Source organism: Pteronotus mesoamericanus, unplaced genomic scaffold (genome assembly GCF_021234165.1).
Source record: "Pteronotus mesoamericanus isolate MK-2021 breed Mesoamerican mustached bat unplaced genomic scaffold, CSHL_Meso_final scaffold_174, whole genome shotgun sequence".
NCBI lineage: Eukaryota > Metazoa > Chordata > Mammalia > Chiroptera > Mormoopidae > Pteronotus > Pteronotus mesoamericanus.
The window spans coordinates 3,056,496-3,344,853 of NW_026555309.1; the positions used below are offsets into that span (position 1 = coordinate 3,056,496).

The 288,358-nt window shown below is 38.7% G+C and overlaps 1 protein-coding gene and 4 pseudogenes across 3 annotated transcripts; 3 read left to right on the forward strand and 2 right to left on the reverse strand.

Moving 5' to 3' along the window:
* The first annotated feature begins 2,433 nt into the window (after nt 1-2,433).
* LOC129084008 (abl interactor 2-like) lies at nt 2,434-4,265 on the forward strand (annotated as a pseudogene).
* A 13,518-nt stretch (nt 4,266-17,783) lies between these two features.
* On the reverse strand, nt 17,784-180,565 carry CA8 (carbonic anhydrase 8). Of its 3 annotated transcripts, none has more exons than XM_054590162.1 (9): nt 180,154-180,565; nt 178,776-178,967; nt 165,412-165,536; nt 127,190-127,285; nt 115,885-115,947; nt 113,605-113,653; nt 112,163-112,275; nt 105,261-105,429; nt 17,784-17,866 (listed from the first exon to the last, which is right to left on the reverse strand). In XM_054590162.1, the coding sequence occupies exons 1-8, from the start codon at nt 180,251-180,253 to the stop codon at nt 105,295-105,297; spliced, it is 873 nt and encodes a 290-aa protein (XP_054446137.1). In that variant the 5' UTR covers nt 180,254-180,565; the 3' UTR covers nt 17,784-17,866; nt 105,261-105,294. The 3 variants fall into 3 exon arrangements, with proteins under 3 accessions (XP_054446137.1, XP_054446135.1, XP_054446136.1); XM_054590160.1 differs by lacking the exon at nt 17,784-17,866 and adding an exon at nt 84,761-86,409; XM_054590161.1 differs by lacking the exon at nt 17,784-17,866 and adding an exon at nt 91,230-91,468.
* On the reverse strand, nt 101,942-102,825 carry LOC129084117 (TIP41-like protein; annotated as a pseudogene).
* A 94,181-nt stretch (nt 180,566-274,746) lies between the features above and the next one.
* On the forward strand, nt 274,747-286,352 carry LOC129084118 (nucleolar protein 10-like; annotated as a pseudogene).
* Nucleotides 286,353-286,443: 91 nt separating this feature from the next.
* LOC129084120 (ADP-ribosylation factor-like protein 6-interacting protein 1) lies at nt 286,444-287,046 on the forward strand (annotated as a pseudogene).
* Nucleotides 287,047-288,358: the final 1,312 nt, after the last annotated feature.

Here is a 288,358-nt window from a genome sequence, read left to right on the forward strand (position 1 = left end):
CAAAATAAATTGACATGGAAGCAGAGTCATGGACACATGGAACAGGCTAACAGCTGTGAGAGGGGAGGGAGGAGAGAGGACTGTATGAAAGAAGGTGAAGAGATTAGCCTTCATTTATTAACATTTATGCATTACCCAGAAATACAGACAATAGTGTGGTGATGGCCAGAGGAAAGGGAGAGCTGGGTTTGGCTGGAGGTGGGCAAACGGGGGAGTGAGTAGGGGGTAGAAATGAGGACATCTGTAATAGTGTCAACAATAAAAATAAACAAAAAAAATAAAGTATATGGAAAAAAACTTCAAATGCTATACCCCTAAAAATATCAACCAACTTGAAGATAAGGCAAATAAAGGTGATCGTTTACTAGTATGGTAGACCACTGCCTTGCCAAAGTTTTAATAGGGGACGGGCAAAGTCAGAATATTTATGAGGTTTGGGAATCTAGTTTAAGACAGATCTTTCAGTGTGGGAGCATGATGGGGATTATGTTAGGATCATGATATAATAGTTTAGGATGTGTGGACCAAGCAAGGAGAGGAGGTTGATGCACAAGTAAAGGAGTCTCGGGGAGTAAGCAGTCGTTTGAGGCTATCTATTCAATAGTGGAACAATGTGATTTTCATTTAAATGGAGTTTGCCACAAAGTTCCAGGTGTGAACAATAAAGTTACTTTTATCTTCCTGGGCAAGAGTTTCCTAGGATATAAAGTCATATTGATGAAAACAGTAGAATAATAAAGTTCCATTGGTAAAGAAAGCCCAATCGTAGCATTATGTCAATATTGATTGCAAGCTTTAAGAGTATAGATGGCTTTGGTTCTCACTGCCAAAGCTGTATTGCATAATGCCAAGACAATTTCTTTGGAGTGATGTAGGCTTAGGTCTGGAAAAACACTCGACACATATTAGCTCTGTGGGCTCAGCCAAGTTACTTAATCTCTTTGAATATCACCACCATACAATCAAATCTTTTTTAAGATGGTATTTTTTTTTAATGCAATCCATCAGAGCTCAAGAAATGAAGAAAATAACAAAAACTAGGAGTATTTAGAGGCAAAGGTAAAATACTGAAGTAGATCAATTGTACACTTTGATGAAGAAACCATGATAAAGGAAAGTATCTTTACTGATATGCTACAAACCTCCTGGATATCCATGCTTTAATTTTTGTTCCATTTGAGTACCATTTTTGATAGAACTGGATGAGAAATAATCCTTTAACTCTCACCAAGAGAAAGGAGGGAAGGGATGAAGGAATCCATCACAATTTATGGATAGACAATTTTTACTCCTCATATTAAGAATAATATTTCTTAATAAAATATTGGAGTAAATCATACTCATAATAAGTACCATTTCAGTTTCTGTTAGTGTACTGACCCTCTAAACTCTTAAAATGTCAGCTAGCCCCAGGCATTCAAGAATATGTACTAACTCCATCTCCTTTAATATGTTAATTAAGGAAAACCAAAATTTCCTTATTCATAAGTACAGATTTTCTTATTACTTTAACTGTGGAAAATACACAGCAGATCAAATATAAATCCATGGTCATCAGCTGAAGCGTGAGACACTTAGAAATATAAAATGACCAACTTAATTAAAAGTGTGCAAGAAGATAAATGAGAAGACATTTCCTTTTTAAGTGACAAATGGCATAAAGAAAAATATAAGGAAGTTAGTTCTTTGATCATTGAAAAGATATAATTTGACACACATACAAAAAAAAATGAACCAAAACATTCTGTCATTTTTTTTGGAGAGGAAAGAAAAAACAATAAATAAAGCAGTTTTGCACTGGGTGGTAGCCTATCACCAGATCTGAATCAGAAAGCAATTGGGAAATAGAAAATAAAGCTCTAGAACCATTGAGAAAACTAAAAGATCAGACACAGAGAATCACTGGGTTGACCTGGGCAAAGGTCACATACTTTTCCATAAAAATAAAGTTCCTAAAGTGGGAGCAAATTTTAATTGAAACAGTGCACGAAGAACCAGATAAACATTACAGAACTCAGGAGCCAAACATTTCCCTAAAGGAAATGGAGTTGAAAATCACTGCTTTAATGAAACATGAAGAGCTGATGTTTGGAAAATATGTCTAAGAAGCTTTGTTATTTAAAAAAAATTAAGACTGTTTAGTAAAATAAAAATATCAGTCTACCAGAAAGAAATATTCCCTGAATAACTAAGATATGTTTTTTATGGCAATCAAGTGTAGATTAAGCTTAAAGAGGAAGAACTGAACATGTGAAATACCAATATGAATAAAGTGTTTTAAAAATTAAGTTTCAAGGGACCTAAGAGTGTTATCTCACTTTACACACTGGGCTGTTTAAAAGGAAATACAAGCAGTTTCTACCAGTCTCCCTGGCACTGGGGCACCACTACCTCTGTGGTCTGAATGAGGAAGACAAGAATGTGAAGGTGGAAGAGCTGCAGGTGTTGCTGGAGGAGGAAATCCAGAGCAGGGGAGGGCACTGGGCCCTCTTCGACAGTTACACGAGTCTGGAATAGGTGGCCAATTACTGTATAAACAACTAGAACCAGTCAGCAGATAAGCAGTGGGCCCTGGAAGGAACCAAAGCCTACACGACCCAATCCTTTGCAAGTGTTGCCTATCTGATAAATACCTTGGCCAACAATGTACTACAGATGCTGGGTATCCAGACACCCCAGCTACAAAGATTAGAATCATCAATCAATCGTATTTCACAAATTGTTGATATTCATAAAAAGAAAGTTGCAAGAAGAGAAATTGGTATGTTGACAACTGATAAAAACACTTCAAGGACAGATAAGATTATTGCTCCCACCGACCTTGAACGATGGGCTCATTATATCAGAAAACCTATTGACTGTACAATTCTAGATAATATTGGACATGGAGTAAATGTGAGTACCCAGGATATGAAGATTGGTGGGCTGCTGCATATAACGCCTCCAACTCAGAACACCTCCCATTCCCCTTATGTCAGGAAAAAGGACATTTGGGTGGCACACTCCCTATCATGCCCAGAAGCCAGTGCATCCTCCAGGGCTACCAAATATTAGTACCTAGACCAACCAGTGATATGGCTCCCTCATAGAAGAGCCCTGTGAGGGCAGCTTCTGTGAATCAAATATATCTAACTTATGTTACCGTTGACAGTCGGAGCACTGGGAAGTCTTCCTCATTGGCTAAATGATAGCAGGGGTAGGTTCTTACCCTGAGCACTGCCAAAAGTTAGAAATAAAAATGGATAGGGGCCAAGTGGGTGTGAAAGCTAGAAAGATGAATGGTTAGGGTTTGGCAAAATCTAGAAAAATAGTTGAGTTAGGAAAAAAGCCCTCCCCTTCTTAACGGTGTAAGAACTGAGGCTTGAGCAGAAAGATGAGATGGTCTCTCAGACAGGAGTCCACCATTCTCCCAGGTTGTATGGCATCTGAATAAACCTCTTTCCTTCTGCATCAGCACCTGCCTGATTTTTGGTTTGGTCTTTGAGTTTGGAGTTTGGTTTTGGTTTAGTTTTTGAGGCGGCAAGCAGCCAAACAAAAAAAAGACCTCTGGTTTTTTTGTTTGGTGTAGTGGAAGAACCCACCCACATAGTCAGAGCAGTAGTCAGAGAACAGTGAAGTAGGAGTGTAGGAGTTCCTATGCTGTTCCTACTCTCTCTTCTCCCAGTATCTTTCCAGGTCACACTGTTCAGGTTGACAGCATGAATAGATCTACCTCTCATCATACTCCCCGAACAGTAGCGGGCATGTTGCCCTATAGATGCCCTCCTTCTATAACTTTGCAAACAAGCCTTCAGAATCAGATGAATGGAGAACCTTTTTACAGCCAGAATCCAATACCTCTTGCTCTTCTTCCCCTCTCCATCCTACAGGTAACTCTCAGTTATCTTTAATAGGATTTGTGGCCAGAGTCCAAGAAAATATTTCAGATACACCACTACCACCACTACCTGTGGAAGAACCAGTCTTTGATGAATTCCCTCCTCCACTTTCTTTCCCAGATTACAAGGAGGAGGAGGCAGCCATGGTTGAGTATAGTGATCCTAATGCTGAGAGGATCTGCAATCGGCTCCAAGGTCTTATTTGGAAATGTTATGGCAATTTACAATTAAACAAAAGATGACAAAGATGAGCTGTCTTTTCAGGAGAGAGCCATTATTTATGTCATCAAGAAGAACAGTGATGGTGGGTACGTGGGAGTTATGAATGGAGTAACTGGGCTCTTGCCTGGACATTATGTTCAGTCTATCAGACATTATTCTGAGTAAAGCTCAGCAGGGCTGTTTTCCTCACAGGAAGAGTCAGGACTTCCCAGATTATCACAAGGCCCTGGGATCCCCCTCCAGCAAAGTGAATGAAGTACACAAGTGATAAAAACTGCTTATGGTTTTTTTTTCAGTTTATCCCCCAGTATTACAATAAAAAAGGAAGCTGAATGTGAACAAATGGATCTTTCTGTCATTATTTGTACTATGCTGAGCTGTCTGGGTTGAAATAAAGTGACTACTTCTGAAAAGAGAGTAGCATAGAATAACATAAAATAAAATACAATCATTTTTCCCTACAAAATTATCCTCATCTAGGTCCAGCCCTATATTAGCAGAATTGCTGTCTATCCATGTGATCTGGTCCAAAGAAATATCAAAATCCACCTGGCAAAATGCAGCCTTATTCACCTCTCATCACCTCACTGCCCTATTGTTTCTGGTCAACAACTATTTCCCTGAGGTTCAATGCATAAATTCATTGACTTTATGGCTTTAGGGGGATATCTAAGATCATCTTATGCATATAATTCTAGCAAAATGGCTGAATAAAGAAACAGAGGAATGTTGAAAGTAAGACCAATTACCTCATTATGTAGTAGCTCCCAATAACAGTGGTTAAAGATTTGAGAATTTTATAACTTGGGATAAAATATTCCATCCTTTTCTGTCCTTGCCATGCTGCTAGTCACTCACACGCTAGCAATCTCTTCTCTGCTAGGTAACCATGTCACATTCTCTCCTCTTCCTCAAATCTCCAATACAGAACATGTTTCAGAGAATTTCTAGGTTTGTTAAATGGTTGTGGTCAGATGCTAATGTGATGAAAAATATCTTTCCAGGCAAATTTACACAAATCTATTTGACTACCACCATTATGTCATCAGAGAATGGTAATGTTTTACAGTCCCCTGGAGAGAGTGATTTTCAAGAACTCGATGGCTGTTATTGAGGAGGTACAGTCTTCACAGTGGTTTTTACAAATGTACCACTTCACGTGGCCTACCTAGAAATGGTCTGAAGGTCCAGCTCATCACAGGCTGACAGCAGGGAACATGGGGGTAGACAGACAGCGATCTCAGACATCTCTGTAAACACACTTGAAAGCTCGGGTCACCTCTTAGGATATCATTATAGTACATTTACTTCAACATAAGAATCATCTGAGAATCAGTTGTAGTAAATCAAATAGGTACTATCAAATTTGTAGGGACTCCTAATATTAGATAAATCTCCAAATCTTTAATTAGAGCAAAGTAAGGATTATTTAAAATTGCCATTTCTTTGGCAAATTTTTTAAATTAAAGGCAAATGCAAGAATATAACATATACATACATACAACAAAGAATTCATTCTGAAAATTATGTGCATAGAAAGTGAAACTGTGTCTGATGTACACAGCAAAAGTGAAATCTTATAAATTAATTTCTAAATTATAACGTGGAAAAATGAATGGGACAGGCAGAGGATTATTTCCTAGCAAGTTAAATGTACAAATATCAGGAATAAATGAAGATAGGAATGGAAATATTGTACATAAGTACATGCAATAAAGCCATACCAAAAAAAATAGCTTTAGGAAAATCAAGTCGCATGGTTATAAAATAGAATTCTACTGTTAAGGAAAAAGTTCTGCCCTAAGTTGTCAGCAATAAATTCAAAGAGAAGCAGAAGAAATCCAACTGGAAGTATCTAAAGCCAGATCTCTGAGAAAGGTAGATGATTTTGTTTTCAATTAAAATATTTAATATTAAAAAATATTTAATATTTCTTGACTAGTCCCAATTTTAGGCACTCTGAAAGAAATAAAGGGGGTGCCATTTTAATGTGCAGGCTCCCAACCGTCAAGGGCTTTATCCACATGGAAATACTTAAAATCTCTGCAACAGGAGATGGAATTGGCTTTGCTTCTTTTCACCTTTATTTCTAATTTATTCTCAAGCTGCTCTTTTCTCCCATACTGAGAAATTTTTAGGGGGGAAAATGACAATGTTAGCAGGTCAATATTCCAAATATCTCATCTTTTATACTTTTTATAACACAATCAGTATGTACTGGCCAACAATACACAAACCTTTTTTTTTTTATAAGAACCTGTACTGTAAGCCTCCAGGAACTGCCTTGGTATTGCAGTCAGCACCATGTGCATGTTATGACAACAGAGACAGAGTCAAAGTTAGACAGTGTGTGTACCTCACATTCCACACAGCCTACCATGTACCTTTTCTGGGGGAATGTCAGCAACTAATACACACTAAGTGGCTTATGTATCCTGAAATTAAGGTAAATAATTACAAGTTTTGTGCTTTTACTTTTTCTTTGGTATTGTCTTCGTTAGGTTGGAAGTCAGAGAAAAATATAAAACTTAAAGGCAAGAATAGCAAAGTTGACACTGAGAAACCACGGGCCAATTGAATACTTGATGGAATCAGGATATTAACATAGAGCCCCCTGTATGGTTGCTGTGAAAGCAAGAAATTAGAGTGAAAAACAAATAGAGAAAACTTTCAATTGCTGTTCTTATTCACCTCCACTAGGGTGAATCAGGTGAATTAGGTAAATGGAACATTGCTTCCCTCTGCCTCTGGAAAGAGCCTTCTGGGACCCAAAAAAGAAAGAGAGACCCTTGGAGAAGCTGATGATTTGTATAACTTATAGCAAGTGCCAGCATCTCAGCCCAGACAGTAACTTCCTAGACTTTTTTGGATGAATTTCACTGAGCAGGAAACCAATAACAAGAAATGAGGGCAACTTTAGTCAATGAGAGGGACCTAGAGGCTGAAGCCTTAGCCTTTCACTGAAGGGATGCTGGAGCAACGGCCAATTCAGATGGGAAGCAATTCACCCAACCAAGATGAAAACAAGTGAGTAAACAACACACATTAAGATCATTTTTGTAATAGACTGATAAGCACCCATGAGAGAATTTATACCATTGTGAGAAGCAACAAAGAAATTCTTTCCATAAGTAAATAAGGAATAGTACGAGATACTACCCACAACATTAGCAAGAGAAAAATAACATGTGACCAGATAAGAGGCAATAATATTAATATCATCTGAGACTTAGGAGATAATTAGCCTATCTTGTTAACTCTCTCCACACCAAGACAAAAGATAAATAGCAGTTCTCGCCAGTCCTTACCCATGGAAGATGCTCTCCAAGACCATCCAAGTGGATGCCTGAAACCGCCGATAGTACCAAACCTGATACATACTGTTTCTTTCTATATTTATATACCTATGATTATGTTTAACATATAAATTAGACACAGTAAGAGATTAAGAGCAACTAATAAGATAGAAAAATTATAACAATATACTACAATAAAAGTTATGAGAATGTACTCTCTCTTTCCCTTCCCCTCCTTCCCTCCCCCCTCCTCAGTGATTTTCATATTTTTCAGCCCGAACCTATTCCTAAATCTGTGTAATCATTTCTTTCTTGCAGTGAGTACCTTGGTGTCTCTCATTCAGGAGGTCCCTTGCTGAACTCTTCTGCAGGCTCAATGTTTTCTGGTGAACACATGCCATGAATTGAAACATGTCTTCTGTTCATGTCTTCCACCCACAGATTTAATGTCTTCTCCACCTAAACTGAGCCCTTACACCTTATACTACACTATGACTCTAACTTCGGTAGTTTGATGTGCAACCGTAAAACGAGCGTGGATTTCCTCTTCCTTCTTCACAATTTCATGAATACATTGTTACCGTAGATCTTAGCAACTTCAGCACATAATTTTTTTCCTTCCTTATTGAGAACTTTCACATTTTCACTTAAAGGAAGCAATTTACAGCTTCTTTTGGGCATATCTGAGTTGCCAGCATCACTGCTCTTGACCTTCGGGGTCATAATTATGTAAAATAAGGGTGACTTGAGCACAAGCACTGTGGCATCACCACGTCCATCTGTCAGCTGAGAGGGCTCCTGGGTGACTGGCTTGAGGGAGCTTCTACAGGGTGGAGAGGCTGGGCAAAGGGATGATTCACACCCAGGGCAGCAGGGAGCAAGATACCGGGAGATTTCACCAGGCTGCTCATAAGGATGCACAACTTAAAATTTATAAATTGTTTATTTCTGAAATTGTCTGTGTATTATTTTGGATGATGACTGAACCCAGGTAACTGAAAATGAGATAAGTAAAACCACAAATAAAGCAAGACTGCTGCAATTAAAAGTTGGCATGAGCTGAAGGATAGTTTTTCAAACTTCACTCATTTGTTATTACTGTTCATCCCTCTCAACCTTGCTCTTTAAACTAAATCCTGGAAGAAATATATTATTCCCTCTTAATTCTTTCAAATTTTAACTTGCATCAGATTAAAAAAATCTATTGTCAAATGTGATGACGTTCTAGAAAATCAGCCAGTCTTAGACAGATACTTCTGAAGATGACATAAGCCAACTGAGTCTCTGGATTATCGTGGATGTAACATGATGATGATCTTTCATTTGCTCACTCATTCATTTACTCAACAGCATACATTTATTGCATACTCATGGCTGGCTAGCAGAAACTGAAAAGTAGGAATATGAAGATAATATATGTAAAATCCTTTGAAAAGTATAAAATGCCATAGAAATAACAAAGATGATGATGATGATGATGATGATGATGCAGCAATCATAACCTATTGGGGAAAAGGCAGCATAGTCTCTTTAAATAGAGGAAAATCATATCTGTCTATTAAGTACAGAACAAGGATCATTTATTCTCATTACTTATTTAGATTTTCAAATAGCTAATGAAAAGCTTCTGTAAAAAGTCATTTTTTTCCTGGTTCAAATCAGTGAACATAAGGTTATGGGGAATGCTTTGTTTGAGTGAGAAGCAGGTAAAAAAATTAAAAAGACATTTCCTGGTACAGAAAAGCATTAATTAAAATCATCATATGGAAGAGTTTTATAGATCACCCAGAATATTTCAGAGTGAACTTCTGTTTGCAGACAACTCTCAACTCCCGGCAGCTAAATAAGAACCTAGTTGGTGTCAGTTGGATCTGTGAGGCTGTGGCATGAAAATTAACCAATCAGTCTAATTATCAGGAATGAAAGGGAATGTGCAAGGTGAAAATCGTGAACAATAGTTTGGGGAGGATGGGTTCCAGTGGAAAAAAGACAGAAAAAACCTGTTGTGACATTATTGTCGTTGCCCATTTGTACATGAACTTGGTCAGGGCTGGTCAGACTGTCCTTTCTTCAACTGGGTTATGCACATTGTTGTTTTGACAGATGTTGTCAACATGCTTTAAAATGTTTTTGGTTTGCCATCAAAGGAAAGGTTATTGTGACTCGGAAAGATAAGGAAACAAAAGAGGGGTGTTGGGTATGATATTAGTGGAAGAAAGATATCTTGTTGGAGGAATGACTACAATGTTTTCTTTGAAAAATAACCACTAAATGCATTTTGCAACATAAGATGCTCACAAGTGGTGAAAGCTGGGATATGTTTTGTTATTGAGGGACATGCAAAAAGCTGGCTTATCACACACCATAGAATGCTAGTGAGGGCAGCAAATATTACACAATTCCTTCAAACACAAGGAACAAATTTGAATGCAAAAATAGGCTAAGGAGGCCTAATTTTGCATTCTCCAGATTTATTAATAAGACATTGACTCATTTTTTTTAATTGCCAGCTCTTTTGCTCTCTTGGGAAAATAATGGTGTGTCTTATAATCACAGTGTATTAGATCTAATAAATACAGCTGGTGGATATTTGTGGAGACAGCATGTGAAAAATGCTGCAAATGTGCCGAGAAAAGGTCAAAGCAGGTGGCCGGAGGTTGCAGAGGATGAACAAGTAAAGGTGGGGATGTGTATCTAGCCATGCAGGGCCACATGGGAAGTTTGTTCCAAGAGCAAACAATGGGATGTTTTTGGGGGGCTGGGGGGGATCTTTACTAGGGTAAAAATAGAGGGGATAGACTGATATTTTTGAAGCTCACTCTGGCTGCAGTGTGGAGAAATGATGCTAAGTGGACCCACAGAGAATGCCTCACATGCTAGACAGAGTCAGTTATGGAGTCCCAAGCCAAAGACAGGAGAGCTACAACACAGGAGGGGACAGTGAGAAGAGAAATAGATACTGTCAGGAGATATTTAAAAGTATTTTAAGAGTATAATCCTATTAAAGTCTAGAGATAAATTCAAATTTAGGCAAGTCTCAATCAATCAGCAAATTATATAGGAGGGGAAGGATAGTAGAAATCTACACATTGCTCAACCATTTAGTAACTCAGAGACCAAAATTACTAAAAATTAATTAAGGGGAAAATCCCCTTCTCTCAAAAAAAAAAAGAAAAAGAAGCAATGTCCTTTCCTACCAAATTTTCATATAAGCAGAAGCATTACTTGATCTGATTTTTATTTTATTTTTATTTCACCTATTCATTATCTGACAGAGATGATAAACAACAATGAATAATTACATGTTCAAAAGGCAAGCCGAGAAAGGAGGATGAGGAATAAAAAGTCTGTGTAATCTCAAAAGTAGATAATATTTAAATAATTGTGTTTCACTAGAATAATAGCTTAATTCCTGTCCATAACAGAACACTGATAAATGTTTGCTTGAAAAGAGCTGAGGATATTATTGAGTTGCATGGTTATTAAGTTAATATTAATAATAGAATAGAAAGTTCATATGAAATATATAACTCAAAAATATATTACATTGAAGAAAGTAAGACCTGTTACTTTGACATGTGCTCCTTTGTTAAGAATCCTAGAGTTGTGTTCACAGTTTAGTCCAACTACAAATATACATATTTATACATATGCATAATATTATATAGATTCAGTTTGGGTTGTATTTATTCAGCCTGATCATGATGCAAAGTCTGAGTTATTTGATGAGTATAAACCAAACAAAAACATGTGAAGGATAAAGTCTATATTTCTAAATCTGTTTGTAATTCCAAGAAATTCTGGTTAGTTTAAGAGAGTTACTCCTGTTGACAGGTTTCCAACTGGGGATTCAGATATTATGACATATACACTCTTAACAGATAAAAGCAGGAAGAAAGACACCAGAGCTAAATAAGAACTTCAGGATGAATCGCACACTATTCTTTAGGATAGAATTTGGTCTTGCCTGTGGGGAATCATCTGTAATGTACAAGGCAAGAGAAAGATAATTTAAGATTTTAAAGTTTTTGTACATAGAGAAAATAAAGTTAAACATAAAGTTTCACCTACTTTAAAAGGAACTCAAAAATGGCACAATTAGCCAAATTTCGTTTTATAAATTTTGGTATCAACTGGTGCCTAGAGGGACTGTGCAGGAGTCCACATCTAGCCTTAGCTAGATGTGGGAAAGGAATAAAATTAGAAGGTCAAGATGGCCCCTTCCTTTTGATTAACAAGATTAACCCTTTGAAACAGCCTTTTCAAAGCTTAGCACTTTTCACTTATAAAAGTTAAGATTATGCACATCCGTTGGCTGGTATTTGAGGTGTCCATGTCTGGTTAGCTCAGTTGAATAGAACATGTATACTGTTAATAACAGCCGCATGGCAAGGTCTATTCTTCCAAAGCCACTAGCTTTGCCTTGTCCTTGCCTCAGACTACAGCCATCCCATAAAGCCATGTCTTTGGTCACAGGCTAAACTGGCTAAAGAATTTGGGTAAAACTCTACCAACCAACTATGAAAACAGCTCAGAGTTTATCCCTACTGATAACAACAGCATCATCTAACATGGAAGCTCAACCTCAGCATGCACCCCTGCCCTCTATCCCCTCACCCCCAAGAAACTACCCCAAAGGTAAATCTGATTGACCTCTGCATGAACCTACTGAGAGATTTCCCTCTGCCCTTCAGAGGAGGAGCATGAGAAGAAGCACAGTCTCTCTCCCCAAACATAGATCCTTGCATTGTTCCCCTCATTTTCTGCCATTTCTTCCTGATTCCATTTGACCCCACTCTCCTCCTCCCTTCCTGCTCCTGTTAGCCCCATCTCAGTCATACTGGTCTCCCTGTGCCCCTTAAACACCTGAAGCCACACTCTTTGTCTTCAATGCCCCTTCTCTTTCACCCAATTACAAGTTAAAGCTCTATGATTTGGGGTTTAATATTAGTTTCCCAGAGTAGCCTGTAACTCCATGAGAGTAGGGACAATGTCAATATCTGTCTCTGCTAATATAATACTATAATAATACTCAAAAGAATTATAAATAAAGATAGAATTATAGTTATCTTGGAAGACATTGAGGAAAACTTTCATCTTGAGGGTCTACTGCATTATTTAGGTTAAAATCTTAATTACAAGAGGATTCAACATTGACAAGAAAAGGAAGTATGTTATAAGGAATGCAAATGACAGCTTAGGCCCCAGTAATGGGAAAATCAGCCTACTTCCCTTGCTTAAAATTGTTCCTATCTTAGATGTTCCTGTTATTTTTGTCCTCCCTGCCATTTACTAAACTGGAAAGTAGAAACTTCATAACAAGTCAAGAAAAATCATAAGCAATAATAATGTCTAAATAAATCACTAAAATTTTTGTGATGATCATTTTATAAGACAAGCAAATGTTCTACAATCAAATCTATATTGTAGAACTTAAACATATGTTATATGTCAATTATATCTTAATAAAACTGTAGAAAAAAATAAAGCACTGCTAACAAAAAATGATTGAAATAGTAAAAGTAGATTACAATAAAAATAGTTCTTAAGATAATAAAATATTGAATAGCAAAACAAAATTTAAAGTGCTTATAAGTTTAAAATAAAGATTAATTTAAAAATAAATGGCATAAAATAAGTGGAAGATCATGATAGCTGACTAGGCCAGCATCTTACTCCCTTTTCTACTTAGTCCCAGAGCCCTGACTTTCACTGGGCCCCCTTTCCCCCTCGAATATAGACTATACCTACCAGCCAACGTTGCAACCAGATGCAACCGAGTAACTGTGTTCTGACCAATGAGGGCAAGTGCAAGAGCTCTGTGGGACTTCCTAAAGGCTGTTTCAAAGGGTTAATCTTGTTAATCAAAAGGAAGGGGCCATCTTGACCTTCTAATTTTATTCCTTTCCCAGGCTGGAGCTGCAGCAGCCAGCTTGGACTAGTTGACCAGGAGCTTGGGAAGCATGTGCGTCAGGAATACTGGACTCTCCGGTCCTCAATGACAGTGGTTTCCCTTGCCAGCCCTCAAATGCTTCCTGTGCACATCTTTTATGCGAGGGAGTAGTCTTCTTTCTGTCACTGTCACTAGAGATTTCCTGTTTTGTGTCCTTGAACATAATCCTAATCCATAAATAGATAAAAAGTTCACAGAAACTGTATGTAATCAGTAAATTAAAGCTGAAAATGAGCAAGCGTCTAGGCTATTAAACAAATACATGTGTTAATATGATAAAGATTAAGAGCCATTAATTTGAAAAAAATAATACAAAGACAAAACAAATTATAGTGTATGAATAATGTTGAATGTAAAATAAAATGTTGAGATAAGAGAAGACAAAATTTAACAAAGGCAGTAGTTGAAGACAAATGGGCTGAGTAAACAGGATTGAAATCAACCCAGTTATCCAACAGGTATTACATTTATAACTTCAAGTCTCTTTTTTGTTACTGAAGTATAGTCAACATACAATATTAAGATGTATTAGTTTCAGTTGTACCACATAGTGATTCCATACTTATATATCTTACAAAATGATCACCACAATATGTATGGTGACCATGTGTCACCATACAAAGTTATTAAAAATTATTGACTATTCTCCCTGTGCTGTACCTCACATTCCCATGACTTATTTTATAATTAAAAGTCTGTACTCTTACTCCACTTCACCTTTTTCACCCAAGATTCTTTTAAAAGGATCTCTGTTTGTCAAGATTCCCACATATAAGTTCAAAGCAAAAGTTTGTTATATAACTTCATGCAACTTCATGAGTAAGCATATTTTCATTCCCCCTTTGGAACAAAGTCATCATAGTCTATGAAGTAAAGGAATGTGATCTTAAATACAATAGCTCCAACCAATAATATGTGAATATAAGAAACTCACATTTCTTTTTCTTTATATACATACATATACTTTTGATTAAATGGAAAATAAAATTTTAATTGGGAAATAAAAGAAACTCACTTCTCTAACAAACAGCCATGGGGCAAGGATAAGGGAAGGCTTTCAAGCACATATTGAAAATTATTCTCACATTTTTTACACTGAGGTTAATGTTAAAAAACTGTAATATTTTAATATAAGAAATGATGCCTGTTAGCCTAAGAAACTCAGAATTCAATCTGTTCTTTATTTGGAAACAAAAAAATATATTTGTTAAGGGTCCCAGATAGCAAAGTTTTTTGCTAGCCTTTGTTTTAAAACTTGGGATTTAAGAAAGTGTTTAAGTAAGACATAGACTTTCTTATCATGCCTTTTTTTTTTAAATTTTGAAGTCAACAGATTCTAAGATTTTAGACAAAATTGGATTTTCATGGAATAAAGAAATGGGTGGATTCTAAACTGAGCTTGAGCTGGAAGTGCTCAGAGGACTGATGACTATCCTATCTCTGGAGGTATAGGGCTCACAGGCCAGCAGGTCCAGCCCACCCCCCAGCCCCCAGGGCATATGAGGGGCAACACTTCCAAAAGACTTCAGCCTTTATAAAACTAAGTGATTTTTCTTCTCTAAGTGCCTCAGAGATAAAATACAAAGAGCAAATATATCACTAAATTTGGCAGATTTGCTTACTTCAAATCAAGATGATCATCTGTAGAAAAATACACAATAATGTGTGTATAATGAGTCTCTTATTTAATATTATCATAGCAATTTTCTCAACAGTTTATTATTAAATATGCTTATCCATACCAGTGGTTGAAAAGATTTCTTACCTATCCTCCATCCTCTCAATTTGAACTTTAAGTTATGTAATATTAACAATGCTGAAGACATTATTTCTGAAGAGGGAAAATAAAGCATAAAATAAAAATAACAATGTTTGTTTCAGATATTCAGAGACTTAACCCCGTGTCTTAGTTCTGGCTCTCACTGGCTTTCTCCACGGCACCTTCCTCCGGGCTGGTCCCTCCCATTTTTATCTCACCTGGGTCAGCCATCCAGCAACTAGCAGGTAATAGCACACATCTCATCTCATTGAATCAAGCCATTGTGACACAGTGTAATGGCTCCTTCCACTAACACATCTGGGAAGACAGCAGCAGAGGAGCCAGCCAATTGTCCTAAATATGAGGCTAGGATAGGATGGGCAAGGTAAAGGGAATCCCATAGCACAAACAGGTGACAGCAAGAGGTACAGAAAATCATTAGGAACTTTGTGACTTGAAAGTCAAAATAAGATAATCCCCAAGATACATGGAATGATAAATGGAGCTGATCCTAATGGAATGCTCAAGATCCAGCGACTGTATTTCTTTGTCTGAATAGAGATTGATGTGTGTATGTTGTGTATGTGCAGGTGCACGCGCAGGTCCTTTAGAGAGCAATCTCCCCTAAGTAACTTTTCAAATAACTTGAGTTCCACCTTTTTTAGCAGCAAATATTTTTAACTGTTAGCCACTTATGATTAAACATTTTTATCAATGTATTTTGTTTTGTTACCTTTTTAAACAAAGCACACTGAAATACAACCCATCTCTTTGGAGGATGTGGATCAATTATTATTAAGAAAACTATCATATAATATAAACTCTCTCTACGATACTAATAGAACTCTGTAGCCATTGAAGTCTGTAAGCTAACGTGCCGCACAGCAACGTGCCCAGCCTGCCGTGCCTCCTCCCTCTACCTGGTCTCCTATCCTGTTAGCTCTGCTCTTATTTTAGATGCCTCTCAACTCTCTAATTGCATACATGTATCTCATCACTGGTTCTGAAGGTGATTCCTCACCTAATACAGAAGGAAAAAACAAGGTGATTCTGACAGATTTTTCTCACTGTTTCTCACCTTTCTCTCTTGCCTCTGGGATCACTTTTGTGCCCAAGAGACTTAGGGCTAATGAAATTCCCAGTGCTCCAGATAAGTCCGTCTGTAAACTGTGGTAGTTCTACTTTACAAAACCGCTAATAAATTGGTTTTAATTTAAATTAATAAAAGTAGTTTTTTTGTCTAAAAATATTTTTCTGGTAGCCTAAAAATCCCATCCTTAGGGACACTCATTTGGGTTAACACATCACCTCATTCCAGGTTAGTTCAGAGGACTTACCAACACCAGGGAACAGAGTTCGGAAGGAAAGAAAAAAAGGACCGCCGAATTGGGGGGCGGGGGCCAACAATACCATGGAATAAAGAGAACAGACTGAGAAGGAGAATCTGAATTAGAGTTTTTAGGGGGTCCGAGGTGAAGGGGACAAGCGCTGAAAATCATGGAGAAAGCTCAATCAGGTGACAGGGAAGAGTCACCGGGGTCACCACTGCTGGGCCCCATGCCTCCACGTAGGGTTAGTCCTAGTTAAGGGCAGGCGCAGGGAGGGAGGGTCAAAGACGAAGCCAGACAATATCCCACACAGAGGCTCCAACCTATGCACAGAGATATTCTGTTGTGAAAAAAGGTAAAGTATCAAAACTGGGTTAAAAATGATCAAGCTGCTTGAGCCTATGCCTGTGTTACCCATGATAGGCCAGCGGCAGGTGCAATAGGAACTTAATAGCTGAAAACAGCACTATCTAACCGTTTTTTTTAGATGGAATTATTGTTTAATTTCAACCACAGTTTATTACAAAAAAAATCCAATTTACTCACAATATATAAAGTCATATTTTTGGCCTTGTAAACAGCTAGACTGGTAAATGTTGGGGGAGTGCTGGCAGCAAGAACCTACCTTCAGTATTTTGATTAGTTCCACTTGGCTTGTGCAAAATTGCCCACATTAAATAGAGCAATGCCTTCACAGTGACATAGTAATTATTCTGCCATTATATTGGGCCCCCAAACCTGTAGATTTTACCAAATAAATGGTTTAAAGAAGTTATCATTAGATCTTAACAATTTTATTTCCAATAAAGGTTGTGAATGCACTGCTGTGAATATACCCCTAAAAAGATCACATGGCTGGAATCCATAAGCAATATAATAGATCTAGGGCTCTCTGAGTAGAAATTTTCCCCTTAAGATCACACAGGGGAATTCAAGCAAGCGTGAAACAAAATCATTCTAGACTGAAAATTGGGGATTTTTACATTGAAAATAGGCACAGACATGAGAATAAGCCAGTTAGAAGCAGAAGAAAATTAAGATCTGATAGATAAACAAGTAGAATAAAGACAATATTAGGGAATGTGAAAGAAAGCCTGTCCTCATAAAATTCTATACATAGATTCTTATCTTTTCATAGTTTCTCAATGAAGAATGCACAACCTAACCGAGTTATCAGTTATCAACTGCTATGTAAAAACCACACCAAAATGTAGCAACTTAAAACCATGAATGATGATTGAACTTGATTCTTTGCGTAGCCCAGGTTTCTTCTGCTCCATGTTATACAGGCCGGCACCAATCTTGGGCTAGAAGGTCCAAGAGGACGGGGATTGCCTCCACATGGTGTCTCTCCCTTTATAGTCTCTTCAAGTGGCCTCTCCCTCCAGCAGAATAGTCTGAGCTTCCTTTACAGTATGGTGTCTGGGTTCCTGAATAATAGAAGCAGAAGATTTTAGACCTTTAAAGGGCTAGGTCTGGACCTGCACAGCATTATTTCCGCCACAACATGGAACTTCCAGATTAAAATGCAGACCGATGGAGAAATTTTTTTTAATGCCTTATTTAAAAAAACAAAACAAAACAAAAACCTTCCTTTTAGTATCTTAGAAAGCATACAATAGAAAGTAAGAATCAACAATAACACTACAACCAAGGGCAAACAATGCTCTTCCTCAGAATAAAAAGAATGATTACAGAATGTCAATGACAAAGAAAGAAAAAATACCACTAATGGCTGATGAACATTCTACTTCTGAGTCAAAAGAATAATGAAAGGAAATGAGAGATACCAAGTTTTAATGCCAACCCCTAAAACTGGGACAAGAAAGCTTCACTAACCTAGAAACTGTAATTACAACAACAAAAGAGTGACTGAAAGAGAGAAAAAGAGGGAGGTCTAGTAAAGTGGTACATTTTTTAAAAATTAAATACTACATTTTTGTTTTCTATTGTCTTTCTCTGTGCCAAATTTTTATGATTCACTGCTTCTTGAAAAGATGGTATTTTCAAACTCTCTAATAACAACTCCCATTAAAATATAAACCGTTCTTTAAAAAATATTGGGGCAGATATCTTATTTAAAGAAATAATGGCTGAAAGTTTTCCTAACTGGGGAAAGGAAACAGACACCCATATCCAGGAAGTCCATAAATTTTCAAATAACATGAACCCAAAGAGACCCATACCAAGACACATTATAATTAAAATATCAAAAGTTAAAAATAAGGAGAGAATATTAAAAGCTTCAAAAGAAAAACAGCTTATTATTTACAAGTACCCCTATACGGCTATCAGCAGATTTTTCAGCACAAACTTTATAGGTCTCCAGAAGAGAATGGAATCATATATTCAAAATAATTTTTTAAGACTTCCAACCAAGGATACTCTACCCAGCAAAGATATAACTCAGAATTGAAAGAAATAGTCTTCCAGACAAGCAAAAATTAAAGGAGTTCACCCCTTACAAGAAATGTTAAAGGGACTCAGCCAGCTGAAAAGAAAGGGTGAAAAGAGAGGGTCCTGTTGGAACACATGAAAGAATAAATCTCACTGAAAAAAGAAATATATAATAAAGGTAGCGGATTAATTATAAAGCTAATATAAAGAATAAAAAGCAAAAGTATTAAAAAATATGATTACAGTAACTAAAGTATACACATGATAAAAAGATGTAAAATGTGACATCAAAAATATAAAACATTGTAGGGGACAGTAAAAATCTTGACCTTTAGAATGGGACCAAACTAAGGTTGTCATCAACTTAAAATAAACTATTATAAATAGCTATATGTAAACTAATTACAAGCACAAAGCAAAACCTATAGTAAATACACAGAAGATAAAAAAAAGGAATATAAACATACCACTAAAGAACGTTTAAACCACGAGAAAGAGAAAAAGAAAGGAACAGAGAGAAACCACAAAAACATCCAGCAAAGAATGTGTCAATAAGCACTTACCCATCAATAATTACTTTAAATGTAAATGGACTAAATTTTGTAATCAAAAGATATAGAATGGTTGAATGGATTGAATAAACAGGGCCCATTTATATGCTGCTTATAAGAGATGCACTTTAGATGTAATGACACACAGACTGAGAGTGAAAAGATGGAAAAAGATATTGCATACAAATAGAAACCAAAAAAGAGGCTGAAGTAGCTATACTTATACAAAATAAAATTTAAAACAAAAGCTGTGATAAGAGACAAAAAAGGGCATTACATTATGATAAAGGGGTCAATCTAAGAAGAGGATTTAATATTTGTAAAGATTTGTTTACCTCAACATAGGAGCACCTACATATATAAAGCAAATATTTTTTAAAAATCTAAAGTGAGAAGTAGACAGCTATACAATAATAGCAGGGGACTTAAACCACTTACATCAATGGATAGATCATCCAGACAGAAAACCAGTGCAGGAACATCACCTTTAAATGCATGTTAGGAACACTTTCCAAGATAGATTTTGTATTAGGCCACAAAACAAGTCAATACATTTAAGAGGACTGAAATCATATCAAGCATTTTCTCCAGCCTCAATGGTATGAAACTAAAAATTAATTACACAAAGAAAACTGGAAAATTCACAAATATCTGCAGACTGAACAATATGCTACTAATCAACTGGTCAAAGAAGAAATAAAGAAAAATTTTAAAACACCTTGAGACAAACAAATATGGAAATATGATATACCAAAATTTATGGGATACAGCAAAAGCAGTTATAAGAAGGAAGTTCACATTAATAAATCCCCACCTCCAGGAACAAGGCAAGTTTCAAATAAACAATCTAAATATATACCTCAAAGACCTAGAAAAAGGGAGAATAATCCCGTGCATGAGGGCTCCACCTTCATTACGCAAGCACCATCCAAAAACCCCAATTCTTATTAGCATCACATTGGGCTTCTAACAGATGAATTGGGGGGTGGACACAAACAGTCATACCATAGCACCCACTTAATGTCAATTTTAAAATATAAAAATTAATGAACCATATCTCTTAGAAGTTAGATTGCAATATGCCTAAATTTAAGTGATGTTTAAAAGGAGGAAACCTTAGGAGTTCTTATTATTGAAGTTCTGTTAAGACAAATTGATGGGATTTATATTTTTGATCAGTTAAATAGAGACCAGTGTCAATGCATGGGAAATATTTGTATTATTTTTATCCATGTCTTTATAGCATTTGTTGCAATTAGCCTTTTAAGTTTATCCTGAATATTTTAGAAAAGCAGAAAGTAATGTTTTTGGCATTTCAAAATATAGTTAAAAATAAGAAGGGCAAAAAGTTATTTAAGCAAAATATTTTCAGAAAATATCCCAGACTCAGAAAAAATATATACATTATATAAAGAATTCATACAAAGGCCTGAAGTCTTAGTATGCTAGAATAGAATAAATAAATACTTATGCCTAACAATCACACCAAGGAAACAATATCAAATGTAAGGGAAAATTGGATATAAAAATTAATAAAAATGTTATTTATAACACCAAAAGATTTTTAAAGACTGATAGTTAAGGAAACAGTTATGCCCATTTAATGGACTACTATGCTCATATAACAAAGGATAATTTTTTAAAAAATGAGCATTGGAAATTTCCTATTGAGTCAAAAAAGAGTAGCCTAAAAATTCAAAGAATGTTTATAATCTGTAACATAATGTAGGTGTGGAAAAATACTGATATTCCCAAGTAGCAATAATAGTTTTAAAGTTTACTAAAAAGAATATGAATGATATTTTGTACTACATTTCCCTATTCTTCAAAGTCATTAAATGAAATATCCACTTTTTAAAGAGTATTTTATAAATATACATTTAGATTCATATACTTAATAGCTTGTTTTCAATGGCCTCAATTTCTGTCAAGTTTAAGATGGGTCCCAATATGTCAGAAGCCTCCTTTCTAACTTTAGTATCAATGATTTACCAACAAGAATTTCCTACTACAGAGACTCAAGTCTTCCTGATTTTTCCTAAATCCAGCCCTGGTTTTTCCTCTTTCCCATTGCTCACAATGTTTTCCACCAAAGAATCTCACTTGGCCTCAGGTTACATTTGCTCATAAAAGCCTGCCTGTTGTTGACGTTTAACTTAAAAGTCCCCTTCATTATAAAGCTTTTCTTCATTCCTTCTCAAGGTTGTAATCACCTTAGCTTTACTTACTTTTACCTTAGCAGAATTATTTGTGCTGTAGAGGTGGTGAATCCTTAGATAAAGCTGGTCTTGAAGCAAATGGTATTCTGCAATGTCACCAGGTTTTTTGTTTGGTTTACTAAAGTTTTATTTTGCAACCTCAATACAAGTTTCTGCCTCAGTCTTAATCTTTCCCAGCTAACAATTTGTTTGTATTAGGATAAATGTTTTACATAATTGTCATCACTTTTTTCACAATTTATTTTTTTAATTGATCTCCTTTGCTTATAGATGGACATACACACTATTACTGCATTCCATTTCAGAGGTCATCAGATGTCTGCACCTGCAGTTCCCCATATCTGTGCCGGCTGTCCCTCCTCAACTGTCCCTGAAATGCATTCATGATAGAGCAATGACCATAGTATCCTGTAAGGGTCAGTCACTTGTCTGCATAAACTTGGGTTACAGAATTTTCTCATTCACTAAAGTATCCCCAGCATGTACACACAAGATAAATATTTGTTAATTGGAAAAGCAAGTGTATGACCACAGTGAAAGCAAAGCTGAGTTCAGATTATTTGAAGCAATTGGTCCTCTACTTGGCCTCACTCCCAATAACCCAGCTTTGCAAAACCTGTGGGTTGCAGGAGCTGCTCTTGCCATGAAATGATGCTCTGGGCATTTCTTACTTCAGAATTATTTTTAATTTTTAAAAATCACAATGTCCATTTGAATATATTATTTCAACAAAATATCCCCCAAATATATTTTCTGACACTAAAATTCATGTTTACATATGCTGTGTGGTTGTTATAAACTATACCTGTTTGAATTAAACACAAAACAAGAACATATTCACGTAGAAAAACTAAGTTCCCTGCATTCTCCAGTTACTCTGGAAGGGCATTGGTTCAAATTAGGGGCCAATGGCCTTTTACAGCACTCAGCATGCAAGGAGAGCCCTGAGGCATGGTAAAGCTACCTGAATGGTGGGCAAAGCTGCCACTCTGCCTTGTCTAACTTAACTCCTTCACTTTCTGCCTCCCCAACACACCCTTTTTATTTCTTTCTCATCTCTTATTACTCAGTGCAGGGCTGTGTATGAGCGTCTAGCATATGGTGCATACACATAAGAGGCACTCAATATGTGTCAAATTGATGTTTAATAAACTAAACAGGGTAAAAGTCACCAGCAAATCCCAACTCTAAGCAAAGCAGAGCTCTTAAAATTAGGGATCTACTAAGGCAGTGACTAAAATGCCTACGCTGAAATCTTTAGAAAATTAATTTAAAATATGTTATTATGTATTTGAGACATCACACAGATCTTTTTGAAGGTGCACAATTCTAAAACAATGTTTTAGTCAAAGATCTTTGCTCAACTTACTTTTTTTGGCATATTCAGTGAAGTGAAAAGAATTCTACAAATAATCAAGAGACTCAGGAAAACTGCCCTCTACAAGTTGATCAGAGTAAAAGGCCCCATTTCTCTAACAGATCCACAGTTCGTGGTGATAAATGCTGTGATGAAATGTCACCTTGAATCCAACTCTCCCAACACAATCAGTCCATCAGCCTAATCCACGTTTGGGATTTTTAAAAATGGCAGTTTTCAGTTTCTCAGGAATCTAAGTGTCTGTCATGCACTTTGGGTAATGAAATAAAACATGCTTTTAATATTTGGCTGAGACCTAAATCCTCAAGAGCCAAGATTCAAAGCAAATATTTCCACATTAATTGAAAAATTTATTGTCAAATATATTTCATGGTTTATTCATGCAGAGTAGTGCTTCTTGTCTTCTACCATTCATTCCAATGATTTCACGGAGAAGCCAAAGGCTATTTTCAAAATTGGGTGACATTTAAAATCAGGGTGACATTGTTTTTCTCACATGCAAAAACAGTGATTTCTTCCTTTATGCTAAATATCTTCTCCTCTGGGGGATTTTGCTGATAATAATCTTTCCTCCCTAATTCACAGGTTAGTTATGAGAATCCAAAAAGAGATAAAACATTTGAATAATGTTTTATAAACTGTAAAGGATTTTAAATATTGTAGATTACTATTATTATTTATCCAAAGTAAGACTCAGGCACTGAGGACTCAAGAGGATATGGAACTCCATTGAGGGAATTAACTTTGAAATGTACACAGAAAGGAGAAAGAGAGAGACAGCCTTCTGATTAGAGGGTAGTTCTGAACTAAGGTTGCCTGTGTTCAGTTCTGCCTCTGACCATTACTAACTATGTGAGTTACTTAACTGATCTTAATCTGGGCAAGTTAGTTCACTGGTCAAAGACACAACATTTTTAATTTGTAAAATTAGGATAAATAAGAGTATTTTTACCAGATTTCTATATTAGTAATTTGATTTATGTGAAGTACCTACTATATATTAAATTCTCATTTGCTAACTACTATTATTTCCCTAGAATACAGGCACCATTAAAGCAGGACTACTATATCTGTTTCATGTATTCATTCTTTAAACAAATGTTTGTTACCAGGTTCTGTTCTAGGCACTGAGTATACAGCAGTAAAGACAGACAAGGTCCTCGCTTTCAGAAGTAAACAAATAGTTAAAATCATTGTAGGGAGTGATAAATACTGTAAAGAGGCAAATACAGATTAATCATATAGAGCTACAACAGCATGGAGCTGGAAGCAGTTGCTTTAGATGGATGTCAAGAAAGTCATCCAATGGGATCACTTTTGACCTCACCTCTTCTCATCATTCGGCATGTGCCAGCTGTGCAAAGATCTAAGGGAAGAGAACTTGAGCCTGAGGAAATAACATTTGCAACAAACATATCTGGGATAAAAAGCTAGCTTGTTTATTCAGAAGTCATAAGGGCCCTAAGTCCGTTGAGCTGACATGAATGAAAGGAGTTGATGAAGAGAAGATGGAGAGACAGAGTGACCACATCACGTGGGACACGGGAGGCGATATTTAAAAGCTGAATTGTGTTTCACTGGGAATCCCATAGTCCTTGCATGTATTTTTTTATAATGTAACTAATATGTATCCAAGTTATTTTTAAATAATGATAGTAAGAAAGCATTCAGTATACTTAGAGATCTTGACACTCTCAAGATATGCCTTTTCTCAAGGAAAAATCAGAAATTAGCCATTCTTTCCATATTTAAAACAGTGGTATTTATGCAATTTGGCAGTGACTCTTAATGCAACATCTCTCCTTTGTTTATCACATTCAATAAAAAAGTATGGTTATTTTGACCGTACTTGATTAGGCAAGGGTAAGACTTTGCTTTTAACCTGGAGCAAAGATCATCATATTTGACATAATTCAGATGGTTTATATCTGTGATGACATAAATGCTCTATGTTTGCACTGTCCAAAATGTGACTGTTGAACCCTTACTATGTGGCTACTGTGACTGAGGAACTAAATCTTCAATTTTAACTAATTTTAATTAATTCTAATATAAAGAGCCCCATGTGGCTTGTGGATACTGTATTGAATAGCGCAGATTGTATTTTTTCTCTTCCTCTGCCATTTACCTTCTTGAACGAGCTCATCAGCCTCTGTGCCCCATCTTTCCTCTCACTCCCCATATGTGCTGTAGGCCATTGGCTGAGCTGTTTCAAACCCTAGTCATAGATAAGGTTCCTGTGTGAGCCAGTTACACTCATTCTAATCCTTGGACTTGACCCCACCCCAACCCACAGCCATCTCTTGCACCTTTGGTGACATTATGAGAAGAAGCTCATGCAAACACATAGAGGCAGAAAGCATGTCCATCTCTACTATTCGGTGAGTAACCCTAAGCTAGTGCATACGAGACATTCTCCTTGTTTGCCAAGGGTGGCTTCATACATCTTAAGTGAATTGCCCATGAAACAGTTTTTCCAGGCATAAAAAGGCATATCCATTTCAGGTCAAAACAAGATGAGAGATGTTCCAGAATTAGTCTAGACTTAGTTACTCCAAAATTTAAGAAATCCTTTTATTCTTTCCAATTTTTTAAACCTTCCAAATCCATTATATTTTCAGTATCCATACTAGTGAAATTATTGGATAATTATTTTTTAAAGAAATAAAACAGTGGTTTGAATTTAACTGCAAATAAAACATTTCATTTTTAACGACAGCACTCCACTGTATCTGCAGTGAGGCGGCAAGAAGAGAATGAAGGTCTTTCATTTCTGCTGGAGCTCGCCCCTGCCCACGGAGTGAGCCAGTCACAGCGGCGATTCCAGGGACCCTCACAGCGGATGATCAGAGCAACAGTTACGGCGATTCAGACTGGCTCATCCATGTTTTCTTTTGTGTTGAAAACACGGTTTCCAGACTTAAACATTTTTACAGATGTTATTTAGGTTCCTTAGACATCAAAGAACCCTTTAAAAACATATTTTGATGAGTCAGGTGTAGGTAAATCAGAAGCATGCAGATTGTAGTTCTATGAGGGAAAACCCTGGGAGAAATGTGCTTGAGGAAGAAATGAGTTGAGATCATTTTGAAACCGGAACTTTTTTTTTTTTTTTGCTTATTTTTCAAATTTCATCTAATATAGAATCTAAAACTGAAAGGTTCTTTATGTACTCATATAACAGATTCTGTTGTTTTCCTGAGTCATACCTAGTAATCCCAAGGTGCTTCCTTTGTAGCAAAGTTCTTTTTGATATGTGGAAACGCCCTAGTGACTGAGGCAACACAAAGTCTTCCAGGATTTCTACGGCCGATATGATTACTTCATTCAGTAAACACCAACACCATTCTCATCCAGCTAGTATAAGTCACAGCATCTCACAGCATCTATGGCATTAACAGTTTAAGTTTCTTTGTACCAATTCTTTCCATAACAGGATAATTCATGGATTAGTGGTTCTCTGACCTAAAAGGATTATGCAGTTCTTTACAAGTGTTCTAGAGTGATATTTCTAAATTCAGATATCTACGATCCAGGAATGTATGCCTTTGGATCCCAAAAAAGGGCAGGGATATCAGTAATAAAAATTTTGTTGTTGTCTCAAAAGTCAAGATAATCACAGACTCTGAAACCACATGACAATGCTCAATTATAACATGATTATCTAAAAGAGCCAATGTCTCTTTACATTTTTTCTTATATTACATTTTAAGTATCTCCATAATACAAACAGAAATTAAGAAATGTTTTTAGAGGAATGTCGGACCATAGAAAAGAGAATAAAAACTCTAGTTTAAGAAGCACTACTCCAGAAACTACACATTAGTCAGTTACAATATAGTGGAACTCTGCTTACTCTAGGTGTACCTCTAGAATATAAATTCATCACTGTTGTATTCTCTTTGGTTATCATAAAGACTCTAAATAAATAGCAATTTTTATCTACATAAAATAATAAATTAAGGAGGTAATCAATTCCCAGCTACAATTAGAAATAAATCCATTGAAGTTCTGTACATCATTCACCACCTTACAATGCTACAATAATCTAATCATCACTTAGTTCTTAGCACTGACCGTGATGCGGTCACTGAGTTCTCTAACTTGTGAATGTATCCATGGTGTTCTTCTGTTAGCTGCTAAACAGATGACAATGTTCACATATTAGAAGATGTTTTGACCGAGAGTGGATCTTGTCAGAAATTCCAGGTCTCTGTGCTCCAATCTAATTCTCCACAATTTTCATCACTGAGATTATTAATACATTGACCCTGAGATCAACTAGAAAGCTGTTGACAGAATGAGTAGGCTCAGATATTTGTGGAAATTTGTTTTTCAGCCAATGTTTTAAGGTAGGACAATGAATGCATTCATTAAATATTTGTTGAGTATCTGTTATGTGCCAGAAGATATAAATAGATACTTGAGGGCCGTGAATATGTATGCCAAAGCACATATCCACAAGCAACTTACAAAGTAATCATGGGTGGATACACTTTTAGGCTTAGAGATGTACAAAATATCTTTAGAACACCTTCCAGATGTCTCTTGGTATATTTGTGACCTTTGGAATTGGTAATTATATAATTTTAAAGTTAACACTTGATGAGAAGATCTTTCCAGAGAAAAAATAAATGGTATCAAACGCCATCTCCAGAAAGCTCTCTTTCAACAGCATAATTTTCTTTTTTGTTCAGTCCTGCAGTATAAACCCCACATTAAGACAGTTGAAAGCAACTAGCACTGCACTTCATTTTGGATGTCAGTTTTATCCTATAAAATAATGCCGATCCATAACTACACACATACTGTAGAACTATTAATATGCTATAGTCTTGTAGAAGCTACTTTATCCAGAAATAACTACTAACCAATACTTGTGTACATGTACAATAAAAATTTTTGTTTATAATCATGTTCTGAAGGACCTGGTGATCTCAAAATTTTTTTTTTAAATGTTATCTAAAGTACAAAGCAATTAATGCCAATCAATCATAGAACATGTATTAGTCTCTATTATTATAAGTATAAATAATACAAAATGTGTTAAGATGGGATTTCTGTCCTCAAGAAGCTTACAACTAAGGAGAGGCTTAAAACGCACCAACAAATCTTTAATAAAGACCATGTGAAATGGTAAAAAAGGAACTTTCGCCTCCATCTCAATATCCTTTCCTAACCCTCCTGCCTTCAAATGAAGAGATGTTACTATGGGCCAAAACACAGGGCTGTTACGGGGCTTCGTTTTCCCGGTGGGAGGAGCCAGCATCCCCACTCCCAGCCCGTCCTTCCCTTCCAGCCTCTGCGTAGTAAGCCGGTTTCTCAGATCCAGCCATCCTGGATTCAGAAGAGAGGTTTCAAGCCTGAGCCATGTTTCCTGTGCCGGTCTTACCAAAGAGGGCTGAGCTGAAAAATACGGGATGACTGTTGGCTATTAACATGTTGCTATTTTGTTAAGAATTGCCATAGCCAAATCTCTTTGCATGAAGCCAGGAAGGAAAGAAAAGTTAAGTAGTAAGTTCACCAAAATCCCGTTTTGAACTGTGGCATGGTATTTGACCAGACAGTAAAAATAAGTTTATACTTACTTGTGTTATCACAGAGTTACTGTTAAAACATAAACTGAAGCTGAAACATAAAACATAAACTGAAAACATATTAAAATTTAAGAGTTTATCTGAACAAAAATTGATTAGAATTAGTCAGCGACAAACTGGAAATGGTTAAAAGCACTCCACCAATAAGAGCTGGGGAAAGACTTTTATAGAAAAGGCAGAAGCAAAGAAATTATTGATTGCCTACAGCTTAAAGCCTAGTTGGTTGGGAGTGTCTGTCCTTAGGTTTGGATTTTGTAACTCTGAGGCACTTACATGCTTAGATTTTGATTTGCTCACATAGGCCGCCACAGCCTTAGAGCCACCTCAGTCTAATGGCTTCCTTGTTTAATTAATTTATCATTACCATATGCACTAAATTTTCTTCCAGCTTTACTAAAATGTAACTGACCTATATAACCTTGCTGAAGTTTAAGATGTACAACATGTTGCTTTGATATACCTATATATTGCGATATGATTAGAACCATAGCCTTGGTTAACACCTCTATCACGTCACATTAATTACCATTTTATTGTGGTGAAAATATTTAAGATTTACTCTCTTAGCAACTTTTAAATATATAACAGTATTGTCTACTACTCTTAAAATGCTGCGTATTAGATACCCAAAATTAATTTATCTTGTAAATAGATGTTTGTACCCTTTGACCAGCATCTCCCCTATATGCATTTAACTTTAGTTGGAAAATGTATATGATTTCCATAAGTTCATTTTATAAACAATATTTATATTTACCTTTATACATGCCTTTCCTTAACTTATCTCTCTTAAGGTTCTCAACTAACCTTGTCTCCCTCATTCAACCTTTTGACTATAGGCACTTGGAGGGCAAACTGTGACACTTCAGAACTTACTGGTAACTCAGTAATGACATTTAGTAAGATTTAAAAATGCTTACTGAATTAATCAATTAACTTATAACCACCCTTTGAAGAAAATGAATGTGCTACCTACCCAATATCCATTGTCTAAGTAATCTATCTTTCAGGACTTATTGATGAACTAAGAAGTAATCACTGAGGTGCCTGGTATATAAATGCATCTGTTGTCTCTTTTCATCAATAAGTGGAAGATGATCTTACTGGAGTGCAACATATTTCTGAATTAAAGCAGCCCTTCTGGTATAAAGATCATGTAATGCATATCTCCTAGTTCCATCTCTCTCTCTCTCCCTCTCCCTCCCTCCCTTCTCTGTGTGTGTATCACAGTTATCACAATCAAGAAATTTATTGTTAATATTATCTCATTGTCAGCCCATGTTCAAATTTTACCAGTGGTTGTAATGGTATGCCTTCAAAGCTCTTTCTTCTTGTTGTTAATAACAAATTGCATTTAGTTGTCATGTTTCTTTTTTCTCCTTTAATCTGATTTAGTTCTTCAGTCTTGCTTTGTGTTTCCTGTATTTGATATTTTTGAGGTGGAAGTGTACAGGCAGTTATTTTGTAGAACATCCCTAAATTTGGTATTTTTACATATCACCACAATCACACTAATTGAATTTGTAGTTCATGCTCAAAAATTGGCCTTTAATCCTACTTGAAATGTATATCCAAAGTCCATGTCTGTTCTTAGATGAAAGATGGGCAGTGGTTCTGTTTTGCCAGCTTCTGAAATGTGTTTATTTCATAACTATTGTGACAAATTTGCTTCAGGGAAAATTTGGAGCATTGGAAATAGGCCCAAAATGAAGGGTCACCTACAAGCATATCCAGGCAAATGTGTTGCCAATAGCAATGATTTAATTGACAAGTCATATTCAAATACAAGTATATGGCTATTGATATTTCTAATAACTGATGAAGTGAAGATTATTCTTTTTCTTTTATTTTGACATAATTTTAAGCTTACAGAAGATTTGTTAGTATATATACTACTCTTACCACCTACTCACCTATTGTTTACATTTCACTTCACTTGTTTTATTATTCTATTTCTCTCTCTGTGTATAGTATATGTGTGTGTGCCTATTTTTGTATTTTTTCAGAACCATTTTAGAGTAAGTTACAGACAACATGAAGCTTTAAACTTGAATCCTTTAGTGTGTATTTTCTAAGAACAAGGATTTTGTCTCTATGACACAGTTAACAAAGATTTTTAGAATTGATATAACAAATGGACAGTTCATGTTTAAATTTATCACTTTTTCCAATATTGTCAATTACAACTCTTTTTCCTTGTCTATAGTCACACATTGAATTTAGTTGCCATGTTTCTTTAGTCTCCTTTAATCTGAAATAGTTCCTCAGCTTTGCTTTGTAGTTCTTGCCCTTGATATTTTTAAAGTACACAGGCAGTTATTCTGTAAGACGCCCCTCAAATTGGGCTCGCCATTTTTGAGATGTAATTTGGAAAGTACAGGGCACCAGTTGCTTCAGTGGATCTGTTCTGTCAATATATTCATGTACCTGGATGCCCAATATTGGGATAATTGTTGTAAATCGAGACACTCTTTGCTGTATATTCCTGTTAAGTCATTTATTGTCTTGATTCAGTGCTTTAAAACCCATTATGCCACTCTGTAATTATATTAGTTACAGAACAGACTACCCAGGTACATCAGAGACTCAAACGTGGCTTAAACTGAGCCTCATTTCTCTTTCATTTAACTGGCCAAGGAAAGGTGTTCAAGTGCTGGTTGGGTGCCTCTGTTATGTTCAGGTTTCTGTCTCTGGTTCCAGGTCTTGCTGTCACCCAGCCAGTAGGAAGAGCCAGACATGTGCACACACATCCCTTTCTAGAGACATGAACTGAAGATATGGCAACATCACTTCTACTTATACCCTACTGCACAGAACTTAGTCATACAGAACACACCAACCGGTAAGAGAGGCTGGAAAATGGGGTCTCTCACAGGGTGGTTATGCACCTTGCAGTACCTTCACTGGAGACAGCAAGAATAATGCTGGTGGCCATCTGACAGTCTCTGAACCAGAAACTATCTACACATTAACACCTCCTGGTTAGCAAGCAGAGTGTTGCATAAAGAGTACAGTATTCAAAGCACAACATATTGGGAAAGGTAGATTTAGTGAAAAGCCCAATTTATAGAAAGCCTGCCTAAGCAATACATCCCCAAATGGAAAAAGGCAAAGGGGATTGCTGAGATGGGAGACCTCTTAAAGATCCATTAGATGCCTGGAAAAAAAGAGCTCATTAGGTCATGCCTCTCAACTTTATTTCTTACCGATCACTGTCCCTTGTACAGAACACTCCAGTGATTTCCAGTGACACAGAATCACTTGTGGTTTTCCTACATATCTTTTGCTTCATGTTCTTTCCAACTTAGGCCTTACTTGTTCCTCTGTATGAAATGCCCTTCTTGCTGTTACTTCTACCCAAGTAGAAACACCAACTCACCCTTTAGCAGGCATTCAAATCTCAACCCTTTGGAGGAAACTATCTCAACTCCTGGGATAATATAGTGAGTACTCCCAGACAGCTTAAATTTACAGCTCTGAATGTTCCACTACTGGACTCTAATAAGCTTCTTGGGGCACAGACTGTCATCCTAGTTTCAGTCCTGTGGTTCTAAAATGTAGACCTATGTTGCATACTTTTCCAGTATGTTAGAGGGTGATCACATGGAGAAAACTAGAAGATCATGAGATCAATGGAAGGCATCCTGGGACATTAAAATGGCAAACTTGAAAATAATTGACAACTAAGGGAAAGAAGCCAATGAAGACAGAGAGACCATAGGTGTAAAAGTGAGAGAAGAGGCAATAGAAGGAAGAATATGGGACTTGTCAAAGCAGAAAATCTAGACTTGGAAGTGAGAATGAAGGAAATTACAGTAAAGGAAGTTACAGAGAAATGCTGAAGTAGAGACAAGGCAAATGAAGTTAATATATACACACATAAGTCAAGAAGTCCTGTACCAAATTCCTTTCAAATTTATGTTTATGTTAAAAATTAGGTTTTAAGTTTGACTCCCTATGGAAATGCACTAAAACAAAGTAATGTCTGTCCTTAATTTTAGAACCAAATTCTTTTTACTGTAGCATTTTTATTGGAAACTTGACCTTCATGTAGAATTCCGGTAAAATCTTTAGTTGCAGTCACTTTTAAGTAACTAACATAATTTTAGGCAATAAATTGAAAAGGGATGTGAAGTTAAAGACTTGATAAATACATTTATTTCTAAGTAGTAACATGATCATGTATTTTCTTCAGAAGTCTTTAAAAAAAATTTTTAAGAAACCTGAGCTGGTCAGTAATAGTCTAATTTCAATACCAGACTCTGGACAGTAGGGAAGTGGTTTTCTCTTCTCTCTCCCTTCCATTTGACCCTCCCATCACTCCATTAAGGGCTCTGTAATTTAGCACATGTTTTCCTGACACCCTTGCTGCTTGAAACCAGCATTTCCCCCAGCGCAGGCCTATTTTGTCTTGGGCTGCACTCACTCATCCTAATTATCCAAGATTTACCACTGGCAATGGTACCACTGATAAAAGGATAAAGGGATGAAAAGATCCCTTTGATAAAAATCAGCCTAACTGGAATTATCAGAGTGGGAAAAATTAAATGACACAGCCTGTGATTCTGGTGAGGTGTGCTCCAGGATGGAGACCAGAAGGCATCTTGTGGAACTTTCCAAATAATTCAGATGATTCTTCAAACTTTCTGAAGGTGAAAATTCCTACTTTCCTTCCAAAGCCAATGGAGTTTGGCTCTAACTGTGGTCTCTTTAGGGTACAATTATGGCTGACAAGAAATAAAAACATTGAAATAATAATAGCTGATATTTATTCAGCTGATATGCCTACTATGGACCAGCCACTGTAAATATAAACATTATATTTGTTATTCCCTTCATTCTTATAATCATCCTATGAACTATTATAGTCCCCTGTTGTCTATATGGCTCATGTTCACATAATAAACAGAATGGACAGGAGGTAACTAGTGTGCAAGTGGATCTCTAGAGACTAGGCTGTTACATTGCCACTCAATATTTCTAGAAAAAAGGTATTTGTAATTCCCTTCAAGTACTATAAAACTGCAACTATGATCTTGACTTGTACATGAAGTCCACCTGCCTACTGCTGTCCATGCCTTTAGGGGTCCAGTTCCTAATTCTTTTTGTTATAAGAACTGTAGCTGTCATTAAGATGTATGCAAATTATTTCCCTATAAAAACAGTATAAAATATAAATCAGAACCTTATAGTAAAAATATATTGCAGTTCTATTCACAATAGCTAAGATGCAGAAGTAACCTTCACTGATGGATGATAAAGAAAATGTGATATGTGCGTGTGTGTATATATGTACACACACACATATACACATATACACATACATACACAAATAAAATGAAATACTCTCTCACCTTAAAAATGGAAGAAATAGATGACAGATCCAAGATGGCAGGCAGAATAGGTGGAAGCTACTCTCTCCTCCTCCCAGAATCAAACAGGAATTACAACTGAATTACAGAGAAATCAACCAGAATAATCAACTGAGGCTGAAAATAAGTCTTATAACCAAGGGTTTACAGAAGTAGTTACATTGAGACTGGTAGGCAGGGCAGAGACACAGGAAAGGCTGGTCCTGTTCCCAGGAGCAGTAGCTAAGATTCCAGAGGGATATCTCAGATGCAAAGGTTCCCCCTGACAAGTGTGGGGCCTCAATCCCAAACCATGTTCCCAAGCCCAGATCAGCAGACCTGAAAAGAGGCACCCACATAACATCTGAGGGAAATCAGCTGGGATTATATACACCTGGATGAGACGGATGTCTGCCAGAGACCCAAGTGCACACTTAAGGACCAATGCACAAAATCTCATTTGCAGCCACTCATCCAGGGCTTCAGTGGAGGGAGAGCAGAGCAGCTAGAGTCCTGTGAGGATAGACTGGGGTTTGTGGCTCTGGAGAGAGAGCTAAAGTGACAGCCACCAGGATACCTGAACTGATATCCTTTCACACTGCAGATGCCATCTTTCTTGAGTGGAGCATGCCCCTCCTCCATATGGCATCAGCCTGGGTGAAAGCAATAGCCCCACACTCTGAATTCCCTGTTGCCTTACCCTGTGGAACTTGTGCCCTGCTGAAGTATCAGCTGCCTGGGCTGGGATGTAGTGGTCTGGGCAGACTCAGAGAGTGTCAATGACTAAGTTTTCTCACTTTGGAATGGGGGCTATTTCCCCCACTTTCTTATGAATCTGACACCTGTCTCCATCTCACAAGAGATCTGCTAGCCCCATCCTCCAGTCAGCCAGGGACCCCACCTCCAGACTCCTGGTGGCTTTTCCCTGGCAAGGGCTGGGCAGAATCTGGGACAGCTGAGTTGTATAGCTCCAGAAGGGATGACTTCTTTCCTCATGTGCCAACTAGTGCAGAGCCCCTCCCCACTTCACATGGGAAAATCAGTGATTTGGAAGGCAAGTTAGAGTAAAACACCCAATCATGGGAGAATAAAAAGAATCTAAAAAATGAGGACAGTGTAAAGGACCTTTGGGACAACGTAAAGTATAACAACATCTGCATCATATGGGTACCAGAAGGAGAAAAGAGGAAGCAAGGGATTGAGAGCCTATCTGAAAAAATAATGACCGAAAACCTCCCTAACTTGGTGAAGAAAAAATACACAAGTCCAGGAAGCACAGAAAGTCCCAAAGAAGATGAACCCAAAGAGACCCACACTAAAAGATGTTATATCTAAAATGGCAAAGATTAAATACAAAGAGAGAATCTTAAAAGTCACAAGAGAAAGGCAGTTAGTTACCTACAAGGGATCTCCCACAAAAATGTCAGCTGATTTCTCAACAAAACATTTCAGGCCAGAAGTGATTGGCATGAAATATTCAACATGAAGAAAAGTAAGGAACCACAGGAGAATCAAGATGGCAGAGGAGTGAGTAGAAGTCACATTGACCTCCTCCCAGGACCAACCTGGAATTACAACTAAATTGTGGAGAAATCATCTGGAACAAACAACTGAACACTAGCAAGAGAGGAGCCTTGTAAGCTCAGAGACAGAAGAATCGGCTTTAGCACAATCTAACTGATAAGGAGTGTGGTACAGACTGGAGAAGGCGGGCAGGGCACCCACAGGTGGCAACACCAGGATATTGAAATGGCCAGTTGGATCCCCCCTGAGAAGAGCGAGGTCTAAACCAAAAGGAGGAATCTCTAGTCTACAGCACCAGAGCCCAAAAAGTACACAGAAAACAGCCAGCTGAGAAAAGTGGCAGGGTTGCTCTCTGCCAGAGACAGGCAGCTGGAGATGCAAAGAACTGTTTAAAGGACCAACACATAAATTTTTATTTGCAGCCACTTACCCTGGTCTCCAGCAAAGGTGGGAGCAGAGTGGCCTAGAGACACTGGGGGAGAGACTGGGGAAGGAGGCTTTGGGGAGAGAGGTGAGGGAGTAGCTGGCGGGATCTTGGTTCTGACTCATCCCCCATGCGGCAGCAGCCATCTTGCTCACGCAGAAACCACTCCCTCTGAGCAGCATCAGCATCAGGGGATCCAATAGCCCCACCCCCAGGTGGGATTCTACCCCACCCTGTGCTATCTAAGCTGCCTGCTGAGTACAGAGTGGCAGCCACAGACAATACATCCCTGACTAAAGGGGGCGCAGAGAGGTCTGGAGACACTTTAGTCTGGCGTTGAAGGCTTTGGGGAGAGAATGGAGAGAGTAGCCAGAGAGATCCCAGTGCGGACTCCTCCCCCATATGGCATCAGCGTGAGAGGACCAAATAATCCCATCCCCAGGAGGGACTCTGCCCCATCCTGAGCTGTCTAAGTGGCCTGCTGGGTGCAGAGTGACTAGATTAATAGCTGAAGGAGACAGCCACAAACAGTAGATTAACAGAAGTCTCAAACAGACTGCCTAAGATCAGACAGGGAAGACATGTGACATCATCAGAGGCAGATCTAGAAAGTAAAAAAAGCGGTCTCCTACCATAGAAGTCCACACCACAAAGTCAAGAAATCAAGACAGATCAACTTAAGAAGCAGAAGCAAAAAAGAAGAATCTCACAAATAATGGGGAGATACCCCACTCAAAGGGAAAGGAAGAATCCCCAGAAAGAGAACAAAATGAAATAGAAGCAAGTAAACTATCAGATATTGAGTTCAAAACAGTGGTTCTGTGGAAGCTCAACAAGCTCAGTGAGCTCAGAGAGAATTACCAAAAACTACAGGGAAACTATGAGGAACTTACTGCAAACTATATCAGCATGAAAAAGGATATAGAAACTATCAACAAAACACAAGAGGAAATGAAGAATACAATTTCTGAATTGAAGAACACAGTAGAAGGAATCCAAAGCAGGCTAGATGAAGCAGAGGATTGATTTGCAGCTGGAGGACAAGGTAGAAAAAAAGCTCCCAGAAAGAGCAAGAAAATGAAAAAACACAAAAAGAATAAGAGGCATTGAGGAAAATGCAGGACAACATGAAACAAAAATATCTTTATAATAGGGATACCAGAAAGAGAAGAGGAGGAGGAAGGGATAGAGAACCTGTTTGAAAAAAGTAAAGATGGAAAACTTCCCTGATTGGAGGAGAAAGAAAGTCACACAACTCCAGGAAGCACAGAGGAGCCCATTCAAGAGGAACCCAATGAGGCCCACTCCAAGACACATCATCATTAAAATGGCAAATATCAAAGACAGAGAATCCTAAAGGCAGCAAGGGAGAAACAGGTAGTAACATATAAGAGAGCCCCAATACAGCTATCAGCTGACTTCTCAGCAGAAACACTGAATGCCAGAAGGGAATGGCAAGAAATATTCCAAGTCATGAAAAGCAAAGGCCTGCAACCAAGACTGCTCTACCCAGCAAGGCTCTCAATTAAAATAGAAGGCGAAATAAGGAGTTTCCCAGACAAAAGAAGGCTAAAAGAATACACCTCCACCAAACCAGCACTGCAAAATATGCTAAAGAGACTGCTTTAAGATGAAGAAAAAGTTTCTATGAATACCCAGTTCCTTTCAGAGTAGTCAATACTTGATATTACCAATATTTTTAATACTCATTAATCTGATTGTGACAATGATGTCATTTTAACTGTTCCTTTACTATTTGTTGACACTAAACCTGTTTTTGTATATTTCTTGCCTATTTATATTATTTTTAAAAAGTTTTAAATGAATTTTTGGTATTTTTTTAGCCATTTATTGATTAAAGGTTTGTAGAATGTTTTTCCCTAAAAAAAAAAAAAAAAAAAAAACCTATTAACCATGTTTTAGATGTGTTGCAAATACTTTCCTCTTCTACTCTTTTTCCTTTAACTTTTTTATATCTATATTACCATATACTCTTAAATGCTTAATATAGTCATATTGTCAATATTTACTTTATAGTTCTGGGTCTGAATATTTTACTTCATGTTATGAAAAATATTAGTTCTATTTTCTTCTAAAACTCCTTAGATTCTACATATTGATTTTTAATTCACCTGAATATTTCTTGTATAATGTGTGAAATAGGGCTCTATATTTGTTTTATTTCAAGTAATACTGATCCATGCACCTTATTTGTTGAATAAGCCTTATTTTACCCATTGATTTGTTGGTATGAATATCAACTTAATCATATATTACATTGTTAGACAGATATATACGTTTGTCTCTAGAATGCTCATTATATTTCATTGATCTACTTGATTATTTCTGTGCTGGTGTCATGTTGGTTTAATTGCTGAGACTTTATAATGGTTTTAAATTTTTTAATATTTTATAATTAACTTTGACATTTAAAATAATAAATCAATCTGCATTTAAGAAAAAAGAAAGAAAGAAAAAGAAAAAAGAAAGAGAGACAGATGGAACTCCTACCTTTTGCAACAACATCGATGGAACTGGAAAATATTATGCTAAGTCATAATACTAAGCCAGTTAGTGAAAGACAAATACCATATGATCTCACCTGTAAGTAGACTCTATACAACAAAATAAACTAACAAACAAAATAAACCACAGGCACGGAAACATGAAGCAGACTGAAAGTGACCAGAGGGGATGGGGAAAGATGACAATGGTGGAGAGAAGGGGAAGGGACTAGACAGAGAACATGTATGAATGACCCATGGACATGGACAACAGTGTGGGAATTGACTGTGGGAGTGGGAGGTGGGGGTGGGATGTGTGGAGGGGGATAAAGGGATAAAAATTGAGACAATTGTAATAGAATAAACATTTATAAATTTAAAAAAATTTAAAAAGTAAATATAAATAAAATATATTTTTTTAAAAAAAGTAAAGACCTACAACTAAGGCTACTTTTCCCAGCAAGGCTACTATTTAAAATTGAAAGAAAAATAAAGAGCTTCCCAGACAAAAAAAAAAAACCTACAGAAGTTTGTTATGACCAAACCAGTATTATAAAATATGTTAAAGGGCCTATAAGAAGAAGAAGAATGAGAAGGAGAAGGTGAAGGAGATGAAGAAGAAAATTAAAAGAATAAAATATCAATAAATATATGCCTATCAATAATCACTTTAAATATAAAATGCTTAAATGCACCAATCAAAAGACATAAGGCAGCTGAATGGATACAAAAAAATACGACTCACCTCAGCACAAAAGCTAGACAGAGACTAAAAGTAAAGAGATAGAAAGAGATATTTCGTGCAAATGGAAATAAAAGAAACTAAGGTAGCAATACTTACATTTGACAAAATAGACTTTTAGCCAAAGGCTATCATAAGAGACAAAGTAGAACATTATACAATGATAAAAGGAGCAGTAAACAAAAGAATATAACCCTTGTAAACATTTATACACCCAACATAGGAGCACCTAAATATGTAAAATAAGTCTTGATGGACATAAAGGTAGAGATTGACAACATACAGTCATAATAAGGGATTTTAACACCCAATTGACATCACTGGTTACAGTTTCCAGATAAAATATTGACAAGGAAAGAACAGCTTTAATGACAATCTAGACTAGATGGGTTTAATTGATAGCTTCAAATCATTTCACCTCAAAGCAGCAGAATATACATTCAAGTGTACATAGGACATTTTCTAAGATAGATGCATGTTAGGACACAAAACAGCTTTAAATAAATTTAAGATTGAAATCATATCAAGAGTCTTCTCTGACCATATGCTATGAAACTAGAAATCAATCAGAAGGAAAAAATTGAAAAACACACAAAGACATAGAAGCTAAAGAACATTACTAAACAAGAAATGGATTTACAAAGACATGGATGAAGAAATCAATAATATCTTGAAACAAGTGAAAATGAGAACACAAAAAACCAAAATCTATGGGACACAGTAAAAGCAGTCCTAAGAAGGAAATTCATAGCATACAGGCCTATCTCAAGAAACAAGAAAAATCTCAACTAAATAATCTAACTTTATATTAAAGGAACTTGCAAAAAACAGCAAACAAAACCCAAAGTAAGTAGAAAGGAAATAGTAAAGATCAGAGCAGAAATAAACAAAACAGAGGCCAAAAAACATAATACAAAGAAATTGATGAAACCAGGAACTTATTCTTTGAAGAACAAGATTGAAAAACCTTTAAATAAACTCGTCAATAAAAAAGGAGGACCCCCCCAAAAAAATTTAGAAATGAAAGAGAAGTGACAATCGACAGCAAAGAAATACAAAGCACTGTAAGAAAATATTATAAACAACTATATGCCAACAAATTGGACAATCTGGATGAAATAGGTAAATTCCAAGAAACATACAATCTTCCAAAAATGAATCTGGAAGAATCAGAGAATCTGAAATGACAAATTACAACTAGCGAAACATAAGCAGTAATCCAAAAATTTCAACAAACGAAAGTGTAGGACCGGATGACTTCACAGGTGACTTTCACCAGACATTCAAGGAGTAACCAGCACTTCTCCTTCTTAAACTACCCCAGAAAATTCAAGAGGAGGAAAGACTCACGAGCTCACAAGACCAGCATTATCCTAATTTGAAAACCAGATAAAGACACTAAAAAGAAAGAAAATTATAGGTCAATATTCCTGATGAATATAGATGCTAAAATCCCCCAACAAACTAGGAGCAAACCTGATCCAGCACTACATTAAAAAGACCATACACCATGAACAAGTGGGATTTATCCAGGGATTCAAGGTTGGTATAATATCCACCAGCCAATAAATATAGTATACCACATATTCAAAATGAAGGATGAAAATCACATGATCATATCAATAGGTGCAGGAAAACCATTTGATAAAATCCAGCACCCATTTACAATAAAAACTCTCAGCAAAGTGGTAATTGAGGGAACATACCTCAACCTAATAAAAACCATATTTGACAAACCCGCAGCCAACATCATATTCAATGGGCTAAAACTAAAAAGCATTTCCCTTAAGATCAGGAACAAGATAGGAGTGTCTTTTTTTCCCACTTTTACTCAATATTATACTGGAAGTCCTAGCAAGAGCAATCAAACAACAAGAAGAAGAAAATAGGCATCCAAACTGGAAAAGAAGAACTAAAACTGCCATTATTTGCAGCTGGCATTATACTGTATGTGGAGAACCCTAAAGATTACACCAAAAAACTAGAACTGATAAATGAGTAAAGTTGTAGGATACAAAATAAATTACCAAGAATAAGTTGTATTATCATACACCAATAAGGAACTATCAAGAAAGGGAAACTAAGAAAGCAACCCCATTTAAAATAGCATAAAAAATAAAATAAAATACCTAGAATAAATTTAACCAAGGAATTAAAAGATCTGTACTCAGAAAATTGTAAGATGCTAAAAAAAGAAATTGAAGAAGATACAAATAAGTGGAAACATTCACAGCATTCATGGATTAGAAGAATTAACATCATTAAAATGTCCATACTACCGAAAGCAATCTATAAACTGAATGCAATTCCTACACAGGTACCAATGGCATATTTCACAGAACTAGACCAAATATTCCAAAAATTTACATGGAACCCCAAAAGACTCTGAACAGCATGCACAATCTTGAGAAGGAACAAAGTTGGAGGAATCATGCTACCTGATATCAAACTATACTAGAAGGCCATAGTAATCAAAACAACATGGTTCTGGCATAAAAACAGACATACAGTTCAATAGAACAGAATATAGAGTCCAGAAATAAACCCATGTTTTCATGGTCAACTAATACTTAACAAAGGAGGCAAGAACATACTATGGAGTAAAGATAGTCTATTCAATAAGTGGTATTGGGAAAATTGGACAGATATGTGCTGAAATATGAAACCAGACCACTTTCTTATACCATGCATAAGAATAAACTCAAAATGGATTAAAAACTTAAATGTTAGACTCAAAACCATAAAAACCTAGAAGAAAACATAGGCATTAAAATTCAGACATTTCTTACGGCAATATTTTTTCTTATGTTATCTCCTTGGGCAAGGGAAACAAAAGAAAAAAATAAACAAATGGGACTACAACAAATTAAACAAGTTTTGCACAGCAAAGGAAACCATCAACCACATGAAAAGACAGCCCACTGAATGGGCGTATATATTTGCCAATGACACATCTGATAAGGGGTTAATATCCAAAATTTAAAAAGAACTTATATAACTCTGATTGTTTGCCAAAGAAACAAACAATCCAATTTAAAAAATGGTCAAAGAATCAAAATAGATACTTCTCCAAGGAGGACACACAGATGGCCAATAGACATATGAAAAGATGGTCAATGTCACTTTTCATCAGAGAAATGCAAACTAAAACCACAATGAGAAATCACTTCACACCTGTCAGAATAGCTGTCATCAATAAATCCACAAACAACATATGCTGGCAAGGATGCGCAGAAAGGGGAATGCATGTGCATTGTTGGTGGGAAGGCAGATGGTTCAGGCACTGTGGAAAGCAGTATGGAGTTACCTCAAAAACCAAAAATGTAACTGCTTTTTAACCCAGTGATTCCACTTTTGGAAATATATCTGAAAGAACTCAAACCACTGATTTGAAAGAATATATGCACCCCTATGTTCATTGCAGCATTATTTACAATAACCAAGATTTGGACGCAGCCCAAGTGCCTATCAATAGATGAGTAGATAAAATAGCTGTGGTACATTTACACAACAGACTACTACTCAGCTGTAAAAAAGGTAGGAAATCTTACTCTTTGTGACAGCATGGATGAACCTGGGGAATATTATGCTAAGTGAAATAAGCCAGTCAGAGAAAGACAGATACCATATGATTTCACTTATATGTGGAATCTAAACAAAATAAACTAACAAATCAAGTAGAAACAGACTCATAGAGACACAGAACATACTGATAGCTATAAGAGGGGGAGAGGAGTTGTTGGGCTGAATGAAAAAGACAAGGGAATTAAACAAAAAAAATAAATAAAACTCATGGACACAGAAAACAAAACAATATGTTGATTGCCAGAGGGAAAGGGAGGTTGGGGGACATAGAAGAAAGTAAAGGGGAAATAAATGATGATAGGAGACAAAAACATTGTTTATAAGCTATTTAAAAAAGTGCCATAAAATACTGCCATATATGAGACAGATGAACTTTGAGGACATGATATTAAGTGAATACAGAACAAATACTACATGACTCCACTTACATGAGATACATAAAGCAGTTAAATTCACAGAAACAGAGACTAGAATGGTGAGTGCCAGGGTGTGAGGAGAGGAGGATATGGAGCTCCTAATCAATGGGCATAAATTTTAGTTATGTAAATTTTAAAGGTCAGATGTACAGTATTGGACCTATAGATAACAATCCTGCATTGCGCACTTAAAAATCTGTTAAAGGGGCAGATCTCCTCTTAACTATTCTTATCACAATAAATAAATAAATAAATAAATAAATAAATAAATGTGAAAATTACATTTTTATGAAAATCAGAGAATATCCTTTAAAATACATATTTTAAAAAGATATCTAACATGTGAATAAAAGATCCCACTTGAAACTCTAAAAAAAAAATTGTATTATATTGAAGCACATGCCCTTATGTATAAACAAAGAAAATGAGAACAGGATATCAAAGAGATACATGCACTCCCATGTGTATTGCAGCATTATTCACAATAGCCAAGGTATGGGAATGACCTAAGTGTCATTAACAGATGACTGGACAAAGAAGATGAGGTCTATACATATAAGCAATGAAATATTCAGTCATAAGAAAGATGGAAATCTCGCCATTTGCAACAACATGGATGGACCTTAAGGGCATAACGTTAACTGAGATAAGTCAGACAGAGAAAGACAAATAAGGTATGGTATCAATTATAAGTGGAACCTAAAAAAGTCAGACATGTAAAAACAGAATAAATAGTGGATACTAGGGGCTGAGAAGTGGGAGAACTGAAGAGGTGCTGTTTAAGGATACAAACTTGCAACAAGTATATATATAAGTCCCAGAGATCTAATGCACAATACAGTGACATAGATGATAATACTATATTATATACTTAAAGGTTACTAAAAGACTAGATCTTAGATGTTCCCACCACAAAAAAGCAATGATAATTATATGACACCATAGTGGAGCTAGCTAATACCAGAATGGCAATCATATTGCAACATATAAAGGTACTAAATCAACACATTAAAATTATACAGTGTTATATGTCAATTATATTTCAATTTTAAAAATCCATAAATTTTAAAAACAGTGCTTTTCATTGTATGTATGTACACACACACACACACACACACACACAAATGATTTACCTTTAACAGCATGTTACATTTACTCATTTTAACAAATATTGTGTTCTTGCACCATGCAGAAAGGATATAATTTATATAATGAGGTAAACTGATGGAAACTGGTTGCTTTTCAGTTTAACTATACATCCTTTTGAGCCGACACAAGATTCAGCCTCTACATAGTGTTTGATATTTGATAGCACACCTTGATATATCAGTTTTTAAAATCTTATCCAGAAAGGTACTTCTATTACTCTTTTGATAGTATTTGATAGCTTATTTTTCAAGTGACTGTTAAGACATATTTTCCTATCCTTCCCCTTCCCTATCTAAAAAGCACTACAGTAAAATTCCCTTAAAAACATTTCCTTTTTTTTCTTTTCTGTGTCTCTTCCTACTCTGGTCTCACCACAAGAAGTACAGTAATTTTTTAAAAATCTAATAACCAAAATGGCTGCTTTCCCAAAACTCAAAAGAGAATTATAATATAGGTAGCCTAGCTATTTTCTCTATTTACCATGCAGTCAAGGACTAAATCTGACAGATTTTTCAGAAATAACTTTGCTTGCCATTATCATGGTAATGATTCAAGAACAGCTAGGTTAAATGCCTCAGACTTTCCTAAACACATAGCTAATACCGTGTTCTTTTCCATTTTATGAGCCGCTGTTGACATTGAGATTTTCCACATCCTCAGAGCAGACATTCTACCTCCTTCAGTAGGACTGGCTATTTTAGTCAATGTGAGTCGCTCTGACAGAAAAACGTGCCTAGAACATCCTCTGGTGGCGACAATGAGAATCATCAGTTTCGACACAACTAAAGATTCATTTCCCAGCCCCATTCTTCACTAGAGCACTTCCCAGGGAACACACATACCAATAAAGCAATCTGCTACTTTCAAGACATCTCAACTACCTGGCCACAAGTTAGCCAATGTGCTGTCAAAGTTCTTAACGCGTGGTAGTATCCTCTCCCCACAGGACTGGCTTTCCACGTTTTTCTACCACAGGTGTAAACCTGAAAGTGAAAAGTTGAGACTTTACAAGTCTATCTTTAGAAAGGTCTCATTGACTCCTTTTTGCCAATTTCCACAGAGATATACAAATTATTCCAAAAAGATAAAAGTTTTAAAAATTATTTCATATACACACAAAAAGAGGAACTCATAGTAACAGAGAGTAGAGTAGTGGTTACCAGAGAATGGAGGAAATGGAGAGATGTTAGTCAAAGAGTGGCAACAAATCAAGGAATATGTATAAAGGACCCATGGACAAAGCCGAAGTGGGGAAGGATTGAGGGTGGGGCAGGGAAAAGTGGTGGCAGAAAAACAGAGATGAATGTATCTGAACAATAAATAAATAAATAAATAAATAAGAGTACAAACTTTAAATTGTAAGATGAATAAGCTCTTGGGATCTCATATAAATCATGGTGACTATAGTTAATAATTAATAATACTAGATTGTCTCCTTGAAATTTGCTTTTTTTTTGTACATTCTCACCACACAAAAGACAAGGTAACTATGATGGGTGTGTTAACTTCACTGTGGAAATCATTTCACAATATATACCTATATGTCAAATGGTCAGATTGTACACTCTAAATACATACCATTTTGTTTGTCAATTATACCTCAATAAAGCTGGAAAATAATAAACATTCAAAAGTAAAAATTAAAAAGTATTTCATAGGCAAAAATAAAAATGCATTGTTTGGATTTCCTATTATGAAAGTTAAAGTTCAGTTAAAGCCATCCAGTGTGACAGTGTGAAACTCAGGAGCTGCAGTGACATTTCTCCACCTGATGATTGTGGCCTTCAGTGCTTCAGAACAGAACTCCAAGGAGACTGCTTTTGTTTCCCTGGCTGCAGATTATAGAAGTCAATAAACAATGACAGTCTTTCTGGGAATGGAAGGGGTAAGGCATCCATTATGAATTAATTAAGTTTATGTGGCAATCAAAACCTGTGAGTTAGGTGAAAAGCAGCAGTTGCTTAAACCAGTGAGGAGAGCTATTGAGAGCTATTCAGGCTGATACAGGCCACATGCTCTTTGTATTTTATTACACATCATAGAATGAATTAAAAATAATGAGGCTGGCTTGTGTTGCTAATTTCATTAATGACTTTGATTAATGTAAAGTTTAAAGATTGAGGCACATGACTATATGTTGAATGTCATAGAACTGACATTTTATAGGTCACCTGGCTCCCAGAGATGCCCTCATCCACAGGAATTACTATTTTGTAAATGTTTCCTTTGTAAACTCTTTAGGATGTAAAGAAGGTAAATATGAATATGGTTTTCTGAGTCAGGGACTAGAACATTAAACCTAGGGTAATCATAGGTTGAAAATAGTAACACTATGATATTAAAGATGGGTTTGGACAAAACAGATAACCAACAGTACTTCCCAGACAACGCAAGGCTCCCTGACACTTACACTTGTTACTGGCTGGGCATTCTTCAACTTCCAGCAACAGAAGCTGAACTCTATATGAAACATAGGGTATTTATTAGAAAGATCTAGAAAAGCTCTCGGGTCTGGAGAACAGAGAGAAAATCGCAGCTATGAAAAGTCAAGAAAAGGCAGCTCCACAGAGTTCATGTAGTTTCACTTTTGCCATGTGCAGGGTGGTGATATCGAGAACTGGAAGGAGATGCAGAGATTCCTCTGGCTTCCTTCACAGAAGGGGAAGCACCTCATTTACCATCCCACCCTGGCGAGGTACAGTGGGGAAGAAGCATTCCTTCAAAGAGCAATTGGGCAGAGAAGGGGTAATGCATGCTGGGTGACCAGGAAAAAAAGCACCTACCCACCACCCAAACTATGGCCACCTGCCTTAATGTGTCCCTTTCCACCCATCAGCTGCTCTTAGACTTGGATCACTGTGGCTATGGACTCTGTAATTCCACTTAAAATCCTTTCTTTTCTTTTTCCTTTTTTTTGGGGTGGGGGGGTCCACTTTAAATGCTTTCCCTTTTTCTGTTGTAGATTTTCAAAATGTTTATTTTGGTTTTAATCCTAACATAGCATAAGTCCGAGGAACAGATAAATAAAATTTTCAAACAAGGCTGGGTTCACAGTTTAGGGTGTCAGAAAGAAGTGGGTAAGATAGAATATTACATCTCTCCTGACTGACAAAAACAGCCAAGTCTACAGCCTCTGCTGACCATGCCCTTGCTTAATCACTGTGGTGATGCACAACTCAAATAAGGACATGAACATGTAGAGCAGTAAGGCTTAGGGTCCCAGCCAAGGAAGGTGGGGTTCATAGAAAGGCTGCCAAAGAACCCACCAGAAAGAAGTCTATGGACTGAGCACATGCAGAAATTCTGGGACAAAGGATGCACTTTACATACCAGATACTGCAGCAAAAACAAGAGAGTAAATTAAAGCAACCCTGCTGGTAAGGATTAGATTTAACATGCTTTCCAATGGACCTGCCATGACTATACAAGCCTGTACCTGCACAGAACAGAGCTTTTAGAAACAATTCTTTCATGTTAACAACTGGAAAGTATTAAATTTATAAAATAATAAATCCTATGTGTGATGACTTCTCCAAAAGACAGGTGACCCATAAAATTGTGTTATTATCTTGCCATTCACTAGACAAGTTGTATGGTCCAGATTGAGGAAGTCAGAAAGAAACACAATCACTATATTTCTTCAGTTTTTCTCTACCCTATTTGTCCCCAAACCCAAGAACAGGAAAAGTAGTTTGAGTCCACTGAGAGCTATAGGAAAGGAGATATCAAAACTTTTTAACAACTAAGAGGTAGAAAGTGAAAACCGGTATTCGCCTGTTATTACTAAGTTAGAACATTACTGAGTTAGAAACATATCTTTCATATAGTTTTCTGTATTAACTTTATTATTATTATCATTGTGTACATAACCATAAATAATATTTATGAGTCAATATACATTTCAAACATCGGTTCCCCTATGACTAATGAACATTATTACATGTGTCTCAGAAAAATGTCTCTCAAGGCTGGGGAGAAACTGTTGTATAAATGTAAAGCAAAGTGATAAAAGAGGTTTTCCCTAAAATATGCTAGGAAAATGTTAGGAAATAATCAGAAGAACTGATTGTTTTAATTTCTGGTGGGCAGAAACTATACCTATTGTCTTCAATGTCATTTTTCGTGATTTATCATTGGACCTGATATAATACAAATGTTGAGAAATGGTCATACTTGATCTCAGCCTAATTAGCTAATTGTTTTCCCAATTCAAATGATCAAATATTTATCTGTCCTCAACCAATCAGGTGCTATAAGAATATAGAGGTGATGTGACATGATTCCTGCCCTCAAGGAAGTAGCAACATAGTACTATCGAGATACATAATAATTACAAGGCCGAGTGTAACACAGCCAATAACCACAAAACATTAAAGGAACAAAGAGAAAACAAGCTATATGAAGAATGAGATCCTTAGAAGAAAAGCACAGCTTGTCACAGATGTTTTATTTTGTAGGAAGATTTTTCCAATTGAGAACGTCATGTATTCATTCTCATTGTCCCTCACATATTATAAATAAAACTGTACTCTTCAACCACTGGACCTTGAACTTCAGTTTGCATAAAGATACCTGAAGAGATAATAAGCATGCAGATGCCTCCTCAATTTCTAAATGTCAGATCAACTGGTCTACATTTTAATGCGCATACAAGATGGTTTTGATATAGGTCTTTTTCCCATGCTTTGAGAAATATTACTTAGACATTGATATTTTGTTAATACACTACAATGCTTTTACTCCTTTAACATTGCTGAAGTGAAATGATAAGCATTTGGTGAAATTTTTAAAATATTTTGTAAAAACACTGCCCTTTCCTCCAGATGACACCCATGTGCTTTGGCACAACCATGCTAACTCTGCCTATTCTTTGCTTTACGTGAGAACATGGCTACATTTTACCAGGACTAATGAAGAATTCTAAGATAAGTTAAGCGAAATTCATGCACCACAAGGCTTAAATATCATTTGCTTATAAACCATTATTTGGAAAGGAATAGAAATATTTAACACAAGAATAGTTAAGAGAGACAAACATAGATATCTTCACTTGTTTGCATTGCAAATTTTATGTGTGACCTTACCATTATATCAGAAAAAGTTATCAGGTTTATATAACATTGATTTGTTCTTAATAAACCCATGTGCCTATGTCTCAATTTGATTGTAGAATTCTGAATAGACTATCATAACAAATTTCTAGAGTTAATGACCTAAAAAATTGCCATTAATTGAAGTACAAGCATTTATTTCAATTAGAGAATGTCACAATATTTAGTTTACATCTCAAAGCTACCACCGTAAATCTAATCAATGGCATAATTTATACTGAAGAGCAATTTGAATAATTTAATACACTGTACTTAATGTTGGTCATTAGATATAATTGCAAATTTATACCATTATAAATGCAATATGTGCTGTACTATTCTTTATTCTATTTATTCCCTGTCATATTACTTACTATTAATAAACAAAACATACAAAGCCATCTTTATTTTAACCAAATAGCCTCAGAGGAAGTTTAACCAGTGTAATCTCATGGGCAAAATCCATCTTCCATAAATAAATTCATAAAAACAACAGACTTTATAAATATTCAATAAGCCACTACTCGGGATTATTCAATAAACTCAATTATCTATATTATGATTTCTTTTTTGTTCTAATTAGCTCTTATTAAAGCAATATTCAATTTCTATAGGAAAAAGCAAAAAGACGTATGATTACAAGTCTGTGTTCACTGACTGCTTCCTTCTCTCAGAGAGCAAGGTGAACGTGATCAGGAACGAGTCATGAAGAGGGCATGTTCCCTTGAGGTGATACTGTGAGAAACCACTCCACCTCTGTGACCTTCTTACTTACCGAAACCACAACCCCAGGCAAACCATGAAAACACATCAGAAAAACCCTAACTGAGGGACATTCTATAATATACATAACGAATACCTCTCAGAACCGTTGACATTATTTTTTTTTGTTTTACTTCTTATTGTTTATTACAGTTGTCCCAATTCTTCCCCATAGCCCCCGCCACGCAGCCCACCCCCCCCTCCCTCAGTCAATCCCCACTCTGTTGTCCATTTCCATAGGTCATTTATGCATGTTCTTGACCAATCCCTTTCTTTCCTACTGCCATTCTTGCCTCCCTCCTCCCCTTTTACAGATGTCAATCTGTTCCATGCTTCTGGTTCCATTTTGGTTATTAGTGTATTTTGTTCATTAGAGTCCAGTTATAAGTAAGATCATATAGTATTTGTCTTTCACTGCCTGGTTTATTTCCCTTAGCATTACTGGAGAGCATTTTTTAAAAGCGTGACAACACATCACGATCAGAGGAACCTGAAGAGACTTGCCAGCTAACGTATCCTGGATGGAATCCTGGGACAGAAAAAGGGCCAAGTGTTGGAAGCAACCTAAATGCCCATCAGTAGATGATTGGATCAAAAAATTATGGTACATATACACAATGGAATACTATGCAGCAGAAAGAAAAAAAGAACTACTAAACTTCGCGACAGCATGGATGGAACTGGAGAGCATTATGCTAAGTGAAATAAGCCAGGGGGCGAAAGACAAATACCATATGATCTCACCTGTAAGCGGAACCTAACCAACAATACAAAGATGCAAGGAAAATAAGACCAGCAACACTGAAAGGAAAAGAAATCAATAGAGACAAGAGGGAAGGAAGGAGGGGGGGCGGGGACAAGGAAGGGAAGGGGAAAGTCAAGGAACATATAGCAAGGACTCATGGACAAAACCAAAGGCGAAGAGCTGAGGGAGGGAAGGAGGGAGGGGGCAAGGGAAAGAGGTGGAGGGGAGGCAGAGACAAATGTATTTGAAAAAATAAAATTAAATTAAAAAAAAGAAAAAGGGCAGTAGAGAAAATATATAACATGCAAATTAGGTATGACCATTAGTTATATAATATTATGTCAATATTAGTTTATAAGTTGTGACAAATATACAGTAGTTTTATGAAATATTAGCAGGGAAAACTGCAGAGTATAAGAAAACTCCCTATACCGCCTTTTCTACTTTTTTGTAAATTGAACATTATATTAAAATAAAAAGTTATTTAAAGGTAAAAACAATACCATCAAAAGAAAATCTGGGAGAAAATATTTGTAACATAATAGGACACAAATGATTAATATCCAGAATATAGCCTACAAATTGATTAGAAAAAAGACAAAAAAAAATTAGACAAGTGAGGAAAGCACCAGGACAGGCAATTCCCTAAAACATATACAAAATAGCCAGTAAACATGAAATTATGTTCAATGAAAGTATGATCAAGGAAACACAAATTAAAATGACAACTTTTTATTAATTTTGTTGGCAAATGTAAATGGACTACTTCTGTGTCAAAATTAGAGAAAATGTATTACTATGCAGTGCTGGTGGAGCTGTGAATTATTTCGGCCTCTTTGGAAAGCAATTTGACAGTGTATGTTAAAATTAGAAATGTTTATATTCTTAAACTCAGAAATTCCAAATATCCTTTTTTATCCTGGGCACCAGTGGCCACAAAAAGAGTACAAGGACATCTATTGTTTCAATGCTTATAGTGCTAAAAATTTAAAACTATGCACATATTTGTAAATAGAGCAATTGTTACATAAATTAAACAGTATGACAGTATATACAAGGTCTGTCCAGAGAGAACCAGCCATGTAATATGAAAAATAGAGATATCTATTTAAGAAGATACAAGAAACATTGTACATAAGACAATGACACCTCAGGCCCCTTCAAAGTAGGCATGTTGGGACCTCACACAGTTTTTCGAGAGTCTCATCCACTGTTCAAAACACTCTGCAAAATCCTTTGTTGGAATCACCATCAGGTGATTCTGATCAAAGGTCTGAAATCTCTTCCTTTTCAAAGGTTATTTTAGTTTTGGGAAAAGTCAGGAGTTGCAGTGTGCAAAATCTGGTTCATTGGTGGTGGTTTGAATCAAGTCATCAGCAACTGCAGCATGATGTTCTTTCTGCTTTGACAGCAGAAGCTGCACAACAAATTTCGCCATGTTACATTTCATGCCAAGATTCTGCATCAAAATCTCAAACAGTAGTTTTTGGGATCCCCAGATCAGCTTCTAGTTCTCACACTGTCAGTCACTGATCTTTGTTGATTGCAGCCCATACACATTCAACATTCTCAGGTGTTCTGCTTGTTGCAGGCCTTCCAGAATGTAGACCACTTTCAACATATTCTCAACCATCTTTGACATGTTTGTGCTGTACTTTTATCTGTGCTGCACCCACTGCATCATCCCCAAATGCCTTCTGAATCATCCAAATAGTTTCAGCAGAGGAATGCTCAAGCTTAAGGCAAAATTTGATGCAGATCCATCGCTTTACTCTCTCAGTCATTTTGAATGTAATGGCTAAACAGTACACATGCTCACTCAGCAGCATCTATTGCCCCACTGACTAGTAGAATGAAGTCATCATTGTTCACATTTCCACATTCCAGTCCACTCTCTTTGGCTGCCAGGTTACATTGATGCCTTTGTACCATTCTCATTGTGTTACCAATGACGACTTTTTCTGGATAGACATCGTATATACAACGTATATGACAGACATAGTTTGAAAAATGAAGCAGACCTATATGAGTACACATGGACAGATCAAGATTCTGAGGAAGAGAAATGCAACCTACAGAACAGTTAAATGCATTATGATACTTTAAAAATATAAAGAGAAAAAATGCTAATAAAATTATATGTTTTATCTGGGAGCTTAAAGGTATATGTAAATACATTGAAAGTAATCTGGAAATAATCTGAAAGATATTACTATCAATATAGTAGTGGGCAAATCATGTGAGTAGCAGATACAGCACACGTTAAGGATGCTTTTCCAGGAGAAGTGTAGCGGGTGCTGTGCTAATACGGGGTTAGCAGCCAGCTCTCATCTCATAGTTAGTGTCCACTAGTTTTGAGGGAGTGAATACATCCACTGCAGATAATTTCATGGCTCACAAAATTTTTAAAATTTTAACAACTGTGTCTCCCAAGCCTGTACAAACCAAGTCCAGTACATCACTGAGTCTAGCCTTACCTCTTTTATTTAATTAGAAAAAATTTTGTACAGTTAGAAATAATTTTAAAAGTTAAAAAAAAAAGCACTATTTGAATTATGTAGGGATACTCCAGGGGCAGAATTTTCCTGAGTTGTATTAAAACCTCTAAATTCTACAAAGTGCTCCTGATGTTACTTAAAATTTCTGCGTCAGTGATAATAGTTCTAAGATGATTGGATCATCGACACTGTCTCTCTGACAATGACAGAAGTTAATTTCATTCTGAACAAGTGAATTATTCACTTTGTCATTATTAAGGTTCATGATCCAGCTGTATGAATGGTGAGGTAATGAAAAATGTATGTTTTCTATTCCAGTAACTAATTACCATAAACTTGGTGGCTTAACACAACACATTTACTATCTTACAGTTCTGTAATTCACAAGTCAGAAATGGGTCTCACCAGACTGAAATCAAGGTGTCAGCAGGGCTGTGTTCATTTCTAGAAGCTGTAGAAGAGAATCTGCTACCTTGTACTTTCTAGTGACATTCCTTAGCTTGTGGCCCTTTCCTCAGTTTTCAAAGGCAGCCAGAGCATGCGGAGCCCTTCTCACACTGCATTCACTGACCTCCTCCACACCCTCCTTTCCACATTTAAGCATCCTTGCGATTATACTGGGCCTACCTCGAAAATTTAGGATAATCTCCCCACCTAGAGGTCACTAAATTAGCAACCTTAATTCCACCTACCACTTTAATTCCGCTTTACTATGTAACCAAACACATTCATCAGTTCTGGGGATTAAGACATGGACATCTTAGGGGCCACAAGGTAAGGAAGTGAACTATTGGAAGAGAATGCCACCAATAACCAATATGACTTGCCTGCCTCCCATTCCAGCGAACTTCTTAGTCCAGAGATTTGCTGCCTCTTTTCCAGCCTTGGAGGAAGGGTTGCAAAGAAGGTTGTGTGCTGGTTGCGGGATGGTTTGTAATGTTTGTTTTCCTAGAAACACTGAAACTGGTTCAAACTGTGTAATACCAGGTTTCAACCAGATGAATGAGAATAGGACCACCAACTGCCAAAATTTTTCTTTCCGATGAATGAAATAACAGCAATATGACAATACTATCAGAATCATCTCAGGGGCCATTTGCTACTGATGATATTTTGTTTACTTCACCTGATAGTCAAAAGAGAAGCAATGATTTTGCTCTGGCTCCTGCAAATGCTGGATTGAGGCAGCTGGCATTTCTGTTTCCACCTATTCCATGCAATTCAAACAGCAGTAGTCCCTTGCTAGTTCCAAGAGTTCCAAGGTTAAGTTAGTAAAGAGGAAAGGATGATAAATATGCTAGAGCAGTAAATGGATCATGGGTGGACTTCTGCTTTATGTTCAGGTGATTTAGACTGGGATTGGTCAATGGAATTCTTAAACCAATGAAGTATTGGAGCATGTATATCTTCTTTCTGTTAACTATTCTTTAATACAGTAGAGGGAAGGAGTATTTTGTCCAGATTTAAGTATCAAATGCATTTTAATGATAATTAACAATGAACTCCACAAAGACAAAAATTAAACAACAAAAGCTTTAACAGCGCTAAATGGGAAATCAATGTTATATTTATGAAAGAACTAAGGGGAACATAACTGAAGGTTTCAAGATGCATTCAGTACCAGCAGTATGATGAGTACACACTGACTTGTGTAGACAATTTGTGGGATGCAACGAAGTTAATTAGGTAAGAAGAAAAAAAAACTCATTCTTTTACACAGAGAAGGAATTTGGTTCTTTTAAAATATCATTTTATGTGTTCAGCTAATTAATACAGACACCATAATATAATCCAGGTCTCTTGATGAGTATTTTTTGTATCAAATTTAATACAATAATAGTTTGGTTAAATTACTCAGATTGTTTCAAGTTTGTTAGTTGTTAGATCCATCATGAGGATCAGGTCATTAACCCAGGAGCTGGGTCTCACATGGTGCTGAGGCTCAGATGCCTGACAACGATGCATCTGATCCCTTGACCCAGGGCTGCAAGTCTGTCTCCTTCCTGAACTTTCTGTGAACCTTATGTAGTTAAAGAACCTAAGAAAACCAATGAAATATAATCTTAGTCTGAGATGATTTAGGCAGCTACTTTGTTCTGTTACTCCCTCCTTTTTGTGCCTCTCTGAACTTTCCTTATATTAAACTGATCTTGAGAGCAAACTTTACAGAAAACAAAGCAGTATTTGAATTTTTGAAAAAATTATATCATTATCACTGCTTCCAAAAATAAGCTAAAAACCACTGAAGTGAGAAATTACTTTTCTATTCTACAAATAAGAAAATACAAATCAAAGTAAAGCTAAATTACTTTCTCCCCAAAGTACACCAAAATTCAGGGGTTTCTTGTATGTGTACGATGGAAAAATCCATTTCTGCATCTATTATCTTATTTTTGTGTTGTTTTGTTTCAATATAGAATCTCTGCAAGGAGAAGGTAATGTGATGAAGAAAAGAGTTACGGGGCAGAAAAAAGATAATAGATCCAAAATAATTTTAATTCCCTTATGCACATATATTCTTATATCTAAAGCCTGGGTATGATTTTTGTCCCCAGTGAAAAAAAGAGAAATATGTCTTGTGATCCAGTTATAAATAGACCAATATTTATTCTTGTGTTTCAAAGGAAATAAATTTTATGTAAACTGATATATATACTACTTATTTGAGTAGTATTGTATTTCTAACCCTAGAAGCATTTGGAAAAAATAGTATAATTCAAAGCTTCACTTTCCCTGAAGGAATGATGTTCTGACTGGAAGGATAGCCGTAAGATACTTATGATTAGATGTAACAAGGTTAAAGAAAGAGTTAAAATAGAATAAGATAATAGTCTGGCAATAAATGGAGTTTAAAGGGAAGAGGAATTCTTATGACTTGCAGCAATTGAATTTAATCTTTTTGTTGGAATGAATATTGAATTCAAGAAGGCACAATTACCAGCAGTTCTTAGAAAAGAATGAGTTCCATGCTCAATGATTAATAAACTTAAATTTTTTTCAAAGTAACTTTTAAAACTTATTTCTTTTATCTACAGCATTCAATAAGATCAGTCAGGTAGCTCTTGAATAGAGTCTCCAGGGAATTATATCTCTGTGACCAAAATCTCTCAGATTCTGTAAGATGCCATCAATATAATTAGGACTAATTATAGTGTAAATCTTTATAACTACTCTTGTGCAAAAGTGTTATTATTTCCTACTAGCTGCACTTTCATATTCTAAAGTGTTATGAACCAAAATTGTCATGTACTGTAACTTATTTTTAAACATGACTTTTAACTCAAGCAAAAAAAAAAAAAACATATTAATCAATTAAAATTCTGAAAGTCATGTGACTCAATGTTAAATCTAGAGTAATTTTTAAATGTTTACACTATACAACAAGGAACTTAAATGAAAAAAACTAGAACACTATCATACCAGTTTTAATCGAACAAGCAAAAAAAGAGTATAAATGCTTGGTCCAAAGTTAGCTGTTAGGTCAAATTAGCTTCCCAAAAGTAAAGCATTTAATGATATAGATAGATAGACCGAAGAAGATAGACACATATACTTCTCAACAATACAATAGAATCATTAATTTGTAGCTCACTAATCAACTCATATGGATAGATACCACAGAATTCTATAATTTATAGAGACCCTAAAAATATTCAAGAAAAGATTATACCATTTGGGGCCTCAAATTATTTCTATATCTCAGTGTCCAAAAAGGTCAGAGATAATCAAGCACCCAAAAAAAACAAGATCCTCTGAACAAGAGTCAGCAGAAATAACAGAAAACTGAAATAGACCCACAGGAACTCCGGGTGGTAGAATTATCAGACAACAGGCTATGAAACAACCATCATTATTATAAACCAAACTTAAAATTATAAGCAGCAAGGTAGTACTATTAAACAGGGACACAGATTATTTGGAGAAGAACCAAGTAAAATTATAAAACTGAAAAATACAATAATTGGAATGAAGAACTCAGTGGAAGGCATTATCAGGTTATACCCTGATGAAAGGATAGTGAGAGTGAGTAAAACATAAGGTGGATTAGGAGAAATAAGCTGAATGAAACATGGAAAAACAGAAAGGTAAATAATATTTTTAAGTAACAATGTAAAACATATAACATATGTAATAAGAAGAAGGTGTATCGTATACTCAGTTGAAGACCCAGAAAGAGAGAATAGAAAGAATAGAGTAAAAGCAATATTTAAAGAAACAAGGGCTAAACATTTTCCAGAATCATGGATAGCAACCCACATATTTGTGAAATTAATGAATACCAAGCTGGAAAGTGTAAAAGAAATATACATATATTTATAATATTGAAATTGTAAAAAAAAATCAAAAACAAAGATACAATTTTAAAAGAAGCCAATTCTTTTAAAAGCAGAAATTCTTTTTTTGGAAATGGAAATTCTTTCCAAAAGAGGAAAACAGAATTCCTCTTCCCTTTAAACTCCATTTGAAGGAAGAATAGGTTTATGTAAATTATACACACAACAAAACAAAGGTAAGAATGGCTGTCAGTACCTTTGTTGGTCTGAAAAAGTCTTATTTTGACTTTATTTCTGAAAAATATTTGGTAAAAGAATTTTGGCAATGTTTCTCAATGAGAAAATGCTTCTTTCAAAGACACAATAATGATGTCACTAAAACTTATACCTGACCATATTGGGCTCCTTACAACCTTGAACCAATAAGTAAAAAAGATGTTATTTTCTTGACTGGAGTGATTGTTTCCAATGATCAAAGGGAAATTGCATTACTGCTGTACAGTGGAGGCAAGGGGGACAATGTGGAGAACCCAGGGGGGTCCTTGGGGATGCCTCTTGGTGCCTCCCTTCCCACAGTAAAAGTTATTTTAAAACTACAAAAAGCAGAATATTTGAGGATATAGACCCTTCAGGAAAGAATGTTTGGGTCACTCAAAAGGTAAAGAATCTAGAGCAGTTGAGATTCTGATTGAAAGCAAGGGAGACATAAGGTAGGCAGTTGAAGAAGGAACATGGATAACAGCTACAATCTGCTGACCAATTACAAAACTGAGGACTATACTAATTTAGCATATTCCCTCATTGTTATTTGCAGGTTTTGTTTTATACCATACACCCTTTCTTCTCCCCACTTTTATTTCATTTTATTAATTATTAGAAATTGACTTGAAGTTTCCATTTTTAATTAATGGAACATTTAAAAGATCTGTGGCTAAATTGGAGGAGGAATTAATACAGTCAGCAACAGATAACAATGATTATTGGGACTCTTTTCTACTGTGAGGGGCAGGATAAGAAATTCATCTTGTCGGATGGATGTATCTTGTTAGGTGCAATTATAGGATTGGTTTGTTGATATACAGAAGCACAGACATGTGCAGAAGGGTGCATGTAGCAGCTTGGTAGTCAACAGGTGGACTGCAGTTTACCAATTTACTGCCTCTTAACTCCAAATTCATACCTCACTGCCTGCTCTGCAAAAGTGGATCTGACCATTGAACTAACTTTTTCCTTTCCTAGGTGGCTGTAAATTTTGTCAATCAGCAAAGATGCTACCAGAGGAAAGAGTTTTGCATCCTGGGTGCGTTGTACTCATTTGGCTAGAGCTGCAGCGTGCAGCCAACAACACACCCTGGCCAGCAGCTCCCTCCCCTGCTCCTGAACCCCGCCTCAGGCTCTTTGGTAGCAGGGGACCTCTATTCAGTGGAACTCCTCTCCTTGAACAGCTTTCTCCATCACCCTACCTAGAGTATGGAATTTTTAGCAAGTTCTAGGGCATGTTTCCAGCAAGTTCCACAGCACGGCACCACAGTGGCCTCTGCTGTCGCGGAGCCACAGCGGTGCCCTCTCCGGCTCTATCTCACCCCTGAGTGCTCTGTCTCAGCCCTAGCAGCAGTGACTGTGCTTCATAGCTGCTACTTCTACATTCTTTAGAGTTCTCTTTACTTCTTACTAACCAATCTCTCATTACCCCAACCCACCATAACAGTTAATGGTCCTTTCAACTTTCCCTTTAAATTCTTTTTCTGTTCAAATTACTGTATGGGTTCTCTCTTCTCATTGGACCCAGACTGACACACTATGGTTTTCTTTATATCTTTGTTGAGGTTTGTTGTGGTGGTGTTGTTTTGTTTTGTTTTTTTTGCATCTTGAAATAGTTTTTCTAACCCACCAACTCTTTCTCCTCTTATTCTAGGATTCTAATTAAACACATGTTAGACTGCTTGATATTGTATCATAAGTCATAGAGATTTTGTGGGAGTCCCTTAAGCCTTTTTCTCTCCCTCACTTTATTTTGGTGATTTCTATTGCTTTGTCTTTAAGGTCATTGATCTTCTGCAGTGTCTAATCTGATATTAATCTCATTCAGTTTATTTTTTTTCTGGATGTTCTCTTTTCCAACTCTCAAAATTTTATTTGGCTCTTTATCATGTCTAACATTCTTTTGCATCTTTTTCAAGTTCTCTTTAATATCCTTGAGCATATTTAAAATTTATATACTTTTGTCTTAAGACCCATGGTTCCTAATTTCTGTATCTCTGTCATTTTTTGGTTCTTCTATACTGATTGATCTCTCTCCTGGGTATTGGACATATAATCCTACTTATTTGAAAACAGAATAATTTTTTTAATGATTTAGCAGCCATTGTGAATTTTATGTCACTTAGCGTTGGACTGTGTTTCCTCCTTCAATCCGTATTTGGCCTTGTTATAGCACTGCTTTTTTCTTTATTTTTATTGTTGACACTATTACAATACCCCATATTCTTTCCCTCTACGAGCCTTTACTTCGGCCCCTATCCTCCTTCCCTTTGACCATCACCACACTGCTGTCTGCGTCTATGAGTTATATATATATATGTATGTTCTTTGGCTTATCCCTTCACCTTCTTTCATCCAGCACTCCCATCCCCACTGACAGCTGTCAGTCTATTCAATGCATCCATGCCTCAGTTTCTATTTAGTCATCTACTGATGGGCACTTGGGCTGTTTCCAGATCTTGGCTATTGTAAGTAATGCTGCTATAAACACAGGGGTGCCTATATTCTTTCAAACTGGTATTTTAGGATTCTTAGAATATATTTCCAGAAGTCTGGGTCAAACAGCAGTTCCATTTTTAGTTTCCTGAAGAAACTGTATACTGTTTTCCACAGTAGTTGCACCAGTCTGCATTCCCACCAATAGTTCAGGAGGGTTTCCATTTCTCCACATCTTCGCCAGCACTTATTGTTTGTTGATTTATTGATGGTAGCCATTCGGGCAAGTGTAAGGTGGTATCTCATTGTGGTTTTGATTTGCATCTTTCTGATGATTAGTGACATTGACCATTTTTCATGTCTATTGGCCATCTGCCTGTCCTCTTTGGAGAAGTGTCTATTCAGATCCTTTGCCCAATTTAAATTGGATTGTTTGTCTTCTTGGTGTTGAGTTGTATATGCTTTTATATATTTTGAAAATTAACCCCTTGTCAAATTTATCATTGAAAAATATGGACTCCTATACAGTGGGTTCTCTTTTCATTTTGTTGATGGATTCTTTCATGTGCAGAAGCTTTATTGTTTGAGGTAGTCCCATTTGTTTATTTTTCCTTTATTTTCCTTGCTCTAGAGTATGCATCAGCAAAAATATTGCTCTGAGAAATGTCTGAGGTTTTGCTGCCTAGGTTTTCTTCCAGGACTTTAATGCTTTTGCAACTCACATTTAAGTCTTCTGTCCATTTAGACTTCATTCTTGTGTATTGTGTAAGGTGGTGGTCTAGTTTTATTTTTTTAATGTACCTGTTCAATTTTCCCAACATCATTTATTGAAGAGACTGTCTTTACTCCATTGTATACTCTTGCCTCCTTTGTCAAACATTAATTGACCATGTAAGTGTGGATTGATTTATGGGGTCTCTCTTCTGTTCCATTGATATATATGCCTGTTTTTATGCCAGTACCATGCTGCTTTAACTACAATGGCCTTGTAGCATAGTTTGATATCAGGTACTGTGATCCCTAACTTTGCCCCTCTTTCTCAAGATTTCTGAGGATATTTGGGGTCTTCAGTGATTCCATATAAATTTTTGGAATATTTGTTCTAGAACTATGAAATATGCCATTGGTATTTTAATAGGAATTGTGTTGAATCTATAGATTGCTTTGGATAGTATGGATACTTAACGATGTCAGTTCTGCCAATCCATGAACACTGTATATGCTTCCACTTATATGTATCTTCTTCAATTTCTTTCTTCAATGTCCTATAGTTTTCCAAGTATGTGTCTTTTACCTCTTTGGTTAAATTTATTTCTAGGTACCATTTTGGTTGCAATAGTAAATGACTTGTTTTCTTAGTTTCCCTTTCCAATAGTTAATTTTTGGAGTATAGAAATGCTACCAATTTCTGAATATTACTTTTGTATCCTACTATTTTGCTGAATTCATTTATTAGCTATAGTAGTTTTTTGGTGGAGTCTTTAGTGTTTTCTATGTACAATATCATGTCATCTCCAAATAATGAGTTTTACTTCCTCCTTTCCAGTTTTGATGCCTTTAATTTCTTCTTCTTGTCTGATTTCTGTGGCTAGGACTTCACTATGTTCAATAAGAGTGGTGAAATCTGACATCTCTGTCTTGTTCCTGATCTTAAGGGAAACACTTGTCATTTTTTTCCCATTGAGTATGATACTGGCTGTGGGTGTATCATATATGGTCTCTATTAGGTTGAGGTACGTTCCCTCAGTTTACACTTTGCTGAGAGTTTTATCATAAATGGGTGCTGGATTTTATCAAATGCTTTTTCTGCATCTATTGATATGATCATATGGTTTTATCCTTCATTTTGTTTATGTGGTGTATTATGTTTATTGATTTGGGGATATTGTACCAATCTTGCATTCCCAAAATAAGTCCCACTTGATTATGGTGTATGATCATTTTAATGCAATGTTGGATCAGGATTGCTACTATTTCATTGAGGATTTTAGCCTCTATGTTAATCAGGGCTATTGGCCTATAATTTTCTCTCTTTGTAGTGTCTTTATCTCATTTTGGAATTATGATAATGCTGGCCTCATAAAATGAGCTTGGGAGACTTTCCTCCCCTTGAATTTTTTGGGTTAGTTTAAGAAGGAGAGGTGTTGGTTACTCCTTGAATGTCTGGTAAAAGTCACTTGTGAAGTCATCGGGACCCGCACTTTTGTTTGTTGGAAGTTTTTTTTATTACTGTTTCAATTTCATTCATTGAAATCTGCGTATTCATATTCTCCGATTCTTTCTGATTCAGTTTTGGAAAAGTGTATGTTTCTAAGAATGTATCAATTTTATCCAGATTGTCCAATTTGTTGGCATGTAGTTATTCATAATACTTTCTTTCAATCCTTTGTATTTATTTGGTGTCAGTTGTTACTTCTCTTTCATTTCTGATAGTATTTGGTGGCAACAAACTCCTTATCTTTTTCTTGTCTGCAAAGCTCTTTTATGTTTCATTCAATTTTAAATGCTGGCTTACTGGGTAAAGTAGTCTTAGTTGTTGGTCCTTGCTTTTCATCATTTTGAATATTTCATGCCAATCCTTTCTGGCCTGAAAAGTTTCTGTTGAGAAATCAGCTGAGAGTCTTATGGGAGCTTTCTTGTAGCTAATTATCTGCTTTTTTCTTGCTGCTTTTAAGATTCTCTCTTTGTCTTTTATATTTGCCATTTTAATTATGATGTGTCTTGGTGTGGGCTTCTTTGGGTTCATCTTGCTTCCTGGGCTAGTGTGTCTTTTTCACTTATCAGGTTAGGGAAGTTTTTGGTCATTATTTCTTCAAATAGATTCTCATTTCTTGTTCTCTCTCTTCTCTTTCTGCTACCCCTATTTTGCAGATGTTGTTACACTTCATGTTGTCCCAAAGTTCTCTTAAACTATCATTATTTTTAATTCTTTTTTTCATTTTGCTACTCCAATTTGGTGGGGTATTTTCTATCTTGTCTTCTAAACTGCTGATTCAATCCTCTGCTTCATCCAACCTACTATTTATTCCTTCCAATATATTCTTGATGTCAGATATGATAAGCTTCATTTTTTTACTGGTTCTTTCTCATTGTTTCTATGCCATTTTTCATGCTGTTGTAGTTCCCACTAGGTCCTTGAGCATCTTTATAACAATTACTTTGATCTCTATAGCTGATAAACTGATTGCTTGCCTCTATTTCATTTATCATTTTTTCTCGAGTCCTCCTGTTCTTTCATTTGGTGCTTGCCTCTTTGTCTCCCCATTTTAACTCCCTCTTTTCATTTGTTTCCATGAATTAAATAGACATTCTATGATTCTCAGTCTTCTTCCGGGGGTCTTATGTAGTAGGTGTCCTGCGGACCCAGTAGTGTGGTCTCCCTGATCTCCTGAGCTCAGTGCTCTGGGAATGCCCCTTGTGTGGGTTATGTAGGCCCTCCTGTTGTGAGTATTGACTGCTGTTGGCCCATTTGTGCATGGGATAGACCCTTAGGCTGTCTGTGAAGCTCAACCACAACCATCGTGTGCAAGTTGCTGTGCAGGTGTAGTCTCGACATGGTTTCTGCTGCAAATACAGGAATCGTCTTTAGCTAGTCTTTAGTTTAGTTGGTTATTCAGAGTAATTGTTCCTCAGTTTAGTTGTATTTCCAGTTTTGTCCTAGGAGGTCAGTTCAAGATTCACTTACTCCACCATCATCTTGGAAAGTCCCTGTTATTGCACTTGCACATCATGTTGACTCTCTAAATTTGCTGTTAAGCTGTATTAGAGAGAGTCCAAGCAGATTACTTTTGGGCTAATTTTGTGCTAAAATCGTGGTGTGGCCCCTCTGAAAATTCTGTCCAATGCCCTATTCAGATTTCTTCACTCTGGATGCTGAGAATGTTCACATGTCCCATCCCATGTGAGCTCTGGAAACTGTTTAACTCACTGTTTTATAGTAGCTCCTTTCTTGGCTTATGAAGAATCACTCCCAACATGTGCAGATTGGTATGTAGCTGAAGACTCAAAAGGAACCCTCTGCATCTCTAGAGCTGTCTGTCTGTGCAGCCCTATCTCTCCCATACTCTACCTAGAAACTGTGATGGCTTTAGCTTCCCCAAAGAGATTGAGACAATCTCTGTCTCAAGTCAGCAAACCACAGGCTTCATTTATTATTTGTTCTCCCACCCTATGCCACTACCTGGAAACTGAATCTAAGCTATAAACTGGGGAAACCATAGGGCTCATTCTATTGCTTTCCTTCTTTGGTGGGGGAGAGGAGTCACAATCCAGTTTTCTAGGTTATATGGAAGAAAAGCAATTTCCAAAGCATTTAATTCTTCATGAGCAGAAGTGGAAGTGCTGCAATAGCTATTTTACGCTTTGTTAGTCATTAATACTACTAACGCCATCTACATTTAAATCTATTTGAATAGTATACACCAACAGGTATTTATTTCCAGAATTATAATAATAATCACCAATTATTTTTTCCACGCAACAAAGCATCTCTAAAATAGATATTAACAGAACTCTATTTGTGTAAATGTATTCTTTGCAATGAATACATCTGAATTCCTTTTGAACAATCCTATAAATGGCTTTCCGTTCATTCACCCAACCACAGCTTTTCTAAATAGCACTAATTTTATATCTGAAATGTCAATGAGTGCATTTGCTACTTGTTGGAGTTTTGAGGGGAAAAAAGCTAGGGGAAAAATGGAAACTGATGCTTGACAGTGGTGAAATCTGAGGTTATCAGATATGTCTAATAATAGCTCACTTTACTGCTCGGGATAGAAGGGCACTCATCCAACCAAGGTCACCAGCTTATGCGAGGCCATTGTGATCCCGACTGCAAGTTCAGACCCCTTCCAAATCATTACTCCTCTACATTGAGTGATCCAGTTCATCACAATGATATTTAGCACTTAGAACATGAATAGATAAGTGAAATATTTATTTTGTGACACAAAGGCTTCATTTTTGAGCTGTGACCCTCATAATCATACAACGGAGAGAGCAGTGTACTTGGAGTAGCTGGCATGCATTCAAATACCATTGCTCCTGGCAAAGGCCGTGCAGCCTTATCCAGGCTTCTACTTCCTCTTCACAAACCACTTATAAACAGAGTAGTGAAATATAAAAGTTCTTTATATGTAAAAATACACTGCCGTGTCCATTTGTGTCTGAGTTTTTAATCCAATCAAATTCTAGGACAAAAACTCTTAGCATCGAAGGTTTTCTTTTCTTCCTCTTTACCCTGTCCCTTCACTCTATTATCCCCATTAGCTCCTTCAAATATTTGCTTAATCACCTGGTTATCATCAAAAAATTTTCGGTGATACAGTCTGGTATATGGAGAAATGACATGCATTGTATCACTTAGGATGCCTGCTGCCCTCATTGAAGGAGTAACAAGGAGATCTCTGTGACAGTCAGGATGGTGAATGGTTAAAGGTTAGCAATGCCTGTTTCAAAAGAGACAACACATTACTTGTCGCTTCCTGAATCTGAGTCATTCATATTGGCCTGATAGTGCGCATTTTAAAGAAGAGATCTTTCTCTGTTACTTTTTCCATCAGATTTATTTTTGCTCTTTCTGAGGAAGGTGCACAGGAAACAATGTGTACATACATCCTCTGAGTAACCACACTGAGTAAAGCATTAATAGAACGGGAGGTTGGTGTGTGAGTACCTATGAGGAGGGTCAGGGACATATGGAAGGATGCAATAATCAAGAGGAAGACAAAAGAAATTGAGAAAACTTGTCTAAACAAAAACATTACTACCAATGCTGAAAAACTGAAAAGAATGTTAGCATTGATGGAACTCCACCACAGGGGAAATCTTAAGGTTTTAACATGGTATCATAATCTTTCCTGAATTACAAAATATTTAAGTGTTATATGTTAGAAAGCTCTCAGGCAAGTTCAAAGATGGGTATTTATGACATCTTTGAGTGGAAGCAATGTAAATGACCACCAGGCTCAGAACGAATAAACAAAATACAGCCTTGAAACAATACTACAACATGAAAATACAGTAAAAACACAATGTTCGGTAAAACACAGCAAGATAAAAGGGTACTTATATGAAAATAAATAAATGAATAAAATATGCAAAATCAGTATTATACCACCACATATGTTTGCATTTAGATGTACTGGAAAACAACACACTAATTACAGTGATTGTCTCTGAAAAATGGGTGAGGATGAAACTGGTAATAATGGTTAAAGGCGAATTTTGTTTAATTTCATGTTTCACATCTTAAATGGAATGAGCAAATATGACAGATTCTTAAAGTAACTCTTGGAGGTGGGAAAGTAGGTATTTTTTTTATTGTTGTTCTATTACAGTTGTCCCAATTTTCTCCCATTGCTCTCCCCTGCCCTGCCCACCGTCTCCCCACTTCCACAGTCAATCCCTGCCCTGTTTATTTTTATTTTACCTGTCTGTAAATTTTAAATTTACAAATTTATTGTTAACAATAAAAGTAGAGTAAAAAGATGCTCAAAGTCTGAGAATTAAGCAGGAATTTTCTGGAGCTTGGCGTGGTGATGGACAGAAGACATTGGCATCATGAGTGGATTCGAGCTGAGTAAACATGATTTCATATGATCTCATTCTCCAGCTGTGGAGGGAGGAATTTCAGTGTGTTGTGTACCCTAAAGTCTGTGGAGACCAAGCTGTTATACATCCAGGTGTATATACAACAAAACTAGTATACTGAGGTGTGCACTGTGAACCTACAAGAAAAACTATGGCTAAGGGGATAAAAAGCCATTTGTACAGCAATGGAAATCATCAACAAAATAAAAATGTTAGCCCACAACCCACACAATTGGAGAACATATTTACCCAAACCTCTGATAAGGGGTTAATATCCAAAATTTATAAATAACTTACAAAACTCAACACCAAAAAACAAACATCCCAATTAAAAAGTGGGCAAGCATCCCAAGTAAAAATCCATTTCTTAGAAATGGATTAAGAAATGGATAAAAAGATAGGAAGAGGAAGTATGGAACTGGAAGTATGGACCTGAATAGACACTTCTCCAGAGAGGACATACAGATGGCCAATAGACATAAGAAAAGATGCTCAACACCACTAATCATCAGAGAAATGCATATTAAAACCGCCATGAGATATCACCTCACACCTTCCAGAATGGCTGTCATCAAAATCAACAACAAGGGCTGGTGAGGATGTGAAGAAAGGCAAATGCTTTTATACTGTTGGTGGGAATGCAGACTGGTACTGCCACTGTGAAAAGAAGTGTGGAGATACCTCAAAAACTTAAAAATGGTACTGGCTTTTGACCCAGCTATGCCACTTCTGGGGATATATCTGAAGGAACACAAAACAATGTGAAAGAACATAAGCACCCTTATGTTTATTGCAGTGTTATTTACAATCACCAAGATATGGATGCAGCCCAAAAGCCCATCAGTAAGTGTGTGGATAAAACAACAATGGGACATTTACACAATAGAATACTACTCCGCCATAAAAAAGAAGAAAATTTTACCCTCTGGGACAGTATGGATGGACCTAGAGAACATTATGCTAAGTGAAATAAGCCAGTCAGAGAAAGGCAAATACCATATGATTTCACACATACGTGGAATCTAATGAACAAACTGAACTAACAAGGAAAATGGGGAGGACAGACTCATAGATGAAGACCAGGATGACAGCAAGTGGGGTGGAGAATTTAAGGGGTGAAGGGAATAAGTAAAAAGACAAAACGCTCATGGACATGAAGAATAGTGTGGTGATTGCTGGGGGAGGCGCATATAAAGGTACTAAATGGTAATGGGAAAAAATACAATAAAGATTTAAGAAATCACTAGCATAGGATGAAAGTGATCATACAATTGTATACTGTAGCAGGGCTCATTGAAAGAAATGCCAAAGGAAGAAGCAATGGACACTTTTTTTTCAGGCTATTTTTATAGTGTTAACCAATAGTGGTTGTGGACAAAGAAATTAGTGAACTTTAGTTGGAGGAAAAAAATAATAAAGCTGAGAAGAGGAAGTATGGAACTGGAAGTGGATCAAAATAAACTGAACAAAATAAATAGGAGGGAAATCTTTTTAAAACAGTCATAACCTTTCAGAGACTTCCTTTTGAAGTTTAAAAATCCAATGTCACATGTTATTTATGCAGTTATCATTCACTAATTGAAAAAAATAAATAATTGCAAAAGCTATTTTGAATTAGGTAATATTTTTAAGTAAGGTTTGTTTGGTTAATAAGTCAATATCTTTATATACTTGCAAAGTAGTAGCATATGGGGGGAGGGAGAGAGAGAGACAATAGATATACAGGTATAGATACATGGCATTATTAATTTGGTTAAAGGCAATATAGGAAGCATCTCTGATTCTGCAGATCCCTTATAATAATTTTATAGACACCCTCACCCCTTTCCATCCAGCTGTAGCAACAGTAACCTAAAGAGAACTTTTTGCATTTTAAATGTTTCAATTACAGTTAACATTCAACATTATTTTATATTAGTTCCAGGTGTATTGCATAGTGGGTAGACAATTACATAATTTACAAAGCAATTCCCCCAGTAATTCTAGTTCCCATCTGGCACCATAAACAGTTATTACAATATCACTGACTATATTTCCTATGCTGTACTTTACATATCTGTGACTATTTTGTACCTTCCAATTTATACTTCTTAATCCCTTCATCTTTAGAGAGTAATTTTGGCTTTTGGTGGAAGATGATTAGAATAAACGGAAAAACAATAACTATAGCATGAGTTCAATCAAGTCATCTATGGACTTAGAAATGGATTAAGAAAACCTACTTGCCAAATGCTAAGTGACAGAGCAAGGACTCAAATTAATCTGTTTGGTTCCAAAGCTTGTGTTCCTTTACCAAACACAGGACATTGCTTGTTGAACACCATATTCTGTACATAATTCTATAATAAGTAAAACATAGTGAAAGCCAGACTTAACACAAGCCTTAAAGTGAAGGATTAAACTTAAGATAAATTAGTTGATGAATTACACTGGTAGAGGGTTATTTTTCACTATTCCAAGTGAGATACTTGCAGGCAGTGTGAGTGTGAGCAAATAAACTTGGTACATTGAATGCAGCAATCTGGCAGTGTGGGTGGACCACACCTGAGTGCGCAGTACTTACAGCTGTTTCAATGCCTCTGATCAGTGGGTATCTCATTCATATACCCTGAGACTACCTGCAAACATACCTTGCCATTTTGCCAATTTTAATGAACAGAGAAAAAGGGCCAACCTGGATCAAGGATACAGGTAGGTGAGTGATGAAACAAATCAAATAACCTGGTGCTTAAACTCCTGGTATTTCTGACCAGAAACGTAAGCAGCTAAGAAATGAAACCAGTCTTTATTCATATTTTCAGGACCCAAATTCCACTTGGAGTATGTTTCCTTGCAGTCCTGCATTTATACTGAAACATAAGCACCATGGGACAGGAGCTGATTCCTCATATCCTCACTACTATCTTCCCAACACCTAGAACAGTGCCTCGTAAGTAGAGTCACTCAAAAATGTTGTTGAATTAATATATACTAGTGGCTATGGGGGGGTTTTCTGTGTTAGTATAAATTATAAATATAATTCACTTGGAATAATGATACTTTTGAGCAGAAGACCATGATTCATCTTAAGAACAGGTCATCTCCTTATAACACATGAGAGCTTAAGCATAGGGCTCACTCTCTTACCTTCCCCACCCTAAGGTTAGTGGGGCTGCTCCAAGTCCTTCACCTATGGTCACTGATGTGTGCCACCGGTAATGTGTTTCATTTTCACCTATCTTATGTCATTCAAGCATCACAAGTCTTCAAAGTGAACAGCATTATTATTCCAATTTTACCAATGAAGAACAAAAATGGCCTTGTCAGGACTCAGATTAAACAAAATGAAGCAAAAAAAAAAAAGGTAAAAGAAAAAAAGTTGATTCCATATAACTGAAATGTCTATGACTGGACCCAGTTAAGTTCAGATGCAGTGACTCAATACATATTATCGAAGCCCTCCTATGTGGACTCTTTCCAGCTCTGTGGGTTGAAATTTATTCTCAGGTAAGCTCATACCTGGAAACTAAGTTAATATAACTGTAGGGGAAATGGAAGCAATCAGGCTCCCTCATCAGCCTGATAAGCCGTATTCCCATAGCCTTGAGAATGGACCCACATGAGCAGAATAGTGCTTTGTTATATAATATCTTGGCACCCTGGTGGCTGTGTGTGCATTCAGTATATAAGGGAGTTGGGACTTCCGCTGCACCACATGCAGCTTGTGTGGATTGTCCCACCCTTGAATAAAGGCAGGTCAGGCATTCCCACAGTTCCAAGAATTTTCTTCCATCTACCCGAATCCCGAGTGAACCTGCCAGGCCTTGAAAGGCTGCAAGACAATCACCTGTATAGCTTGTGATCCTGGAGAATAGCTGGCTTACTCCCCTTCCCAGGAAGCTCCAGCAAAATTTCCAGATTTGGCCATGTGTCCCTCCCAGGCTAATCACTGTGGCCTTTAGGGCTGAGAGTTTTGATTGCCCAACCTGAGTCATATTAGGGAGGAGGTAAGGTACTGGCAACCTTGTTAAGTAGGAGAGCAGCAATTCCTAAAACAAAAATTGCTGAACAGACTAGAAGTGCTACATCTCCCAAATACTAAAGCTCATAATAACTACATTCCATAAACAAAATTCCATAGCCACTAAGAGGCTGAGCACTTGAGTAGATAATACATAGGTATTTACCAACTAAATAAACCTGGGCCGGTGTTCTAACCTCCAGACCCAGGCCCTTTCCACTATGTTTGCAGCCTTCTATTTTTGAGCAAAATACTGAAATGCCCCAAAATTCTCAAAGCGAATAGGGTTCACTGTGTGGATTGACATAGAATTTGCAGTATAAAATGGCAATTCATAGAAGAACAACAGTACATGGGACTTCCCTATTGCTGAATGCTTTCTACTGCTCTTGGATGTAAGGATTTGCTAATTGATCTTGCTAATACTTTGAAAATGAAGCATTTTCAGTGCACTCAGCTCACCAACATCAGAGGTAGTTTAGCTCAATAAGAATGATAGAATATACTCCCTTAGGAGATGAGGAACAGGACCATTATGCTGCTACTATTTCTGTCTGTGTCTTTCATCTATTGTGTTTCATGTCCCCTCTTTTTCTCAGATTCTATCAATAAGAATGCTTGATTTGAATTAGAGAGAAAATGAGCGGCTAGTGTCTGTAAAATGTTTTTAAAAGCTGTTTTATCTTTTAAAAATCAAAATGATTTTTATTTTTCCTTCAAAGTGAAAAAGAGAGACAAAGCTGAAAAGTACCAAGCATGAAAAGAGACATTTGCGTTTACACTCGGACACTAAGGTATTTTTCTGGTGTCAACAAATGGTAAGCTTTATCTTAAAAGTTGCCAGATTCTGCCTAAGCTTCATTATTCTATTGTGTTCCACTACAAAATGAAAAGAACAGATACTCTTTCTTTGTAATCTAGGACTCCTGGGGAAAAATTGAGACATCTTGTCTGGCTTTGAGGTAAATGTGTGACTTTCATTAACATTAGCGGGTGTGCTTTGCACTGAAAGAACACTCCGTGTTTTTAAATGCTTGAGTGATGATTCACACAAGCTGGAAAGAGCCTTTTTGTCTTACACCCACTGTTGCAGTACTAGGATTACGAATCACAGTAGGCTGTCCTTTTAAGACAGTTCATCCATCCACAGTCATTTCAGGATGCTTGTGCAGAAAAAGATGTCATGGCAAAGCAATGCAATATGCCAGGCCTGGCTCATCACTCCAACATTAAGCAAGAAGGCTTTCAGGCAACACTCTTGTTAGACCATTTAACAAAGAAAGACTAAGCTAATTGAAAAATGTCTTGGGACTGTATATTCCCTCTGGTAGATTTAAAAGAAAAGAAAAATAATAGTGTTGTTCCTCTGTTCACAAAGGTTGAAGGAAATCCAATGAAATATGTGGACACAACAACTAACGCTGATATTTTTTTATCCTGTGTTTACCCCGTAATCAAGGTGACACTGTGTTTTTTATGTTCACTTCTAAGTAAGAAAAATATATAACTTTATAACCTTTTAAGTAAAATAATTATAGACTAGAGATATGGTTTTTAAAAGATCCAATAAATCATAAAAACTAGCCTTTCCAAGTAACGTTTGTGAGTTGCTAAAGATATGAAGAGATGAAGAAATGACTGAAATTAATTCTAAAGACAAATCCCCATCAAAATGAGAAATAGTGCAGTAGCTCACATTAAATGAAAAGTCATTTGTGTGGCACAAAGTAGAAAGAATAAATCAATCCTTTAAAAGGAATACAAATAATCAAAAGAGTTCTGTTTAAAAACAAATACAAAGAGCATTAGAAGGCTAGATGCCGACAAGGCAAGGGATGGGCGAGGTCAGAGCATCCCCATGAGTTTGTCAACTCTGCTGGGCTTGCTCTGAGTCTCAAGAGGCTGAATACATCTCTCCTGTGGGCCTCCCTATTCAAACAGCTGGTACCCCGAACTCTCCATGAGCAGGCAGAGAAATCCAGCGTCCACCTCTTCAACTTTGCCTTGAAGATGCCCATCTCCAAAGTCCTTTTAGATTGTCCTATATTGCATGGGTCTGGAGAAAACAGAGACCTTTGAGCCTGCAGGTTACTGAGGAAGTACTGAGGGCTCTGGATGTGTCACAACTGACCCATGCATCCTCTTAAAGAACACTTTTAGAAAATAAAAAAAGATCAAAAGCTGATAGGACAACCTCATGTCCGTTAGTTTTTACCAAGAAAGCACACCCATCCAGAGTGTATGACCCCAAAGAAATATGTTGCCAACAAGTTGAAAAGAAAAACGGTGATATGGCTTTAGAATAATAGTAAAAGGCCAGAAACTGCTGGGTGTTTTATAGATTGCAAATATTTTTACCATGAATTCAGCACTGATTGCTGAGAAAAGATGGTGTAAAACACACACAAACACACACACACACACACAGAAGTTTTATTTGTATATTTCCAAAAGATAAGTAAATTTGTATTTAGTTGTTATTGCAGTTTGTTTGTGTTTGTAAGTTCAGAAATCTTTGATCTCATTGGGAAATCTGCCAGGCATCAAAGGCGTATGGGGCAATGCTATGCTGTGGGAGCCTGTCAAAGAGACTGAAAACATAGTCCTTGCCTCTAAAGTGTTTAAACACTACATGGGAGGACAGGCCATGAGCACAATAAAGTTTTTGAAAGACAATTTATAAGCAAGACATGTAAAGAGAGAGAGAGAGATCGAGAGATCACTACTTTATACTTCTTAGAGCCTAGGGAGTAATGTAAAAAAATTTGCAAATGACTCCCCCCAAAAAAGTAAACTGACAGTAGCTTCACTTGCATCTGGACTCACCTCTCTGTTAGGTGAGTGACTCATGGAGGGAAGAGGAACTGGGGAGGAGGCAGAGGAGGTGGCCTCAGACACCTGCTCTCAAGCCAGGAGGAAGCCGTCCTACCTCATCTCCACTGTGGCCCTGACCTCCCTCCACCTGCCCATACTTCTGGGTGAAAGGCTTGTCTGCCTCCAGTTTTCCTCCATTCTAATCCAGCAGGAAAAACTTGGGGGCTAATCTCCAGAAAAACATCAGCTCCATGTTTAAAATTCTTCTGGGCCCTGTTGTTGCCCCTGGTTGAGGGAAGAGGCTGCAGGAGTTCCAGCCAAAACAGAGGAGAAGGAATGTACTGTTCTCCCCGTTCCCATGACCACATCAAAATTATAATGAAGTTACTGAACAATCAACCTGGAGACCCATCTAAAGACTAGCCATCTGAAGACTAGTTGAACAGAACTGTTTTAACTACAAATGTGAAGAGGAAGCCATGTGGAGACTGGTAGGCGGGTCTGGTCCCACACCCATGTGTGGTGGTTCAGAACCACCGAGAGATATTTCAGCTGCGGAGGGAGGGGTCTCGGCCCCACATTGGGCTCCCCTGCCCACAGCACCAGTGCTAGGAAGAGGATTCCCCTCAACATGTGGCTGTGAAAATCACTGGGGATTCTCTCCAGGTGAAACAGAAAGTGGTTAGAAACTGAGGCATCCTCTTAAAGGGCCTGAATACAGTCTCACACACTCACAAACATTCACCCTATGCACCAGCAAAGGGACTGGAGCTTGAAAGGTGCCAGAGCCGACAGGGAGAAACTACATTGTGTGGCTTCAGGGCCAGGGCAGGAGGGATAGCCACCATTTTTCCTGTGTTGAGCCCTCCTGCTATGCAGCCTGCAGATGCAGGCTGGTCCAGGCAGGTGCAAAATCTGAATCTCTATTGACCTGATGAATGAACACCACCCGCTCCACCCTGGTGACTGGCTCCCTGAGAGCGAAGTGGCTGTGTGTTTTCTACCCTTCAATATCTCCATGTCTATACCAGCGCCTTCTACCTACATGCGCAATAACTAACTTACATAATGGATCCATTCTTTCCTGTAAATAAAGTTCAAATTTCATATTCTAGCTCTCAAAGTACTCCATCTGATTCCTTTTCCCTGCCTTTTACCTTAATATCTCTCCACTTTCTCGTACATATTTAGATTCAGCTAAAATGGTCCATTCAACTGTGTATCAGAGCACCTACTTCACCCCCCTCCCACCTATTCGCCTGCTGGCCTGCATACCTGGAGGACCCCTTCTCTTTGCCTGCCTCTCCACCTTTCCTCTCCAACTTTCAAGTCTTACACCCACCTTCTCCCTGAAACATCCCCTGTTCAGCTCAGGATGTTCTTTTTTATCTTCTTTGAACATGTAAGTTGTGCCATCCATATAGCTTTTAGAAGATGCTCTGAATTATACTGAGATTTCCTTACCACCAGCCCCCAAACTGACCCAGTAAGAATTCAGTATTTGTTGAATAAACAAATGACACACGCTGTCCCCCTCACTGCTGAGGGACAAATGTCAGACATTAGCAATCATGTTTAACTAACTGCAATAGAGGAAGAAGAAGAGAAGCAAGTCAGGGGAGGAGCTTCATTACTGCACTTGGCTTTGCCCTCCTTCCCCACGCCATCTACAAAATCCTCTGCATACTCTTTCTGCTGTCCTCCAGCTACTGCATTTGTGGCTACAGATACCTGCTCCACAAAACACAACATCTCCATCAGGACATGCATTGTATTACAGGCTACTACAGACTAGAGGACAAGCATTAAGTAAAATCATCATAATGGACTTCTGCAACTTCAGCAACATGTAAACCTGATTTTATTCTATCTTCTGCTTCAGAGTGAGCCTGGCTGTCATCCCAGGAGGAATCTCAATGAGCAGCAACACTTACCCCCCAGTTACTTAGGGACCCCTGTCAGTTGGAGTGTGCTCCAGAATTCTCTACACCTCTAAAAATAGACAATGCATCAATTAGACACATCCATGAAAACACTTTGTTTCAGGAGTAATTTTGTAATAATATATGGGGACATTTGTTAAGTACTTCTGGTGGGTGGAAATTGAAACACATGGATAATAACATACCATTATATAAGTTTCACTGGTGCTGACTAGAGATTGTGCATGTAAATAAATGGAATGTGTATGTTGAAAAAACTTATCAATACTGATACAATAAATTGGGATTTTGTGATATAAATTTGTAAAGGAATAAAATAAACTAGTGGTTCAACAGGGTAGGATTTATTAGGAATGTGGGGGGATAGAATTAAAGGAATTACTGTTGACATACACTTACACTCTGAATCACTTCCCGCAACCTGACATCCTGTCCAAGAAGGGACTTGCCCATTGTGTAAGTGAATGAGAGTTAGTTCCAGGGTGACCCTCAAGTCTCTTGGCCACTTAAGTCTGTACTAAGTGTGCTGCTGCAAAGAGCCCTGCCCATTTCCTAACAACACAGTTCAATCATTCAGTCATTGCTGATTTTTTAGAATCTTGTCTAAGCTATTAAAATTTTAATGTACTAGAACTAGATCAAATTCAGTAGCTTATGATTCATAAGAATCAAATAACCATATATTTTGTCTGCTTCTGAGTATCTTGCTAGAGTGTTTTCAGGTGGAAACTTTGGAAAGCTCTGTTAGTGTTACACATAGTGTTCCGGGTGGCTGAGGGCCACTGAAAATTTAACTCTGTGTATACACCAAAATAAAGCAAATACTCCATGTGTGGCATTTGTTTGCCTTTGATGATCTAACATTATGAAACATTCTGCCTTATCAATGGAGACAGACAATTGAAGAGCTTACTTCCTTTTTTTAATTTATTTTTATTTTTCAAATACATTTGTCTCCATTTACCCACGACCACTTTCCCCTTCCCCTCATCCTTCATCCCTCAATCCTTCCCCACTTTGGCTTTGTCCATGGGTCCTTTATACATGTTCCTTGACTTGACCCTCCCCTTCCTTTCATTCACCCATCCGGCCCTAAGAGATGCCTCATTAATGTGGGCAATGAACAGACCACACACAAGGTCCAAACGCTAACTCTCCATTAGTAGTAAAAGTGATACATGTTAAAAAAAAAAAAAAAAGCAAAAAGTGTTAGTATTTAGTGGTTATAAGGGGTTCTCCAGATAGCAACAATTCCACTTACTTTCACGGTGTTTTCAACTCTTATCTAAGCGGCTCTTGAAAACTAAATATTCTTTCAATTTCTATTTGAGGTAAGAAAAGGTAGGAATGCTTAACCTAATAATTATCTAGCATACATAAAACTGGAAATGAATTGATTAAATAACACCTCGTGTTACCCAGATTTCATGTTACTGCATAGGAAGCCTGGTGTGTTGTGAGGGATTGTGTAGTTTATTCCAGTCAGATTCCAAGCAGAAAGTGACCTTTTACGATCAGAATGGTGATAAGTGTGACACTATCATTACATTCTGGAGAATGTTGACATCACTGGAGAGAAAGAAGCTTCTGTAGAGGACGCTGATGCAGCCTACAGGACAGAGAAAAGCAGAGAGCTGTGGCCTCATGTGGCCATTTTCATTAACAAGCCAGTGTGGCTGCCATCATTTCATAGAACTCCAGGGAGCAAGGGGAGGCTTCTGAAGGAATCCACTGAAAAAGACTCAGGACTCCCAGACTGCACTTAGAGCAAGTACATCAGCAGAAAACTAAGAATGATCAGTACTGAGGAAAAAATATGAGCAAAAAACCTTGGCTTGGAAGAGAACAATCAGTAACTGAAGGGAAGGATGCAGAGAAAACCACATTCGTTCACTTTCCCACAATGCTTCAGGACTAGCAACAGTTAAGAGGAACTATAGGTTTGTACCTGAACCCGCTGTATCCTCTTCATAGTTTGTTGTGTGTAAATAATGGATATGACTCCCTTTACCAGTTTGGGCATCAAAAATGGTCCCATTGCTCTTATTTTGTTTAATGAAGCACTTGTTCCTCCACATATCCTTACTAGCAGGAAGTCTAAGAACTGTCTTGGGGGTGTCTCTCTAAAAGCCATCCAGAACCTAGCATTTTCAAAGGGAGCCCCCCTAGTCACTGGTGCATCATTGCTCTCAGTGTCTGCAGGCTGCTCAAGTTCAGCTTGTTATCTGAAGCTATGAGGGGTAGGGAGATCCTGACAAGATTCCAGCCTCAGCCACCAAAATGCTGGAACCAGTCCTATGCCATAATCTTTAGGTGTTAGCATTCATCAGGCATCACAGGATTAGCCTTCCCCTCCACACATGGTGCATCGCATTGGCTGGGTTTTGGGGAGACCTTCCCAAGCAGTGAACTTGGTCAGGCTTCCCAAACTTCAAAACTCACACAGGACTCTTGGCTCCCTCACTCCCATTAGGACTCTATCTCCTTATAGAAACAGCTTCAACTCCCCCAGAGCTCTCCTTACCTAGGACAGATCGCTTTTATCAAAGTCAAAACTCCTCTCTGTGCCCTTCATCCAAGGGAGGAGTGCCTAGTTGCCTACATTTGCATCTCTAACAGAGGAGTTGTAACTTAAGTATAGAAGAGGCAGGTATAGTTAACTTTTTTAATTATTTGTCTGGACCCACAACAGACAACAGCATACAAAATCACACGTGGTTAGCATGTTAACTCCTCATTTCAGGGTATAGGTTCAGTCATCTTCACAAATTATTTCATCATATTTCTTCAAATATTTTGATATTCATGCACCTACTTGAAGTTTTTCCTTCCTACGGAATACAGCTACATTTGGTTCCTAGTTTGTGGAAAGGACCAAAAAAAAAAAGGGCTGAGGAGCACATGAGGAGATTCTGCCTTGGGGAGTGACATTGTTTTCTTGGAAATTGAGCATGTGTCAAGTTAGGCATATCCTGCAGAGAAAGGTCCATGGCTGTCTGCGCAGAGAACCTATGGTGGAGCCAATGGCCACTGAAGTGACTGTCCTTGAATAAAAGGAAAAGGGTGTGAGAAATAAGCAAAGTGACAAGGTTGGACGGTCCTGCTCCAGCAGCCCAGAGCTCTTGACCACTGGTAGTGTGAAATTAGTCCTTTACCCATCAACACATGGACCTGCCGGTCCTCATGAAGGGAACACAGAACTACAAGGATTGTCTATTCCTTTTCATGACAGAGCTAATTAATGCATGTCACAAGGTGAGGCAATAAAAGCACAAGACAGTTCTAGTTCTTTAGTCTTCATATCTTTCTCGATGTCATGAGAGATTTTAATGTTTGCTCTTTTGTCATACTGCTAATCGAGTTAGGTAAAACCCACTTCTGGGTTCTGACTGGGGAATCAAAAGCTATGATTGGATGTCATTATTATCTGTCATCTTGGATATGAAATGAGATCTGGGAAGATCAGTGTAGCCCTGGGATACGGAAAGGCTGAACACAGAAGCATGTCCCACCAGGAAGAGTAGGGAATGGACTGGCAAGCTGAGGTCACCAGGCAGCCTACCTACTCAATGCTCATCAACAACACAAGGGCAGGGATTGCTCCTGCTCCTTCACCACTTTCACTATCACCTAGCACAGTGCCTGGAACTTTTTGAAGTGCTCAATAAACAGTTGTTGAATGAGTGAATGAATACTGTTATAAAATACTAAAATATGAGTATATGGTCAAAGGAACTCTCTGTTTTCAACATCCCTATAGATGATGGAGAAACAAGAGCACTAATTCAGACGTTCCCATGACTGCTAAAATAATGAAAACAAACACCTCAAGATTTAAGTATTGAGATTAAAGTTGAAGAAACTGTTACCCAATGAGATTAAATACATTGACCAAGGTCACATTGCTGGCTGTACTCAGATTCAGGATTCAGACCAAGGGGCCTGGCTTCCATCTATGCCTTGACCCTCTATAATTCCCACCATCGGGCCACATGATATGATGTGAGCACAAGAACGTATTACCTGGAGTTAATCACAAAACTTTGCCCAGAGACTGAGGTCACAATCATTTAAGGTATTGACCTGTATCTGCTATAGGCATTGTTTCACTACAGCTCTGTCTTCATTGAAATTCTCTGCTCCTTTTGTGAAGTCTTCCGGGCTTCTTTCATTTTTGCACTTACAGTTACATTGTCTTATAGATCACTTTCTGCTTGGAGGCAGTTCTGCCCTCCACTCGGCTGTATGGTAGCTCTTTTTTCATGTTTCAGCTGGAGGAGATGTACCATAGGTTCCTACTACTTATTTTCCTGCCTCACAAGGAGATGGTAGCAACTAATGCTGTTGGGGAAAGTCTGTTGTGTTAAAAGTATTGTATAACCCTTGGAAATATCCTAAGGAAATTCAAAATAAAAATAAATTCTGAATCAGATGCATAGGTTTGACCATGCATAATATTGACCACTTTTTTTTTTATGGTCCAAATAAGAAAAGAAGGTTTCCCTTGGCTGATCAGATGACAGAATTAAGAAATACCAGAAATCAATAAGGTCATCCTAACTGGCCTGTTTTAAAAAGTAATTTAGAAAAAAAAAAAGAAGAATAAATTTTCTTCTGGCTTAAACACTTAAACTAATAGAGAATTTTGATAATTAAAATACATTTAATACAAATGCATGAGATACATGAGATAAAAATACAGACCAATTGTCAGTAATCCAGAAATAAGAAAAGACCTCCCAGGCTGGTATTGAAAACATGTCCCCTTGTCCAAGCTGTGTATGTCAGCAGAGTGGATCTTAACAATCTCTCAGAGAGGCCCAGAGAACAGAGGAATACAGGATGGAGCCCAAGGGTCAGAACTGCATTGGGAAATAATGGCATAGTCAATGCCCATAAGATGTTTTCAATATGCACTTTTGTGCAAGGGCCGACAGTAATAACGGCCCTAACCGATGTGGGATGGACTATTCCCTGGAGTTAACTGCCCACCTGCTACTTGTCTCTCACAACAGAGTCCCAGTCAGGACAATTTCTCACACTTTCATAAATGAGGAAATCGCCTCCTTGGTGCTCTAGAGGCATGAACTCCTCTTTCTGGGAAGATCAATTTACCCATAAGAAGAACAGTATTCACATTTCCTTTCTGTGAACTTAGAAAATAAAAATGTGTAGAATTATAGACTTTTCTTACCTGGTCCCTGTTTTTCCCAAACTGCTTCACATTTCTGGTTTTGTAAGGTTAGGCTTGCACAGCTTGACTACTGCACAGAAGACCGGGGGCTGTTCCCTTTCTACAAAACCATTGTAAGAGTCTTCATGAGACTTTGTGTACATTTTTTTAATTCAAAAATATTTATTGAATATTTGGGACTATTTCACATAAATATAATTTCTAAATATGAGCATAAAAAAGGGAAAAGAAACCATGTATGTTATAGGGATTTATTAAGATTATTTTATTCAAATAAGATTTGTTCAAAAAAAATATTTGCAAGGAAATTTATTTAATATGTCTGAAATTGCACAGGGTCAATTTTCATTCCAGTCTTGTGCTATAATAATACTGTAGATTTCCATTATGCCATAAAGAAGCATCTTGATGTTATAAAAGATAAAATGTTTTTCATGCAATGTATAACTTTGATCTGCATTTTATAAAAAAAAAAATATACCTTTGGGCCAGATTCTAATATAATTTCACAGGAAAATTCCTACTGAGGCTGTCTGATTCCAATATAATTTGAAAGCAATTAAAGTTTAACAAAGGAATTGTGCAGTAGAGTTATTCTGGAAATGAACCAGGCCCAAAGGGAATAAAACAAGCATATTCCGTTCTTTGAAACAGCTCTAAGAAAGTTCTTAAGTTCTACTGACTCACTAAAACTATAGCGTTCCAGTTGGGGAGTAAAAGCATTACAAGGCAGTAGTTTATGCAGTATCACTCGTTTCAAAAATTGAAAAGTTTCTTAAAACTCAATAGCATCATTTCCAAATGGGTATTCCTGTTCAACTCAAAGTGCAAAACTTCTAGTATGCCTTATTAAAATATAAGTCTGATGCAACACAAAACTTCCAGTTTAAATTCCTTTCTTCTGTATTGTTTCTATCTTTCTTAAAAAATGCCTGTAGGGTCTCACCACCTCATTATCTCAGTGAGAGCCAGTTAAGAGTTCCATACCAGAAGTAGTGTAGCACAGGGAACAACTCTAAACAAAGGAAATGAAGACAGAACAAAAAGGAAAGAAGGTTTCCTGTGTGCATATCCTTAGGGGCTACATTTCATCATCAGTATATAATGCCTCTTTTTCATTATTCTCTATACTATAACCCAATATAATATTCTGCATTAAATTAATAGAGGTTGCTTTTTAATTGTGTCAATATTTGCTATATTAATATTTTCCAACGGAAGCAGATAGAGGCTAAGGAAAATGAGGTTTTCTGGTTGTCTATTTAAGCACATGCCATCTTGGGGTTAAGCTTGCAGAGTTAAGACATAAAAAGCATTAATCAGCACATACTAATTAATTGTTTTTAATTAATTAGAGAAATAAAATGGTGAAATTAAAATGCAAAGTAACTCAGTAAGTTAATGACTGATATGTCAACTTCATTTTCATTATAAGAAACCTTAAATTATAAAAAAGTATGAGTCTACCCTTAATTAAAATGTTGATATTTCAAACAAAATTTTGGAAAAAAATGTGCTTATTCAAATGAAAATTCCAAAAAGGAACTGATAGCCTGACATTTTGAGTAACATTCTCCCTAAATGATAGAGTTACATCCAGAATGGCACCATGAGAAGCGCCACAGACTTGCTGCCCCAGCAAAACAACCATAACTGGTAAAATAAAAAGAAATGGGAAGTGTCTAGAAATTCTCCTAAGGACACAAAGCAAGTGGAGAAACATTCATCGAAGAAAATCACCTAAATTTCAGTAAGAGTTGTGTATGTGGAATTTGAGCCCAAAACCCACTCCTTCCCTTCCCCTCCCCCACTTGACATGATTAAATCTCCACTCTCAGTGGGTATGGCCAAGAAGATGTGGCTCCTTTTCCCCTAAGCCCCCAGTCAAGGAATATTAAAAAGGCTACAGAGGCTAAATCCTGGGGATAACAACCAAAAGGCCATGGGCTTCCTCTTCCACTGACCCCTATTCACAGAGCAGAGGTTCTGCCATGTGCACGTGGAGGGCTCTACCAGATAAACCACGTGCTTGGCCATAAAACAAGCCTCAACAGATTGAAAAGGATTGAAATCATGCAAAGCATGCTCTCTGACCACAAAGCAGGGAAATTCTAAATCAATAACAGAAATCTGAGAATTTATAAATATGTGGAAATTAAGCACAATGCCTAAATAACCATTGGGTCAAAAAAGAAATCACAAGGCAAGTTAGAAAATACTATAAGATGAATGAAAACAAGAACATAACATACCAAAATTTATAGGATGCAGCTAAAGCAATGCTTAGAGAAAAATTCATAACTATATATGGCTGTATTAAAAAGATCTCAAATCAAAAACCTGAGCTTTTTACCTTAAGATACTTGAAAAAGGACAAACTAATCCCAAGCAAGCAAAAGGAAGGAGATAATAAAGATTAGAGAAGAACTTACTGAAATAGAGAATAGAAACACAATAGAGAAAACCAACAAAATCAGATGTTGGTTCTCTGAAACAATATTGGCAAGTTTTCAGCTACACTTACCAACAAAAAAATAGAAGATAAATTATCTTAACTGACAAAGCTTCTGAGAACAACATAACTTTCCACACAATCAGGTACATTAATTACCATGAATCAGAGATGATTTTAGAATATAAGTTATGTGGAAAAGCACCTCCATTTGTCCCTTTTTTTTTCCTTTGTTGGTGTGGAGAGCAGGACTGAACTAAGGTGATGTGGAGGCAAGCCATGTTTAGAGCATGTGCAGTACAATGTGGTCAGCATCTTCTTACCCGAAGGGGAACTCCGCCCTCTCAGAGCATGTGCAGTAGAGCAACATAAACCACATGTGCTTATCAAAGTTGCACAAAACAATATTTGTTAATCAGCAGCTGACACAATACTGCATTATACAAGAGTACATAAGCAGAGGACTTCAGACTTGGACAACACATCCAGAAAGCGTGTCACCTTGAAACAGCCTGCATGTTCTGCCTGGGGAGAGAGCACTCTCTGCCAGAAGCCCACCCATCTAACTCTGCCTTTGAAGATGTCAACCACCCCGCTGCCTCCAAGACCAGATCTTATCTGAACTCTTGGGACTTGGGTTCATTATCCCCAATTCTCTCATGTGATATTGTTACTGATTGTTTCTACTCTCACTATTGATTGATTATTATTGATTGAGATTGAACCTGCATCAATAAAAGCTGACTAAATAGCACAGTCACCTTTGTTGACTCATTGTTATTCCTTAGCCTGGAGTTATCCATAAGGCTGGAGGCTTTGTAGGCAGAAGGGCATCTCCAGTCCATGACAAAAGGCTGGAAGCTTGACTTATAAGAAAGACTATGGCACGAATATGCATAAGGTTAGAGAATCTCTCATGAGAGCTAGGTAAACAAAATCTACCCTAAGTTACATTTCAAGATCTTTGAAAATCTGTTATTTATCCCTAGTTAACCCCCCCCCGCCCCACACACACTCATGCATGCACACTTCTGCTGTAGGAGGCTTCTTCCCCCATTTCAGGGTCTATTACATACCTTTTACTTTTCTTCCCCAGGGCACCAGCAAAGCAGAATAGATTTGATATCAGTTATTAGCTCTTTTGCCAATTGACAGATTACATTTTCAAATTCATTCCTACAAAAGCATCATTATAAACAGAATTCACGATCTGACTCTGAGGTACCTAACTGTGGAAAGAAGGGGTTTTCCATATTAAAGAATATTAAGCTTCCACATGATCTCACCAATGGGTGTATATACACACACACATACACACATTTATTTATATATGAGCAAAAAGGAAATATGGGAAACTCAGTATCACCTTGCAAGTCATTTGAATTCATTTTTCTATGTTTGTTTATTTTATATTTTTAAGGGACTACAAGAAGCATCAGACGTTAGGCCCAGGTACAGCCCCTGGCTGCTCAGGAGCAGAGAAGCCGGGTACCTGTGAGCCATTTGGGGTCGGAGCCTGAACACAGGGTCAGCCCAAGGAGGCGGACGGCGCCATTTGGCCTCCTCTTTATGAGGGGCTCGAGTTGGCCTTTTGATGTGGACTACACATGAGGCTATACCTGCAGTCAGTGCTAAACGAGTGGTTTATCAGTTTTGTCTGTAACATGTAAATGTTTACATATGCCACAGTTTTTGTAACCACACTTTGCCATTTTTTCATGTCTGTAGACATACGGGAAACAGTGGAAGGAAGAGCACAGGGCTTGCCTCTGCCTCTCCAGGGCGCTGCCTGACGCTGCCCTGACGTGGTCCCAGCAGCCAGGGACCCGGCCTTTCACAAGTGCCTGCTTCCCCTCGCTCTGCTGCAGCCCTCAGACTTCCTCTCCCTGCCGCAGGCTCCACCGCGAACCTGCCACACTTCTGTTTTCAGGGGCACTTGGTGCGGTTCTTATCTGAATTTAATGTTGTCATTATTACAACCTCTACCCAACATCTCTAAAATCTCAGTGCATGCCTGTTCCACCTTTATCATTCCTATTTGTAACTTAGATATTTTGCATCACAAAAACCCCTCTAAATCGGGACTATGTTATTGAAGTTATCGGTTTTACAACAATTATAATAACCAAGATTTATTAAGTACCTGTTTTGTACCAAGCACTCTACTGTTTTACATAAATTATCTCATTCTGTCACACTGAACCATATATAAGCATATGCTTGAATTTGTCAGTAGCACTTAAAATTAATTAAAATAAAGATATTTTTGGTCATCTTGGAAAGAAACATCTCAATATACTGAAAACATGAAATCCACAGAATAAAATATTTTGAAGTTTTACAAAATGCACAACACTAAATTATTGCAGGGGTACTATTAAATTTATGTTTCTATCATGTCCTAGAAACCGCAGCTTCTAATATATCAAATAAATTATTAGATTCATATCTTCAAATAAATCCTTTTACTAAGAAAGTAATATATAAAGTGAGTATTATGTTTTTGCATTAACTTCCCAACTGTTTTCCATAATAACAAACCAGCCTGACATCAATTGTGGTATGAGGGCTGAAAAATAACATGAGATATGATTTTTACTAATCCTTAACATTCCACTTTAAAGCTGTATGCTGTTCTTGATCAAAACTCTTATTTTATTATCAGGAATTACATTATTCTTCAAAGGAGTGAATTTTCTGTTGGAGACAGGAAATGAAGGACTGCTAATGCTGGAAATGTATTTTTCCTGTCTCGACATTACTACATGATATATATTCATATTACTAACAACTCGGAAAACTAGTTTCATTTCTTCTACATATAAGCAATAAACAGTATGTGCAAAAATATGAATACTACCAGCAGTGATGTGGATATATGATATGGAGTTTCTCCTGAATGTACAGCCATTTCTAATATTTCATTAGAGCATTGTACAGGCAACTGCCAGAGATGTCCATCAAAGCTGGGTTAGATGAAGATAAACAATGCAGGCTTTCAGGAAAAACCGAAGCTGCAGCTCAAAAGTATCCATTTCTCATCCAAGGGCACTATACGACCACTGTCTTCCTCCTTTATGCAAAAAGAATGAGTCGATTATGGTACTGACATTCCTCCATAGCAGACTGAAAAGTCTTTTTACAATCCAACAAGAGCCAGTAAAAACTAACAACTTCATAAGAAAATGTAGAAATTTCAAACTATCTTCATGCTCAAGTTTGTCACCTCTGCAAATTTTCTCCAGTCTACCATAATTTTATTGGTATGGCAGAGTCTATGTATGCAAAATTTCATAACGACAAATACTTTACACCAAAATAAATAATGTTTGAACTGCTTTCAAAACAAAAATTTATGTATCATGTTTAATAATAAAATAAAGCTTTCAGCTTTTGTCATTAATTTTATGTGTAATAATCGCAGATGGTAACAACTCGAGCACAAAGACCACTTCTTCCTAGTCTCCACATAACTTATAAATTCTATTAAATAAATGGATCAATAATAAATGGAGAATAATACATGAAAAAATAGTACTTGGTGAGATCATGGATTTCCCATTTAGGAAAATGACATCAGCTTTTAGTTTAATAACATCCCCTCCTGCTCCCCGAGACGGGTGGTGCAACTGATACTTTCAAACAGTGGCGGGGGGTGAACTGCTCTAATCTTTTGAACAAAATGTCTATTAAAATTTAGAATGTATACACTTTAGACCTGGAATTACACTTGTCGGAGCTTATCATTCAGATATAACCATCCAATCATACAAAGATTTTATGTGTAAGGATACTCCCGGCTGCAAAAAAAAAAAAAAAAAAAAAAAAAAAAAAAAACTGGACACAGGCCAAATGACTTCCTTCCTTAATCACTTATGGTGCAATGGAGTACACTTTAAAATTTTCCATGTGTGGTATGTGTGTGTGGATGTGCCTGTACATATATACACACACGTCTACACGAGTGCCTATACATAATTTCTGAAACAATTTATAAGAAAATATTTATAAAGCTGGGATATATATATCCAAACCACATTTCAAAGAAGATAGTGTGAGTCGTGACCCAATCTTTAAGAGGATACCTCAAAGACAGGATTTGAAAGGGAAAATAGGACATTGTTTCTGTATGTATTTGACAATTATAACCCATGTGATGAGAAAACAGCCATTCTGAGTCACTGCTTAGGCATTTCACAGGATGAAAACCCTGCTCACTCCACAAATCTGGGCATTAAGACAAGAACCGAAGCTTAGAATTCCCACCACCAGTTCCTGCCTTGCTTTCCCGGGTCACCTTTTAAAATGACCACTCAGAGCTGAGCCTGTGAAAAAATTAGTGACTGCCACCCCGACCTCCTTATAAGGAGTAAGTGATCGTTACCCTCTTCTCTCCTGCTCGCCTGGGACCTAGGAGGGAGGTTCACTGCACCCCCATTCTGGGGCCTATAAATATAAATCTTGTGACTTTGTTTCCTTTGTGAGCATATTCAAACTACGCCTTCGATGAAAATGGCTGCTGGGTTTTTCCTTCCCCAAAGTAGCTCAGATGACCAGGGAGCTGCCTGCTGATCCATGCAAGGGCTTGTGCCTCCCCTTTCAGCGGGGCATAATCACACATTCCTAAATAAACACAGCCCAACGAATTATAAATCAAAGTGACTGACATGAAACTGACTGATGACCAAAATTGTAAAGTTATGGCCTTTGCAGAGCTAAAAGGAGCCTAAAGGTCTTGCTGTATGAATTTTCTGCAAAAGGAATATAGCCTTGAGTCCCTGTTTCCTCAAATGTATTCCACATAATTCTAGAAGTAGATTGGAAAAATGAATCTATATTTGGAAAAATTGTGAAATACTGGTTAAATATAATAAAATATAGTTCTTTCATACAAAACCATCTCAGAGTCTCTAATATGCTGCCTGTATTGTAAACCTCCAAAAGGAGAATATTATGTACAGGATTTTTCAAATTCATGTGGCCTCTTGACTTAAGAAACATCTTGATGGTCAAACGCTCTGCAGAACACACTCGGGAAAGGCTAGTCTAGAAGCAAATATTCCAAATTTATAAAAGTAATAAAATTTCATTTTAAGAATATATCCAACTACTCTAAAAATTAAACTACCATGGTGCAAAACTAAAAAAACTAAAAAAATATAGGTAAGTAAATATACATTCACTGTAATCATACAAGGTCATGTCTTAAACCAAAGCATTTTAACATTGAACATACTCCACATGGCAGCAGATACATGTGCTCATTGGTGTTTCATTTACCTCTGAAGCGCTAAGGGTTTGATTCAGAGGGTTCTCCATAAATGCCGAATGGATTCTAATTTACCTGAGTGTGGACTTTGCTGGTGAACTTAGGTACTCACTCTGCCAAAATCTCTCTCACAGAGGAAACTAGAGATAATATCCTAAGCCTGCTGAGCATTCCCTTCTCTATCGTTTTCAAAGAAAATGTCACCTTTGAGAGTGATCATGATATTAGTTCCTCCTGAAGACAGACACTCGATCTTGTTCACTGCAAGTTACCTGGGAAAATGTTCCAACTGATCACAATCTGGGGTACGGATTTGGAATCAGGAAGACCCAAGTTCAAATCCAAACTCTCTCACCAACTCGCTGTAAAATTTTGAACTATCTACCTGCCCTTTCTGAGCCTCACGTAACAGTATTTTATGGGGATTGTGTGAGAATGTAAAGTGACAACAGATATAATGTGACAGCAGTTCCTCCAAAGCATATAACTGAACTACTAGTGACAATTTCAGTTGATTTATAGGCATCTCACTCGCTGAAACTGGAATTGCATTGCTGGATGGCTTATTGTTTTCCATAGCACGTGTTGGAAATTCACTTTTCATCTGTCCAGAGAAAGTGTTCATGGGAAGAAGTCACACTTGGTCTCATCGGCACAGTGTTCCCAAGGTCCAGAACAATGACTGGCCCAAAGCACACACTCCCAGGAAATGTTTGTGTGCGTGTGCATGTGTATGTACAAACATTTTTAAAAGTATAACAACATGAGAGTAGCGATTTCTCCTATTTGTATTTATTTACCTCAAAATTATACTTGCACACAAAGTGATACATAATTCTAAAAGGTTTGTTACGAAAACTGTCAGTCCCATCCCATATGCCACCAATTTCCTCCTCCTCAGTTCTTTTAGTTGATTATTTATTAACACCACAGAGGTAAGTAGTGTGGTTGTATTGCTCCTTTTCGATTTTGTTTTAGTATCATCTGTTGACTTTTCCTATGGAGAATGAAGATGTGACCTTTTTCCCCTGGTCTGCCCCACCCCACACACATCACCCATACATGCATACACCCTTCCCTTCACCCCATTTCCCCAATATGTTACCTAACAATATTTGCTGGATCAACATTCAGCTTCTGCTATTGTGATAATATATTATTCAGAGCTGAGCTATGTGTATTAATAGATCATTAATTCCCCTTCCCTGCACAACGTCTTGTTTTCTCTGGAGTTAATCATTATCTTGCATTTTTTTCCACCTTAGCTTCCTATGTATTCAATTCAAAACTACTTACCAACTGCCTGACTCTACTCTCAGGAAGTGAAGACATCAAGCAATCTATCAATTTCAACTTCCTAAGAAAACTCTTCTATACCCTTCTCACCTGCTCACATCTGGACTGACATCCTCTCTGCCTACAACCCCACGTCACCGTCACTCTGGCAACCTCCTTTGTTTGAGCTCCTGTTTCCTGAATCCCACATCTGTTTTCTTGGTTTACTCCATTTTGGTGAAGCAAATCTTCCAGCAGTTTCCTGGGAAGTAAATTTTCAGTGACTTTGATAAATAAAAATGACTTTGAGAAGTCATTTCAAATTATTGGAAGTTTGCCTGGGTAAGGAAATCTAAGTGAGTTGTAATACTCCCTCAGAATCCTGAAGGCCATGCTTCTTTGACTTTTAGCTTCTAGTATGCTGTTAAGATGTCTGATATTCAAATTCCAGGTTCTTTGATTTCAGACTTGTTTTTTCTCACTTTAAATTTCCTTCAGTGTCCAAAACTTTCACAATGATAGTGCATTGGTGGGTGTATTTTGATCTACTATGCTGGAAATTCAGTGAGTCCTTTACAATTTGTAAATTTACATCTGTGAGTTCTGAGCAAATGTTTTGAACAATTTTGTGGGTTGCTCCTCTCCTTCATTTTCTTTCTTCTCCCTCTACCTTTCCTATTATTTGGATAATGAGCTCCTAACTTGGTTTTCCAATTTTCTCATTCTATTCTCTCCTGGTTTTGCTCTACTTTCTAAGAGATTTCTTCAATTCTGCCTTCTGTTTCTACTATAACATTTTCCATTTCTGCTTTCATGTTTTCAATGTCTTAATAGCATCCTATTCCTATGCAATGATTACAATTTTTTTTCCTTACCTCTCTGAAGATCTGAATGATTACCTTTTTGAAATTTTTTTCTTCCTAGCTATTTATTTCTTATACTTTACCTTCTTCTGTTTGTTTTGAACTCTTACACGTTACAGGCTTTCTTCAAACAGCCTTAACTGCTCATACCTAAGAAAGAACCACTACAAAAACCCAGGTTGGGGGCTCCACACACAGAGAGGGCCTTATCTGTCATACCCTCACCACAGGATAAGCCAGCTAAGAGATTTCATTAGAGAAGCCGCTGGGTATCAGATTTTCCAGAATGATCCTTCCAGCCACCTTTCTGGGTAGGGGCCTTTATACCAACACACTGGAGGCCAAGGCGAGGGTGGGAGAGGGGAACATGAGGTACGAGGATGTTATTTAACGCGCAGTGTACTGACTGATTGTGCCTATGTCCCCTAACAGACTCTTCATCATCTCCAGATGGTATCTCCAGGCATCCACCAAAGACAGGGAGAGGATGTGGAGATGTACGCGCTTCCTAAACAGCTTCTGACCAGTGCAGATGGTTAGAGTCTCCTTGCACTCCAACTTCTAGTGATATCTTCAATTCCTGGGATTTTGAGAGATTGTCATGTAAACAGGTTTGCTCCTCACATCTGCTAAATCCATTACCACACAACCATCTGCTTCGAGCTTCCAAATTGTTGCTGCTGTTGTCTCCTCTTTTGTTTTCATTATCCTTGCAGGTTTGTGCACTAAAAAAAAAAAATCTATTTCCTGTTATTTTACTACAGTTTGTGGTGGAAACAAAATTAACTGCATGTGTTTAATGGATTATCAGTATTTAAAATAAAAGTTCCTTTTTAACCCTGTCTGGTGTGGCTCAGTGGATTGAGTAATGACCTGCAAACCAAAGGATCACCAGATAGATTCCCAGTCAGGACACTTGCCTGGGTTGCAGGCCAGGTCCCCAGTAGTGAGCATGTAAGAGGCAACCACATATTGATGTTTTTCTCCCTTTCTTTCTCCCTCCCTTCCCCTGTCTAAAAGTAAAATAAATAAAATCTTTTTTTAAGTACCTTTTTATACATTTGCGTACATTTTCTAAGTTTTCACAATAACTGTATCCTTGGTAATCAGAATATAAATTTATTTGGTAAATCAATCTAAAGAAATGACACTTTGAATATAGAAAGGTAATCCAGCTGACTTTCTCTCCTTTGGGGGGTACTTCCTCCAAGAACCCATTTATCTATATATAAATAATAAGAAAGCTTAACTATAAAAGGGAATGTTCTACTATACAATGATCATTGTCTGTAATGAGACCTTGAAGTATGGCCATATCTTAAGAAATTTTCTAAATTATCAGGTATTTCAATATAATTTTAACAGATGTTATCTTTCATGTGACTACTTCTGAACCCTAAATTACCTTCTACAAGGATACCCTTGGGAATGAGTGCAAATCAAATCACTATTGGAGAATTTCCTGAAAAGCTGTTAAAAATAAAGAAGCCCATGTGCATACATGTCCTAGTCCTCAGGAACCACTGCAGATTACAGGGCTGACGTAAGGTTCAGTGAGTCTGGCTCAGCTCACTGATACCGCACTCAAGCATCCCTCTGTAAGTAAGATAATTCAATGTAAAATCTCCAAAATAGTCTTTCGAGAAATAGCTATTTGCTAGAAATAAGGACTCTCTCGTTCGGAATGGTCTCCTTCTCCTGCTCACTCGTAGAACCCCCTCTCAGGGCAGTGTCTACATGTTGCTTTGATCTAACGTTAGCTGTGTACCTGATTAACTCCCAACACTAGACTGTAAACTCCTTCGGAGAGAGTTTATGTCTATGTTTATATTTTCACACAGCTCCTTGAATACTACCATACACAGAACAGAAGGCTAAAATTTAATTATAATCCATTATAACATACTGACTAGTAACAGGATGAGGTCATGAGGAGAAAAAATAAACGCAGAAAGAGGTCAAGAGTGTCAAATACTTTTGAATATTTAAAGAGAGTGGAAAATGCCTCTATATTTCGAAATAAAAATCACACATATCAGAAATAAAAAACAGGTACCAGACATCACTGTTAATTTATTTAACCTTATTATGAAAGTACTAGATGATGCAATAAAATAGTAAGTATTAAAATTAGAATGGAGGAGATAGAATTATCATTTACAGATGTGGTCATGATCTATTTAGAAAACTCAAAATAATCAGCTAAAATATCATTGGAAACTATAGAAAAGATTAGTAAGAAAACCAAGGACAGATGTAAGCAATTATTTTTCCAATGAAATAATATTAACCAATATATAATTATAGTGGAAAATGACACTAATCAAAATTGATGCTTATAACAATAACAATAATAGTAATAGCTCAATTTGTTGAACGCTAACCCTTTGCTAAGCACTGCCCTGTGCATTTTACCATGTTTCATTTAATCCTCGCAACATCTCTAAGAGGTATGGCTCTCAGTGCCTCCACTTCATATATGAGGAAACTGAGGCTGAAAGAATATCAATAATTTACTCTAGCTGTGGAGCAGAAAGTGAAAATGCTATGTTCCTCAGGCTGACTCCAGAGCCCAAATGTACATCCTGGAGTAAACTTAGTGAGAAGAGAGAACTATGCAATGTATAAGGAACATAAAAACTTTAATAAACATAGATCTGTGCATTGTTCCTTGATAAAAAGATTTAATATTGTAAGAATATCAATTCTACTCAAATTACTCTATAGATAGTCAATGCAATCTAAATGAAAATTTCTAGCAAGATTCCTTTTCCTTTCTTTTTCTTTCTCACTTTTTTCACCCTCTCTTTCTTTTATTCTTGATTTCAATCTTTCTGATAAAATGGTCCTATATTTTCTCTGGAAGAATTAAACGTGAAAATAGCCAGGAAAATTCTGCCAAAAAGATTAATAAGAGATCTTGTCATACGAAACACTAAAATACACACTCTTGCCACCGACATTGTGGTGGGTGCTCACAGCTAGACAGATTAATGGAACAGGACAGGAAATTCAAGAATAAAATCAAGTATTCACAGGAATACTTAGTATAGTATAACAGAGTCATTTTTAATCAGATTGGCAAGAATTAAAAAAATGAAAATACCCAATGTTGATAAAGGTAAAAAGAAATAAATCTGTAGTTGGGCACATGGTTAGTGGAAACATAAACTTATATAATTCGTGGGAAGAGCAATAAGCATATACCATATATATTACAATATATATGCATACATATACATATATATTACAATTAACTTTCTGATCCAGTAATCTTATTACTAAGAATTTTTAAGGAAATGAATGCATAAATTAATCATAGTATTGTTGATGATAGCAAAATACTGAGAATAACCTTAATGTAAAATAATAGAAGAACAAGTCGATAAATTTTGTTACATACTTAAAGGCAACTTATGTACAATCATTTAGAAATATATCATTTCTTCAATGGCATGAAAAGCTGTATCATCAAACAGACAGAAAAACAGCCTGCATAATTTCATTGCATAAGAACACCATATGTCTACATATCCATATGAAATATGGATATGCATAAGGAGAGATCAAATGGACAAAATATGTTGGAGGTAACATTTATTGAACGCTTAACTGTGGACCAAAATCATGTTAAGCTCTTTGGTTATATTATCTCATCATATCTTTACAACCACTTTGTGAGGCTGATGCTATTTTGGCCTTCATTTAAGTGGTTAAAAAAAAGAGACTTAGAAATAAATATTAGTAACTTTTTCAAGGTCACACAGCGAATTAGTGGGGAATCTGGATGGAACGCACCATGCTACAGGTCACCCACGCCCACAGAACGCCCCCGCGGGGGGACAGCTATCACCCAGAGGAGGGTTTGAGGAATGTTTGCTTCATCTTCCTTTTGTTCTGTATTGTTTGAATTTTCTTCCATGAACATGTATTTGCAGACATGGGAACAAAGAACAAAAAGGGAAATAAATCAAAGGTGAATTTTGCCACAGCCATTTCAATAGGTAGATGGAAATGAGCACATTTCTAGAAAGTGAAGAGTAAAAAGATTAGAGAAGTGAAAGGTATACAAAGTGAACAAAAAAATAAATGACAAAAACACCTTCTATAAAATATTCAATCAGCAGTGTAAGCAAAAATCAGCATAACCCTCTTTATTTATTAGATTTCTTCCTTGATCTCATAGTTGACCCATTCATTGTTTAATAACATGTAGCATAACCCTCTTTAGAGGGTATTTTAGCAATGTTATCAAAAATGAAAACATGCATGTCCTTTTCCCCCAGAAATCTCATTCCCAGGAACTTTTCTGAAAAAAAGATATGGAGGCAAAGCTATAAAGGACTTTATCATTTTCTTCCCTTTGTTATTTGAAATGTGGCGTAGCGAAAGAGCTCGGGATTTGCAGTTAAACCTAGGTTTGAATCCTTGCTTTGCACTTTAATGGCTATGACCTTGAGCAAGTTACTCAACCTCTCTCAGCCTCAGTTTCTTTATCTCTATAATGAAAATAAAAACACATGCCTCACAGAATTGTTGTGAGGATTAAATTAGATAAAATATAACAGGATATTTGAACTATAAGAAAGTATTTATATTTTACCTTCCCATCACTCACTAATGTGTATAACAGAATGAAGGTATAAATTTAATCAAAACTCTAGGGCAAAGCATATAGCTTGGTTATTTCTACATTTATTTACATCAAAGTATCATAAAACATTAAATGTTATTAGCTTTTAAAGTTATTCAGAAGTAAACCTATGTTATAATGCTTTGACAATTTCTCAGTCTCAATTAGCACTAAACTAATTAACAAAACTCTTTCATACACTACAGTGCATCATATTTTTCTTCTTTCTTCTGTAATCCCTGGTGTGTTGTAAGGGTGATTGAGTAGCTAATTACTTCTTAATTAAATGCACATATTATACATTTTTCACTAGTTCAAGCTTAATGCTTTTAGTCAAGAAATCAAATCCAATGAAATTAAGTTGAATTGGGATTTGGGCAACTATTAAAAAGAGAGAAGGTTTGTATTATGTATAATTATAAGTAAATGTGTATTTTAGCATTATTTCCTATGGAACTATTTCAGGTACAGGAATGTAACATAAATGACTAACTTAGATGATTAATAACATTGTTATTCTTATTTACAATCTTTTATTCCTAATAACACTGACTTTATTGCTGAGAACCACTAAATATAATCATTCTTTAAAGAAGTTACTAGAGACCCTTTGGTTGTCCCAATATTAAAATCAGAATGAATATTTGTATCTGTGAAAAATTATGAGTTTCTCTGCAGCATAAAGATTATAGGACTTCTCACATGCTGCAAAAAGAAGAAAAACATAAATCTTGGGATACTTGGAATGTAACCAGTTACATTAATCAAAAATATTTATTCATGGCAAACTATAAAAATATTACTATTGAAATGGCATTCCAATTTAGTTAATACTTTACAGACAGTATTTCATGAGGGTTTTTTTTTTCTTTTTTGCATGAGGCAAGAGTAAAAAAACTCTGAAGTAGGTGTTCTCAGAAAGCAAAGGTTTGTTTGTTTAGAAGACCTCCTTGGGCAGAAGACCAGATTAAATAACTTGTGGAGATTCAATTCAATTCCGTGCTTCTAAGATGTCCCTGAAAATATTTTCTGCAGACAAGGTGTAAAGACCTTTATGAGTTTCTAACCACTGAACTTACAAGAATTCAGAAATTTCTAAGGGATTTAAAGAAGCACTGTAATAGAAAATGGAAGATATATGTAAACAATTTGCTATGTATAATCATCAGGACCATAACTATTACACAATGAAATGAAAATATTAAACAGAAAGTAAAAGAAAGAAAACTTCATATTTTCATTGGTTTTCTGTATTTCCTTGTAATTGCTAACACCAAGCTAAATATTGGTCGATCTAATACAGATAAATTTTCCAAAGCCCATTTCAAAAAATTGTGCCTTAAGTAGCTGAGGCATTTAAATTAGAGGCCAACAATAGTATATTTCATGTAGATGACAATAACAAACCACAATACCACCACCAGCCCCTAAGGGAAAATAGTGCTAATTAGTTATATTTCCACTGTGCTCAGGTGTGGATTCAAAATCCTACTTAACACTTTGTACCAATCCCTCAGTGTTGACACGCATGTTTGAGTGCTCTGTGTCATCCATGTCTGTTATTTCTATAAATCATTCTTGAACAATCCAACATAGAAGAAAACGAGGATGTTCTTGCCACAGTCTAGGTGAGAGATGATGCTAACTTTATGGGTTATGATGATGAAGATGGAGACATACAGGTCTGCCTAGAAAGGTTCTAGCCATGTTATATGAAAAACAGACATTTATTAAAGAAGATGCAAGATACAAGAAACATTGTACATAGGACAAGGATGCCCCAGTCCTCTTCAAAGTAGGCACCTTAGGAACCCGCACAGTTCTCCCAATCTCCATTAGCTGCCCTGTTGTATTTTCCTAAATCTCATGAACAGTCTGAAATCTCCTCCGTTTCAAAAGTGATTTTAGTTTTGGGAAAAACCAGAAGTCTCAGGGTGCCAAATCTGGGCTGTAGTGGGGCTGAGCCATGTGGGTAATTTGATGCTTCGCAAAAAAAAAACGGCACAAGTTGTGACACATGAGCAGGCACGATGTCTGATGAAGCTGCCAATCACCAGGTAGCCCATAGCTGCAGCCTCCTCAGTCACCCAAATAGTTTCTGCAGAGGAATGTTCAAGCTTAACACAAAATTTGATGCAGATTCGTTGCTATACTCGCTCAGTCATTTTGAATGTGACAGCCACACAGTACACATGCTCACTCAATGGCATCTGCCCCCACTGACTAGCACAGTGAAGTCATTGTTCACGCATGTGCAGTCCAGTTCACTTTCCTTGGCTTCAAGGTTACATCAATGCTGCACAAACCATTTTCATTATATTAACATGGTAGAACCTCTTCTGGACAGAACTCGGTAGAGATGAATTTGGAGCTATCGGAAGGAAATTCTGCAGAACTGGATGACAAGTGGAAAATTGAGGTGAGGTGAGGAAGAGGAATGTCAGTATGACTTGGGTTTCTAAGAAAACTAAGACAGCCAAGTCTATGAAGAAACATCATAACTTTGGCTGTGTGTATGTTGAGTTTGAGATGCCTTTGACACATCCAAAAGAAAAGTCATCCTGACAGTCAGGCACTTGATGCTAGAACTTAAAAGAGAGACCTGGTCTAGGACTATAAATGAGCAGATCATCTGTATTTAGTGGTAACAGAAGCTGTGGGTGTAGGTAAGTCACCTCGAGAGAGAGTGGGCTTCTCAGGCTGAGCCATGAGGACTCTGATGGTGAGCGCTGAGATTTTATAGTTCCCTAGTTCTGTGATGCCTCTGCTTCCCTAAATCTCTATGAACTTTCTCAGGGGGAAGAGAATTAGAGAAAACACATGACAGATAAAGGAGGAAGAAATTGATATGAATGCCTCTCTATAAGGTTTTCTTAGTAAGTCTTAAAGTAGAAAAACAAAGCTAAAAATCTGATTTCAGGAAATTACCAAAATGAGCATCCATTAGGTAAAAGAACATTTTTAGAGAAGATAACCTGGTCTCAGTTATTTTCTTCTGGAAAATAAAACGTTTAGGTTTAAAATCATAAAATCTATTTAAGATATCAGAACATATTAATGTTCAACATACCTGACTGCAGAATGTTCTCTTTTTTCCCTACCCAAACACAATTTTGTTTGAATTTATGGGGGCAGAAAAAAACTAAATTATTCAGAAATTTCTATGCACAATGAATGATCAACATTTCTACAACATAAAAAAAAGGACAAATATGGAAGGCAGAAGTATTTTCCTTGTTTAGTAATCTTGAAGAAATGCCTACATAGCTTTGATATTTTTCATTCTTGAGTTAATAACAATTTTATATCATATAATCGAAACACAATAGGTAGGTTGAGCACCTTTGGTATCAGGGCCTTTTCCTCAAATCATTTTGAAATCCTTTAAGAAATTCATTCCATTTTCAAGAAATTCTGATACAATAAATTTAAAACAGCTATATCCATTGAGCTTTCATTCCTCACCCTAACGCTGTACATTATGTTAAACTATCAGATTGAGAAGAGTACAGGTTCTGTTGACTAAAAATATGGCTCTCAGCTTTCCATTTACCCAGGAAAGATAATAGCTTTTACCTCTCAGGGGTGTCCAACCCGTGGCCCATGTGGACCAGGATGGCTATGAATGCGGCCCAACACAAAATCGTAAATTTACTTAAAACATTATGAGATCTCTGTGTGCGCAATTATGTATCACAGTGTAATTAATGTGTGGCCCCAGACAACTGCTCTTCTTCCATTGTGGCCCAGAGACGCCAAAATGTTGGACACCGTGATAGCGGGTCAATCTGAGTTGACATTCTCCCTTTCCCAACATAGCCCCTCCTTTCCTACAATGCCTTATCCTTTTCTAACCTATAACTCTTTTAGGTTATTAAAGAAAACTAATATGGAATTGACACTAGCAACAGCTTCATTAAAGCTCAGAAGACAACATTATTAATTGCAGAAGTATATATAGGGAAGAGTTCAACACAGTCAAGGGTGACTTCAAAGATCCAGAAAGAAAAGCGAGGGCAAGTTTGACGACGGGATCATCCAGAGACAGCTGCTTAATAAGCTCTTTTTTCTTCTACATTTCTTGGGCATTTTTAAAATCTGTTTAGGACATACTTATATTTTCCACTTTTGAATGGAAGAAAGGACAACTATTGAAAGAGTTTTGTGGCACTGCTTTTTACAGAAAGTAAATAATTATAATTAATTATACTTACTGCAAACAATACCTGAGTCACGGGGGAAATACTGAAATCCAAACGGTCAGAATAGCCTTTTTAAAATGGGATAATACTTAATGAAACAAATAGGCAAATAACCACTTACTGGCACCAATATTAGGACACCAAGAGCAACAAGTAAACTGGACCTAACACTTGTTCTTATTTTTTATTTGTTGTTATTAAGATTTGTTCTCCCATATCACATAGAAAGTTCAATAGGTAAAGGATCATTTAATATCAACTGGCTCCCAGAAATCTGAACTAGCACTGCACTTGAGTGAGTTATATGCTAATGCTCTATGCAAGTACAAAATCAGAGTTCATACTTTTTCAAATGCAATATAAAACGTCACAGATTATTCATGGGAATAATAAGTCTTGGTTATCAAAGCCTTCCAGATGTCTAGACATGTCATGCAAAAAAATGCCATTTTAAGTCCAAAAACTAAAGTTATTTTAGTAAAACATAGCTAAAATAAATCTAAATTATTTTAAACGTTTTTTAGAGAACTACTAGGAAAAAGGGGTTTTTTTTTTCTTTTCAGTTCCAAGAGCTTAAATGAAACATTCATGCATTAAATTCAAAGTCTGACTGTCAAATCATTTCACTTTAATAAAAATTTGAATTACCTGCCTCAGGGCATTATTAAATATCAAATAAAAAGCACACATCCATAAGTCTGATTTCCCAATATAATTTTATGTAAAACTATAAGTAGATTTGTATAACATATTTCAAGATAAAATGATCAAAAACGTATTCATAAAAAGATGAAGTCAGAATTGGAGTTGACTTTGAAAGAATTCCTGCACCATTCTTAGGAATTTCAGGAAAAATGACCTCCTTTGAGTAATCTCAGCCTCCAAGAAATGGACACAAATCCATCTTCCTTTTAAAAATACCTAAATTATAATTGACTTAAGACTTAGAAAATTACACATTATCTATCATACTGAGTATGACGTATCTGAAGTATACATAGATAGCCTCATTAACATTAAACTCTCATGCTGTGGGTGTAAGAGAGAGAAAATAGTGTTTATTTCACTATTTAGAGAGAGGTAACTCTGGTCTAGGACCACATGGATCAAAAATTGAAGAGAATCTTATTTCATTAAAAAGTGCCATTCATAGTTACTGATAGTCACAGACAGTATATTAAACTTAGGCTGAAGAAAATCATAAATTCATGTTCACCAAACTTCTTCACACCTCAGTGCCTGCCCTGCTCACTGGGTCGCTCCTGTAGCCCACCCTCCCCCCTCACTCTGCTCCAATCTCCCATCTTCCCTGCCGCTCGTGCCCCTCCTAGCTGTTGCATCTTTCTTCCTTAAATAATAAAACCAAGTCATAGAATCCCTAAGTCTATAAGCCATCACCTCTTCCTTCCTGTTAAAGCACATAATCAGTCTCCAGATTTGCTTAGGATTTCATCCCTTTTCGACTTTTTGCCCCTTTGAAAAACAGCATCTTCAGCCCCTCCGTCTACTGGCTCACTCCCCTTCCACCCAAATATACAGGAAAGTTCTAGTATTTCTTTTGTTTAAAAAAAGGGAGAAGTCTCATTCTCACCACAAAAAAGGAATGCTGCGTATGTGACACGATAGACGTAAGTGGTCATCGCATTGCAATACTTAAGTGTATCAAATCAACGGGACGTACACCTTAAACTTACACAATGTGGTATGTCAACTTTATGTCAATTAAGAAAAAAAGTCTCCTTCAATCTCATCCCCTCTGTTGCCTCAATCTCTGCTCCCTTCCCAGCTCAGCTTATCAAGAGCTGCCATCACGCGCCAGCTCTGCCTTCTCCCTTCATACTCGACACAGTCCTATGGAGGGCACGTGCATCCCTCTTCATGCTCCACCGTGACCTTCAGTGCGGGGCCATTCTCTGACCTCTGTCATGTAAAGCCCAGAAAAAGGGCTCTGCCACTCAGGCTGCCCAGGTCCAGCTTCCAGCTCTGCTGCTGCACTGCATTAGTTTGGGCAAGTGACCTAACTTCTTTGTGCTTCGGTTAATGCACCTGTGAAGACTCAAAGATTTTTATGAACATTTAGTGAGTTAATGCCTATGCTGCATTAAAACATTACACATATATGTAAAATCTCTATGCTAACAAATCCCCTATTCAGTTCAGACGTCTTCTCTGATCTCCACTTTCAAAATTCCAGCTACCTTCATGGCAGGTCCACTATTTGTGAGTGACAGGCATCTCTCATTCAATGTGCTCCAACTCAACTCTTTTTTTTTAGTGGAACCTGCCTACAACAATCTTTTAAATTTCTTTTCCTGTAAGGCTACAGAAAATCTGCACATAGTCAAGTCAATTAATTTTCATAATTAAAATATCCCCATCCACATGGCCAAGGTCTCCAAGATTACCATGGTGACTACATGGTACATCACATTCTCTTCCACAGGTGCATTTTCTTGTGAGTCTGTGAGGTTATGGTCAATTTTTTTCTGGAAATATTAGCTTCTCACAAACTAACTGCCTCCTTGATCAGTGAATGCCATGACATTTTATTAGGTTCCGTGAGGAAGGAAGGTGAAACACGCATTAAATTAGCAATTCTGCTCTCTCATGACATATATTCTCACAACATGTAGGTCTTGTCAGCCTGCGTGGTAATGTCTTGTGTCATTCATTCTGATAAGCACTCCATCAATTCTCAAGAAAAACTGCAACAGCAGGGAAGAGCTGGAAGGAATTATTCTAATTTTCACACTTAGGCTTGAAATTCCATAATCATGAAGTTCATCCTCAAACAGGAGAAATTCAAAAAACTTAATCTGTTCTCTGACTTTCAATTTCTCTGTATCCATATGATCTGCTGTAGGTACAACCTTTAAGTTAAATGATTCTCCAAGTAATGTTCCTTTATAATCTGTTGTACAGGCCCAGTCATGGGTTTAATAATCTCCTTGTAGTATTCATCCTCCATCCAGCTTTCCTGCCATTCTTGCGCACAGGCTACTTTGAGCATTCCTTGGTAGTGGTTTACACATCTTAAAGCACCTGTAGCATTGAACTCAATCCCAAAGCCAGATCAGTGCTGAATTCTTAAAACATTGTCTCTAAATATCATTTCAGGGGGAGATGGCATATGCAATTCATCATCTAACTTCTCTACATCTGCCTACATGATGTGGGTCTTGACCATCTTCAGCTTCCAGGACATGAAGGAGAGGTCTCTGTGGCTGTTCCAGAAGCTGCAGATCATCACACAGTGTGGTCCACATGGAAGAGGCTGGGGCAGAAGCAGCAGTCGACACAGACTCCCCCACCTTGCTGCAGCCCAGCCCCCTTAGCTTCCACACATTACCACCCAACCCAACTCTCTCTCTTCCTTCCATCACAAACAGAGCCTCCTCCAGTTTTCTCTCTGTCACTCAATGGCACTCCATCCACAATTTCCAAATCCCCAAGCGCCTAAGTTATCTTTGATATATCCACTTTTCTCCACCTCATCCAATTTACCGCTAACTATCACTTTCAAGGTCTGTTTCACAGACATTAATGTCTCTCCACCTCCACTGCTCCTAGTCTATTATCTAAGGAGTCCTTCACCTTCACTACCCAGCTGATTTCTGAAATATGCTTTTACTCCTGCCCTGGCCCACTATCCTCCAATCCCTGTGATCTCCTCAAAACATACATGGGATCAGGCCACTGAATAAAAGTCTTTATAAGACCTCAACACATCAACAACAGAATAAAGATGCTTTCACATGGCTGATAGATCCTCTAAGAATGGGCCCTGCCTAAATTTCCTCTTTGATTTCTATTCCCAGACTCACAGAATCTTCCTTCAGGTGCCTCAATGCATTAAATTCTTACCTCCTTCATAAAGAGTAGCCCCTCGGACCTTTGCAAAAGCTATTCCTTTTATCAGAAATCTCCATTGCTACATTCTTTATTCTTCTCATTCATTACTTTATCATAGTTTGTAATGTCATATTTTCGAAGTCTGTTTTTCCATGTCAGGCTCCCCACCTCAGCTCTGTTTTATGAGGACAGAGGCCACATCTGTTCTTCTCACATCTGTATACCCAGAACCCATCACACAGAAGGTGCCCAACAATGATATTTAATTAAATGTATTTTTTTAGCTCTCTACTATAAGGCTTAGTGTAAAGTACACTTGGATTTTCTCCATAGTTACTATATATGAATTACTAAAAGTTCCTTCTCATTCCTACCAAGGGCAGCTTTGCATGGCTCTCATCATCTCCAAAATTAGAAGAGTGAGAGGAGTAGTACTGTCTAACACAGAAACTGAGAATGAATGAATGACTGGAATATATGACATGCATAGTTCTAAGAAACCAGTTTACCTAGACATTCAAAATACAGTGCCATGTGTCACAATGGATTCAAAGTAAACATGTTTCAACCCTTAAGAAGCTTGAAATATAACAAAAAAATTAGAAATACGCAAGTAGCTTAATGGGAAAAGGAATATGAAATAAGAGATACAATTTAAAGGAGAAGCCTAGAATTCATGCAGAGAGCGGTATCTGAGCTGAGTCTCTAGGGTAGCTCGGGTGTCAATAGGCAAGAGGTAGGGTGGGAAGGACTATGTGAGCAAAGCACAACCACAGGAGAAAGAAAGACAGTTTGGCTGGAATACCAGGTACATACAGTACAGTAATAATAGAGAGGCAAGAAAAATGGATTAGGAAACACATGGAAAAATTATCACCTTTTAAAACTCCTGTGTCTACTGTCTAGTTCATGAGACTATGAGCTTCTGGACGCCAGAGATATCTACTCATCTGTGACTCCCCAGTCCATCATACCACTCGCATAGTATGTGATTATATACTCCCAATGGTCCATTAAACAGTCCAAGCTCCCTCCTGCTTACCTAGGAAACTATTCCAACAGATACTATTCTACAGGAAGCAGTGGTGTGCCAGCCACGTGCTGACCTATGTACGCATTCTTAGGCAATTTACAAGGTAAAGAAATAATTCAGTATATAGTCATTTTTGTAGACTTTATCTTTTCCATGTTTGTGATGTTTATTTTGTTAGTTCCATAAGGGTAAGGAATACATATATTGAATTCAATATATTAAAATGTATATGTTATGTTTTAATCAATAAAACCCACATTCAGATTATTAATCAGCGCTTGTTGATTATCAAATAACAGCACTACCATAGGACAAGTATTTTCATTCATGACAGGTCTGCCCTCTCCTACCCCCCAAAAAACACAATCAAACCAGCATTAGACAATGAGGGGCAGGCTTTGAGGTTCACATGCTCTAGTCCCTCCTTTAGGTTTCTCAGTCATCAGGACGAGGCTGAAGCTTCAGGGATTCAACATAGTGAAGTACAAAAGGGGGTGTCTGCATATCCCTGTTTCTCTCTCTCACGGCACCTTTCCTTATGAAGGCCGATATTAAAGTAAAACTTGAAATGAAAGGCTACTCTGGTGGGAAATGTAAGGATTGCAGGTATTTTTCAACACTATGAACATTTTAGAAAACAATTTCACTTGTAAATTAACAGAACTTGAGAAAGGGTCATAAATTTTATCAAAATAAAATTCATATTGCCGAATTATCCAGATCACCATGAGAGTAACTGGTCTGTCTGATAGGTTTACGTAACTACGTGCCCATTTTCTTACTTAATCTGCACATACCCGGGGGAAGGCGGGCTGTTCCTGTTCTTTCAGGCTATTGAAACGCAGCTCTGATGACTCTGTCACTAAGTGGCTGAGTGGGTCTAAAATTATCTCCCAAAATCCCATCACAGCCTTCCACAAGTTCTGCCCCCTTAACATGTGTCCTCAGCCTTCGAAATTCTTCAATCTGAAAAATAAAGGCAGGAAAAAATGGATTAGTCATCTATCAGACCTTAACAAAATTGGTGTTTCATAAGTGACTTAAAATATGCATAAGCTCCAATTAAAAAGGAGAAAATTAAAGCTAAACTTCAAAAAGAGGAAAATAGACTTAATTCTTCCAGACCTAAGACATTAGACATGGTCCTTGCAAGAGAAATAAAGACAACAGAAGTAGAGATAGAAAGGTCCACCCAATAGCCATGGAAACCTGCTGGATTTATTAATGTAAAATGATATGACCTCTCTCAAAAATCTTTCATGACTGCCTGTCGGATAATAAGAGAGAGTGAATGAATAAATGTGTTCTTATGGGCTTCCCAAGTATATTATTAATTAATGAGTTCTCATATTACTGTATATTAACACTGATTAAATGTTAAATTTATTAGATGAAGGGTTCCTTCATCAAATGATTCTTTTGTAGCTCTCCCAGCCCTTTGGGATCACAGGTCCAAAGACTAATTCTGATTTTCCAAAAGTTTTGGCCCAACTTCCCCTCTTGGAAATATCGATTTTCAAGTTTGTTTCCCCTTCTCAGGTGGCCTCTTGAGGCCCTGTGGTTTCCCATTACCTGTGGAGAGGCTGTTCCCACAGTCCCCAGGGAACTTTCCCACCTGCCTCACTGCGGTTTCTCTGACCTGCGAGTCTGCACCCCGTAAGAGCCTGCAGCCAGCCCGACGTGACCTTCTGAGAAGTGTTTAAGCAACAAGCAAACACATGAGGAATGTCGCCAGGCTCATTCCCATCTATTGGTTCATTTACCTACCAGGCTCAGTGTCTATTATTTCTTTTAAATGCCACATAATCACATGACACAGACATTCTTCATTTTTTACACAAAAGGAGAAACTGAGACTAAGGAGGTTAGGAAAGTTTCCAATTAACCACACGTCTGACAATTCCAAGTCCACCTGCTCTTTTCTGAGCTCCACAGTGACCTCTTCAGAAATCCTGGTCCGATCAGTACAACCTATATCCTGCATAATCCCAGGATGTCAAACAAATGTGATTTGATCAGCATCAATCCACCAAAAGTTCAACATCTGTGTATCAGAGGGTTTTATCTACAAAGGTTCTTTATACAGCACAGCCATACAATTCTTCCATTCATAAAGTGAAATAAAATGCAAGGAATCAACTAATTATCAACTAATAAAAATCTAAAAACTCCTATGGACTTTGGAGGGCCCACAAAACCCCTGAATGATATACAAAATTTCACATGCATATTTTTTCTGTAAAAGTTCCCTGATTCAAAAAGAGTTGAATCTCTCAAGATGCTAATTCAATCCAGGCATATACATGTTGGGAAATAAAGTTGGGGAAAAAATTAAATGGCTTGTTAGATTAGAACCCAGGTTAGAAATCTGACTTCTAATGTTATATTTCTCCATGTTTCCAATACTGTTTGATTTCCTAAATCTGAGCCAACTCGAACTGTCCCGTTTTATTTTTTGGTAATATCTGTATTTATATAGAAGTGCCAGTCAGATAAGAAATTAGCTCTTTAATTTACATGACAGTTTATCTCTAGACCTCCTCAGAGTCTTAAGAGTGGGAATATGAGTAACACTTACAGCATGCCATGGCAGGACAATATCTAGAGCCAAGGCTGCCTGAGAATCCCCTGTCCTTATTTGTGGAATGTATTCTTACATAGTTTTCCCTAAGTGGAGAGAGGAAAGGAACCTGTTCAGTCAGAGGATCCTATGCTTTTTCAAAAAGAAGAACATGAAGGTGAAGGCAGTAGACTTGGCATCAAAAGGCCAGTTCTCATCCTGGCTCTGCCACATGCAGCTCAAACAACCAAATTACTTCACCTCTTTAAGCCTCAGTTTCCAGATGTGTACAATGGAGATGAAATAACAGTATTGACAAAGATGGTGTTAGAAGTAAATAGGTTAATTCCTGAAAATTATTCAGCATTATTCCAAGCACATAGAAGTATTTGATAACTACTAGCCAACTTCTTTTGAGGTCAAACCTTTAGCATTAGGGATAAATATTTAACAAAAAAGTAGACTGGACATAATAAACCAATTGACTAAGAAAATGGAAAGTCATCTCTTCTCACATTCACTTTACATGTAATCATATGTCCTGAGCAGCACAGACTAGAAACTTGACTGCTTCAACATATTTTTTTTAAATACTCCATTTTTATTGACTTTGAAGTTCATTTTAAAGCTAGGTTAATTTATATTTACGTATTCTGAACTGAAGATAAATCTTTCAAGCTCCAGGCCTCAGCCTGAGGCACCTTCGATGAAAACAGCTTCTAGACAAGATGATCTGAATCAACAGTGAGCCAGCCTCAAGTCACTGTGTTCTTAGAGAGAACTATTTCACAAGAAATGGTTTCCTCTGATCATAGCAACACTTTGAAGACTTCAAACATCAACGGAGACTGAGGGAAAAACACATCTTTCTGAAATGCCAATTTTTTTCTGAAGTAACCACCCCTCAAACCCTCAGTCACTTCAAATGGTTTCAAGTGCACACAGTGTTATCCCTCACTGAAATGAGAGAGAGTGAGAAATGAACAGAAAGTATCTCAGGATAAAAGTCTTCAATAAAACTCAAATGTCAGGGCAGTACAGAGGTAATTATTATCATATATATCAGTATGTATGATTTCATCAATTTTTAATGCTACTCTACTTAAACATGGTATTTGTTTTTAACCAAGTTAAGAGAGAAAGATACAACAGAGATCCAACGCTTCAGAGTCAAATCCTCATCTTCAGAAGGCAAGAGTTGAATAGTCACTGTTCCCTGAACTCGGGTTGCTCTCCAAATGGTCTAAGTAAGACATTTATTCCAACCTTCACTGATTCATGAACCAGATTTTTCAAAGTTCAGCTTTAATGCTGCTTTCTTTATGAGTGCATTTAAAGGGCTAATGTCCAGGGTTTGAGGTTTGGCACTAATTATTTTTAGGAGTTCCCAAGATCCTATGTACCTCCGCTAACTGACTTATTATAACTTACATCTCATGTGTTATCATGTTAAAAGAGAAAAAAAACACATAAAAATTGGTGTCCTCATTCTATTTTCTTCATCAGATTATGATGATATATGAATTGCAATAATATAATTCCTTATGGTAGCAATCAAAAGAGTCAAAAGCAAACTGTACTTAAACAGTATGCATACATGTCTATATAATGAGATTTTATATACTATACACCTTCCAAGTACTGCAGTCTTGTTTGTATTTCATTTTCTTCTACCCCATTTGTGTTCCTTTCTCAAATCATTGCTTCCCCTTTCTTACTGACCTCTTGTTCATAAACCAACCCTCATTTTATCATTTACTTCTTAATCTGATCTTCTTTACTTTTTGAGGAAGAACTTAGAGATGAGAACGTTTTTTCCCCAGAACATAGAAGTTAACTTTCCTCTTATTCCAATCCCAGCCTGGTCTCTGCCACTGTCTCCCCATCACCACTTTAGGAAAGTTACTGATGAGCCACACATACTGAAACTTACTCAAGATTTACAGATTACAGAGTATATGGCCACAGGACACATGCTCTCTATCATGAAAGACACTTGAATAAATGGACACAAAATTTCCCACAAGTACCTAAAAATAGTACATTTTAAGAAAGGAAAGACAGAGTTTCTGAAGAGAGAGCAAGTCTTAAAACTGCACAATCCTAGTCGTCCTAGGTGGACACTGAGCATTTGAAATGTGCTGAATAGAAGCTGAAAGTCCATGTGAAGAAAAGAATGTAAAAAAAAAATCACTGATGTGATTACATCCACGTTAAAATGATACTTTGAATATACTGTTTTAAAATAGACTACTTTAATTTCACCTTTCATTTTGATTTTTTTACTGTGGCTACTAGAAATTTTCATCTTACATAGTTGGCTCATACCATGTCGTGTTTCTATAGGATGGGAGCCGACTAGTGCTGCCCTTTAGAAACAGCATTCTGGTGTTAGAGTGGAAGTTACACATCAAGATGAATGCCAATAGATAAGAAACAGTAGTTCTCAAAGTGTGTTTCCTAGAAGAAGTTCCTGCACCAGACCTATTGAATCAGCAACTCTAGGGTGAGGCCCAGCAATCTGTGCTTTAACGAGCCCTTCAGGAGATTGTTTGAGAATCACAGATACAGAAGAAGAAAAAAAAAAAACCCACAATAATTGTTCCAAAGCACTTGAAATCATTTTCACACATGACCACACTGTGGCCCTGCAACAACTTGGTTTTAGGGTTAACAGTCCCTCAAATCCTATGTGGAGCACAAAGACAAGACAGGCCTCCTGGATGTAATCAGCCCCCCTAGCTGTGCAGGCCCAGATGTGCTCCCAGATCCCACGGGCCACACACATGCTGTGCTTTAACTCGGGTGCTGGGAGCTAAGAAGAGTCCCACTTCTCGATGCACAGGAAATGTGGGATGGGGAAAGATGAAGGGGAGGTAAGACTGAAAAGAGATATAATTGAAAATGGTTCTCCAAGTTCTAACAGACATATAACCACACCATGAAAAATAATTAATATATTCCATTGGTGTTACTTGATGTTGAAAGGGACAGAAAATGACAAAGACAGACACATCTACCTCGAGAAAGTAGGTAAGTTAGGAAATAGAAATAGCCTTGGCTGGTGTGGCTCAGTGGATTGAGTGCCAGCTTGTTGAACCGAGAGGTCGCCAGTTCTATTCTCAGTCAGGGCACATGCCTGGGTTGTGGGCCAGGTCCTCAGTTTGGGGTGTGTGAGAGGCAACCAATCTATGTACCTATCACACATCAATGTTTCTTTCCCTCTCTTTCTCCTTCCCTTACCCCCTCTCTAAAAATAAATGAATAAAATCTTTTTTAAAAAAGAAATAGATTAGTAAGGGAAAAATGCAGAAAAGGGGGGGTAAGCAGGAAAAACAGAGTAAAAAACTTAATTATCAATCCATGACTCTGCATGTGTGTTCATGTGTGTGCACACATATTTGCACATATGCAATTATATTCAAATATGACATTTTATCAGTTCTGAGTATTATTCATATTTTAATGGCTCTGTGAAGTCAGGATGTGTTTCACAATTTCTGTTGTCAGATCTGATGAAATTATTATGTGCATGGAATCTCACTTCCAAACATAACAATATAGCTGAAAAATTTTTTACTTTGGCTTTCTAATGCTTAGAACACTGTTGATCTTAAACTAGTTCAATAGTTGTTGATCATAAAAAAAGAAAATTACACTCATTCAAATTCATCCAATTGTGTGTTTTTTCCCTAACATATGGTATGCTTGCTAACCAAGCACAATATAAAAAAATTGAACTAAGCAGGTGCTTCCAATTCCATACTCTAGAATTCTTTGTGCTCAGGAAGATGTAAATGTTCCATGCCACGTTTAATTGTCAACCATACACTTCAGCAGAAAACTTCTCCTTGAATCAAGCTGCTGTGTACTTCACAGGGAAGCATTATGACTGAGAGCTTTATTTTTTTTAATGTTGCTAGTGCAGACATTACTATCCTGTGGCAGATGATGTATTCAAGATAGCAATTGCTTCCATCATAACACCCAGCAGCTTAATCACATATGTTAACCCTATAAGATGAAACATTCTTTTCTTCAATACAACATTTTATACTTCTCAATATCATCAGTGATGTAGAGGCTCCACCTGCCATTGACTATTCCTTTTACTGTATATATCATTTCTCTCTCTCTCTCTCTCTCTCTCTCTCTCTGCTCTTCTTTAAGTGCAATAATATGAGACCTCAATTTTTCATTTAGATGCTCATTTTTACTGTCCTCTCCAGACATTTTTCTATTTTTGCTCTGTTTTCTGTGAAATTATATGAACAGTAACAGTGAAACATTCAAGGACAGACTGATTTATATTCTCTTAAGATTATAGTCAATAATTTTTTCTAACTCACTCTAAATTGTCTTTCATTGTACATGCATGTGTCTGAGTATGTGTGTACACTTCTTAACATCAGTGCCTGTTTTAACATCTGCCCTCTGAACAGATGCTATAGGGAGCTTTGTGCTAATCGCATCTAAATCTTTTCTCTTGAAAAGCTGTAGCTAATTGGAAAGTCATCTATTTTCTAGAGCAGTTGAGATTATTACTTCCAATACACATTCCCTTGGCTGAGGCTCCCCTTTAGGAAGACACAGCCGATTGTCGAGGAGCACTTAGAGCGCCCCCGCAGAGCCCAAGGTAGGAAGGCAGGTGACCAAAAGTGGGGCTACAGAACAGTCCAGAGCTTTCCGGGATATTCTTTCTAACTCCCTCACCCTTCTTCATACAGATTTTTTTCTTGTGCTAGTATAGGAAGAACTATTTCAAAGCCCATGTGTGACTTACAGAAAAAGAGAAAAACAGCATTGTCACTTTACTTCCAAGACCTTTTCCCTCTCCATGCTTGGGAAAACCCACATCAAAGGGTAACTAGACTAATCAAAAGTTTGACTATTTCAGTGACTTCTATTTACTTCATAAAAACTGACTTTTAAAATACAGATCATAGAGGATAGCTGGGTTTGGTTCATCCTTGACCTTTCAATTGCTTTCATGAGCTCGAGATATTTAACTTTCATCTGCAAAGATGTGACTGATCTAAAGAGAGTTCACACATTAAACAGACATTTCCCTTTTAGAGACACAAAATTTAACCTTTAACTCAGAACTTCCTTCGAAAAGGTTTAAGGTACCACACTCACCTGTAGTTGGGATATAGTTAAAGGGTATCGGAATAATATCCAAGTAACACCTTCACTGCAAGGGGGAATAGTAAGAGAGCCTTCGTACACCCAGTAATCGCGCAGCAGAGGGTCTGTGCAACCATGGGGACATGTCACAAAAAGGCAAGTTAATTAGTCACAATTTTAAAGACTCTAACAATAATTTTCAAAATTACAAATTGTCCAAATAACATTTCTCATACTGATGTTATTTTTAAACTAGAGCCTCACATGTATTTTTAAACTAATCAACATGAAAATAATTGATAGAAAACAGCATGAGTCCTCTATTATTTATAGATTTCTATAGACAGTTTACTATGCATATCCAAATACAGTTGTACAAACTTGATATATAAACTTAATAAACTTGATAAAATTTGATATGTACATATATATCAAATTTATTCACTGTAGAGGAAATGTATCCATTTTTTTTTTACTTTATTAGAGGGTTTATTTAATTATACAAAATATTTATTGAAAGCTTGCTACATGTAAAGTACTATTCTACATTAACTCATTTAATCCTTAAAACAAACCAACGAGATAAGTCCTAGCATTAGCCCCATTTTTAAGATGGGAAAAGCAAATCACAGAGGACTATTTAATTTGCCCAAGGTCACAGCGCTAATAACTGGCAGAGCCAGGACTCGAACCAAAGCAATCTAGTTTCAAAGTCAGTGTTTTTAACCATTCTGTTCTAGCTACCTCTATCTATATTGCTTCACCAGCAGTGAAATTTAAAAAGCATATTATGATAGGCTAAAAGAAGTTATTCTTATGAAATCTTTTAGCTCTGCATCAAAGGAATTCATGATTGAATATGATGAATAAATGTTTGGTTTCTTGTAAAACAATTACACGTAGAAAGTAGAAGATACAATTCATCAACCTATTTGGTTTTGTTTGAAATATTAAGAAATTTCACATAATTTAGGCAAAAATTTTTGAAGCCCAAAATTTTGTACAAATCGACCTTTAACTGCAAATTATGTTGAGTATTTTATACACAATTGTTACCTGCTCGGGCAGACCTAAATAATCATTGCAAAGAGGTTACCTTATAAAATTTGATGTAGTTTATTTCACTCTAGAAGTTAATAAAAACTTCACTGATAAATTTTAGAAGTATACCAAGGTTACGTTATGTTATTATGCTGGTGCAATTTTTACAAAAAGGAAACCCTTCATGGATTAATGGAACTAGTGGTAAAATAATTTTATTTCAAAACCTTTTGAAATAAATAAATAAATACATACACACAGATATATATATATATATATATATATATATTCACACACACATATTGTAAAGAAACTATATTAACTAATCATATATATAGTTATATATTCTGAAGAAAGCAATGTACTCATATCCACAGTTAAAATTCATCTCATGCAATCAGATGCACACTTACCTGGTAATAAAGTGTTAGGATTAAAGCAGGGTATTATTTTGGACTTCCCCTAAAAAAGAAGAAAGTTACCCCATGTTAACAAAATTCCTTAATTTTATAATAAGAGAGTTATTAGCACTAAAAATCCAAGTTGAGGTTTTCTCTGAATGACATTATCGGACCCCACAAATCTATGTCTCATTCCGTCTTCTCACTAGGGCGACAGTGGCTGGTTCCAACGAGACCCCTGCTCTGAGTCTATGCTATTTTCTATCACAGTTCAGTTATCCCTGTAATTCCTGGTGTAAAATTTACAACTGTCAGTCTAGTATCTTTCCTACTTTTCCTGCTCCTAGCACATCCAGAGCAGAGACCTGGACCTTGGAGGTAAATGCCTGAACCCTGGTGTAATTATTTTGATTTGACTTTCGTTCTGGTACTTTGATCTTGGCATTATAACCTGCCTCCCAAATTCTTATTTTGTCCCATTTGGACTTGGTAATTCATCTCTAGGATCTATCTCCTCCTCCAGAAAGGGAGATCTGACACTCAAATGAAAACGTTCAATTTTAGTCAACCTTTATCAAAGCAAGATTTAATTTTCAACAAAAATATTTGTGCCCTTATTCAATAATTCATATTAATGATCACTATTTTAAATAGTGCTTTTTATTTTTTGAAGCCTTTTGTATGCCTTTATTTCATTTCATTTTTTGTAATCTGGTGACTGAGATTTGATTTTATTTTATTTTTTAACATTAAAATTATTAATTTTTAAATTTTTTAAATTTATTTTTATTGTATTTTTTTTCCCATTTAATTGCTCAGGGCTTTGAGGTAGACAGCCTTGTTACGGCACCTGGATATCTCTTACCAGATTTCTCTGTGAATGCAGACATAATAGGGAACATTAATGCATAACTCTATGTCTCTTCCTTACTTTTAGAGACTAGTTGACATGTTAAAGAATCCAGCTTACTTGCCTCCCACCGTCCCCCTGAATTCCATAATGACTTACATCGTATTAGCTGAAGAAATAAAGAAAAATTTCACCACCTATTTTTATCAGGTAAATGTCAGTCAAAATGTGTCCTCACACCCTTTTACCAGTTTCTTTGACTGCTCTTCACCTTCCCTTGGTACTTGGGTTCATCCTGAGTTTGCTCAGATCTCTGGTAGATGTTTTTTGCCTGGTTCGGGATGCCCTGGACTAGAGCTAGCACAGAGCTAATCAGGCTTCATTCCCAGATGGGTTTTAGGATTGCCTTTGGGTTTTAGATCCATGTGCTGTACCTCGAGTAGCCACACAGGATTCAACTACTCCCTTGTAAGGCCACTCAGATTCTACTGACGCTAATGTAACCATGAAAGGTCGTGTTTACAACAGAACTTGGCCTCTTAGCAATGCTAGGCTTACTCAGTGCAGGTCAAATCGATCCACATCACCTGCTCTGGGATGTACTATCTTATGGTTTACGTGTGTATGTCCTTTTTTTTTACATAAATACTGTGAAGTATGGCTGCCACAACTTTTATTTGTTTCATTTACATACCTTTCCTATAACCAGTGGGCAAAAAAGGCTAACTCAGCAGGCCTGGGCTGCTCAAATCCTCACATTTCAGAAACAGCCTGTCTTCAGAACTGTTAACATATGTTTTGCTAACATATATTTTATGGCAACTGTAATTAAAAATAAAACAAATAAATTTTTTTAAAAAATTTTAAAGAACAAAAAAGAAATGGCTGTTTAAAAACTCTGGTGTGATCATCTCTGAGCCCCTGAAAAATTCTGCCTTTCAGGGTGTTTTGTATGCCAGAGGCCTTGGCCCACACCGTACCAGTTTGATGAGATAAATTGATCCTAAGAATACGACTTATGGTGAATGTCTAGGTCGGCTGAGGGTCAGGGTGGGAGGGCTGGGGTCTGAGTGGCTGAGGTCAGTCACGCAGGCACTGCATGACCTCTAGTAAAATCCCTAGACAGCAAGGCTCAAGGAGCTTCCCTGGTCGGCAACACTTCACACATGTTATGACACATCACTGCTGGTAGAATGAGGCACGTCCCCACACCACTCCACCCGAAGGGGACACCTGAAAGCTGTGCCTGGTTTCTCCACAAGTCTGCCCCACAAGCCTTCCACTGCACTGGTTCCTCAGCTGTATCCTTCTGCTGTAATAAAGTACAACCGTGAGAATAGCAGCTTTCCTCTGAGTCCTTTTAGTGAATCATCGAGCCTAAGGGTGGCCTTGGGGACCTCTTATACAACCAAGATTTTTATTTCTTTAAAATAATGCCTTACCTTATACTGAATATCCTGAAGGATTTCAGTCACAGCCTTTAGGCCTACATGTTCTTTTCCTATCTGAAATACATAAAGCATAAACAATAACCACAAAAGTATTAAATACTAGCTTTTACTCAAAAAACTGATTATAGAAGTAATGATCAAGTCCACCTGAATTTCCTTCTCAGGGAATAATTAAATGACCTTTTCATTAATAACCAGGCCAACATTTACTGAAGGTAATTAGAGCTGTAACAGAAGCTAGCACAATCATATATTAGATGCGTTCTTGGATGTTTCCAAGAATCCACTCTCAATTCATCATGCTATGTATAAGGCACTGGGCTGCAAATATATCAGTCATATATCAGAGCAATATAAACATTTCAAAGATGTTTCTAAATCAAAATTATCCTTTACATGCCTAAACCCTTCTATGTTTATCTCTGGTATTTCTAGATCATTAATAGGAAGATTTTATCAATGTTGAAAAATTGTATTAACTCAGAAAAGTGGGTGTGTGATTTTTATATGCTAGAACCACTGATATCAGGACAACTTGACTACTGGACATAATTTCTATAATCTTTGTAGTCTCAGATAATAATATGCTGTTCATGATTTTCTGTTTTAAAACATTTTATATCATTACATCTTTTTCATATATAAAATGTTCCAGTGAACTTGAGACTTTAAGAAAATCTTACATTATCTTGACCTTACTTTTAAAAATTATAAGTGCAATCTGATTTCCACTTTTCAACCAAGTTTAACAGCCCATGATAATGGAGTGCAGTAATAGAAGAGGTAATTTATAACCTCAGATAATCATCATCACTTGCTTTTTCTCTTCCACATAAATTTTTAGAGAATGACTGATAAGGAGCTAGAATAGTTGTCAACATGTTGATATTCTCTGTCTCTCTCTATGTGAACCAATTGTGAAACATGCTAGGTGAAAGGGCATCAAAGAGAAAGGAAAAGAAGTAAGAAATCTGCATAATCTAAAATATGCCAATCAGTTCCAAATAATCAAGACTGTATTTTCCAAGTGTTTGAAATTCATACTAGAGGCTCTAAAAACAGAAAAATTAAGAAAATTTAATTAAGAAAATTAAATTAAGAAAAGAATACCTGAGGTAACTGTATTCATGAGTGAAAAATGTGGACCTTTAAGTAGAAGCCTTCACCAGGTCTTCAGGGAAAAAGGACCTTTCTTGGTTTTATTGGTTAACCGTGATATAACATTTGGATGTCTACACCTACAGTTGAGGGTTTGTGTTCATTTTCCATATCTCTGTCAGATTATAACCATGAAGAGTCTACATATGAATGTGTAAGGCCACATAAAGTAGTGGTTGGGGAGCAAGGTCACTCAGATTGGATGCCTGCGCTCAGATTCTGACTCACTTTTTAGTTGTTAGCAAGCTTACTTAATCTCTCTGCCTCATCTCTACAGATAGATGCAGAGGATAAAAGTGATAGGATTGAAGACAAGACTAAATCAAAGACCTTAGAAAAGGGCATGGTGCATTATAATTCAATTACTATCACCTATATCATTCTTATTCAGAATGTGATAGAGTATCAAATAACTTTTACATATAGTAGCCCTTAATAACTATTACTGGCTCCTTTTATCTATCAAGATTATCTTATGGGAAAGCTTTATATCTAGTCACAAACTCGATCTATCAATATTATACCATCTTTTCCTTTTCCTCCTCTGACAAATTTTGGTCTGCAGAGGTTAAACCACCAAAAAGCAAGTACAGATGATACTCTTGCACACCCCAGCCCTAAAACCCTACAGTGGTCCAGGGGACAACACACCTGGTGCCACAAGTCCCCCGGGAGCCATGAGACAATTACCTTCTTACCTCTCACCTTTGACATCTTTCACCAACACCCAAAAGGCAAACCCTCTGGTCAGTTTCCCCGCCTAGAATCTCAGCCCTGCTTGGCCCTGTATTTTTCCACCTTCTCTCATTTCCCTCTGTGCCCTCTAGCACAGGATGACTCCACGTCTTTGACTAGCTCTCCTATCACCTCCTGGTCTATTCAAACGCCCTCAGGTCTACCACAGTCACAGCTCTCCTTTGCCTTTTGAGTGGACACCATGTAGTCTCCCTCACAGAAGTCTGAAGGCTGTGGTCAGTGCCCTATTACCTTCAGACCTACATGCGTAGGGCTGTCCTCTGAGTGGACCATCCGCCACTGATGCTATCATGTTCTAAACTTGTCATTTACTGATCCACTGGTCACTCCCTTGCAGTCAGCACCCCCTGCCATCACTCCGGAGGATTTCAACATCCATGTTAGTGACCTGTCCCCTCAGTTCATGGCTTTCAGCCCCACTCTACCTCTGCAAACCAATCCTAAGAACACACCCTGGCTTTGTTTTCACTCTGAAAACTTCTCACCTGTCCAGCTCTCTCCCTCTTTTCTCCCTCTTTCCATTAATGGAACACAAGGAGCCAAGACTCTCCGGAGGCTCTTGGCTTTGTCTCTTCCTGCCTACACTGAATGACATCTCTTCAAACACTCTCAGTTCTCTAATCCTTCTGTCCTCCTAAATCATCAGCTATGCAATGGACCAAGGAACAATTTGCTAGAATTTTCTACTCCTCTACCTGGATAGAGAAAAATCCACAATACATTGTCCTGTAGAATCGAGGATATCCAATCTCAAGTGGGTCTCCCACACCCACTGTTAAGTCTATTATCATTCTTCTACCGAGCTATTTAAAAACCCAATCCAAAACTCACATTTCCTTTTCTCTATAAATAATTTTGCTTTGTATCTCAGAGATAATAAGAGTCATCAGGCATGAACTCCCCTAATTTCCTGCCTTTTTTGCCTACAAATTAATCCCATTTCTACCCACCTTTTCCTCCTGGCCCTCTATTTTGAAGGAAGGGTGGGTCCCCTCCTATCCAAGTTTAGTCCATACGCACATGTTCTCCACCCTCCGCCCTCCTGCCCCCTCCAGGAATTCCTATGTCCATTATCCCCTTTCTTGCTGGTATTTTTAAACCCTACATCTGAACTAGCTCTATTGGCTCAGAATAAAAACACAGGCAAATCTCAGATCTCAAAATGAAACAAACAGGCCTTCTCTACAACCCCACATTGTGACAACTTTTGTCTTTCTCCTCTTGCTTCTTGAAAGGGACATCTATACTCACTGCCTCTGACCCTCTCCCCTCCCATTTTTCTCACCTAAGTTGCGAGACCACTGGGTGGACTTCAGCCCCTCTCCTCTCCGCTTCCACTGACAATCCTGATCAGCCCTTCTTTCCTTCATGAAATTTTGCTCCCATGGGTTGTGTAATTTTCCTTTCTTCTGAAAGGCATTTTCACATAGATAACCCGAGTGTGTCCCCATAGCAAATGTATGGCAAGTTAGAACAAGCGCTCGTGCTCTCGAGCCTCCCATGGCTTCCAATATTGAGGTTGTTCCTAGAGATACTCATGCTAGTTTCAAAAGTCTTGGCTTTCCATCCAATGCTCTGATAGTCTCTGCTCTTCTGCATGTGACTATTTAGTTATTGGTATTCTTACTTTTATTTTATTGTATTATTTTTTTAAAGGATGAGACATTGCCTTCTATTCCTGGGACCACACAGAGAAGAAGAATGGTTTCTGGTCCTGACTGGTGACAGCAAATCACTGTGTGACTATAAACAATGACTTGCCCTCTCGGGCCCTTGGTTCCTCATCCTTGAGATAAATCTTTCATCACATCTAGTATAAACTAAGGCACAATTTAAAAGATTCATCCTAGGAACTAGATTAAATTTTTACCTTTTAAAACATATGGTCCACCTTAGTACATGTCACTAAATTTATATAATATCCTTTGTCCACCACAGAGGTCAAATCTAAACTTAATATTGACTCTATCTACCAAAGTCTTTGCCAGTTTTATTTTATCAATGTTTTCTAGAAGGCATTTCAAATTATCTTGGAGTAAAAATTATTAATAACAAAGAACAAAAGGAATCTACTACATGATTACATTATTGATTTTTCTAACATTTTGCAGTCAGCCAAAGTCCAAAAACATTTCAAATTCTTTTTCATGGATAAAATGAACCCTGCTTTCAGAAGGTATTTTCTAAATCATTTCTCCAAAGCCCTTGAATGGCACTCTGAACAAAATTTCTAATAAGTAAATGAACCAGTTGCTACCAATGAATATGGCTGCTCTCTCATGACTCAGAAAGATCAAGTTTTGTACTGTTAAATTATCGGTGTTCTCCATATATGTGGTTTATTTTATTTTTTATTTTTATTTTTTGACTATAGAGAGGGGAAGGGGGAGAAAGAAACATCAATTTATTGTTCCACTTATTTATGCATTTATTGGTTAATTCTTGTACTCGTATATACCCTGACTGGGGATGGAACCTGCAACCTTGGCTTATCAGGACAATGATCTAACCAACAGCCAAGGCTGCATATGTGTTTAATATCACCACCATGTCGTAAACCTGAGGCAGACCAAAAAATATTCTGGGTTCCCATTCAAGATGGCAGTGTAGGAAAATGCTGAGCTCACCTCCTTCTACAAACACAAAGAATCTACAACTACACAAGGAATAATTCCCTCTGAAGGGGACCTGGAAACGGAATGAGTAGAGCCTCCACAGCAAGGGACAGCACCAAGAAGGGTAGGAGAGGTAGAAATACAGTCGGTTCAGGGAAAAACCACACCCCAGCAGAGGTGTTCCACAGTCGGGAGGGAGCTCGAAGATATGCAACTTTGCACTGAGGAGCCAGGGATTCAAGCTCTGCATCAGCACAGGATCTTACACAGGAGAAAGGAGCCGCCCAAACACCCGGCCTTCAAAATCAATGGAGAATACGTCCAGGAAAACTACAGAACTGTAGAAAAAGAAAAACCTGCCCTGAAAGGGCTCACACACAAAGACTCACTTGATTCAGAAATCAGTACAAAAACAACAGAGAGAAAAGCACATAGGCTGTAAGGTTAAGAGTTCAACTTGCTAATCTTGAAGTGCTTGCTGGAAAGGCAGGAAGCAGCTGAGACTTTCTCTGGAGACTGAGACACTGGTGAAAGTCATTTTTGTGATCTGTTTCTCCTGCGCTGACCTCGGTGTTGATGGGTGGCATTTTACAATCTTCCTACTAGCCTCCTAGTATCACTGCGCGCACCGCCGTGAGAGTCCTGCCCACGCCTACGGCTCAGCCAGCTAGCCCGTCCACCAGGGTGCCCGCAGCGGTTGCAGCCCCACCACACTAGACTGATGCGAGAAGCCCACACAGGGAACACCTCTGGAGCACCTAGCTTTGGTGCCTGGAGTGGCATTGCACTGCCGGGCCTCACAAGGTATCTCCTACCTAAGGTCACATATTTAAGCCAAGAAAACATAGCTGATCTACCTAATGCATAGAAACAAACACAGAGGATTAGGCATAATGAGGAGACAAAGAAATATGTCCCAAACAAAATAACAAAACCAAACATCAGAGAAAGAACTAAATAAAGAACTTAAGCAATCTACTTGAGAAAGAATTCGAAGTAATCATCATAAAGACGTTTGCTGAACTCCAGAAAAGAATGGATGAACACAGTAAAGACTTCAACAATGAGACAGAAAATTAAGAAAGTACCAATCAGAGCTGAAGAACATAATAACTGAAATAAAAACTACACTAGAGGGAATCAACAACAGTTAGATAAAGCAGAAGAAAGGATCAGCAACAGAGTACTGGAAATCACCTAAGCTGAATAGCAAATGGAAAAAACATTTTTTTTAATGAGTATAGTTTATGGGAACTCTGGGACTACATCAAGCATACTAACATAGCCTTATAGGGGACCCAGAAGGAGAAGAGAGAAAGAAAGGGGCCGAAAGCTTGGGCAAAGGAGTCATCCCCAATATCGGGAGGGAAACAGACAGCCGGTCCAAGAAACAAAAAGATTCCCAAACAAGATGAACCCAAAGTGGGCCACATGAAGATACATTAAAATTAAAATGTCAAATATTAAAGATAAAAAGAGAATCTTAAAAGCAGCAAGAGAAAAGCAGCTAGCTATATACAAGGTAATCCCCATAAGACTATAAGCTTTTCTTTTTTTTTTTTTTCAGAAGCCCTGCAGGTCAAGAGAGAGTGATATGATATATTCAAAGTATTAAAAAAAAAAAAAAAAAACTTCCAAGGTTATCATTTGGAATTAAAGAAGAAAAAGAGAGTTTCCCAGACAAGCAAAAGCTAAAGAAATTCATCAACACTAAACCAGCCTTACAAGAAATGTTAAAAAGATTTCTCTAAGTGAACAAGAAAAGGATACATAGAAGGGCAACTAGAAATAAAAATATATATACTTTTAAAAATTTCATTGATAAAGGCAAACATATGGTAAAGATAGTGGATCAACCACTTAAAAAACTAGTATGAAAGTTAAAAGACAAAAGTTGTGAAATTATCTAATTGTATAATAATTAATTAAAAGTTACACAAAATATAAAGATGTAAAATATGATGTTAAAAACACAAAACATGGGGGTGGGGATAAAAATGTAGTGCTTTTAGAATATAATTGAACTTAAGTGACTACCAACTTAATACACTGTTATATGTATAGGTCATTAAATATAAACCTCTTGGTAATGAAAAACTGAAATTCTACAATGGACACAAAAATAAAAATAAAGAGAAATGAAGCTAAACATAACACTAAAAAAAGTCATCAAATCACAAGGAAAGAGTGCACAGGAAGAAGAAACAGGGAAGTACAAAAGGGAAACAAGTACATACTTATCAATTACTAATATAAATGAACTAAACGCTCCACTCAGAAGACACAGAGTAGCTAAATTATTTTTTTTAAAGACCCACATATGGTTGCCTACAAGAGACTTACGTCTCATAGAAAGACACACACAGACTGAAAGTGAGGGATAAAAAAAATATTCCATGAAAATGGAAACAGAGAGAGCCAGAATAGCAATACTTAGATAAAATAAAATTTAATATATAAATGGTAAGAAGAGAAAAAGAAGGGCATCAAATAAGAAAAAAGGATCAATCCAACAAAAGGATATAACATTTGTAAACATCTATTCACCCTACATATTAATAGAAGCACCTAAATATATAAAGCAAATATTAACAGACATAAAGAAGAAACTTACAGCATTACAATAATAGTAGGGAACTTTAACACCGCAATTATATCAATGGATAGATCAACAAGAAAACAATGGGCATAAATGACACATTGGACCAGATGAGATTAATTTTACAGAACACTTCATTCCAAAGCAGAATAATATTCTCCAGAAATGATCACGTTAGACCACAAAACAAGTCTCAATACATCTAAGAAGACTGCAATCATATCAAGCGTCTTTTCCAGCCACTAAGGTATGACATTAGAAATTAACTACAAGAAGAACCTAGAAAAACACAAATGCATGGACGCTAAATAACATGCTTCAACAAGGTCAACAAAAAGAGCAAATAAGAAGTTCACAAATACTTTGATACAAATGAAAATGGAAATACAATCTTCCAAAATATATGGGACACAGAAAAAGCAGTTCTAAGTGGGAAAATTTATACTGATACAGGCCTACCTAAAGAAACAAGAAAAATCTCAAAAAAAAATTTCACCTTACATCAAAAGGTACTAGGAAAAAAAGTCCAAAATTATTAGAAAAAAAGAAATAATAAAGATCAGAGTAGAAATAAATGAAATAGTGACCAAAAAAAAAAAAATAGTAAAGACCAATGAAACTAAGAGCTGTTTCTTTGAAAAGATAAGTGAATTGATAAACCCTTAACTAGATTCATCAAGGACAAAAGAGAAGCCAAATAAATAAAATAAAATATGAAACATAAGTTACAACCAACACCACAGAAATACAAAAGATCATAAAATACCATGACAATTATAAACCAACAGGACAACTTAGAAAAAAATGATGAATTCCTAGAAATATACAATCTTTCAATACTGAATCAGGCGGTGAAAGACAAGTATCTTATGCTCTCACTTATAAGTGGAACTTAATCAACAAAACAAACAAGCAAGGAAAACATAACCAGCAACATTGAAAGAAAAAAGAAAACGACAGTAACAAGAGGGATGGTGGGAGGGGGTAATGGGGAAAAGAAGAAGGGTCAAATCAAGGAACATGTATAAAGGACCCGTGGACAAAGGCAAAGTGGGGAAGGATTGAGGGAGGGAGGGACGGGTGGGTGGGGCAGGGGAAAGTGGTGGTGGGAAAATGGAGACAAATGTATCTGAACAATAAAAAAAATTTTTTTAATTTTTATTTTTCGTTCAAATACATTTGTCTCCACCTTCCCACCACCACTTTCCCCTGCCCCCCTCCCCCCCAAAATTTTTTTTAAATATTACTATACAGGCTGATTACTACTAGTGAAATTGAATCATTAATCAAAAGAAATCCCAATAAATAAAAGTCCAGAACTAGATGGCTTCATAGGTACATGAATTCCACCAAACTTTTAAAGACGTTAATATATATCTTTATGGTACGACTCCAAAAAGTTGAAGAGGAAAAACTACTTTCAGCCTCATTCTGCAAGACCAGCATTACCCTGACACCAAAGCAAAGAAAGACACTACAAAAAGAAAAAGAAAAAATAAAGAATATTGAAGGCCAGTATCCCCGATAAACATAGATGCAAAAATCCTTAACAAAATATTAGTAAACTCAATTCAACAATATCTTAAAAGAAAGGACCATACACCACAATGCTAGTGGGATTTATTTCTCAGTCAATACCCACAAATCAATCAACTTGATACTCCCCATTAACACAATGAAAGATAAAAATTATATGATTATCTCAATAGATGCAGAAAAAGCATTTAACGAAATTCAGCATCCACTTGTAATTAAAAACTGTCAACAAAATGGATATGATATGGAGGGGACAAATATCAGCATAACAAGGGCCATATAGGACAAACCCACAGCTAACATAATACTCAATGGTAAAAAGCTAAAACCTTTTCCTCTAAGATGAGGAACATAACAAGGATGCCCACGCTCGACACTTTTATTCAACATAGTATTGGAAGTCCTAGCCACAGCAATCAGATGACGAAAAGAAATAAATAGCTTCCTAATTAGAAAGAAGTAGTAAAATTGTGACTATTTGAAGGTGGCATGATTTTTACATATAGAAAACACTGGACTCCTCCAAAAGAAACTACTAAACCTAATAAGTGAACTCAGTGAAGTTGCAGGGTGCAAACCCAATACACAGCAATCTGTTGCAATTCTATGCACTATAACAACTTATCAAAATGAGAAATAAAAAAAAAATCCCCATTACAATTACATCAAAAGAATAAAATACCCAGCAATAAATTTAACCAAGGAGGTGAAAGGCCTGTACTTAGAAAACTATAACATACTGATGAAAAATATTGATGATAAAATATTGATAAAAAAGATATAAAGTGCTCATAAACTAGAAGAGTTAGTATTGTTAAAATGTCTATACTACCCAAAGCACTCTAGAGATTCAGTGCAATTGCTATCAAAATAGTAATGGCATCTTTCACAGAACTAGAACAAATAATCCAAAAATGTGTTTGGATCTGCAAAAAACCCCAAATAGCCATGGCAATCTTGAGAAAGGAGAACAAAGCTACCATGCTTCCTGATTTCAAACTATGCTATGAAGCTATAATAATCAAAACAGCATGGTACTCATAACAAAACAGACATGGAGATCAAAGGAAAAGAATACTGAGCCCAGAAATAAATCCACATTTATGTGGTCAATTAATCTATGACAAAGGAGAGAAGAATATGCCATGAGGAAAAGACAGTCTCTTCAATGCACGCCGTTGGAAAAACTGGACAACTATCTGCAAAAGAATGAAACTAGACCACTTTATTATATCATACACAAAAATAAACTGAAAATGGATTAAAACTTAAAAGTAAGACATGAAATCATAAAAGTCCTAGAAGAAGACACAGACAATAAATTCTTTGATATTGGTCTTAGCAATCATTTTTTTGGATCTGCCTCCTCAAGGAAAGGCAACAAAAGCAAAAACAAACAAACGGACTACATCAAACTAAAATGTTTTTATACAATGAAGAAAACCATCAACAAAACAAAAAAGCGACCTACTGAATGGGAGTAGATATTAGCAAATATATCCAATAAGGGGTTAATGTCTAAAACATATTAAGAACTTCTACAATTCAATATTTTAAAAATCCGATTTAAAAATGGGCAGATAATCTAAATAGACATTTTTCCTAAGACAACATACAGATGGCCAAAAAGCAAAACAAGATTCTCAATATCACTAATCATCAGGGAAATTCAAATCAAAACCACAATGAGATATCGCTCACACTTGTCAGAATGGTTATAATCAAAAAGACAACAAATAACAAGCATTAGTAAGGATGTAGAGAAAAGGGAACCCTTGTACACCATTGGTAGGATTGTAAATTAGTGCAGCCACTATGGAAAACAGTATGGAAGTTCCTTAAAAAGTTAAAAATAGAATACCACATGATCCAGCAATTCCACTTCTGGGTATATATCCAAAGAAAATAAAAACACTAATTAGAAAACATGTGCACCCCTAATTTTATTGCAGCACTGTTTACAGTATCCAAGATATGGAAGCAAACTAAGGGGTTATGGACAGATGAATGAATAAAGATTTAATATATCTTACACACACACACACACACACACACACACACACACCACACACAGGAATATTACTCAGTCATAAAAATAATGAAATCTTGTCATTGAAGACAACAAAGATAGACCCAGAACCTACTATGCTGAATAAAACAAGTCAGACAGAGAAAGAAAAATACTGTATGATTTAACTTACATGTGGAATCTAAAACAAACACATAAAATAGAAAAAGACCCAGATTTAGAAAGCAAAATGATGATTGTCAGAGAGAAGGGGATTGAGGATATGGGCCAAATAGGTGAAGGGGGTTAAGTACATTATTCCACTTATAAAATAAATAAGCCATAAAAATGTAATGTACAACATGGGGATATAGTCAATAATATTGTAAGATTTTTGTATGGTGGCAGAATGTTACTAGAGACTCATCATGGTGATCATCTTGTAAGTATATAAACATCAAATTCTTATGTTGTAATCCTGAAACTAATATAACACATGGCAACTATACGTCAATAAATATAAAAATATATTGCTTTCAAAGATAATATATCTATATATACACACTGCAAAACGAACTGGAAACAAGCATTTGAACAATCCAACAATCATAGGCGACCATTTACCTGAACAAACAAAGCAATGATGGCGATTCCATGTGGCTTTCCCACAGCTTCATCAATACTGCCAAACAGGGTGGAGTTCCAGTGGATCAGATGCAACTGGGTGAGCAACAATAGACAAGTCACCTTGTTACTTAATATCCTTTCATTTAGAAAATCAAAGACACATCAACTTTCATATATATATATATATGTGTGTGTATATATATATATATATATATAGTATCATATGCAACATGAATATCACAAATAGACTACTGCTTTAATACAGGTTCTCTGCAGGGATATCTTCCTTATTTCTGAACAGAAGCAATGCTTAGTGGACTGCTGCCTCTCCAATCCTGCTTTTCCTAATCAGGACCACATCAAAGGGGACTGGCAGATTTCACATTGATTTCATTGCCTTTCTTTGTCATACCCTCTGGATCTCAATGGAATAGAACTCTGGGTCAGGGCAGAAACACTAGAACTCATTCAAAGGATCAGCACCTGCAGTATTTCCGTCAAGAATAAGACAAGGCCAGTCTCAAATTCTGGTAAATTACTTAAGCCCTCTAAGCATTATCCAGGGATAGGATCCTATAAAGCTGCATCTTTTTAAAGCTATGGTAAAACAACGAAAGCTGATAAGGAGTGCTAAAAGGAGGCCATTTCCTGCCCTGGAGATAAAGTTTTATCTGAGGGAACACAAACAATGCTCTAGAGGACTCCCTCACTCCTGGTCTCCTAAAGCTTTGTAGCTTTCAAATTTATCTAGAAAATGCACTTGTGCCTATAGCCCTGATAAAACTCTTGCAAGAAGCCAGATTCAATCCCCTGGCTAAAATTAAATGGCCACTGAGGTTCTTAGTATAGCAGTAGCCAGGTAAGCCTCTGCCTAGAATACCATCTTTGTCACTATAGCTTTTAATCAGGTTATAATTACTCACTATCTTAAAACATTGCCTCACTTAAAAATTAGTTCCAATACAAAAAAACATAGTTAAAATTCAATCACCATGTCATTTTATCATCCATATTAAAGTATTATAGAAAATTATCATGAGGATTGCCACAATTTTGATTTTTCTGCTAAATTTGTCCAAGAACCTGAGATTCTACAACTGACCACTAGAGGGAGGTAATGAAGTCTTCTGCTCATGAATTAGGAATGGTAGCCTAGGAAAAGACCATACCCAAGACTAGGGTCGGGTCAGGCTATGAAAAAGTCACACGGCCTATGACTGCCCAATAAATGTAACTGTCAAGGCACTGCCGTTAAGAAAATATTTTATAACCTTTCAGTTAATAATCAAGGACCAACCAATTTTAACCTTTCCCTTTCGGGCTCTAACAATAGTACAGGAGTCCCAGCGGTACAGACAAGTGTACCGTGGTGCTGATAAGAACTGATTGCCTTAATTAAATCAAGAAAGAAGGCCCAAGGTTGAAATTTAATTTTATTTGACAAATTACAAAGTTCAAATCAACATTTTTCTTACTTCTCACAGCCACATTATGGGGTATTTTTTTTTTCTGATACAAAACAAAAAAAAAGGCCCTTTATTTTTTTTTTTATCATGTTGACAATTCAGCAACATCGTCACTCACACCAGCTCCTCAAATCTTCTTCACATTTTTTGTGTTTAAAAAATTTAAGGGCACCCACTCCTTAAGTGTGTGCTACACATGGTGGCTTCATTTCCAAGCATGTAGTACAGAAGTGTAGTAACTTTACAATGGAGAAATCTGACAAACACTACCTGAGCCAGGTGTTGAAGGTCAACATCAACAGTTATCAGTCATGCTGATAGTACAGATGGTTAATTCAAGTACCAAGCAAATTTCCACCACGTTCTGGAGATCAGTTATAACCTGGTACATATTTTTTATGTAGTAGTAACCTTGATGCACAATCCACAAACATAACACTCCACAGTTTATTGCCTCTTAGTTTTAGCTTGCTCTGTGCTCTACGAACCCCTCTTCACTCTATCTGTATTATTCTGCTAGGACACCATGAAAAAGAACCACAGATTGAGTGGTGCAAACAATAAATATTTATTTTCTCACAGTTCTGAAATCTGGATTCCAAATCAAGGTTTGTTTTCTTCTGAGGCCTCTCTCCTTGACTTGCAGGTGTCTGCCTTTTCCTTGTGTCCTCATATCATCTTTTCTCTGGGCACATCTGTGTCCCAGTTTCCTCTTCTCATAAGGGCACCAGTCATACTGGATTAGGCCCTGCCCTAACAACCTCATTTTAGTCTACTTACCTCTACCAAGATCCTGTCTCCAAATATGATCACATTCCGATGTACTAGGAGTTAAACTTCAAAATATGAATAGGGTAGGGCCTAATTCAGCTTATACCACCATCTATCTCATCTTCTCGTCATCTTAATGAATTTTTTCCAGATCTCAAAAGCCTGAATTTTTCACAACAATTTCTGTTCTCCCACAGTCCCATTTTAATTCCTATCATCTTGTATTTCACCTTATACTAGTGTTGCTCTGTTCCAAAAAGCAAAGCCCTATGGATACAGGAAAATTATCAGTGCATTTGAAGAACTAAGAGTACCCTGTGGGTACTAAAGGGTACATAAGTCTGGCAGTGATAGGAAAGATGAGGCTGGAAAGTTAGAGGGGTTCAGATTGCACAGAGCTTTGAATTTTATCATAATTGTGTTTTGGGAATCACTAAAGCAATGCTGCAGTGAATATTATTATTACTTACGCTGCTTAGACTCGAACAAACTCCCCCATACCAATGTCTTTCCTTCAAAGGTCCTTTTGGCTGTATGGGGGTGAATTGGAAGTGTTAGACATGGGAGGCTGGAAGATAAGCTAGGATGCTACCACAAGGGTTCCAGTTGGAAAATATGATAAACACATAGGACAGTTAATTTTATGTGCTGACATGGCTAGGCTATGGTGCCCAGTTTGTTGGTCAAACACTAGTCTAGATGTTGCTATGAAGGTAGCTTTTTAGATATGATAACCTTTAAATGAGTAGACTTCGACTGAAGCAGATTACTCTCTGTAACAAAGGTGGGCCCCATCTATTAGTTGAAAAAGCCTTATAAGCACAGACTAAGGTACCTACTTTGAAGGGAGTTCTATGTACAATGTTTCTTGTATCTTGCATCTTCTTCAGTGAATGTCTCTAGTTTTCATATTACATGGCTGGATACCTTTTGGACAGACCTCATATAAATGTTTGTCTGGAAAACCCTAACTAATACAGGTTGTACAAACAAATTTTTTTTTAAAAAAGCATAAAGATGAATGGAGGTTTAAATCTGAACAAGACTAGTAGGAATAAAGACAGGGCTCTAACAATTAAAATGACAATATTTGGAATTTATTCTCCTAACACTAAACATGGTTCCTTTGGGGCTAGGGAAATCGGGGACAAAACAACCCACTGCTGAGTATCAGAAAAAACAAATTAGAGCTTCTGCACATATTTATCCAGTGCCTTTTTAATTTCCATTCTCCTATGCTTCACAAAATAGATTTGATAGGTAGGTAGGTAGGAAGAAACAAAGAGAGAGAGAAAATGAAAATAAAATTAGTACATGAATGTAATTTATTAATAAATAGGGACATATTAAGGATATATGCTCCAAATTTCCTTTATAAACACATGGTTTTGAATGGGAAGACATGTGATGCCAAGACTATGGCTTATAACATGAAGAGGCGGCCCACGGAGCCTAAGGGAGGCGCAGCAGAGGTCCAAGCAGACAGTTACTATCAGGCCAGGGGAGTTGGAAGATGAATTTCAAAGCCAGAGTGAGACAGGCTCTGGGGTGTGTCTGGTCTACCGCAGAGCAGAGAACGCAGAGGCAGAAACCCAGCGCACCTTTGCAACTCTATTGATCAATTCTTAGAGGCAACATGCTCTCATAAAAGACCTCTGAGCCGGGAATCACAAGCTTTGGATTCTTGTTTCAGTTCCACAACTCTTCAGTTCTGTGAACTTCACAAGGCGCTAACTTCTCTGGGTATCAGACTCATGTAAGGAGTGCTATCTCTTAAAAGCTTGGCTTCTTCACAGCTTCTTCTGACCTCCCAGAGTACTCTCTCTATTCCCGTATTCTTATCATGTTTTGCTGTAGATGTAGCCAGCAAAGGCATGGAAGCAAGGTTACGCATTCTGAGGGTGGAGAGCAGCTTAACAATTTGTAGTAAAGACCAAGTATGTAAATGTCTCTTACCACTTCTAAGGAGTTACATTGTATTATTACTACATCTGTTACCTAGACTCAGAGAGTCCCGCCCTCCTCAGTCACTTCAGCCCTTGAGGGTCCCCTGGACTAAAGGTGACACCAGGCAGGACTCATGCTCACTAAGGCCTTCTGGAACCGTGTGAACACACAGTCCAGCGGGTGGCAAAAGGGCTGTCTCTTGAAGTGTGAACCCAAACTTCAACTGCGGCTACTGACAACAACAGTTGGGGAAAAAAGGAACAAGAATTCTTCCTCAACTGACACAATGAGCAGTTCTCCATTCTCCCTTCACTGATTCTCCCACGAAAGACAAAAGGTTTTGGATTCCTCCCAACTCAGGTATGTCAGAGCAGAGGAAAATGGTTTTCTATAACAATTAAAACTTGCCGTGGCTGGTGGGGCTCAATGGATTGAGTATTGGCCTGCAAGCCAAAGGGCTGCCAGTTCGATTCCCGGTTGGATCACATGCCTGGATTGCGGGCCAGGCCCCCGGTAGGGGGCGCACAAAAGGCAACCACACATTGATGTTTCTTTCCTCCTTTCTCCCTCCCTTCCCCTCTGTTTAAAAATAAATAAATAAAATATTTCTTTTTTAAAAAAGCTGAGCCTTTTCTCAGTTCTTCCATTTTCCCCCCATACTCCCCAACCACAGAGGCCTCAATGTAGGTGGATAGATGTGCCCTTGCGTTTGCTAACAATGTACATTTTACAAAGAAATAAAAAAAGAAAAGATACATTATCACTCTATCAGCATCATAATCATCATTCCTTCCTATTTAAAAAAAAAAAATCTGACCATAGGATAACAACCATGAACATCCTCTTCATGGTTTTAGAGAAAATCTTTGACTGAGTGTTTCCCATAGGGCTCACAAATTCAAAGTGCCTGCAATCGATTATCCTGCTGTGCCATTAGTACCTGTGAAACGTTAATCTTAATGTACTTAACTCACAGCAATAAATTTGTCCAAAGTTATGAAACTGTGACAAGCCATAGCCTTAGAATCATTTATTTGTCACTGAGAAAATAAGTTTGAAGATTTCATGGCAGCCTAACAGAAAGCTATCTTCAAGATAAATGAGGTTTATTATTAACGTAAATAACATGACAGCATTAAAGTACAAAAGAATGAATCATGAGAAATGGAAAAAGCAGTAAAAACTGCAAAGGCAATTATGACACAAATTTCCTTCCCTGGCCCAGTGTGCTCACACAAGTTCTGTGAAGTCTCTCATCCTCAAATGCTTCACGGACATTCCCTTTCGAATGGCTTCATGTCAGCTGAGCTAAATATTTCTAGAACTGACAACAATTTCCTTAAAAAAAAAAAAAAGGCACCTTCTCAGTCTCCTGACAGAGCCCCCAATCTCCTCGGCTTGAGACCTGGCGTCTCCGTGCTGTAGCTCCAACTCACCAAGGCCGTTCCTGGCCCTCAACTGTTCACATTACAAAGCCCAACTAATCTCCCTTGAATGCAGGTTTCACCACATTCTCTCCGCTCAAAAATGTCTCATTTCTTTACTTTACCCATATCAGGCTTAAATTTCTTTAACCCCACTCAAACTACCCCTAAAATACTCAAGTATTCTCTTGACCCCTCCCACCACCCCCATTCTATTTACATTCCACTCACTTGAAATTCTGTTCCCCACTTCTCAGTTCTACCTCTCCTCCTAGGCCTTGACGGGCATTTGATAGACAGATCAGAGATGGAGATGATGGGTAGGGGACAGAAAGACGACTTGCACCAATTGATTTTTTTTTTTAAAGCGGGGAATAACCAAGGTTCCTACCTAAATCACTTACCAAAAGTAAGATGAGCTCAGTTTTAGGTGAGTTGAAAGTTAAATCAGAACGGTCCGACTGGTCTCCCACAAGTAAGGGACACAGAACCAGAACTGCATTAAGAAGACGAGGTTAACAGTACAGAGTCAGCACCTACTCCTGATACCTAGAGACAGCCTTAGAGTGAGGTCACCCACAGACCAAGTCATGAAGGAGAGTGACAGAGGGCAAGGACTTAAACTTGAGGAAATGGTGACATGGGGAAAAGGAGGAAACCCAGAAAATTCCCAAGTCCTATTAGGACAAAAGAGGAAGACTCTCTAGAAGAAAGGGTAGTCCACCGTGTCAAGGCTGCGACAGCAACAGAGAAACAAAAAAAGTGGGGATAAAAGGAGATTTTAGGTCTATTTTTTTTAAGATCATTGAGAAGAAGGTTGCACTACAAGGAAAGGAACGGTGGCAGACACAAAGGCGTAGGTAGACTGAGTGGGGCCAGGTGGGCAGCATCAGAACACATCAAAGGAGAGCAGAAGTGAGTGCTAAGTGAGTCCTTTTTAATGAGGAGAACTGGTATGCAGGAGCTGAAGCAAAATTCACCTCTCACTTTTAGTATTCTTTAATCCTTTAAGGGGGGGGGGGGCGGGAGGGAATAACCAGAAAAAAATCACAGACTGCTATAAATTTTGATGTCAGAAGTACTCTATGCACTTAGGAACAGATGTACACGACCCCAAAAAACATTTTTCGGCCAAACTCTAGTCATCAAGAACTTTCCTCTGAGCCAAGCCACTCACTAACTGGTGTAGATTCACAGAGGAAAAGGAGTCATCAAGGGCAGAGCCTAGTTTCAGGCCCTGACTTTGCTTGTTTTCCTCAGTCACAAAGAAATTCAACTACGGAGAGTTGTAAAAAAAAAAAAATCCAGCTAGTTTTTGAATTTTAGGAGCCAAGTCTCTCACCTCAACCATGCTCTCACTCCCAAAATATCCATTCTCAGAGCTCTCGGAAAGAGCTATAAAATTAGAAAAAGGAACAAAAGTTACTGTCCCAGCTACATTTAAGATATTAGGAATTGAAGGAAAGAAGGTATTAAATACTGAAATTTTTTTTTAAAAAAAAAGAGGGCGGGGAACTGATGCAATGCTTCAGTAGTGAAATGGGAGCATTAACTAACTGAAAACCAGCAGAGAAAGCCCCCTCTCTCCAGACTCACTCTTAATTACCTGAGGCAGCCATTCATCTGCACAGAAATTGAGATTTAGTGTATATTATTTTCAGGTGCTCCTGCACTTTAAGATGTCATTGTCAATATATTATGCACCTGTTTTTCAGAGAAGGACATTCAAGGTGTAGACAGATATAATAATGACAAAGCGCTGTAAAGCATGGAATGGAAAATAAATTATTTGAAACTCTATCTCTGTCACCTCCTTATTATGTTTGCCTAAACTTAATTATGTATCTTCTTATACCGCTAAAAGAAACAGGAGGATGTATGCATTCCAGAGCACCTTCGCCCATTAATACATTAATATCAGAATGTATTTATAGTGTTCTTAGGGTTCAGAATCCTCATTTTAAAAAACACTAGAAGATTTTTTTTCACAGCAAAATGATTTCCTCTTTGAATGCTAATTTCCTTTTGTTTACTTTGCTACTGTTGCCCTCTTAGGAACAGGGCATAGTAATACTGTTAGAGCTCTTCTCCAAAAAGTAAAGCTTCCTTTATAAAGGAAATTTACTTTGAAAAGTTGGAAAAGGGTTGTTGGAGCAGTCATATGAATAAAAGAAACAAAACAATGCATCATTCTGAAATATTTTGTTTAACGTAGGATGAGGAGCAGTTAAAAGTGAATCTTTTACCAAGAAATGCCCTCTCTTATTTTTTAAAAGGAAAAAAATCTGAATCGTGGGTTATCGCTGCAACTAATTTGCTGAAACTTAAATTATCTATATTTCATTTTTATCCCATAAAATAAAGAAGGTAAAGAGATTGTCAAAGTGTCTTGGTGTTACAGAATATAAGCCACATATAGACCGCAGGTGTTCACTTTGTACACCTACAAATCAGTGACTCATGCCTTATTCTTTCCCTCTGCCCCCAAATAAGAACTACAACTGACAGAGGAGTTCTGGAATAATGTCAGCATCCATCAAAACATTTATTGAGACCTGATAGTACCGAAAGTTGTGGTGTTCACTGCTTTCAACACTGTAAAAACAAAAACCTGAAATCTTTTTATTAAAAAATCCAGGGTGTGAATCAATAAAAATATAAAATTGATAGTTTGGGTATTTGTATTTATTTAATGAACTCTGATATTACATTCCCCACCAGGCACTGTTCTTTGCAAACGTTACCTCGTTCGGTCCTCACTAATTCTATGACTGCCTCCAGCTCCCCACCTTAACAAGAAAACAGACAGATGGTGAAGAAGCCTGCCCTATGCTGCACAACTAACAAGAGCCAGGGCGTGGATAAGGCAGTTTGGGTCCCCCAGCTCTGTGCCAGCTCTTTCCTCCAAGTTGGGGGGGGGGGGGTAGAACATTGATCAGAGTAGAATTCACAGTATGAATGTTCACACAACACGTGGAGGAATGGCAAGCATCATTTCCTCCAGAGCCAAGAAATACCAGGAGAAAGAAATAGAGAGTGTGCAACCCAAGAAATGGCTAGTAATCCAGTCAGGCTGTGCGCAACGCCAACAGCACACGGTACCAAGTTGCATGCCTGGTGTGAATGAACAACCTTACTACAAACTCCTGGGAAAACCACCTGAGCTCTCAGAGTCTCAGCTGTAACCAGGAGATCACACGATCAACGTGCAAGGCCATGCAAGGGCAAGAGCCACCATCTGCAAAGCTCCTGGTAAATAACAAGTAAATGATCACGAGAGCCAGTTAGGAGTGGAGAGCAAAAGGAGGAGATGCAATAGGAAGGTAGGTTTGGTTGTATTTAAATAGCACGGTCTTAAGTGAAGTAAGTCAGAGAAAGACAAACACCATGTGATTTCATTTATGTGGAACCTAAAAAACAAAACAAACGAGCAAACAACATGAAACAGAAACAAACTCATAGATACAGAGAACAAACTGATGTTTGCCAGAAAGGAGGGGGGAGAGCGATGGGCAGAAAATGGGAAGGGTGATTAAGAAATACAAACTTCCAGTTATAAAAATAAGTAATGGGGATGTAATATACACAGCATAGGGATATAGTCATAGTATCATAATAACTATGTATGATAACAAATGGTTACTAGACTGATTGCGGTGATCACTTTGAAAAGTACAGAAATGTTTAATTACTATGTTGTACACCAGAAACTAATACAATATTGTTTGTCAACTATAATTTTGAAAAATAAATGGAAAAATGAAAAGAAAGAGCATGATCTTTGACAATAAAATTATCATCTCTGTTCAGTTTGGTTATGTTCTCATTACGCTGCCTGAACTCGACTGTTTGTTTTCTTAAAGTTTAAAGATAATTAACAATGTTTTCCACTCTAGAAAGCCAGATCACTTCCATCAGAGTCACAAATCCAAGTGCATCCAGGAACTCGGCTGATAAATGAGGGGAAGAACAGAAGGAGGCAAGGAGGGGGAGAGCTGTGAAAACCGGAAAATCGGCACCCCGCCCACAGGTGTCTAAATTCTAAAATTTATAAAGCACAGTGCCAGCTGGATCCACCCCTAGATCCAACTCAAAGGTCACCAGTTTGCAACCTCTCGTTTACATCATTAATATTCTAACCAATCGCCTGCCTGGAAGAGCAAGTAAAACCATCTGAACTGTCTCTGCTTCCTGCCAGCACGTCCCACTCTCCTTTGCTCCTTCTCCCCAACCTGATGTTGAGCTGCTGACCCTCCTGTCTCGGAGTCAATGTGTGCCTCTGCTCTGCTCCATTCTTCTCCTGACCACCTTAGAGTCCTCCATCCATCAGTTCTTTACTCCCCCAAACCTTGACCTGACACTATTAGCTCTCTATTAGCTCCTCATCGTCTTATAAATCTGTGAAAATTTTTCTCATCTCTAAAAAAACATTCCCTTCCTTGACCGCACATACCCTCCTAGCGCTTTCCCTTGGCAGCAGACTTTTTCACAGCCTTATCTACACTCCCCATCACCACTTCCTCCCAGCCCTTTTCCTCCACTGGCCACTGAAATTTGTCTCCTGTCCCCATCTCTTTGGTGAAACTTCTCTCCCCAATTCACCAGGAACCTTCTTCTGGTCAATCTCACCTTTTGACGGTCTTGACTGCTCGACAGCATCAGAGAGGCCTGCCTGTTCTTCTCGAACCACCTTCTTCTCGTGGGCTCCCGGCAGCACGCTCCCCAGGCCTGCCCTCCTCAACAGCCACTCACCTTGGGCTCCTTTACTGGCTTCCTCCCCGGGCCCCTCCCCGCCGGTGGTTCTGGCAGGGCTCCATCCTCTCACCTCTTCTCTTCTCAATCAGCACATTCTCGCGGGGTGATCTTATCTAATAACCCCAGGCCTTCCACAGTCATCTAGAAACCTCTAATTCCAAAATCAACATCTTTAACCAAAATCTTTGTCCTGTGTCTAGATCCCTTTACTAAACTACCTACTGAAATATTTTCAAGTTAGCATTTCATCACTGAAGTCCCCCCACCACCTCCCAGACCCGTGCCTCCCTCTTTGCTCCTACCTGCGTTCACGGACCCAAGCCAGGAGTCTCTTCCAGCGCCCCCTTCCCTTACAAACAACCAAGACCGAGGTCCTGCCTTTTTCTACCTCCTTAAAATCTCCCAATTCTACCTGCTCTGCTTATTCTCATAAACAATTTCTTAGTATAGATCTTGATAACCTATTAGTAGAATTATAGCTCAGGTCTCTTCACTCATCTCCAAGCCTCCAAAGTTGGCTTCTCAAATCCATCCCCCACCCAGCAGTTACATAACAGTGCCAGCCTCGCCTCGTCACCCTCCTGGGAAAGTTCGTCTGCGGCTTCCCACTGTCCCTAGCTTATAGTTCAAATTCCTTTATCGGATATGCACCCAAAAAAAATAAAATAAATAAGTCTTTCTATAAGCTTTAAAAGTATGGCAATTTTGTTTTATTACATATTAACTGTTTCAGGTAAGCTGGTGATAACAATTATAGTAATAAGCTCTTTTTAGTAGTAAGAATGCATATAAGGCAATTTTAATTGGATTTAAAATGCAGCATTATTTCATTTCTCTGTGAAATAACACTGTCAATTTTCACATTCCCAACTTTATACACCGAATACATTACCCAATAAACTAATTTTCAGGAACAATATTTTAAAAATTCCATTGCAATATTCAAAATGTTGCAAATTACAATAAAATCCATTTATCTGAAAATGTTAAAGAAAAACCATTTTAATCCTCCTGGTAGCACAGAACACTCACAGGTTTTCATTTTTCTTGTCCTTTTTTTTTTTTTTTTGCAATTATCTAGAGTAAAAATCAGAATGATTTTATTAGAAATATGAGAAGGCACATATTATAGAGGAAAGAGTACGGTCCGAGCCTTAGTCATTACCCATGGCACCTTGGGCAACTTAATAACTCTTGCCCTAATTACTGAGCTGAAAAATAGACATACTACCCCGACCAGTATGACTCAGTTGGTTGGGCATCATCCTGCAAAAAGAAAGGTCACTGGTTCAATTCCTTGTCAGGGCACATGCCTGGGTTGTGGGTTTGGTCCCTGGTTGGGGCATATAAATGTTTCTCTCCCTTTCTTTCGCCCTCCCTTACCCTCCCTCTAAAACTAAATAAAATCTTTTTTAAAAAATTTTAAATGGACATAACATCCACTTCTAAGGGATATTTTTAATAATTGCCTAAGAGATGGCATGTGCCTGGCACATAGGTGGTCTTTATAACTCTTAACTCCATCCCCCAAGTCCCTGAGGATTGTAAAAATGAATCTTGCATTAACTCCATGGCCATGAGATACTGCAAGGGAAAAAAAACTTGCCAACAGTATAAATATTGTATCTTCAAAATATTGAGAGGAGACTTAACTTTGACAGGCAAAACAAATAAATGTATACATAGAGACATATGTAACCAAATTTCACCAAAACATTCCCTGTGGAATGGAGGAATGTTGCCATCTACAAGTAAATGACGACAGAGGAGAGCTGTCAGTCTTACAGACAAAAAGCTCTGTAAAAACCTACACCTATGTTTTTACCACAAAGTACTTCGTTATTTGTATGTTTTGTAATGTACTTGAATATGATAACAAACTAATCCAACTCACTTATTGCTCAAAAGTGTTGCACGCAGGATGATTCTTTCACAAACTCGCCATAAACCACATCACTCCTAGTGCTGATTAAAGAGGACCACACTTCCCTGAGATTTCTGTGAGACGTTCCTGCTAACACAGTAGTGCTATGGATAACCAAATATGAACCAACTTATTTTAAAGAACATTTTAGAAAATTGGATTTAAACCTACTGTTGGCCTACAACACAGAGTCCAAGTTTTTTTCAATGTTGTAACAAGGTAAAGTATCACTTTTGTTAATTGAGGTGGAACTTCTACCAAAACAGCTTGGGTGAAAAAAAGGTTAACTAGGAACAGGAAAGGCACCAATGGGTGTGAACCAGAAAGAGTACAATTCAGATAGGAAACTAAACTTACGTTTATATGACAATGCACTTCAATTTTGTGTAGCTCATAATGACACAGGGGAAAAAAACATTTCTAAAACAAGATGATTACATTTTGTACGTAATCCAAGATGTATAATTACCAATGACAAAAACACTTCAAGTGGTCAGAAGGCAGATATGTGAGCACCAGCTAGAAAATAAGGCTTTCACTCACACCCGATCTTGCCCACCCGGGGCCTGTCCCTCCAAAACCGGCTGGACTCCCCGCTTCACCACACTTCTCCTTTGTCCGGTTCCCTACGGTCACGGTCGTCTAACTAGTACATGGACTTCACTACTCACACCTTTATTATTTTAGCCATCTAAAACATCTTCCAAAAACCTAAGTAAATTCAAGGAATAGAAACAAAAGTACTGTTTTCTACAGGTTTTTATTATAGATAGCAATTTGTTTTAGACCAATGAAATAAATCAGTGAAGAAAACTGTCCTGTTATGTGTATGTGTATGGGTACTCATAGAGATGGGCCCCTTCAAAAAGCAAGAGACTTCCTTGCTTTAAAATAACATAACTCAGAAGATAATTTTGCTCTCTAGAATCATTATAGAGATATACAGTTATTTTATTATCTTTGCTTTTATATAATACAGTATTAGATGTTTTTAATTAAGTTGCTGTTAAGCCATTCACAAGAATAAGCATAATAAAAACATGTTTCTGTGGGAAAATGGTAACTCTTTGTAAGTGAACATGTCACAGCACATTTTCAATAGGCATTGTAATAAAGTTAAAAGTGAGGACTAACAATACTGTACAAAGGTGGATATTTAGTCTCTAATGACAGGCCTAATGAAAACATAATGTTATAAAAAATGCACTTTAAAATGAGAAAACATAATCTCTATTAGAAAATATTTATTGAGCACTTACTGTATTAAGCTGTCCTGAAACTGAAAGACCTGGTAAATTTTCAAAATAATTGCAGAAGAGATATCTAATGGAGTAAATAGTTCACTTTTTCAGATAGGCGTCTAAGTGACTTAATCGAACATTCATTTTTTCAGCAAACACAGTTGACTTCACTCACCACACAGTCCCCTCCCCTTGCCCCCATACAACAGAAGCCCAGTTGCATTCACTATCGGAAGGTCAACAGTTTATGAGAATGCTAGACTCCTCCACAGGCCCGGAGGGTGAACCTTGATTAAGCTTAGACAATCACAGCCTTGTCATTTCTCTTGAAATGGTTGTTTCAGGAAACTGCCTGTACAGAAATTCTAACCAAAGATACATAAGGGGAATTCTTCTGGAGAGTAGGAGGAAGACTTCTGGAAAGACATTTCCTAATTCTTTAAAAAGATTCAAGAAGTGGTAACAGAATGGATTAGTGCAACCACTTTGATTAACTACTTGGCAGTACCCACTAGAGCTGAACTAAGCCTATCGTATAACCCAGGCTACACTTTTAAGTATACAGTATGTTCACCAAAAGACTAGAATAGTCACAGAAGCGCTATTCTGACAGACCAGATCTGAATGCCACCCTAATGTCTAAAATCAGAAGAAAATATACTTTGGAAAATTCTCATAGTGAAATACTATACATGAAAATGAGTCAATGAAAAGTACACACTAGAAAGTATTACGCTAAAAGAAATAAGCCAGGAGGTGAAAAACAAATACCATAGGATCTCACCTATAAGTGGAATCTAATCAACAAAATAAACGAGCAAGCAAAACAGAACCTGAGACTTGGAAATAAAGAACAAACTGACACTGATCTGAGGGGAGGGAGTTCGGGGATAACGTGGGAAAGAAGGGGAAGGGTCAAGTCAAGGAACAAGTATAAAGGACCCATGGACGTGGCCCCCAGGAGGAAGGACTGAATGTGGGAGAGAGGGGTGGGCAGAGCAGGGGAGAGCAATGGGAGGGAAATGGGGACAATTGTAACTGAACAACAACAAAAAAAGTCTCTTTTTAATGCCAAAAAGAAAGAAAAGTACACACTGCAATATAGCTGAGTAAAAAAGAACTGGACACAAAATAGCATATGCTGTATGATTCAATGTATATAAAAATCCCAAACAGACAAAACTCATCTATGATATTAGAAGTCAAGATCATGGTTAACTTTGGAGAAGGCATGGAAAAATCTGCGATATTGGTTATGTTCTGTTTATTAATTCTGGTGTCATAGATATTTTCACATTATGAAAATGCAATGAATTGTACACTTGTGATTTGAGCACTTTTCTGTATTATGTTATTTACATAAAAATCTTACTTTAAAAAAAAATAAAAATGGCAATGGCACCAAAAGCACAACCAATAAGAGAAAAAAATTGATAGACTTCACCCACATCAAAAACTTTTGGATATCAAGTAGCACCATCAAGAAAGTGAAAAGACAATATTTCACTTTCGGAAATCACTACTTTATTTCACAGAATAAAAGAAAATATTTGCAAACCATCTGTCTGATAAAACACTTGTGTCTATAATAGACAAAGAGCTCACATAATTCCATAAGACAAATAATTCTTAATCTAGCAAAAGACTGAATAGAAAGATATATGAGTGGCCAAGTAAGCACATTAAAGTTGCTCAACATGATCACTCACTAGGGAAATGCAAGTCAAAACCACAATGAGATACCACTTCATACCCACTAGAAGGGCTATAATCAAAAAGACAAGCAATAACAAGTATTCACTAGAATGTGGAAAAATTGGAAATGCTGGTGGGATTGTAAAATGGTACCACCACTTAGGAAAACAAATGAACAATTCCTATAATGTTAAACAAAGGATTACCATATGCCTCAGCATTTCCACACCTAGGTATATAACCAAGAGAAATGAAAACATACATACATACAAAACTTGTACTATACAAATGCTCATAGCCACATTACTCATAATTGCCAAAAAGTGGAAACAAACCGAACACCCACTAATGAATGCAATATGTAGTCTATCCATGCAATAAAATACTCTCCAGCAATAAAAAGTAACAAAGTACTGATACAGATTTACAACTTTATGTTTAACAGTATATTGCATGATTCCATTTATATTAAATGTGTAGAGGAGGAAAATCCATAAAGACAGAAAGCTGCTTGGTGGTTGCCTAGAGCTGAGGGGATAGGACGTGGGGTGTGACTGTTTCTTTTGGGGGTAACAAAAGTGTTCAAAAATTAGAATACGGTGATGGTTACAAAATGCAAATATTCTAAAACTTTCCCATCTCTTTTTTCACTTGGTTGTTTATATTATTTAAAGCCCACTAGATGCCAGGTACTTAAGTTCTAATAGACGTCAAACTAAACTTCCAAATATAAAAATTCCTAGAATTTATCTTTCAGTTTAATTACATAAAAATCTCAACCAATCTCAAATACACAATGACTATGGTTGACCTTAACATATTTCCTACAATCCCATCTCTCTCCTGGCATTCCCCATGTCATTTAACAACACAGAGTCCTCCCAAGCCTCCTGCTCAAAACCTACATTCATTTTTCACAAGCATAACACTGTGTACATGCTTGCTGAATATTATTCCAAAAAATATTATAGTAGTTGGTCAGTCCAATTATCTTTCCCAAGCACAACTCCCGCAAAAAAAAAGAAATATATATGTGTGTGTGTGTGTGTGTGTGTGTGTATAAAATTTATATATATTCATATTCTGGGGAGAGAAAGGCAAAGTCATCTGCCATTCTCTCAACATTTTCTCAAATCTTTGTCCCCACAGGATTCACTATTTATTCGATAACAGATGTGACTTACATGTTTCTGATATTACACTCAAACATCCAAGGATAATTCTTCTTATAAAGAGGGCTCAAATTTAACTAGAATCAAGAAGCAAAAAGTCTACTTCTCCAGAGGTTTTTAGCTCACCCAGATCAGTAATGCCAATAAACAAATTATAATAATCTAAAATAAAATTCTGTGTTACTTGCAAAACTATGGTTTTACATCAAACTCAAAATAAAGCACTACTAAAATTTACACATATATTTAAAAGACAATTTGAAACAAATAATTGTAGGAAATAATTAATTCTGAAAAGACAGTAAAAAAAACTTACACATATGTAAATGTAAATACCCATGTCATTTGATGCATCTTCATTTGTTCCTTTCACAGTCAATATCTTTTTGATTACTGCCACTTTCTTTAATTTTTAAAATACAGAAATTTGTGGGAGTCGTCGGGCTTACTGGCCCGATAGGACGTCCCTGCGGAAAAATCACATGGGCCACAGGGAGGGTGTGACAGAGGAAGAGAGGCTCTGGGATCACCAACTGACAACAGCAAGGTACAGCAATCCCAAGAGGCAAAGATATCAAGAAAAGGCCCCCCAAAAAACACCCAAAAAAAAAAGATTCTGCTGGGCATTGCCTTGGAAGCCTGGGCAGAAATACATATTATCCTGTGAAGATCAATAAATTAAGATCATTAGACTAAAAAAGAGAGAATAAAGATTCCAAAGCTGGAAAATTTTCTCCTTAAGAACACAAGTCAACTCCAGTTAACAATGAATAAAAACTAAAATCTAGTCATCTTCAGCTTAATTCACTCTTCCATTGAGTGGAAAACATTAGGTCTAATTACAGCTTAAATTACAGAAGGCTTAGTGTAGCATCATACATTTTTATCTCTTCATCCTACCTAGAGCTAGGGGCATTTTACAACTTCTCAAGTAACTGCAACACCAGCTACTGTTGTGCTTGACCTAAATTGAGAATGTTCTGGGATTAAAAGTAATATTGATAGTAACAGGATAAAGTGACTTTCCTTAAAATAGTATCATTTATTAACTCAGCTTCATCAGCTTCTCTGCACCATGGTACCTCAATTTCTGACTCCTTTTTTTTCCTTTTAAATGTTCCATCACTATTCCAATCACTCAAGTTCCATTTCTCAGCATCACATTGGCCTTTTCTATGCCCTATCCATGCACCCTCTACTATGTCTTTCTCATCCACCTCTTCTTTTTCATCTACGTCATTTTTATCCATCAAATTCATAGTCAATCATTAAGACTCAGCTCCATCATTCATTCCTTTCCATAGTTTTCTCTGAGCCCAGAAGAAATTCCATGATGTCTGTACCCTTTTATATTTCATTCCCTAAGTCTATTTTCACATATGTCTATCACCTTGCTGACAATGTAGATATCTTCTAGACCTTGATCATTTCTCATTTGTTGTCATACATCAGCACCAACTGTAGCAGCAAATACAAAATAGCTGCTTTGCATTGAATTGTTTTACACTGTCATTTCACCCTTCAATTGCTATCTTTTCATGTTTCTATCTTAATTCCACCTCTTCCAAACAGACTAAAAAACTAATAAAAACAAATACTGTGTTTTTAAACTTTATATTTCCCTTAGGCTTTGCCTTTAAATACAGACAGTTAACAAATATTTGTTATCTGAATCACTTCACCATCTTGCCTTCGTAACAGCCTTCAAATTCAGTATCTTTCTGTTCACTGGCTCCTGGAGAAAACAGCTCCTGGGGCCCCAGCGGGTTACAGGACGCAGCGCCCTCTGGAGCTCAGGTGAGGGAAGGTAGCCCAATTACTGACGGGGGACTTTATTTCCCTATGACCCAAGCCACTGACGAACACAGCAAGCTCTTTAACATAGATAGCCAAGCTCTAGATCAGCTAGAAACTGGCAGGACTGGGAACACAGTTAAAGCGTGTCAGGGCTGATAAGTTAATTAAGAACAATGCCCACTCATAAAAATCTGAATATTTGTTCTCCATAACAAGGTGGATAAGTAACATTTGTTTTTAAAAATTATTGCAAAATATTTTCAGCCCTGTACAATCCAAACTTGAATAGAATTAATGATTTAAGCCCTGGACCCGAGTCACAATTTTTGAAAAATGAAACATCCATAAACAGCCCTTAAGTTATGTCTTTGGTTTAAACAATGATGGGCCCAAGCTGCGGTGGTGATTTAGGCAAAAACCCACCCAAGTAAATCCGAAAAAAAAAATTAAATCCTACACATGCTTCAAAATCCTCGTCACTCCACCCCGCAACTCCTTCTGGAATGCAGGAAACTGTGTGACTATTCTAGGTTCAATACAGCAGCAAGCAAAAAGGTCCCAGATGGTTAAAACGAACAAACCTGCAATAAAAAGAAATAGGAACTCCTCCCTGATTCCCAGATGTGGCTGGTCTCTTGCTACTGTCTAGTGCCACAGAATTTTAAAGTGGGAGAATTTCAAAGGGTTTGTCTTAACAGGAAATGCCTCTTCGCTGTTCTTGGTTCCTATAAAGAGGGATTTTCCCTAAACACAGCTGACCTTCCACTCAACTCCTTCAACTTACTCCTCCCTATGTTTCCCCCTCCTGAAATTTGAGCTTCCCTTGGAGAGCAGGCTGATAAATCCTGCCTGGGACCTCACTCGTCCCCCACCCACCTCGCCTGTCCCTGGCTGTAACCGAGAGACCAGAACCTTTCTTTCCCCTCACACTAAGCTCTGTCTCCAACGTAGTTCTATCCAGAATAGAGGTAATATTTTGTTATCCGTCTGATGACCCTAATAATGCCTTATTTCATAATTTGTTCATAGCTTGGGCTGCAGAGACAGAATCTCTTTATGGGAGCTCCTTAGAGAACTCACCAATTTATAGAACTCACCCAGGAATATTCACGGGAAACACATTAACTCTGAAAACAAATAAACTGGTTCCACTGAATAAACTCTCTCTTCCAGAGCTCTAAGTGATTCATTAAGCTGGGTTCAGAGAATGCACTTGCTTTAGGGTTCCCAACTGAAAATATTAATTGATGGGGAAAAAAAGGTCCATTTTTCATTTGTCAGCTCTTACGAGCAGAAATGCCTTCCTTCTATACTTAATATTTATATACAAGAGTCTAAAAATCTGCATTTCTTCTTTCATATTCATTTTAAGGCTTCTCTAAAAATAAACAGCTATATTGTCCTCAGTTACAACACTTATATCCAATACAGCTAATTATGCCCTTAAAATGTTTTAGAAAGCACTTTAAGTGAATATCAGATTGTGTTCAATAACAATATTTTCTACCACTCTCAGACATCCAAAGTATCAATTACCATTAATTTTTATAACCTCTCCCTAAGTTTCCTAAGGGTAGATACAATTGTATTATCCCTCTGGACCAGTGAAGGAAATGAGGTTAAACAGCTACACAGAAGTCCGATAGCGGAAATGATGGAAAACTGGACTCAGAGTGTAGTTCTCCCTAACGGACCACTTTTAGCACCAGAACAGGCTGCCTGCCTAGGGAACAATGGGACCAAAAAGTCCATTTTCCCCTAGGATTCATGGTATGTTGTTCTAGGATTCCATGGTGAGTTTTGTTGTGTGTAGCCCTAAAAAGATAGAAGAAAAAATGTATTCAAACACAGCAAAGCAGTGACCAGGGCACAATGTTCTTAGTAACATCACTGTACCATTTTAAGCTGCCATTCATAAATACAAAAAAAAAAAATCCCAGAAAAACATACATTACTGGTCAAGATCTCAGGGAGTTAAAAATTTTTTAACATCTTTCTATTCATTCAGAGGTTTTAGCATACTATTACCCAACTATCTTACACAGAAAATACTTACTTGATTTTTGCTACAAAATAAGCTGATAATATAAATTCTACTGCATATGCATGCATAATAATCATAAAAAGATGTTTCAGGAAAGATGTCATATTGACTAGACTTATAGAAAATTATATTCAGCTGACATGGGGAGTAGGGGTTTTAAAGAAAAAAGATTTCAAAATTTCTTCTCCATTCATATTTTCTGCACTTCTTATTTCTATTAACAAAAAAGGTTTTGGTTCCCCCTCAGAATATTTCACTAGATTTTTGCTATTACTACTCCAATCTCTACTTTGTTCCCCCTTATCTCTTCCTAATAATAGAAAATACACACAGAAAATTTACTCTTTGGCAACTTCTGGGCTAGTTTGAAGTCCTTTCTATAGACAGAAACATTAAGACTGGAAGAGGTTGACTAGAGTGCCCAAGGTTGCAGAGCTAGGATTTTGATCCTGGTTTTTCTGACTTCTGAGCCTAGATTCTTACCAAGTGCACCATTCGGACTTCCTCCCACATGATTCCACTGCCAACCGAGACAGCAGCACTGGAGCCATATTCTCTAGCAGCTTTTCAGAACCTAGGTCCTTCTACACTTTTTTCCACCATCAGACCTTTCCTACCCTGTGCCTCATTGATTCTAATTTGGTTAAATTATGGTAGTTAATCTAGCCTACAACTGCGTATAACAAGGTTATACCTAGCACAGGGCCTTTCACATATTAGTTAATAAATATTCATTTGGTTGAGAATCGTTTACATCTCAAATAACATTTCTTTCTACTAAGTGTCTTCAAAACTCTTCCTCTAATTAGCTTCTGATGGCTGGAGTTTGCATACTACAGAAAGACAGTAGAGGGGATGAGACCTTTTTAATGTCACAGATATTTTTCAAGATGTCAGCAGAGTAGGTGGACCTTGCACTCCCCTCCTACCTGAACCAAACTGAAAAGACAGAAAAATTGGGAAACAATCACCCTGAGTGACCAACTAAAGGCTAGCTGAATAGGATTCCTATAACCAAGGATCTGTAGAAGAAGCCACATGGAGACCGATAGGAATGGCAGAGATATGAAAGGGACTGGCCCTGCGCCCACAGGCAGTGACTGAGGTGCTGAAGGGACATCTCAGTTTTAAAAGGCTCCCCCTGAGAGGCATGGGGCTGAAACCTCAGGCCAGGCTCCTCAGCCCAGAGCACCAGAGCTGGGAAAAGGCACCCACATAGCATCCAGCTATAAAAAGCAGCAGCATTTCTGTCCATTAAGGAGAGGTAGAGTCCGCTGGAGGCAAAGACCCACTCTTGAAGGGCCAACGTGCAAAATTTTGTTCACGGACACTCACCATGGGCTCTGACAGAGGGAGGGTGGTATGAACTTGAGTCGCCTAAGGAGAGTCTGTGGTTTTTGGCTCTAGGGAAAGACATGGGGGGACAGCCACCAAAATCACTGCACTGAGTAATTATCAGGCACCAGAGGAGCCATCTTTCTGGGGCACAGCAATCCCCTCCTGCCTCAGCCCAGAAAAAAAAATTACTCCACCCTCTAGAATCCCTCTCACCCCACCCAGCAGATCTTAAGCCCAACTGAGGAGTCAGTAGCATAGGCTGAAGTGGAAGTCTGGGCCAGTTCTGGAGGTGTAAGTGACTGGATTTGAGGCGGAGCCATTCCACCCACTTTCTGACTGGCACGTCTCCTCACAGGATATCTTCTAAAAGTACCTTCACCACTTCTGGTAGACCCAACCTCTGGGCTCCAGAGGCCCCACAAGCCCGACTACTACTGGCTCTGTCCTTACCAAGGTTAAGGCAAAATCTGGGGAGGATGCAGTTGTGGTGGCTCTAGGGCAGGGTATCACAACCACCACCCTCCCTGAAGTCTGAATGGCATCTTCATCCCATGAGAGATTCACTAGCCCCACCCCCCCCCAATTCCACAGAGGCTCTTTCAGTGACTGAGGATGGCAGGCAACTGGTAATAGTGGATCTTGGGGTGCCTTGGGACATTTTCTGGCCAACTACCATTCCCTGTGCTGGCAAAAGCCAGCCTGGAGTGCAGCTTGGTCCCTCCCATCTGCAGTCAGGCCCAGTAGAGGCAGCCACAAACCATATATGACTTGTGGCTTCAAGCAGGGTGCCAAGGGCAAAGCAAGACAACATCTGACATTGGTCTGTGCCAGAGTCCCTCCCAAGGGGCCCAGAACCAACATGCCAAATGGCCAGCTTCAGACAACATTGGAGCAGGATCCAAAAAACTTCACAAACAGCATATCCAAAGGAAGAACACAGAAGAACCTACAAAGCAGCTTGCACGCCATGGTCAGAGTTGAGCCTCACACTCAACTAGCCTGAGGGTCAATCCCAGGCATGAATGAGCCAATAGCAATCAAGATTCAGTTACAACAGGAGGGCCCTCATAACCCACACAAGAGACAATCCTAAAGTACCCAGCTCAGGAGGTTAAGGAGACCACACCACTGGGTTCCACAGGATACCTACTATATAAGAACACTGCAGGAAGATTGGGAGTCATAGTAGATCTATCTAATACATAGAAACAAATACAAAAAGACAGCCACAATGGGAAGACAAAGAAATAGTCCCTAAATGAACGAACAGGAGAAATCTCCAAGGAAAGAGCTAAATTAAATGTTTAGCTATCTATCATAAGTAGAGTTCAAAGTAACAGGAAGATGCACAAGCAACTTAGTAAGAACTACAATAGCATGAAAAAGAACATATAAACCATTTTTTAAAAACCAGTAGGAAATGAAGAATACCATATATGACATCCAGAACACACTGGAAGGAATAAAAAGTAGATTGGATGAAGTAGAGTATCAAATCAGCGATTTGGAAGACAAGGTAGGAAAAAACACAATCAGAGCAACAAAAAGAAAAAAAATAGTTAATATGAATGAGCATAGTTTAAGGGAACTTTGGGACAACATGAAGCATAACAACTTCCACATCGGGATACCAGAAAGAGAAAAGAGAGCAAGGAATCAAGAGGCCGTTTGAAGTAATAATGACCAAAAATTTCCTTAACCTGGATAAAGAAAAAGACACACAAGTCCAGGAAGGACAGAGAGTTCCAAACAAGATGAATCCAAAGAGGCCCACCCAAACACACATCATAGTTAAAATGCCAAAGGTTAAAAACAAAAATAATCTTAAAAGCAGCAAGAGAAAAGCAGTTAGTTACCTACAAGGGAACTCCTGTAAGACTGTCAGCTGATCTCTCAACAGAAACATACCAGGCCAGAAGGAATTAGCATGAAATACTAAGCGTGATGAAAAGCAAGGACCTACAACCATGACTACTTTACCCAGCAAGGCTATCATTTCATATTGAAGGTGAAATAGCAAGCTTCCCAAACAAGAAAAGCCTAGAGGAGTTTGTTACCACCAAACCAGTATTACAAGACATGTTAAAGGGCCTGCTTTAAGAATTCGAAGAAGGAAAACAACAACAACAAAAAGACCAAAATTACAATGGCAATAAATACATACCTATCAATGATCACTTTCAATGTAAATGTATTAAATGCTCCATCAAAAAGACATAGGGTAGCTTAATGGATAAGAAAGCAAGACCTGCACATATGCTATATACAAGACACACACCTCAGAATGAAAGACACACACAGACTAAAAGTAAAATGATGGGAAAACATTTCATGCAAGTAAAAATGAAAAATAAGCTTGAGTAGCAACCCTTATATCTGACAAAATAGACTTTAAAACAGAAACTATAGTAAGAGATAAAGGAGGACATGGCATAATGATAAAAGGAACAATCCAACAAGAGGATATAACTCTGGTAAACATTTATGCATCCAACATAGAAGCACCTACATATGTAAAGCAAAATTTGATGGACATAAAGGGAGAGACTGACAGTAATACAATCATAGCAGGTGTTTTTACCAATGGATAGCTCTATCAGAGAGAAAAGCAACAAGAAAACAGCAGCCTTAAATCACACACTAGATCAGATAGACTTATTAATATCTTCAGACCACTTCACCCCAAACAGCAGACTATACATTTCTTTCGAGTGCACATGGAACATTTTCCAGGATAGACCACATGTTAGGTAACAAAACAAGTCTCAATAAATTTAAGAAGACTAAAACCATATCAAGCCTCTTCTCTGACCACAATGATATGAAGCGAGAAATCAACCACAGGAAAAAAACTGAGAAACACACAAAAACATGGAGGCTAAATAACATGATACTAACTAATGAATGGGTTAACAATGAGATCAAGGAAGAAATCAAAAGATACCTTTAAATGAATGAACCTGAGAACACAACAACCCAAAACCTATGAGTCACAATGAAAGCAGTCATAAGAGGGAAATTCATAGCATTACATGCCCACCTCAAGAAACAAGGAAAAGCTCAAACAATCTAACTTTACACTTAAAGGGACTGTTTTAAAAAAACAGCAAGCAAAGCCCAAAGTGAGTAGAAAGAAGGAAATAAAGATCAGAGCATAAATAAACAAAAATGAGTCAAAAAGATCAGTGAAACCAAGAGCTGGTCCTTCAAAAAGATAATCAAGATTCACAAACCTTTAACCACCCCATCAAGAAAAAAAGAGAGATAACCCAAATAAATACAATCAGAAATAAAAGAGAAGTAACATGTGACACTAAAGAAATACAAAAAAATTGTAAGAAAATATTACAAACAACTTTATGCCAACAAATTGGACAATCTGGAAGAAATGAATAAATTCCTACAAACCTACAATATTCCAAAACTGAATCAGGAAGAATCAGAGGATCTAAGTAGACATATTACAATTAGTGAAATTGAAGTAGTATTTTTAAAACTCCCAGCAAATAAAAGTCCTGGACTGGATGGCTTCACAGGTGAATTTTCCAAATGTTCAAAAAGAACTAACACCTATCCTTCTTAAACTACTCCAAAAAATTCAAGAGGAGGGAAAACTCTAAACCCATTTTATGAGGCCAGCATTATGTTAATTCTAAAACCAACTAAATACACTACAAAGAAAGAAAAGTATAAGCCAACATCCCTGATAACATAAGTGGATGTTAAAATCCTCAACAAAATATTAGCTAACCAGATCCAACAATACAGTATAAAGATCTTACATCATGATCAAGTGGGAATTATGCTGAGGATGCAAGACGAGTACAATGTCTGCAAATCAATAAACCTGATACACCAAAAAAGAAAATGAGAAATAAAAACCACATGATCCTATCAATAGATGCAGAAAAAGCATTTGATAAAAGCTAACACTCACTTATGATAAAAGTAAACTCTCAGCAAAGTGGCAATAGAAGGAACATACCTCAACATAATTAAGGCCATATAGACAACACACAGCCAATGTCATATTCAATGGACTAAAACTACAAGAATTTCCCTTAAGATCAGGAACAAGACATGGATGTCTGTTTTCACCACTCTTATTCAACATAGTACTAGAAGTCCTAGCCATAGCAATCAGACAAGAAGATGAAATAAAAGGCATCCAAACTGAAAAGGAGGCAGTAAAACTATCATTATCACAGATGTCATAATATTGAATATAGAAAACCCTAAAGACTACACCAAAAAGATACTAGAGATAATAAATTAATTTAGTAGAGCAGCAGATACAAAATTAATATTGAGCCCTAACTGGTGTGGCTCAGTAGATTTAACACCAGCCTGTGAAGCAAAGGATCGCCAGTTCAATTCCCAGTGTAGGGCACATGCCTGGATTGCAGGCCAGGTCCCCAGAAGAGGGCATGCGAGATTCAACCACACATTGATGTTTCTCTTCCTCTCTTTCTCTATCTCTTCTCCTCTCTAAAAATAAATGGATAAAAATATCTTTTAAAAAATTGATCTTTAAAAAATTAATATTCAGAAATCAGTGGCATTTTTACTCACCAGTCATGATCTATCGGAAAGAAAAACTAAGAAAACAATTTAATTTACTATTATAACAAAAAATAATATACATAGGAATAAATTTACCCAAGGAGTAAAAAGACCTGTACTAGGAATACTATAGGACTTTGAAGAAGGAAATTATGGAAGGTACAAATAAGTGGAAGCATAAGCATAGACTGTGTTCATGGACTAGAAAAATTAACATCATTAAAATGCCCATACTCCCCAAAGCAATCTAAAGATTCAACACAATTCCTATTAAAATACCAAAGGCATATTTCACAGATGTAGAACAAATATTCCAAAAATTTATGAGGAACCACAAAAGACCCCAAACAGCCTCAGAAGTCTTGAGAAAGAAGAACAAAGTTGGAGGGACCATTCTATCTGTCATCAAACTATACTATAATACAAGGCCAGTAAATATCAAAACAGCCTGGTACTGACATAAGAACAGACACATAGATCAATGGAATAGAATAGAGAGCTCAGCAATCAACTCATGCTTATATGATCAATTAATATTTGACAAAGGAGGGAAGAACATACTATGGAGTAAGGACAGCCTCTTCAATAAATGCAAAATTGGACAGATACATATGAAAGAATGGAACTAGACCACCAACTTACAACATACACAAGAATAAACTCAAAATTAATAAGAGACTTAAATATAAGTAGGGAAACCATAAAAATCCTCAAAGAAAACATAGGCACTAAAATATCAGGCATCTCTTGTAGCAGTATTTTGTCAACATGTCTCCTAGGACCAGGGAAATAAAGGAAAAATAAACAAATGGCACTACAACTAAAAGCTTCTGTAGAGCAAAAGAAATCATCAACAAAGGAAACCCATTGTATGGGAGAACTTATTCACCAATGATATATATATCTGATAAGGGGTTAATTTCCAAAATACATAAAGACCTTATAGAACTCAACACCAGGAAGACAAAAATTCCAATTAAACAACAAGCAAAGGACCTGAATAGAAACTTCTCCATAATGGACACACAGATGGCCAATAAACATACGAAAATTTTTCAACGTCACTGTTCATCAGAGAAATACAAATTAAAACCACAATGAGAAATCACCTCACACCTGCCAGAATGGCTATTGTCAGTAAATCAACAAACAACAAGTGCTGGCAAGGATGTAGAGAAAAGGGAACCAGGGAACCCTAGTGCACTGCTGGGAATGCAGATGGGTGCAGAGCGCTGTGGAAAACAGTATGGAGTTTACTAAAAGTATTAAATGGAGCTGGTTTTGACCTAGTGATCCCACTGCTGGGAATGTATTATAAGAATCCTGAAACACTAATTCAAAAGATTATATGCACCCCCATGTTCATAGCAGCATTATTTACAATAGCCAAGATCTGGAAAGAGCCCAAGTGTCCATCAGTAGATGAGCAGATAAAAAAGCTGTGGTGCATTTACACAATGGAATACCATGCAGACACATAAAAGAAGGTAATCTTTCCTTTCTCCACAGCATGGATTGACCTGGACAATATTATGCTAAGTGAAATAAGCCAGTTAGAGAAAGACGAATATGATATGTTTTCACTTATAGGTGTAATATAATGAACAAAATAGGGGCACGGACACATGGAACAGACTGATAGCTGTCAGAGGGGTAGGGGAAGAGACTGGATGAAAGAAGGTGATGGGATTAGCCAAAGAACATATATGCATAACTCACAGACACAGGCAGCAGTGTGGTAATGGCCAGGGGGAAGGGGGGGGGGGGGCAAGGGCTGAGTGGAGATGGGCAAAGTGGGGGGAAATGGGGACACCTGTAATAGTTTTACAATAATAAATAAATTAAAAAAACATTTTTCCAACAGAAATAATTCAAAAACATATAAATAAATGCCATTGATACACACTCCATTATATCTTCTAAAATAAACACTCATCATGTTTAGAGAAAGGGGTGGAGATAAATCACAAACAGTGCATTTGGACTCCTCCAATGTAATAAACACCCATTGGTCATTTATTGCACTCATTGCTGTATCCCTATCACTTGGTTCAGGTCCTAAGCAGTAGGTTCCCAACATATACTTGTTATTTGGACAGATGAAGAAATGGATGGAAGGCTGGATGGACAGACAGACACTTATATGGATGAATGAATGGAAATGAGTTAAAGTTGGCAACTTGGTTACAGTCTATATATTTAAATCAGAACATTTTTTATCTGAAGACATATTAAGACATATATTTTATTATAAAACTTAGATTTGTTAGAACCCCATTTAATTTTTTTTACCTGCAGCATGTCTATAACTACCTATAAATTAATTAGCTATCATATGCATTTATAGAAACTAACTTGTCATTCTCTACAAATTTGCCTTACATCATAAACTCGGCTCCAATATAAATGTGTCTTTCAAATTTACTTTGCTAAGAAATCTTTTATGCAACTTCAAACAATGACAAAGAATAATCTACTAAAAGAAATATTTACAAATATAAAATCAAAGGTAGGTTCAAAGTGACACGCAAAGGTCACGTTGACCATATACACTTCTTTTTCTAAGTGGCAACAGCAGATTGCCACATCATGTGGTACAGCTGAAAGAACATTTCTGTTTGCTCAACATCATAATTTATTTTCCATTCAGTAAACTGTGAGGTTTCTGCACTAAATGCATTTTAATAAATGAAGAAAATTAACATGCTAAATCAAAACAGGAACTGTGATTTTTATGTAGTAAAAATGCAAGTGTTCATTAGAATTCAGGAAACATAAAATTTGTTTTTATTGTTTTTTTTTTTTACTAGATGTGAAAGGGAGTTTCGCAATTATGACCAATGAAGGTGCCATAGCACAAGGTTCTAGTTCCTTCATCTGTGTATTCATGAGACTCGGTCTGCTAGCTCTGTGGAAGGTTCCAGAATACCAAGTAATAACATAATAGTCATTATATTTAGAGACAAGATGTTCCATTTTCTAGTCAAAATAATAAAATTTTTCAGAGAAGCTGAACATTCAAATTTTACATATTCCTTTAGTATCAACCTTAACTCCTCTTTACGGCAAGCTTTCTTTTTTGCATATCAAGCAACCTCAATCCAAAGTAATAACAATCATTGCAAATAAAATCTCAAACTAGAATGGATTTTCCTAGTAACAATAGGCTTCAGAATGTGAAAAAAATGCTCCTTGGAGCAGAAGTCAGTTCACAGGACTCACATGCCTCCTGCCATTTCCTAGGTGTGCAACTCAGTCACCTTCGTCTCTGACCTCAGATGTGCACATTCAGTGAAGTGGGTGGGACTACACCTTCACAATACCACACTCCTATACCTTCACAAAGTCACTCTGGCGTTTGTCTTCATAGCCTGTAAGGCCAAGGCATGATGCCACAGCTTCATGACAATGGTCCTATACAAGGCTAAAATACACCAGCCTCGGAATGGAGGTGGTGCGTGCAGACATAAAAGCTCCTCACAGGGATGAAAGCTGTTGTGTTGTCTCTTCCCATCTAAGCCATCAGCTTAAAGACAAATAATAAGGATAATTATTTCTTAAATAAAACATTTAAACCAAAATAGACTCTTCTTCACCCAGGCCATACATTATGGTTTCCTCTAAGTTGCTCCGTGACCCCTAACTGTTTGGAACCTCAGATTTCTCCTATGTTACTGGACAAGGTGATCTCTAAAGTTCCTTTTAAAAATAAATTATTTAATTACATATCATAGCTGTCTTATCCTTCCATGTCCTGTGTAACTAAAGTCACCCTCTTATATTTCTTTGGAAAGTCAATGGAAGTCTCTATTTTGGAGGAGATTCACAACTATGAAGCTCCACTTGCAATATTCATGGAAGGGAAATAACTTGAAAGCCTCGTCGTTTTATTATTGAAAAAGCAAACTGTTCTCAAACAGTAAAATAAATGCAAGTGCACAAATGACTCGGAGGCAGCAACTCAAAAGGCCAGGTCATTTTTACTAAAAGAACATTTAAATTGTAAACACTATATTTAACAAAAAAGAAAAGAAGAAATACAAGCTAGCTGGAGACCTGGAACACTAAGGGGAGGGAGGAGTAATATTCAGACTGGCACTGTGTTATGAGACACATTCTTCATAATGTTTTGTTGGCCTATTTTGCGACCAAGACCTGGACTCTTCACATTTAAAGAATTCTGCTCTCCAAAATGAAATTCACTCTTTTCTCTTTCCTAATGCATTCAACATTCCATAAACAGCTGGTATGTAGCTGGCTCAATTATCACAGCCCTTTCAGAGCACACAAAGCAATAGCTGCTCTTTAAATACAATATAAATTAAGATAAGTGTTTGACCTACAATATGCTATGCCTCTTCCTTGGTAATTCACTCTCAAATCATAAAATTTTATTAGGTCCAAAGGGCAAGAAAGTCAGACCCAGCATACATGACCTCCTGCTGGTCTGTGGGATCAGTGCCCAACCTGACGAAACTATAATTCATCTGTAGTGAAATGAGGCAAACAGAAATAATGTAGTGAGCTTTTGAAAAACTAAAGCTATTCAATTTATAGGTCCATGTTTATTATTCTCAGACCGTATCCTTCCCACATTTAGCTATTAAAGATACTCTCTTTATAGAATGAGGGGGAGAAGGGAGAATTAGTCATTTTTTTCCATTTAAAAATCATTTTTATTTTTCAATTACAGTTGACATACATTATTATATTAGTTTCAGGTATATACCCCAGTGATTAGACATTACTTAACTTACTAAGTGATCATCATGATAAATCTTGCACCCATCTGACATCATATATAATTATTAGAATATTATTGACTATATTCTCTATGCTGCATTTTACATCCCCATGACTATTCTGTAACAACCACTTTGTACTTCTTAATCCCTTCACCTTTCTCACCCTTTCCCCAACCCTCCTCCCCTTTAGTAACCATCAAAATGTTCTCTATATCTGTCTCTGTTTCTGTCCTGATTGTTTGTTTACTTTGTTTTTAATATTATATTGTTGATATGTATTTTTTGCTATTTTACTGTTTATATTTTTTATCCTTTTATTCTTAGTCATCTTAGAGAAGACCTTTTATAATTCTGGTTGGCGGTGATGAACTCCTTTAGTTTTTTAAGCTCTTTATCTGTCCTTCAATACTAAACGATAGCTTTGCTGGATAGGGTAATCTTTGTTGTGGGTCTTTGTTTTTCATCACTTTGAATATTTCTGGCCAATCCCCTTTGGCCTTCAAACTTTCCATTGAAAGATCAGCTCACAGTCTATTAGGAACTCCTTTGTAGGTAACCAACTGCTTTTCTTTTGCTGCTTTTAAGATTCTCTCTTTATCTTTTACCTTTGGCATTTCAACTATGACATGTCTTGGTGTGAGCCTCTTCGAGCTCATCTTGTTGGGAACTCTCTGTACTTCCTAGACTTGTATGTCTTTTCCCTTCACCAGGTTAGGGAAGTTTTCCATCATTATTTTTTCAAACAAGTTTTTAATTTCTTGCTCTCCCTCTTTTCCTCCCAGCATCCCCATGATGCAAACGCTGGCATGCTTGAAGTTGTCCTTAAACTACCCTGAAGAGCCTCTTTACACTATCCTCATGTTTTTGGAATCTTTTTTCTTTTTGCTGTTCTGATTGGGTGATTTTTGCTTCTTTATATTGTTTTTTTAAGATTTTATTTACTTTTATTTTTAGAGAGCAGGAAAGGGAGGGGGAGAAATATCAATGTGTGGTTGCCTCTCACACACCCCCCTACTGGGGATCTGGCTCACAATCCAGGCATATGCCCTGACTGGGAATCGAACCAGAGACCATTTGATTCACAGGCCAGCATTCAATCCACTGAGCCACACCAGCCAGGGCTGCTTCCTTATATTCTTAATTGCTAATTTGATTCTAGGCTTCATCTACTCTACTGTTGATTCCCTGTAAATTATTCTTCATTTCAATTACTGTATCCTTCCTTTCTGACTGTCCTATTTTTATGCTGTTGAGGTTCTCACTAAGTTCATTAAGCATCCTTGTAATCAGTGTTTTCAACTCAGTATCTAGTAGATTGCTTGTCTCCATTTTGTTTAGTTTATTTTTCTGGAGTTTTGTTCTGCTCTTTCATTTGGGAAATACTATTTTATCCTCCTTTTGGCAGCCTCCCTGTGTTTCTATGTATTATGTAGAGCTTCTATGTCTCCCAGGTTGGGTAGAGAAGCCAAATGTAGTAGGTGCCCTGTAAGGTCCAGAAGCAGAGCTTCCCCATTCACCCAAGCTGGGCTCTCAAAACGAACCTCCCCTTCTGGACTGTATATACCTTCCTCTTGTAGTTGAACCTTGATTGTTGTTGACATGTCAATGGGAGGGATTTACCCCCAGGCCAATCAGCTGCAAGGACTGGCTGTAACCATCAACCACCATCCTCTGACCATGATGAATGATCAGCTGTGCAGAGGCCCACTCCACAGAGCAGGACCTACTTCAATGGGGCTCTGGTGCCTGCGGAGCCCACCCCTTGAAAGCATCACTGGTGGAGGTAGTTGGGTGATAATGTTTCAATGTGGTCTGACGCTGTCCACTGGGTACACTGGAGATGCAGTTACCTCCCAGGAGATGCAGGCCAAGGTCAGTTGCTGCCTGTGTTCTGCCAAGGGCCACCCAGCATGAGCTACAAAGTGATCTGCAGGTGGCTACTACTTATGCTTGGCTTGAAAGTGCTCAGGAGAGGCCAAGTGCAAACCAAGGCTGGCTGTTGCTGGCATTGGGCCTGGGGTCTCTTAGGAAGACGTACATGGCATGCTGAGGCTAGATGCTGCTTGTTTGAGAGATTTTAGGAAAATGTTAAGCATGATCCAAGACAGACCATTCCTATGAAAAAGCCACTGAAAATGGCTTGGGTGGGCCTGAAAGTTGGGTGGGGGCAGAGACTTATGGAGTCACCAGGGTGCGGCAAAGCGTGAGCCAGTTTGATGGAATCTCAGATATGGAGCTGGCTCTATGGGGGGAGGGCTAATTAAAGAACAATGGCCCCTATGAGCACTTATGTCTGGGAGAAAGCTACTCCCCCAGGACTCATCCTGATGCCAACAACTTTCACTTTCTCCGCATAGGTCTCTGGCACTTTTCCAGCTGCTTCCCCAGCTCTGGAACTCAGAGTGAGTCTAAGTAAGTCCATGCATAGGCCCTTTCAGAGGAAATGCCTGGGACTCCAGAAGGCCCCTGTCTCACTCAGCCACAATCCCACTTGGTTTTTACAGCCAGAATTTACAAGGACTTCTCTTCCTGGCACTACAGCCCTGAGCTGGTGGGATGGTGTCAGGCTGGGAACCCTCCTCCTGATGGGGGACCTCTGTAGTTGAGATATCCCTTCCTATTTTTATCCTCATGGTTGTGGGACAGCCTGCTCTGTGTCCTACCCCTCCTCTCAGACTCGATGTGGCTTCTTCTTTAATTTCCTAGTTATTTATGACTTCCATCCAGCTGTATTTCAGGCAGTATTGAATGATGATCGTTCTGTAGCTGAGTTGTAATTTTGATGTGGTTGTGGAATGATGCAAGTACCTTGTTCACCTAGGCCGCTATTTTGTCAGGAAGTCCCAAGTAATGCTTTTGTTTGGAAAAATAAAACTTGGCCATGCTGTTGATCTCCTGATCCCCTATTTTTTTATTTTTTTATTTTTTTTTTTTACATTTTACTGGTCCAGGCCTGGGTAAAAAAGATAAAGGGATTCCAAAGTACAGATAGGTAGTAAAAACAGTCATGGGGGCGCAAACTACAGCATAGGGAATATAGTCCATAATACTGTAATAATTACATACGGTGCCAGGGGGTCACTTCATAAATTATATAAATGTCTAACCACTATGTTGCACACCTGAAACTAATATAAAATAATATTGTCAACTGTAATTGAAAAATTATAAAAGTTAAAATTTTACTAATCCAGCATAGAACCTAAATGCTTGGGAAATATTCTCCCATATATGAAAACAACTGTTCATGTATAAAAATTAATCATAATTTAGCAAGAATTGTACAGACCACAAAGTTAGGCTATCTTGAAGTAGCAAAGAAGATGCCGTCTCCAAAGACATATGATGAATATATAATATATAGTCTGAAAGTTGAATGTGAATCTATATACTAGCAGTTCTTCCATCAGTTAGATTTCTAATGAAAATGAATAAGAATGGAATAATTCTAATGGTATGGTGGATGTACAGAGCATATCTGTGTTAGCAAAAGAGCTACATTCATACTCATATAGCATTGATGATTGGACTTCAAGAGCAAACACATCTAATGACATCAAAGACAATATGAAGCTTCCACAGCCACCCGGACAAACTTACAGATATTAATTCGATGGCATATCAAATTTGTCTTAAATCAGCAACTCATGTGGCTATCTTGATTAAAAATCACAAGGCAAAATAGCCACATGTTAAATAAAATTATGTTTTCAGGTAACAGAAAGACAAATGCAGCACAATTTTTCTTCCTTGTTAAGACACTCATTAAGCATAAACCTGAAGTACTCATAACAGAAGCCAGATTTTACAAGATGAAAGCATGGTGAGAAATGTGTTTCTGAAAACTGAAAGTCTTCAGAAGGAACAAAAATGGCATGCTTCATCCATCTTGCTTAATGAAAGAGCTCCAGTTTAAATTGCTTAAAGTAATGAATTGTGTTACTTTTTGAAACAATGTGGGTGCTGGCTTCTAGTAGTATCAAAACCAATTCTGGATAGTTTTTACATCTGTATTGATAATTTTTAAAAGCCAAGAAGGCGAGGTTGACGAATTTCTTTCAAAAGCTATATGTTACATGTAACAGACATAATAAATACTTGTTTACAATGTCTGTTTAATAAACCAACCATTTAAGTTTAAGTGAAATCAACAAAAAGGAAATAGGTATTGATACGTGATTTAGAAATTAAAGTTAGTCCTAAAATGTAAATAAAATATGGAAAAGTGTCTTAAAAATTTTTTTAATCATGTACCCAAAAGGCAACCTGGTCCCCACCCCCAGCGGTCCTGCTGGCTGTGCCTTTGTGTTGCAGGGAGCCCTTGATGGCAGTTCAAGCCCAGGCACCAGCGTCAAGTTACCTACCCGTCTCCACATTAGCCATCTCATTCTCTCCGGAACTGTTCTATGTAAGTTCCTCTCCCCTCTTCAGCACACCATGGGTGCCCTCTCCTTCTGAAAGCCCAGCTCAGTATTCATGGCCTCCATTAAAACAAAGCAAAACAAACACCCCACCTGGCTTGGAGCTATCCCCCTCTCATTGTGCATACCCACAGCATTTATGCACTCGATAGCATACAGGGCTAAACAAATGTCAGATGACTGATACAAGCATTTTCTCTTAGACTGGATGAGGAATAATCTGGGATAACAAAGAATATAAATATCATTCATAACATGTTTTGGAAAAATTACAGTCAGTAGTTCCATGATGCTAAAAATAAACATTTCTGCAGAAACAAATCCTCCCTATCAGAATTTAATTTTCACTCCAAACAAACCATTAGCTGTGATTAATGGACCAGAGCAGATCCACCACCACCACCAAGGAGCAGGGCCAGCATGAACATTTGGTCCGGAAATTCTATTCAACTGCAGAGCATAGAGCACACACTACCGACTCACCTAGTCTAATTAAACTCTTCTAAGACCGTAAATACTGTGTGTCACAAGCAAAGCCACTGAATTCCCGTCCAGAAGTGTTGCCTACCCAATTATTCCCATCTCTCCCTAGAGTTTTTACTACTGGAGTATATCTTTGAGGACCGCTGGAGATAAAATGGTTAAGTAGCCTCAAACTCAAAGAACGGGGCAGGGCCTCGGCCCTGGCAGCCTAGGGGTTCCTACCCCTCACTTGGCTCTCCACTACCTAGTAGGTTTAACTGTTTTTGGATCGTTGTTGTGTGTCCTCCTTCCTCTTTGATGCAACCTGGTGTGACCTTTTCCTTCTCACTGTTGAATGAGGACAGAGCAGTAGCCAGAGGTGACACAGAAACAGGGCAGAATTGTTTTAAGGCATTTGAATTGAGAGGATGTCTGTAGGCTTTGAGGAAAAAGCCCCTACAAAGGAAGACCCAACCTCCCCCATCAAGGCCTTCAAAAAGCTGTTATTGTCCTCACTAATGCAAGAGTATTATACTATTCATATACTATTCAACATACTGCAATTATTTTTCTCCCTTCTATCCTCAAACATTGAAAATTTCACCTTTAAGAGTTGAGTCTTTTTTAAAAAAAGATTTTTATTTATTTATTTTCAGAGACAGGGGAAGGGAGGGAGAAAGAGAGGGAGAGAAATATCGATTTATTGCCTCTCGTAGGCGCCCCGTCCAGGGACCAAACCTGCAACCCAGGCATATGCCCTGAATGAGAATTGAACTGGCAACCTTTCGCTTGTGAAATGACACCCAACCAACTGAGCCACACCAGTCAAGGCAAGTCTTCTTTAATGAAAGGGATATCCTGAGCTTCCAAAGGGAGTTTTTTAATTATAATTAAAGTAATGTTGAGAAATACTTCCTCCACTTCATTCTCTGAGGTACACTTACACAAATTATACAGTAGTGATTTCCAGTCACTGAGGCAGAGCTGGGTGTGTATATCTGACTGTGAGCAGCGCCATATAAAATTAAGTGCATTATCATTGGGAACAACAGAAAAGGAAGACTGGCATTCCAGCATCCCCCCAAACATAATGCTACCTGCCACTGAAGGGTTACATCCTGGACAGAACTGTGCATCCTTATAAAAGAAATATAAACAAAACTGGTACCAACAGAAACATCTCCTCAATCTCACCACCATGGTTTGTCTCTGATATCCCTAGCACTGGACTAAAGGATGTGAATAAAAAGGAGAAGGAGGGGGAGACTTATTTTTCCAGAGCTGTCTCGCTGTGCAACAAATTACCAGTTTGGAGGCTTAAACAAGCATTTCTTTCTCCCTTTTATAGGCTGGGAAGTCCAAGATCAGGTGCCAGCAGATCTGGTGTCTGGTGAGGGTCTACTTTCTAGCTGATAGATGGCTGTCTTTTCATCCTGTTCTCACAAGGCAGAGAGTAGAGAAGCAAGCTCTCTGGGCTCTCAGAAGGGCGCTCATTCCATTCATGAAGGCTCCACCCTCGTGACCTCATCTAACCCTCATCACCTCCCAAAAGCCCCACCTCCTAATACCATAACATTGGGATGGGAGAGAGTTTCAATATAGGAATCAAGAGGGTGGGACACAAACGTTCAGTCCATGACAGAAGCCCACGGTCAGTGAGAAAGACATTTTAGACACTAAAGGTTACAAGGTTACTAACCCATGAGATCAGCACCAGGAGAGCAATCTACCAAGTACACTGGGAGCAGAGGGCAGGGAGAAGTTAACTGCGCTTAGAGGAGGAACTCAAGTCCCAAGGATAAAATGATACTTGAACTAGATATTGGGAAAAAAAAAAAAAAAGAGCAGAAATAGACTTAAATGATAATGAGGAAAGGAATTCTTCAAACAAAAAAATGATTTTCTAAAAAAAAAAATCCTTCTTCTTCTCCTTGTCCTTCTTCTCCCTCTTCTCCTTCTTCTCCTTCTCCTCCTCCTCTTCCTCCTCTCTTTCTCTCTTTCTCTCTCTCTCTTATTGCTTGAGGTGAACAGAACCAACCTACAAATTTTATTCAGAGCTAAACTAGGCTTTTAATTAGTGTTGAGGTTTCTCTAAAAGTTATTTGTTTTCAGCTTATCATTGATTCAGAGCATCTACAAAAGTGACCTACTGAATCTGCAGAGGCAGCAGAATTTTTACAGCAGTAGTAATAATAGGATGAAACTTAATGGCTTTACTTAATAGATTACTTTTATGGCCAGTAGCCCACATGCATTCTTCAAGCTCACTAAAGGCTCTTGGAAACTTCATTTGCTGCCCCAAGCTAACAGTTCATTACCCACTTTTTAATTTTAATGTAAATTGGTAAAAATTCAAAAGCTATGCATCAGCTTTTAAACAAAACCATTTTCAGTAAATCGCTGAATATTTTCCATGAGTAATAAGAATTTTACAAGATGATTTGTTACTCTTACCTCCATGGGAAAAGCTTTGAAATTAACTGTGTGCTCAGAACCACGCTGGTTTTCTCTTCCCCAATGAAATCTAACTTCATACAGTTCAAATTCATGCCCTTGAGGCAATGGACCTCCTGATAGAACTGAAAAAAATAAAATAAATTCTATTTAATTACATCTTAAATGTATTCATCAGCACAGCAATATAACCACTGCAGACAAGTTTTGCAAAAACACTCTCATGAGCACTACAGATTAAATTCATATAGCCAAAATGAAAACTATATCACAAACTGTGAGATGAGTTTCCACTATGTGGGTTTGTCTAAAATTCTTATAATGGCCACTCAGATACAGTAGAAGTTCAAAAACTCTGAAAAACTTGGCATGATATGGATATCATTTCATTTTAACTTTGTTAATGCTATACAAAAATAAAATGCATTAGCTATACTCGCTGAGATATAAACTTAGCACTGATCAGGAGACAAAAGTATGGTGTGCGTCTCAGACTGACCAATAATTTGCTCTAGCCATATCAATAAATCAAACCTTGTTTACAGATCATCCATTTGAAGCAGTGGGCTTTCAACTAAGAGAATAGATGTAAGCCAATAAAATTACCTATGAAGAGAATTATTATGAAGCCAATCTGATTTTTCAGTGTCACATACAATGTAAACAAAATAAAATTGTGATAAAATATTAACAGTACTTAAAATATGAACATTAGTTCTAGAGGGCCCTTTCTCTATTTCTCATTTCTAGATATGACACAGAGCTTTGTCCCAAGTAAGGGCACCCTAAAAGATAATAAAAAATAAACTTGTCCAGGAACGTGTCTTGAAGAGATAAAATACTTTCTTTAGTTAAACACTCCCTGATTATCATATGGAAAAACTTGAAATGAAGTTTATTAGAAATGGCCAATTTCAATATAAACAAGGGTTGTTTGCATTTTTCTTGTAAAAACTGTTCATTCTAAATGGTATAAGCTAAGGATTACAGGTTATTTTCCCACCAAGGAGCTAACAGAATCCACCCCATTCCCATCCCCCAAGAAGGGGTCTCTCTCAAACAGGCCGGCATTGACACTCGGCTTGCCCTTGTGGAGAAAGGGGCTGTGTCCAAACTGCTCTCCTGAGGAACAGTTGCTCCTTACTCTAAAACTTAAAGGAAAAGATAGCAAATTGGTGCAACAATATATACTTGTTTGGTTGGTTCTTCATCCCATAACTTGTTCCACAAAGAATGTAAAGCTGCTCATATCAAAGTACATATAACACAGCCAGAAAGCATAAATTTGAAAAAAGAGCAAAGGTTAAATACAGAGGCAGAAAACAGATGGAGAAATGAGGCTATTGCACAGGCAAATGTCATGAAGTCCTTGCTAAAAGTGCCTGACAAATTTGCTTGTAAACTTTCTACCAGCTCAAAGAAGAAAAAGAGCTACAGTACAAATAGCAATTTTTCAAGCGCATAAATCTCACATCAAGGGGGAAGGGGTGAAATGCATGGCCTTTGGGATACTATCTTTCACAATTTTAATGTTCTTCCTCATATCTGGTTTTACTAAAATCTTAGAACAAATCAGGAAGGTGGGCATTGTCATGCCCAGGGACAGGAGAGAAAAATATGGCTGAGTGGGGCTAAGGGTGACTGCGCCGGTCACCCAGCTAGCAAGCTCCAGGAGCCTGGAGCTTGAATCTTCTGACCCAGATCTCAGGAGGATGCGGGAATGGGGAAAACCACATTGCAATATCTGCAGGCATGAACTGAAAAACAAGAAGCCCTTGAAGTCTAGATTTCTAAACTGTAGTCATATTTCCCAGGACAATAAAAAAAAATGTAAGTACATGGATCACAAAGGGTTGCAAACATCCAGAAGTGCATTGTGGGCTCACTGAATACCTTCAATAACCATCCAAGCTGTGGATGGAAGACGGTATGAAATGTTTCTGTTTCAACCAGAGCGCCAGTTTCTGAATAATCTCAAAACTCACTCCTCCTTTATCATGGCTGTCCAAACTTGGTCCTAAGGAGAACTGGGAAAGAGGCCTGGATTCTATCTACAGTGTACCCCACTTCCCAAATGAAAAAGAAGGAAAAGCTTAGAAGATTCTCACTGTACCCCTGTCTCATCATCAGAACTAGAAAACATACCCCTCGCCATGTGCAAGCACAACTGACCTGAGGTTTCAGAGGAGTGTGTTTTATAACACCCTACTTACAAAAGAAGGCAAAAAATTATTGTGAAGGGGGCTTAGCTACACATTGCTAAAGAAAAAGAGAGGGGTATTGTAAAATAAAGTTCACATGAAATGGGAAAGACGATTAAAGAATTTTTCCCAAAAACCTCCTATTGCATATACTCAGTACATTTTGCATACACACAACACATACACAGTGTCTCTAGAACTGCTACAGGGTAGTCTACAGGCACTTTCTTGTAAAAATGTATGCTATAACTAACTGATGTTCACAGTGACTTCAGGAGACCAAAAAAATAGATCCACTCTTCAAAAATACACACACACACACCCCAACCTGATCAATGCCCAGTATTCTTTAACAAGAATGAAACCCTTCATTTAAAATTTGGGGATAGAGCTTATATTTTAAATGTATAGGAAATTTTAACTCCACAAATCTATGTCTTGGTAGGGAGAAGTTCAAGGTCCACAAGAGTCCATTGATCATCTACATTGTACCAGACACTGTATTAAGTGTTTAAGATACACTGATTTTGACAAAACAGACAAAATTCCATGGTTTCATGGATCTTCTATTCTATTGGGTTGACAATGAGCACAAAGAAAAGACACATTTTGACAGGCCTGATCCCCAGAGAGAAGTGACAAAGAGGCAGCTTTCAGACAGGAATCAGGTGCTGGGGACCTTCCACTTTTGCTGCAGATGAATAATCCAAAGTTAAACCACACTAATACCATGTGGCTGTACAAAGCCATGACAAAATATTGAATTCAGAATTTTACAATGACAATGTAAAGACAAAATACTGAATTCAGAATTTTACGAGGTGCCTGGCAAATATTACTTGTTCATCCCCCAAGAGTGATGGTATTTATAGATTAAAAATACATAGTAGCTCTGTTTTATCCATTTGGCAACATCCTATTAAGGCATTTTTCTGTCTTTTTATAGCTTTTTTAAAATAATGAAACCAGTCATACCAAAAGGTGTATGTACACTCTTCCCAAATTTATGATTATCAAATTTTGCTGAGTGATACTTTGTCACTATATGGCAGTTTTATTACTTGTGATGCCATTAAGCTCAATAAATTTTTTTACAGTGAAATAACATGAGACTCACACTGATAACATGCTGCATTTCCTTAGGATAACAAACTTAGGGAAAAAATATAAAACTGATGTCATTGCTGCTGCATCCATTTTCATTAATATTCCATAATAGTCATGCCCATCAGGCTTATGAGATATAAAATGAGTTCCTTCTCCAAAACTTGAGGAACAAAACATGGTTCTGTCCAGAAAAAGTTCAGCCATTGTTAATAAAATGAGAACAGTTTATGCAACATCGATGTAACCTGGCAGCCAAGAACAGTGGCTTGGACTGTGCATGTGTGAACAATGACTACCTCGCTGTACTAGTCAGTGGGGGCAGTAGATGCCGTTGAGTGAGCATGTGTACTGTGTGGCCATTGCATTCAAAATGACTGAGTGAGAAGACCAATGAATCTGTATCAAATTCTGCATTAAGCTTGAACACTCCTTCACAGAAACTATTTGAATGGTTCAAAAGGCTTTCAGGGGTGATTAAATGAGTTCAGTGCACATAAAAGTGTGCCACAAACACTTCAAAGATGGTTGAGAAGCTGTTGAAAGTGATCCACATTCTGGAAGGCATGCAGCAAGCAGAACACCTGAGAATGTTGAACATGTACAGTCACATGGGCTGCAATCAACAAAGATCAGCCACTGAGAGTATGAGAACTAGACACTGATCTGGAGAGTCCAAAACCTACTGGGTCTTATTTGATTGATGCAGGATCTTGGCGTGAAACATGTTGTGGCAAAATTTGTTCAGCATCTTCAACCAGAGCAGAAAGAACACCATGCTGCCATTGCTAATGACTTGATTCAAACTTCTAGAAATGATCCAGATTTCCACAAGGTCACAACCAGAGATGAATCCTGGGTCTAAGGCTATCATCCAAAATAAAGGCCTAGTCATCTTAATGGAAGTTGCCTGGTTCTCCATTCCCAAAGAAGGCATAGCAAAATTACAGCAAGATCAAGACCATGTTAACTGTGTTTTTAGATTGGGAAGGTGTTGTTCATCACAAGTACACCCCTCCAGGCCAAACAATTAATAAGGAGTACCACCTCAATGTTGTTTGTTGGTTGAGAGATGCAATATGATGAAAACAGCCACAGCTGTGGGCAACTGGTGATTGGCAGCTCTATCACAACAACGCACCCACTCTGGCATCACATCTCCTGCAGTTTTTTGGTGAAACATCACATCACCCACATGACTCAACCCCTCTACAGCTCCGATTGGCACCCTGTGATTTCTGGCTTTTCCCAAAACTAAAATCACCTTTGAAAGGGAAGAGAGTTCAGACCATGGGTGAGATTCAGGAAATACAACAGGGCAGCTGATAGCAATTCCAACAAAGGACTTTTGTAGAGTGTTTCGAACAGTGGAAGAGATGCTGGGAGAGCTGTGTGAGGTCCCAAGGTGCCTACTTCGAAGGAGACTGAGGCGTCATTGTTCTACATACAATGTTCCTTGTATCTTGTAATTTCTTCAATAAATGTCTCTATTTTCATTCTATGTGGGTGGATACTTTCTGGACAGAATACACACAGATTTACCTAAATCTATCTAAGCTTCTATATCTTTTGTGGAAAACAAATTTGCCAGACAGTTCAAAGGCTGGTGTTTATCAAAGCTTAGCTCCCTCATTTCATTTGAGTTCAACACACATTTTAAGATGAACTCCATACCCTGTGCTGGGCACCGAGTTCACAAAAAGAAGGATACAGTCGTAGTGTTGGCAAGGCATGCTCAATGCTTAAGGAACTGAATTTAATAGCTTACATAAGTTGCATTAGAAGAGTAAGGCAAAGAGCACAAGGCACTAAGAAAATATCCAGCAAGGGCCAAGCCAAAGCCTAGGGGATCAGAACATCAGAGAACTTTCCACAGGAGATGAGAGCTAAGCAAAGCCTTGAAAAGGAAGCTAACAGAAGTGAGAATGTACATCCCAGCAGAGAGAGGATGCTGAGAAAGGCTCAGAGATATGAAGCAGCTTGAATGTGTTCCAAGAGAATAAAGGTAGAGGTTACTGGGGGCCCAAGTCAGGCCTCCAGATGTGCGCATCAAGAAGAGATCTGCAGCCCACACTACAAGTCAGAGTGTAGCATGGAGGGAAGCATCGATGGCTTTGAAGCAGGGGACTAATGTTTTAAAATGCAAAAATATTACTCCATGTATGCATGGATGCTGGACCAGCAAAAGGCGAGCCTAAGTGCTTAGCAAGCTGCTGTCATAGACCAGGCAAACCTGGTGAGGCCGGGAGACAGAGGCATGTCCCCAAGGGATGGAGGAGGGGGGTGGGGCACCAACACCAGTGGTGTCTACGTGTCCCCGAAGGAGCCAGAGGCCCATGCTCATTCTTGGTAGGTTTAAAGGTTTCATAACCTCAGTTTAACTTTAAGGAATCCCAAATGACTCATAAAACATTCCAAAAAATAGTATTAATTAGTTTTTTTAACCTTTGAAGTCTTAAAAGCAAAAATCAGTGTTTTTATTGTCTTTAGCTTTTAACTAACCTGCAACATTATTTCCTTTTTTTTAAGTTTTTTTTTAATCCACATTCAAGGACATTTTTTCATTGCTTTTAGTGAGAGAGGGAGAGAGGGATGAAGGGAGAGAGGGAGGGAGACAGAAAGAAAGAGAGAAACATCAATCAGTTGCCTTCTCATATGCCCCCGATCAGGGATCGAATCCACAACCCAGGTATGTGCCCTGATGGGAAATCAAGCCCACAACCTTTTGGTGTATGGGACAATGCTCTAACCAACCAAGCCACACCAGCTGGGGAAGCTTTATTTAATTTTAAAGAATAAATATCATCAGCTCTTACAGGAAGAGAAAACATCGATAATACAGAGAGGAGGCTGTTATGCTGGGTCTACACAAGCAAAACGAAGTAGATTAAGGCAACTGTTCAGGTAATTCTAATTCTCCAAAGTTAGCTAATAATAAATATAATCATAAAGAAATTGAACCTTGATGTTTTATATAAATAAACAATATCCAGTCCCTTCTTCAGTAAAAATAATTGTAAGATATTTTTTGAAAACTTGGTCTTTAAATCAGCAAGGTTTCTAAGAGGTACTATAAAAAGTTGACTTTTTCTAAAAGTATGACTAATAATAAAAAATAATAATCTAGCCTAAAATTAATACTGAGAATTATAAAATACCCCAAAGTAAAATTGTCTAATTAATGTTTCTATAATAAGTTACAGTGAAGGGCACAAGTGACCTATCTTGATTAGCAATTTCTCCCACACTGATGGCCCTTTAAAAATGTCATCATCCTTAACACACTGCTTGCTGTCAGATGGAATGACATTCTATCGCACAAGCTTGGGCAGCCTCACACTTTTTCACAACTTAAGTATCAAACCACGTAGGTGAGAAGTCCATAATAATTACATTTTTACACTTAAGCTATCTTTTATATCACTGTAATACGTTCCATCTTGATCTGCCTGTGTACACTAAATTGTTAAGATTCCTGCAGCGCAGTGATTCGTATGCCCCACGGAGACATAATATATGTAGCAGCTTAAATAAAACTCTCCCCAGTCAGGGAAATAACAGGACCCACAGTCCGGTCATGTCCACCTGGAATGGGAACCTTGGCTCAACTCCAGGTTTGGAGACGCTCTGCCACCTCAAAATATGCTCAGAGCAGAGGGAGAGAGCAGTGACAGGATCCGAAATGTGGTCCAGTCACAGGGGCTCCACACCAGCCCGCCTCTCCTCTTCCCTGGTCCACATAACCAGTCACTGAAGCTCACAGATGGCAGCTCCAGATCCCTCTTGTGTCATCCCTTCCTTCCCGCTGACACGGCCAACACAGTAGCTGTTGTCTAGGTGAACTGAGTCTCATGCAATAACCTGCAACCTGACTCCTAATTTCTCCCAGATTCCATCTTATTCGGTGCTACCAGGTTAATTTTCCTAAAGCAACATGATTGTGACTGTATCCTACAGAAAATAAAAAATACCTATACTGGGTAGACTTGGTTCAAGGTCCCTCATGAATTTGCTCCAACATACCCTCTCCATTATATTGCCTATTAACCTCAGTTATTATGAATAAAACTTTTCTTCCAGATTATTTAAGGATGCACCTTTCCCTACACAACCTCTAGACCTTCTTACATCCATGCCTGTTTGCTTACTGCTCCCCCTTCTCCCACATCCCAATCTCCCAGATCCAAATGCTAGTCACCCTTCAAGGGTCACTGCGAATGCTACTACCTCCCCAAAGCCTTCCCTAACAATTTCAGGCAAAAAATAATATCTCCCTGTACATCAATTTTTCACATCTACCACTGTAAGCTTCTTGAGGTCAGGCACAGGGTATAATTGATATTTACCTTGCCCAAGACATGGAACACCTTGCATAAGGAAAAACAAAGATTGCCAACTGCACCTTACAGGCCAGATGAACCCAGTGATTGTGTTTGGTACGTAGGCCCGCATCTCCAGCTTTTCTGGATGCGTTAAACATCTGGCAAACTAGATCTGCTTCCTGTAGTTTGCTGGTTTCCCACAGTCTCAACCAACCAGTCCTACTGCCTCCCAACACTACATATAAAGCAGAGAGTCAGTGGCTATTTACAAGTTTTGCTCTCCTGGCTCCTCTCATTTATGGTAGCTGCCTGGCTCTCAGAGAGAAGTATGTAATTCCTATAGTGAATGATCAATAAATAAGTTATTAATGAATGAAAGACTATCTGTAAAGGAAGTTGAAGGAACTAATACACCTAAAAGGAAAAAGGTGAATTTCATAATAGGATTTTGGTAGTCAATATTTTAAAGAATGCCATGTGAAAATATACTAATGTTTGTCCTCTGTAGGTCTGGAATCCCAGAATGGTGACAATGAGGGCAATTATAGAACGTTTTGATCTTTGAAATTACTCAAAGGGTTTGCTCAGTAAGGAAAGGATTTCCTTTCCTGAGATGTTCACACTGAGGGTGCCCAGCCACTTGCCAGAGGATCTAAGACAGGAGGCTGGGTGGGCTGCCTCCAGGGGTTTCCACTCAGGGAATCTAGGACTTCAGCCCCTGTCCTAAACTCAGCTCTTAGAGGAAGAGATAACATCAACAATACAGGGAGGAGGCTTTTATGCTGGGTCTACACCAGCAAAACGAAGTAGATTAAGGCAACTGTTCAGGTAATTCTAATTCTCCAAAGTTAGCTAATAATAAATATAATCATAAAGAAATTGAACCTTGATGTTTTATATAAATAAACAATACACAGTCCCTTCTTCAGTAAAAATAATTGTAAGATATTTTTTGAAAACTTGGTCTTTAAATCAACAAGGTTGCTAAGAGGTACTAGGACACTGCGTGGTCTTACTGGAAAACAGATTACCGAACCAAGTAGCATGAAGTCTGTATGAACACACTGCTTACAGAATGCACGTTGTACAAGAGAAGAGAGTTGCGGAGGAGGCCCTGAGACACCCATTATGTACGGGAGCAGAGAATGAAGGACTGGCAGAGAACAGGCAGTCCCAGTGAAGAAGAAACATTGGGAGGTGATGTGTCACAGAGACCAACATGAGAGAGTTTCCAAAAATGCCATTGCCAATGCTGCACAATTAAAGTGTTTTAAGAATTTTAAAGTGTCCATGTGGTTGTGGGACAAGAGGATCATCAATGACCTTGGTTCGGGACCTCCAGCAAGAGTTAGGGGTGGCGGTCATGCTAGGGAATGCCTCAATTTAAATTAGGGCAATGTGTCCAGGTGGGTTTATATACAGGCACTATATCATTAGGGTTATGTTAAAAAGCTTTAACTTAATAAATGTCTGCATTGAAATTATGCTAAAATTTTTGTATCTCTTTTTGGCAATTCCTTTCTGTTGGTTAATATAAACAAAGCAATAACAACAAAAACAAAAAGAAAGAACAAAGTAGCCCAGACCACTGATAGCCTCTATGAGGTCAGATGTTGCAGCGGATTGGTGTGTATGAAGTTTAATTTCTTTAAAAAAATTGTGCTTATTCTATGAATTTTTTATTTTAAAAGACAACATCCAATAAATTATTATTGGATAATGTATTAAGTATTAAGTATATTATTAAGTAAAAGAAGCCAAACTGAAAAGGCTATGTAATGTATGATTCCAACTATATGACATTCTGGAAAAGGTAAAATTACAGAGATAATAAGACGATCTGTGGTTGCCAGGGGTGGACAAGATGGAGGGAGGCACAGACAGAACATAGAGGACTTTAGGGCAGCAAAACTGCTCTGTATCATACCATAGCAATGGAGACATGTCATTACACAGCACCTGTTCAAACCCAAAGAATGCGCAACACCAAAGTAAACCCTAAGGTAAACTATGAACTTGAGCCGCTGATGATGTGTCAATGCAGTTCACTAACTATAACAAAGGGACCACTCAAATTACACTGTCTTGCCTCTGGTCAGTAACCAGCTGCTGACAATCAGCTCTGAGCCCCCACAAGCCCTCCACCAAAGAAACTGACAAAACCTACAAAGGCCTCCTTCAAACGACATGGCCAGGTCCTCACCTAATCACATGACTGTGACCCCCACCAGACCACATTCTTGCCCAGGAGCACAGAGCCTCTAATCCGCTTTTTAGATCCCTTCCTAAATATGAACAATGAGCCAAAGATCACTGGGCATTTGAGGAAATCTCCAACAATAAATGAGAGAATAACAAATAGAAGAAGCAACCTGGAATAAACAGACACATGAAAAGAAAGGAAAAGAAAAGAAAAGAGCTGTACAGAAAAGAATGGAGACATTCTGCATTCGTGAAATAAATGCTAGATGCTGCATGTTAGAAAGTAGAACAATTTATAAAATAAGCACAACTTTTTAGAAATCAAAAACAGCTAGCAGAAGTTAAAATTTCAGTAGAAGATCTGAAAGATGTTAAGTTGAGGAAATCTACGGAAAATAGAAGAAAAAACAAAGAAAAATAAGAGTTATTGAAAGAAGATAAAAAAGAAAAAACAGAAAAACTTTTCAATGAAACAACATAAAAAAAATTCTGAGACATTTCTGAGAAATCCTGGTTGAAACGGCCTACCTAGTACCCAACACAGAGAGTGAAAAAGAACCACACCAAAGCATATGGCTGTAAAATTTCAAAGCAATCGCAATAAAGAGGAGATTGTAAAAGCTCCTAGAGAGAGAAAAAGGTCACATGAAAGGACTCGCAAACAGGATGGCACTAAATCTTTCGACCGCAACACTGGAGGGCAGAAGGTAATGCAGCAGTGACATCAAATATCTGAGAGCAAGTTCTTCCAGCCTGGGCTGCTTTGCCGAGGCAAGCCCCAGTCGAGTGAGACACACGCAAACTCACAAGGTAACCCAGCTTTGCCCTCACGTGCCCTTTCTCAGGAGGGAAGAACAGATGAATTGTAGAAGGGGATAGACTTAGAAACTCCCTGAAATGCGGGAACAGGCCCACAAGAGGATGTCACAGCATCCTGGAAACATAGGACTGCCCACAGGAGACAAGCAAAGGGACTTCCTGGGCTTGAGTCCTGGGGGCGTGGCAGGAGATGGCTGCACAGCAGGCCTGGGGAGCCAGCAGACCAGGCCCGGCAGGGACGCATGGAAGAGAGGCCTCCAGGGCCAAGAGGAAGAAAGGATGAGAGGGAGGGAAGGATAATTTAATATGTTTCAATGTCCTGGAAGAAGATCTGCCATCTGTCAGAGACTTTGCAAATGAACTCATGAAAAGATAAATTTAAAAACTAAAGAAACAAAAATACATTAACTCTAGGGAAAAGAAACATATTATTCAATAAAGGAAATAAATATAATCTCAGCCAGAAACAACAGTTACATAATCATAATAATGGAAATATTGAGTATTGATTTAAATAAAAATTATAATTTAAAGTGTAGGGACAAAGGGGAGCAAAATCACAGTATGGGAGGGTAATAAGAGAATTAGCCTCATCTTCCGGAGCAGGAAGTTCATAGGTATCTTAAATATCAAAGCAGGACAGTATACACATGTTATTAAGAAGTATGGCAGCAGGAGAAACAGCTAAAAGCTGGAAGTGACTGTCACCAGGACAGAAAATTTTAGGTGGGAGGAGAGGGGTATAACCCAGAGGGAGAGAGAAATAGAGTACTAGTCAACTATTTAAATTATATTTATATTCTATTTTGATAAAGATAGAACTTGAATTAGATAAATGAATGCCAGGGTGTTCAGGGCTTGCAGGCTATTCCTTTGAGAAGCTTAAATAGCCTAGTAAAAAATAAATAAACTTGTCCAGACATGGAACTTTTAAATTTGGAGAAACACTGAAGAAGTTATTATAGTGGCAGAAAGGAGATGGGGCATCTGAAGGAACAAGTTCTCCCTGAGAAAAGAGGATTCAGGAGTCTGGAGCATGTGCATCCAAAATAGGGCCTAGGCAGAGAGACAGACAGCTCTTCCTCAGCGATGAAGGGTAGAGGACAGAGGAGAATCAACTGGAAAACAAAGTACATGAGGAAGAAACATACCTGTGACTAGAGGACCAAAATAGTGCTTAACAATCTCTTCTGGGGGATGAGTAGGAGGCCAAGGAAAGTGTTTGAGAAGTTACCAGAAGAAAATATTAATTTCAATTAGATCAAGTAAATTTGATCAGGACGGACACACGTTGTCTTAACAGACAGTACTTGTAGTCAGTCATTCTTCTATGCTCCCATAAAGCTTTCTAACACTTACCATTATCATATCAATACTAACACTTTAAAAGACTGTGTTTCTACTAAATTATGAATTCTCGAGAACCATCTTGTCCATTTGTATACAACCAACAGTGGCAATTGTGCTTGCTGTGAAATGCATTTTTGTTGTATAGATATAGAAATATTTTATTCCCCAAAGTACAAAAGCATGTCAACACACACACACACATATTACTTTTAAATGTCTTTTGTAGGCCAGAAGTCAGTATTCAATAATTTTACTACATATTTTTTAAATAATACATAATGTCTCATCATAGTTTAACTCCTCCACCTCAAATACTCCAATTCAAATTCAAATTTACATCTGAAGCTGTCTCTCTAAAGTACAACCTACAATCTGTTTTGGATGGTGCCCATACTTTGACCTCAGAACAGCAGGGAAAACTACGTGAACCTATGACTATCTCATGGATTCTAAGTTAAAGCTCAGGAACATTCACCATGAATAAAAAATCTGTAATTGGTAATGAATATCTGCCCAGCCTAATAATTAACCTGAAGATTTTATGTTTTAAAATATAAAATTTACTGATCCAGAATTTGAGCACAGTTGGTCTCTACTAAGCACTTCCTATTATTTCAACATATTTGATTTTATATTTTTCCTAAGAGGGAAATAATAGTCATTATTCACTATACTATTAATGCTAATTTTTAAAATTCTGCTTTCCTCTCCACTACATTTAAGCTGAAAACCAATTTCCTTGGTAATGGCCTAATAACTTTTCCATAAAACACTTCAGATGCATCTCAAATAGGCTCAGATAGGGAGAAGGGGAGTTTAAAAAGTAAATAGATAAGAAGCAAGAGCTTTATTTGGTATTTAAATCTTAGGCTGAGTTTGGAGGATATTTTTTATTTCTATTAGTTAAAATGCTTGTTGTCATTAACATAGTAGAAAAATGAATTTGAAAAAGTATATCTTGAATGCCAGAAAATGTCAATAAATCCTAATTTTTAGTTTTACAATGCAGTAAAACAATCATCATTATCTAAATGATTTAAACTAATCAACAATTTAGGACAAAATTCATATTTGTACACCTGCATACACCTCTCCACAAATTCCACAAGGTACCAGTTGACCACCTAAGATTGTTAGAGTAGCATCACAATGTAGAACCACCAAACTGACACCGTCATAATTTCATCTTTTTATTCTTTCAAAAATGTTTCAGAAAACAATTCCCAAAAATGTATTTTATAATATATAAAGGTATCTGACAATGGAGTTATATTAGTTCTTTAAGGTCAGACAAGCTAAATGAGAGTTTAATAGCTCCAAGTTAACTACAAGTATATAAGAGCAGGCAGAGCATCTTCTGAAATACCTGATTTTGACTTCAGGATAACCTGAATGGTATGTCCATCGTTGGTGACTTCACAGTCTCGGCAGACCACATAATTGGGCGAGAGGCGGACATCCAGAAGTGAGGGGTCATATCGAGCTTCTCTCGAATTCAGGTTAATGGGAGACTGGTATTCCCCATTAGCATCAGGAAACACCAAGCCCCATTCAACACCTAAGGACAAAATGAAACATATTAATATCAGGATAAAAGAAAGTTACAGTAAAATTTAACATGTTAAAACTAGTTTAGAACAGTTTATAATCCTTGACATTATTAAGTGGGTTATGACTACCATCTCTATACAATGAAATATGGTCAATGTGTGTGAATCTTCACATTTATATTTTGAATGACCTCATATTATCAAATACCACACAAAAAAACCCTGAACTCACATAATATTCTGTTTGTATTTGTCTACAGAAATGTAATAATTTATGTCTAAGAAATTTAGGTCATCATTAAGTGATCAGAAAAAATAATACCACAAAAATTTCTTCTGCTCACCAATTCAATTATGTGCAGTACTTGGGAAATACCTGTAATTCTCAACATGCTTAATGAGATCCCCAAACCATAACTCTAATGCTAGTGAGTAAACCTCTTATCAGAAATGCAAGTACAGTATTTTTGAAGTGTACATATATACATGTACGCATACCTATATATACACTCTCTCCGTATTTTTATAATTAAAATGATAAATTCTACAATTGTTTTCGTAGATGTAGTCAACATCAGCACCAGTGGTTAGCTCTGTTAACAGACCTACATTTTCAGAGGGATAAATTTAGGAACCTAAACTTTTTTAAAAAGTCGACCCCGTCTTGCCAAGCCCATTGATTCAGCCTGCAATTTAGGACTTGTCTGGAAAGAATCAGCCGTGTTAGTGTCCTTCAGGAACAGAGTAGAGGCAGGATACTTTCTCTCACCAGGGTCCCCATAGCAAGCAAGAAACGAATAGTTTCACTAACACCGTATTCTCAAGGTGTTGAGTAATGGTTAACGCTGCTCCTTTTAGCTACTTTGGAGAGAAGAAACGTCAGAGCTGCAGCTTTAAGGCTTGCCCGCCGGACGAAGGCAGGTGCCAACAGCTGCCGGGGAGAAAGGCCAGGCTCCCCAACCCGAGCGCAGGTGGCAGGCCCGCCCGCTCTCCCTCCTGCGCCTTCGGCCCCCGAGACAGGCCACCGGCACGGGAAAGTGACAGAGACCCACGTGGGAAAGAAGGGACTCGGCGGCGTTCCGAGCGCCAGAGAGCAGAAGTATGCAGAGCCCAGCGCTGGGCAGAACACACGCGACGCGCAGCGTCCCACGCGCCGTCCCGGGACCCTGGTCGCCTCAATATGCGGCGGGTTACCTTCTTCGTAGCCCCACTCGACACCCTCTTCCTCTTCCTCTTCATCCTCTTCCTTCTCCGGGAAAGCGACGGTATCTTCGATGAAGCTCAGATCAGCCATGGAGAAGCCGTGGGTCCTCTCTGAGCTCTCGCTGACTGTGCCTGCGCCCCTGCAGGGTAAGCGGGCCTGAGCAGGGGTGTGAGCGTGTGAGTGTCAGCGGGTGAAACTAGGCTTGTGAGTGCACGAGTGTGAGCGCACGTGAATGGGTGGGAGCGCGCGTGGCGAATGGCAATGTAAGTGTGGGCGCCTGTATGTGAGTGTGAGTGTGAGCGTGAGCGCGAGCGCGAGTGCGAGGGGGCGTGAACTCCGTCCGGAGTTGTCGGGCTGCCGGCGCGGGGGGCCCCGTCCCAGTCCCGGTTGGAGCGCGGGAGAAGGAGCAGTTCCCGGAGCTGGAGCGAGCGAATTATAAACCCGGCCGGGGCGTGTCTGGCACGTGAGGATCCGCCCCCTTGGCTCTTTGGCCGCAGGACCCGGGGAACGACTGCAGGAAAAGGCCCCGGGGCTACCGCGCGGAACCGGCGGAAACCGCTGGGTCCGCTCCCCACCCCGCTCGCGCTGCCCTCGCTTGGGCCCGGCGCCTGCGGGCCAGAACCTGGTGAGTCACCCAGGGTCTGTCCTCAGGTCGTCGGTGTGCAGAGCCCAGGCCAGGGCCTTTCTACTCTCACTCATTTTCATCCTAACTCCAGGAGATAACAAAAACCAAGAAAGAGGGTCGGGGAGGAGAAAGAGGGACTGCCTAAGGCAGGAGAAAAGAGAGGGCTGAGAGACCCCGTGACCGACGAAGGATCGTTTCCCCACTCCGAATCCTTATTTCTGAGTATTTACTTTTTAATTCGCCCTTGCAACACAGTGGAAACACGTACGGAAAAACTTCCAAGAAACTTGTAGTTCCTAAAAACATTTAAGAAAAAAAAGTGTTTTAATCCAGAAAGGTACATATAATTTAGGGACATTTTTCCAAAAAAAAAAAAACTATTTCAAAGGCAAGAGTAGTGAAAGGCAATAAAGAGCATTTGTTTTTAGTATCAGACACTGGGGTGCTGCTGCAGAGGCAGCTGGCTGTGTACCCAGCTCCTCGTCCCCTAATGAAATCGTGTAAATAATGAAATGCACACATTGCGTAAGTAACAGAAACTTTCCTGATCCAACGAGGTGGCATTGTTACCTCTTAAATATGCTTCCCAGTCCAGTGTTAATGACTTCAGCCCCGTGTTCCAACGCCTTTGAAAAGCTTTAGCCAATAACCCCTGAGAAGGTTAACCCCGCATTTTTAGAATGTGCTGTTACAAGGTATCTGTATATAATAAGCTCAGATTTGGACCTTCAGTAAAATTTGTTTTTATATGCTCTGTGCACTCACTAAAATGCCTGTTGGCAGTTTGAATCATGGGTTCCTAAATCATACGATCCCTGTGAATGCTTAATGCCTCATGTAAGGTGGGAGAGGCTCACTTGGGGGATTTTTGGGTTCTGTTGTCTCCTGCCTGCTCAGCCCTCCCCTTTTTTAAAAAGCTACATCACGGGTTATTAGAAATTTCTCCAGAAAATGGATTGGGACTGAAAAGGGGGGAAATTCAGTCAGTCTGCCATGCTCTAAAATGTTTAGCAAAATGGGCGAAAACTATTGTCAACATTAGCTTTGAGGATGACCTGTGGATTTCATGTAATTCAAATAATTTCTCTTTATCCTTAACACAACACCAGAAAGTCCACAGTTCAGTCTGAGAGAAACTAAATTCATTCTTTGCTCACTGCCTTGTGGATGTTCTTTCATGAATAGCCTCTCTCGTCTGCCCATTAGTGAGCCTGAGTTTGACAGAAGCAGAAGTCTGTCCCAAAGCTATAGCTATCAGAAATAAGAAGCACTACACCAAATATTAACCAGTTTCCTCTGAAGTTCTTCTAAAAGGAATATCTCATTTCTTTCTCCTTTCATGAAAACTTTTTCAGAATCTTGAAAATTTTGTAAAGTTTCTTTTAAAAATATATTCATGCATCAGTCAAATGCTGCAGCTAATGGACCCTCTGGAGGGGCCCACAGTAAAATCATTCTGCCATCGCAAGCCCATCAGCAGCATCCATGTCCCTCTGCCCCGAAATGTACGCAGAAGCTACATCATAGCCATTGTGTGACCACCAATTGCATTTAAAGTATCACATGAATTATAAAGATGTTTACCAAACCAGGGGACAGCGAAACCACCATGGGAAAAAAAAAAATCCATTTTCCATGGGTAAATGGTGTGCCATATTTACAGCAGATAGGCTGAAAGACTGAATTGTTAATATTTAATTTTTCAGCTAACAGATAATTTTGCATATGGCCAACAATGAACCACCACTCATAAATGCAGTTAGCTACTAGACAAACACGTTTATTCATATTCTTTCTGAATTTTTCAACATCATGTGTATAATGTGTAACTCCTCTCAAGCCTAGGGTGCCCTGTCCGGAAACATATGAGCCATTCCACCATGCATCCAAATATTCAATTATCAGCCTTAATTGCTTTGAGACTGTGTGCTTCAGATTTCTGCTAATTAACAGCACCTTAAGACCTTCTCTTCTCTGTCCCTGTACTATATTATCACTAAAGATGGAATTTCTATTTCTAGTTATTATAAGGTATCTGTCACCATAAAACCTAAACACATAGATCAAAGATATAGGGCAATTCTTTGATTTACAAAATAGAACAAGAACACCTAAACCTAATATCAAGGAATCTAAAAATATTCATGTTCTATATTTGAACATAAGTACTCTACATATCCCTCTATATAATTATAATGCATTTCACCCGAATACCATATTTGATTCCTTAAATTAACTTTATATTATTCACTGTTATTATTTGCATAATTGAGGTCAAACAACATCAGTAGCACAATCTATTAAAACTAAGACCTATATAGCTAATTACTTGATACTAAGAGAGTATAAATAGAAATACCTAAAAGGGACAAACCTATCTAGATGTCAAAGGAACAAAGAGATAAGATTGCATCCAGCACTCAGTACCTATACAACCCTCTCTTCCCAACCTTCTCACCCCACTGCTATCTTACCAAGCTTTCTTACTGCCATGGTGAGTTTTGGTCCTAGAACTGTCATAAACGGTTATTTCCTTCTTCTTGTGTGTACCTAATGCTCTGGGAAAACCTCAAGGATAGAGCTAACACATGAATGTCAAATGATTTCTAACGAAACTATAAATCTCTAAACTTCAACAACAATGAATTTTGCCCCTTCATATGCACTGCTCTGCAATAGGCACTCTAAGAGACCCCACAATGAATCAAACCTTTTTCTGCCTTCAAGGAATGCATCGTTCTCTTGGCAGGGGTTGGAGGAAGGGGAGAGGTTAAATAATTAATGATAATAAAGGCAATATATTAAATAGAGATGCAAGTACCATTGCACCTCAGGAAGATGAAACTCGTGTACATGGAAACAATCCAGGAAGTTTTCTTGGAAAAGATGTCATTTGAGGCAAACCAGAAAAGATAAATGGGATGGGGGGGGCGGCAGTGAGTGGATAGCATTCCAGGCAGGAGCAATGGTGCCGAATACTAGTGATGCTTATTGAAGACCAATTCTCTCCTCTAAGTACCTTCTGTGACCTGCCAAAACCAGTCCAGATTACTCAGAAAAAATGTGGGCTTCACGGGGCTCATGTCTTAAGTAAAACATTTCTCTGGTTGTTTAGATTGTTAGCCTGATTTTTGTTTTTCCAGTAAAGACATAAAGTTTTTCCTCATTCTATACATTTTGATTTCTAAAGGTTTCAATCTTTTATTTATAAGTCAAGAAGCTCTGATTCTTTCACATTTATTTCTTCAACTGATTAATCTCATTATTGTGCCTACTCAAAGTTGTGTTACAAGCCTATTTCTGTTTGAACTCTTCGTGGGTTTTTTTTTTGTCTTCACAACCATCAGCTTTTAGTCTTAGGCTTCAGTGTAGCTGTGGCCAATAGAATTCTTCCTGTCATCGCAGGCCCTCTCTGTGGGATCATACCGCACTGCTTTGACAAATTGCATATGGGCAGAAGTGCAGGCACCACTTTCTAAGAGAAGCTTTAGTAGTTATCGTGTGGTTCCACCATCGTTGTTGTCCCTCTGCCCCCACATTGCCCTCAAGGGATTTAAAGTGCTTCCATAATACCCTGTACGGATCTCTAGCCCTAAAATTAGCATTGTGTTTTAAGTATGTGTTTTATAGCCACATTCTCCAACTAACGATGAGCTCCCAAGAGCAAAGGGTTCATCTTATTCCTCTCTATATCCCCCATGTAGCACAGGGGAGGCATGTAGGAATTCGTTTCCCTGTGCCACCAGCCATACAGTGATCTGATTAGCCTTCATAAATATTAGTGCAATAAAAGTGACAATTACTAAGGCAGTGGCTTTCAGGGCGCAGCGGGGCCATAAAAAAAGGAGTAACAAAGTACGCTTGGTGGCAGGTGTGTCAATAGGGGCTCCATACGTGGCACTGGGTCTTGCAAGATAAATAAGGGCCCTTTTGCTCACAGAAGAGAGGAGGAAAAGAGGTAAGAAAATGCCAGTTAAAAGGAAAAACAAACAACAAAAACTTGAATATAGAAGCCAGTATGGGTTCACTTTTTGATCGAGATTATTTCCTTTTTTGTGGTTTGAATAGGTTTTCCATGGGGTAAATATAAAAGGGCAAAGTGATACATTTAAATAGTAAGTCTATGTTTGCTTTAGAGATTTTTTTTAAAATGATTCAGAATAATCTCATGACATAAAATACAGGATAAATGATATGCTTGGATGAGCACGTACTGTTGACAGAACAACTCTAAAACTTGTAGAAAGCCCTTTTTCACATTAAGAGAAGGTGCAGTAGCCAAAGTAGAACGGCCCTTTGGCCACACCAGGACTTCAGTTCCCACAGCAACCGGGACACCTCACTGTGTCTACAGCATGCTGTGGACTGTAGGAGATGTAGGAAGACCTGTTCTGCAAGAAGGCAGAACAATTCACAAGAAAATAACTCTTTGAACACTGATTTTCTCCAAAGACAGCAGCCATAAGCCCTGCGCTCCTGTCGGTACATACGGCTCCTCCTGTTGAGGAGGGCAGCTCTTTCTCATCCACTTAGTCAGGGCTGGCTTTGTGACTTGCTTTGTCTAATTGGCTGTGATAGAGCAAGCCTGTGCCAGTGTGAGGCTTTGTTTTTAAGAGGGCCGACCCATCCCTCTTTTGCTCTTGGAAACCAGTCTTCATGTAAAAAACCCTACTACCCTGAGCCCTCCATGCTATGAGGAAGCTGAAGCTATCTACAGGTGACACATGGCTGGCCACAGAGGCACAGATGTGTGGGGAAAACCCTCCACAACCTTCCCGCCCAGCTTAGTCACCAGCTGAAGGTAACCAAGTGAGTGAACCCAGCTGACAGTATGTGCAGCAGGAAAATGGCCCATCTGAGTCCTGCCTGAATCCCTGGCCCATAGAATCATGAGAAATCATAATTCATTGTTTTAAGCCACTGACGTTTGGAATGATTTATTATAAAGCATAGATGACTGAAGCACATACTTGCTATGTACTAGATACTCTGCAAGTACTTCCCATAGGTTGATTCTTTTAATTCTCCTAACAGCCTCAATAACATCATCCTATCTTCAGAGGAGCATATGAAGGCTCGGACTCATCCATGGCCACAGAGGTGGTGAGTGCCCTGAGGTCTGCTCTCTCTTCAGAACCTGTGCTCTAAACCACCAAGCTTTCTGCCTTCAGAGCTGGCGAACTCAGTATGTGCGCTCCATCTCTATTACCAGAATGTAGGTTGTAGGAACACTGTTAGGAACCAAACAGCAGCTAAAATGCACACTCCAGCCTTACTACATCCTGCCTCTGAGCAAACTGGGAGGTGGGCTGGACTGACCTTGGCAGCTGGGGTCAGAAAGTTCAAAAAGGGAAGGGTAAAGGAATCTAAGTTGTAAAGAGACAAGCAATAACTGAAACTTTTTTAATTAATAGCCTCTTTTGAGAGTTTTTGGTTGCAGAAAAACTGAGCAGAAAGTACCAACAGTTACCATATACCCTCTCCTCGGCCCAGTTCTCCATATTAACATCTCGCATCAGTGTGGTACACTTGTTGCAATTGATGAGCCAATAAAATTGATAAATTATTATCAACTGAAGTCCATAGTTTACAGTAGGGTTCACTCTGTGTTGTACGTTATGTATAATTTTAAGACTCTGCTTACATATAGGAAAGGGAATCCCATGCTGATGAGATTTGCTCCTCAACTAATCCTACGCTGCAGCCATGCCTTAGCCCGTTCTGTTGTCTCCAGGTTTGACAGCCCCCCTCTAGGTCCCTCTGGGTGGTTTGTTCCAACCTATTCTCTAGCTTTGATGCCACTCCCCGTCCACGGTTTGCCTTCAACCTCAGACTTGCCCAGCTCAGACTAACAACCCTGCATTTGTGCAGGGTCGTGCTGGACATGGCTCTTCCAACAGCTGTAAGGAGAGGCTGGCCAAAGGGCCCCTGACCAAAAGGAATGTATATTGTTTTGGAAATATATTGTAATTCCCTCCTTATCTCCTTTCAGGAGCGGCTTCTTGTCATGCGACTGCTTCTTTGTGCACGTACACACTGAGATAATGTAGTTTAGAGTCACACTGAAGGCCTGTGCCCCCAGGACCCTGTAAAACACAGGTCAGATTTGGGGAGGTGCGGTCCTGCTTCCCCGACCTGCTGTCATCGGTGCTCTTGTAACGTGAGTGATAAAGGCCATGTCTGCCCTGCCCCTCCCAGTCCTTCGTGGGCTTTTTCAGCTCATCCAAATGAGCAGTCGTGATCCCCGGACTCCACCTCCTGCATTACAATTTAATTTCTTGATGGATGGCAAAGTCTTCTGCCATTGGCCGGTGATGTACTAACCATCTATTATGTGTAATGTGTGTAATGTGATTTAGCTCAGTTCACAATAATTTGACAAAGGTATAGTTTTGTTAGATGAAGCAACTGAAACTTAGAGAATTAAGTGCTTTGCCCACAATTACGCAGCTGAAAATGAAAAAGTTAAGGTTGGAACCAGGTCTAACCAGCCCTCAACCAACATTCATTCCATAACCCTTCCTCACCGCCAAGTCAGGTTTTAGCCACTATTATACCAAAAAGCCCATTAGTTATTCATCCATTAACATTTCCAACCAACTCTCAATGGGATGTGAATTAAGTGCCTACTTAGCAATCTAAAATGCAACTCCTCAAAAACAGAAAGCATGCAAGATGTTCTATGTTAAATGTTTCTATTTCATAAAGAGTTTGTTTAATGAGGAGGAACCAGGGACACTAATGAAATACACAAAGCTATAAACATGTTTAATACTAATGGAGAACAGCATGTTTGCATTACAATTGGAACCCCATTGATTAGGTTTCACTAAATATTACTTTTAGCATCATTATCAGTGATGGAAGAGAAAGTCTAGCTTGGTGTTGAGTACATACTAAGCAATAAACAAGACTAACTGCACTAGTTTCAACTGGGCCTAAATTTTTTAAAATGCAGTAATAGCATTATAGCTTGATATTCCCCCATCTTGACAAAAGAGATAATAGAAAAATAGATTAAAACTCTAATAGGAGAGATTGAAGTGAAACAATAATTATCATATATTAAGAATTATTTAAAGTAGCCTTAAAAGTCTGATGGAAAAACTAATTAAATGTATTATCATTAGCATAATATAATATGTTGAAAGTATAGTATAATGGTTTTGTTGTTTAATTTCAATCCTGATCGAGTTATTTAACCTCAATTTCCTCACCAATAAAATGAGGACAATAATAGTAACAAACCAAAAGGAGTGTGAGAAGATTAAATAAGTTAATATCGGTAATGCACTTAAACTAGAAAGCCAGTTCTACTAGAATGATAGTTTTGGAAATGCAAATGTGTTCCAATTCAATTGATATATTAGGGAATAATTCGAGCACAAAACTTCCCTGCTTGCTTATGCCAGTTTTTTCTGTGGGAAACGTGAGATGAACCCAGAAAACTGCACCCATTTCAATGTCTTTCGTGGCTTTTCCTGACTGAAGAAATCTTGAAGATCCCTTAATTTTAAAGGCAAAGTCCAGAGAGGTTATGTGATTCCCCAAGTTTACACCTGTAGTTCAGGGAAAGCCAAGACTAGAACAAAATTTCAAGTCTGTTTTTGATGCTTGACATTCTTTTCACTCTTCATACTCTTTCAGCATTTTTCTTCGTCTAGAAATTTCCAACCCTGAACTCGAGCAACTTCTCTTTTCTAATTGATGTTCTCTGGGTTTCCAAGTTTCTCCGTGACAACAGTGGAGTCCCTAAGCAGGGTCTCCATAAGAGTTCCCTTAAAAGGTGAAGCTTTACTAGATATTCTTAACACAGTGAAAAACCCAAACCCTTCCAACAATTACTCTATTAGTTACAGTACCTGTTTTCCTAACATCCTGGTGTTTTACTAACATCTACAGAGCTGAGTCTTGTCCTGCTATAAAGAAAAGTCTTCTGATCCAGACTAATTTTTACAATTATCTCAAGTGAACAAAATTTAATAATGTTAGCATATTGTTTCTGCCAGAAATAAAAAATCCTAGCTCATTTCGTGACCCAGAAAAGTGATCTCGCACAATGAAAGGAACATGAACAAAAGGTATTGGGAACAGTCATCTGACAATTCTAAATTGCTAACATGATTCTGAGAGAGTATCCTTGTGGATCTCCAGGATATCTGAGAGCAATGACTGTATCCTGTGGGAAACTAAAATAATGACCTCAAATCAACTTGACCTTCCGAATAATTCTTTTGAATGACTCAACAACAGTGGTCCTAAGCTGCGAGGGAGAATGAAAGCCAAGAATCATAATTTTAAAAATTCTGTAAGAAGCTTGATGGGAGCCTGGTGTTCCGGGCTAGCAAGCACATCCTAGCCCATTTATACTCGGAACTGATGGAAACCTTGTGCATTTGTGATGACTGTGAGAAAATAGCCCCCAGCGTATTCCAGAACTTCCTAAAACGGAAAGAAACATTTGTTTCTTGGTTACTTGAAAATAAAGATCTGTGTTTCTTTGTATCTACTGAGAAGAAACTTTTGTCTTCTTGGCTACCACAAATATCAAGACCAGTCTCTTTTTCCAATACATTGAAATGTACTTCCTCTTTTTTTTCCACCTTTTTCTTTTCGTAATTGCTTTGGTACTAACTGATGATTTCTAAGGGGCCGAACCAAAAACCTTCTGCAGGAAATGTGGGTTTTGATAGCATATGCTGAAAAAGGAATTTCTTCTGAATATAAGTGGATATAGCCAATTAGTAAGTTCCAGTGGGTAAGAACCTACTAACTACAGTTTCCAAAGAGGCATCTAAACACATGCTAATTGGGAGATAATGTGATGTAAGTTAGATCTAGATGTCTTTGCTAAATTCTGGAATAATAAAGTTAAGAAATCTCTTCTTGGAGATTAAAAGATGTAATTTTAGGAAAAATAAAAAGACCTATGTTATACTATTAATAAGCTTCAAAAACTATGAGTTTAGAAAATTCAACTTCAAGAAATTTAGATAAATTCATGAATTCAGTAGCCAAAGGATATGTTACCCCCCCAAAAAAAATATTTATGCCTCTGAGGTCTAACACATTGGGAAATCATATCCCATCACTGAATGCCCTTTATTCTACAACCATCTTAAATTCTGTTTTTTACTTTTTCTTACGTTAATGTTTATATAGTCTCAGTTGAAACTTGTAAAAATACCTCTGTTGAAAGAGAAACACAAAACATGAGGAGCTCAAGAGTGAGACGATATAATAGGGGAAAGTTTCAATAAAGACTGAGAAAGGCACAATCATTTGGGGTCAACATAATAAGTCTCAATTTCACTAAACAAAAAAAAATCATCTCACAAAAATAAGAGACAAATGTTTGAAATCTATACTCATTGTCAGAAGCATTTATTGGCATATGTGAAAAGATCTTAGGTTTGTCTAAACTGGTGGTTTTTAAAGTGTTCCCCCAAAACAGCAGAATCAGCTTCTCCTGGGAAGTTGTTAGTAAGGCAAATTCCTGAGTTCCAACCCAGACTCACTCAATCAGAGACCTGGGGGATGGAGGCCATGTTTTAACAAGTCCTTCAGGTCAAAGTTTGAGAACCAATAGTCTAGACCCGTGCTGGCCAATAAGATAATTACCAGTGCGGATGAAAAATGGGCCACAAATTAAACCTGACAAGGCCAGCGGAGGCCTGCAATGGCAGGTCTTACAAACAAGTAACCACCTAGGATGGTCTGAAATTAGAACGTCCTAACTCAAAGCAAGTCGTGGAGGGTAGTCATGTCCTAGGCCAGTATCTTCCTTACAAAGGTCGATCTTTACCTTTACTGAGGCTATCTATTGTCTTTTTGCATCTGTGATAACATGCCTTTGGAATGTCAGAGTACCCCTTTTCCAGACCCCTGAGGGCACAGTCTTCTGCCAGAGCACAGGACCAAAGAACCGCTCGTTGGTGTCTTGTTCCCCCGCACACCATCTCTATGTGCTGTTGTGTTCATGGTTAGCTATCCTGTACCGACCAGTGTAAAAGAAGTGTGCGTGTATCCGTTTTACTTTTTATCCCATCTCAGATATTGCTCCCTCTTTGCTTTCTCCCTTCTCCCTAATCTATCACCAAAGAATTTCACAGAACCCCGTTATGTGTTGCCCTTTGATTCTGATGCATAAAATAAGTAGTAAAACTGCCATTCTCCGGAGTATTTTCTCAACCTATGGAGATTTTGCTTCCCAGAACTTCTTGTCAGTTTGGCCTAAATAAAATCATAAACATTCTCACAGGTTTGGATCTTTCTTATGTCAACACCAGCTACATGCTGCTATTGAGCACTGGAAATGTAGCTAGTCCACACTAAGACCCGTGGTAGGTGTAAAATATACACAGGATTTCAAGAACTTAGTACAAAAAAAAATAAAAGATTTCATTAATGTTTTTCTATTGATAACATGTTAAAATAATAATGACCTGAGTATGTCAGTTTAAACAAAATGTATTATTAAAAATCAATTTACCTAGGTTCTTTTTTAACCTGGCTACAAGAAAATTTAAAATTACATGTGAGTTGCATTATATTTCTATAGGATAACATTGCTTAGAGCAAGCTTCTGAAAAATATAAAAACTCACTCCACAAAATTCCAATAGAAAAATCTATAACTTCTTCCTGAATATTTTCAATGGTAAGGAACCCACAAATAAGCACTTTCATTTCTGAACAGGTTTTTCATATATTAAATTAAGATCTGCTTTTCTATAACCTCCTGTTTTGTTTTTGTTTTTTCCTTTATCCTAGTTCTGAGCTCCAGAACTACATCAAATAAGGTCAACCCTTTGCTTTATGACAACTCTTCAGTTTTCTATAACTTGAACCACTATCAACCATGTGTCTTGTCTTTGTGAGGCTGAAAACATCCCCAGTACCGCCATTTGTCCATACAAGGCATCATTTCAAGAGCTTCTGCTCCCAGGGTTACTCCCCACTGAATGTTGTAGCATTCCTCTGTGGTAAACTCCTCATGTAGGGACAATGGTCCGAGTACTGGAAATGGGCCAATGTGATTTCTGGTGTCTTTTCACTGGAGCTCAGTGCATTGTTACCGGACCCTCTGAGATTATCTCATTGTATAGGGGTGTACGTTTGAGTGCTTTGCATAGGCTAGGCTATGTCACTAATCTGTAGGGACAGAGTTTCAGTTACAGAAAATGGGTAACAATGCCTGTGTGAAATAACCACAGGAATGCAAATGAGGACTGTTCGTAGAAGTGCAAATGAATTTTGTCTGACAGAAAATATAAATCGCTGTAAGTCAAATCTCATTTTAAGTGGATTTTAATTAATGAGTTAAATAAAATATTTGTCACATATTCATTTTATTTTTGCAATTTTACCTTTTTGAAAATTATGCCTCAATACTTTGAAATAGGATTCCCAGAACACAATATGATATACCAGATGTGATCTGAGCAAAGGATTGCTCTGCATTTGCCTGGCTCTCCCGCTCTCCTAACTCTGAAGCCATCAAATGTCCTCATTAGCGCTGCTGCCACATTGAGTTTATGGTGAAACAAAACATTTCATTCTTTTCTTCACAGATTTAAACGAAACAGTTTGGCCTGAAATTGAGGATCAAACTTATAAAAACAAGATGACTGACTTTTGTAATTAAAAAGCACTAATAGTGTGGTGACTGGTAAGAGGGGGTGGGGGAGGTGGGAGAGGATATGGGAGGATAAATGGTGATGGAAAAAAGAAAAAAACACTAATAGGAATTTTCAAAAGAAACCAATTCAAGGCCCTGTTGGGGGCAAAAGGGGGAACAATAGTAAAGTCCTAGCTCCCTTAGAGATCACAATCCCACAAAATATTTACCGGTGGTGATGAGCCCAGCAAAGTCAGGTTTCTCACCATGGTCCTATATTCAACTTCTAATTCAGCATTTTTTAACACATTAAAAAAAAAAGTCCAAGGGCCCTGAAAGTAAAGACAGGTCACAAAATGGAAGCTAGAGAGAGTAGATTTCCCCTTTGCCTCAGTGGAAGAAGAGAACAAGTGTCTTGTGCTTTCCTGCCTTTTGAGTCTCGTCTTCGTAGTAACACAAGGAAAAACCTCTTCCCACAGTCCCTTTCCACCTGCGATAGTCCCTTCCCTTCCTCACAAACCCTCACTCTCCATGAACTAGGTTGCCTGCAAGAGGTAGAATGCAATGCTACAAATCCATCCGCATTGTCTTCCCAGGAACTGAAGAAAGATAGTGGTCTTTCTGGTGTGTGTGTATGTGTGAGGGTTGATGATCACTTGGGTAAGATATTGTTATCATTGCTGTAGGGCAATTGAAAGGTGCTGTGAGCTCACCAAGCCTACATTTATGTTTCAGCTCAGCCCACTTCTAGAATGTCCTATGAGTATGATGAGCCCCTCCTCCAGGTCTAGCCCCCGCTTTACTTCAAGCCAAAGGATGTGGCTTATATAAGTACACAGAATTGTAATGGCATAAATATTAAATAATCAGAACATGTGTTCAGTAAGAGTAGATCTGGAAGGTTCCTGCCCTTTGCTCTCATTGTACATTGTAACCTTGTAGTATTTAGGACAAAATTCCAGCTCCACCACTTGCCAGCTGTGTAACCTTGGCAAATTATTTAAATTTCCTGAGCCTCAGTTCCCCCTTCTGTAAAACGCTATAAAATATAATAGCAACATTTACCTTATATGTGATTTGTGTGCTCACTTTGGCAGCACATATACGAAAGAGTTTGTTCACTGCCAGCACACCTCAGTGCTTAAAGGAAGATTAGCTGCTGCTATTAACATTCGTCATTTGTAATTTGGTGTTGTAATGACTTTTTAACAGTTATTTTTAAATCTGATTTACATAACATAAAGTTTAGCTGTTGAGAGTGTGCAATTCAATAGTTTTTACAGTATATTTTCAGAGTTGTGCAGCTATTGCCATAACCTAAGTTGAGAACATTTTTCTCATCTCAGAAAGAAACCTTGCATCCACTGGCAGTCACTCCCATTCCGCCTGCCTGGAAGGCCCTCCAGATTGATGTTGAATAGAAGTGAGCAGTGGACATCCTTGCCTTGCTCCCAGTCTTAAGGGGAAAGCATTCAGTCTTGAACCATTTAGCATGATCTTTGTTGAAAGTTTTTTGCAGATTTCCTTTATCAGTTTGAGGAAGTTCTATTCCTAGTTTGTTGAGTGTTTTTATCATGAAATGGAGGTAGACTCTGTGAAATATTTTTCTGTGCTTATTAAGATAATCATGTAGCTTCTGTCTTTTATTACATTATTGTATATTATGTTAATTGATTTTCTGTTATTAAACCAACATTGCACTTGGAATAAATCCCACTTTCTCATGGCATATAATCATTTTTATATCTCATTGGGTTTGGTTTTCCTAGTATTTTGTTGAATAATCAAAGATAGGAATGTATACCTTAATTAGGTCCAAATAGCTAGTTGCATAACACGTGCTGTAAGTGTGTCCAAAGGGGCTAAAAGCTGGATGAATCGCATCCTGCTATTAGTGAAGAATACATGACCAAACTTACTTAGAGGATAAATATTTTCATAAATATCAGTTGATGGTGTTAAAATAACATAAAGAGAAAACTACATGAGAAAAATCAGAACTATCTGGGCCTTGAGAAAGATTAGGAAGTAGTGATCAATGAAACATCTGTGCATTCATTTAAAAGCATTTGTTGATCACCTTCTTGTGCCAGACTTTGGAGAGACACCAAAAAGACTAAGACACAGTCCTTGTTCCTAAGAGCTAATAGTCAAAGTCAGAGCAATGAGCAAATAATTATATTGCATAGTAAAAAGCAAAGAATAGAAATATGTGCAGGGCTCAGCAGCAGCCCAGTGGAAGAAGTAAGGAAGTAGGAGGAGGAAATGTGAAGAACTTGATCAAGTAGATCTTGGGAATCTCTCCATACATTTACTACTTAAACAAGTTCTAGAATTTTTTTTGTATTACACTGAGCTTTACGAAAATGTACTTAACCAATGTTTATATGACATTTAATTGTTATGTACCAATCACTGTCCTAAGCATTCTCCAATTGTTAATTCAATCACAATCCAATGGGGGTAGTTCTGTTATCATTCTCATTTTATACATGAGAAAACTGAGTCTGTGAAGTTAAGTGAGTTGTATGATTCAGACTGTAGGGACGGAGACAGGTTTTGGACCTAGGCATTCTAGCTTCAGGCTTTACGCTTTTATCCCTATGCCATGCTGCTATAAGAACTTGGATTTCAACATAATGTTTTCCAGGAAATGCTTCTAAAACTTTTATGTATATACAAACCCCTCGGGGTCTTGTTGAAAAGCTGGTTCAGATTTTGTAGGTCTAGTCTGGGGTCTGATAGTCTGCATTGCTAACAAGTTCCCAGGCAATGCCTATGTTGGTGGTCCAGGGACCTCACTTGGAGCCTCAGGGGTCTAGGATCTGCTTTAGTCTGGGGTGGGCTTTGTTTTCATATGATATACTCATTCATAGATTTTTTTTCATGTTTACTCCTGTGCTCATGGGAAAATTATATGCAGACTTTGCATTTTCATCACCACCATAAGTATTGTGATTTCAGCCAATATCCTCTGGCACCTGACATCAAGTATTAAGCATGCGAATGGGGCAGGGAAGTCTGCTGAGAAAAAGATTAAAGAGAATCAGGGACCACAGATGATAGGAAGGCAAGACAGTGGGGCAAAATCAAGGAGGCAAGAAGAAAGAAGACTGAACACAGATACACCCAAGCCTCCTGTTAAAGTTGTGTGTGTGTGTGTGTGTATGTGTGTGTGTGTGAGAGAGAGAGAGTATACATCCCCTTCTGGGTTTTAATTCCAGAACAGATAATCCATTTCCAGGCTTTATAAACAGAGTATTATATACATACATGTTCCTTAGTCTACTGGAAACCATTGCTATTAATAACACCTATGAGATAAGGTCATTGTGAGTATCTGCGTCATCACTGAGTACATATTCATCTCCTCTGTGTGGCATATGGAGACTGAAATCACAGCCTCCTTTGACTAAGAGGACTGGCTTTTCTGTAATGCCTCATTGATTTTACAAACTACAGTTCTTTGAAAGTTCCATAAACAATTCTGTAGAATCCTCATCGTATTGAACCTCTTAAATAGGCAATTTCTCTTTTCTTGGTATAATTCAATACTTGTTCCCACTCTTGGAATACAAATTACTTCTTAAGGCTTCACAGAGAGAGGTCTTACTTCTTTTGAAGAATCTAAGTCATAGACTGCTCTCGGAGAATCCAGTAGATGCCAGTGGGTTATTTCACAATTCATGACAAATTCCAAAAACTTGAAGTCATCCCAGCTCAGGAAAGCATTTTGGATTATGATTGCTTGTATTTGTGCCAAGCGATAATGTGATATGGAAGCTGAGGTTCACAGAATGCTCACCTGGAGCCAGGCACTACCGTTTGCGCACATGAACTCCCTGATTCCCAAGCACCCTGTGGGACAGGACTATCTTCCATATATTCCTGACTGGAGGGTGTTCTAAGACAGCTAACCATTTCTAGTCCTTACAAATAAAGGATACATGTTCATTGGTGTTCAATAACAGTTATTATCACCCAACTTTTGTTTGAGTAAACAGATGCACAGAGAGGTGAAGCAAATTGCCCAAGGACACACAGCCAAAACCATGAGCACCAGAACCTGCAGGCAGGAACTCAAGATCAGGAACCGAGCTCTGAACCACCAGGTTCTCAACAATGAATGACACTGGACAAGAGCCCTTATCAAAAAGAGAAATGGTGACTTAATTTATATGTAAGCTGTGCTTTCAAACCAATAAAGAAAAGCATGCATTGAGTCAGTCAGAAGTTTTACTAGTCAGTTGCAGGAAAGGGACCCTGGCTCTCAAACACAGTTAGAGCAAGAGCACCGCATGCCTGGCCTCAGCCTCCACTTCAAATGACAGGAACCAGAGGGCTGAGGTCTCCCACGGAGAAAGCAGATGAGGTTCCAATCGCTAAAGAGCAGCTCTGTAAGAAATGGAAGTGGATGCATTTGAAGGGTCTTGGTGGCTGGGGTCTTCATACAGACAACATGAGCTATTAGAGCTGGAGAGTTCAGACAGTGAGTAAGGCAAAGTCTGCCCTGGGTCATTTCACCAGGACAAAACCTCCCCTGCCTATAATTCCTCTCACTGTAGCCATTTCCCGCATAAAGTTTTGATTTCCTGCCCTCCTACTCAAGCAGGCATTTAATTAATGTTGTGCGATGACAGCCAGATGTTGGGGTTTTTTTTAAATTGGGTTCAGTCAGTGAGAGAGAGGAAATCCAATCCGTAAACCCTGCAAGGGAACAAAAATGGTGTTTGTCTCGGTTATCTATTATTGCATAATAACTTCAAAGTTTAGGGGCTTACGAAACATTTATCATCATGGTTTCTGTGGGTCAGGAACCTGGGCGCCCCCCAGAGGGCCTCTCTGGCTCTCCCGCGGCCGCAGTCGGGCTTGGGGCTGGGGTTGCTCTCCTCCCAAGGCCCGACTGGGGCAGGCTCCCCTTCCCAGCCACTCCCATGGCTCTTGGCAGCCTCTGTCCTTCCTAATGGCTGGCCAGAGATACCAGTACCTCAGGGCAACTCTTAACACAGCTGCCAGCTTCAGAAGGCGAGACTTCAACAAAGATGAATGACTTAATCTTGGAAGAAGCATCCTCTCGCCTCAGCCTCCTCTGTTGGCTGGAAGGGGGTCCCAGGACTCAGCCCACCCTCAAGGGGAGGGGCTAACACTAGGGCAGGAGAGGCGAAAGGAAGGCAGTGACAGATTTGATGAGGGAAAAGTCTTATCCAACCTTAAGATTATAATTTTTGATACAAAAGCATTTCTCTCTGTCTCTAAGCTGTAAGAAGTCTATCAATAAAAGTATACAAATATGTAAGAAAAATGTAGTGATGTTTTCTTCCTTTTATCCACACTACCTGCAAATCTTCCTACTGGCTGCACCACTTGGCCCTTTAGAGTCTCAGGACTGGGGATGCATCATTTGTTATGCTAAGGCATTTGGGGCACGTATATAGGGTAACGATATATCATCCATACAGAGACACTTTTAAAGTGAAGGAACACTATTTCTAATTAGACGAGGACGCCAGGCTAACCACGACGCATGGTCAGCCTGCTCTGCGGCCAAGTCCAGGTTCTAAGGAGTGCCTTTCTCCCGCGCTCATTCTTTCTCTCTTCCTCACCCTCCATCTCACTCTTCACTCTCCCTCCTCTCCCTCCAGACCGCTGTTTCCAAAAGTGAGCTGGAGACAGAGGCACCATTCGTGAGCAGCCTGCTGACAGAGCTCCCCCGTCAGGACGCCCGCGTTGCTCTCCCCTCTCCTGGCTCCTTTCCTGCAGCTGCCTTCCAAGGTTAGGGAGCATCACACAGAAGGCTCCCGCCTGGACTTGCTTTCCACGCCCCACTCAGTCCTTTCACTGTTGCCTTGCCTGACATTTCTGCCATGCGTGGGTGTGTTCTCCCTTCCCACCATCAACAATTTAAGGGGGTATGTGCGTGTCTCTGTGGTGTGTGTAGGAGGGGTGCACCCGCCTGTGATGTATGAGCCCAGGTGTCTGTGTGTGTGCATGTATGTATGCATGTGTGCATGTGAGTGCATGCGTGTGTGTGGAGTGTTCCTGGTTAGGGTAGCAGACACTGGGGAAGGAGTAAGAGTGACACCGTCAGAATGGTTACTGGGCTTATCATGGTTATTATATTGTGAGGCATAGACACGTTGAATCGCTATGTTGTACACCTGAAACTAATATAATATTGTATGTCGACTATAATAATTACTAAATAATTTTTAAAAATAATATTGTCAGTATTGATGGCTTTTTTTGTTTTTATAATGCATTTCTTAAGCATATAATGCATCTCTGTGCACATAATGTTTATTGGCTAATGTACCATCCTCTTGTGGTATTTTTGAAATCATGCATTTTGAAGCTAATGTATCACTAAAAATATGTACTATGATGTTTGCCTCTAATCCAAGTATAGAAATTTTGTTACTATAATTGAATATAAAGATGAAGAACTATTAATGTCACTTACGCAAAATGCCCAAGTCTTGTCCCTCTCTAAGGAAACGAATTTTTACAATCTTCTTACTATCACTAATAGGTAGGCATTAACCACACTGTTGTTAGATAAGTGAAATTTAAGAAATGACATCCATAAACTGAGTTATGTATTAAAATAATACTGTTTCCCATTAAATCAGTCTTTCTTAGTAAACATCCTTTAACTCATTCTAAGAAAGCATGTATTTAACAGGAGAATATTTTCTTAAAACTAAACAAAAAGTTCTTACACTCTTAATAGCAATCATTTCTGGATCATAAACACAAGAGCAATCCACAGTGAAATGAATAGTTATAGTTTCTAATGATCTGGAGAAACCATATGTCTTTTTAACTGTTCAGTCGTTCAGGAGGGATGAGCACAAAAGTGAATTTTTTCCTTTTTCTCAACACATCCAAGTTGAATTGGCAATGAATATGAAATCATTTTTCAGAGCTATTACAGAGTGCATGTACAGTATTATCAAATATAGTCTAGACTGCTATTAGTTTTGCAGCAAAGAAATGTTTCTATCATACGGTCCTTATCAAGAAAATTAAATAGAAGGATTGATAACTGGTGGATAATATTCTCTCATGAGCTAGCTTTTAAATAGGTCACACTGTTCTTCATTTTATTGGAAACGGAAAATAGGTGCTCTATCAGCAATGTTTGTGAAAAATAGCACATTATCTGGAACTGACTAGTGGGGGTGGGGGACAGCATATTCCTTTATAAATTAAGCCTCTAGCAGAACCATAAAGTTTTTAAATCCAACAGGAGCTTTATAACTCATCTATTCCAAGCCCCTTATTTTCTATCTGAGAAAACAGGCATCCAGAAATATTAAGAGACCAAAGTAAAACAACTATTTAGTGTCAGAATTATAATTTCAGGGGTAAAAATTCCTGTTTCTACATTGTATATAATTTTTCTGAATAAAGATAGAGTAGAGAAAAAGAGAATTTATCCTTAGATTATTTTCTGTAAGAAACATCTCTCAAGATCCTATAGTTTTCCTTACCCCTTGATGAGTCTTAACTATAAAAGTCGATGGGTTCATACAGAGAAAAACAAGGCAGAGAAACAATTTTCCACCGTATAAAATGGAAGACTCCCTTTTCTCCCTGCTCTCAGCAAACAGGACCTGGACCCTACAGTGGTGTTGAGCCACACCCTGTCCCCTGGACACTGACAGAGAATGCAGCCAATCCCAATAGGCCAAGCGACAATTGTCACTTCTGCATGGACCCAGTGGGATCTGTGGCCTCAGCTCCAGGAACTTCAGTCTAACAGAGAAAGGAATCAGGAAAGGCTTTTCTTCCCCTGCCCCAAGAGACCATTCATCGTAATCTCCCTGCCCCTGCCTTCCCAGAACCAAAGTTACAGTCAGGCACTTTTGGTCTAAAGGCAGTCCCCAAGAGCAACTTTTGAGCAAGGCCAGACTTCCCTAGTGCCACACTGCCATTGACCTTAGGCCACTCACTATTTACTAAATACATTACAGGTTGTATTTTACATATTTCTAGCTTAGGGCGGGGGCAGTTCTGAAAGTGAAAGTTTTGTGTCCACAAGCCATTAAATCAAGTTCCAGTTGAAAACAACCTTTTTGCTGTCTCCTGCTCTCTGCTAAGAGCCATTGTGAAAAACAAGAAAATGAACAGCTGGAAGGCTAAGCAATTAGTGCTTTTTTTTTTTTTCTATGTACTTGATCTCCTACATCTCAGCTCAAGGATATACAGGGAGACTCTGGGCTCTTCTATATTCGTAGCTAGTGGAAGTCCCTTGATAAATTAACAAGAACCGAATTAATATCAGTGCTCTGTAAGGTGAGGCCTGAAGCACCTCCCTGGCAGAGATAACTTAGGATGACCCAATTATAATTATAATGAAGGGTTGACTAGGATGATATTTCCAATAGAATTTTAAAAATTAAAATATTGTGCAGTAATGATAACCCACATATAAAGAGTAGCTAACATTTACTGAGCACTATCGGGCAGACACTGTGGTATTTATAAACATTGTCTTCTTCATCCTCATAACAGCCTTAAAAGATAAGATTGATTATTATCTCCATTTTAGAATGATGAAACAGAAGCTTAGAGAGGGTAACTTGCCATAAGCCGCACAGCCAGTAAACGGTGGCATCTGGCTTTGAACCTATGCAGTCTGCCTCCGGAACCCACACTTTTAACTATTCTTCTGTAACTATATAAGGAAGACACTTATCAAGCTATAATGTCTTCAAGTGTTTTAATATGCACAAAATTATTTAAAGTCCAGAGTCAAAAGAGTTATAATGGCTCCAAAGTTGAAAATAAGATTTGCAAAATGGGCCGCGGCATAGAGAGAGATGGAAGTGGGAAGGCGGTCGGGGAGGGCGCTGTCGGGGGGCTGAGGCGAGGAGGGAGCGAGAGCGCTGCCGTCTGCGTTTATCCTTGGTGGAGAGAGCCTGGCGGGGATTTTTCCTTTCCCCAAAGGAGCCATTCCGAGTCAGTAAAGCTAAATAAATTCACAACGTGCGCTCTCATTGCAATTCGATCTCATTGTTCTTATCTTGGAAAATGTAAGAAGTGATTAAGAAGGAACCGGGAAGGGGATGCCTGTGGGACTCCTTCCCCTTCACCCCCGAATTCAAAACATGTGCTTGCGCATGGAAAATCTCCACTCTGAGTTTGTATCGTTTCACTAGAGTCAAGCCTGGATTTTTGGTTCCTGACAATGTTCCAAAAATGTTACGCAGTTGGGAAAATGGTGAACAAATATTGGAACAAATAGCAAACTTAAAATTAACCAAACTTTACCTTAGGAAAAAAAAGTCGCCTATTTTATATCCATGAAAAGGCCTATTCTAGAGAGGGAACGGCCTTTTTCCTCAGTTTGTGTCATTCATGTTGTTGTTTAATCTTGGGTTTGCACATCTGAGGAGTTCTAAGATTTAGTGTTATTTTATGTAAATAGTTTCTAAAGTTGGGTAATAGGGTTTCCCTGTGGTGGAGGAGATGGAACACCCCATGCTCACACCATTCAGTTGAAGTATTCCCAAATTCCATTTTCCACTGAATAGCTATTTAGTTCATGCAGCAGTGTTTGGACTGAAACATTTTGCCAACTCTTGTACCAAATAGTGACAGTTTTATTGCAAACTGCAAAATTAGAAAAACACAGGTATAAATTTCACACATTTCTAATATATTTAGTTTAGCAGATGATAGTTTTCGGTTTGCTACATTTCCTTATTTTTACATGGTGAGAACTTACAGGAATATACATTGGATTACAAATTGCTTTCCAATAATCCCTTTATTAAATGAAAATTTACAACATCGGAAGCATATCCTGTGCTCATTTGTGTACCTTCTGTTTAGTCATACATTGTGGCTTTTGCTGACTTAAGAGAGGCCACATACCTACAGAAGTTCAATCTCAACTACACAAACAATTTGGTAATCTTCCAAGGCATTTCTTAAGTCATTAATAACAAAGCCTAGACTACGCTTTAGAGAAACTGAGCTGGGCTTAGACAGCGGTATTGTTTCTTTTCCAAAAGCACAGGACAGACTGGAAAAGTTCATTAATAAACACTGTTTGACCCAAATGAAAAAAAATACTAATTTCAATGCAGTAGGAAATAAATTGCAGACTGAGAAAGCAACAAGAAATACGTTGTTGAATGCTTTCTGTGGGTCGCTCTTCGAATGATCTGAATGTTGGATATAATGGCTCTCAAAATACTGCTAGAACAGCCACCCCTCCCGAAGTTTATAGTCTAGCTGATGAGTGGGGGGCTGAGGGGGGCGATTAAGCCGTGGGTGGCAGGGGTCTGTGTTAAGTGTTGCCATCTGGGAAGGAAAGGCCTGCACAGGCCATGTGCATAGCAGGGGAGGGAAAAGGAGGGAAGAGGAGGGGACAGATGAGAATGCGAGGGAAGGGGAGGGGAGGGGAAAGAAGTGAGTCCCTGCCTCAGCTGGTGACGTGGAGCAGGAGATATGGGTGTACTAAGTAGGTTTTATTAACACAACAGATGTGATGAATTCTGTGTGCTATGAGTGGAGGGATCTTACCAAGGAGAGACAGCTCCCAGTTGTGGGGATCAGAGGTTTTTCCAAGGAAGTGAATTTGAATTAGCCTTTAAAGAATGGGTAGGATCTCGGGAGGCAGGGATGGCAGGGGAGGATTTACGGCAGAACAAAGACTTGGAAGCAGAAAGACACGGGGAGAATTTAGGGCACAGCAGGTAGCGCAGTGAGAGAGCAGAGAGAAGATGAGCAGCAGAACTGGCAGGCATTTTTAGAAGAGCATTGGAACCCTGGGAATTATAAAGCTAAGTTTTCCCTAAAGCAAAGATATAAGTTTCTAAGATGCCTTGGCTAAATGTTAAACCATTAATTCAATATGAGAAAAATTGATTATTTTGCTTCTGAAATCTCTACAATCAGAGGTCTCTCAAAGGCATAATTAATATTTGGAAAATGCCTGAGGCAATTTCTGTTCTCTTTAATGTTCCATTTGCCATTGGATTATTTATTAGGTATTCAGCGAGTTCAGTTGCTCTCTTCGAGGTGCCTGGGGTAAAACAGTATAGGCACCTCTTCTGCCATCAGCTTACAATATTACAAAGTAATCATTTTCTATCACAGAAAATAGAAGTTTTGTTGTGTGTTGTAGCTACACCACACCCCAAGAGCTCTATAAAAGATGCTGTTTCTCTAGGGCAATTTTATAAAGACTTTTTCTGGCTGCAGGTCAGTTTAATAAAGTTCAGAATATAAGGCAGGGCAGAGTTGTACAAATTTTGAAACCCCAAAGTAGGTTTATCCTAAATTAGCAGGCTTTACACCTGCTCCAACTCTAGGATACTGAAACTCCACGTAATTCCTTAACGGGTTCAGGATTACTTTCCCCAGGTGAAATTATTTTGCTGCCAAAAACAGAGTTCTCAACAGCTTATCTTTTATATATTCACCATCTTGACCAATTACAGACATTATAAATGTATGTTTGCATATTTTCCCAGCTATGGAATTGGTCTTTTATATGACCAGTGGCTTCTGTGAAAGATCACTGTTGTTTTCTCTCAAACACATTGGTCTTTTTAAAGTGCATCTTCTAAGATTTTAACCCATTATTATGAGATACTGTGAACCAAAAAAATATATAATATTAGTGCTTTTGAGTTTTCCTACAGTAGTTGAGATATATTTGATTTAAAAGATCAAAGGGAAATGAAGTTTTAAAGAAAATCAACTTCTCACCTATAGCACTTGGCATGAGCCCTTCACCCTTTCTAATTTCTGTGATGCCATTTTAGTGCCATTAAAACTGACCTCTTTGACTTCAGCATAGATAAATGGCTTACCTCCTCACACAACCACATCAAAATTACAACTAAACTGTTGGGAAACACCCTGTCTGGTTTCAGGAACTATAGCCCCACAGACAGGCAAGAGGGCCCCAAAGCTGGAAAAAATCAAGGAGGCCTTGGGAAAAACAGGACACTGAGGAGACGAAACCTGTCCCCCTGGCAGGGGCGCATCCCCTGCCTCCCTCACATCACCCTGCTTGGCCCTGGGAGATGGCTGCTAGTCAATGATGGGTAAGATCCCTCAATGGAAGGGACAACCTAAGACAGACACAGCCATATGGGCATCAGGGAGAAGCTTAGGGGACACAGAGAAAGGACAAAAAGATCAGTACCCCTCAGCTCAGCTTGGATATGGCCAGGGTCCTCATTCTTTCTCAAAGAAATCTCTTTATTTCCTGGTTGCCTTGCTCTTCCCCCCACCTGGCTCAGGCTTGAAACAATACTGGAAACCATCCTAAATTTGATCTGGTGGTTCCCAGGGGAAATCAGGCCTAGAAGTAAATTCTTCAAAGCATGCTTTGTTTCTCCCTCAAAAGCTATGATAGCCAGCTCATGCTGGGAGGGAAATTTACACTATTCACAGACCCTAACCTTAAACCCTTTGGCGCTCTTATGTTTACTGCTCTCGTGTTTACTCATCTCCTCTCAGACCCATGTAAATCAGTGTGTTCCTGCCATTTGCTTTCTTCAAAACATCATCTATTCTCTGTAAACATTAACATACTGCTGTAATGAGATCACCTGTACATTCCTATTATGTAGCCCCACTGATAACCCTTTCAATAAAAGCTTTTGGACACAGGGACTTGGGGCCTTCTGCACTAGAGGGAAGAGCCATGCCCTCTCCCCTGGCAGAGAGAGAAGTGTTTGCAACAACTCATGTTTATTCCCTCATCCATGAGAATCCCAGGACAGGGTTTGCGGGAACCAGAGTCCATGCTCCTACCTCAACTGGCCCTGGACAGTGACCCTCAAATCCAGGAGCCCCATGCATCACTCCCAACACTAAACCATCATTCAGAACGACCATCATTCAGAACCATCAGAAATTGAGTTCAATGGAAGCCTGACACCTACAGAATTAAAGAAACAACATCCATCCCGCCTGGTAGGAGGTGTGGAGCTGTGGAACTGGCTGGTTCCACAACCATGGGTGGTGGATAAAAATTCGGGAGGGATACCTCAGGAGTGAGGAGTCCCAGCCCCACACCAGGCCCCCCAGCCCAGGGTTCCAATGCCAGAAAGATAAGTCCCTATAACTCTGGTTGCAAAAACCAGTAGGGATTGAGTTGGTGGAAGAAACTACTGGAGCTCCAAGCAGTGCCTCTTAAAAAGTCCACACACGAACTTACTCAGACTCACTCCTTCTGAGCTCCAGCAAGAAGTATTCAGAGTCATGAAAAGCAAGGACCTACAGTCGAGATTTCTCTTCCCAGGAAAGCTATCATTTAGAAATGAAGGGCAGATAAAAAGTTTCCCAGATAAGAAAAAATAAAGGAGTTCATCATCACCAAACCATAATTATATAAAATGTTTAAGGGACTTAAGAAAAAGATCAAAACTTTATGAACAATAAAATGACAATAAATACATATCTATCAATAACTGAATCAAAAAAACAAATTAAGAACACAAGAACAGAGGCAGAATCATGGATACAGAGAGCATTTTGATGGTTGCCAGGTGTGGGGGGTATGGGAGGAAATGGGTGAAGAGGTGAAGGAATTAAGAAGTACAACTTGGTAGTTACAGAATAGCCATGGGGATGTAAAGTGCAGCATAGGAAATGGAGTAGCCAAAGAACTTACATTCATGACCCATGGACATGAACGTTGGTGGGAAGATTGCCTGAGGGAGTCGGGGGTGCTGGGTAAAGGGAAACAAAGGTGGAAAAATCAGGACAACTGTAATAGCGTAACCAATAAAATATAATTTTTAAGAACCTGACCTCTTCAATAAATGTCAATTTGTTGACTGTCTAAAGCAGTGATTTTCAACAATGTGCCACAAGAATTTTTAAAACATGCGACACCCGACGACTTAGTCAGGGGCCCTGATCTCTTTTCCCTTAAATTGTCAAATAAATTTTAAAAACGACAACAGCCAACACAACAATAGTCACCAGTGTGACTGAACCAAAATTATACCTATTTTTTGTCAGATTGGCAAAAAATGTATTTTTTGATGTGTCACAGAATTTTAGTAATTAGTTGAGAATCACTAGTCCAAAGACAATCAAAAGAATATTTCTACCAAGTCATTTCTACCAGGAGCTTAGCAGCTCAAAAAGTGAAAAGTTTTAAGAATTCTAAGTGTTGTAATATTTCCAAAGTGAATAATCCTTCATATTTTTGAAGAAGCTACTTGGAGTGAATCTGAGGCCCCTTTGGTATAGACTGCAGCCAGCTTGGCAGGGGTGGGTTGGGGGTGGGGGAGCTGGAAGCTGGAAGCTCTCACAGTGTTCGCCTGCGAGCTGGCAGTTTAGACGTACCGTGGCCATGACAGCTAGAAGATCTTGGTAAGTGGGGTCCATGCTATTGGGCCCAACTACGCATGGTCACCATGGCCACTGTGTTCCTGGGTTCATCTGTCAGCACCAGGGTGATTAATAATAGACGCTGGCTGCCATCAACTGGCTGGGTCATTCTGGCTGCTCAGTCGTTGAGTACCTCATCTGTGGACACTCCCATGGCTGCTAACATGTGATACAAAGGTCTTCACCTTCAGGCCATTCCACATGTCCATCCGCGTGCATCTATGCTTTTCCAATCTTTCTCCTTCTAGACCCCTGACCAGCTGACCAAATCATTCACTGTTTCCCATGATTCTCATTATTTTCTAACCACAGGCCACTTCTCTTTCTTTATGAAGTGGGTGAGTTGGTGCACTGCCCATTGGGAGGATTTTCTCTCACCAGCCTCTATCAAGCCCTCCTCTGTGTGAGCATGCCGCAAGGCTGCCATCCATTTGCAGTTTGCCCCCTCGTACTGAGCTCACCCTCTGTAAAGAAAGCGCAGGCTTCCCCCCGCCCCCTATGTTGGATCCCCTATACAGCCAGAGGTGGAAGCTGTGAGAGCGTTGTATTGCAGTTGTGGGTGCCACGGGATTTGGACTAGCTGCTCATGTCATTTGCCTGTGCTCAGTAATGGGGGTCTCCATTTCATCTTCTGTCGATTGTTGCTACACCAGCCTGGCCTTATGGCCTAATGGATGTTCCCAGTTCATGATGGACAGACCCAGCTGAATGGTCACTTGATGTTCTATAGTCCATCATTCTGTCTCTGCCAGAGCCCCGTAACACTCCCAGAGATGTTTTTCAAAGACATCAAATTCTGTACTGCTGGTGAAATGGCATTGCCTCAGAATTTCAGGAGCCTGATTTGTGATTCGCCCACTGGGGATCGACTCCAATTCCACACAGCGCCTTTCCCCACCACCAATATGTCCCACCCCTACTGCAGAGACATTTACCACTCTGGCCATATTCAAAGCTGGTAAGTAGCTTGCTGCACTACTCAGTATTAGAGCTGGAGCAGTATCCCAGCTATGTAATAAGCTGATTCCAGAATCCAAAGAGACCCATCAGGCATTATGATCCCTTCTTTGTAGTAGAAAGGGCAAGAGGTAGCACTTTGGAGAAATGTCCTGGCACATCCCTGGACCCCTAAAAATTGTACAGATATGGCAACTGCTCAGTCTACCATAGTCCCTGAAATGCCTGAAGGCTCTCTGCATTCCACTGTAGGACTGACTGGCTTTTTCAAGGGAGAGTCCAGAAATTCTTGTCTTTCCTCCATGACAGTGGCTCTCAAACTGTAGAGTGCATAAAAACGCATTTGATTGCTTGAGGAAATGTAAATTCTCAGGCCCTGCCCACAGATTCTCGTTCCAAATAGATCTGCGTGAGCCCAGGAATCTGCATTGAGAAAATACCCCAGGTGCTTCTGATGGACTTTAACAAGCTCTGCTTTATGCTTTGAACATGCCGTTCATTCTTCCTGTGTTGCGTCTTCTCTTTTCCACCTGGCCAATTCCTACTCATTCTTCAAGACTAAGCTCCAAAAAATGTCACCTCTTCTGCAGTTTTTCTCAACTCTCCACAAGCTGCAGTTAGTCCATGATGGAGCTAGCCCCTCAGATACAGCAATTTCAATGCATCTTTTCATTTCCATAGTTATTTAAGGGGAGTCTTCCCACAAGGCTAGATGCTCCTTCAGCACAAACATTTTGATTCACCTTTTCTCTCCAATGATCCTCCCAATGCCAGGTACACGGTAGCCACTCATGATGCACTTCTTGGATTGATAAGTGCACATAGCATGAAAATGGTAACTATGAATTGATTGAGTTCACATTATAAAAAGTTCACATATCAGTATTCCTTCGTTTATTTTCTCACTAAATGAATAGTATTGTATATGCTTTCTCCAGAAATCTCGCCATATACTTTTCTTAATCCTTTTATGCAGTTACAAAGTAAGGCCCTACTCCCTCAAGGACTGATATTTGATTACCGTTTAAAGTCTTTTTCTAAACAGAACATAGATTTTTACATGAACAGTTTCAGGAAAAATTTCCAATGAGTTTCCCATCCACTTCAGTATGGTACTTCTTTTTCTCACTAACCATTAATTTGACTGACCTGACCCATTTTGAAGTGTTGCCAGTCTGTCCTCTGTGGATCCATGTCTCTAACAAACCACAGCATGACTGGGACATACATCTTCACTCCACCTTAGCTCTGTAAATCACACAAAGGAAAACTTCAACTCCAGCCGGAATCAAGTTGCTGATGTTGGTGGTGATGGTGATGGTGGTAACACTGTAATGCCCTTTGTAAATACTATGATCCATTTTAGAAAACCACGGAAAGGCAATGTATTAATTGAGCTCCCCAGGGTGAATGTTATGGGTGTTTGGAGAAAATGAATCAAAGAAATTAAAACATTAGAACAACAGTTGATACAACACAAAAAAATTAAATGAATTCTTCACAAATAGCCTAAGAATCTAAGACTTTGACCTGAGATCTTTCTTGTTGTATAATATCTATTACTTTACCTATATTTAAGCTACTGAATTGTACAAGATAAACTCAACAAAAGCTGCAGGGCACATTCTCTTCTGTGGTACTGAACTATTTTTTCATATTAATAAAGAACCCTAGTAGCTTGATTCAGCCAAAAGAAGATCCTGGTACAGTGAAATAAAATAGTCATTAAAAACTGGGTAATGAAATGAAAAAACACTCATATATGGAGCTTTCTGTACAGTATATACTGGCAACTGTCCTAAAAGAGAAAAATTATTTTTAATCATTTTTGAGAGTACATTCCACTAAAAAAATTAGACATAAAATGTTTCCTATATATTCAAATGTATACTATTACCAAAAGAATAAAGTAAAATTTTATTTTTTTAATTATATTTTATTGATTATGCTATTTCAGTTGTCCTGATTTTTTCCCTCTTTGACCACCCTCCACCCCGCAACCCCCACCCCCTCAGGCAATCTCCCCACCAATGTTCATGTCCATGGGTCATACGTATAGGCTCTTTGGCTACTCCATTTCCTATGCTGTACTTTACATCCCATGGCTACTCTGTGACTACCAATTTGTACTTCTTAATTCCCTCACCTCTTCACCCATTTCCCCCCATACCCTTCTCATCTGGCAACCACCAAAATGCTCTCTGTATCCGTGATTCTGTCTCTGTTCTTCTTGTTTTCTTAGTTTGTTTTTTAGATTCAGTTATTGATAGATATGTATTTATTGTCATTTTATTGTTCATAGTTTTGATCTTCTTTTTCTTATGTAAATCCCTTAAACATTTTATATAATAACAGTTTGGTGATGACAAACTTCTTTGTTTTTTGTCTTGGAAGCTCTTTATTTGCCCTTTGATTCTTGGCTGTAGGTACCTACTTTTCATGACTTTGAATATTTCTTGCCAATCCCCTCCAGCTCACAAAGTTTCTTTTGAGAAGTCAGTTGACAATCTTATGGGAACTCCTCCATAGGTAACTAACTTCTTTTCTCTTGCTGTTTTTAAGATTCTCTCTTTATCATTAACTTTTGGCATCTTAATTATGATGTGTCTTGGAGTGGGCCTCATTGCATCCATCTTGTTTGGGACTCTCTGTGCTTCCCTGACTTGTATGTCTATTTCCTTAGACAACTTAGAGAAGTTTTCTTTCACTATTGTTTCAGATAGATTTCCAATTTCTTGCTCTTTCCCTTCTCCTTCTGGTCCCCTCTGTTGCGAATGTTGGATCTCTTGAAGTTGTCCCAGAGGCTGCTTATACTATCCTCCCTTTTTTTGGATTCTTTTTTCTTCCTGTTCTGATTGGTTATTTTTTTGTTTTGCTTCCTTATGTTCCAAATCATTGATTTGATTCTCAACTTCATCCACTCTACTGTTGTTTCCCTGTAAATTGTTATTTATATCAATTAGTGTATCCTTCATTTCTGACTGGTGTTGGGAAACATCCCATCTGGTTTCAGAGACTGTAGCCTCGCTGACAGGCAAGAAGGCCCCAAGGCTGAAGCTAAGTAAGGAGGCCTTGGGAAAATAGGCCGCTGAGGAGACAAAACCTGTCCCCTTGTCAAGGGTGCAGCCCCTGCCTCCCTCACATCACCCTGCTTGGCCCTGAAGGATGGCTGGCTAGTCAATGATGGGTAAGACCCCTTGATGACAGGGGCAGCCTAAAACAGGCACAGCTGCATGGGCATCAGGGAAAAACTTGGGGGACAAAAAGAAAGGGCCAAAAGATCCTCACCCCTTGGCTTCAATATATCCAGAGTCCTCATTCTGTCTGAAAGAAGTCTCCTTGTCTCTTGGTGCCTCTGATCCCCCACCTGACTCAGGTTTGAAACAATACTGGAGACAGCCCTAAACTGGATCTGGTGGTTCCCAGGGGAAATCAGGCCTAGAAGTAAATTCTTTAAAGCATACTTTGTTTCTCCCTAAAAAAACATGATAACCAGCTCATGCTGGGAAGGAAATTTACATTATTCACAGACCCTGGCCCTAAATCCTTTGGTGCTATTATGTTTACGCTCTCATGTTTAGTCATCTCCTCTTGGACCCATGTAAATCAATGTGTTCCTGCCATTTGTTTTCTTCAAAACATCATCTATTCTCTGTAAACATTAACATACTGCTGTAATAAGATCACCTATATATTCCTACTACCTAGCCCCATTGATAGCCCTTTCAATAAAAACTTTTGGACACAGGGACTGGGGGCTTCTCCACTAGAGGGAAGTGCCACCCCTCTCCTGGAAGACAGAGAAGTATCTGGAATAACTTATTTTATTTCCCTCATCCATGACAACCCTGGGACGGACTCTGGGGACCATAGTCCATTCTCCTGCCTCAGACTGGATATTTTTTATGCTGTTGAGGTCCTTACTAAGTTCCTTTACTGTCTTTATAAACAGTGTTTTGAACTCTGCCACTGATAGATTGTATCTCCATTTTGTTTAGGTCTTTTTCTGGAATTTTGAGCTGTTCTTTCATTTGGGCCATGTTTCTTTGTCTCCTTGTTTTGGCAGCCTCCCTGTGTTTTTTTTTCTATGTATTAGGTAGAGCTGCTTTGACCCCATGTCTTGGCAGTGTGGCCTAATGTAATAGGCATCCTGTAGGATCCAGTGGCACAGCCTCCCCTATCACCCAAGGTGGGTACTCAAGGTACCTCCTTCATGTGGGCTGAGTACACCCTCCTCTTGTGGTTGAGCCTTAGTTGCTGTTGGCAGATCAATGGGAGGGGTTTACCCAGGCCAGTCAGCTGCAAGGATTGGTTGTGACAACTTACGTCCACCCTCCATGGAGGATCAGCTATGCAGGGGCAGGGTGGTGGTGATCTGACATGCTCTGTAGATGTCTACTTGTGTGCTGGCCCTGGGGTTTCACAGGTGGTGGAGACTAAGCTAAGCCCTCTCCTGTGTTTTTCCCAGGGTCACCCTGCCTGAGCTATAAAGAAATCTGAAAAGGCTACTACTTGTGATGGGCTTAGAGATTCCCAGATGAAGCCAAACTGTGAATCTAGGCTGCCTGCTTCCAGTGCCAGCTGTTGCTTGTTTGAGAGGACTTAGGAAGTTGTGATGCATGAGCCAAGACCAGCTATTCATATGGAAAAGCATTGTGAGTGGGACTGTAATTTGGGAGGGGCAGAGTCTCTGGGGATCTCCAAGGTGGGTCAAACAGTGTTAGCTAGGTTGATGGAGTCGCAGATATAGCACCAGCTTACCAGGTCTGGGGAGGGGAGGCCCAGAAAAGGGACAATGGCTTCTCTTCACCCCAGTACCAAATACTGGAGTATCTCCTCATATACCACTGGTGCCCTTCAAGCTGCCACACCAGGCTGGAGCTCAGAGGAAGTGAGTGTGAGTAGGTAAGTCCATGTGTGAGTTCTTCAGGAGGAACTGCTTGGGGCCCCAGAAGTTTCTTCCAATGACTCAATCCCCACTGGTTTTGCAGCCAGAGTTGTGGGGAGTTATCTTCCTGGCACTGGAACCCTGGGCTGGGGGGCCTGGTGTGGGGCTGGGACTCCTTGATCCTCAGATATGCCTCCCAATTCTTTATCCACTACACGTGGCTGAGGGACCAGCCTATTCCACATCTATGCCACTCTTGCCAAATGGATGAATGTATTCCATTCAACTCAATTTCTGACAGTTCTGAATGATGGTTGTTCTACACTTTAGTTGTAATTTTGATGTGGTTATTTGAAGAGGCAAGCCATGTCTGCCTGTGACGCCATCTTGACCAGAAAAAAAATTTTCTTCTTAATAAAACACATAAAATAATTTAAAAGATGTGTATCATAAAATCAGACTAGAAAAGCTCCTGTTTATTTGAACCAGTCTCTTTAAAATCTCTTCGCCTTTTATGAGTAGATATTTATACCTAAAAAGAAATTTGAATTCCAAAAGAACAGAAGAGCTGGAGTGTAAATAGAGGAACAGATACATTTATCTTTTTTATCACTTCTAAAGCCCTATATGTTCCACTAGTGACTAAGAATTGTAGCAATTTTTTTCCTGGTTCAAAAAGAAAACAATGAGCTATGGAAACATTCCCAGTATAATCAGGCAGAAATTTGCTGAAATGAACCATGAAAAAAAATTTAACAATGTAAGAAAATAGTGATTTTAATAGTAATCAAATCTTTACAGCTTCTAAATTCTGTTCTTGTAATAGTAAGAGAATGGATGGAATATACAAAACTATAAATGAAAAAGGAATGAATCTTTCACCAACCACGTAGCAGTTTAAATTGACAATTTGTCAGGTTAATTAACAATCCCTTGGGCCAAATAGAAACAATTGCATCACAGAGATATATTCTACTCTTGATTCAGTCATTTCTTACCCTCTTACCGACAAAATATATATCTCTATAAACGTATGCCTATATATCAAAATGACATTAAAAACAGATACATAGTGCAATGGCATTGAATCACACTTTAGAAATTACTTTTTTGTTAAGGACATCCTCCTTCCTGTGGGCTTAAAAATTAAAATATTCTTAGGAGGAGTAACATACATTTATATCATCATAATGAGTATTTGTTTAGCAGATCCTTTTTCTCTGTGACTTAAGTTACAAAGAAGAAAGTGAGAAGAAAGTGTACCAGAAATGGAGGTACAGGCCTCAAACACAAACAACCTACCAGACACTTTTGCCAGCCCTGACAACTAGCATTTGAACTGCTTGCCAATTCATGAGCTTTAGCACAAGCACAGTTCCCAGAGTAAATACCATTGGTTGCCACCACCAGCTACTTAGAAGACAAAGAAAAGACCAAATTCTTGCCAATGTGACAAATTTGGGCATGCATAAACTAAAACCATGTACAATAAAAGTTTCCTTAGTAAAAAGGAAAAATGCTATTGCTCTCTGCCATCTGATTTGCTCAGATCTCAAAAAGAAATTTTGATCTAACATATAAACTGCATGTAATGTTTTATTGGATCTAATTTGTTTCACCTTCACACCATGGGAGGGGGAGTTGAGTGTGCCAGACTGTTTCTTTATTGCCTGATGCAAACAACCCTATCCTTTCCTAAGAGTTATCATTAGCTTCTCTATTAAGAGAAAGATTTATGTAGTGGTGGTTTTCTCCAGGTATAATGGTCACAAGTCAGCCAATGATATTGTACTCTGATGATAAAATGTTATCTTTCCAAGAAATAAAAATAGATACTTGCAGCTGCAGATAGGCTTTCTCTACTAAATGATTCTATTTCATCACTAAGGAGAATTCACCCAATGGAGCCCTACCCTGCAGCAAGTACACCTGCAAAAGCTACTTTGTTCCAAGCTCCAAACCAGTATTTTTTGGAAATTTGGCCAGTTAAAGGAGAGGTGGCAAGTTCTGAGTAAAAAATCAGTATAAGGTGTTCAAAAGTGCCCATTCCATTACAACTACACTTCCAGGCAATTTCAAATATACACCTTAAGTCAGGATGATCTGGAAGTTGCCGGGGGAGAAAATAGGCCCCTTATGGCATCTACCAAACAGAGCATTCTCCCACCCCTGCCCCAGACACACATCCAATCTGGTTCTAATTGACCCCTATCTTTCTGCCATTAATACTTGGAAGATTTAAAAGGTAGTAATTTTTCTTCACAGTCCTTGAAGTAGATTTCTCTACCCTGCCTACCATACCACTAATATGTTTTCTGGCACGCAGAAAATTTCGTTAAAGAGGAAAAGATGTTTGGACCCTAACCAATATTTACACAGCAGCTGGGCGCAAGTCCTTCAAAGGCCTGAAAAATGTGCATATTGTTGATCTACCAATTTCATTTCTAATAATTTTTCCAAAGAAAATAACTGGAGATTTGTGCAAGGATTTAGCTACAAGGAATCTTATTATAGAGTTTTTTTTAAAATAATATTAAAAATAAGCAAAAACCTGAATTTACAGCTCTATAAAATCTTTAATTTGTGGTGAACCCACACACTAGAATATTTTGCTACCATTTGATAGTAATGACTATATCTAAATGAGAAAATATTTATCTTACAACATTAAATGGAAAAGCTTGTAATGCAACATTTTGTACTTTATAAACTATAAGGGAGAAAGAAACTGAAAGGACCCAAACACTGAAAGGATTGTATGTGAGCAATGAGACTAACAACTACCTCCTACAGTCTTCTCTTTGCTTTCCTACATTTTCCAAACAATCCCCAAGAAGTATGTATTAGGGATTCAGGAAAAAAAAAAGCAACTTACAAAATAATAAAGTAAATTTGGGAGTGCAAATACCGACCATCCGAAGCTCAGAGCTCTGGGAGAACAAAGGCTTGCAATTTAAGGTGTGTGTTGCATTAAACCGAAATGTGTGCTATTGCTAACACTTTTGTGTTAACAAATTATAATGTTTCAATTCCCTTAAGTGATTTAAAACAGATACATTTTTCAGGAAGTTTTGGGTGAGTATTTAACGTCGTTGGAGGGTTCAAGCAAAAAGTCAAATATAGAATGTTGGCCCAGGAATAAAATAGTGTTAAGTAATAATACAAGGTTTCGACCTGCACGTGCTGCACTCAGAATTCCTGAAGGTAAAAACAGAGGCTGACCATTCCTTTGACCTTGTACATGTGCTGATTTTCCTCTGCCCCCACCGTCCTAGCCACAGTTCCAGGGGCTGTAGGCACTCACCCTGTGGACTTCGGAGAGTGAGTGACAGGACAGCCAGGAAGTTCAGAATCCGAATAACCGATTTACTATGAAGGGCCGACCCCAAGTTCCTATGCAACCAGAGCAGACAGAAAGTGAGACATGGCAACCTCTAAGTGGAAGACATGTTCCTTAGAACACGGCTAAAGTAGAAAATATAAACAATGGAAGACTATAGGAAGGAGCAAAGAACAATTTTAAACTAGAGTTTTGGAGACAGCAGAGCACTGAAGTCATTAAACTGAACAAACCAAATCTGGGCTCTTCCACTTGCAGACAGAAAGCCCTCTGGCACATGACTTGAGGCCTCCGCTTTCTCATTGAGGAAATGGAGACACCGGCTGATTTTCATATTCACTGTAGTTATGTCCTACAAAATCCCTGCAAACACTGAATCAGTGAACACTTTAGTGAAATCAGTGCCCCCAAGGGAAATACAGGGTTAGGTTCCTGGGAGCCTCCAGTCATAGTATTTCCCTCAACCCATCAATACATAACCTTGTTTTATGTGTGTTTCTATTTAAGGTACCTTATTTAACATACATAGTTGAATCATTAACATTGAACTTGTAACAAACTAACAGCACTGTCGCTCATGTGTGAACAAAGCTTATCTAACACACTTATTTTCTTTTTTCTAGGAGAGGGAAGATTAGAATTAGCTCTAAGATCCTTGTTTTATTTCTTTAAAAATTAAATATATTGATTAAATTGAGACTTAGACAAAATATGCATATTAAAATTTCTAGTGTAACCACTAAAAATAGTAAAAAGGACATAATTTGCAAACTAGTAAAGGAGATAATCAAATAAGAAAAAAATAATAGAGAAAGCAAGAAAGTATAAAAAAAGGAATCTAGAAAAGTTTGGGGATAATACAAAATAATAGGGTAGAAACACATACATGCATGTATACATACACACATAAATACACAAATGTTATGTCTAACACTTCTATTTTCTCTATAAGGCACATCACAGCCTTCTTCTTCCTAGGAAGAATACTAGCTTGGGGGCCTTTTGAAACAATGAAAGCATCAATATAAAGCAAAAAGAAAATCAAAAAGCATAGCATTAAATAGATCTCAAAAGTAACACTTGTTTACAGTAAGCGAGCTGAACCAAGAGGTCAGGATGTAACCTCGTTTGAGCTCACCTGGGCTCACTTGTATACGTCAACTTGCCATTTCCACACTCTGCACAGGTGCATGTCCAGCAACAACTGAAATTGCCACGAGTATTAATGTCAGGGTTACAAATAAGTTTTAGCAAGTAGGTGAATTTACAAACACAAAAGCCCCAAATAATGAAGATTGACACTAATAATAGTACCTTCTTCAACGAGTTGCTATAGAGATAAATAAAATAATTTATGTAAAACATTGAACACAGCATACAAACATGTGCTGAACAAATAACTCTTTTTGCAAATTATTTGAAGCCCCCATGAAGATGTTAAGTACATAACTACACATATTCCCATATATTGTAAATGAATACTCTGGAACAAGAACTGTGAAAATAACCCAATGTTAAAACTACCTGATAAATTTTTTGCCGTGACATGTTTCAAGAGGACTTTAGAAACACATTTAAAATAAAGCAATCTGTATACTTTCTGTAGCAGGTTTGTTGGCTTATAATTAAAACCTTTGGGAGACCTGCAAGTGGGAGCAAGAAAAATTAATTGTTTTGTAATAAGAACTGCCCTGACAGAGACAATTAACCCTTATTCAGAAGTAAGTAGTACTATTAATAAAATATTAATAGGACTCAGGAAAGGGTGCTTCAGTGTAATTTTTTTAAACTTTAAAAACCACCTTGTTATACATTTATTTTTAGTTGGTTATAATAATAAACACAAGGGTGCTCTTTATTTGGCATGGAATTTCCTTGCCAGAAAGTCAGTATTTGATGATTATGTAAGAAGCTACAAACACAATTTCCTGAGCGCGTGTCTAGGAAGGAGTTTACCTGCCTTCCTTCCAAGTGTGGCAAGCTGGGTGTTGTCTTCTAAATCATACTTCACAACCCTCTTCTTCTCTTCAGGGTTTGGAGTTCAAAACTTTGTTGAACTTTTGTTGTCATTGTTCTTAACTAAAATCCCTGTAAAGCTCTGTCTGTAGTATTTATAGTCTTTTTCTTGATTGTCTAACTCCCAACCCCGCCCCCACATTCCTGGTTTCTGTTTATGGGTTCACCATTCTTGCAGTTGCCCAAGCTCATAACCTTGGCTTCACCTTTACTTCTTTCTCTTCATGGCACATGCCAATCCCATCCAACTATCTGTCCTAAAATGACATTTGCAGTGTTTTTCACATCCATCCCCATCTTACCATTCTCACTGTGCCTTTATTAGTTGCATCCCTCAATTCTTTTTTTTTTTTTTTATCCTCACCTAAGGACATTTTCTCATTGCTTTTTTTAAGAGACAGAGGAAAGAGAGGGAAAAGAGAGAGAAACATCAATGTGAGAGAGAAAAATCGATTGGGTGCCTCCCACACGTACCCCAACTGGGGATCAAACCCATGACCTCGGTACATGCCCTGACTGGGGATCGAACCCACAACCTTTCAGTGTACAGGACAAGTACTCCTACCAACTGAGCCACAATGGCCAGGGCAAGCCTCTCAATTCTTAATGCCTGAACCAAGGAAGTGGCTCTGTAGCCACCCCTCCGTCATCTCCTCTCCCATTTTTCTAAAGGACTGTTCTCTTACCACACTCCTGCTCAGAATTCTTCAGTGGCTCCCCAGCACCCACAGAAGAAAGCGCTCACTCTCCTTTGCTAAGCAGTGAGAGTCTTCAGAAGTCTGCCCACCATTCTTCTTCACAGCTACATCTCTCGCCATTGCCTCTCATGGAGGCCTCATGGAGGCCGGAGCAAAGCCACCCTTGTGGCTCTCTGTTCTTGCATCCAGAGATCCTGACCTTGGTCCTGTCCTGCTACATGCCTGCCACTGTTTACATTTGTATCTCCCCTAAGTCTCAGGAGCCCACGCGAAAATTCATTTCAGGCCCAATCTCAGATTCGCCCTCCTCCCTGACACCTTTCCTGATTCCAGCTAGCACAGTCCCCGCCCCCCCCCCCCCCCCCCACGCAGGGTCCCAGTGCAGACTCCGAGCTACGCCACAGCCTTGCTTTGTTGTAACACGGGTACTTTAACACAGGTTCTTCAACAGAGTGAATGAAGATTATTGTCTACACTGTGGGAGGGAAGTGGAATGAAATTTAAGTGGAGAAATACCAAATATATCCCAAGAGCATTGTCAGGAGGAAAAACAGCAACTTTTCTTGAGTAATCACATTCATACCTCTGTTTTTTTCTTCAGGCAATCATTTTCTATAAGAGAACTGAAGAGCAATGCACACCCCCCCCCCACTCTTTTAAAAGACGTTTCTTTTATCCAGAGGAGGTGGATCTATCCTCATTTCATGTTTTAGATAAAATGGAAGTCTATTTTCACTCTGAAAACATCACAGTTACAAAGCTGCAGGATTTCTCATGAAAGGGTTTATTAGTAAGTATGTGATGTAGTAAAAAGCTTGTCCCTGTTCCTTGAGGAAACCAATTACTTGGCCACAATGTGGGGACCTGAAATGTCTCAAGGCAATGTGGTCCCGTGCATACCAGGGAACTGAAACTTCAGTGCCTGCCTGGTGGCAACACGTCCTGCAACAAAGGAAAAGATGAGGGGAGAATTTCAATAGGAAGCAACATGTTGAAGAGGTTAATATGTTCTGAGTGTTTGTGTCCCCTATCCCTCAACCCCCAGAATTTATATGTTGAAATTCTAACTATGAAAGATGATGTTATTAGCAGGTAGGACTTTTGGGAGGTGCTTAGGTCATAGTAATGCCCTCACAAATGAGATTAGTGCTCTATCAAAGAGACTCCTAAGAGATCCCCAACCCCTTCCACCAGGTGAGGATATAGCAAGGAAGCGCGGGCCATGAGCCAGGAAGAAGGTCCTCACCCAACCATATTGGCACTCTGACGTCAGACTTCAAGCCTCCAGACTCTGAGAAGTAAATGCTTCTTGTTTATAACTAACCTGTGGTACTTCATTATAACAGCCTGAACACACTAAGACAGAGGTGGTTTTCCATTTTTGGCTAATGGCTTCAGGAAAGAATTCTGTTCAGAAAGAAAACAAATTATAAACGAGAAACTTTTAAAAGATTGTCCTTACTTTTAGAGAGAGGAGAAGGGAGGGAGAAAGCAGGGGAGAGAAACATCGGCTCCCACATCCCCAAATGGGACCTGGCCCACAACCCAGGCATGTACACTGTCCAGGAATCCAACAGACAACATTTTGATTCATGGAACAATGCCCAACCCACTGAGCCACACGAGTCAGGGCAAAAGGGAAGCTTTATACGTACTACGTATTAGGTTACAGAAAGTAATCCTTCACATTGTTTTAAAATATCTCTAGATAGAGGTATAGGGATAGAGACATAGAGATACAGATATGACTGCATGGAAATGGTCATTATTTGGGGATAGTGAGATCATGTTTGTTTATTTGCTTGATTTGGTCTGGCTGTAGCTTTTCATTTTTTCATAATAAGTAATGTTAGCCTCTAGGATGGTGGCTCCCAATCCTGGCTGCACCCTACAATCTCCTTGGAAGCTTTTCTTTAAATTCCTATGCCTGACCCTCAGGGATTCAGATTGGTCAGTGGTAGAACCCAGGTGCCAATATTTTTAAAGCTCCTCTAACGAGTAGGCCGGTTTGAAGACACAGTGCCAGGAGTCCTTTCCTACCCATCCCACCCCCTTTACTCTATTGTAAGAAAGAAAACTGTCCATATTGTGGAAATAAAGACAAAGAAGCTTAAATGAGCCCATAAAGAGAAAGTCTGCTCTCTACTTTCCTCTGCCTATCTTGATGGGATTTTTGGTTTCATTGAAAATCAAGTTTGGAGACTTAATATGTACAGGGTGTGAATCCAAAGGGCAAAAATTGTGTCTTAGGTGGCACCAGGCAGCCACAGTGAACAGCCTGAGAGGCGCCTTGCTCTCCGAGGGGTCTGCCTCAGCCCATGCTGTTCTGCATGTGCGTTTAGAACTAAAACGCAACTGAAGCATGATTCCTTTATCATTTCATATGCCCATTGTTCTCTGGGAATAAATTTCTCTCAGTAACTCAGGACTGAACAAGGTAGCTAGGTCAACAAAGGAATCTGTGTTCCTTAGTCAAACACCTCTATTATCAACCCACTGAAACCTTGACATTCACAAACATGTTTTGTTTATATAATATAAATTATAATTTTAAGGTAAGAGAAAATTACTGTTCATTTGGACAGTGATTAATACTGCTCATTTTAGTTACCCAGCAAATAATCCAAGGTAAATCTGCCATTCCCTGGCTAGTGTTGGTTCTGTGATTCACTGGGTAGTTTTTCTCTTAGACTTTATTAAGGAAGTATCTGTATTCCAAGTGTCCAGTGAGTACTTCTGACTTGAGTATATAGTGCTTACATGACTTCTTTGTATCATTTACATTCTTCAGGCTGACCCATATTCCTCCACATAAGTTGTCAGGAATTCCTTAAGATTTCATACTCAATAACAATAATGAAAATAATACATCAGGTGCTTTCTTAAGTACTTTCCAGATATTTCATCTACTCTTACAACAGCTTTGTGGAATAGATGTTATCTCCATTTTGAAGATGAAACCCAGAGAGGTTAAAAAACTGTTCTACAGTCAAAAGGTGGTAACACAACCATATTTATGTACCTCCAGTAAACAAATCTTAATCTAATTGCAATAGCCAAAGCATTTTCTTTGTATTAAATTAACTAACACAATCTTCTCCATCATACTGGAATCAAAATCTACATAAATACTACAGAAGAACCCAAAGATTTCCCAATAAGTCAAAAATTCTAGATATTAGCAAAATCATTTCACATTTTTTAAAAGTGAGAACCAAAGAGAAAAATAAGTTTCTCTAATGTCACATATAAAATTGTGTCAGATAATATGCAAATTTTAATTTTCCCAACAATTTATGAGATAAATACTAATATTATCATTTTGAAAGCTCCAAAAAAACTGAATGAACATGTCCAAGGTCACAGAAATATTATGAAGTTTGAATTCAAATTTATAATTATTTAACTCTAGTATTTGAGTTATTAGTTGCTATGCTACACTGTCTCCCAAATAGTTAACAACAGGGTAAGTATAAGAATCAGAGGAAAGACCATTTTAATACAATACCAGTGTTTGGTATTTGGAAAAGATGAAACATTCAAGGAACAACATTTCTCTTCTCTACACCCAGTCACACAGAGCAGCCCTCTGGGCTTGATGGCGTCATGCTATGAGGTTCACCAAAGTCAACCACCCCACAGGATATTCCCAAGATCTGATGAATTAGATAGCTGGAGAAGAAACTCAGACTCAGTAGATTTCAGCATATGTTTCCTAAAACTAAAATATAAAGTTAAAAGTGGTAAAACACATTTTAAAAAGGAGGCAGAAACTTCAGGCCTCCAAATAACTGCAACCTCCCACCTGCATCTAGAATGAATGAGTAGGGGAGGCTTAAAGGGATGTTGTTGATATTTGATATGGTTATGTTTATCTGGTTGCCTTATTATTTTTTAAACCCTATATGTAGGGAGAAAAGTGATTATAAACTATAGACAAAATGCAAAACACTATATTCTACATCAATTTCTATTTTAAAACTATAGCTTCCATCCCAAATGAGGTTTTGGAAAAATTCTTTGAAGATTAATATGAATGCACTTGAGAAGCATATATCAGAGGAAGCTGACTTTGTTGTCAACCTCTGAATGTCTGAATTCTAACAATGAACTATTGAGATGTGAATTCAAAAGGAGTTTATAATGTTACTCTGTGCAATAACGCAGGGGAACCCTAACAACCTGCTTCCCAAAGAATTTATCTCTTTTTTGATGCAAGGTTAAATGAGGAGTTGATGCAACTGTATAACTTAGGACACTGAAAAAAAGATAAAATTCACAGTCAACAGTTCTCATTTCCTTCTAAACTAAATTGGCTGTTCTTTGGTGTGGGATTATTTTTTTTTAGTTCTAGAAATTTTTTAACAACCATAATTACATGTAGTAAAAACAGAGACTTTAGGCATATCTCTGTTTTCCATGCTCAGCTGATGATTTTTATATCTATTTATTTTCAGTCACTGCTCTGAATATAAGCATTCCATCCAACTTCACTCTACTTCAAGTTCTCCAAGATGCAACAGTATAAAGATAGTAAAACTTGTACCTTTTTCAAAATCTTCTTTGAAAAACTGAATCATTTGGTGAGTAGAAATGATATAAGTTTCCATTGTCTGCAAAATTCCATGCACCTCCCAAAAATGAAAGTATAACTAACTTGACTCCTGAGTTCACGTGAAACTGTAATAGACCATTTCAATTCTCCTTGACTCTATCTCATGGCCAAATCAATAAATCTTTATTTTTAAAACTAAACACAGAAAAGAAAAAATAGACCTATTTATTTGGATGTCTGGACAAAGGGGCAAAGAGAAATTGCCCCTCTCCTGATCTTCTAATACTAGTCTTCAGATGAGTTTCAGGTCCTGAGACTTCCTCCTTGGTATGGATATGAATGAAAATGCCTGGGAACTTACCGTCATTTGTCCTCTCTTCTGGAGCTGGTGTCTGACCAGGGAGACATTTATTTAGCTGCTTGGCTTGGTCTTTGTGGAAGTTTTAGTGTCTAATTGGGTCTCAAACAGAGTGTGAGCAAGTCAGATGTGCAAGAAAGAAACCTCACACTCCGGGCCACCCTTGCAAGTCTTCTTACGGTGCATCATCTCCCCATGCCCTCTACCTGCTGCATTCCAACCCCTGTCCATCAGAGCAAGACTAGCTTTCCTCAGGTCTTTGTCCCCTAAGGCAGAAAGCTTCCCTGTATACCTCGGAGAAATGATTTGGCAGTAGTGGAAATGAAAATATTTCTCTAGCAGAACAGAATTATCTATAATCCCTTGAACCATTTAAAGACAAAGCACTTAATAAGTTCTGTGTTTCTCTTTTCACTGTGAAGGAGAAAAATATAACAATGCTCTATGCTGGAAAATCTCCATATACTGTCTGACAGTTGCTGCATCTTTTCCTTCCCAGCTCCAAAGCTTAGATAATTATTAACAGAACTTTTATATCTGTACAGCTATAGTAGTTGCAAAATATGTCATGATCCCCTTTAGTTATTTTATTAACCTATTTATAACTCAAGATATAGCTTCAATGTGTCCAATATATTTTATATTTATAATATAATACTATATAAAGTGTCTATTAAGTCTACTAGGTTCAATTTGTCTGCAATAACAGGCATTGACAACCACTATATTTATTTCTTACTGATATGACCACACTAACATAAGCAAGGAGATACAATAACCAGGATGCTTTCTATTATCCCCAAATGGAGAGGAGAGGGTGAAGATTTTCAGTACCAAAGCCCAAAGGCTAAACCAGCATAAAGCTATGTAAGAGATGCTCCTTTAATTTACATCTGAGTTTTGTAGCAAAGGTAAATAAACCAGGCTAAGATGAGACCACTATTATCCACAATAGTTGGTAATTAAAAGGAACGGGTAAGTTGGGGGATGAATATCAGAAATGAAATGTGTCAAGGGAATGTGGGAATGGGTGGGCAATATGTATGAATTTATCACTGATACCTTGTCACATGGGAGAAAAATCTGGAACATGTTACTTTCCAAATCATACTAGGATGCTAGTGACTTCTCAATTTGATGAAATAGGAATATGTCTTTTTATTCTCTTGATTTCTTAATTGAAATTGAGTGCCACATCCTTCTAGCTATTGCTTCTTAGGAAAATGATTGCTAATTACTTTTTCCATTCACAAACTTGAGAGTTGAACAATAATGTTGAAAGAACTGTGAACAATGAAGGGCAGCATTGTTCCTAGATCACTCTTCATTTCCTTCTCATTCTTATCTCTTTCCTGACTCGTTTATATCTTTTTCTTTGTTTGCTTACTTGTATTCTTTTAGTATTTACTTATTTATTTTCAATTATAGTTTACATTCACTATTATTTCAGGTGTTCAGCATAGTAGTTAATCATATACTTTACACAGTGATCTCCCTGATATTTCCAATACCCACCTGACACCATCCATAGTTATTACAGTGTTATTGACTATATTCGCTGGCTGCACTTTATATTCCAGGAACTATTTTGTAGCTACCAATTTCTAGTTCTTAATCCCTTTACCTTTTTCACCCAGTTTCCCCTCCCCTTTGGCAACAAATATCAGTCTGTTCTCTGTATCTGAGTCTGTTTCTATTTTGTTCGTTCATTTATCCTGCATTTTAGATTCCACATATAAGTGAAATCATACAGTATTTGTCTTTTTCTTTCAACTGCTACATGCTAGTTAATTGTGAAGAGATGGTGCATTTTGTGCTTTAATTCATTTCTATACATTAATCCTATCTCTGAAAATTAAATAACTCAGTGAAAGAAAACAATCACAATTTGAACAAGACAGATATCCAAACAAGTAAAATAAGAGACTGAAACCATGCAGTCGGTTTTAGGAATTTTGCTATCTGAGAAAAAAATCAATTTACCTTTATGTGTCCCCTTTGTCCATTTGTAAAATAACCTGTGGTATTTGTGTGTGTTTTCTGTCTTTGAAAGGCAGAAAATAGAATCATGTACTTAGTATTTACCATTTACAATGCAAATAACTGTGCACAAATCTCAGAAATGTCTGGTGGTTGGTGCTGGCCACTGGTCACTGATGTAGTAGAGTCCTGGGCTTCCTTACAGAATCAGCCCTGGGTTCTGAGGGTAAACATCATATGGTTGAGAAGACAGGGACTCTCCCATCTCCTATCTATGACCTAACCTCAGAAGGCACATGGGATCCCTCCAGCCATGCTCCATTGGGGCACTTGGGACAGTCACAAATCCTGATTCAAGAGGAAATATCATAATTCCCCAGTTGCCCCATCTCTTGTTGGGAAGAGTGCCAGTGATATCATAAGAAGAACATGTGGGATGGGATAAAATACATAGGAGCAGCCACCAATGGGAAATGTGATTTCCCACAACCTTACATCTGGTAAAGAACTTAGAGTCAACACCGCAAAACATGTCTCATGGCAGGACTCCATAAGTGGTCAGAGAAGGAAAAGATAAGAGATGGTTTCTGACTAAGGATAAAAGCAGTCTTCATGAAGGAAGAAGTACTTGTGCTTTATCCTGATTGGACAGGACTTTGATTCATTTATTCGTTGAGTGCCTACTTGCTGTATGGATGGTAGCATGGTAAGTGGAGAACATAATAGAAAAATCTTCTTCCCAAAGCCCAAAGCTGAAGGTGATCTCTAGAGAGGGATCAGAACTTCCCCAGTAGTCAACTGCTCATTAACACTCTTGCCTCCCTCCTTTCACTGTAATGGTCCTTTAAGTGTTGCTGGAAGCTTCCAGCAACTGCAGAGATCATGAATCATACTCTCCTCTCTTTTTTTAGTCTCTACTCCAACAGATAGCAGGATCATGGGAGACATATGATTAGGGAAATGTAGACTAAGCTGGAAACTATTTTGTACTACTAAGGGAAAAAATTATGTAAAACATAATCAAATGAAATAGTCTATTTGCAGATCATTGAGTTGTCATTTTTTAAATCTTCAAAGAAACCGAATTCCTTGTGATGGCAAATATTTAAAATCTATAGAAACAAATATTTTTATAATTTCCATTTTCTGTTTTAATTCACTCTTTTCTATTCTTTTTCTCTCCCTCTCTGCCACTCAACATGGCATAGAGATCCAAAGCTTTTACCTGTTGATGAAGGAGTATACAGAAAAATTGAAATGAAATTTATAGCAATTAATAATTGGACCAAAGAAACTAAAAAATCTCACAGTCATGACTAATTTTTAAAATCTATCAATTACTCTGTCCTGAGCAAATTAAACTTTCAGTGATACTAGGACATTGTTTTTTTTTAATAGCTCCAAGTCATATTTTATTGCAGCACAACCTCCTAAAGTAGGATATGCCCCAGATTTATGCATCAGCAGTTCAGCAAAGAAGTGTTTACTGTTTCTAAACCCATACACATATAAAATAACTGGCTTTGGGAACTCAGTGTAAATTCTAAGCCTCTTCTCTGATAATGAAAAATTGACCGTAATTCATCTGTGATTATTTTTCTCACATACATGATTATCTTATAACTTTAGGCTTATCTTGAAAGTAGATCCTCACATACCTTCATAGTTAAGACCTCTGTAATTTCAGTTATAATAGAGGATCAAGACCTAGTTATTTAAAAAACATAGTGATTGTAAGAGGTTAAGAATTTCCTAAGGTAAAGATATTAATTTTCTAGGTTGGAAAATATTTTTTAACACACAAATGGAATGGCTTTAAACTCCCACTTTTCCCTTCTAAAGTTCCTTAGAACTGATTCAAAGATAAGATTCAAATACAATTAAATTCAGATAAACCACTTTATTGAGTCTCAGCAGATTCAGAGGCCTCCCCACCGTGTGAAAAAGCCTAGGGGGTCTGTTCTGTTACCTCTCCTCTGCTTCAGAAGCAGTATCCTATGATTCACACCAACATTTTGAAGTACAGAATGATTTCTAGGTGTGGCCTAAGAGACCCAAGGAAGCCACATATTTATTCACAATGTGATATTTAAGGTAAAACCACATTACCAAAGGACTATAAAGATCTATAATAAAACTAGTTAAGAACCCCAAATATGAGAAGTGGGGATAAAAACCCATTTGATATCTATATTGATGTGGGAGAAAGTAGGAAGAGAAAAATGGGGCACCTGAGTGTTCAGAGAAGAGAAGAATCCAAAATCACGGAGAGTAACTCCCTGAGTATAGCAACAAGACTGACAGTGGATTCTGCAAATTCTGATTCACAGGTGAGAACTGGGACCTATAGAAAGGTGCTGAAATTGTCTTGGTCTTAGGAATTCTCAAAACTTGAAATACTGAGCTCACTTCTAGGCTCTCACTAAGGAGAAATTGATGAAAGTAGAATCCTAAATTGAGCAGGACAAGGACATGTGGGGCAAAGAAAAGAGAAGTCCATATAAACATGAGAAAAAAGAACAGAGTAGACAGAGCTCAGAAAATAGTTTTATCATTTCATAAAAACAACAAACAACAAAGCTCAGGCCCACCGTTGCTTCCACCATATGTTTTACCCTTTGAAGTGAAAATTTCATTTCACTTAAAAATGAGCAACAGAAAAGAATCATGGCCAATTTCTATGCAATGTTATTATTACCAAGGAAGGAGAACGAAGGAAGGACTGGAGGAAGGAAGGAAGGAGGGAAGGAAGGAAGGAAGGAAGGAAGGAAGGAAGGAAGGAAGGAAGGAAGGGAGGATATCCTTACAAACAATGAAAGCACACCAGAAAAACATGCCTCTGGAGCAAGTAAATAATGTTACTAATATTTCAATAAGAACTAAAATAAATAACATAATTATAGAAATTATTAAAGAATAACATAAATCAGAATTATAAAAACTTGGAAATAAATTGGAGAAAAGGAATATTTCAGAGAGGTGATGAAACTCAAAAAAAGAATTCAAAATAAAGAAAAATAATGTAAACTTGAATAAACACAATTTTAAAAAATGCCCTAAAGAGAGTCATAAGATTGAAGGAAAAAATATTTTAAATCAAAAATGTAATTTTCAGGGCAAAAAGAAGGTCCAATATACATATAGGAGTCTCCAAAGAAATAAGCAAAGTAATGGAAGAGAACAAATGAATGTGTAATTGAAGAAAATTTTTCTGAATTAAAAATAAAAAACTTGAAACTACCTTGTATATTTGAGAAAATTGGCCATGAAATGTCAGTACTGAGAGATGCTCCAGGAACACAGTTAGTCTTTAAAAAGGAAAAAAAGGAAACTTTGGGTCATTCAGCAAAAGCCCATGTCACTAAAAAGTAAAGAAAATGAACTGTCAACTAACTTCTTAGGAGTGACACTACAGGCCAGAAGACAATGAAATGATATGTTTTAAATATGCAAGAAAAGGGAAAAAAAGAAAAATGCAAGCCAATAATTTTATACTCTGCTAAACTGGTCTTCAGCTTTAAAAATCATAAACTAATGGCTTCAAATTCCAGGAACATGGTTCAGATAAATCCTCCCTAAGAATGTACTATAAAAAGAGCTTCTGCCACATAAAATGAGAGAAGAAATATTGATGAAATACTAAATAATGATGCATAGTTGGACATGGAGAGTATTATGCTAAGTGAAGTAAACTGGTCAGAGAAAGACAAATACCATATCATTTCACTCATATGTGGAATCTGATGAACAAAATAAACTAACAAAATAGAAACAGACTCATAGACACAGAGGACTGACAGCTCTCACAGGGGAAATGGGTTGCCGGGCCAGGTTAAAAAGGTGCAGAGATTAAGCAAAACAAATCAAAGAAAACCCTCACGACACAGATGGCAGCATGGTGATTACCAGAGGGAAAGGAGAATGGGGGGAAGGTAGAGGAGGGTAAAGGGGGAATAAATGGTGACAGTAGGAGACTTGAACACACAATACAAGATACAGATGATATATTATAGGATTGTATGCCTGAAACCTATATAATTTTATTAACCAATGTCATCCCAATAAATTCAATTAAAAATGTTTAAAGAATGTGAAAAAATACTAAATAATGGTTACAAAGTAGACAGTATAGATGTTAATGACATATGTTATATATGAGCTGCCGAAGTGAGTACAATGATATACATTATAGAACAACTATCAAAACTTAGTGGGAAAATCATAAGAGTATATGGAAGTAGAATAATCCCTCTTATAGACATTAAGTAGTAAAAGAATATTACATCAAATCAGATGATGTGGAGATAAATGGAAGGGAAATAGGAGAACAGATAAGTTCAATATTTCTAACAGTGGAAAAAATAGACAATATAAAAAAAATAGAGAGCACTGTGTTACAAAAAAGATATTGCAGTAGAAAGGTAACCAGGAGAACAAAAATGGAAACCTTCCTAAAAAACATATTCATTCATACATTTAAAGAAAAAAATTCAAATGGTTACTATAGAACGAAGAATAAAAAGAGGGGAATAGATTATAAATGAGTCCTTTTAAAATGTCTCTTGTTTGTAGACTTGATTTTGCAATTATATCAATATGTTATATGATCTTAAAGAAAAATTAAAGTTTTGAAAAGTAGCCTCTAGCATTCTACATCTGGGATGAAAGCATGAGGTGCTCTATGGACCCAATCCCCAGTGAAATAAGAAAAACTCATTAAAAAAATTTAAACTTTCTACACTCTGGGAATTTCCTAAGATCATACAGCAAATGAAGAAAATTTTAGTCAAGAAAATCTACTAAAACTCATAGGAACAATGAGAATGTGCAATTGAACTATAAACCACCTCCCCCACCCCCTGCCAGTTAAGTATGACTAGTTTCTTCTGGGCAGGTGTGGCCAAGAAGACAGGTGTTTCTCCTTCCCCCACCCTCTCTCAGTCAAGGATTATAGTGTCTCATTGGGAGAAACATTCTGCCAGCATTTCTCATCTCCACCAACTATAAGATGAAGAAGCTAAATTCCTGTTAAGAACTGCTGAGAAGTCACAGCCCCCCTTACTCTATCTAGTCTCTATCCTAAGCATAGGCTGCCAAGATTATTATATTACCCTGACCACTCTCCAACCAGCCCACTTGTATGTGAGAGGATCCTATCCAGGAGAGACTAGGTGAGAAGATGAGAGGTTACCAACATGCCCAGCACCTAGAGTATGATTCAGAGTTTCACCAAGGGGAGAGGCAGATCATAAAAAATCAGAGCTCCCAAGCTCTTTCACAAGGAACATGACTTTATTTGAAATAGATTCTGGGGAAGTTGAAGAGTAAGGGTGTTCCCCAAATCAGTAGTTCCTCTTAATTAAGAACAACAAGCTAAAACATAAGCCAGCTAGATCACCAGAGAGAACCAGAAAAAGGTGCAGTTAAGAGCCTTCCTGGAGTCAGACAAACCTCAAAGACTGGCCTCAAAAACTTCCCCTGTGTTAATTTAATTGAATCAGACTCCTGAGTAATTTATGCTCCCAGGACGATGTCAAAAACAATAGAGAAATCCATTGATAATTAATGGGGCCAACAGGTTGAGTCAAATATCAAATGAGGCTGGCAGGTTAGCAGAGAGATCAGGGAAGGAGATAACCAAAGAGAGTCCTGGTAAAACCACTGTCACACCCAAGACTGTGCCCTCTGAGGAGCTGCTTAATAATGCAAAGGAAACAGATTTCACTGAAGAATCTAGCTAAGTCACAAACCAAATAAACAAGCAAACAATAACTAAAGAAACCCCCGAAGAGGGAGTAAGATAATTAGTATCTGGAGTTGCTACATTACAAGATGCAACAAAAGCAGGTTTACAGTTGTGTGTATGAAAAATAAAATAATTAATAAACAATAATACAAGAATAAACTGTCTTTTTTGTGCTCAAAATTGTAAACCTACTTTCCCCCACCCTGTATATTACCTAAAATGTCCAGTTTTCAACAAGAACAAAAAAATTACTTGACATGCAAAGAAACAAGAATATCTGAGCCATACATTGGAAAAAGAGAAGGCAAGGGAAACTGCCTATTAGAGGGGCTAGAAGTTTTAAGGAACAAAGATTTCAATGTAGCTCTGTGTTCAAAGAAGTAAAGGAAACTCCAAATAAGAAGTAAATTAAGATATGCAAATGATGTCTCATCAAATTGGAAATAATAATTAAGAGATATAAATTATTTTTAAAAGAACTAAATGGAAATTATAGAGTTAGAAAGTACAATAACCAAAATGAAAAATTCCTTAGAGAAACTCAAAGGTAGATTTGAACTGGCAGAGGAATCAGTGAACCTGTAAACAGGTCAATAGAGATTGTCAATAGATGGTCACTAGAGAAAGAACAGAGAGAAAAAGATTAAGAAAAATGAACAGCCTCAACACATCACATCAACACATCACATGTATAATAGGAGTACCATCACAACACAACACATCACATATATATAATATAAGTACCATAAGAAAAGAGAAGACAAGGAGCAGAGAAATTGTTCAAAGAAATAATGGCTGAAGCTTTTCATATCTGCTGAAAAACGTTAGTCTACATATCCAAAAAGCTCAACAAATTCAAGGTAAGAAAAATTAAGAGATACACACCAAAATGAATCATAGTAAATATGCTGAAAGACAAATTTGAAGAGAAGACCTAAAAGCATCAAGAGAAAAATGGTTCATCCTATACAAGGGAACTCCAATGAGATTAACAGCTGACTTCTCCTAACAAACAATGTGTACAAGTAGGCTTGTGTACAATGTATACTTGTATTGTATACAAGTGGGATGTCATATTCAAAGTAGTGAAGAAATACGCTGTACCCAGCAAAAATAGCTTTCAAAAATGAAGACAAAATAAAGGCATTTCCAGATAAGGAAAATCTGAGAGAAATTGTTGTTAGCAGACTTACCTCATAAAAAATACTAAATCAAGTTCTTCAGACCAAAACTCCAAGTAGTTCTAGTAAAGATAATTATACAATTACAAAAGATTATATAAATGCTTATTTCCACTCCTGTTATATACTCAAGAGAAGTGAAAACATATGCCCACACAAAAACCTGTATATAAATATTCATAGCAGCAGTATTCATAATAGCCAAAAATGGCTCCTATCCCCAAAATGTTCACCAACCAATTAACGGATATGTAAAATAAAACTTATTTGAAAATTAAAAGAAATAAAGCACTAATACACGGTAGCTCAAACACCAGCACAGGGGCGTCCCCTCCTCAGAGTCCTGGGTCCCTGCCTATGAGGTGGAAAACACAAGCACTAGAGCTTCCTGTCCCCTGGTCTGAGTTTCAGCTGCTCAGAGCTCCTCCTTAGTCTTCTAAGTGTTAATAAGTCTATCCTATTCCTTCTTTTATATTAGTAATAATAGTGCTGCTTCTTCTGGCAGTTGTTACTTTATGATACTTGAAAGTTGTCTGTTTATCTTTCCAGTCACCTGTTCACATTCTTTCTATTAATGTCTCTGTGTTCAGTGGTTTCTGCTTCCTGATTGGACTTAATAACTCATCTCCTATGAAGTCGTCTTGTCAAAAATATCAAACTAAAATCCAGTGGAAGTATGTAACATTATCTGCTGAAGCTCTCTCAAAATACTGAATCTGAATCTGATCGAGCTTCTAGATAACAATTTATGAGAAATAAATGAAGGAGAGGAACACGTACCTCATACCAGAGGAATGTAAACAGCAAAAAAAAACCAGACTGTAAAAATATTACAGAAGTGACTCAGTTTCTTGATGACAAAAACAACAACTTGCCAAGGGAGAAAAAAAAAACCCTTTACAAATATACTTTTACAGGACAACACAGGAAATGTTTGTATTCGCTGACTAGATAATTGATGTTATTAAAGAATTATTGTGTTTCTTTAAACAATACAGCAGTAAAAGTACAAACTAGCAATTGGAGGGAATAACCCTGTGGTGGACAGACAATGATCCCCAAAGCTATGACCTAGTTTACAGAAACTGTATGTCATGTTATGTTGTGTTCCATAATAAGGGGAATTAAGGTTGCACATGGAATTATGGTTGCTAAGACTTTAACATGGGAAAATTACCCTGGATTATCCAGATGGGACCAATATAATCACAAGGATCCTATAAATGAAACTAGGAAGCGTAAAAGGAAAATCAGAAAAAGGAAAGCAAGCAAAGGTTGGATGATGCAATTTCTGGCTTTAGAGATGGAAAGGGGCCACTAGGCAAGAAATGTGGATAACGTCGGCAAACTGGACACGTCAAGGAAATAGACTCCAGAAAGAATGAAGACATGCTGACACCTTGATGTTAACCCCATGAGACTTATTTTAGACTTCTGACCTTTTCAAAAGATGTGGAATAATATTTGAGTTGTTTTAAGCCACTAAATGTGTGGTCATTTGTTATAGCAACAATAGGAAAATATTGTACTTACTAAAACCCCAAAGGGGCAAAAAAGGGATTGGGAGAGGGAATGGAAAAGTAAAAGAAAAATCAGTCCTAAAAACCAAATTGTATTATTCTGCAGCACTCTCCATTGTATGACGAACTTTCTTTCCACAACTTTCTCCCACCTGACTAGCACATTCTTGAGGTCAGGAACGGAGGGTCACTACTGTTTATATCCTCAAAGCCTTACCATAGCACTTCGTACTTCAATAAATGTTTATTGAAAGAAGATGAGAGGGATGGATTAAAAAGACAGAGAACACAAAATTTAATCAGACTCCACAGAATACAGTTCTAAAAACCAGGGCATAGTACTTTATTACAGTATCTAATGCAATAAATTCACTTTTACTATACACGAGCATTCTATGCACACGCAAACACATACATATTCATGCTAGAAAATACTTGGCATGTAAGGTGTCAAATCATTTTTAAACTTGGCTAGCTATATCTGAACTGTACCTTGAGTTGGCAAGATACACCAAAATGCTGAAAGATAGCATTTAAGACTGATACAGATAATATCTTTAACACCACTCCATACAGGGCAAATGGCATTCTGGAGACAATATATCAGCCATCTAATATTAATAAAATGTGTTTATTTTCAAATAATGTCTCAATATGCCAAGTTTTGAGATAAATACAATTGATACCATTTTAAAATAATTTTTATTTCTCAATTACATTTGACATACAATATTATATTAATTTCAGGTGTATACCCCAGTGATTAGGTATTACATAACTTACTAAGTGATCTTCCAATAAATCTTGTGCCCATCTGACACCATACATAGTTATTAGAATATTATTGACTATATTCTCTATGCTGTACTTTACATCCCCGTGACTATTCTGTAACTATCAATTTGTACTTCTTAAGCCCTTCACCTTTTTCACCCATCTCCCCAATCTCCCTTCCCTCTGGCAACTGTGAAAATGGTCTTTATATCTTTGAGTCTGTTTCTCTTCTACTTATTGATTTATTTTGGTTATTAGTTTCAATTGTTGATAAATACATATTTATTGCCATTTTATTATTCATATTTTTTATCTTTTTTTCCTTCTTCTTAAACACTATAGCATTTCTTGCAATATCGGTTTGGTGGTGATGAACTCTCTTAGCATTTTCTTGCCTGGGAGGCTCTTATGTCCTTCAATTCTAAATGATAGCTTTGCTGGGTAGAGTAACCTTAGTTGTAGGCTTTTCATCACTTTGAATATTTCTGGTCAATCCCTTCTGGCCTACAAAATTTCTGTTGAGAAATCAGCTGACAGTCTTATCGGGGCTCTCTTGTAGGTAATTAACCACTTTTCTCTTGCTGCTTTTAAGGTTCTCTCTTTGTCTTTAACCTTTTGCATTTTAATTATGACATGTTTTAGTGTGGGCCTTATTGGGTTCATCCTGTTTGGGACTCTGTGCTTCCTGGACTTGTATGTCTATTTCCTCCACCAAATTAGGAAAGTTTTCTGACATTATTATTTCAAATAAGTTTTTAATTTCTCGCTCTTTTTTTTTCTGTTTCTGGCAAGGCCACAATGCAAATATTGGCACACTTAAAATTGTCCCAGAATCCTCATTTTTTTTATTCTTTTTTTCTTTTTGCCGTTATTATTGAGTGTTGTTTGCTTCCTTATATACTAAATCACTGTTTTGATTCTTGGCTTCATCTACTCTACTGCTGATTCACTGTAAATTATTCTTCGTTCCGATTAGTGTATTCTTCATTTCTGACTGGTTCTTCTTTGTGTCCATTTTTATGCTGTTGAAGTTCTCACTAAGTTCATGTACTCTTCCTCTAAGTTCATTGTGCATCCTGATAACTAGTGTTTTGAACTCTACATCTAGTAGATTGCTTGTCTCTGTTTTGTTTGTTTTTTTTTCTGGAGTTTTGTACTGTTCTTTCATTTGGGACATGTTCCCTTGTGTCCTTATTTTGGCAACCTTCCTGTGTTTGTTTCTGTGTGTTAGGTAGAGGTGCTACATCTCCCAGGCTTGGTAGAGTGGCCTTATGTAGTAGGTGTCCTACAGGGTTCCATGGCACAGCCTCCCATTCACCTGAGCTGGGCAGTCCAAGTGTGCCCACACCCCATGTGGACTTGTACACCTTCCTGTTATAGTTGAGCCATGATTGCAGTTGGCACATCAATGGGAGGAATTTACCCTCAGGCCAATCAGCTGCAAGGACTAGCTGTAACCACTGTGGAGGATCAGCTATGCAGGGACCTACCCCATAAAGCAGGACTTATTTCAGTGGGTCACTGGTGCCCGCTGAGTCCACCCCCTTGAGTGTGTCCATTGTGGAAGAGGTTTGGTGGTGCTTCTACATGGTCTAAAGCTGTCTATCAGGTTCACTGGTTCTTGGGCCTCCCAGGAGGTACAGACCACAGTCAGCTGCTGTCTGTGCCCTGCCAGGAACTACCCATCGTGAGTTACAAAGATATCTGCAGATGGCAGCTACCTGTGCTGCACTTGGAAGTGCCCAGGGGAGGTCAAGCTGTGAACCAAGGTCAGTTGCTGCTAATGCCAGTTCTAGGGCCACTTAGTGAGAAATACGGTACGCAGGCACACCAACACCAAATGCTGCTTATTTGAGAGATTTTAGGAAAGTCTGAGAAATAAGCAAAAATAGGACATTCATATGGAAAAACCAGGTAGCTCAGCTGGTTAGAGTACCTTCACAATACACAAAGCTTTCAGGTTTAATCTCCAGTCAGGGTACATACAGGAGTCAATCAATGAATGCATAAATAAGTGGAAGAACAAATCAATATTTCTCTCTCTCTAAAAGTCAATAAAAATAATTTAAAAAAAAAACAAAACACTGTAAACAGTATAGATGGGACCGCATTTTGGGTGGAATAGGATCTCAGGTATTCACAAGGATGGAAAAAACAGTGATAGCCAGGTTGATGGAGACTCAAATATGATGCTGACTATCAGCTCTGTTGGAGGAGTGCTCAGCAAAGGAACAATGGCCTCTGCCAGCATTTCTGTCTGGGAGAATGCTGCCCTGCCCACCCCTGACTCCCAGCTCTCACCCTGATGCCAGACAATTCAGTTCCTCCCTTTGTGTCCCTTTTGATTTTCAAGCTGCTGCCCCACTGCTGAAACTCAAAGGGAGTCAGTCCTCTTAAGTCTGTTCATTGGCCTTTTAAGAGGAACTACCTGGGACTCCGGATACCCTCCCTTCTCAATCATTCCTGTTAGGTTTTACAGCCAGAAATTATGGGGACTTATCCTCTTGACACTGGAACCCTGGGCTGTGGGACCTGATATGTGACTGGGACCCCTTGCTCCTCAGGGGGACCTCCAACACCAAGATCTCCTTTCTTATTTGTATCTGCCACACACAAGACGTGGGACTGGCCTGTTCCACATCTCCACTCCTTTTACCAGTCTCAATGTGGCTTCTTCTTTACATCCCTAGCTTTACAACTTCCATTCAGCTAGATTTCAGGTGGTTCTGAATGATGGTTGTTCTGTAGATTAGTTGTAATGTTGATGTGATTATGCTGCCATTTACCTGTGCCACCATCTTGGATGGATAGATAATACCCTTTTTAAGAAAATGTAGAGCACATTGAGATTATAGAAGTGACATTTGAATGCCAGAGAACTGAGTGAATTAAAACAGATTTAGAAATTTGCCTGCCACACAGGCATAATTGATGACAAATAATTACCCAACATAATTAAGTGAAATACGCTTCAACATGTTGGACTATAATTGAAAATATAACTTGTAAGATTTGGTAACTGGAGAAATTCACAACACACACTTGCTGTTAGAATACCAGAGTCTCAGCCTCTATTTTTTGTTATTGTCTCAGGGTTAGGTTTGGTTAGAGATCGATGAGATAATACTTTAAATACAGAAAACAGCTATAGTTCTGACAAAACAAACAAGAAAATGACTTGAAGCCTTGCAGTGTGTTCAAGACAACTTAGTGTGGGTGACCCTCTGACTAAAAAAACTAAGTCAGAGCCAGAATCACTTCCTGCACAGTAACAGCAAGTCAAATCAAAGCCTGTAAATAAGCTTCTTAGACAGTTGCTTTGTAATGACATTCATTTCTGCACACACAGTGTAACCTTTTGGGAGTTAGAAGTAGAAATTCTTGAATACCTGAATATACAAACACAATTCTGAAGACTTCAACTGAAGGAGCACCTTCGCACACAGAAATCCTGAGCAACAACAAGCGGCTGACATTGGACATGCAGAAATGTGAGGGCTGGCTGGCAGAAGCCAAGAGCCAGTCCAGTCCTGGGCAACCAGGGTAGAGCTAGGGCCAGCACACCTCCCAGACAGGGAAGCAGCAACAATGGGTCACAGATCCACAAGGAGATCTCTAAAGAGCTTCTGTTAAGGAGAGTCAGGACACCATTGACATGGAGCTCCGTGACAATTTTGAGAAGGAGCCTGCCTCCCCCATAGGTCACAGTGTGGCCATCTTTCATTTGGAAGGGTCCAGAGAAGGCACACATCCAGAGGCCAGGGCCAAGACCGAGTTTCATTGAAGAGGACAAAGGCAGCAGCAGCAGCCAGATCAAGAGGGAACAGGGAGTTGAGGGCCAAGTACCCACCTCCCTCCTACCTCCCTGAGTGAAGTGGGTATATTGGCTGGGGCTCCTGGGCCACTGGGCCTCGGACCTGAACACCTTACTTCTGCCTCCATGGCTTCAACTGAGACCTGTGTAACCTGCTGCCCCTCCACCCCCACCCCACTCCTCACCCCAAATGGACCCACTGTGCCTTCCGCCATCGATGTACATGGTCATGTTTCAACCTCTTCTGCCTCTCAGCTAGGGCAGTTTTGTTTTATAGTTTTGAAAATTATATTTAAAAATTCATACAGTGTTCTCAGAGCCTAGAGGTTTTCAAAGATTTTGAGGAATGCAGGAGGCAGGAAGACAGACAGGGGAGAAAGCGCAGCCAAAGAGCTAGGGCTCAGGGCTGTGAGCACCCCCAACGCCACCTCAGTCAGAAGCCCACTGCTATTTATGTCGTGAGTTAGGCTTCCACGTGAGAGTCCTTTGGAAGACAGCATTTTCTTACTTTAAAAAGACAAAAAGCCCAAAAATTACTGACCTAAAGAATGGGTACTTTTGTTACAGGGGTAGAGGCAATAAGAAAATTGTAGTTATTGATGTTAAGGAAGAAAACTAACTCCAGAGCTTTGCCTATGCTTCCCCAGTGATTTAATTTAATTCCAGTCCCTCTGAGCCACCGGGCACCTCCTGCTTATTAGAACACCCTCCCCACATTTTACACCATCCAATAACACATGCCACACAAATTTGACTATTGTATATTTCAGAAACACCTAGAATGCTATCTCAGTGTGTACATGGTTGCTAGATTCGTGGGCTCTCTTTTAGCTTCCTATGCTCGTTAATAATAAAAAATGCAGGTTGACAAGCTAAGACATTCTGTATAATTGTAACTTGTAGAAACTAGCTCAGCTTCTCCTGGTCACTACCAGACCAAACCACAGTAACTCTAACTTCCTATCAAGCCTCCGGCATTCTCTATGGACCATGCCTCCTGAACAACTACTACATTCTGCCATGAATACTGCACACCCACGTTTTTGGCCCAAACTTTGAGGGGAAAAAAGTCTTTCATTTTAATTTTTTAATTCAATTATTTATTTATTTAATTATTTATTTATTTTTATTTATATACTTCTTTTTTGTATCATAAAGGAATGTTAGCAATTATTTTTTAACATACTGTGGTACAAGAAATTTTATACAACAAATAATTACAAGACACAAGGACAGGTACAAGGTACAAGAAATTTTCTGTACCAGTAACAAATTAGTACTACCAATGTATAATGCACATCCTTATTTTTCCCTCAAAAATTTAGGCCAAAAAAGTGCACATTTTACACAGCAAAATATTGTAATTTCAATCTAACAACTGTGTCTCTTAATTCTGACTTTGAATGCATCCCAGAAAATGTGTTAATCTTTGCCCATCATTCTATGGTCACGTGTTTGGTCCTTCCTTCTTCCCTTGACTGTTTCTTTTCTAATCCTCTTCTACATCATGAGCATAATGCAACTTTTCTAATATCTGCACCAGGTTCCATCTCCTGTAGATGAGACGTGCCCAAGTGTCAGCTGTACCCCATGCATAGTCTATTTTGCTTTGTGCCAACCTCATTTCTCAACTCAGCAGTCTTCACAGGTCCAAGAAAAATTGTATTCACACTGAAAACATTAGTTAGCAATAGAAATTTTTCTGAAGATTTCACAGGAGTAATGGAGGAGAAAGATCAAATCCCACATTGCAAAATAAACTACTTTAAAATTCTTTGTTAAACAGTCCTATCTCCAAAGTTCAACCCTCCCCACCAGGCTACCCCTGAAAGTAATTTTTCTCCACCAGCCCCCTTCTCAGGGCCTAACTTCAGCGGTTCCTGTTTTCTCCTCCTGACTTCCTTCCCCCAAACTCAAATTCCTCCCCACTTCATTACGTGAGGAGAATCACCCTCGCTGCATCTCCATCTTCTACCTTCAGACATAATCTTCACAATATTCAGCAAACAAATGGCTCCCTGTAGCCCAGAAAAAAATTCTTTCCTGTCCTCTACAAACTGTGGGAATTATAAATTACTTTTTAAAAGTCATATTTTGGGATAGGATATGACTTTGAATTCCAATATGATATTTTTAGGGACATGATATGAATAGTGAGGCATCTAAATCCCATGTGCAGTAAGTTACAATTAATGGATTTGTACTATATCAAATATATAAATGTTTTCCTGTTGAAGATAAACTTATTACAGCTACCTGCAGGGAATACCTGACAAATTCCAACTATAATAGAATTGTTAACTGTACAGTTAGATAGAATTTTAGAGACAAAATATTACTAATATCCCACAGTTCTGTGTTTTTCTTCAAATAACACCCAATGATTTCCATTATTTAAATAATAATGACACATCGGAACTGTTTCATTGTCACAATCTGAACATTGAAAAAAGCCCAAGACGTTACAGAAGGACTGCATTGCTTTACTTTCAGGCAAGTTGTCACTTGAATGGTCCGAACAGGTATCAATTGTTTTTCCAGACATCCCAAGGATGAGATTCCAGAGTCACCCTCAATGTCCCCAAGAGTCACTGCATTCGCTCTGTTGTCATTATAGTAAATAGTCTGGTGTCCTCTCTTAGAGAAAGCCTGGCTTCCAGGAGCACCCAATGATGTTGACAGCCATGTGTAGGTAGAGATATAGAAACATCCCCAGGCTTTGAATGTGTTAGACTTTGTGTTGGAGGAATGAGTAACTGGACAGGGCCATCGTCACCAGAGATTGATATTGAGGGTGTAAAAATAAAATCATAATAGGAAAAGATGCTCAACGTCACTAATCATCAGAGAAATGCAAATTAAAACCACAGTGAGATATCACCTTTTACCTATCAGAATGCCTATCAGCAATAAATCAACAAACAACAAGTGCTGGTGAGGATGTAGAGAAAGGGAAACCCGTGCACTGTTGGTGGGCATGCAGACTGGTGCAGCCGCTGTGGAAGGCAGTATGCAGTTACCTCAAAAAATTAAAAATGGAACTGCCTTATGACCCAGCAATTTCACTTCTGGGAGTTTATCCAAAGAAACCCAAAACACTAATTTGAAAGAATATATGCACCCCTATGTTTATTGCAACATTATTTACAATAGCCAAGATTTAGAAGCAGCCCAAAGGTCCATTAGTAGATGAGTGGATAAAACTACTATAGGACACTTACAAAATGGAATACTACTTAGCCATAAAAAAGAATAAAAATTTACCCTTTGAGACAACATAGATGGACCTGGAGAACATTATGCTAAATGAAATAACCCAGTCAGAGAGAGACAAATACCATATGATTTTACTCATATGTGAAATCTAGTGAACAAACTGAACTAATAAACAACACTGAGACAGACTCATCGTTAGAGAGCAGGCTTATAGCTCTGGGAGTAGTGGGTGGAGGGATTAAGCAAAAAATAGTGAGAATTTGTGGACACAGACAACAGTGAGGTAATTGTGGGGGGTGGAGGGCAGAGGGGGCTGTGCCGGTGAAGGTGGGAGGAGGTGTGCGGGATAAACGGTAATAGGAAAATGCATTTAAAAAATCATAAGCATCAAGTTCTAATGACAGCTTAATTACTTTCTCTAAGGAGAATCAATTAAGACCATCAGAAAGCGAATGATATAATAATTCAGCAAGAACTTTAATATGTCAGATGCTAAAAATATCTAGTAGACGTGCTCCACCTCTGCCCATTGCCCTTTTAAGTTAAAATTAAAATATGTGCCCAAGTCCTTCCTAGGGCATCAGAGACTCACTCACAATGATTACAAATAAAGAGATTCCTTTCTGAAAAGTTGAACTCAGGGCACTACTTATAGAACAACTACATGACATATACATCAGATTGCTAAAATTATAAGGATTCTTAACAGCTTAAATATCACACAGGGCAATACAGTGGCAAATTAAATTACAAATAATGAAAGCCAGAAGTGGACTGACCTTATACTGTGGAACATTATGTCCTGTGTATTTTGCCAATGTCAGTCCTCAAATGCAAGGTCAGAAGTGTATCCTTCTTGGTGTCTCAGAAGGTGGATCTGCATGTGGCTTTGATTTTTGGCTCAAACAGGTCCCAGACATGGGTTTATATGCCTGTATCTAAAGCTTTAACATAAAATGCAGGTTTTCTATCAGAGAGAACTGATAGTGGCGCTCAGGCCATCATTTAAACAAAGATCTGTGTTCTGATGAGGGTACTCATCAGACTTCCTGAAGTAGGATCTGAGTCTCAGGGTCAAGGGCTGAAAGCAGAAAAAGCAAAAGGTAGTGTGACCCCAAACCTCCACTAGCCTGGGTGCCCTGGGAGCATTCTTGTGGAACTGTCCTGACAAGTGTAGAAACCAGTTATGTGGGCAGGCGTGGGACTCAGGCATGGGGGCAGCGGTGGAGGGTGACTTCAGGAACTACCCAGGTTGGGAACCAAGGCCACAGCAGCACAAGTAGTGGGGCGTCCCTCCACTTCGCAGGCCAGGAGGCCCAGGTCCTGGGAGTGGTGATTACTGGGACAAACCTGGGAAACCCTGTTCCCACCACCAGGGCAGCTAAAGGAAACACTCAGGCAACCCCTCTTGAGGAGAACTGGAGCTAAGACTGCCAAGCAGTCCTCAGCTCCGAGACAGGAGAGACATCTATGCTTTGACTACTGTCAGTGTTTGTGTGGGATCCTGAAGTGTTGTGCAGAAGGGAAAAAGTCAAGAGGTCTCAGAAAAAGAATAAAGAAAAGACGGAGAGGAGTAAAGAAAGGAGGGAAGAAGGCAGAGTGAAGCTGAGTGAGCATTGCCCTCAGTGAAAGTGAGGCTGTGGCCTGTGAGAAGAAATGGAAAGTCAACTGAGGGCTACTTCCCTCAACACAGGAATTCTAGCCTCCTCGATTCAAGAATGGTTTTAAAATACCCTTCGCAACAGCATGGATGGAGCTGGAGAGCGTTATGCTAAGTGAAATGAGCCAGGCAGTGAAAGACAAATACCATATGATCTCACCTATAAGTGAAACCTAATCAACAAAACAAACAAATGAGCAAAATAGAACCAGAGACCTGGAAATAAAGACAAACTGACAGTAACCAGAGGGGAGCAGGGAGGGAGACAATACGGGAAAGAACGGGAAGGGTCAAGTCAAGGGACATGTACAAGGGACCCGGGGACAAAGGCAACAGGGGTGGGGGGTGAGGACTGAATGTGGGAGGTGAGGGGTGGGTAGGGCAGGGGAGAGTAATGGGAGAAAAATGGGGACAACTGTTATTGAACAATAAAAAAAAAATTTTATAGTAATTAAATCTCTATGTTCTGTCTTCATAGTATTTCTTCTCTTTCTCAGGGCCAGACAGCCTCCCATCTCCCCTGCTTATGCTTTGTGGAATGAACCAGGAAAAATACACACTTTCCTCTACAGTATTCCCCCCTTATCCAGAGTGGATATGTTCCAAGACCCCCAGACAATGCCTGAAACCATGGATAGTACTGAACCGTTTACTGCTTTTTCCTATACATACACACCTTTTCACTTAGAGGAAGCACTTTACGGCCTCTCTTTGGTACATCCAAATTGCCAGCATCACCACTCTTGTGCTTTGAGTGAAATAAGGGTGACTTGAATGCAAGCACTGCAATACCATGACGGCCCATCTCATAACTGAGAAGCCTGCCTGCCAAGCTGTTGAATGCCCCATCCCCTTCCATGACTGCTGGAGTCACGTTAATTGGTTCTATACACCCCCTAAAAATGTAATTAGTTCTACTTCTTTATGTGCACTGTATCTAGTTCCAAAGAATTTAAAGTCCAAAAATATGTACGAAGAAACAAGATAGTGAATAGGAACTAAGTTTATAGAAACATAATGATAGAAAGAGAAAAATAAAGCTATACCCCTGGCTGGTGTGGCTCAGCGGCTTGAGTGCCAGCCTGAGAACCAAATAGTTGCTGGGTCAATTTCCGGTCAGAGCACAGGCCTGGGTGTGGGCCAGGTCCCCAGATGGGGGTGTGTGGGAAGCAACTGATTGAGATGTTTCTCTCACACATCGATATTTCTCTCCCTTTCTCCTTCCCTTCCCCTCTCTCTACAAATAAATAAAATCTTTTAAAAAATAAAGCTAAAGATGAAATTATTGCATAAAACTCATGCCAGAAAATTATGTACACTTGCTTGAGGTGGCCTAAATAATTGGCTCTAAGCTTTCTAGCAGCCAATGTAAAATGGGAATCATAAGCAAATTTGATATAATTCTCAGTATTTGAAATCCAATAGAAATGTCTCCAACAGACCTTTATAAAAAGCTTTCTTTTAACTTAGGTCCCTATGTTTTCACCAATATTTTTATAGTACACACAAGAATATTCTCAAGATAGTTTTTAATATTTCTTTGAGTTATATCTATGACATATTATATAAACTGTTGTTTAGTGAAGTAATTTCAATGTAGGAGAGCAAAGACAACGCAGTTTAGGTTTGATGCAGAAAAAAATGAGCGTATCTAGAAAATGAGCTGCATAGCTCTCAAGCACACCTCCGTGAAGACTGCTTCAGGATGCCCTGGGACCAGAGGAACGCTTCTTGACAAGTATTTAGGAGTGCAAGGATTCTTTGTTGCCGTTTAAAGGCTGACATACGTGCCTCTAGAGTTAGCTGAGCAAGGTGCAAGGTTAACAGGTTCTTATATGAACTGAGACACCAAAAAGAAGTTGCATGCAAAAGAGAAGACGCCACTGCTGCACTGAGGTGAGCGGGGAGTACAGCAAACACAAGCAAGCCTTTCTCCTCCAACACCCAGAAGAACAAGCAGTTGAGTCCCACAGCTCTGTACTTGAAACATGGATATAGGGGGGATAAATGGTGATGGGAAAATAAATGAACAAACATGGAAACAATCAGCTTTGTATAAAAAATTACCACAATCTCAGCCTCTCCTTCAAGCACCTATTGAGCACCCAACTTTACGTAGTGTAACTTAGTGGACACTCCCAGGATAATTGATTCAGTTAGCCCTAATGGATTGAATGAATTTATCTGCTTTTCAGAGCTGTTAACTATCTGCCAATCATAGGTTGGAGGTGGGGGTGGTCTATTAAAAATTAAGTGGTTTTGCCCCAGCTGGTGTGGCTTAGTGGACCGAGTGACAGCCTGTGGACCAAAAAGTCGCTGGTTCGATCCCTGGTCGGGGCACATGCCTGGGTTGGAGGCCTGATCCCCTGCAAGAGGCAACCAATAAATGTATCTCTCATGCACTGATGTTTCTCTGACTCTCTTTCTCCCTCCCCCTCTCTAAAAATAAATTTTAAAAAAATTTTAAAATATATTCTGGGATGCAGTTAAAGCAGTCCTTATATACTCTTACGTGCTTATATTAGAAATTAAAAGAGTCTGGAAGTTGTTGAGTTAAGCATCTAGCTAAAGAAATTAGAAAATGACAAAAAAATAAATAAACCCAAAGAAAGGAAAAGAAATGACTAAGAAAAAAACAATTTAGCCCCGATTGTTATGGCTCAGTTTGTTGGGCTTTGTCCTGCCAAGCAAAAGGTCATTGGTTCGATTCCTGGTCAGAGCAGATGCCTAGGTTGAGGGTTTGGTCCCCAGTTGGGACACGTACCCATTCGAAAGACAACTGATCAATGTTTCTCTCTTTCATTGATCTTTCTCTATCTGCCTCCCTTTCTCTCTCTCTAAAAATAAATAAATAAAATCTTTTAAAAAATAAAATAAATATAAAAATTAAGTGATTTTTTGTTTCTGAAGTCCTTCTTCCTGGGCATGCTTGCAAAAGAAGGTCAGTTGTCAGCTACTCCCTCTTCATTGAGAAAACTCCCTCTTCATTGAACTAAAACATGTGATCTGCTTATAATAAAATGCTCCTATTAATTTTCAGGGGCTCAAAATGGGAGTTTTATTGAGTCCTTTTCAATTTAGCTATGTTCAACTGAAAAGTAAGCACTTTGCTTCTATCCAAACTTTGAAAAACTATAGACCCTTTTCAAACCAAATAAGAAGTCCATTGTTTTATTATAGGAGTGCATTAAGAATTCAAATGTAAAAATTTCACAGTAAATGATAAAATAGATCCCATTGGTTGGTACTGATCAGATAATGTGTTTTGTCTCTGAGTTTAAGAAAGCATGAGAACAGACTAGTTCCACAGATGCAAGGGGCTGTTTGTTTGTTTGTTTGTTTGTTTATAACAGCTTCAGCTGACAGGGATATTCCTTCCTCAGCAAAGAGCTCAGGGCTATGCCAATCTGTGATCAGACCACCCCCTCTCAATTCATCACGCCAGTGGCTCAAAATCAGAGACTTGAAGACCCCTATGTGGGGTTTAACTTTGAATGTATGGGCCCACTAAACTGTCTGGGGATCATTTCTGTCAGCTTTCCAGTATTTGGCCCATTTCACCCGCTGTCCATCTTTATCAATGCAAAACAAGGAAATTCCTATTTATTTTAAAGGTCTTAAATACTACATCCTGGGAAGATGTAAAATAGAAAAGACAGGAATCGGGCATCTGTGTTTCCTATGTGCAAACAGTTTCATTCTGGTATCAATCCTGGAGCCAGATTTCTATTCAACCCCCACAGCCCTGCCATTACTGCAGTATCATTTATTAGAGGACTATTAAAGGGAGATATTTTGGATGATGAAACTGTTTCCATAATAAATGATTTCAACATCATTTCTGGTTTATGGCTTAGGAGAAGGAAATCATATAATTTAGTTCTACTCCTGAATGTCCAAGCATTGTAGATATAATTCTACTCTTGCCAGTAAAAGCATTAAGGAGAGAGAAATGCAGGCCCTTTTCCAGACTCCCAAATAGAGAAAATATTTCTCAAAAAAAATCAAGAACAAAGCCACCAAAATGGTCCAAAAACATTGGAGACATGGTGACAAAACAGAAAACAGTATTATTCCTCAGAAAAAGTGACTCACGGAACTGTGAACAAGTAATACTTCAATATGGCTCCTATAAAATGGGCCTGAGAAAGTGAAATAAGAATATAAGCTGAAAATATGAATGAAACCTGGATATGTAATCAACACTTGATTTTTTTAAAGTCATTTTAGATGAAGACATTTAAAAATTACAACTTCAAATTCATACTGCAGTTAAGAATTCATGACAGTAAGAGAGAGGCCAACATCAACCATCACTGCCGGAGTTCAGATTGATGTTTAAAACCCAAGACTCTAATACTCCTTCTCTGATACATCCCATGTTGAAGAAATAAATGTCGAGAGAGCAGAAGACCTTTCAACTAGATAGAACACTGTGTTAGAATGAGAATTAAGGGAATTTGATTCTGACATGACCCCATCAAATCCCAAACCTCATTTTGCTGATAGAGATCAGAAGAAAAAAAGCAAAAAGGTTGAATCTACACTTGTGTGCCAGTAAAAATTCCATTGCAAGTTTTACAGAGAAAGCAACTGACATTTGGGAATGTATAGGGAACGTGGCTGAAATACCAAATAGAAGTCTGCAAAATTCAACTTACACTTCTTGCAGGTATGTAAGCAACAACAACAACAACAAAAAAAAAAAAAAAAAGAGTGAAAACTCACTGTTAGGAAATCCTTTGTTCCTATGAGGTGCAGGAACAAAGCCTGAGCTATCAGGTTTGTCAAATGGGAATATATCACAAAAACACCTAGAGCAGGCGAGGTCCTGACAGTTCATTGTCTTCATGAAGGTCCATTGTATTCATGAAGACTGTAGTCTTCTGGGTGATTGTATGAAGGACAGTCCCCAAACAGGAGTAACATGAAGTACAAAAGGATCATGAACTTTGTGAATCATTTTGTAAACTAAATCATACTCCTTTTAATGGGTTCTTAGGTCTTGTTTTTTAAATGTTTGAAGAATATTCTAAAAACTTTCCATTTACAAAACTGGTAACTCAAGAGGAATAGAGAATTCACTTACATACAGATTGCTCTTGTGGTCCTGAAGTCCATGTCAAAGTTGAATAAATAATTTTACAGGTGAAACATGTTAGGATCTCTGGTAGTTAGCATGATTCCTAAGTAATTAGCCAAAAGAAATAAATAGCTGCCAGGGCTTATTGTGGAAATGTTTCATTTAACATCCAGCAAAGACTTTACTGCACATTTATTATTCATTAGGTGCTGGAGAGCTCCTGCCCTCAGAAGCCTAGGAGCTAGTTTGGAGACAAATAATAACCATATTCAGTGGCATCTACAGGCAGTGTTGCTTGCCTCTTATAATCAATCCAATCCTGTCTCTTGTGAACTAAGGTTAGAGAACAAATGCAGTTAAATAGGGATGTCCTAGAAATGACAACCAGAAATAGACTTATCATGGTTTCCATAAATAAAACTGAGGACACGGAGAGCAAGATGCTGAATCTGGAGTTTCCCAGGAAAAGGGCAAAAATACGTACCTCGGTCTTTTGCACAACCCAATTACCAACCAAAATCACACCAGATACAGGGATTGTGATAAGGGCTTAGATGTGCTCTGTACAATGTGTCTTATGTCCAATGTGCACTTGAAATTTGGCTCTTGAACAAATTGAGGTGGAGTTAAATGTAAAATATATACCAGATTTCAAAGGCAATATAAAAAAAACATAAATCATCTCATTAATAATTTCCTTATGTTGATTTATGTGTTGAAATAATATTTTGGATATATTGGTTAAGTAAACATGTCATTCAATGGGGAGAGGTAAAATAAAGTAAAGGGGAGGGTAAATGGTGATGGAAGGAGACTGGACTTGGGGTGGGAAACGTGCAATATAATAGACGATGATGTATTGGGAAGGTGTGTACCTGAGGGTTATCAGCAGGGAGGGGCAAAGGGAGAATTTGGGTAAAGGCACAGGGAATAACTAGCATAATTGGTGGGTACAAAATAGGCGGGGTGAGGTTAAGACTAGTTTAGAAAGTGGAGAAGCCAAAGAACTTATATGTACAACCCATGGACATGAACTAAATGGGGGGGATGCAGGTGGGAGGGGGGGGTGCATGGTGGAGGGGGAGAAAGGGGAGAAAAAAATGGGACAACTGTAAGAGCATAATCAATAAAATATACTTAAAAAATAAAAGTGTATACCTGAAACCTATATAATTTTGTTAACCAATGTCACCTCAATAATCAATTTAAAAATAATAAAAATATAAAATATAGCATTAAAATAAATTTTACTTGTTTCTTTTTATTTTTAATGTGGCCACTAATAATTTACTAATTACACATATGGCTCATTATATTTCCATCAAACCTGAGGAAACGGAGTTCAAATCTACATATTAGTTGTGTGACCTCAAACAAGTTACTTAACCTTCCTAACCACTTGCCATATACGACTTTCTGTTTTCATTGGTGAGGAAACCTCAGAGTTGTTTTGAGGATGAAGTTTTCCAAGGTAACTCATGCAACATGTCTTCAATTAATTTCATCAAATATTTTCAAACCCATCTCTGCTATGCAGGAACCATATATTTTTTCACTTCACTGTGAGCCATCACTTTAAAGAACCACGTGACCTAAATCAACCCAAAATCTTTGCACAGGAAGTGGAGATTTCCATTCCCATTTGGATCATTGTTTCCAACCTTCCCTCTTTGATCAAAACCTTCTCAGTCTTCAAGACCTAGCTCAAATACATCTCCTGTAACAACTCCCCTGACTTCCCTGTCCAACTAATTACTCTCAATACTGTCAATCTAACATTTATTTAACAAGTTTTTATTGAGCACCTACTATGTGCCAGCTCTGTTTTAGGCTGAGCAGATAGAGCAGTGAGCAAAATAATATTCCTGCCCCAATGGTACATGCAGTCTTATAGAAAAGACAGGCAATAAACAAAATCATACATAACATCAATGCCTGCTAAGAGAAGTTTAGGAAAAAATAAAGTGGTTAAGGGAATAGAAAAGGACAAGGTGAGGGAACACTGTTTTAGATAGTGTGACCCAGGACAGCCTTTCTGGAAAGCTGGCTCTTGAGCAAAAGCATAGGATGTCCCATCTAACACACTTGATGTAAGGACAAACACCAAGTAAGGAGATTCTTGTACCCTGACACTCTCATTTTGAGAGTCATGAAGGCGGCAGTCTTCTTTGGCGCTAACTGGAAACACCCTGGAAAACAACTGAGCAATTGTCTGTAGTCGTCCTACTCTGCAGTCTTCTGGAAGAAATAACAGAGAAGCTATGAGAATATCTCAGTTTCACAATAACTGGTTTGTGGCTTAACATGACATTTTCCTGGCCTTTACCAAAAGTAACGAACTAACTAGAGCATTTGTGGTCCCTTGTCCTGGCCACATGCCTGTTTCAGTATATTTTTTAAGTGTTAGAAAGGATAGATGAGCTTTGATAATTTAGCTAGTTCCATCATTGTCTGAAAGTTTAGCTAGTTCCATGATTGTCTACAATCCTGCCTGAAAAATAGCTTTCAGTGAGGAGGTTTGGGTTTCTCTTCATTAACCACAACAGGGACACGTTAGAAATCATGAGCTTTAGAGCTGGGCGCAGGGCATCTGAGCATCCCATCACCGACGCCCCTGCCGAAGCCTGGGTCAGTCTGTAAAAACTGGGAATTCAGCAGTTCAATTGTACGGTCCTTTTTATATTCTATATGTTTCTGGCCAAAAAAGATAAAGAGTATATAGTATTTAATATTTAAGTAAACTAAATATATAGTATATATCATATGTAAAATATACTATATACAGATAAAGAGTATATAATATTTGATTTAATATAACACTTAAGTCTGTTCTACATTTCTGTTCCCATTGTAATTATTAAATCCAAGAAGAAGGCAGAAGAGAAGGCAAAAAAGATAAAGCTGTGGATATCTTAGATGTTAAAAGGTGAGACATAATTTTCTTCCTCCCCAAGTAGAAAGAAGTCTGGAGTGTTAACTGTAGTTGTAAGGTTTGCAGAGTTCTGAAATGTCCATTTTTACAGATTTCTTATTGTATATAAGTCCAGCCTTGTTGATAACCTTCCACAGTGGAATAGTACTGATGGCTTCCTTTTGTTTTCTTTCCATTAGTTGCAGCTGTTTTCTACTGTTATTTATCTTATTGCTGTCAAATATGAAAGTAATTAACACACTGATTTATTTTGTCTTGATGTTCTGTGACAATGTTACTAAGGGTACAAATTTTTAAGTCAAACAAATACATGGAGGTTTTGAAAATGAATCATACTAGGTTTCCTTGTTTTCAGATTCCCCTGAAGTCAGATAATAGGGATTCTGGGGACTGTAAACTCTTGGCCAAAAAAAAAAAATGGTTATAGCCAACAATGTTCTATATCAACTATTCACCTCTTGAGACCATTCGCCTCAGTCAGCTAATTTTTTGCAGGACACTTCCAATGAGATGAATGTGTACATATTCCTATTTCAGCCAGTAAGAAAGGCTAAAAAAGTCTGACCCTGAAAAATACATTGACCAGAATTCTCTACTATCAGATTGCAAGAGGAGGATGTTGTATTGTTCATAAATGCTTTTGATTTTAGCTGAGACTAAGTTGCTAAGCCAGCCAGACTTAAGCATTCAAAAAATCTACTCTGCACAACAAACCTAAACTCACAATGGTCTTAATTAAGGACCAGTAAGTTAAACTGAGGCCAATTTTTTAAAAATAAAGAACATCTGCTCAGAGTAATGATGCCAACAGAATTTTACCCATTGTGCAGGTCTCCTTGTCACAACTGTGCCCGAGGAAACTGGCCAAATTCCCACTCCAGAACCTCACTGGGAACACTGACATGAAAGAAGAGTAAGTCTGAATTACATGACAATTTGTAAATAGCACTTCCTTAATTGCCATCAAAAAAAAAAACTTACTTTTTAAAAGCACTGTTGGCTAACCAGGCATAGTCTAGAAAAAAGCACTGATCACTTTCAATACCAAGGTGATGCCTCGCATATTCAGAGGGACATTCTTCGGGGGTCAGGTGACCTAAATTCTCATCACAGTTTTGTTGTTTATTCTGTGTGGGCTTGTACAACTCAGCTGACCTTTTCATTCCTCTCTTTTCACATCTTAAACAGCAGGGGCATATACTAATGATCTCTATACCCTTTCCAGCTCCCAAATTCTAAGTTTACATCTCTATAGCATTTAAAGTAATAGCATCTCAACATAAACGAATCTTGCTAAACTGACACCAACATAATTTTAGGTGACTTGTGTAAGTAGGTTAAACATTAGGAGCTCTGAATCATGTTCTCCCTATTAACTTTCTCATAAATAGCACAGAAGTCAGTTGCAACCCAGTTTTGCCTGCAATGTCATAAAATCTAAATTAGCTGAATTTAAATTGGTGAGGTGTGAGTATGTGTTAGATTAAAGCCTAATGTCAATTAATCGTGCATGTTCTGTCCTGGGTCATTCTGCCCAGGAAATTATAAATTGCCCACAGCTTCCACAGACATTCACAACCCCAGACAATTTCTCCCCCAAGCTCCAAACTTAAATTTATTCATCATAGTCACAACTCACTGAGTGCTTCTTCTAAGTCTGGTGCTCAACAGTCCTTACCTTGACAACAGCCCTGCACAGTAGATGTTGTTATCTCCATTGTATAAATGAGGAAATTGAGTCTCAGAAAGGTCACATGGCTGATCAAAGTCCTACAGCTGATTATTTTCAGAGCCATGATTCTGATCAAGGTCTTTCTGGCTTAGAAATCCAGGCCCTTCAACTATTCCAAAAGAGTGAACAATATACATAAAAATGCTGGATAGTAAACTGTGATCATTGTTCTGGATGAAAGTTTTCTTCTCGGCGTAGAGACAGGAAGGTTGGGAGGACAGCCACTAATGCAGTAAGGACAAGTTCTGGGATCTGAGGTCAAGAGCAGTGGCAGGAAAAGTCGAAAAACCATGTCTGGACCAAAGTGGGAATAGCTTCATGGGCCAGGACAGAGAACGCAAGCTTCTGTAAGACCACGTGGGTCATTGAAAGTTTTCAAGAGGGAGCAGGAAATGATGTTTATCATCAGTTTCATATTTTAGGGGGAACATTCTGGAAATAAATGTTCCCCCTAAATTAATTTAGAAGGAAATGAAGAAAGATCAGAAGTAGGAAGACCATTTAGGAAGCCATTAGAATAGCCCTGGTAAGAAGAGATTCAAGCCTGAACTAGGACAGTCACAAAAGGAAGAAGAGAAGAGGATTCAAAACTTGGCACACAATTAAACTGGAGAAGTGGATGAGGATGAGGTTATGTCTACCCCAAAGCCACTCTGATTTACCTTTACCTTGCTACCTAGTCGAGTGTGCACCCACGGCACACACACTGCAAAGCCTGCCACTTCAATGAAGAAAGTCACTGGTCTGGATAGTACCAGACCCAAATCATACAAGAACAGAATGTCTAGATCATATTGAGTTACTTACCTCGGTGTCTGTCTTCTATTTTTAGGAAGAAAGAGAATCCACAGTACATGATTGCCTATCATTAAATGTCTGTGTCTTCAGACTAGATGGGAGTAGGAAAGAAATGGAGCTGTGCCTTGAAGAATATAGAAAACGTATAACTGACAACACTCTTGGAGTGTCCTATTGCATATGTAAGTCCGTGACTTCATCAAAGAGAAGCTGCCTCTGTGAAAATGATGAAACAACCTAGGTTAGTGTGAGTTCGGCTCCATCTAACTCCAGAGCCTGACCCCAGCTTCCGTCCTCATCTCCATGTGCCGAACAAATGTAGCTCAAACTCGGTATGTGGAATTCCTCACCGCCTGAGTTCAAGCAACCTCCGCCTCTCACCTGAACTCTTACAGACTTCCCCAACCCATTTCACAAACCCACCCTGGCCCCTGCGCCCACACCATCTCAACACAGCAACGCTAAAACCAAGGTTGGATCATCTCACTCTTCGGTTTAAAACTGCCCAGTAGCTCCGTAATCAAAGTCCTCCTGGTGGCAGCAAGACTGCGCGTGTCCCAGCAGCCCATGGCCGCTGACCTTGTCTCCTTCTATGGCCTTCATCTCACCCAGTCCCAGCCTCACGGGCCCCCTCCCCACCCCTCAGATCCACCAGACACCCTGACCCAACAACTTTGCACTTTGTTTTCCCTCTGTCCTGAGGCTCAGTCCCTCATGCCCTTCGGGTTTTACTCAGGTGCCTCCCCCACAGTGAGTCATTCCTGAATCACCTTTTTGAAAATGGCAACTCTCCCCCTCCCCTGCCTCATACACAGATGCCCTCCCCAGCACACTTACACAGCTTCATTTTGCTGGAAAGCTCTATTACACTCTCTAACATACTATTATGGGTTGAAGCAAGTCCCCAAAACAAATGTTAAAGTCCTAATCCCCAGTATCTGTGAACTTAACTTTTTTGGAAAAAGGGTCTTCGCAGACAGACCAGTTCAGATGAGGTCATTATGGTGGGTCTTGATTCAATATGCCTGGTGTCCTTATTAAAAGGGGAAATTTGGACACAGAGACATACATAGGAAAAATGCCACGTGAAGATGAAGGCAGAAATCAGAACGATGCTTCTACAAGCCAACAGACACGAGAAGGTACGGGAAAGGCCAGCAACAGATTCTCCCTCAAGGCCTTCAGAAGGAAACAACCCTGCTGACCCCTTGATCTTGGATGTCTGGCCTCCAGAACTGAGACACAGTCCATGTCTGTTGTCTAAACGATCTACTTTGTGGTGCTTTGTTGTAGCAGCCCTAGCAAACTAATATGCATACTATATAGTCAGCCTGCTTTTTTGTATTTATTATGTTTTCACCCCCAAAGATAAGTTCCACAGGGGCAGGGATTTGTTTATTTTTGCTATTCTATCTCCAATAGCAAATGAATGGGTCAACAGTTATGCCCCAATCCGCATTTCTAGTCTTTTCTCTCACCTGTGTTCAAGACAAAATCTTTCAACTTCCACCCCAAATACCACAGACTTTGATACCTTCTTAACTTTGCTTATGTTGCTTCCTCTACCTGAGATGGCCATCTGCCCCTTCTCTACCTGTTAACATCTCTTTATCAGGTAAAACACATCCGTGTCATCCCTTCAGTGATGAATTCCCTCTGCTCCCCTCTTCTGTTTTGTTATTCATGTGATTGTGCCTCTCTCCCTGTAAACCATGACCCCTTTGAGTTCCGGAATCATGTCCTATTAATCTTCCCGTCCCCAGAACCTGGTGCAGTGTCTGGCACTCAGGAGGTGCTTGGTAAATGTTTGCTAGATTGAATTAAATCTGTATCCTGCAGCTTTTGCTCTTGCTGCCCTCCCTTACACTGCTAGCCACAGCAGGGTACAAAAGGATTAGAAAGGACTTCGCAGAGCAGAACTCAGATTAGAGCTTTGGAGCCTCTCTGCAGACTCTTTGTCTTCATGCAACCTCGTGAGAGTTTCTTAAATTGGAACAGCCGGCGATGTTGTACCCAAACCACTCAGCTAAGCCCTAGGAGACATTTGCCAGAATTCGCAGCAACACAAACAGCTCAATCAAAGGAGATGTGCGAATCCTCCTTTTGATAAACTAGAGCAAGTGTTCTACTGGGAAAAAAGTACAGTCCTCTGAGACAGCACTTCCCAGGTTGCTGGACAAGAATACACTGGCTTTGACTCCAGGTAATAGTCTCATCTCTGTTTTCCTTTCTGCCCCTAGTTTTTTCCCAACAATGGGTCCTGTGAAGGTCATGGGTCTCCACCCAGCTTTGTAGAAAGGATGAATTAAAGCCAGCTCCGGAAATGAAGGGGGTATTGGGTGTGGCCAATACTCATTTAGCAGAGCTGAACACACACATGGATGGGATCTGAAAAGGCTGAAATAGACTCAGCCTTCCAGGAATTCTAACTGAATGACACCAAAGTATTGAACTTGCAATCTAAGTAATCGCTACTAACTGTCAGAAGGTTCTCCGCCCTTCTCTGTTCTCTAAAAGGTATTAGTTCCTTAGTCTTGCAGTCATTATAGCAGAGTAGGCCCTACGAAATACAGGAAACGCCAAATAACATTATTTATAACCTCACTCCTTGTAGGTACCGTCCTCATTAGGTTAAAATTCTTAAAAATAACTGATTTCATAACTCTAATTACTATGTGTATTTGACAGTAACCCATTTTCAAATATACCATTAATCATGCTCATGTGGGTCATTCAGTCATGAGCCCAAACTAAAAATCTATTCAGTGCCAAGCACTCTGCTTTTCTCAAGTGCATCAAAAACGGGGGGCCCTAGTTTTTTACATTATGGCACAAGGTTGATTAAACAAAAACTTACTAAGTACCTATATTATTTTCAGCAAAAATAGTAAACTCTGTGATTATAACTAAAGAATGACTCTCAAATTTTTAACAGTTCAATTCACCCCTATTTAATTGCCCTGAATTTTTTATAGACAATATTTTGATAATTCTTTATACATTGGCCCCGTATAACACTTAGAGTAGTAGAAGTTATTGTTGTTGCTGTTGTTGTTGTTGGCAATGGACAGGCCCTCATCCAGTGAGACTGGTGATTATTAACACTTTGGTGATCCTGAACACTTTGGTGATCACATTCACCTTTCAGATCAAAGAAAGCAAGGTACCCTCTCTCCAGAAAAAAGTCACATGCTTCACACACAATCTTATGTATAATTTTAGAAGGCGTAAAAAAGTTAACAGAACTTCTAAAGCAAGAGTCAGTAAATTTTTTCAAGGCAAAGGCCAGATAATAAATATGTTAGGCTTTGCAGGTCAAGGGACAAAATCAAAGGTATTATCTAGATATTTATATAACAAGAGAGAAAATAAATTCCTACAATTTTTCACTGATAAAATTCAAAATAAAACCTAGTACAATTTCTACAATACAGATCTGTTCATGACAAGAATGGAATTTGGCAGGGGGAGAAGAGGACAATATTTCACTTACTTGTAGTTCAAAGCTAATATTCCCTGTCATCAAATCTACTGAAAATGTGCATCTGTGAAAAGCCAGGCAGTGGGCTGTATTTGACCAGCAGGCTGTAGTTTGCTAATTCCCACCTTAAAATGCACCCAGAGAAAGAGACCATGTCTAGACTGTTTTAGGGAGGACGTGCCGGACTGCGTACCAGCGAGACTAGGACCTGGAAAATGAGTGGTGTTGTAAAGGCCACTGTCTTCACCTGGTTTTGTAGAAAGAACGAGTTGGAGCCAGCTTCCGAAATAAAGAGCCACACCCAGCACTCACTTAGCAGATCTGAATCCTCACTTGGTTGGGATCTAAAAAGCCATGCTCTCCATGGCTCTTGACTCTGGTGGCAGGAAACAAGCTCCCACACCTGGCGCCAGCAAGGATTCCTGGTGCAATGCTCCCTCCCGTGGCCAGGCTGGCCGGCCACTGAATTCAGGCCGCATCCCTCCTGCACCGAGCTGCAACCAAGAACACAGTATACCCAATTCTATTAACCTCCATTCTGTGACCTCCATAGGACTTTCTCAACAATCAGCAAGAATAACAATGCATGTGAAAAGAAAGTTCTTTGCCCAGTGTTTAAAAATTGAAGGGCAAAAAAACACATCCATGGATAAGGTTTTTTAATGAATAAAATTATTTTCTTAATCTGCAGTTATCTTTCAATCAATACTCACTTCCAGAAATTCAAAAAAGAAAAAAAAAAATAAAACCACCACCTAGCAAATGTAAAAGAGCTTAGAATAAATCATAATAAACTAACGAAGAGGCAGTGTTCAACAAAAATGATTATGCAGAAATTTTAGCCTTGTCTTCACACAGTTAATCTTTTCCTACAAAAAACATCCATAGTAACAGTCAGTCACAAGAGAAATGTAATTCTCTATAATGTGTTCAGGTCTATAATGTCTGAAAAGCTTAGGCCACTAAGAAGAGCCATAAATGCATTTCATTGTCAGTTAGAACCCATCATTTCAATAATGGTATAAATAAATACACGCAGCGCCCTGGACTGGCTGGCACGGCCTCATAATTTGTGGCAAACTTGATGCAAGTTCTCCACCTAGTGGATATTTTGAGAACTGTGTAATGAAATAAAAATGGCCCATTTGTGTGTATGCTAGAGATGGCAGAGAGAAAAAAGGTAGCATTCTGTAGGTCAATCGGGACATATCAGATGTTCATTTTCCTTGTTTTCTATTTTTCTTCTTCCTTTCACATCTCTTCCTGTCTTGGGCCAGGTTCCCCAGGAACGTCTCAAAGACGGATATGTATTTGCACGTAGGACATGAATTGGGGTGTGCTCTCAAGACCGTGAGGGAGTGAAGGAAGCAGCAATGGCCGGGGAGAAATTGAACTGTGACACAAGTACCACCCAGTGCAACGTGCTCCACCTGCCCCCGAGGAGCCATCTGCAGGGGTGGTGCCATACAAGGCTCAGCACTTATCTTGGTTGGACACTTGCTGGGCAGTAGCCTCAACGAGTGGGAGCCCCGCTGATGGGCTCGCACACTGCCCCCACTCCTGCCACCTGACTACTCCATCTGCAGGCCCATATGGCCAGGACTGGGTGGTCACTGGTGAGGCTGGTTGGCTTCAGGTGAGTGAGCCATTCCCTACGTGTTTGCTGAGTGCCCCGTGCAAGGCGGATGCTGTCTGGGAGGCTCTCACAGGAGAAACAAGCTCTTCACACTTGGTGCCCTTCCACCTGCTTCTGCCCCAGACCCGCGTCTCCCCGATGGTCCATCCTTTCTCCTTGCAGGCCTCTGACTACATCTGCCACTGCTCACGAATCCATGTGCCTCGGGCCATTCTCCTCACTCGCTAAGTAGATGAGTAGATGCACCACTCAACTCGCTGACCCTTCGATTTCCCCTCACCTCTGTCTTTCAGGGCCAGCCTGACTGTCTTTCAGCAGTCCAGACTTAGCTTGTACCCTATTCCGAGTTGACCGACCCACGAACTACACTTGGCCTTTCTTTCCCCTCTTAGGTGGTCATAAGGGACCCCTGCTCCCACCTTACAGCTGTGGGTGTGAGCTGGGGGAGGTGCCCGTACATCTGTGAGGAATGAAATGGGGGTCTGAAATCCCACCTTTTGTACCTCAAACTGTTTCTAGCTCGATCACCCCAGTGTGAGCTCACGAAATAAGGAAGACAATGAGAATAGGAAGGCCAGCAGAGTAACAAGAAAGGATTAAAAGGAAGAAACAAGTACACTGAAGAATGCATCTGAGGAAGTGGAAGAACAAGCTGAGAATCAAACGCTTTCTTTACTTGCCTTCCTCACCTCATGCTGGCTGACTTTCCACCCGCCTCTTCTCCTCAGATGCCTTTGGTTCCTCATTTCCTGGACCTCTAAGCATTGGGAGTGTGATGACCCAGAGCCCAGTCCCTGGACCACTTCTCTTCCCTGTCCACACTTGGACTTCCCCTCAGTCTTGTGGACAAGTATCTTCTCTCTGCTCTAAGTCCAGACTTAAATCTCGAGCACCGACCTCCCCTGCCTGCCAGTCTGGTATAGCCCACTGCCTGCTCGCCTGAATCTGCATGACTAGAAGCCATCTCCACACCTGGAGCTCCACAGCCACGCTTCTGACACTCCAGTCTTCCTCATTTCTGTAATTGTCAACAGTATTTTTCCCAGTGACTCAGTCCAAAAACTTGGAGTCATCCTTGACTCCCCTTTTCCTCTCACCCCCACACATCTGATTCAGACGCAAATCCTGTCTGTGGTATCAAACCATATTCAGAATCCATTTCTGCAGCAGCCACTGTGGGTCAAGCACCCATCATTCCCACCTCACTACTAGGTTCGAACAGATCTTGTCTCTGCCTTCATCCCTTCCATCTGTTCGCCCTGGCCTGTTAACTCCTTGAACAGCACGGGCAAGGCCTTCACACTTGCTTTCCCCACTGGAGTGCTCTGCCCCAGAAGTCTGCATGCTTCCCTCTTTTGCCTCTTTTAAGGCTGTATTCAAATGTTGCCATTTCAGAACGGTCTTCCCTATAAGAAAAGCATAATTGAATGGCGGGTCCAAAAAAGAAAAGATATATGTGTGTCCATCCCTGGGATCTGTGATTATACCCTTATTTGGGAAGAGGGTCCTTACACATGTAATTAAATTACGGATCTTGAGATGAGATCATTTTGGATTACCTGGTCGGCCCTAAATCCAATAACAAGTGTCCCTATAAGAGACAGAAGAGAAGATCCAGACACCCAGAAGTTGGGAAGGCCATGTGAAAAAATGTCACTACTCAATATAAAATTTATTCATCATATTTATTGACTCTACCCAGTTAATCTATAATCTGTAAGAAGGAAGAAATTTTTCTATATCAGTTTTGTTCACTACAGTATACCCAGAACAGTGCCTAGTTTGTGTTCAATAAATGTCTGTTAATTAGAAAAACAAATAGATGAATAAATGAATGAGTCATAGGTCTCATTGTACCTGTGTGGTAATGTTGTACCTGTGTGAATAGCAGAATGATGAATAAAAACAGGGAGTAAAGGGAAAAAATCATAATTGAGATGGGGGTAGCCAGATACGTTTGATTTAGGGCTTGGTTCATTCCGATGTGACGTAACTGTAAGTAGAAATGTATACTCTCTCATTCATTTAGGATTTACTTATCCAGCCAGCCCTAAAAGAATTTTGGAAAACTTACACTATTACTTTAATAAGATAATTAATAAGACATAATAGGACAAAAACATTGTGACATTTAAGATACAGAACTGATGTTTGGATGAAATGTGTGTTGAAAATACATGGATTAATGATTAAATTTCAAATATAATGGCTTTGATATCCTATTTTAGTAGCAGCCTCTCTAGCGCCAGATGTTTTATTATATGAAACCAAAATTGATTTATTGGTTGACTGAGGAATTGCTCTCACCTCCAGTATTTTCCCCTTTCTGTGTACTGAGGCAATACCAGCGCCCAGGAAAGCAGCCTAGATTCAGGTCGTGTAAAGGATAAGGGAAAAGCGACGGCTCTAGACAACTTCAGAGATCCAGGGCAGAAGCTGAAACTGCTGAGCAGCCACCAGCACTGGCCTCAGAGCACATGGCCTCCCTAAAGGGCTGACCACTGCCTGAGCCTCACTGAGGAGTCCGACAGACAGGCAGGGCACACCCAGAAGACACAGGACCCTGTGTGGGCAAGGGGTGCTGCACCCAACCAGCCTGCCCTGCTTCCCTCATCCTTTCCCATTTCCCATTTAATGGGGCACTTCCCACTGGTGATATTTTCCAAAACAATTTTTTGCCATGCTCTTCTTGCTTGTTGGGAGGGATAGAGGGAGGGAGGGAGGAAGGGAGGGAGGGAGGGAAGAAGGGAGACTTCATAGATATTTTAAGTGGAATAGATCTCGCCTCACCTCCTGACACACTCATTTGAAATTTTTATAGCATCTTTCAAATGATAAAATGTAGGTGAGAAAGATACCAATCGAAGTCAGTTTTCTTTATTTTGCTAGATTTGAAGAGCCTCAGTGATATCGTTGCAGAAGCCATCGGGCCCAAGTGGTTAAACATTTTGTCAGGCCCTGGCCAGTGTGGCTCAGTTGGTTGGCGCGTTGTCCTGTAAACTGATCGATGTTTCTTTCTCACATCTATGTTTCTCTCCCTCTCTCCCTCCCTCTTGTTCCCATCTCTCTAAAATTAAAACAAGAAGAAAAACTTTTTGCCGTATGCTTTCACAGATGCCTGTCATGTGGCCACACGGGGGGTTCAGACCAACCTCGTCTTGGCAGCCAGCAGCAGGCAGGCCAGGCACCTTCCTCACTCAGTGTCATCGGCGTTTTTGAAAACATCAAAGGTGAAAAGTCCTCAGAAAGTCTGAGAAAATATTAGCTTCATAGATGAAATCTATATTTGGTATTGATTTTTTAATGGGCACCGAGTGATGAGAGGAAGCATATTTTCTTGCAATATCTGATGTTTACTTTATCTCAATACATATAATGTATTTATCTCGACACATATAATGAAGTCATTTTTTTTCTTTTTCTTTCTTTCTTTTTGCTTCTGAGTTCATTTTAATTTCAAAGTTAAAACAAACTGAAAAACTTGAGTTATTCTAAAATATATTTTTCACCATGAGTGTAAGATTGCCCTTGTATAGGTCACAATGTTTTAGGCTACTTTGCTGTTATTGCATCTCCTTTATGACAAAGATGTTTTGATTGTGGGAAGACCTACTGTGGAAGAGAGGTAACTTTGACTTTTGACATCACAAAACATTTGTAGCTAAAAGTAGTCCGCGTAAGCTGACTTGAAAACTTGACTTTATCATACCTGTATCCCATTGAAAAGACAGGAAGAACTACTTTGTAATACAATTAGCCACAGGCTAGATGAGAAATAAGGTCCACTTAGGGTTGAATTATAAGGATAATTTTTCCACTAAAAGTAGATAGATAAATAGATAGAAATGTAGATATAGACATATAAATATATAGCTATACAGAGACGTATAACTGTATATATGGAAAATAATATAACTAATAAATAATAGTACAGGAATAAACTCTGTTTTGCATACTCACAACTGTAAGTCTGCTTTTGCCCCATCCTGTATATGAGGTCTGTCTGGAAAAAGTCCAGCTATTGTTAATATAACGAGGATGGTTTGCAGGACATCGATGTAACCTGGCAGTCAAGGAGAGTGGAATGTAATGCGCATGTGTGAACAATGACGATTTCAATGTACTAGTCAGTAGGGGCAGTAGATGCCGCTGAGTGAGCATGTGTATGACGTGGCTGTTGCATTCAAAATTACTGAGCAAGAAGAGCAACAAATCTGCCTCAAAATTTGTGTTAAGCCTGAACATTCCTCTGTAGAAACTATTTGTACGATTCAGAAGGCTTTCGGGGATGATGCAACGATTCTAGTGCAAATAAAAGTGTGGCACAAATACTTCAAAGATGGTCAAGAATATGTTTAAAGTGATCCACATTCTGGAAGGCCTGCAACAAGCAAAACACCTGAGAATGTTGAACATGTATGAACTGCACTCAACAAAGATCAGTGACTGACAGTGTGAGAACTGGAAGCTGATCTGGGGATTCCAAAAACTACTGTGTCTGAGATTTTGTCACGGGAGATTCAGGAAAAGATAATGAGGCAACTGATGGTGATTCTAACAAAAGATTTGAACAGTGGAAGAGATGCTGGGAGAACTGTGCTAGATCCCAAAGTGCCTACTCTGAAGGGGACTGAAGTATCATTGTCCTATGTACAAAGTTTCTTATATCTTGTATCTTCTTCAATAAATGTCCCTATTTTTCCTATGACATGGCTGGATACTTCCCAGACAGAGAGGGTCTATTAGGTACCTCCTTTTGTGAAAATATATATATATATTTTTTAAATAAACCTGACTTCTCAGACCATATTTTAAAAATAAATTAAAATTTTATTATTATATATCTTCTCCATATACACAGGTCTGAATTTTAAGAATTTTTTCTAATAAAAATTATGCTTTCAACCCCCTGGAATGCAAGGCTGTGTGTGGATAAGTCAAAACACCTTTACTGAGCACGGGTTACATGCAAGCACGGAGAAAGACATGTTCAAAACTCCCAACGCTAGTGTTCAGGGCACCCACATGGGGATTAATCTGCACCTGCGGACTTTGTGCTTCTTCCTTCAGGGCATGTGCTAAATTATAGTGATTCACACAACAGCGTTAATGGGTGGCAATTAATGTGTTCTCTCTGCAGGGAATTTGTCCTGTTTACAATTAGTGGATCTCTAATTGGCAGGGGAACGGGAATCAGCTGGCTATCTGGTCAGCCTAGAGGTGCTCTCATGGGCCAGGACACCTCTAGTACCAGCTGGAGGTTTTCCTCCCTGACTTCAACGCTGAGTCTGACAAGAGGATCAGTACTGGCCACCCTGAGAGCCACAGCTCATGGGCTATTTGGAGAAGAGGTCAACCTCAAAGTGTCTACATTTCATTCTGGTTAAGCTGTGGACTTAGCCTGGAATTAGCTGAATCTGGAACCAATTTTCAGGTGACCACCACTTACTAAATCTTCAATCTGTGCCATCATGCAAGTTTCTAATTTCTCTAAATCCTCGTGTCTTCGTTTGTGAATAGGGATAATATTGGCCAGGGTTTTGTTAGAATTCAGAGTAATGATGTTAAGAGCTCAGCACAGAGTCCAGAACACAGAAAGCATTCAATAAATGGTAGTTATTATCATTTCATTTTATGAGTTGAAACTAATTAGTTTTGGAGTCTCAGACTGGAGGGAACGTCAAGCTTCCCAAATCCCATGACAACTCACCAGCACCCAGCCAAGCAGTTGTCTTTGCAGGATGTCTTCCAAGGCACCCAACATCTGACATAAAACCCATCTTGGGGACTACTTCTAATAAAGGGGTGGAGACGGGCAAGTGGTATGAAGGCAGCTTTGCTAAAGTGAGCCATAAGAAAACAGAAACTGACTTTCCTTGCAAGCCCGGTTTTCTGAAAACAACATTGCAAGTCATTCTATGGAACAGAATGGAAACTCCAATCTAAGGTGACACTTTCTGAAAGGCACTTTGAAAACAACCTCCCTCCCAAACCTCTTCTAAGCCACAGCTGTTAAAATCCAGAGTTACCCAGTCAGGTATTAGAGACTTCTTTCCAACACAACTAATAAATGAGAGGCTGCTACGAAAACCTCAGCAGGCATCGCTTAAGCCTTGGAGTTGCGCTGTGACATTCAGCTGGTTCCTGGCGCCGATGGAGAATATTATTGAAGCACCGAGGGTTACGCCAGGAAATCACAATCTCGCCACCTGCATTCTGGCTGGGAATGACACGCCTGCCAGGAAAAGTCAGCGCAGGCTTTTCGAATCCTTCTCCAGTGCCAGAGGCTGGAGGACATAATCAGATATCAGCTCCACCTCCCGCCTGCCACTTGACCTTGGTGATGAGTCATTGTCCTCCCTGAGCTTTTGGGTTTCACCTGCCAAGTAGTGACGATTGTGATCACCTGCCTGCCTCACCTGATTATTCAGGGCTTTAATGAATTTCATTTTCATAAAGTGTTGCTATATCCCTGGTAGGACATTGCTACCCAGCATAAGGAAAAAGCCACTATCATTATTGACCTCAGAACTAAAAGATACTTTTTCAGGCTTACTTGCTAACAAAGAGGTAGTATCTAATATGTATATAGTGCTTTTCATCACACATGCTTAAAAGTTCATGATTTTGAAATAGAAATTTATTGTTGCCATTGCTTTCTTTGAAAGGCAGTGTGCTTCAGTGTAGCCCGTTACAGGGAAGTTGCTCCGAAGATCCTCAGTACAGATGGCCAGAGCCAGCCTCTGATTTTCACTTCATTAAACAGTCTCCCTTTGACCAACAGGCCTCTCATTGTAAGCAGCCCGGGCCTCAGCTGACGTCAAAAGCCCCATTCTCTCCTGGATGAATCGCCTCTCCTGAAGCATGCTCACATGCATTCGGCAGCAGACAGGGACGGGGCTAGCTCTGCAGATGTCACCGCCGCCGCCACCGTCACTTTCCCCATCACACGACTTTGGGTATCTTTCCAGGCTTGCACAATGCTCGATTCAGAGTTCGCCTTTGACCGACGCACACTTGGCCTGCAGATGGACGGAGAGGAGGAAAAGGCTCCCCAGTGTTTTTCCACACTTGCCTGGGAAAGCCTGGGAATTCCTGCCTTAGTTACCAGCTTCCACTCGGGCCAGAGAACAATCAGAGAGTCACCAATGGTTTCATTCACTCCGCCAAACTGGGTTAATGAGAATCTGCGAGTGAAACCATCAATGCACAAAAGTCAGGAAATCCAAGCTTGCCATTCCCACAGCCCGCGGAGGCCCTGCACACACAGGTGACTCTGTGGCCCTGCCTCGGCCCTGACCTGCATCCTCGCCAGAGAGCAGAGCCAAGGTGGGAGCTACGCAGGGAGGCTGCCCGCTGCAGGGGCTTTGGTCAAGGGAAAAACAGTCTCCACATTCATGACATTACAATTTCAGCTCTAAAATTGTTCATTTATTTTTAAGTCAATGATTTACTAAAGTATCATATATTGACTAAGAAATATACATGGTAAATGAACAGCACAATGAATTTTTATAACATGAATACACCTACGTAATCAACATTTGGTCAAGAAATTGAGCATTGCCAGCATCCCAGAAGCTCTCGATATACCTCCTCGCAGCCTCGAACATGATGATAAATCTGATTATAAAAATTAACAAAGGAATATGGTGTAAACAAACTCTCAGATTCTAAAGCAGATTAGAAAATCTTGTTTGTCCTGAAATTGAGCTGGCCTTCTGGGAACACTGGCTTATGTTCCCATCTCTAGAGTGTACACCCAGCACAACAGGATAAAAGATATGGTTACTATGACACATTCTGTAGGTCCTGTCTTCAGAGATGGGTGTAGAGTACCCAGAGTCCTCTCTTCCTCTAGACAGATATATACTCCTTGTAGAGGAAGCACAGAGAACAGCCCCTGGCCGGTGTGGCTCAATCAATTGAGCATTGTCCTGCAAAGTGAAAGGCTACCAGTTCTATCCCAGGTCAAGGCACATACCTGGGTTGTGGCTTCGGTTCCCCAGTCAGGGCCTGCGCAAGAAGCAACTGATAGATGTTTCTCTCTCACACTGATATTTCTTTCCCGCCCTTTCTCCTTCCCTTCCCCTCTCTCTAAAAATAAATAAATACATAATAAAAAGACTACAAATCTTTCAGTGAAAACTTACTAATAAATAATTTTTTACAAAAAGGAAAAAGAAATACACAGAACAGGTGCCCCTAAACGGATGCACCTGAGAAGCCCTGCGAAGGGGGATGAGTCCTGGGCCCACCCCAGGCTGCTGAGGCGGAGCTGGGGACATCAGCTCTGACCACGTCAGAAACTTCCCAAGGAGGTTGTGAGGTGCAGCCTGGGTGAGAACAACTCTCTCAAACTGTAATTTGTTTTCCTCTTTCATTAAACAAATACCTGCCGCGCACCTTCCCTCAGATGATAGAAGGAGGAAGTCCAGGAAGACACAGGAGAGGACGCTGAGGGGGCCCAGGTGTCTCCACTTTCTGATTTTATCTGGGCTGGTTCTGCCGAATCAGATGAGAATGGCTACAAATACCCACAGAGCCAGCCACACGCCCAGGCTCTGCCCCCGCAGGCCTCACAAGATCACTCCTTGTCGTATGTGACTCCAGGCCGTGGAATGTATCTGAAACACTCTCTTGCCTCTCATCCACACAGCAAATTCCTACACATTCTACAAGATCCAGACTAAATGTCCCCAACCCATATATATGTCCTGACTTAGTCCTTCCTCTGTGTCCCTAACACCCCATGAATGGGAATCACACTTCTGATGCCTGCCCCACTGAGTGTATGGAAACTTTCCTCTTTCCACCTCTGCCTGCTCGGGGCTGAGAATGGAAGCTGGGCCTTGCTGAGTAAATAAGTAATAGATGGATGCATGCCTGCATGCCTGCATGGGTACTTGAAAATGCTTTGTAAAGTGCAAATTTTCTATTTCCACTGGTTCCATAACTCTCAGGCAGAAAAGGCTACCTGGAACTGAAACCTCCCTTTTGACCTAGACTCCCATCCTTCTCACCCTTCAAGAAGAAAGTCAAGTCTTTGCCACTTTAGCTAGAAACTCTGCACTCTCACTATGTAATTGTTAGTAAAATGTCATTCTTTTTTTAGTATCATTATTCTCTCATGCTCACTTGCAAAATCTAACATTCTAATGGGCCTTCTGCCTCTCTCTTTTTTTAACCCCACAAAACAGACACGAAGCAAATAGAGCCCCTTGGAAATAACAGCTAGAAAGTGGGCCTGACGACTGCCTCCTGGGGAACAATGGCATTGAGACCAGCCCCTTGTCTCCATTGCCATTCAGCAGATGGTTCAGTTCCTGCCAGGTGTAGAGACACAGCAATTGATTTCTTGGGAAGAAAAAACTACAACCAACCAGGGCAGCGATGGTAAGCGGGGCGTTCTGGCACAGTGTTGTTCCACAGGAGCTGAGAACTTCCTCGATGGAGGACATATTTTGGAATCACAGTCCCCAGCATAGGAGGCATTTCCTGTATTCCAACAGCAGCTACATGGCAGAAGCATAGTCAAAACAGGCATGGGAGAATGCGAAGAAAGCAGAACAAAAATTGTAAAGGTTAGAGGAAGAGAGAGTCGGACAGTTGCTGACAGGGGGTGAGGAAGCCAGTGTTGGAACCGTTAAACAAAGAATGCAGGTAAACAGCATCATTAAAAATGTATCAGAATTTCATAATGTTATTGTAGAAGATTTCCAGAACTGGAGAGAATATAAGAGACCATGTGCAACAAACCCACAATCTTACACATGAGACAACTGATTTACCAAGACTAACAGTGTACAACTTTCATATCAGAGTCAACCATGGGATCTACTAATATAGCTCAATTTAAGTGTCTTCAGAGGACCCATCTATCTCAAAATATTCCCACCTGGTGTTTGTTATAATGTCTCATGTATTTCCACCATTTTTTTCATTCTTTTGGGTAAAGTTAGTGTGTCCCCAAAAAGGGACAATAAAAACAAATCTGTTTTCAAATTCAGGGGCAAACTACAACTAAAACCCTGTACTGGAAAACTGTCAAGTCAGGAAAGGCAAAAAAAAAAAGGCTGAGAAATTGTTCCAGATGAAAAAGACTGAAGAGACCTGACAACTAAATGAAACGTGGGACCCTGGGTTGGTCCCTGGACCAGAAAAGCATTTTCTTTTCTTATAAATCACATTAGTGAAACAGCTGGCATAATTTGAGTAAGGTCTAGATTAGATGTTAGTACGTTAATGTTAATTTTGTGATTTTGATCTTTGAACTCTGGTTCTGTAAGAAGATCTCCTTGTTTTTAGAAAACACACACAGAAGTATTTAGGGGTAAAGAAGTGTGTGTCACACATTAAAATCATCCTCGTGAGTCTCAGGAGGAATAGGGTTACAAGTACCTGCAAAGGATAGTATGGCCCAACAGGAGGCGCTGGAGAGCCCAGGTAGTGCAGTGGCCGGGCGTGTCCACCTGGATTCCCCCTACACAATGGTTCCCGAGGTATTGTGCAAACTGCTGAACATCTCCACTGACCTTTGTTTCTTCATCTGAAGTTGCTAAGTATAAGAAAAATACTGGCAGTCTACTGTTACTGAAACCTTGATCTGTGCCAGGCACTATTTCAAACACCTTATGTGTGTTAATCTTCTACAAATGAGAAGACTGAGTCACAGAGAATAATTTGCGCAGGATCACACAGCTGCATGATAGTGCCGGCCAAAATTGAACTGCTGCCTTATTACCGCTGTCTTATCCACCAGTGTTTCTATGAAACCTAAGTGAAATGTGTCACGCACGACTTTAGTGCCTGTGCCAAGGGAAATGCTCAGGAAAGGTTAGCTAATCGCCTGCATCAACCTCATCACCACCATCAAGCTTCCCCTGCAGCGCAGTGCACCTTAACATTTGCTGGATTCTAAGTCATTAGTTTTTATGTTCCTTTTTTTTTTTTACTAAATCTTTTGTAGTTTCATCAAATATAATAATGGAATCTATAAGCTAAATACCAGATACCTCAGAAGAGTTAGGGAAAAGTAAAGGTAACATAAGGGAATATTTTTTTCTCATAACAGTTGATAACTTTGTACCTTGGTTCCATAAATATTGGCTGCAAGATTCACTTAGACTTGAGGACATTTTTCATACTATTTGGATTCCTTCCATAGAATACCATAGAGACAAGAGAAAAAAAGATTTATATTCAATAATAGCTGTGGTGTACATATTTTAGGCATGTATTTAGGCTTTTCTCCAGAAATTATGCCAATATATCTTTTCTAGTACGTGATACTGAATGCCATTCAAGCCAGATACTACTTCACAAGTCACTTTCCCATTTGTTTCTTTCTTTCTTTCTTTAAGATGTTTTAGTTCCTTACAGAGTGACCTTTCGTGGTGTTCATAGGCTGTTGTTAATACTGAATGGATGGGCCATCCAGTTATGTTCCTTAAATTCAAAAGGAGACTTTTTTTTATTGATTTTAGAAAAAGGGAGAGAGAAACATTGATTTGTTGTTCTATTTATTTATGCACTCATTGGTTAATTCTTGTCTGGGTCCTGACTGGGTATCTAACCTGCAACCTTGGCATATCAGGATGATGCTCTAACAAACGGAGCTTCCCAGCCAGGGCATGAGGAGACTATTTTAGCCTGCTAGGGCTGCCACAACAGAGAACCTCAGGCAGGGTGGCTTCAACAACATAAATTTATTTCCTCACCGTTGTGGAGAGAGGAAGTCTGAGATCAAGGTGTCAGCGGGGGTGGTTTCTTCTGAGGCCTCTCTCCTTGGTTTGCAGATAGGCTGCTGCTTGCTCTGTTCTCACAGAGTCTTCCCTCCACACCTGTCTATGTGCTAATCTCTTCTTACAAAAACACCAGTCATATTGGATTAAGGACCACCTTAATGACCTCATTTTAACTTAATTATCTCTTTAAATGTGTTATATACAAATAATGTTAACACTTTTTAAAAATAAAGGCCCTTATCCAAATAAAATCATATTCTCAGGTACAGGCCAGGTAGGACTTCAACATATGAATGGGAGTTGGGAGAGAAATTCAGCTCTAATAGAGACTTAGAGAACGGGGAAAAGAGAATCCCTATAAAGGCCTCTTCAATTTAAGGCACAAATATTCCTCAAAGCCCACTGTTTGTGAAACACTATGAGTCTAGCTTCTGATGCTGCCTATCTCTTCAGCATCAGCCTCTCTGGGAACTAATCCAATGGAGCTTCCATCCCAGCAAAGTTCCAGACCCTGCTCCTGCATCTCCATTAATTCCTTCTTGATATTCTACTCGGCAGACTTGGTACCTTCTTCAGTGTGATTCTCAGTGCCCAGGAATCCAACACTCTTCTGTATAGCACGCTGGCACCAGTGCTGAATTCAACACTCAGCCAGTAGGGCTGTGTGACTTGGAAATAATCCATTCTCTTAATAGCTGATTTAATTTTAGTACTTTATTTACTGCAAACATCGAATTTTGCCTTCAGGCCTGACAACTTCCAGAAACATATTTGAAATGCCTAACACAGAGTACACAGCTGAACAGAAATGTTCCTAGTGTGCTGTGACAGGAATGAGAAAAAGGTACAGGGTGTGAAGTCACTCATCCTAGATTGAAGCTCTCCGGGTCAACCCCAGATCTCCCCACCCCACACCTGACTTCTGATTTATATCCAGCAACCTGTAATCCTGAGCCTGCTGCTGATTCTGCAGACTTTCGACCTCACTCTCGGTTTCCTTGTCAGTAAAACAGAGATTAGAAATGTATCATTCTCTTCCCCTCAAATTATTGTAGAAGGTAAGAAAATGAGATGAAACTCCAAAAAAATTGATAAAATTCAAAATGAATTCAGTAAAAATAATTTTAATTTTTAACTATCAAAACTGGTTTCGATCCATTAAATTTGTTATTTTTATTTTGGCATAGTTTATGCTCATTACTAGATAAAGACTGAATGGCTCCCACATTAAAACTTCTGTCCTTAATACCATAAGAAAATGTATAACTATGCTTTTATTGCCCTTAATCTGTCTCTGATTCTTCATAGCTTGAGGTTTTCGTATTGTCCAACAGAAGAAACAAAAGTGATAGTCATTTTATACTCCGGGAGCTGGTTGTAGTACAATATGTGACCACCAGGGGGAAGCATAGACCAAATGCTGCTTTAGACCTCACTAGGCTTTCGCAGCGATGGTTCCAGATCACAGGTGTGGGTAAAGACACCAGGCACAGGCATCAATACACAATATAAAGGCATCAGAGCTGCCCGGATTTATGTTGGTACTGAACTCAGTTTCCCAGGTTCTGCCCTTTCTAAAGCATCAGGAAGCAGAAGCAGCAGGGACTGGCTTTGGGGTAGGGAGAGGGAAGTAGAAACACCTGGGGTAGCTGCAGAAAAGAAAAAAACAAAAACAAAAACAAAAAATAACAGACGCAGTCAGGAAAGAGCAGGAGGTCAAACAGGACTTATGAAAGGTTATTAGTAAGGAGCCAACAAGAATTTCATATTTACATTGCTTTGTATTTTCAAAGTGTTTTATCCTCACTCATTCACTATTAGCTAATAATTCTGGACCATAGGTCACGTTATAGTTGAAAGAATGAAACATGAGAAATCAACACTTTACAGTAAGGACAAAAGTAGGACGCCAATCTGCCTTGTACCCTATTTGTTGTTAAGTGTCCATAAGCACATATCCTCTAGTGCTACAAACAAAACCCCAGCCTGGAACCAAGACACAAATGGAACCACACAGAGAGGGGATGTAACAACGGAAAGAGAAACTTTGCATGCCTCCCCAACTGTGAGGCGTCAGAACCCCTCTGAATTCGTGTGGCAACCAGCATAACCTGTTCTGTCAACCCAAGATGGGGCCAGGCCACCAGGAGCCCAGGGAACTAAGGAAGCATCCCACGGACAGATACGCGGTGACAAGGTCAGAGGGGCCGCAGCGTGTTCCCACACATGGACTTTCCGTTCATCCCTGTGATGGATGCTCCTGAGCCCGCCTGGGAAATCTGTCTGTGAGCGAACTATGGGGCTGACCTGCGGCCGGCCGTTCAGCAGGACTGGGTAAGCGGATCGGATCGGTAGGTGAGAGCTGGCTATTCACAGCAAGGCGCGCTTTGATGCGAGTGGAGCAGAAAGTTTGGCCGAAACTCAACACCTCTTAGAAGTACAGATTAGCCAAGAGGAAGAAAGGAGAAGGCATTGTGGAAGTTTTCAAGAAGGAAACAAAGATGCCTGTGTTTTGTATTGCTCAGCTGCCTCGAGAAAATGTCCATTTGTTTTCTTTACACTCCTTTTACATTTTAAGTGGAATCTAGTGAATGTGTCTTTTTAGTGTTCCCAATTTCACCATTTCACTACACCTCATGTTGCCATTTTAATGAAGCATCATTTTTCCAGAGGGTGTGGGAACAAAACTTATTTAATGACCTCTCAGAGCAAACACTGAGGTCTTCAAATATTTCCCTGAATTAAATCCCCTGCCCCACAATTCACTTCCTTTTTAAAATGCCAGTTTGCCAACTACTGCAAACCAATAAACAGGGCTTTCCTTTACTCTCCAGCCACAGGGTCCCCGTTGAGTCTCACAGCCCGCGGAGTCCATGAGAAAGCCAGGACCCCCAGCCCGCGGCCATGCCCTGGGACGGCTCAGCGGCACAGCCGCGGTCCCCGTGGGATTGTGACACCACGCGTCTTACTCGCCTGCAGCACACAGGTGCAGGGGGCTCAGCAGAGACCTGGGATGAGCGTGGAGATTATCGAGTCCAACCTCTCACTTTACAAATGGGGAAACTGAGACTGGGAAGAGAGGCACAGAGGACACACAGGTGTCATGGGTAGAAGGGGGTAAGCAAGGCTGGCCTCTTGTGGTTCCCCACCCTCTGCCTCAGCATCCCTTAGGACAGTTGTGCAAAGTGAATGTTCTGAGCCCCTTCCAAAACCTACTGTACTGGTTTTACTGGGGGTGAGGACTGGAAATGACATTTCATCCCACCACCAGGGTTGCGATCTGCAGTAACTTTTGGGAAGCACTAGGAATAGTAGAAGGAACAGGCTTGGAGGCAGGCAGATCTGGGTTTGAATCCCATCTCTGCTGCTTACTAGCTCTGCACAGTTAGCAAGCTGACATCTCTGAACTCCAGTTTCTCAACTGTAATTGAGGAGAGTGCTACACGGGATGGTGCACAGAAGCACACTCGGGCCTGGCCCTGGGATACACTCCATCAGTGTCACCTGTTACCTGGATGTTGCTGGATTTGAGTCCCAGAATCCCTGTATCTGGGCATATCACTTGTCTCCACTGAGCCTCGATTTCCTTATCTGTAAATGTTTACAACCTCCTCTCAGGAACGTTGGGAAGGTTGAATATCATAATGTAGTAGCATGGTCCAGCCATGAAACAAAACTACTCCAGGTCTTTCAAATAAGACAGAATTCAAGGCAGGGGTTTGGTTACACAGGAGATGGAAGAGCTAAGAAGCCAAACAAAATAAAGAGGCCATGTAGACATTAGCTACTGAAAGGACAAAGGAAGGAGGTGGCTGTAAAAGAAGCAGGGTGACTAGCAGGAGTGAAGGCCATCCATGGTCGGGCAGGAGAGCTATCGCCACAGAGAAGGACTAGCTGCTGCTGGATTCAGAGATGCCACACAAGGCAGACGGGAAGGGGGAGAAGGCCTTGGCTTCCCTCCTCCGCACCCTGCAGTCCCCTGTCCTGCCAGGGCCTCTCCTGACCAGAAGAGGCAGAAGTGAGTGGATAGGGTGACCTGGGAAGATTACAGTTGGTCCTCTGTATCCACAGGTTTTGCACCTTTGGATTCAACCAACTGCAAATCAAAAATATTTGGGGGAAAAAAATCCCAGAAAATCCCTAAAAGCAAAACTTGAACTTGCCACTTGCCAGTCACCACACTGAATCCATGTGAATGAAGTGATGTGTAACCAGGCCCGGCTGTAGTCTGTATGCAAATGTAGGTTATATGGAAATACTATGCCATTTTATATAAAGGACTTGAGCATCTGCAGATGTTGGTATCCTGGAGGGTGGGATGGGCGGATCTTAAAACCAATCCCTTGCAAACACCAAGGGAAGACTATAGATCCTGGAGATGAAAAGCAGAGAAACTGGGTGGACACGAGGCCCGAGAGCAGGTAAGCAGATGTCTAGCATAAACACAGCACGCTCTCCCTCCTGGAAGCACACCCACAGGGGTACATCTCCTAAATTCTAAGGGCTTCCACAAGACTTGCAACCTCTTACAAGAGTAGCAACGGGCACTGGCAGCTCATCTCAGGCTAACCACCTGAACCTGTCCCTAGGAACCCCTTTTCTCTGACTTTGCAGTGAGCCAAAGCAGCCCTGCTTAGGCTCTCTCCTTTTGTCCTAAACCCATCCTTGTTTTACTGTCCCCAGCTTTCATAAAGGTGTTCTCAAAATTAATTAATTAATTAATTAAAAACACGTGCAGCCTCAGACTGAGAGGAAGCATTCTACTAGTGCCTGTCATTGTGATTGTTAACAACAAAATATAGCCCTGGCTGGTGTGGCTCAGTGGATTCACTGCCAACCCGTGAACCAAGGAGTCGCTGATTGGATTCCCAGTCAGGGTGCATGCTTGGATTGTGGGCCAGTCCCCAGCAAGGGGCGTGTGAGAGGCAACCACACATCGATGTTTCTTTCTCTCTCTTTCTCCTTCCTTTCCCCTCTCTCTAAAAATAAATAAATAAAAATCTTTAATAAAATAAAATAAAACAAAACATAACAGCCCAGTAATGCAAAGGCTCTTAGCAAAAATGTGTGTGTGTGTGTGTGTGTGTGTGTGTGTATGGGAAGCCTGCCTTTCATTAGGCACATACAGATGTCATTTCTGCAGGGCTGGCTGCCATGTGGAGGAAAAGTCCTGAAATTAGAGTCCCAGATGTGCTAGTTATAGCATAAGCCTCAATTTCTTTTATTTTTAATCCACACCCGAGGATATGTTTTTATTAATTTTTTAGGGAGGAAGGGAGAGAAAGAGAAGAGGAAGAGAGAGAGAAAAAGAGAAAGATTGAACCCACAGCCTTTTGGTGCACAGGACAACACTCCAACCAGCTGAGCCACCAGCCAGGGCAACCTCAAGTTCTTTATGTACAAAAGCATGAATAATACACCATAATTCATAACATATCATAGAATGTAGTGAGTTTATAGACATGAAAATATTTTATACATTTAAAAGTCATATACAAATACAGGATATGTTTGTATTCTCAAAAAGAGGACATTTTCAAAAAACAGCTATCAGCTTCACTATGACCTAAATTCAGTACAATTACTTTTTTCCAACTAATTTTTCAAGTTTATTGTCTTTTCAGGAATTCAGATAGAACAGTATTTGACAAATACTATTAAATACATAGTTCAGTACTAGCAAAGTGATGTTCCAGCCAACAGCTCACATGAGAACATCTTAGCAAATGTGACAACAACCTGTTCTGTAAAAGAAAATTCTTATGTATCTTCACAATCCTTGACTGTCCAATTTTTGCTCTCTCTCGCCACTGATTATGGTGATCAAACAGTGCTATATAATAATATAATAAAACCTGTATACAATAAAAATTATTATTTGATTAATCTATGCACTTACATGCATTATCATTTAATTTATTACATAATAATTATTGTTATTAGTATTTCATTTTCTCAGTTGGAAAATCATTGGTACTTAGCATGGCCAATTAACTTGCTCAAGGGCCCTCAGCTTGTCACCAGGCAAGCCAGGAATTGATCTCAGGTCTGGCTGAGTTTAAAACTGGTTGTTCCCTCTGCCTTCCTGCACCATTTGCCTTTGGAAACTGGTCGCTGAAGAAAATGATTCTGTGTCACCCACTGTAGCGAAAAGAGCCCAGAACTAATAAGAAGGAGATCTAAATTCTAGACAGCCTGGCTCTAGCCAGTGGAAGACTTGGTTAGAAGATGAACTTTGAGAGTGTAACATTTGACAAGTTTCATAAATTCCTGATGACTTAACAGACCTCTGAACTAAAATGTTATTGTTCTGGCATGGTATTTATGAATGGTTAGCTACATTTGATATCTTTACAATGAAAATCTGTTCGCTTCTGTTCTTTCGGTTTCTGGTTTGCTTATTTTATTAGTCCAAATTGTTGTGCCAGGCATTGTGAAATATCCTGAAACTTACTCTTCTTAGTATACTTTCAAAGATCTTAAAAATTTTCCCCAAAGCACTGCATTATATATTCAGGCACATTTTATTTTGTTGGTTTTAACAAAGACTGTCTTGGGTTATAACCAAACTGCCAGCATGCTGTTGAGTGTCATCCATCACACAGCAGCTGGCAGAGCCTGTTCCGGGCTAGTAAGACAGGCACCAGGCCAGGGACTGGGCACGCGGCACAGCTGGGGTGGCCCACGAGAGGAGAGGAGTGGACGGCAGAGTACGAGGACAGCCGCAAAACGCAGCTGCGATGGAGCATGCGGAGGCTCAAGTTGCTCCATAGACTGGTCTGGGCTCCCATGCAACTTTCAAAGGAGGAAAACCAAGCCCCAGATATGTATGGCTTGACATTTGCCAAAAAAGAAAGACAAAGGCCACCTATCTGGATGGGATGTACCAAGAGAGAGCAATGAGGAGATGCAGGGGATAGAAGGTATTTGGAGTTGGACAAAGTGGCCAAACCCCTCATTTTCCCTGGACCACAGTGTGGAGAGCCAAAGGGGGTAACAAAGAGGGCCCATTCCCCAAGAACATGGGAAAAACTTTGTCCCCAGAGAGCTAAACATAATGTAAGAGGTTTGTCAGGTGGTTACTCCAAGAGACCGTTGAAATATGTTAAGAAAAATCCAAAATGCCAATCAAGGGCACCAAAGAACCACTACCACAAGGCCAACTTGGAGTGCGATTGTAATTAGGAAAACAGGAACTTAGTCAACTACATTGGTCCCTGTCAGAAGGAAGACTGAACTTCAAGCCACAGTCCTATTCCGCACAGAACAGGTGTCCTTGAAGATCCAGAAAGGGGTCATACTCACACAAGCTCTGAGGAAGGGAGGGGGTGGAGTGCCCACAGACCCCAGCGATACAATCAATCAACTTGAACATATATGGCTGCTGAAACCCAATGTGACTGATTATCTGATTCTATAGTCTACCTTATTATTACAAAGTAACCACAATATGTTATATCATTATCTGATTCTGATTCTATATTAACCAGGAAAGTTCCTGATTATACTTCACTCTCCAACAACAGCAGCCAAGAAAAAGATAATATGCTCATCATACTAGCCTTAATGTCTCAGTCTAAGGGATGCTCAGAGTTCTCATTGCAAAATAATACTGGCACTTGATTTATACATCAATCTCTTATTCCTGGGTTAACAGGAGTCTGCCCCCTGAGAGCTGGATTCATAACAAGTGTGCATAAAATTTTAAATATTTGAAGTTTCAAAGCTGACAACTTGACCTAGTATTCATAATGTGGAATCTACAGAAAGTAAATGCCAATTTAGGAGAAATGTGAGCATTGACAAAACCGTCCTTAATAATACCCCAATATTGCCAAATGCCATCATTCGAATTTGAACAAGTAACAGTATTGGGTGTGCATGTGTCAGTTTACCTCAAATCCTTCACAATATAAAAGAGTTTGAATCCTAAACAACGAGAGGAGTTATTGCTCTGGGTCAGGTCTGTATTACAGGAAAGGATTCAAGGTCTTTGAACTGTAAATAAATTCAGTAAGATTGGGCATTAAATTACAAATTGCTACAGTTTAGATATGGTGAGTCACAGCAATCAGCACAGTTGTGGTTTTTTTAAAGATTTTATTTATTTACTTTGAGAAGGGAAGAGAGGGGGAAAGAGAGGGAGGGAAACATCAGTGTGTGAGAGATACATCAATCTGTTGCCTCTCACATGCCCCCAACCAAGTATCTGGACAACAACCCAGGCATGTGCCCTGACCAGGAATCAAACCGGTGACCCTTTGGTTCTCAGACTGATGCTCAGTCCACTGAGCCAGGGCAGCACAGTTTTCTATGACCCTCCAAATACATTCCTACAGAGCCTTCCTTATACACTTCTGAGACTTTTACCATTTCTTAGCAATTTAAACTGTGTGTACCAAAAATCAAATAACACTCTGGCCATAAACAAATAATCCACAATATGTGCATTAGAATGGTGACATCCTAAAAGTCACAATATAGGTGACATTATAACTAGAGACAAACAAATTTGACCAATATGAAAGTTTCAAATTTCTGTGGACATAGCTATCAATATTTAAATTGTAAAGACAAACAACAGATTAGAAAAATATTTGTAGCAATACAGGGTCTGGCAGAAGTAATGTCTTCATGAAAGTAGTTAGTAGGGTAATAATATGGTTTTAATAATTTATAGTTTTAATTTGAACATTTCACCAAAAATGTCCCATGGTGTGCTTGAATGTGATATTGCTATGTTACAGAATTTCATGCTTATGATTTTGTCATAAAAGATTTTGTAATAAAAAGGGGAGTTACTTGTGCTGGACCTTGTACATTAACAAAGGAGGGAAATGTTTTATTTTATAGCATCCAAACTTTCTAATAAATAAATGAAAATGAAAAGAGAAAAATTCTATTCTGTACCTTTTTAAAAGTAAGCAAGAATACCTAACAAAAATTAAGCACAGTTGGGAAGAAAATAAGATTCTTACGTGCTGCTGCTAACAGCATATATTTTTACAACTCGTCTTGATTTCATTATACATCAAGGGTAATTAAATAATTTACATTCTTTTACAGTTAGTCTGACTTTAAGGATTTATCCTAAGGAAAAAAAATTTAAAGAGGAAAGAGCTACATGCATTAACATAACATAATCATACATAATAGAAAAAATTGAAAATTTATCTAAATTGCCAGCAAGGGAGAAACAGGCTGATTATGATACACAACTCAGTAGAACGTGGTGCAGTCGATTAAAATTCTAATGTTTAGGTCTGTATAATATTTTGGAGAAATGTTTCAAATATGCTAAACAAAAGTCTGACTGTATGATTTTAATTGTATCACATCTACAGCTATGGCAATATATGAGCATGTGACCAGCATCTGGGAGAGAACAGGAGATAAGAAAGCTCTTGTGATACATTTGCACCTCAACTCTACCACAAACTAGCTGCAAGGCACTGGCATGTTCCTTCAGGTCTCTGTGCCTCAAGTTTCCAGTCTGTAGAATGGGGATAATAATAATATTTACTTTGTTACTTTGTAAGGTTAATATAGAGATTAAATGAGTTATTGCATACAAATATGCTTATAAAACTGTGTATTTTGTGCAGAGCACAATGTATGTGCTATACAAATCTTCATTGTTAGTCATTAGATTATTCTCCCATCATATTTTACCAAAGCTTTTATAAGAAACAAAATTTTAAAAGGATATTTTTTAAAATTCCTCCCCCAATGTTTATACATTGTAGTTAAAACTTTTTTCATTTCTATTAAGAGTATTTCATAGTATCCTCAAGAACATCGCAGTTCAAGGAACACAATTTACGCTCCTGCTGTGCGCCCAGCAACATGTGTCCCTGTCCTCATGGAGTTTACAGTTAAAACATAAGGAATCTTACGGCCTAACGGTGCTGATGTCACCAGCTTTGCACACCACCTTCCATCCCACATCACAAATGCCATTGCATTATTTTATTTTTTCTACTGTTAATGCACCCAAAATATATTATTTTGTATATCACATTTATATAAATAGTCTTAAGGTTTATAAAGTGTGCCTCTATGTTGAATAGGCTTCTATTCGTATTAGATTTGAACGAGTGTAGCAGCTTAATACCCTGCTGCCATTTCATCCATGTGTCATTTAGGTGTTTAACACATTAAAAAAAAGTGTGGTATTTCAAAACATGTTTAGATCCCAATATTTTTAGTACCTTGTCCTTTGAAATCAATGTAGACTCTTCATTCTTTTTTAATGATATAAGTGCTTTATTTTTTATCTTTTTAATTGAATACTCTGGGGTGACATCAGTTAATAAAATTATATAGGCTTCAGATGTACAATTCTATAATACCTCATCTGTATACTGTATCGTGTGTTCACCACCCAAAGTTAGACTTTTCATTCTATAATGATACAATGCATTCCCATTTCTGTTTTGATATTTTCAATCATTCAACAAATGTTTATTGAGTCTGCATTGTATACCAGACATGCACAGTGGTCGGCACTAGGGATAAAAAGACAGTTCCTGTCCGAAGACTTGATTAGTCTCCAGGGAGAGATCCTGATCATAACGCAAAGACTAAGAGTTATAACAAGATTGTGCCCAAGGGCTATGGAGCGAGGAGTAGGAATCCAAAGGGAAGTCTTCAGACTCACTCTGAAAAAAAGATGAGGCTGACAAGGAAGAGTTCCAAAGAAGAAGGCATTTGAAGTCAGACTTGAAGGACACTGGGTGATAAGCAGACAGATTAAGCTGGAGGAGGCTTCCAGGAAGAGAACGCAGCCTATGCAAAGGTTAGGAAAGCACAACAGCATTGCAAGCCCTCAAACACTTCGGTTCAGTGGAACAAAGCAAGGGTGAGGGGTATCAGGTGAGCAATAAAGTCAAAGATTCCATATAAATCCTATTAAAGACCTAGAGATTTATCATTATGAGGGAAAGAAAGCCATAAAAACTGATCAGATTATGGAATTTTCAGACTTTGCAAAGGTCCACCTGATGACAATTGCAAGAGGGGAGAGAGAGCACAAAGATACCAGCCAAGAGGCTTGTGAAGTTGGACATGAATAAACTCAAAGGACCTGAACTAAAACAGTGACAATGGAGAGGAATAGATAGTGGATATATTTAAGGCAACACGGAAGACTAAACTCAAAAAGAAAAACTGCAACCTAAATACTGCATATAACAAAGCAACCACTTAAATGCACAGAAGAGCTCACAGGAACATGAAGACTAGAAAAATCTGCTTGCTAAACAGATGACAAGGAAGCTAGTCTATTGTGGTCAAAAGTCTGGGCTGGGGAAGCCTTTCCCTGAGAACTTGAAATGATAGGTCTGCCCTCACTTAAGGTCATAGTTAAAATTTACACTATTCAATGGTTCTGGAACATCAAACTTAAAAAAATAATATACAGCATGGAACAAGCCCTCTGATGAGTTAAAAAAGGGAAAGATACAAAACAATACTGATAAGACTACCATTACTGTAAGAATTAGTGATACCTCATGTAATACATCCCATCTACGCACAAAGCCTCTCTGGATAACATGGGTGTGACCCAGGCTCAGCCTTTGATCCTCATCGTCTCTCCAGTGATACTCACTCTATTGGTGATATCACTGAGTCTCAAAGCCTAGAGAGCCATCTCTAAGCTGATCACTCCCAAATTTACATCTCCAGCTCACATTGTTCTCCCAAGTTCAAGATGTGAGTCTCAATGGCCAACTCAAAATCCCTACTTAGATGACTAAGAAACACATAAGACCCAAAACTTTCTTTATAGCCGCCCCCCCCCCGTCCTCCTTCTCCACATCCTTCCTACTGTCATTTTCATTGACAGTAAATCTACCCTTTCAGTTGCTCAGTCCTAAAACCCCAGAAGCATTCCTGACTCCACTCTTGCTCTCACATCCATTCATCAGGAAAGCCTGTTGGATCATCTCCCAGGTGCAGGCAGAATCCCTCTGCTTTAGGCCTCCTCAGCAGCCACCAGCCTGGCCAAAGCTTTCATCCAAGCATTCTTGGATTACTGCACCACCTTCTAGCAGGTTTCCCTGCTTCTACCTTTGCTCCCTGGACTACATACACACACATCTTAATTTAAATTCCAAATCCAGAGTGACCCTTTACAAAAGTACGATCAAGTTGTTACCAGACCGCTTGAGCGCCAGGGCTGGCCCTGCCCCCGCACAGTCTGGGAACTTTCATCTGTCAGGGACCTCCAGGTTCGGGACTCGCCCAGGAAAAATTTCAAGACACAAGTCCAGGTGAAAGTGAGAATGAGTTTTTAAAGCTTAGGTCCGTGAGGCAAATGGAGGGCCCTTGGAGACAGGACCGGGGGCGAGCCCAGAGTGAGCTGCCCCGCTGCCCACTCTTCCCCAGGGTGCAAGCTAATGCGGACCCTTTGAGCATAGGATAGAAGCAGCAAAGTATGTGCCTGAGGAAATGGGGGTGGGTTGCTGCAGGTGTGCTCAAAGAAGAACACAAGCTGCTGTCCTTTGTCCTGAGGGTTTCATCTATTTTCTTTAGGCAGGAATTTTAGTGGACGTTCCAGGGGACGATCTCAACAGAATAGTCTCTAGATTTATAGGTGGGTCGTTTACCATGCTGTTGTACCAAAATGAGTGCATAGTGGGGTCAGGGGTCATTCTCTGGTTAGTTTCACCTCTATCTTGGATTAGTCTGGCTCTAATTAGTTTTCTGTTATCTATCTCCCTGATTAAAGTGTTTTAAACCACCTGCTCTTAGGTATCTTTGGCGAGGGAGGATAGAGCCTTGTAATTTATCACCTAGCCATTAATTGCTCAGCCGTTTGTCTCAGTTTCCTCATTCCACTTGCCAGAGAATTTTCCTAGTTTCTTACTAACCTGCCTCAAAGTCGCCTCTATGTCCCAAATCCTGCAATGGCTCCTCAGTTATCCAAAGTAAAAGCCAAAGAGGTCCAGCGCCACAGGCCGTGGAGGCGCACCAAGGAGACCCTGGGAGCTGATGCTGGCGTGCACCACAGGTAGAGTGTCCTGCACTGGAACACGGACCACGCAGGTCTCTCGCCTCAACAGCGGGGAAGATTAACGGCCTCAGCTGCAGCAAATTCTTTCCTGAGTGGCTTTCTGACAGGAAGAGGAGAGCCCTGCAGAAGAAAAACGTCGATGTCTGTAGGAGAACTGAATTTATTCAGGATTTTGAAATGCCTACTCTTTGTAGCACTATTAAGGTTTCAAAAGATGGACAATATATTCTAGCAGTTGGAACATATAAACCTTGGGTTCGATGCTATGACACATATTAATTATCCTTGAAGTCTGAAAGGAGTTTCAATTCAGAAGTTGACTCTTTTGAAACAGTCTAATGACTATTCAAAAATTGTCTTCCTACATCACAATAGATACATAGAATTCTATTCACAATCAGTTTTTACTACAAAGCCAGAATACCAAAGTTTGAGAGACATTTCTCTTACCATTATCCATCCCGTGACTTGTTTTGTTGGCACAAACTCTGAAGTTTGTAGATTAAACTTAAAACAAGGAAGGTACCTAAATCCTCTACGAAGTAATGCTGCAGAGAATGTTCGTCATGTAAGTTCAGTGCATGGCTTGTTTGCCACAGAAACAGTAGAGGGTTGAGTGGAGTGCTGGGATCCAAGAATGTGAAGCACAGTTGGCCTATGAGACTGCGCATTAAGTAGTGTCACAGCCGATTCAGAGAGAAAAAGTTTACCCACAGCCTCTGCTTTGAAATGTAATGGTGCCTTGGCCATGGCAGTTGGAGCATCCACAAGGCAGGTTTCATGAAATGATGTTCTACCTGAAAAGCCATTGCTAGTTAAGTATCACCAACATGGGCTGCCCATTAAGTCAGTTCATTTCGAGGATTCTTTAGATTTTATTTTGTCTGTAGACTTCCGAATTATGAAAATGTAGAATAAGAACTCAGATAAACATTTACTTCTTTCGAGCCAGAGTATAACATTAATGATGTCTACCTCTACCCCAAGTCAGGTATGCTTCTCACTGCCAATGAAACCCTCAAGATGAGCATCTATTACATTCTGATCTGCGGGCCTGCCCCAGGTGGTGTTCCTTCTTAGACATCTTGACACAAGAATTAGAAGAGAATCCAGAAAGCGTGGTTTATGACAATTCCAAATTTGTAGCACTATTAAGGTTTCAAAAGATGGACAATATATTCTAGCAGTTGGAACATATAAACCTTGGGTTCGATGCTATGACACATATTAATTATCCTTGAAGTCTGAAAGGAGTTTCAATTCAGAAGTTGACTCTTTTGAAACAGTCTAATGACTATTCAAAAATTGTCTTCCTACATCATAATAGATACATCAAATTCTAGTCACAATCAGTTTTTACTACAAAGCCAGAATACCAAAGTTTGAGAGACATTTCAAAGAAAGCAAGTCACCAAGAAAGGCCTTGAAAATTTAGGGCTCACCCATCTCATTGGATCATTTTTCTCTGGGCATATATGCATGGATTTTTATGGATATAAGACTCTATCACAAGGTGAAATTGATAATAAATCCACTTGCTTGTGAAGAATATAAGAAAGGTTAAGAGCTGATGGAAGAAAGAAGAAACACCTGCACAGAGTCCACTTAGAAAAACTGCCAAAAGTTAACAAAGAGCTGGTCTCAAGTTCATTGAAAAGGAGGAGAAGCAAAAAACTACATGGAAAAACAAAGTTAAGAGCCTTCCTAATATTTGCACCAACGGTCAGTCTGAAGTTATGTTTGAGAACCCTGACTTACAAGTAGATGAAGAGAGTGAAGAATTTGGGCTTTTAAATCTCCTCACTCCAAAAATTACTGAAAAAAGGAAGAAGAGACTAAGGCTCTTTAGAGCAACTGGAACATCATGGGGAAAAAAAGAGGAGAAAGAACTAGAAGGAAAACCAAGTGAGGCAGACACTTCTGAACGTTCAGATGATGAAAAGACTGGGCAGAAGAGATCAGGAATCAGCACAGACTTCCTAGCAGAGGAAAGAGTGAAGGAACAGCTTCAAGGAAGATCGGCCAGACAGTCCTCAGGCCCCAGTTTCATGAGCTCAAAACAGGCAACGAATCTAGAAGTTTCAAACGTTCTGCAACCAAGCAGAAGCTGATGAATAAAGCCCCGGAAGATTGGTTGAAATTTGAAGCAAAAAAATGGGACACTGAGTGTATAAGATACCACAGTGGGTAGCAAACAATTGCCACTCGCTCAAAGGGACCTGAACAGCAGAAGCAACAGCAGGCGTAGAAACTGCACAGACAGGAAAGGAAAGCATTCCATCGGCAGCTGGTCACCTGACGTCCAGACACAAGAGAGGACGGCCGGCTCTTTCACTGGGTCTGGTAGTGAGCCCGACAGTGGTACGATTCGGAAGGAGCTCAGCTCCCCCACGTGGATCCCCATTGGAGCACACTGAACACACACACCCGGAGCACATTTAAAAGTTCCCTGTGAGCGCTGGGGTCATCGTGCTGATCTCAGTGGAAGGCTGGTTGGGAGGCTGGCTTGCGCTCACTGAGGCTGCACCTTGGGATGGTGGCAGTCGAGGGAGATTATCACCGCACCAGCTTGCGGGCTGCAGAGATTGCAAGACTGGAAGGGCAGCTGCTGGGACGGGAAGAGGTGCGAGGTGATGCTGACGGCCGAGAAAGCCCTCGACTGGAAAGAGCCGGGTTCCCCTCTGCCATTATGCCATCATGTGAGTGGTTTCTTCGGTGTTTCTGACCATCTACTATCTAGACCCATCTATTCTGTCCGGTGTTTCTTGTTTTGTTCTGTTTTTACGCTTGGCTGACTGCCCTGTTCCGGTTCTAGCACCTAAAATTTTTGGCTCTAATAAATGGACCACTGAGCAGCAGTAAAGATTCCATGAAATTCACAGCAGTCTAGTGAAAACTGGATGCACAGCTATGGCTGGTTGAAATCTCTTTTCACACCGAAAGAAGAGAAGCCAAAAACATATTTCATGACCATGATCATTTCTCTTGCTGCCGTTACTTGGGCGGGACAGCAGGTCAACAAACTTCTCACCAACCTGATAGTGATTTTCTTACTGTTGCTTCCTGAAATAAACTAACATGGAATCATTTCAAAATACATTGGAATGGCCAAAAGGAAGACGAGCATCCTTCTTAAGCAAAAAGAAAAGAAAAATGAATAATGCATCTTCTTTAGTCAGTGTGATTAACGGTATATACATTGATTGTCCCTGAGAATAGTTTCTATTATCTGGATATTAAAGTGATACAGAAGTAGCCCTTTGCTCTCACTCTTGCCCTTAGTTACCAGAATTTCAGACTTGCCTAAGGCTTTATATACAGTATCTTCATGTCAAGTATATCTGGGTGGATTCTTAACAGCTGGACTCATACGGACAGCTCATTCAGGAATACAACTTCTTTTGATTTTCCTCATCCAGGGTTAATTGAATTCTTACATGTAGTCAACTTCCTTTAAAATAGTATAGTGAATGTCACCCTTTAGTACAGTTAACTGTAACTTTGGATAATTGTTCGAATTGATCTTTGCTTTTAGCCAGATACAAGGTGTAGTTGTCTGTGGGAACAGAAAACTGGTTTTACTGTCTACTTCCACAGTCTGCTTAAAAAACTGTCCAACTTCATGAATACAGGGACCAAGTTTACCACTTCCAATGAAGACAGCAATGAAGATTTACTCCTCATTCTGTTTCTGTTATGGGAGAAGAATCCTCATGGGATACAATGGAACTAATTACATGCCCTAGTATATGTTGGTTTTTCCCTTGTGCAAAACTTAGCAATTTGTAGAAAATATTTGTTCTTCCTCTGAAATGGGGAATCTGACAGGCTTAGGTTTCTTGTCCCTTTGCATTCAGCCTTCAAGTTAGTAGGTCCTTAAAAGCTTTTTAATAGCGAGCTTCTAAAAGCTTGGATTTAAGATTTTAGCATACTTTTAATTTCAGATTTTCAGCAACCTAAAACTAAAGTATGTGACAGATGGAGACTCGAGCCTATGACTTTTACTCCAAGACCAGCTAATCAAGGGCAAAAGTTTTCCTGCATTTCATCAAAATTCAGTAGAAGATAATCTTACCCTGCTAATTTTTCAGTTCTCATTTTATGATAATGTTGGCTGCTTTCTTCCCCATAGATTTGGCCTAGGAGGTGGGAACTACACTGTCATCTGACTTTTGTCCTAGATATTTTTCTGAAGAATACAAGGGCTGTGGCAAGAGCAAACTTGGGGAGGTGATAGATGGCCTTAGGTCTACAGAGATTTTGTAACTCTTGGAAAGCGTCTTAGAGTCACTTGCCCTCTCAGTAGTTAGAAGTTTAGAGTAGTTGAAAACTGTGGAATGAACCTCTAAGGGCCGAAAATGTGACATATTTGGGAACAGTTCTTAAACTCTAATTAATTAGCTGAAATGAAACTCTGTTAATATATTGCACTGATGCTGTAAAACCTG

What these genes read in the sequence shown, in the direction of transcription:
- CA8 (XM_054590162.1), bottom strand. Translation starts at nt 180,253, where the DNA reads ATGGCTGATCTGAGCTTCATCGAAGATACCGTCGCTTTCCCGGAGAAG. An exon ending in TTCAGGATATTCAGTATAAG is followed by an intron (nt 113,654 to 115,884) that starts GTAAGGCATTAT and finishes CTTCTTTTTTAG; the next exon opens with GGGAAGTCCAAAATAATACC. An exon ending in TAACTATATCCCAACTACAG is followed by an intron (nt 105,430 to 112,162) that starts GTGAGTGTGGTA and finishes TTTATTTTTCAG; the next exon opens with ATTGAAGAATTTCGAAGGCT.